General features: G+C 45.8%; 1 protein-coding gene across 1 annotated transcript; it reads right to left on the bottom strand.

Moving 5' to 3' along the window:
• Positions 1–10,656: 10,656 nt before the first annotated feature.
• LOC138245805 (interleukin-8-like) lies at positions 10,657–151,545 on the bottom strand. Its single transcript, XM_069199772.1, has 3 exons — positions 151,227–151,545; positions 35,102–35,228; positions 10,657–10,795 (listed from the first exon to the last, which is right to left on the bottom strand). Exons 1-3 carry the CDS (start codon positions 151,288–151,290, stop codon positions 10,657–10,659), a joined length of 330 nt encoding a protein of 109 aa, XP_069055873.1. The 5' UTR covers positions 151,291–151,545.
• Between the last annotated feature and the right edge of the window lie 136,813 nt (positions 151,546–288,358).

The raw sequence follows: 288,358 nt of genomic DNA on the forward strand, positions 1-288,358 counted from the left end.
ATACCAATGCTAAATCTACAAGTTGCTAATTGCCAACATTACAAATGACCGAATTGCTTTTGTAACTAATGCACCTGTTATTCACTCCAAGTCATGGGCAATTATTGGCCATTGTATAAGCAGGACATTCATTCTTTGTTACTATGCCACGATTTGCTGAGCAGAGGCTGTGGAATGTATAGAGATGTTGTACTTTGGTGTAAAAGGATATGTCATAATGAACATGATCAATTTAACTCTCTGAGAGCATTATGTGGAGAGTCCAACTGTAGAAAAGATAGATCTTATTTTGTAAGAGTGTAATCGTCATTGCTGATCATTAAACTCTTCTAATGACTCAACACAACTTACATTCATGGTGCGTAATGTTCGCGAGTGAACTAACAGATCACACGAGCCAAAGCCTAGATTAATATATGGGCAGGCAATTTGGCTTTTTTGGATCGTATTTTATACATAACTTCTGGCCCAGGTCATGGAACAGTATATACCTGACAAACTAAGAAAACTAGAAATGTTTTCGATATAATACAAAAATGACCGGTTCCTGCTACCTGCTACCTGCACATCTGTTAGGCTATGTTAGAATGCATGAAGAAGAAATAGTTCACTTGGATCTTAAATCAAACTCCTTTTAAGCGAACTGCATCATTTTGTCAACCACAACTTATCTTTCTGGCTTCTATATCCCTCAAAATAGTGTCCAAATGACAGGACTGCATCTATGAAACCTCAACCCCAGCCCAATGCATCAGAAACTGGATACTTTCCACTCAAATGAAGGTGAGAGAAAGGGGATTGTATAAATAATCACTGTCACGACAGCTCAGTCCGCTACACCCCTTCTTGGACCAGTTTGATCCACAATGTAAGCAGACCTAACATTTCCTCACTTTAAGTGGAACAATTATTGATAGAAGATTGTTGTTCACTCCTTTGAAACTAACCAAGATTGCTAAAAAAAATGTTTCTAGTTGTACATACGTACATATGAAAACTCTATTGCACTAGTGTATACATGATATCCACTAAATTTGATAATCTTAACCATTACAGTATTTATTATGTTTAATATCCACAATGCCAGATCGCTCTCTCTTCTTCAATAAGATGGTCTATAGATACACATGCACTACACTTGACACACTATCATTAAGTATGTGCATTTGGATTAAAACATTCACAGTAATGCACAATCATATAAAAAGGTACAATACCCAGCTACATTCTGCACTGGCTGTCAATGATTACAAATTATACATTTCATCACAATATTTTGTTACCAGCATGGTGTGTATGTCCTTACATCTGACTTTCTCTCGCGGTAAATCATTTTTGGGTTTCTAGTCGGATGTATGCTGGCTCAATTTACTAATCTTTATTATGTGTCTTGTGCTAGTGCTGGGTTTAATAATGCAGACCTTATTCATTACCACACCCATTGCCTGTGTATATTCTCTATTGGTAGCTTTATGGTTCTTGACCTAATTTAAAGGAAACATTTTTGGAGGTCAGGAGTCTAGTGACCTCACATAAGGGTTTTGCAGTGCAGTCATTCATCGCTTTAAGTGTCTGTGTCACAGTTAGCCGCCTTAAATCCAAGTAGTGAAAACCCTAAAGGGATAGGCTTGACCCTGCATTCATCGGAAAAAGGGTGGGTGTATTATGTTTTAATTATGATTAGTTAAGTGTCTGGCAGCCAATAAAGATACACAACACCATCTTCTTTTTGAATGAGGAATGCATTAGGTAAGTAAGTACGATGAATTAATTTATTAACAAGTTATTTCCCCAAATAGGTAGTTAGGCATGGTGTTTCTTGTTTTCCTTAAAGCACATATGTGCCCGGAAACATGTTCCAAAAGAATTCAGAACCCTTGGGTGGACCTTGATGGGCATAAGTGCTCAGTTTCTGTCGTAATTTTTGTAAGCCTTTTATACAGATTTGTGGGAAATGGGTCTCCATTTGTTCTACAGTTTCACTCAAAAACATCTGGGCAAAGCAAAGCAAAGAGGTCAACCAGGAAATGGAAAATATATCTGCACAGATGCCCTTTAGAACATGAAACTGGGGTAAAAGCTAGGACATGTCTGTTACAGCAATAAATAATCATAAATTCACTGGTTATTCACAGTTTACTTTTCCTAGGGGTGCCACCCCCAATTACTTCCTATGATGGCCCTGAATCAATCCACAAAGGAAAGTCTGAAGAATTTATGGACTGAGCCACACAAGATTCAGTTCAACCTGTTATATTTAAAAGTATCTTATAACTAGCATGCGAATCGAAAGAGGTTACCAGCTGCAAACTATCATCCAAGCGGCAATGTCTGATTGTTTTTTAGGCAACAACAATTCAATCAACTCAGGTGATAGCCCATGTCTCTCTCCTTAAACTCATGCTACTAGGGGCCAGGCTGCACTTGAACCAATCCCAAGGTCATATACGATTAAGGCGTAAAAGCATTTTTGGATTTCAGATGCCTCAAGGGACCTGACAGCATTGGGTTAGCTGGAAGGGGTAACGGTTGGAAGCAAGAACCTAAGAGCCAGGAAGAACATATGTAGCCTAGAACGATTCACAGAGTACACCAAGAACACCCAGATAAACCAGCCGTAGGACAAAGCTTATATGGCAGGTCCTATCAGGAATACCCCCTTGAGAGTCATAACATATAGGGTAGGAGTCTCATTCCTTTACTCATCTCCCTGCAGTGCACAAACCAGGGCATAACCAAGCTAAGGTAGGGTAAGGGCAGTCCCACATCCAGCATGTACAGGCCACATTCGTACGACCCCAGGCCCAACGTGCACAGGTCACAGTTCCTTTCATGTGTTCTGGCTGTACTCCTTGAAACGTTGCTGTGCGAATCCAGCAAGGTGTGGTGCAACTCCAGCAGGAATTTGTACATCTTAACCTGGTTCCAGATTCGTACAGTCTCGTTGGCACAAAGTTGCAGAAAATTGCCGCATGGAGTCCGGAAGCGGTTGGAGCTTCTGCAACATTATGGGCTACTGACAACCTTTCTTTGAGATTGTCAGAGTTCACATGAGAAGAGGTAAGATAGTGCCAGTCGTCTGTATATTACAGGGAGAAAAATACCAACTGCGATGGCACATGCTCTCCAATACGTATGTTTCAGAAGATATCAGGAAATCTTTCAGCAAGCTTCAAAATTCATATACTGCATTAAAAGAGCATAAAGGAGCAACTGCACAACAAGAGAATAAAATTGTGAAGCAACTGGACAGCTGAGCTATAAACTGTTATATCAAGTGAGAAATGAAGAATGGCTGAAAGCCTGTGAAGCAGAGGTATGCAGGATAAAATGCTCATGTTGTTAGTGTATCTAGGAAATAAAGAAAGGTTTCATGGCCGAAGTTAGGAATAGACCAAGATGTTTCTTAAAAACTGGGGTGCAAAAACTCTAGGAGCTGCATTGATCACATTGTGACACTAATAGTAGTGTGAACTGCGACACAAAAGCGAGGTTGAAGACAGTAAAGCTTGCATTTCACGTGGTTTATCGAGATTTGAATGCTCCAATACTGAGTAACTTATTTACACTGTGATTTTGGTGTAATGAGCAACCCGCTGATCCTGTCATCTCTAGAACTACAGACAAACCTGCCAGAGGCTGCCTTCGTTATTCAGGAGACAGGTTATGAGACAGAGAGCTCAACAGGCAAAGGTGAGAGGGAGAAAGACTTTGGGCCTGCATTTGAGTTTGGTGGACAGGGTACTCCATCACACACGTAGCAGAGGACCCCGTCTGTCAAACTGACGGTCTGCCCGTCTGATTGTGAGTCCAACGGTGGGGCTACCGCCGGCTCTGCCAGTAAAACATTTTACCGATAGCCTGATGGATTTGGGGCCATCCATGTGACATCATCAGATCACCCACCCTATTCAGAATGTACGGTCGGATTATTTTTCCTGTTGGGGACTGACAGGGTAACCCCGAAAACGTTCAGGGCGTTGGTGTCATTAGTATTTTGTTTTAGTACAACAACAAAAAACTCCCTCTTTGAGTGTTTGTTTTTTGAAAAGTAAAAAGGTTTGGTGATTGGCTGCAGAAAATAGGGCGCTCGCCAAACTTTCAGTGCATTCTGAGGAGCTGCGTTGTCAACAGTGGAATCAACAGTGGAATCAACAGTGGTAACACTAGGCATTTATAACCCTGGGAACCTGCCCCTTACAATCAAGAGCTCCCTGGTTTTTCAAGGATGAGCAGATATTGATACAGAAAGTACCTGAATGTCGACTCACTGATGAAGCATGCCTCCAGAGTTCTTTTGAAAACGATATAGTCTTCCTGGGTCAGTTCTCGGAAGAATCATGGACATATAGGAGGTTGTTACTCCTTCTTTGCTATATCATGTGATTGGAAGTTGAGACATTTCTTCTGAAACACTTCTACCCCTTTTTTCATTGTAGTATGCAACCAAATAAGCACACAAAAACATTGGAGAAACTATGACACATTTGATACACTTAACATGATCATTCCCTATGGCTCATAAATGTGCAACAGCACACTTTCCTCTTTTATTAGATACATCATTTGTGTTGTGGATTTGAGTTGTGCTGGAGTGCTAGTAACTGTAAAGTTGGGCATTTGAGATATAGGACTTATCAAAGTATATGACTGTTATGTTGTTTTGTTCTATTATGTTGGTGTGTATAGCGCACTAATTACTTGAGAGGGTGTCCAGCTACTTGGGCAAAGTGTGTAGGTGTATGGTACCAAGGTGGGTGTGTGATCCCGAGGTGCTTATCTGAAAAGCCAGGACTTCAATACTTGCAGAACACAAGAAGTGAGGAGGAGGCTCTGATGTGTTGAGGGTAGGCAGTCCATGTCTTGGGTGTGAAATAGGAAAATCAACTGCTTCCAGTTTTGCTTTTGCAGATGCAGGGAGTGTGTGCCAGTGAGGGCGAGGCAGAGCATAGGTGTCAGGTGGGTTGGTGAAAGTGCATGCAGCTGTTCAGGTATTCTGGTCATGTGTTGTATAGGGCTTTGTATGTGTGTGTGTGACCCAATGAAGCTTCCTGAGTTGTGGTGTGATATGGTTGAGGCGTGGGAGGCATGTATGACTCTTGCAGCTGTGTTCTGGATGGTCTGGAGTCAGTGTAGGAGTTGTTTGGACATTCTAGCATAGAGAGTATTCCCATTGTCCTGCCTGCTGGTAATGAGTGCTTGTGTTACGGACTGTCTGGTGCTCTGAGGCAACTATTTGAAGAACTTTTGTAGCATGCATAGGATGTGGAAGCAGGAGGCGCACACTTTGTTGACTTGAGCTGTCATGTTTAGCTTGATGTCTTGGATTATCCCTAGATTTGTTGCGTGGTCTGTGGGTGTTAGCCCTAGTTCCAACAGCCACCAGGTGGAATCCCATGAGAACGTCTTGTTGCTGTAGGCCAGTACTTCTGTCGTGCCGCAGTTGAGCTTCAGCCAATTGTTTGCATCTAGTCTCCTACTATGGCCATATAGTTGGTGAAGTTGGTTCTGGTGTTGCTTGTCTTTTCTGTCAGGAAGAAGATGAGTTGGGTGTCATTGACATAGGAGTTGACTGATGTTTTGTGATTGGCTGATGTTGGCAAGTGGTGTGATGTATATGTTGAAAAGGGTGGGGCTGAGGGAGGATCTCTGTGGGACACTGCATATCAATTTCCTGGACTCTGATGTGAAGAGTGCCAGCCTGACCCTAATGGGTCTTCTCGTGAGGAAGGAACAGATCTATTTGACAGTGGATCCTTGTATGCCAGTCTTGCAGAGTCTTTTTTTAAGGGTGTTGTGGGAGACAGTGTCAAAGGTTATGGCAGAGATTGAGCAGGATGAGAGCCCCTGTTTCTCCTTGGTCTAGGAATGTTTCAAATGTCGTTGGTGGCCACAATGAGTGCTGTTTCAGTGCTTTGGTTTTTTATGAACCCTGATTTTGTGTTTCCTTGAAGATGGTGAAGTTCAGGGTGGGTTGAGAGTTGCTTGTTGATGACCTTCATTAATCACTTTGACTGGATAGGGGAGCAAGGAGATGGGTCAGAAGTAGCTCAGTTGATTCAGGTCACTTGTGGCCTTCTTGAAGTGGGCATTGATTTCTCCAAGTTTCCATTCATTCAGGAAAGTGGCGGACATGATGGAGGTGTTGATGATGTGGGTCAGGGTGGTGCTGATTTGTGATGTTTCCAAGTTGTAGATGTGGTGGGGGCATGGGTCCATTAGGACTCCTGAGTGGATTATCCAGATGATTACTGCTGTGTTGTTTCTGGTGAGGTTTGTCCATTTGTTCAAGTGGCGGGTAGATGTTTTAGATTTTTCTGTAGAAGATGTTGGATAGGTTGTCATAGAGTTGTTGGGAAGCAGCAGTGTCGTTGACAATCGCTGAAGGTGAGGTGAAATGCTTGAGGATCAAGAAGATCTCATTGCAGCTGTTGGAGCTTCCTTGGATGTGGTCCACTAGAGTGTTTTTTTTATTGTCACTAATTTGCTGGTGATAGCGTCTGAGGGCAATCCTGTAGGTAGTTCTGTCGGTGGCTTTGTGCCTGGCTCTCCATTTCCTTTGTAGCTAGTTACTGTGTCATTTGGTGTCTCAGAGGGCTTCTGTGTACCATCTGGCCTGCTAGTTTGATCTACTATGCTTTTTAGGTTTGATGGTTGCGGGAATCTATGCAGTTCTCTATCAGTGGTTGAATTTGTGAGCCAGTCTGCTTCTGTGACTTTTCCCCAGCTGCAGCTTGCAATGCTGAACCTGTAGGGGTGTTATCTTGAGGTGTGTTGAATTGGAAGTGGATGATGGAATGTTGGTCCATGTAAGCTGTATTTGATGCTGTTGCTTGTGGTGAAGATGGGATACAGTGTGTGTTGGTTTTATGACCAGCTCGGTGAGTCTGATGTTGGTCAATCTTTCGAGGAGCTTTGTGGGGCAGGTATTGTGCTGGTCTTCTAGATGGAAGTTGAGGTCACGGAGGAGAATGTAGGCTCTGGAATCAATGGTGAGTGAAGCAACAAAGTTGGTGATGAGGTTGGTAAGAGTGGCTTGTGGTATAGGAGGCCAGAAGGCGAGGGTTCCATTCAGAATTCTCTGGAGATTTGCAGCTTGAATTGCAGGTGTTTCATGAATGGGGTGACACTCTTTGTGGATGTTCTGCATTTTATTTATTCCTTGTAAATGACAGGGAGTCTGTTTCCTGGCTTGGGAAGGCAGTCCTGCTGAATGGTCATCTAGCCTGCTGGGATTTCTGTAGCAATGTTGGGAGCCGATGAGGGATTGAGCCAGGTCTCTGTGATCAAAAAGATGTTGAGTGTGTTGCTGCTCAGAAGGTAACATATTTGTGTGTTTGCTGAGCGATCATGTGTTGAGAAGCATGCATGTGAGTGGGTGTTGGCGTGCAGATGTGCTGTGGTGTGTAATGTAGGGTGGGAGTGTAGGCACTGATGGTGCTTGTATGATGTGTGGGTTGGAAGGGGGTGTTGAAGGTGTTGTTAGTATTTGTGTGAGAGTTGTGGGTGGGTGGCTGCTGGAGAACCGTCAGTGGGTGCACGTGAAACTTCCTACTGTGGTGTTAGGTGGGGCGCAACAGCAGTTGGAGGAACATTGTCCATGGTCTAGCAGCCCATAGAGTGCTGTAGAGTATTGTTTGGCAGTGACTGGATCAGGGTTTACGGCGCAGGATGCAGTCCAGGCAGGCTGCAAGGGTCTGCTGAGTGTCCGTGTTGCAGGTGTCATTGAGTAGGTCCTGGGAGCAGGGAGGAGTCCAGGGTGCCATGATGTCATTTCCTGTGCTGATGGGTGATGGGAAATAAACTCCTCATGCATGGATTCTTACTTTGAAGATGTTTTGGCAGGAAAACCAAAATGTCACTCCCTGTCCAGATGGATGATGGGAAATTCAGCGATGTCACTGTGCAGATGGATGATGGACGATGAGTGATGTTACTTCCTGTGCTGATGGGTGATGGGAAATGAAGTTCTCTTGCTTGGCTTATTCTTCCAAAGATTTTGTTTTGTGGGAGAACCAGTAATGTCTCTTCCTGTCTAGATGGATGAAGGGAAAGTCAGTGATGTACTTTCCTGTGCATGTGGATGGTGGGAGATGCAGTGTTGAAGGATCCATGCATGCTGATGGGTCCATGGCCATGCAGGAATGGAGGCTCTTAATCTATTCATATAGTCTTATTTTGCACGTTCCAGATACTCAGCTAGAATTTTTTGAGATGCAGTGAGATATGGCAAATAAAGAACTATTGTGTCAGGTGTATCTTTGTCAGCTAAGGAATTTCAGATTTGTAAGAACAGTTGTTACACATTTCAGGGTAGACGTTGTTTTACCAGTCCCCTATAATTCTTAAACTTTGAAAACCATCATATGTGCCATTTTAATATTATTTACATGTGGATTCCAGCTTGACCAGTAAATGCAAGAGCCACAAAACTCACAAAACCTCTGCTTTCACCTAGTCCTTGCCAACCAATGAGACAAGATCGCCAACTATCACTCAGCGGAATAACTCTCCAACTTTCTCTTTTTTTAGGTACGAAGACAAATCTATATGTCTGGTATATCCTGATGAACATATGCCCCTTTTACCAGCTAATCTGGGTGTTGTCTTGATTAGTCTCTTTCCATCGCGGATCAGATCAGGACCACGGCTGGGAATTGTTTTCATATGTTCCGTCTGTTATGGAAAGTTCTTCTTCTACTTCCTCACCGGCTAGAAAGACTTTGGTCCAAGCCCTGGTGGCAAACCACTTAGATTGTTGTCATGCTTCATGAGCTTCCTCTAATGAGTCAGCTTTGAACAAACTTCAAGTTGTTCCGAATACAGCAGCACACCTCATCTATAACTTACCATCTAGATTAGCATCTACTCCCTTTTTGTGTACTCTCCATCAGCTACCTTTATGCAAAAGAAATGTTTTTTAAGTATTCTCTCTAACTCTTAAAGTTTTGAATGGAAAAAGGCCGCTCTATATAGCTAACAAGCTTGTTCAGTACCACCCGAACAGATCCTTACGTTGTGCCGATCAAGCTCTGCTCTCAGTCTCACGGATCTGGAAAGTAAGATCAGGAGGAAGAGCCTTTTTATATCTTGCTCCTTGGTCCTGGAATAAACTTCCATACCAAACATGGCATTGCAAGGATCACCTCAAATTTAGGAAGCTCCTGAAAACTGAGCTGTTTGTGGCGTAACTATTGCTTAATAGGTTGGCGATTAATCTGGCGCCGAGATATCCCTCTTAGAGTGAGTCGAGCACGATACAAGTTATATTAACATAACATAACATAATTCATTCTTCTCTTGGAGCAGCAGTACGTAGCATCAGTCGCTCCAGTCAATATTGAACTATTGCAACGTGCTTGCGTGCTACTCACAACATAACACATTTTCCAAGCATATGTTCCCACCTGTGCAGATGAAGGCCCCGCCTGATATACTTTATGTAACAGACACCTTTTAATGAATTTTGACTGGTACTGACTTTGCCAGGTGTGATCTCTGCATTGCTCCTCAAACTTAAACCTACCAACAATGTTATTTTTTGTTACCCAGTTTACTCGAAAAGTTCACGTTTGAAACTTTGACCTCATTCCCGAATCAGTGTAACAGTAGTGTCATTTAAAAACCCATGTCACACACATTTATGTTAAATTTAAAACTGTCCATCTGCGAATCAGTTTGGATATTTATGCGTGACCTTTGAGTTTGCTGAACATTTATGGACAATTCGCGCATGGGAATGTTGGACCGGTATTTCAGAAATGTCTGTAGGTACACCTTACATGTGCTGGTCTTAACCTGAAGTAAGCCACATGTTTCTTTAAAAGCGCACCCTAGAGCTTATGCACTGTCGGCTCTACTGACACCTTGCATATCCCAATGCTGGTTATTGAAAATACACTTTTAAACAAAGACATGTACGGAGGTCTGTCAAAAACTTGTAGTGTGGTGTACATTGGAAGCGAATTCTGATAGGTCAAGGTCATTTTCTCTGCCCCAGGAGACTCAGCACAACCCCCTTTAAATGTTATAATCTACAGCCCATTCGTTTTGTTTATCCCGAAAACTGCAGCACTCATCTCTTTAGAAGGCACCCTTTGAGTCAACAGGTCATGGATGTGAGAAACTTAAGACATCTATCTGCACAGTGTGCTGGTTTATGGCTTCTAATACAGAGCGGGGCACTTACTACAGCACACCTACTTTATAGGGTTACTCAGTTTTGAGGAGGATACTAACTAGTTTGGGAACACTAGTGAGTTGTGAGGGAAAGTCAGAAAGCCTCTTAGGTGCACAACTCGAATACCTTTATACTGCAAGGTATAATGCTAAATTTGGGTGAAGCATCGGTGGGTAGGGCAAGACCTTCCATAATAATCCATAATAGGAACAGGTGAGAAATGCAGAGTCCCAAAAATGGTAGTGTCGTTCGAGGCAAGGCATTCTCAAGAAGAGATGTGGACAGGGGGATGAGACACATGTGCCACATAGATGAACTTTGCAAGAAGGAATATGGCACCTATCAAGACATCAAGATATTAGCTGATCATGCTAATCTGGATTTTATGCAATGGCAAATGAGAAACAGGATCCTCAGCTGTAAATACTCATGTAAAGACTATGACAACAACAGAGTACAGTCTAACACATACATATTTAGATGAGAATATGTTCAACAGGTTTCACTATCACCACAACTACAAACTGGTACCTGTTCATCATTCTGTCAATTATTCGCTTCACCCATTCTGCTTCAGGGTCCAGGCAGGTCTGCATTCCCTGCTTGAGTTTAGCACTAGAAAGAAAGCATACGTTAGTAAAGGTTTCATCCTTGCATGACATAAAACTGGTAATTATATTTAGGAAGCTTGATTTAGCAAACTATCAACTTAATTGATAATATTATCCATATTTCTTTCATTCACTTTTTGCCCTCAGTCAAAGACTGTCATGGACAGCTTTGGGATTATCTCAGCGTTGGACGACATCACCTTCTGAACCTGAGCTTTCCAAAAATGGAGCTAGTCAGTATTTATATTCATACAAACCCATCCTAAACTGTTCTTCCAGTGCCTTCTTGGAAGTAAATTAGTCCATAACTGAAGCATCATTTTAAACAATCTCATATCTATATTCCTACAGAAACCAGCAACCTGCAAATGATGCTCCCCAGTATTGGTTTAATAGGTAAAATGGGCCATTTCTTATTATTTCATCACAATTCCAGGTTTGAGCACTACAGACTCTTACACATGGGTCACATTTACATATTATCCTCCAATCTGAAACATTTCAACCACTCGTCTCTGACTTTCTTAGGCAAAGTGAAGATTACTCCATTGAGAAGATACTAAAGCCTTGCATGTTCTTCCCGGGCTGGAAAATGATGTATACCATACCTCTTGCCTGTGACTACAAGGGAATCCATTTCATGAGAGCATCTAAATAATATAAAAAACAGTCTTCTTGTACATTCTTCCCCGATTCACACCTTATTGGAATTTGAGACCGATTTTGTCTCCCATTCTTTTCTAGTACAATGAGGAAGTGTCATTTGTGTTTTGAGTTTTTACTTTAGAATTCAGATACTTAAGCAGAGTAACAGCTTGTATTACGTGTTAAACTTTTAATAGTCTTGATAATTTATGAAGATGTCCTATGCAGAGAATGGTGTTTTCATCACCAGGAGCACAATTAATAAAGAAATTGATGAAGAAAAAAATGATATTGCTTCAATTTGGGAGAAAGAATTCACTCTTACCTAGTCTGAGATATTTCTTAACCTAGGCTGAATGATCACGTACCCTATAATTTGTGGCTCAAACTATGCTATATGCAAGGCGTGGCCTTTCTGGTAGTAAAATAGAGAAACATTCTTGAAGGACAGGAAAAAAAACTCTCTTCATGCCTAGGCCACAGATTTCTTTCTTTCTCAGATACAACCTCCTGATTTTGTGGTTTCTAAAAAAGAGAACAGAATGCTAAAGGAACAACAACAATAGGGTGAGACCCTTGCATTCAGGTTTGCCAAAAGTTCATCTGAGGCACAGGTAGATGCAGTTTTGTCTAAAGGATCCTTACCAAGCAGGTGGAGATCTCTAAGTACTTTAGCGAGTTCTCCCCAGCGGTGGCTCGGTGGGGCTGAGAGGGTAGAACTAAAAACCCTGATATCTAGCAGACCTCATGACAAGCTCTAAATGAGCCAACAGTAATGTAATCAAGAGGTGAGGATAAAAATGAAGGTATATGTGGACCATCAATGTGAAATCCCATGTTTGGCCCCAAGAAACTGAAGTTGGTGCTGGCAACAGCTTCAAACTCAAGAGATCAGACACAAAGCTATTAACAGAGGTCGGGTTCTACTTCCTGCTCTTTGCAGAAGCATCCGGCTTTATGGAGCTTTGGGATCACTGCCTTAGCTATCTATGAGCCTGATGTGATCTCTGCAGAACCTTCTCATGCCAACCCCTCCATCTATGTCTCTTCCTGTGTCTACATTTGTCTGTATCTATGTGCCTCAAAATGTGCTTCTACTGATAAATGCCTGATGCCTCAATTAATGTCAAACAGTGAAACTTTGGATACAGAAACAGAGAGCGGTGGAGCAGGGGAACCAGGAGCTGGAAAAAACAATACAATGCTGATTTGCTGACCAGAAAAGAGGCAGAGCTAAACTGAACTGCACCAAACTTTGCAAACTGCTGAACTGTGTTAAGATTTATGAGTGCTGTGTGAGGCTCATATACATCCGTTCTGCTGCTTGTGTGCTGTTCTACACAACGAGCCAAAGTCATCAATGCTATAGCTTAAGGCAGGAGTACTGCAAGCTATAGGGATTGGTGAAAAAAAGTTGTTTTATATTGGTGAAATTCAGTAGCAACATCAGTCCATCTTAAATCTGGCCTAGGTATGGTTAAGGCACAACTATTTCTAAATTTCTAAAATCAAGCCCACAAAGTAAATACTTGTTTTTAGAAAATCTATGAGGGTGTTTTTTGTGGGGCAATTTAAAATCAAAGTCCCAAGGGAAAAACAACCAATGTCCCCTGCATGCTAAGAGAAAACTGTGCATCTCGGTGACTGCTCGGTGATACTGCTACCTTGGTGACGGAGTTACATCACCAAAATAAGCTACATGAGTGTATCTAAGTAATTTATTTAAAATAATTTTTCAGTCTTGTATAGTTGTTGAGACTGTTTTTCTCTCTCAATCTTTTCTGGCACCACGAGGAGGTTTTCAGTGTTTTCAGTTTTTTTGGGTTTTTGATTTAGAATTCAATTTAAAAAATGATATCAGATTATTAATAACATGGAACCTGCATGCATAGGCAGAGCTTCAGTAGTGGAATTCAGAAAGCCGTTCATCAAAGCGGTATATGATAATCAGCAGCAACATTAATCTACTTCATGTAGTTGTAGACACCGACAGACATTCTGTCATTTCTTAGTTTTGTTCGATGTAACTGCTGAGTTGTGTATGGTGTGCTTGGGCAGAAACAAGAAGGGGGGGGCATGGTACCAGGAGCCACATCTCGAAAGTGTGTGTTGTCCAATATCATGTCTACTGTCAGATGCAAACACTCGCTTCACTTTGATAGCTGCTGCTTGCACGGTAACCACCGTTCCCTGACCTCTATATGAATAAGAGGTGCAAGAGGCTTGCCAAGGGTGCATCATCCAAGTTTTGCCAGATACAGCCAACCTCAAAAGGAGGTGCTTGGTCTTCATTGGTCAATAACTGTCTAGCCAGTTTTAAAGACTCAACAGCTGGGATGCAGCCTAAGGCTAAAAATGTTTTTGCTTTTTGTTTGTTTGCCCAATGTTTTCGGGAATAACATAAAACAGGCAGTTTCAGGAGTGATTTGACATTTCACTTCATCTTCCCAAAAATCTTTTCCATCAGTGAACCTTACTTTTCATATTCATCTATTTTTACCAGGGTGAAGGTTGGTGAGATTTGCTTAACTGTTAACATTAGCTTGCTAGTACTACTCTGACTCAAGCCATGACATGGATCATCATGTGGAGCTAAATGCGCAGAAGCACCCACTTAAAACAGAATCAAACCCTCACGCAATTGGCGTTAGCATCAAACTATTTCATTTCCAAAACAGCAAATTAACACAAGATTCAGAAAACCATCCGTTAATGATGCCTCCAAATGGATCAGTACAGGAACTCTCTATAGGTACTAGTAATTCGTAGTAATTACATAGGAATTACACTTGAACAAAATTTCAGATCCCTTAACCAGAATACCCACAACATCTGTGAACTCTACCTCCACTAAAGATCTACAAATGCCTCAATGGAAGCAGTATCCTACGAATAACTATTTTTACTTTAGTACTTCTCTGTGCATATCAGATTGTTTTCAAAACAAAGGAAAAGATCGGCTTGCTAAACGTAGTCACAAAATGGCATTGTGGCAAACGGGAAATAATCCATTCATTGTTAAAATTAGTTCTATTAATTTAGAAATTCTTGCATATTTAAATTACAAACGTTTGCACTACCCTCCTAAGATACTGCATATTTCTCTCAATGTATTAAAGCAATTAAAAAGCATCAATCCATAAGAAATGCGCTCTTTTTTTCGTCTTTCTTTTTAATGTGATATGAATCAAATGAGCTGTTAATTCTAAAACGGTCATTGTGTACCCAATGCACAAGCAGTCCCTGATTCACAAAGGTAAACATGCACTTTTGTACAACTTTACTATTGTTTGCTATTCTAAAAGGGGTTTACAAGTAGTATTTTTAAGTGTGTGGTGTCTCCACACATCAAAACATCTGTCTTTTTAACAAAAAGTCGTAAACTACACAAAAGTGGAAGCTTACCTTTGTGAATCAGATCCTGAGTGTTTTTTGCTGCCTACTATGTCCTATTTGAAAATGTGTTTAACTATTCACTGCCAATACTGTGTTCATCATTTTGTATATTTGATAAGAAAAGGTAAAACGTTGAACACATCACAGAGCAACAATGAGGTTTGTCGTTTATGACAAACCTCATTGAGAGAATAGTAGTCACACAGAAACCAGCTGACCTTTTAGTGAACTGGAAGGTATTGCACTTCAAGAGATATTATTTATCAGATGCTGAGCAAGCACAGCTACTTGTCAACAATTGGGAACTGTCTGGTGGTCCAGGAGTCAACTCAAGGACAGCTTGTGGTGCAGAACTCTGCAATGGTGACCACACGGCCTAAATTCTATTTGATCATTTGCGACACCACCATGAAAAGGCTTGCAGAAAGGAAAGTCGTGATCAGCAGGGTGGAGCCAAACTAGGCACTGCTGTGGCTGACCATGACTTTCACCGCGACCAACCCGTCGGAATCTGTGATTCTGGCAGTCACAGCTGTGTGCTGGTGGTGGAACCACCAACATCATAATGTGGTGGTCAGACCTCCAAGTTTGAGAAGTTCTCACTGCCACTGAGAGAACAGCGGTCCATAGACCACTAAACCCATAATGAAGCGCTTAGTCTTTAAGGAATTCAAATGTCCAGTCTACCCATTTCTTCATAATACATCTTAAAAAACAAACATTACATGACAGTATATGAAAAAACTGTTATAACAAAACCATCCCAAATATTCCCAATACTAACATATAAATAGTTTCCACAACTTGGGGGTGTGACCATGCCGGTGACTGAAGTGGCCACCAGGTAGGGACACTCTTGCGGTCCTGATCCAGTTTGTAATACAGATCGCGGCCATTCCTGCATCCATCCCCATCTACATTGGGGGACCGCATGCAGAACATTCAGGCGATGTGGATGGTGACCCGGGGCACACCATGGCCGTTTCCTGACCTACTGAGCCCCAGATGAGGTCACATGGCCCAGTGCTGCCTCAGAGGCCTCGCAGCGACAGGGGCCATGGGCGAGCCTGAGGCCAGGGCTACCGAGGTGCTGCATGCCTCCATCCCATCAACTGAGGCAAGGGTGACCAGTTGGGCCTATGCATGGCCCATTTTCTCCTTCCCCTGCCTCTCACCATCCACAAACCCTGCACCAACATGGGAGGGCCTCATGCTCATTCTAGGAGCAGAGAGACTTCACTGCCATCCCCTTGCCACTATGACTTCTGCACTCTGCTCACCCTAATGTTGCACTGCAGCCTATGGTTTTCAGCCTACCAATGCCTAAATACATCCCCCTGCTGCTGTCTCTTGAAAACTGTGTGAGGGCCTGTTTAGCCCTGGGGTATGCCATCCCAAAAAATGTACTTTTCCTTTTGGCTTGCTACATGACTCCATTCGGGTGCACTGAGGTTTTTATTGACTGCACTCCAAGTCTTGTTGATCACACACCCTGCACTACAGTAATTCATAGCCCCTTGGCTGACTTGCTTGACTGCAGCATGACTGGCTTTAATCTCCACAAATACCTAGCTTCATTACTATAGTGCATCATCCAACTCCACTGTTATCCACCAGAAACTATTGAGTTGTGTATAATTCAGCAGTGCTAAAATTATCATCCTACCTAACTACTGTGTTCTGGATCAGGTGCAACACATACCCATTTCTACACCTGTGCATTGCATTTCTCAGGAAGCAGCGCCATTACCTACCGATTATGTCCACCATCTCCCTACATGCCTCTCATGATGGGGTGTGGAGACTCTAAGAAGTACAAGATGCTTTTCGAGCAGTCAAAGACTCCCTGACACTAGAGCACCCTATCTGATACATATTAACCCCCAGTCAGAGGCCCTGACCCTATTCCTGGCCCTGTTGCTATTATGGCTGAGCTTGAAGCCAGATTCTGATCTATTGATTCATGCTTTGATGCACTCACAGGCCACCTTTATCATATGGTTGAGCTGCTGGACAGACAGTCCACCAGTCTAAAGGGTGCTGAGGAACACATCCCTGACTGGAAGATGGTGCAACTACCAGGGAACACATTCTCAAGACTGTTACTATTAAAAACAAAGACCTTGCATTCCTGTGTAAACAATATCTGTATTATGGGTAGCGTGGAACCCATGGACATGGGATGCCCAGACTTCTTTGTGGAATGACTCCTCATAGACCTCTTTGGTCTAGATGGTTTTATGTCCACATTTGTGGCGGAAAGCGCCCACCTGTCACTGGGACCCAAACCGCCTGTGAGTGCTTCCCCTGCAATCATCACCCATCTCCTCCACTTTGACTAATCCGTGAACACAACCAACCATTACCTGACAAAGTCTGGAACTATTGCTGTGCCCAGACCAAGCTAGTTTCCATTAACCACAAATATAAGCTCCTTTGCTTCAACTTCTTACATTGAGCATATACTACACCCAAGAACCTAGCATGTTTTGAACCCATGTGCTCGACTCCCTGCCCTAAATGCAATGCAGAAGAGGCTGATTTTGCCCACCTCATCTGGACATATCTGCACATTGGGCTAAAATAGTTTCCTTAATCTCTACCATGATACGAATTATGCTTGCATCTTCCCCCTGATGGCCCTTCTGGGTTATGTCAAGGACCTTCCCCAGGGTGTTCACAGATTCAGCACTATTGTATTACTACTTATAAAACATGGCCTAGCATTACAGTGGGGTAGCGGTATATGCCCTTATGACACTGCATGGCTGAAAAGCTTGATCCACTTTGATAAAATTAGCAACATTTGTGCTCAGCTGCAGTGTAAGGAAATGCCTCCTTGGCATGGTTGCCCCCTGACTTTTTGCCTTTGCTGATGCTATGTTTACAATTGAAAGTGTGCTGAGGCCTGCTAACCAGGCCCCAGCACCAGTGTTCTTTCCCTAACCTGTACTTTTGTATCCACAATTGGCAGACCCTGGCATCCAGATAAGTCCCTTGTAACTGGTACTTCTAGTACCAAGGGCCCTGATGCCAAGGAAGGTCTCTAAGGGCTGCAGCATGTCTTATGCCACCCTGGAGACCCCTCACTCAGCACAGACACACTGCTTGCCAGCTTGTGTGTGCTAGTGAGGACAAAACGAGTAAGTCGACATGGCACTCCCCTCAGGGTGCCATGCCAGCCTCTCACTGCCTATGCAGTATAGGTAAGACACCCCTCTAGCAGGCCTTACAGCCCTAAGGCAGGGTGCACTATACCATAGGTGAGGGTACCAGTGCATGAGCATGGTACCCCTACAGTGTCTAAACAAAACCTTAGACATTGTAAGTGCAGGGTAGCCATAAGAGTATATGGTCTGGGAGTCTGTCAAGCACGAACTCCACAGCACCATAATGGCTACACTGAAAACTGGGAAGTTTGGTATCAAACTTCTCAGCACAATAAATGCACACTGATGCCAGTGTACATTTTATTGTAAAATACACCACAGAGGGCACCTTAGAGGTGCCCCCTGAAACTTAACCGACTGTCTGTGTAGGCTGACTAGTTCCAGCAGCCTGCCACACCAGAGACATGTTGCTGGCCCCATGGGGAGAGTGCCTTTGTCACTCTGAGGCCAGTAACAAAGCCTGCACTGGGTGGAGATGCTAACACCTCCCCCAGGCAGGAGCTGTGACACCTGGCGGTGAGCCTCAAAGGCTCACCCCTTTGTCACAGCCCAGCAGGGCACTCCAGCTTAGTGGAGTTGCCCGCCCCCTCCGGCCACGGCCCCCACTTTTGGCGGCAAGGCTGGAGGGAACAAAGAAAGCAACAAGGAGGAGTCACTGGCCAGTCAGGACAGCCCCTAAGGTGTCCTGAGCTGAAGTGACTCTAACTTTTAGAAATCCTCCATCTTGCAGATGGAGGATTCCCCCAATAGGGTTAGGATTGTGACCCCCTCCCCTTGGGAGGAGGCACCAAGAGGGTGTACCCACCCTCAGGGCTAGTAGCCATTGGCTACTAACCCCCCAGACCTAAACACGCCCTTAAATTTAGTATTTAAGGGCTACCCTGAACCCTAGAAAATTAGATTCCTGCAACTACAAGAAGAAGGACTGCCCAGCTGAAAACCCCTGCAGCGGAAGACCAGAAGACGACAACTGCCTTGGCTCCAGAAACTCACCGGCCTGTCTCCTGCCTTCCAAAGATCCTGCTCCAGCGACGCCTTCCAAAGGGACCAGCGACCTCGACATCCTCTGAGGACTGCCCCTGCTTCGAAAAGACAAGAAACTCCCGAGGACAGCGGACCTGCTCCAAGAAAAGCTGCAACTTTGTTTCCAGCAGCTTTAAAGAACCCTGCAAGCTCCCCGCAAGAAGCGTGAGACTTGCAACACTGCACCCGGCGACCCCGACTCGGCTGGTGGCGATCCAACACCTCAGGAGGGACCCCAGGACTACTCTAAGACTGTGAGTACAAAAACCTGTCCCCCCTGAGCCCCCACAGCGCCGCCTGCAGAGGGAATCCCGAGGCTTCCCCTGACCGCGACTCTTTGAATCCTAAGTCCCGACGCCTGGGAGAGACCCTGCACCCGCAGCCCCCAGGACCTGAAGGACCGGACTTTCGCTGGAGGAGTGACCCCCAGGAGTCCCTCTCCCTTGACCAAGTGGAGGTTTCCCCGAGGAACCCCCCCCTTGCCTGCCTGCAGCGCTGAAGAGATCCCTAGATCTCCCATTGACTTCCATTACAAACCCGACGCTTGTTTCTACACTGCACCCGGCCGCCCCCGCGCTGCTGAGGGTGAAATTTCTGTGTGGGCTTGTGTCCCCCCCGGTGCCCTACAAAACCCCCCTGGTCTGCCCTCCGAAGACGCGGGTACTTACCTGCAAGCAGACCGGAACCGGGGCACCCCCTTCTCTCCATTCTAGCCTATGCGTTTTGGGCACCACTTTGAACTCTGCACCTGACCGGCCCTGAGCTGCTGGTGTGGTGACTTTGGGGTTGCTCTGAACCCCCAACGGTGGGCTACCTTGGACCAAGAACTAAGCCCTGTAAGTGTCTTACTTACCTGGTTAACCTAACAAATACTTACCTCCCCTAGGAACTGTGAAAATTGCACTGTGTCCACTTTCAAAACAGCTATTTGTGAATAACTTGAAAAGTATACATGCAATTTTGATGATTTGAAGTTCCTAAAGTACTTACCTGCAATACCTTTCGAATGAGATATTACATGTAGAATTTGAACCTGTGGTTCTTAAAATAAACTAAGAAAAGATATTTTTCTATATAAAAACCTATTGGCTGGATTTGTCTCTGAGTGTGTGTACCTCATTTATTGTCTATGTGTATGTACAACAAATGCTTAACACTACTCCTTGGATAAGCCTACTGCTCGACCACACTACCACAAAATAGAGCATTAGTATTATCTATTTTTGCCACTATCTTACCTCTAAGGGGAACCCTTGGACTCTGTGCATACTATTCCTTACTTTGAAATAGTGCATACAGAGCCAACTTCCTACATTGGTGGATCAGCGGTGGGGTACAAGACTTTGCATTTGCTGGACTACTCAGCCAATACCTGATCACACGACAAATTCCAAAATTGTCATTAGAAATTGATTTTTGCATTTTGAAATTTTTCTAAATTCTTAAAAGTCCTGCTAGGGCCTTGTGTGTTAAGTCCCTGTTTAGCATTGTCTTTTAGAGTTTAAAAGTTTGTTAAAAGTTTGAAATTAGATTCTAGAAACAGTTTTAGATTCTTTAAAAAGTCTTCCAACTTTTAGCAGAATAATGTCTGATACAGAGATGAATGTGGTGGAACTCGACACCACACCTTACCTCCATCTTAAGATGAGGGAGCTAAGGTCTCTCTGTAATATCAAAAAAATAACCATTGGCTCCAGACCTACCAAAATTCAGCTCCAGGAGCTGTTGGCAGAGTTGGAAAAAGCCAACCCCTCTGATGATGACCTCACAGAGGAAGAAATTAGTGACTTGGAGGCCAATGTCCCTCCTCCAGTCCTAAATAGGGAGAACAGGACCCCTCAAGTCCTGTCTCCAACTGTGTTAGTCAGAAATGGTGAGTCCCTCACAGGAGGGTCCCACATTTCTGAAATCACTGAGGATGCTCTCAGTGAAGATGACCTCCTGTTAGCCAGGATGGCCAAAAGATTGGCTTTGGAGAGACAGCTCCTAGCCATAGAAAGGGAAAGACAAGAGATGGGCCTAGGTCCCATCAATGGTGGCAGCAATATAAATAGGGTCAGAGATTCTCCTGACATGTTAAAAATCCCCAAAGGGATTGTGACAAAATTTGAAGATGGTGATGACATCACCAAGTGGTTCACAGCTTTTGAGAGGGCTTGTGTAACCAGAAAAGTGAACAGATCTCACTGGGGTGCTCTCCTTTGGGAAATGTTCACTGGAAAGTGTAGGGATAGACTCCTCACACTCTCTGGAAAAGATGCAGAATCTTATGACCTCATGAAGGGTACCCTGATTGAGGGCTTTGGATTCTCCACTGAGGAGTACAGGATTAGGTTCAGGGGGGCTCAAAAATCCTCGAGCCAGACCTGGGTTGACTTTGTTGACTACTCAGTGAAAACACTAGATGGTTGGATTCAAGGCAGTGGTGTAAGTAATTATGATGGGCTGTACAATTTATTTGTGAAAGAACACCTGTTAAGTAATTGTTTCAATGATAAACTGCATCAGCATCTGGTAGACCTAGGACCAATTTCTCCCCAAGAATTGGGAAAGAAGGCGGACCATTGGGTCAAGACAAGGGTGTCCAAGACTTCAACAGGGGGTGACCAAAAGAAAGGGGTCACAAAGACTCCCCAGGGGAAGGGTGATGAGACAACCAAAACTAAAAATAGTAAAGAGTCTTCTACAGGCCCCCAAAAACCTGCACAGGAGGGTGGGCCCAGAGCCTCTTCACAAAACAATGGGTACAAGGGTAAAAACTTTGATCCCAAAAAGGCCTGGTGTCATAGCTGTAAACAGCATGGACACCAAACTGGAGACAAGGCCTGTCCCAAGAAAGGTTCAACTCCAAACTCCCATCCAGGTAACACTGGTATGGCTAGTCTCCAAGTGGGATCAACAGTGTGCCCAGAGCAAATCAGGGTCCACACTGAAGCTACTCTAGTTTCTGAGGGTGGGGTGGATTTAGCCACACTAGCTGTCTGGCCCCCTAACATGCAAAAATACAGACAGCAACTCTTAATTAATGGGACTAGAATAGAGGGCCTGAGGGATACAGGTGCCAGTGTCACCATGGTGACAGAGAAACTGGTTTCCCCTGGCCAATACCTGACTGGAAAAACTTACACAGTCACCAACGCTGACAATCAGAGAAAAGTACATCCCATGGCAATGGTTACTTTAGAATGGGGAGGGGTCAAGGGCCTGAAACAGGTGGTGGTCTCCTCAAATATCCCAGTGGACTGTCTGCTTGGAAATGACCTGGAGTCCTCAGCATGGGCTGGGGTAGAACTAAAAACCCATGCAGCAATGCTGGGTATCCCTGAACTGGTGTGTGTGAAAACCAGAGCACAATGCAAGGCACAGGGTGAACAAGTAGAGCTGGAGTCTGGAAGAATGGCCCAGCCTACCAAGAGGAAAGGAAAGTCAGTTGGGAAACCAACTGCAACACAGCAAAAGAAAGGGAACCTCTCTTCTCAGGAAGAAGTTCTGCCCTCTGAGGGAACTGAGCCTTTGGAGCTTGAACCTTATCAGGTTGAGCTCTTAGGCCCAGGGGGACCCTCAAGGGAGGAGCTGTGTAAGGGACAAGAAACCTGTCCCTCTCTTGAAGGCCTTAGGCAGCAAGCTGCTGAAGAGCCCAAAGGCAAGAAAAATGGGACGCATAGGGTCTATTGGGAAGAGGGACTCCTGTACACTGAGGCCAGAGACCCCAAACCTGGTGCCACTAGGAGAGTGGTAGTGCCTCAGCTGTTCAGAGAGTTCATCCTAACATTGGCCCATGACATTCCCCTTGCTGGACATTTGGGACAAACCAAGACGTGGGAGAGGTTAGTCAACCACTTCTACTGGCCCAATATGTCCAACATGGTTAAGGAGTTTTGCCTCTCCTGCCCCACCTGTCAAGCCAGTGGTAAGACAGGTGGGCATCCAAAGGCCCCCCTCATTCCACTTCCAGTGGTGGGGGTTCCCTTTGAAAGAGTGGGTGTGGACATAGTTGGTCCACTAGAACCTCCCACAGCCTCAGGAAATCTGTATATCCTGGTAGTAGTGGATCATGCTACCAGGTATCCTGAAGCTATTCCCCTTAGGTCGACTACTGCCCCTGCAGTAGCCAAGGCCCTCATTGGTATTTTTACCAGAGTGGGTTTCCCTAAGGAGGTGGTGTCTGACAGAGGTACCAACTTCATGTCAGCATACCTAAAGCACATGTGGAATGAGTGTGGAGTGACTTATAAATTCACTACACCCTACCATCCACAAACTAATGGCTTAGTTGAGAGATTCAACAAGACATTAAAAGGCATGATCATGGGGCTCCCAGAAAAACTCAAAAGGAGATGGGATGTCCTCTTGCCATGTCTGCTTTTCGCTTACAGAGAGGTGCCACAGAAGGGAGTAGGATTCTCACCCTTTGAACTTCTGTTTGGTCATCCTGTAAGGGGACCCCTTGCTCTTGTTAAAGAAGGCTGGGAGAGACCTCTCCATGAGCCTAAACAGGACATAGTGGACTATGTACTTGGCCTTCGCTCTAGAATGGCAGAGTACATGGAAAAGGCAACCAAAAACCTTGAGGCCAGCCAACAACTCCAGAAGTTTTGGTATGACCAAAAGGCTGCACTGGTTGAGTTCCAACCAGGGCAGAAAGTCTGGGTTCTGGAGCCTGTGGCTCCCAGGGCACTCCAGGACAAATGGAGTGGCCCTTACCCAGTGCTAGAGAGGAAGAGTCAGGTCACCTACCTGGTGGACCTGGGCACCAGCAGGAGCCCCAAGAGGGTGATCCATGTGAACCGCCTTAAGCTCTTCCATGACAGGGCTGATGTGAATCTGTTAATGGTAACAGATGAGGATCAGGAGGCAGAGAGTGAACCTCTCCCTGATCTTCTGTCATCAGACCCAAAAGATGGCACAGTAGATGGAGTGATCTACTCAGACACCCTCTCTGGCCAACAGCAAGCTGATTGTAGGAGAGTCCTACAACAGTTTCCTGAACTCTTCTCCTTAACCCCTGGTCAGACACACCTGTGTACCCATGATGTGGACACAGGAGACAGCATGCCTGTCAAAAACAAAATCTTTAGACAATCTGACCATGTTAAGGAAAGCATCAAGGTGGAAGTCCACAAGATGCTGGAATTGGGAGTGATTGAGCGCTCTGACAGCCCCTGGGCTAGCCCAGTGGTCTTAGTCCCCAAACCTCACACCAAAGATGGGAAGAAAGAAATGAGGTTTTGTGTGGACTACAGAGGGCTCAACTCTGTCACCAAGACAGATGCCCATCCAATTCCAAGAGCTGATGAGCTCATTGATAAATTAGGTGCTGCCAAATTCCTAAGTACCTTTGACTTGACAGCAGGGTACTGGCAAATAAAAATGGCACCTGGAGCAAAAGAAAAGACAGCATTCTCCACACCTGATGGGCATTATCAGTTTACTGTTATGCCCTTTGGTTTAAAGAATGCCCCTGCCACCTTCCAAAGGTTGGTGAATCAAGTCCTTGCTGGCTTGGAGTCCTTTAGCACAGCTTATCTTGATGATATTGCTGTCTTCAGCTCCACCTGGCAGGATCACCTGGTCCACCTGAAGAAGGTTTTGAAGGCTCTGCAATCTGCAGGCCTCTCTATCAAGGCATCCAAATGCCAGATAGGGCAGGGAACTGTGGTTTACTTGGGCCACCTTGTAGGTGGAGGCCAAGTTCAGCCACTCCAACCCAAGATCCAGACTATTCTGGACTGGGTAGCTCCAAAAACCCAGACTCAAGTCAGGGCATTCCTTGGCTTGACTGGGTATTACAGGAGGTTTGTGAAGGGATATGGATCCATTGTGACAGCCCTCACTGAACTCACCTCCAAGAAAATGCCCAAGAAAGTGAACTGGACTGTGGAATGCCAACAGGCCTTTGACACCCTGAAACAAGCAATGTGCTCAGCACCAGTTCTAAAAGCTCCAGATTATTCTAAGCAGTTCATTGTGCAGACTGATGCCTCTGAACATGGGATAGGGGCAGTTTTGTCCCAAACAAATGATGATGGCCTTGACCAGCCTGTTGCTTTCATTAGCAGGAGGTTACTCCCCAGGGAGCAGCGTTGGAGTGCCATTGAGAGGGAGGCCTTTGCTGTGGTTTGGTCCCTGAAGAAGCTGAGACCATACCTCTTTGGGACTCACTTCCTAGTTCAAACTGACCACAGACCTCTCAAATGGCTGATGCAAATGAAAGGTGAAAATCCTAAACTGTTGAGGTGGTCCATCTCCCTACAGGGAATGGACTTTATAGTGGAACACAGACCTGGGACTGCCCATGCCAATGCAGATGGCCTTTCCAGGTTCTTCCACTTAGAAAATGAAGACTCTCTTGGGAAAGGTTAGTCTCATCCTCTTTCGTTTGGCCAACTTCCTACATGCAGCCTTTCACCTCTGGGCCTAAAGACATTTGGAAACTGCTGCAAAATGACTTGCTTATCTTGGAATCACATACATCTGACTAATGTACAGTATTCTCATCTCTGTCTCCTCATTTTCTGCCATGCGCTCATATGGACTCTTTGACTTCTTCGGCCTACTTGTACCTTCTACTTTGGTTACTGCTGTTATGCTTTTAATTTTATAGTTTTGTGCTATACCAGTCTGCATCATGGTATTTTTTTCTATCATATATCTACTGCCTTAAACCCATACAAAATGGTGAAGACAAGCATTGTGATCCAGGGTGTTCCTTTGGAGAGAGTGCAGGAGTTTGTATATTTGGGGGTCTGCATTTCTCATACGATGGAGTGGCATATACACTTTGGGAAAAGTTTGTTGAAGCTTTTGCAAGAGACAGGGGCAGTGCTAAAGATGCGGAAAAAGACACAGGCCTTCTCTCTTAAACCGGCTGTGGAGATTTACAATATAAAAGTTAAATCATCAAAACGGTATCTCTATTCCTGCTCTCTTTTTCTCCCTCAAGTTTACTTTCAGCTCATCAAAGTTGGGGAGGCGTATACACTTTTTTAAGTGTTCCACCCACTGCTATGGCTGTACTGCATATTTAATAGGGCTAGGGGTCACTAAATCATCATGCACAAAGACCAGCCAAAATGTATTTGGTCTCTCTTCTTCATAGCTTCTAACAAGGCTATTCAAATAGTGTCTATCCATGCTTGCTTCTTACTCTTTCTTACCTTTGTATAATATATAAGATATTGCCTAATATGTGCATGATTGCCTTGTCTAATAGCCTCAATTAGGTGTGCTTTGACTTTATGGCATTCACTCGAGTACCATGATAGGGGCTGGTGCACTGTTCGTTCCTTAATGGAAGACATTTTCTTCGTGCAAAGTTGGTATAATGTCAGAAACAAGTCATTATGTAACTTATCCTTTGAGGTTGGGCATATTGGTTGATCAGTGAAAGTACCAAAATATGATTAAAAGGAGCATGTATTTGTGTTAGAGTGGCGACACAGAGACTGATCTCATCCCATTTAATTGCTTTCCTATTATTAGAAAGAGAAACAGGTACCTCCGAGTAGGAAACGAAAGTCATTCCTGATATAAATGGATTTTTCCTAAAGGTCAGCATTAAGGCATTGCAATCACTATAGTTCCTATGGATTATCTCAAAATCCATGACAAGATGCCACAAATCAATATCTAAAAATATATAGTCTATACGACTCTCACTGCTTCCTCATTTGAATGTAAGGGCAAGATGAAACTCTGAGGTAAATCTACCATTACAAGCACGTAGACCATGGGTCAAGGTAAGAGATAGCAGTTGAAATGCAGACGCTTACCAACTTCTAAGTGTACTAGCTTCGACCTTTGGTATGCCCTTTATTTCATCTTCCTCTTCCATTATAGTTGCTAAACCATACAAAGGCTCAAATGTGGCATTAAACTCACCTGCCAAAATAATAGAGGACTTACTAGGACACTCAGAAAGATGCTGGGCTACCACTTTCAAGCTCAATGATTCATTATTCCTTGTTATAGGTCGAATATACATATTAAACATATATACACTATTCTTTTTCACCCCCTTGATACACTGACAAAGAATATCATTACAATCTATTTTAAGTTGTTTTATAATAATATTTGGCATATTTCTCACCTAAATTAATAGACTCCTTAACCGGCGGCCCGCCTTTGACAGTACTGCTTCCAGGTTGTAATTAGAATATCCCTGCATGAACATCTTATCTAATACCCATTGTTCTTGTAGTAGAATTATATCAACTAGCCTAATAAAGGCAACCCAATCAGGGTCTATCAATTTACCTCGCAAACCTGCTACATTCCATGAGAGGAAAGAGTATGAATTCTCTCTAATTATATTAGGTGATTGGCCATTAGCAACATTGGTGTCATGACTCTGATGCCAAAATCAACCATTGGAGCCAACTCTAGCAATGCTAGAATCTGCTAACATTAGATCAGACCTTATTACAGACAAACTATTACTGGTAGTATTGGCTAAGCTATTATCTTCACTCCTAATCCTATTTACAACCTGGTTTTTTTTAGTAAGGGCTACACATCAAGGATAATTGGGGTTGCTGAGCAATCAATCAATCAATCAATGCATTTATAGAGCGCACTACTCACCCGAGAGGGTCTCAAGGTGCTAGGGGGAGGGGAGGGTTACTGCTGCTCGAAAAGCCATGTCTTGAGGCGCTTCCTGAAGGCGAGATGGTCCTGGGTAGTTCTTAGTTGTGCGGGGAGGGAGTTCCATGCTTTGGCTGCCAGGTAGGTGAAAGATCTTCCTCCGGCGGTGGTTCTGCGGATGCGCGGGACGGTGGCGAGGGCGAGGCTGGCTGAGCGGAGCTGACGGATGGGCGTGTAGAACGAGAGGCGTTTGTTGAGGTATTCGGGGACCATGTTGAGCAAGGGTACCTGACTCTCATTACCATCAAAGACAGTGGTTGAATAAACATGCAGCCAGTCAACATTATTCAGGGGGACCTTATTATTTAGTTCAAGGCAGAAACAATTCTAGATCCATTTTCTTGTAACTCTACTCACTCCTGATGATTGGAACTTTTGGAGCTAAAAATTGCAGAGAAGACAGACAATAGCCCCTGTCTACGTGCTTAGGCAGCTGGCTTTTAAATTGAATTTTACAACCCAGGGCGGACAAGTATGGGCCTCCCTCCATAGCCAGTAAACCATCCACCATGGCAGGATCCCTCAGCTGCAACTCTATGATGTCATTACCATCACCCGGAACGTGTAATCACAGGGTGCCAACAACCTCAGAGTACACAACTTAGAGACACTACCTACGCTTTTTAATCCAGTGTGTGACTTTGTTTACCCGGGAGTCTGGAGATTCCTTATAGCCAATGTGAACCTGTGGCACATTGATCATGTAGATCAAACAACGCGTACTTAACCTCCAGCTACCTGTAAAGGCTCTATGGCCTAAAGATGAAAAACACGTTGTTTTTCCCCCGACTACCAAGGAACATTTGTATAGCAACCAACAACAGATTTCTGGCCAAAGCATCCCACGTGACCAGGTACAGGCAGTGGGCCCCAGATTCTCTGCTTCCCCTTTAACCAATCCGGCTGGAGCCGCAGCTTCATACCCTGTCAGAGCAAAGCAGTGGCAAATTAGCAGAATTTATCACATAGCTACTATTACAAGAACACACCTCCACTACCTGATAATTAGCTTGAAGCCTCCAAGTCATCTCCTTGGAGAGTAGAGAGTGTTTTTCTTTCACCCTGGTAATGCTGACAAGTGCTCTGCACAACGTCTGTAGCTTTTCAGTGTTCATCCTTTAGATCTCTGTTTGTCACATGTAAATCAGAAACCATTTGATTTATCTTGTGAAGGGAAATCTTTAAGTCACATATCTCCTTTCTTAAACTGTCAATAGTTGAAAGAATGATCTCCATGCATTTATTGGGGGTCGTGCCTCTAGAAAGGGGTGCGAAGAGTAATCACCCTCCAAGTTCGATAGTAGGGCAAAACAGTTATTGCATTGGTATAGCTGCTTCATATGTTATTTCATTAGTAGTTGACTGAACTATAACTTGGAGGTTGAGACAGGAAGCACTACTTTCTATCGTTTAGTTACTCAGGAATTGCATAATCTTTGTTTCCCCAATTCCTCCCTTCTTTGCCACAGCTTGCTCTCCCTCCTTGTTTAACGTCGCCTCCACTTCTTCAAAAAGATTGTCAATATCAACAAGTGTACAATTATCCACTACCTGTTCCTTTGCAAGTTTCTTTGCAAGCTTTAACTTGGAGTTCAGGGTACTTAGTGGCTTGGAAGCTTTTCTCTTGCCCGTCCTAGCCCCCCTCAAAATAAACTTACTTGAGGCAGGCAATACGTTGTTACTCTTCACTTTAATAGCAGTTACAAATGTAGAGGTAGAGGCTTGAGTGACACCACATCACTTGAAGCTCAATCACTTCAAAATACATTTCCTGTCCATAGATGCTTCTCTCTCCAAAAAGGATGCAACCAGAGCTGTCTGCTTAAACGTAGCAATGCTCAGATTAGTCCTGTCCTCACCTCACTCGACCAGAATAAGGTATGGGAGAGGGGAGAAGGCGCATGTTAATCTATGGTCACCTTGTTCAGGGACCGCTTTGGACAAAATGCTTCTCTCTACATAGCCCAAAAAGCATGGGATTGTTTTTCAAACTGAAAAAAGAAATGTTCCTAATGAGTGCGTCAGTGACACGTCTGTCTTTTCTTGCCTCTCATGGGTGTCGTGGTCAAGAAAATAAACCTCTGAAGTCCTTTCCATGGTGAGTGACTGACAGATCTCTGGGAGATGAAAGTTTGACAAAGTTTACAAAGTTTCCAATGTCAGAGCCAGCTGACACACCACAGTTGGAAAGCTGACAATTCTTCCACATTTAAACGAGGCAAGGAAACCTTGTTTCGTGAAGCTGGTGCCTCACCAATTTATGACGGGGTTCATTTGCTGCCAAACCCTAAGTGATGCCTGTAGTGATAAATGTGAAAACCGAAGTTGTTGAGCATTAGAAATTAGCTGTGTGTTCCACGGGGCCTGAACTGCACACAGAGTGCCATGTGCATTTCTGAATTGGGCGAAGCAGTCTGGATAGGAAACGGATAAATCCGCACATAAAAAGATAGGACTGACCTATGACAGTGGAGTCACCATATTCATAAACATAGTATTAAAATGCAGTTGTGTGAATACTGAAAAACGTAAACTTACACTAACGTGTACTTCTACCCTGGTGAATCAGGCCCAAGCTGTTGCAGACCTGGTTGCCCTGATTAAAGATGGACCTGCCTCCATGGTTCTTGCTATTGCGTCTAGCTTGTGTCAGCAGGTCTACACTGCTGGGAACCAGGTTGTTGGTGGGAGTGCAGTTAAATATTGAGATCTAGTGAGTAATTACCTGTCCATGCCCTATATATGATCATCTTCTCCCATAAGGTGCATAACTTGGCATTGCCACAAAAAATGTAGTATTGCTAAACACATTTTCAGATGAAGGTAAGAGAGAGATATCTATGCCTTGTAAGAGTTATACCTCATGGTTTAAGCTTGACTGATGGGGTGGGACAGCATTGGTTTTACAAGTGAGTGATTGGGTTTATGCATAGTGTTGCCAATGACAATGGTGTGGAAGGACAGATAGCAATTCCTTTGGGATCAGAGCCCAAGTGTCTGTCAGGGAGTGCAGTGGATACAGAAAACACTGACACCTCTGTTGGGCCACTTTTTCAAGGGAAGTAGGTACTGAAAGTCGAACTTGATGGGAATGCATGAATGACAGAATAGACATGCTGAGTGGTATCCCTGGCAGATTTTGAGGTTATTGTCTCAGATATACAGAGACCTGAGTGCCACAGCAAGCTGACAATCTTACGTTGATGACCTACAAGAGACGCTGTGGAATTTGGCAACTTTGCAGGTGTAACAGAGTGACTTTGAGAGCAAAATTAGGAGGCCCATGGGGCAGTGCCTAAAAACCGACGAACGATGGCATGGATCTTGGAAGTTAATGAAGTAGTCTAGTAGTGTTGGAGGAAACATTTAATGTTCTGTGCCAAGAAAATATTTGTGGCAGATCAGACAGGGAGAGGTGGATATGGGCAGGTCTTATCGTCTGCAGGAAAGTCCACTGGATATTTATATAGAGCACACAGGTAAGGGTCTAACTTCTGGTAACAGTGTCCTTCCCCCTCTGCTCTAGTATTGTTGAGAACCTCTAGAGCTTTCCGTGATTCCAGGATGCAGGCTTTTGTATGTGCAGCAGCCCATAAAGCCCAGGAACTATCAACTGCAAACACAAAAGCATGTATTTTTTCCTGAAATTGCTCAAAATGTCTGGAAAATTACAGAATTTATGAGTAAATTGCGCAAAAGGCACTTAGGGTGTCTTGAGAGAAAACTGAATGCGTGCGTTTGCCACCTGTTTGAAAGCCAAGCAAAATTAGAAAATATCTCTTGCATCATACTTTCTGCTTGAACATGTCTCCATCAAGACAAAGGGGGTCATTCCAACCGACCACGGAAGCACCGCCAACAGGCTGGCAGTGCTTCCCTGCCCATTCAGACCGTGGCGGTAAAGCCGCGGTCAGAAAAGGGGATCCGGCGGTTTCCCACCGGATTTCCCCTGTCTGGGCTGAATCTCCATGGCGGCGCTGCTTCCCGCCACCCTGTTTCTGGCGGTTTTTACCGCCTGGAACAGGATGGCGGGAACGGGTGTCGTGGGGCCCATGGGGGCCCCTGCACTGCCCATGCCACTGGCATGGGCAGTGCAGGGGCCCCCTAACAGGGCCCCAGCATGATTTTCACTGTCTGCTTAGCAGACAGTGAAAATCGCGACGGGTGCAACTGCACCCGTCGCACCCCTGCAACACCGCCAGCTCCATTCGGAGCCGGCTTCTATGTTGCAGGGCCTTTCCCGCTGGGCCGGCGGGCGCTCCTTTGGCGGGCGCCCGCCGGCCCAGCGGGAAAGCCAGAATGGCCTCCGCGGTCTTTTGACCGCTACAGTTTGCTCAGATTGGTTCTCTGCAACAAATAAAGTGTGATATTGTGCCCTGACTTAAATTGTGACATTTTGTGTAATATGCCTAAAATTGTTAGAATTATGTAAAGTGTGTGAGTTTAAAAGAATATTTTGCAGAGCCCTAACTGTATGTACTCTCATCCTCTCCTGCTATGTTGCCAATAATAGTGAATGTAAAAAGAATAGCTGTGGAATCAAGTGCCTGTGCAACAGTGCACAGTCATGGTTGCACACCTTATGGCAGCATCCCAGAGATGTAATAAAACAACAAAAGATGATCAGACAAATGCTTGCAAAATCTTATTCACTGACAATCATTTGAGTCATATTCCAGTCCATTGTTTGTGTGTCCACCCGCGACACTCCAGATGGTGATCAACTATTTGTCCGACAGCCATAGTCTTGTTCAATAGGAACATTCCAGGTCGAACTGCCCGACCATATTCACTCTGAAATGCAGCACAAGACATCTGGAGTCACCAAAGACGTTCTGCTTCTCCCTGCACTCAAGTAAAACATTTAGATGCCTGTGCTATCGTTTTCCGTATGTGAGGGTCAGTTGTACATTCCCCAAGGATCCTGTTCTCAGAATCCATTCTAGATTGTTGCAGGTGCTTTGGCTGCCTGGTCATTTTATGCCCTTTTAATCTTTGCTTTAAGGTGTTCTCTGACAAATGATTGTGCATGAGCAGGTCCCTGTCCTCAGTTGTGGTCTTGGCTCCAAAATACTCCCTGATGCAGGGTTATTATTACTTGTTGGAGCATCCAATGACCTCCTCAGTAATGCTTTCACCATGCACACTGTGCCTTGTTTTACCTTGTGTATTCCCTGCGGGCTAGGCTGTTATGCGGTTGACTTGGGCCATTCCCTCACATGGTATTCTCTATCACCTGTGAGAGTTAAAATGAGTCATGTGTGGTTACAGAATGGCAAAAATATGCTTCATAATGTTTGACACTGTTGGAAATGCACCTATAAGGGCATGGTTCCAGTACCATGGCTCTTGGATTGTTGCCAAGACTCAACAGACATTCATTTGGGAGGCATCATGCAAAAATTCAATAATCATTTTGAGAATGAAGTGAAATGCAGGTTGCTAGATATACCAACTACATTTGAAGGCTGGTGTTGCTTCTATATTTGGAGAAGAAATACTATTGATGAGGCTTGTTGAAGGCTATATGTGTGCGATCAGTGACAATTATGGTTTGGTGGGTGCCAGGCATGTCATACAAGTGTATTCATGTTTGCCGTATCGCTTGTAATGTACATGATAACGTGATGTTGCCTGATGGATGAGTTTTGAGTGAATTAGTTAGTCCTCAAGCTTTGACAATGAATGGTTGTGAGTTGCGAGTTGTGCCTCTGAATTTCTTTAAAAGCCCAGTGGCAAAATATTGCAATGACTGATTCGAACTGTGTGATTCGGGTGCTTTTATCTATCCCAGCACACATAGGAAACAAGTCCAACTATTATGAACTTGGTTCACCATCACAATGTTTCCAATGGTATAAAGACAGTACCTTTTGTATTCAATAAAAAATATATGATTGTTTTGTTTCCACTCTTCAGAATGTGCAATTGTTCATGGTAGACAAAAAACCCATGATCTTGTTTAACTCTACTTTAGTCATCATCATAACATTTATTAGGAGGATCGTTTGTGTATACCCTTCTACAACATGTGCCTCCATGTTATTTCTAACATTAGTACTGTCAATACTACTAGCAACCTTAGGGGCATATTTATACTTGTTTTGCGTCGAATTTGCATCATTTTCTTTAACTCAAATTCAGTGCAAATCTAAATCCGTGTTTATACTTTGGCGCTAGACCCGTCAAGCGCCAAAGTTTTTGACTTAAAGTAATTTTTTGGACGTGGAAACCCATGTTGCGTCAATGAGATGCAAGGTAGGCGTTCCCGTGCAAAAAATGACTCTATGGCCTTAGTGCCATATTTATTTCTTGTGCTAAAATTACACACGAGGGGAGAAAGGGTCAAATAATGGTGCAAAGCTTGCTTTGCACCATTATTTAACACCTGGGGCAGGGCAGGCGTTAGGAGACCTGCGGGCATGTTTCCATGGTCATAGACCATGGAAAGAGCCGACAAGTGCCCTTTCCTGGCCCCAGGGACACCCCACTCACACCAGAGGGACACCACAGGATGGGGGACCCATCCCAGGTAAATCCCGGTAAGTATTGTTTTTTTCCCTCTCGGCGGCCCTAACTTGGGGCTCCCTGAATGGCACTTGCCCCAATGGTCATGCCCAGGGGACATTTGTCCCCTGGGCATGGCCATTGGGGTGGTGGGCATGACTCCTGTCTTTACTAAGACAAGAGCCATGTCCATGGAGGTTGTGCACCAGGAAATGGCGTTACTCTGCGTAGAGGCATTTTTAGCCTCTAAACAGTGTAGCGCCATAATTTGGCACACAACCTCCGGTTCCCCCTACGTCTCCCCCACCTAGTTAGCGTAATTTACAATGACGCTAACTGGGCTACCACCATTCCATAAATATGGCGCCTGTCCGGCATCCAGGAATGGCGCTAGCCAGCGGTATACTTTTACACGCAAAACTGCGCTAACACAGTTTTGCATGTAAAAGTATAAATATGGGCCTAAATGTTTTAAAATATAATTACCTCTATGAACATCTTCCCAAAACTAACCTTTCTAATGTTTATAATTTTCTCCCAGTACCTTCTTGATGTGTTCTAAAATTCTGCGAATAGCTCGGTAAGATTCCTCTTCAAATTTTTAACCCAAATTATACAATTTTCTCCTCCAGCTCTTACCCCCGCTCTCCCCGAAAGCAATCACTCTATAAAAATTACCTGTCACTGAGGATGTTTTTGGAACGTTTGTGCTTCCACTTTGCATGAATCAGTCAATATTTTCTGTGATTTTTTTCACAAACACTACTTTTTTGCGCTAATTGTTTCCATTCAAAACATCTAATTTGCCTTCAGCTTGGACTATCAATTATACTGATATTTTATTAATAATACAAAAAGACATTCTCTTGTTGTTCTTACACAGAGAACGTAAGCCTCTCTCAGAGTACCAATCAGATACTTACATGATTTCTACTGTGGAACAATGAGCCCCTGGTGGTATGAGTTCAACTTTGCTGATCTGTGCAATAGGGATAAAGTCAGTCACTTTCCTGATGCACTGGCATCGCAATTCCAGACTTGCAGTAATTCCTGCTGATGTAAAATGAAGACGGTGATTTAATACTATCTTTAAATTGCCTCTAAGAATATTTTCAGGCATCTTACAGCTTTATGTTTCAATCACTCATGTGTGAGTTATATATAGGAAAGCAGATATTCAATATTCAACTTTTTAAATGTATACTACTTCTCAGTTGCTGAAAAGCCACATACATACACACCTCAACTTCGAACAAATAGTTCTAGCCCTTATTTTACAATATTTGTACAGTAAAACAACCTCCTATATTACAACGTGTTAGACCTGGCATCTTTTGGCATGGTTTCCCTAGACATTTTGCTTTCTGACCTCCTGTTTTGACTATGTGCTGAACTTCGTTCGTTGAACTGGCTTTAGGACACAATGGGTCTCTCCAGGGTTGGCATATTTGATGTATTGGTAAGCCACTATTAAAATGCACTCCTTCTACCCAGGACCTGTAAATCAAATGCTGCGAGTGGGCCTGCAGCACTGATTGTGCCATCTTCTACAGTAGCCTTTCAAACATGTCTCAGGCCTTCCTTTTTGTTTCATGTAAGTCACCCCTAAGGTAGGCTCTAGTTAGGCCCAAGGAAAGGGTGCAGTGTATTTAAAAAGCTGGACATGTACATTTAACTCCAGATAGTGAAAAACTCTCATTTTAGTTTTTCACTATTTCAAGTACTATCTTTCCCATAGGCTAACATTGGTGTTAACTTAAAACCTCTTTTAAGTGTAATTTCCAATAGGGAACAGATAGAAATGTGGAGTTTAGTGGCTCTGGACTCAATTGGAAACCTACAAGGTGTCCCAACTCAAAGGTTTCTGCAGGGAGTTCAAGTGTTCTTTAAAAGACTTTACTTAAAAGGAGGCGCTGCAAAAGGTGTTAAGGGCCTGACTGGAATATATATAACCAACAGGGGGTTGCCCTAAGAACCCTCCAAGCCTAGGATCATCGAACAGTACAACACCTACTGGGTGGCATGTCAGGGATGGATACATAAACTCAATCCATCTACAATGATACCTGAATTGTCATTGGATTACATTTTTTAAATTATTGTCTTATGTCATTTATGATGAATTATATTTCATTTATCTCTTACAGTTAATGGGAACAAGTTGGTACATTAACACAGTTTATAATTCATTGTGTGTTAATTACATTACATGGAACAAACACATATACACACTCATAACTGTATAATAACTCAAATAAGGACACCCTTTTGACAAATTTAAAACAACCCAAAAACTATATTAATAATAAGGTATACACTCCTCAAAGTCTTTTTGTTGTGTTTTGGGTGGACTAATCCCTCTTTTGTTATCTACATCCACCCTAAGGTCTTCTCAAAACAAATACCATATGTTAAATCAACAATCCTTAATCTGGTCGTAATATTTCAATCTGTTATATCCTCTGTTTATTCTTATTTCTTATTTTTGTATTTTTTTGGGCTCCTTGGTAATCAACTGTCTACGCGTTTCGGCCTTACATGTATGGCCTCCTCAGGACAACATACCTTCCTCTGTACTACAACAATACATTCACAATGATTACAACATGTTCTAATTCGTATGATGATTATATGTGCTCATAGGTCGGTTAACACCACTCAATATAGTGTGCAATTGGTTATCAATGTGGTCCATGCCAAAGGTGGTAAGAGGAGCCTTCAAGAAATCCCAACAAAAGGAATACCTGATGTGTTACAATTCTTGACAAGCATCCATGGTACGGCCACCTTCGTGTATTCATGCAATAAGGGGGAAGTGTCATCAAAACATCATAAAGGCCACTCAAGGACAGCGTCTCCTACCTCATGCATGGGCTTATGCAGAAAAGTAGGCCACGGCAAGATCAGAGCTTTTTGCGCCAGGCTCAGGTCTGGCTTTTTCTATAAAACAAAGTACCCAGGTAAGGCCATCTAACTTGTAATCAAAGAACATTATCTCCCTCTACATCCGTTCCACTTACTCATTTAGTGTGGCCCTCTGGGGGAGGGAAACATCTTCATCTTGTTGTGGTTCCCCTCTGCCTCGTAAATACAGTCTAGCCATAGCTGTAGTTAGATAGTATCTACAAACTCCCTCAAGAGAGCCCCACTTGAGGTTGAGTGCATCCTGATAGTATCATATTGCCAGGGTGGGACGAGGAGGCCGATGATGAAGCATGTCACATAAGGTGAGTGAGCCCACCTTGTTCAAATCTTAGGGATGTCTGGAAAACTCTTGAATAGGAAGGGCGACACCATAGACTCTTAAAAGAAGAGGTGCGAGGGTACAAAGCATTATTTGTTTATTGATATGAATTTAGGGCAGCGTGGGACTCTATTAAGCCTCAACATTCTCTCTTAGTGTTTGAGGACATGTACTGTTTATGCCACTGCCACTGTGATGGGTAATAGACCTAATGAAGATCTTTGTCATATCTAGTTGAGTAGTGGTCGTTCCTAGTGTTTAAAGATGATAGCTTGGAGCACAAGTGATTAACATGGTACTTGTGCAACCCTGAGAGTTTCCCTCACCAATTTGTGCCTCCAAGACTTCATTCATTACCACCCATTTTTCAGCATGGAGTTAGTAAAAATCTATGTGCATTGCTCATAAAATCACTAATATCATCCTCAATGACATTATATGTTAAAGAAACCAATGTATACAGCATTGATAGAGATCCATCATCACAAACCTGTTCATATTACTATATATTCAAAAAGAAGAACAAAAGTTTGTATTGCAACATATCTGACTGCATTATGTAACGATTATCATTTAGACTTTAATGAGTGCCCATAAATCATTCAATCCTGCAGTAATAGTATGACATTTTTCAATCAGGCGAACTTCTGTCCTAAGGAGTGTCATCTCTGTACCTTCCTTTTTCTTTCTGGAAGCCACATGTAGAACAGACCCCTAATGTCATTCTCTGTATATCCTACCATTTGGTAATGTTGTACCAGAGGCACACCCTGTACTTTACATTTGATCCTAGATCTGTGCTGTAATATTCAACTTTTTACCTGTTGGGTGGTTTGCCCAATATAAGTTTTTTGCACAAACGAAGGATGCAATATACATTGTTTTTCATGTTGCAATTCGAAAACACCTTTTGGTGCCAAATGTGTCCATTTTGTCCACTGTTTTGCTATTCTTTGTGGCAGCCAAGGACTCAGCTGTGCAACCAGAGAAGGGTAGTGTTGTGGATGGCAAGCAGGAGGATTTGCATCTGGAGTTGTTGAGCAGCCCAGAACTGCTTGTGGGATATGGGGCCAGCTTAAATGGAGAGAGAACCCCCTCTAAAGCATGAGGCTGTGTTTCCTCCAGAGGTCTGCCTCAAAAGGAGCTGGAGGATAGGCGGGAAGCCAGTTGGATCTGGCCAAACTCAAAATGGAAAATGAAAGGGCAAAATCTATGGAGGAAAAGAGATTAGCTACTGAGGAGAAGAAAATTCTTTTGGGCCATGAGCTGAGCATGAAGGAGCAGTACCTGAGTGCAAGCACAGATGGTGGAAGCATACTCTTCGGTAGCCTCTGACAAAATAGTATATGCATGCAACAGTCTGATAGCTGACTACAAGGTAGGGATGGGCATAGAACACTGGTTTGAGGCCTATGAGATTGCTTTGCAAATGCACAGGATCCCTGCAGAGGATTGGGGGTCAGTTTGTGGAAGCAGTTTCCAACTGAGGAGAGGGACACCTTAGTAACCCTGCAGTGGAGAGATAAGTTGAGTTATTTTGCCATGAAGGAGGCCCTTACCAGGAAATATGGGTTGACGTCAGAGATGTACAGGCAGAAATGTAGGGAGAGTGTGAAACTTTCTCCACAGACCTGGGTATATTTTGTTGATTCCTTCTGCAAGGCACTGGATAGTTGGGTGAACGGCAGTATTGTGACAGACTACAAGGGGCTGTACAATTTGATTACACAAGAGCACGTTTAGTCTTTGTTTTACAATGCTGCACCGCACTTGATTGGTAGTATGCTCTCTGACCCAGGGAGCCTGCTAGGGAGGCAGATCGCTGGGTCAGCACACAGGTCCACAAGAAACTTTCTGGGGGACAGGGTTCCCAGCAGAAGGTTCCCTTTGAGTGTGGGGCAGGTCTTAGGTTCCTTGAGGGTAGGAGGTGGAGCTCAGTTCACACATGGAGATGTTGGGGTTGCCTGAATGAGTGTACATGACCATTTGGTCCAAGGAAGCATGTGAGGGTGTTCAGAAGGACCTGGAGCCAGAAAGAGTGTCCCAGGTTTCTGGCAAAAAGAGGAAGGACAAGGGGTGTGGGAAACCCAGTCCTCAAATTCCCACGGTCCAGAAGGAGGTTGATCTTGAGGGAGACACCCTAGAGGCTCCAGGGGAAGAAATGGCTGAACTAAGGAACCTGCCTGAGCTGACCAATTGGCAGCAGAAAGGAGGTCCCTAGAGGGAGGAGTTTTGCACAGTGTAGAAAGAGTGTCCTATTCTTGTGAGCCTTCATCAGCAGGCTGAGGCCCAGGAGGCTGGTGACGCCTCTGGCACACTCCTGATTTATTGGGAAAATGGTCTCCTGTATAGTGAGCCTAAGGTTCCTGAGCCTGGGGCAGCCCATGTGCTGTGGTACCCCAGCAGTTCGGAGCCTTCCTACTGGTTCTGACTCATGATGTGCCACTGGCATGTCATTTGGGGAGAACAAGTCCATTCACAGACTTGTCACCCACTTTTATTGGCCTTGAATGAGTAGGATCTCAGATATGTTCTGCAGCTCTTGTCTTACCTATCAGGCAAGTGGCAAGACAGGGGGGAAATGCAAGGACTCTTACAACTCTTTCCTGTCATGAGCACCCCTTTTGAGCGGGTGGGCATAGACATTGTGGGGCCTCTAACTCACAAGACAGCCTTGGGCAACAGGTTCTTCCTGGTCTTAGTGGACCATGCCACCCAGTACCCGGAAGCTATCCCTCTAAGGACAGTGACTGCACCCGCTGTGGCTAGGGTGCTGATGGGGATCTTTACTGGAGTGGGTCTCCCAAGGAGGTGGTTTCCGACCACTGTACCAACTTCATGTCCTTCACCGTGACAGCCACATGGAAGGCCTGTGGGGTAACTTACAAGTTCATCACACCTTACCCCCCCCCAAAACAATTGGTTGGTTGAGAAATTCAACCATACTCTGAAAGGCATGATAATGTGTCTACCCGAACTCATGAGGCGTAAGTGGGATGACTTCTTACCATGTCTGCTATTTGCCCACAGGGTGGTACTGCAGTAGGGGGTTGGCTTCAGACCTTTTGAACTTCTGTATGCACACCCTATGAGAGGACCTCTCCGTTAGGTAAAGCGGCGGGTCGCATGCTCCCAGAAAGCCTCCCAGGATGTATTTAACTACATGCTGGTCTTACGCAAGCAGACAGTTGGCTTCTTGAAACTCACCCAGGAAAATATGGAACCTAGTTAGGATAACACAAAAAATTGGTACAACCAGAATACCACTCTGGTTGAGTTTCAGCCTATTCAAAGGGTGTGGGTATTGGTGCCCGTGAGCCCTGTCTGAGGTAAAGAAGCTCAAGAATGATGTTACCTACTTGGTGGACTTGCAAACTCGTAGGAACCCTTTGAGGGTCTTACATGTGAACCGCCTCAAGCACCACTTTGAGAGGTCTGAGTTGACCATGCTCTTGGTCACTGTTGATTGGGTGGAGGAGGAGAGTGAACCTCTCTCTGACCTCCTATCTCCACAGAGCAGGGTGGATCATTAGAGGGTGTGAGCCTCTTCCCTACTCTGACCCTAGAACAAAAGAGAGACTGTCGCCAGTTGCTGGGATAGTTTTCATCTCTGCTCTCACTCACCCCAGGGTCACCCACTGGTGCACCCATGAAATAGATACTAGGGATAGTCTGCCTGTCAAGCACAAACTTTAAAGTTGTCTGACAGAGTGACGGATAGCATCAAGGAGGAGCTTGTTAAGATGCTAGCACTTGGAGTTACTGAGCCCTCAAATAGTCCTTGGTCCAGCCCAGTGGTTATGATCCCCAAGGCTTCACCACCCGGTGTCACACCCAAACCATGGTTCTTTGTGGACTACTGTGGGCTCAATGCAGCCACGAAGACTGATGTACACCCCACCCCGCCCTCAGATTTGATGAGCTGATTGATCAACTTGGAGCTGCCAGGTTCCTCAGCACGTTTAATTTAATGTTTGGGTACTGGCAGATTGCCTTGACCGAAAGGGCACAAAAGAGGTCAGCGTTCTCAATGCCAGAAGAGTACTACCAGTTCCATGTCATGCCTTTTGGGTTAAAGCACTCCCCTGCCATCTTCTGGAATGTGGTCATCCAGGTCCTGGCTGTGATGGAGAATTTCAGTGCTGCATAAATTGACAACATTGCAGTCTTCAGCTCCAGCTGGGAGGACCATTTGTACCACCTCCAGGAAGTGTTGAGGGCCCTGCAGAGTGCAGGCCTCACTATCAAGGCCAGTAAGTGCCAGATAGGGCAGAGCTCGGTGGTCAAATTGGGACATCAAGTAGGTGGTGGCAAGGTACAGCCCTTGCAACCCAAGATTGACACCAAGGAACTCCCCAAGATCCAGACAGAAGAAGGAGCCTTTTTAGGCCTCACCGGTTATTACAGGAGATTCATCAAGGGATGTGGCATTATTATTGCCCCCTTGACAGAGCTGACTCCCAAGAAGCAGCTATGTCAGGTGATCTGGACAGAGGCATGCCAGACCACGTTTGACACACTGAAAAAGTCCATGTGCACAGCAAGCATGCCCAAGGCCCCTGACTTCTCTCAAGAATTCATGCTGCAGACTAACACCTTGGAGCTTGGCATGGGAGCCGTGCTTTTAGAGCTAAACGAAGAGGACCAACATAAAGTTACTTCCCAGGGAAGAGAGGTGGAGAGCAATAGAAATGGAAGCTTTTGCTGTGGTCTGTGCACTGATGAAGCTAAGATCCTACTTGTTTGTGACCCACTTCCAGGTTCATACAGACGACAGACCCCTCAGATGGCTGATACAGATGAGGGGTGAGAATCCTAAACTGTTGAGGTGGTCCATCTCCCTACAGGGAATAGACTGTATGGTAGAACACCGCCTTGGAACAGAACACACCAATGTTGAGGGTCTTTCAAGGTTTTTCTGCCTGAGTGAAGAGAACTCCCAAGGGGTTGGGTAGCTCTCCCCTCTTTCTGTTGAGGGTACACATAATAGACTGGGATCTTTTGGAATGGTTTTCCCTGATGTTTTGCTTTTTGACCTCCTGTTTTGACCATGTGCTGAACGTTGTTTTTGCTGGCTTTAGGACTCGGTGCACTTTTTCACTGCTGACGAGTGCTGAAGATCACGTGCTCTGAGTCTAAAGTGTGACATATTGGGTTGCTCCATGATTAGCATATTTAATTTACTGGTAAGTCCCTAGCAAAATGGGCTATGTGTGCCCAGAGCCTGTAAATCAAATGCTACTAATGGGACTGAAGCACTTATTGTGCCACCCACTACAGTATCCTTTCAAACATGTCTTAGGCTTGCCACTGCTGAGCCTGTGTATGCAGTTTGAAACTTCTATTTTAACCTGTTTCCCAAACCTTAATTTTTATTACATGTAAGTCACCTCGAAGGTAGGTCCTAGTTAGCCCCGAGAGAAGGTTGTAGTGTATTTAAAATGTTGGACTTGTACTTTTAAGTGGAACATGTCCACGCAGGGAAAACCCCTTAAATTTGTTTTTCACTATTTCAAGTACTAACTTTCCCATAGGCTAACATTAGGGTTACCTTAAAACATCTTATAAGTGCAATTTTCAATTCGCAAAAGATGGAAATGTGCAGTTTAATGGCTCTGGACTCACAATTTGAAAACACATCTTTTGGTAAAGATGTTTTTTAAATTGCAGGTCTGAAAATGCCAATTTCAAAAGGTTGGCTTTTTCTTACTTTATCCTTTCTATGCCTTAGCCTTTCTCTTAATAGACATCTGGGTTTAGGTGACAGCTACACCTGTGCGTTCTCTCTAGACAGCCACAACTCAGAAAAGACTGGATGTGACAGGGGATACATTTGAACTCATCTGTTTACTGATAGTTTTTCTGGGCAGGCAGAGGGAGAGTTCACACTTACATCTAAATGGGTTGTGTCTTGCCCTCACAAGGGTTGATTTACCCTCTATTGGTAGTCTGGAGCCAGGGCTGGCTTGAAAGGGATTTCTGTACACTTCAGAGTGTTCCTTTGAATTCTCCCCTACATCAAAGGCCTTTTTGGGTATAAGTACTGGACCTCAAACACAATATACTCAGATTACCTCTGGACTGAGGACATTCTGCCAGGAAGAAGGACTTCTGTGCTACCAGAAGGGACTGCCACTTCGCTGTTTGCTTTGCTGTGCTGGCCTGTTGACTACTGCTTCTTGCCTGGGAATGAGCAGCTTGAACTTAACTCTACCTCCTGCAATCTAAAGTTTCTCCAAAGCCTGACTGAGCTTGCCCCCTGTTTCTGAAGTCTCAAGAACATTATCTACACCTGTATACACCTGTATCTTGCTACCAGCACCTAGACTCCTCTGCTGTGAGTCCTGCTCTGCCAATTGATGCCAACTCCAGTCCTGGGGTCTTGGAAGTGGGTATGGTGCTGTAACTCAAGAAACAGATGTATCAACACTGGCCCATCATTTGGAAAACAGGTGTCAAACCCGGCGCGTCGATTGGAAACGGCTCATCCTGCTGCAGAAATAATGCCTCTGTGCTGCCTACACCGAAGCCATGGACTCTGCTCTCCGACTGTGCAACTCAACGACTCCAACTTTTAACAAAGCCCTCATTTGACTGATGCAGCACTGATGCATCAGAACTGGCATCCATCACTTTTTTAAATCAACCCATCAATAAAATCAACAACAGTGCCCGATCAGAAAACAACACATCACCTCCAATAGCAACACATTCTATCTTTACGATCAACGAATCAACCCCTAGCATGGACGCAACAAAAGTACTGTCAGCAGGTCAACAGGTCTGCGTGACTTCTGTGACTTGCCCATGCTCCATCGCGGTCAGACTGAACTTTTGAATTTGCCCAGGTCCAGCTTGACCTGATAGCCCCAGTTGGAGCTATTGACTTCTAAGCACTGCATTTTGATGAAATCTTTAAAAATTCATAACTTGACTTGTGTATGTTGTGTTTTCGTCGTGTTGGTGTTGTTTTACCCAGCTAAATATTGGCTATTTTTATAAACTGGTGTGGAGTACTTTTGTTGTGTTTTCACTGTGTTACTGTGAGTGTATGTGTGCGCAAATACTTTTCACATTGTCTCTTTAGTTTGGCTTGACTGCTCTGTGCCAAGCTACCACAGGGTGAGCACGGGTAAGCTTCTAGTGTGAATCCTACTTACCCTGACTAGGATTGTGGTCCCAGCTTGGAAAGAGTGCAAATCTTTGCCAACTAGAGACCCAATTTCTAAAAAACTGTTGCATAAAATTGTGTATTATGCACATTTTCATAAGGATATACAAACACAATTAAACAACTAAGCTAAATAGTGTCATACCCTGTTTGTGTGGGTAGGCGGTGGGGGTGGCTGGCCATAGAGGGGCTACTGCGAGCAAATCACTGTGGTTGGGGTTGTCTTCCACTTGTGTTGGGGGCCAATTCTTTTGTAGCTCTGCAAACTGGATGAAATATAACCCTTTCCTTATGTAACGGTCACAGGCTTCTCATGGAGGTAGTGTGGGGGAAGCAAGCTCAGAATTCCCTCAGCAATCAAGTCAAGAGACAATAATTTCAATGTCAGGCTTTGTGTTTGTTTTTCTAGAAATTCAATCCTGCATACAGGCCAGTGATCCTGATCACAATTGTACCCTGTGGAGCAACTGCTGATCCCCCCTTGTGCTATCTTCCCCATTGGGAACAGTGAAACACATGTCCCCCAAGCAATTATGTAAGAAGTATGAATAAGTCTCATGTGCAAATTCTGGTGCCCCACAAGTGTCATGAGCAATCAGTTTGCTGTGTATCACATGTTCTTTCCCTGGTTGTGTAGTTAGTCGGACAGCAGTCTCTGATTCTCTCACTTTTGACTGGACCACTGACATAACATCAATGGATATATATTGAAACAGAAAAATATCAGAAAATAAATATCAGTAACAAAAATACCGCCCTTCTATACGTTATATCCAAAAATATCGAGAGCACAAATATCACTGTTAAAAATATAGATTTTTACTTATATCAAAACACACAAATATAGGAAACAAAAATATCATCACCTAAAAATAAATATATAATATGTCAAAAATATTGATTCACACAATATTGACTGCAATACTATTGACACTATCATTGATAAATATAAAAAGTCACTTGTTATGTAAAAAAGTATTTGAAATAAACATAACTTATTTCATGCAATTATTTAAATTAAAACTAAAAAATTACATTACCAAAATACTAACAATTAACCCAAGTTAAATATTTAATTAAATTCATATCAATATAACCCCTCCATTAAGTATAAACATTTATATAACAACTTAAATATTAATAATGACATATATGAACGTTATATCAAAACATTATCAATAAAATCTAAATCAGCATTTACCACACAAGGATATAACTGATAACAAAAATCAAACTAAAACTAAAGTAACAAATAACATTAAACTATAAATAATCTTAACCAATAAAAAAGTACAAACAATTAAATCAACAATATAAAATACACACTTTTATCAACAAAACACTTAAAAAATGACAAACATTCCAAGACAAGGAAACTCTGCTCTGCTCTAACCAGAACCTCAAAGAAGAAATACATTCATCTCTACAACTACCTAAACGAGTAAGTAAAATCTATATTTCAAATATATTTAAATAAACTTCAAAGTTAAGATGCAAATTATAAACAAAACACTCTCCAACTTATATCTCTACATTTAGTTCCTAAAAGAAAAGACAGTGACTTTGGAAAGTGATAAGCTGACAGAATACAAACACCTATCACAAACCAGAAAAAAAGATATAACAAAGTAAGCATATATAAATCATTAAAAAATATAAAATTACCCCAACGGCAAGTAAAAATAAAGCTAACAACCGCAAGAGCTACAAATAAACATTTAAAATGAAACAGACTCTTTTTTCCTTTCAAATGCTCAAATAGAAAAAACACCTTCACCACATTAGAAAATCTCCAAAGGAAAAGCTGCAAACCAATTTGAAACATCTGAAAAGAATAGACATGTAAGTATACAAAAAAGAAATAGATGCATAATTGACAGAGAGAGCCAAATATATAACATCCTAGAAAGGAAAGCAATTACTAAGTCACATGGGTGACACCTTCAACCAAGAAAGTGTATATACAGAAAATGTGAATTGGAAATATACTACTGGATATCATTCTAATGGATACTCTGGGAAGGCCACTACAAAAGATGATGTTGTAATTAATGTAAGTGAACACAGCCAACGTCCAAATGTGACAGAAATAGAAGTATGGGAGGTACTGCAACATATAAGAGAGTCAGGCACTAGTTCCCAGGGTCCCTCAACACAAAATCCTAAACGATATACTTCCTAAAATCCCTTAACACATCACAGTCCACTACAACCTATGACCACTTTAAACCTTTAATTGCACAAACTAAAAAAGCCACCAGTGATACTCCTCCTGCCCCTAGAAGATACCAAGATAGAGAAATACCTGAAAGTTTAACAATGAAACACATGAGGACCTTTCCTTTTATATGACAAACTAAACAATGATAAAGAAATCCTAATATTCTCTACATCAAACAACTTCATTAAACTAAGGGGGTCATTCTGACCTCGGCGGTAAATGGCGCTTACCGCCGGTCAGAAGACTGCCATAACACCGCCGCGGTCGCGGTAAACCGCCACGGTCATTCTGACCCGCAACTGGCAAACCGCCAAAAACCCGACATCAACAAAAGTCCGCCACACCAACGGGCAGCGAAAAACTGGCGATGACCAAACCTCCACTGTCACGCCAACAGAAATACGCCCATGCCATTCCGACCCACAAATCCCCGCAGCGGTCTTTCAACCGCGGTATTCCATTGGCGGTACACACCGCCCCGCTCAAAATGCACATACAGCTCCAAAAAACACCGACATTGGACAATTTGAAATACACACACCTGAGACACATACACACAACACTCCCACACACCCAATTAACTATAAAACACACACCCACATCACCCACAAACCCTTACGACCGCAATTGCGACTGAAGGCCAAAGAGAGACAGCACAGAATAGAGTACACCATCACACAGAGGCAAATCCCAACATCACCCACACAATATCCACGCACAAAACACCACACACCACCACACTCACCACACTCTACAACACATACACCACCCCACACCTCATCCACACCACCCCATGGCACCCCAAAGACACCCCAGGTTTTCTGATGCAGAACTCAGGGTCATGGTGGAGGAAATAGTTCGGGTAGAGCCCCAGCTCTTCGGGACACAGGTGCAGCACACCACCATTGCCAGGAAGATGGAGCTATGGCAAAGAATAGTGGACAGGGTCAACGCTGTGGGACAGCATCCACGAAATCGGGACGATATCAGGAAGCGGTGGAACGACCTACGGGGGAAGGTGCGTTCCATGGTATCAAGGCACAACATCGCGGTGCAGAAGACTGGCGGCGGACCCCCACCTACTCCCCCAGAATTTACAGCATGGGAGGAGCAAGTCTTGCACATCCTGCATCCTGAGGGCCTCGCAGGAGTAGCTGGAGGAATGGACTCTGGTAAGTCAAATCTTCACTACTTCATTCCCCCCACCCCACCTGCATGCCAAATCATACCCCCACCCTCACCCCCACCCCCATCACACCAACTCCTTGCAAATGGCTCACCATCACAACCCACCCATCCCAACACCTAGCCCTGCATGCGTCCACAAAGCATGGACACCCATCACCAAAGCATGCCCACTGCACATACCCATCTCCCCCACAAGCCACCGTCACAACAGCCCCCACAAGGGAATGCCAGCACTGGGGTACACGGCCACCCACCCATTGCACACTATGGCACACACAGAAGCAATAACCATACTCTTATTTCCCTGCAGGACCCGAACGCCACCACACCGCCCAGGAGGGTCCAGAAATGTCCATCCCACCCCCAGAAGAGGCCCCCAGTGATGACAGCAGCTCTGTCTCCCTGGACCCTGATGACCAGCCCGGCCCATCGGGGACTTCGGGACAGTCGGTTCCCCTCACACAGCCACAGGCCACAGCAGACCTACCCCCCTGGAAACACCAGCACAGCTCCCACCCAGCGGGCCCATGCCTCTGTCTCCAGGACACGTCAATCAGCGGTGTGTCCACCACTACAGGGCACCCAGGTTGACCCACCACCCCAACAACAGCAGGGACCTGGGGGCAGTGGTAGTGGGCACACGGTCCAGGGGACAGAGGCCCAGGGAAACAGGGGAACTGGAAGGGCTGCTGTGCGACAGGGGGGGACAGGCCCAGGGAACCCACTCTCCACGAGGCCCTCTCCTCCATCATGGGAGCATACCACCACTCCCAGGAGACGATGGCTACGGTACTGGCCAGGTTCCAGGAGATCCAGGTACTGCAGGAGGAACAGTACATGGGGTTCAGGGAAGAACTCCGAGCCATTAGCTCCGCAATGGGGACCATCGTCGTGGCTCTTAACCAGATTGTCACCACATTGTGGGACCATGTGGCACCACAAAGGGCCCCTGTCACTAGCATGGACCAAGAACAGGTGACCACCTCCGCCGGCGCTAGTGGACAGGAGGCCCCCACACAACAACAGGCCACCAGAACCCCACCTCCTGCAGAAGAAGAACCACCCCGCAAGCGGGGCCTGAGATCTCGGAAAAAGACAGAGTAGGATGCCAAGACCCCCGCCAGCAAAAGATACCCCCTGATGTCATCCCACTGTCCCACATTGTCACCCTGTCCAACCTTAAACTGCCCCTGCTCCATCCTTCCACAGGCATATGGACAATGCACCTGTGAGACTGAAAATCTGGACTCTGCCATGGACATTACTCCACCATCACCCATCACCGATTTTCAATCATGTCCCTAAATTTAGCACTTAAATAAAATCACTTATTGCACTAAAATTATCTGGAGTCTGCTTGTATTTTGAACAAATGTATTAGACATAACGGTGCCAAAATGTTCAGTTACATTGTGATGACAACATACCACTGTCACACAGCTGTAGTCCATGGGCAAACAAAGCAGAGGTCACGCAGTGGGGCCCACATATCTGAAAACGGAAGGGAAAGTCACAACTCAGTTAACATAAACTGGGGGGAAACTCAGACAGTAGAGAGGCAGGAGACTGTAAGTACATGTAAAATGGTGGTGTTGATTCGTACCTGTGTGTTATTGAAAATACTGTTGTATCACTGTGTCCCTGTTGTCTGTGTCGTCCCCGTCGTCTTCCTCCTCTTCACTCTCCCCAGGCTCCACAGCTGCCACAGCTGCCACAACACCACCCTCTGGACCATCCTCCTGCAGGAAAGGCACCTGGCATCGCAAAGCCAGGTTGTGAAGCATACAGCAGGCCACGATGATCTGGCACACCTTCTTCGGTGAGTACATTAGGGATCCACCTGTCATATGCATGCACCTAAACCTGGCCTTCAGGAGGCCGAAGGTCCGCTCGATCACCCTCCTAGTCCGCCCATGGGCCTCATTGTACCATTCCTCTGCCCTGGTCCGGGGATTCCTCACTGGGGTCAGTAGCCACGACAGGGTGGGGTAACCAGAGTCACCAATTAGCCACACACGGTGTCTCTGTAGCTGTTCCATCACATAAGGGATGCTGCTATTTCGCATGATGTACGCATCATGCACTGACCCAGGGAACTTGGCATTTACATGGGAGATGTACTGGTCAGCCAAACAGACCACCTGGACATTCATCGAATGATAACTTTTGCTGTTCCTGTACACCTGTTCACTTTCACTGGTGGGAACCAAAGCCACATGGGTCCCATCAATGGCACCAATGATGTTGGGAATATGTCCAAGGGCATAGAAATCACCCTTCACTGTAGCCAAATCGCCCACCACAGGGAAAACAATGTAGCTCCGCATGTATTTCATCAGGGCAGACAACACTCTGGACAAAACCTTAGAAAACATAGGCTGAGACATCCCTGATGAAATGGCCACTGTTGTTTGGAATGATACACTTGCCAAAAAATGGAGTACTGACAGAACCTGCACCAGAGGGGGAATCCCTGTGGGTTGGCGAATGGGTGACATCAGGTCTGGCTCCAGCTGGGCACACAGTTCCTGTATAGTGGCTCGGTCAAGTCTGTATGTCAGTATGACATGTCTTTCTTCCATTGTCGACAGGTCCACCAGCGGTCTGTACACGGGAACATTCCTCCATCTCCTCGCAAGTCCCAGTGAACGGTGCCTAGGAAGGACAACATGGAGCACAGAGTCAAGCAAACCACAGGTACGTTACCATAGCTTGCACAGTACACGATTCGCTATGCATTGAATGGTTTGTATAGGTGGCAATGCAAGGCCTAGGCCTGTGTGACGCAGTAGAAATTAAGCCATGTGGGCCCTTGAAATGGCGGCTGCCTGACCTGTGAAGTGTGACAATGGGATGTGAGGTCAATGCGCTGGCGTGGCACACCGTGGCGGTAGGCGGTCGAAGACCGCGGTGCAAAGCCGCATTGGTTAACATAGAACCCTATGGGTTTCAGGAGCCAATGACGGAGTGCGCCGGCGGTCGCGGTACGCACCGCCGCGGTACGCACCGCCGCGGGCGTGACCGCCATTTTCTATCAGCTTAATCACTCGAGACCTGATCATCCACAGGAGAGGACCTACACTGCAAGTGCTGCTGTGACCTCGGTCTGGAAGAGACAATGGCTGCTGCAACTGGGGAAAGGGCCCCTGCCTTCACTTCTGAAGAATTGGAGAAACTCGTGGATGGGGTCCTCCCCCAGTATGCGCTACTCTACGGTCCTCCAGACCAACAGGTTAGTACACTGGGACCATGCTTTGTGGGCAATGCCTGGGTTGAGTGGGGTGAATGAACGATGGTGCAGAGGGAAGCGTATGAGGCATGCATCAAACGACAGATGAGAGCATGTGCCACATTTCAAGGGTGGGGATGGGGGGACACTCACATCGAGCATGCAGAAAATGATGATATTTTATTTTCTCTCCCTGTACGTGTCACATAGGTCAGCGCCCATCAGAAAGTCGTCATTTGGCGTGCCATCGCCAAGGACGTCCGGACCCTGGGGGTCCACAACAGACGGGGCACCCACTGCCGCAAGAGGTGGGAGGACATCCGCCGCGGGAGCAGAAAGACCGCAGAGGCTCTGCTGGGGATGGCCTCCCAACGTAGGAGGGGTGCCACTCGTCAATTGACCCCCCTGATGTCTCGGATCCTGGCGGTGGCCTACCCAGATTTGGATAGGCCCGTGAGGACATCACAGCAGACACAAGGGGGTGAGTACAAGCACATTCTGCTATCTTAGCACGCAGTGGAGGTGTCTGGGTGGGGGAGGAGGGATGTGGGTATCCCTAGGCCAGGGCGATTTCTGTAGGCTAGTCCCCTCCGTAAGGCATGGCCCTGTGCCCCCGCCCTCCACCTCTGTAGGGTGCCAAGTACAGCTATCCAAGGCCTTGTGTCACCTATGTGTGCAGATGTCGTCCATTGGCTTGTAGGCCAAGTCTCACTGATTGAGTAGTGTACCCCAAGTGCACGGCGTAGTGCAGGGGGCTTCTGTGTCTGTCCTCTCCGCCAACTGTGTTGCCAATGCATGCACTCAACATGTCTTTTTTTTTCCCCCCTACCTTTTTTGGTCTGCTCTTCCTGTTCATGTGTGCATTAGCATCATCTGGTGGAGGAGAAGTGGCATTGGAGCACGAGGGAGCTGCATCTCACATGGCCCCGGAGGGCCATGCAACGGACTCTGATTTCACCAGTGAGACGGAGGGCGAGGGGGGCTCCACAACGGGGACACGTGGAGACATCAGCGACACCGACACATCCTCGGAAGGGAGCTCCCTTGTGGTGGCGGCAACATCCGTGCCCACCGCAACAACAGGTACAGCCGCCATCCAGCGCACCAGCTCCGCCCTCCAAGCAGCCCCTCAGCGTTCGCCCCGTGCCCGCTCGCACACCAAGACGGGCATCTCCTTCGCCCCAGCCACCTCAGGCCCAGCCCCAGTTACCCCTGCTGCCCTCAGTGAGGAGGTCATTGACCTCCTCCGGACGCTCATTGTTGGGCAGTCTACCCTTTTGAATGCCATCCAGGGGGTGGAAAGGGAGGTGCATCGGAGCAATGCATACCTGGAGGGCATTCATTCGGGTCAGGCTGCCCATCAGCGATGGTTCAACGCTCTGGCCTCAGCACTGACGGCAGCCATTGTCCCTGTCTCCTGCCTCCCTCCTCCAACTCCCTCCACCCAGTCCCACTCCCCTGTTCCTCTGCCTATCCCAGACACACCTACAGACCAGCCTGCACACACCTCAACACCCAAGGTCAGCTCATCCAAACATAAGCACCACACATCCCACAAGCATTCACACAAGCAACATCCACATGCAGACATGCCAACAGCCACTGCCTCCTCTGTGTCCCCCTCCTCCTCGTCTCCCTCCTCCCTCCCTGTGACGTCTCCACTCACACTTGCATGCACCACTTCATCAGCCACTACGTCCATCACCAGCACACCCACCAGAACACTCCGCACACGTGCAGTCACCACCCCCACTGCCATTTACACGTCCCCTGTGTCCTCTCCCAGTGTGTCTGTCACCCCCTCTTCCAAACCACACAAACGCAGGCAGCCACCCACCCAACAGCCATCCACCTCACGACAGCCTCCGTCACAAGCACCTGCACCCAAAGACAGCACACTTGACTCTCCTACAACCACATCCTCTTCCTCCACTCCCATACCCACTGCACCTACCCTTCCCATTGCTCCTAAAAAGTTTTTCCTCTCCAAAATTAACCTCTTTCCATCACCTGACCCACCCCCTCCATCTCGTAAAAGTCCAATCTGCACCTCAGCCACCACAACCCCTGGACCTACAAGGACCATAGTCCAGGGATATTGGAGTCCACCACCTTCGAGGGCAGCTACATCGGCCAGCAGCAAAGGGACAGCCAGCCCACCCCCTGGGAAAAAATCCAAAAAAGGCAAAGGCCGGCGGAAGAGGACAGAGACGGCAGCCTCCACAGGCACCACCCTGGCACCGTCAGGAAGTGGGGTGCCACCTGGCACATCTCCAAAGGGAGGCAAGGGCCACAGAGGATCAGGCAAGGATGGCAAGGGCAGCACGGCCGACAAGTCCGGCAGCAGGCGCTGCCCAGGAGGGCCCCACCTGCCCCATTCCAGGGGTGAAGGAGTACACCCACGGGCACGGGACACCAGCACAGGAGGGCCCCGCAAGCGAGAATTCGGATGGCGTGTGAACACCATATATTGGCCAGATCTGGTGCCCTGGAGACACATGTGAAGAACCGCTGAACAGGGCCCTTCAAGACAAGCACCGCTGAACAGGGCCCTTCAAGACAAGCACCGCTGAACAGGGCACCGCCGTCTCAAGAACCGCTGAACAGGGCCCTTCAAGACAAGCACCGCTGAACAGGGCACCGCCGTCTCAAGAACCGCTGAACAGGGCCCTTCAAGACAAGCACCGCTGAACAGGGCCCTTCAAGACAAGCACCGCTGAACAGGGCACCGCCGTCTCAAGAACCGCTGGACAGGGCCCTTCAAAACAAGCACCGCTGAATAGGGCCCTTCAAGACAAGCACCGCTGAACAGGGCCCTTCAAGACAAGCACCGCTGAACAGGGCACCGCCGTCTCAAGCACCGCTGAACAGGGCCCTTCAAGACAAGCACCGCTGAACAGGGCACCGCCGTCTCAAAAACCGCTGAACAGGGCCCTTCAAGACAAGCACCGCTGAACAGGGCACCGCCGTCTCAAGAACCGCTGAACAGGGCCTTTCAAGACAAGCACCGCTGAACAGGGCACCGCCGTCTCAAGCACCGCTGAACAGGGCCCTTCAAGACAAGCACTGCTGAACAGGACACCGCCGTCTCAAGAACCGCTGAACAGGGCCCTTCAAGACAAGCACCGCTGAACAGGGCCCTTCAACTCAAGCACCGCTCCGCTGGGCACCGCCGTCTCTGCACCGCTCCGCTGGGCCCTTCAACTCTAGCACCGCTCCGCTGGGCCCTTCCTCTCAAGCACCGCTCCGCTGGGCCCTTCCTCTCAAGCACCGCTCCGCTGGGCCCTTCAACTCAAGCACCGCTCCGCTGGGCACCGCCGTCTCTGCACCGCTCCGCTGGGCCCTTCAACTCTAGCACCGCTCCGCTGGGCCCTTCCTCTCAAGCACCGCTCCGCTGGGCACCGCCGTCTCTGCACCGCTCCGCTGGGCCCTTCAACTTTAGCACCGCTCCGCCGCCCCTTCCTCTCAAGCACCGCTCCGCTGGGCCCTTCCTCTCAAGCACCGCTCCGCTGGGCCCTTCAACTCAAGCACCGCTCCGCTGGGCACCGCCGTCTCTGCACCGCTCCGCTGGGCCCTTCAACTCTAGCACCGCTCCGCTGGGCCCTTCCTCTCAAGCACTGCTCCGCTGGGCACCGCCGTCTCTGCACCGCTCCGCTGGGCCCTTCAACTCTAGCACCGCTCCGCTGGTCCCTTCCTCTCAAGCACCGCTCTGCTGGGCCCTTCAACTCAAGCACCGCTGACACATTGGCAGAAGGGGCAGTCCCGGATCAGTGTCAGACAGGGCTGCACAATACACTCTGGGCACCAAGACTCCTCCAGTACCGCTGGAGTCTGTCATCCACTTGAGAGACTGTGGCTTTGCACTCCCCAGGATGGCACAGTGGGCAAGCCACCAACTGTAGAGACTTGGGAGACTGTGGCTTTGCACTCCCCAGGATGGCACAGTGGGCAAGCAACCCACTTTAGGGACTTGAGAGACTGTGGCTTTGCACTCCCCAGGATGGCACAGTGGGCAAGCCACCCACTGTAGGGACTTGTGAGACTGTGGCTTTGCACTCCCCAGGATGGCACAGTGGGCAAGCCACCCACTGTAGGGACTTGTGAGACTGTGGCTTTGCACTCCCCAGGATTGAACAGTGGGCAAGCCACCCACTGTCTGGACTTGAGAGACTGTGACTTTGCACTCCCCAGGATTGAACAGTGGCCATGGAGGCCCTTCGTGGATCTGGCGTCGTGGACTCATGTGGCTGAGGTGCCCCCCCTTCCCTTCCCTTCCCCCTGAGGTGCCTGTAGTTTTCCTATCTGATGCCCCTGCAGTGTTCTCTCCAATGGATTCGGGTCTCATGTGTGGGCTTTGCCCATGTGTTGAGGACCATTGGCCCACGTACAATGACAGAAAGCCAATTTTGACGGGACAATTTACATATGTGTATATAGTTATGGGATGTTCAACTTACTTATTTACTTAGCCTTACAATATATTTGAATTCCAATAACATATTATTTTGTCTTTGCATTCTTCCGGGGGGTTTGGGGGGTGTCACTCTGAGTTGTTGCTCTGCATTGGTGTGTAGGTAGTTGGGGGGGGTGTGTGTCGCGTATGTGTGTGCCCGTATTCTTTTCTCCTCCCCCCTCCCCTGTGTCGTAGGTGCAGTACTCACCGTTGTCTTCTGCGCCGGCGTTCGTGCTCCTGGTAGAGGAGCAGGTAGACAATTGCTGGTAGGATGTGTAGTTCTGGTTCCATGCTGTCCAGATTCCTCATGGAGTGTGTAGGGTGAGCGTTTTCCCGTTCGTAGTCTGTTTCCGCCGTGTTTTTATCGGCGGGGCTCCCGCCCCGGAAAAGGTGGCGGATTGGTGAGTTGTGATAGGGTGGGCGGTACATTGTCTGCCGCCTGTCTGTTGGCAGTGACCGCCGCGCTGTTTGTTTGTCCCGCCGTGGCGGTCGGAGTGTTAAAGTGGCGGTCTGTGTTGGCGGTTCCCGCCAGGGTCAGAATTCCATTTTTTTGGCCGCCTGCCTGTTTGCGGGTTGGCCGCTGCTTTAACACCGACCGCCAGGGTTGGAATGACCCCCTAAGTCATTATCAAACCTGTATGATAGATGGGGCCCTCAAATTGTGTCTCAAACCATTCACTCAGATATACAACATACATGCTGATTACCAGAACACAACTATCCCTTTTGTACATGTTCTATTACCAAATAGACAAAACAGCACTCACTATGACCTTTTAAGCCACATTAAACATAAAAATAACTACTACTTGCAAAAATAATCATTGACTTTAAACAAGCCATGATTCAAACAATTTAAAAAAAATACCCCCACACAGCCATACAAAGCTGCTGCTATCAATTCAATCAAAGCATATGGAGACACCTCTAACAATCTGCACTAATTTTAACATATGCTTGCCTTTGAAATAAAACAAAAATAATAACACAAGCCTATATCCCTGTCACATAGGTAGCTAACCACTATAATGTATTAACAGAAAGCTCTTTCTACCAACAAAATGAGGACAAGCTAAGAGCCTCATTATGAGGTTGGCTGGGCTGATGGTCGGCCTTCCAATCCTGTGGATAGGAGACTGCTGCAGAGTTGGCAGTCTCCACTCTCGGGCCGATTACGAGGTTTCCACTGGGCTGACCAACAGACCCTCTAAAATCAGAAGTTTCAGCCGATCAGTCAAGTGAAAACCTTGAGGAGCCAAGGCCAATGTTGTTGCAGAAAAGGTGCACCCAACACCCTCGGAATATGCACTGTCTGACGTAGCACAGAGTGTGCATTCTGAGGGTGCTGGGATCTGCACCCAGCACTGGCCATGACATGGTTGCCGGCAGTGCAGGTGCTCCCTCGTGGCCCCCAGCACTGGCTTTCTGCCATCATTTTCATGGTGGTGTCCCCGTCATGAAAAGGCTGGCAGAAACTGGTCTCATGATCAGCACGGTGGCGCAGAACTCAGCATTGCTGTGGCTGACCACAAGTCTGACGGTTGCCACCCCAGTGGGAACCATGTTCTTGGCAGTAGGCGCAGTCCCCGGCTTGTTGGGTCATAATTTGGTGGTCGAGCTGCCTGGAGTGCAGCAGTCTGACCACGAGCCTCATAATGAGGCCCTAAACCCCCTAATGGCTCATTTCAAAGACACTTGGATTGACAGACTGCATCGCTCTGGGCACAGAGGCCAGCCAAATTCCAAATACCATGGTTGAATGTCTGTGGCACAGGAAGTCAAAACAAACAACAGTTGAAGGATGGCACAATGCATTTCAATCCACACTGTGCAGAACCCAACCTACACTCTGTAAATACATAGAAGCATTACAAAAAGACAGTAGCTGCCAACAATTATGAATGGAGCAATGGAACAATCTATATCCCAAATTTCATCTAAACTTAGCAAACAAACCAAAATAATGTACGACATGTTACAATGTACAGTAAAAATTTTCATAAACACCAAATCAAAAGATTACCCTGGAAATGATGAGCAAAAGCATACTATAATTTTTTTTTATAACCTACAAAGGTTTAAAAAACTGTCACAAAATCTAAACCAACGTAAAAAATAATTTTTTATATCAATAATAAACATAGGGGGTCATTCTGACCCTGGCGGTAAAATCCTCCAGGGCCAACGACCGCGGGAGCACCGCCAACAGGCTGGCGGTGCTCCCTTGGGCATTCTGACCGCGGCGGTACAGCCGCGGTCCGAAACGGAAAACCGGCGGTGTACCGCCGGTTCTCCGCTGCCCTGGGGAATCTTGAGGATTCCGAGCCCCATACCGCCATCCTGTTTCCGGCGGTTTTGGCCGCCAGGAAGAGAATGGCCGTATGGGGTGTTGTGGGGCCCCTGGGGGCCCCTGCAGTGCCCATGCCAATGGCATGGGCACTGCAGGGGCCCCCGTAACAGGGCCCCACAAAGATTTTCAGTGTCTGCCATGCAGACACTGAAAATCGCGACGGGTGCAACTGCACCCGTCGCACCCCTTCCACTCCGCCGGCTCCATTCGGAGCCGGCATCCTCATGGAAGGGTGTTTCCCGCTGGGCTGGCGGGCGGCCTTCTGGCGGTCGCCCGCCAGCCCAGCGGGAAACCCAGAATACCCACAGCGGTCTTTTGACCGCGCAGCGGTATTCTGGCGGGCCCCGCAAGGCCGGCGGCTACCGCCGCCGGCCAGGGTCGGAATGAGGCCCATAATATTTTATGAAATCAGTCTAAAAATTAACTAAAACTCCAATCGTTAATAAGAATGCGAAAATAAAATAACATATGCATTATTTAGATGAAAAATGTAAACCTAACCAGCCAAAAAGCTCAAGGAACAAACTCAGTCCATCACATGAAATAAATACAACAAACATAAGCTACACAATTCCAAACAGCAACCAAATAATACTTACACAAATAATAATTTCCAACCCAAACAGAAATAAAATAAATATGACTTAACTGTTCTGTAGCTGTAGTTCTTCCTCTGTACCCACATAGTCAAAAATAATAATCCACCAAGAACGGGAAAAAGATTTTCCAAAAAGCCTCAAAAATGCAAAAATAAGATGAATCCAATATGCATCCCTTAAGCAATCAAACTTATCTAGGAACCATAAAAACTGTACCTACCAATGCCCATAGGACACATTCGTTGACAAAAAACTGTATAATGAGCAAGAAAACCCACCCCAAAACACATTAAAATTCCAAAAACACATATACATAGGGGGTCATTCTGACCCCGGCCGGCGGCGGTAGCCGCCGGCCTGGCTGGGACCGCCAGAAGACCGTACCACGGTCAAAAGACCGCGGCGGTCATTCTGGGTTTCCCACTGGGCTGGCGGGCGACCGCCAAAAGGCCGCCAGCCAGCCCAGTGGGAAACACCCTTCCACGATAAAGCCGGCTCCGAATGGAGCCGGCGGAGTGGAAGGTGTGCGACGGGTGCAGTAGCACCCGTCGCGAATTTCAGTGTCTGCTGAGCAGACACTGAAATTCAAAGTGGGGCCCTTTTACGGGGGCCCCTGCAGTGCCCATGCCATTGGCATGGGCACTGCAGGGGCCCCCAGGGGCCCCACCACACCCCTCACCACCATCCTGTTCCTGGCGGTCAAAACCGCCAGGAACAGGATGGCGGTGAGGGGGTCGGAATCCCCATGGAGGCGCAGCAAGCTGCGCCGCCATGGAGGATTCCCATGGGCAGCGGAAAGTCGCCAGTACACCGCCGACTTTCCTTTTCTGGCCGCAGCTGTACCGCTGCGGTCAGAATGCCCTGCGGAGCACCGCCAGCCTGTTGGCGGTGCTCCCGCCGACCCCGGCCCCATCACCCCCATAGTATTTAATCATCTTAAAATAACATAACACAGTGTAACATAACATAATGATACATTAATATAACAGTGTACAAACCCCAAACTAAACACTAGCAAGAAATACTACTATTGATACAACTAAGGGTCTGATTACGTGTTTGGCGGTTCTGGAACCACAATGGTTGTGGCAGCAGTCGGACTGCCACTGTGTGTGTGGTCTGACCGTGGTATTAGGATACATGCGGTTGCAAAGACGGAATACCACCGTGGTCCCAGAGACACCACCAACAACACTAGACCGCAGCAGTGGCGAAATAGGCCAATGGGCCTGTCGGAGGGCAGACTGCCAGTGTTCCCGCCGGCCCAATTATGATGTTGCTTTCCACTGATGACTGTGGCAGTACAACCACCATATCTGAGCCAGTGGAAACAGAGAGATATAAGGCATAAACCCACCAGCAGGCAGCATCATACATCCTGTGCTGCCATGGAGATGATCCTACACGTCCTGCTGCTGCTTGTGCTGCTTGATAGTGCAAAAAACAATGCTATTGTGGGCGCAACCAACAGTAAGCCAAACACTTACCCGTTTCCCCAACTCAACAGCAAATCGACGGGCCGCCCATGACCTGGTATGTGGGCTCTGCTCCATGGCTCAAATATACTTTGTGTGCCCCAGTTCTGAGTTGTACACAACGTGTGCCTCAATCACAGGCCCATGATGTCCCCTTTTACCAGGTCACTTACACTGCACCACCACAGTCTACAAAACCTGATATGTGTACACATCTCAGTTTCAGAGATAGTGATGTGCTCATAACATTGTGTCACACAGCGGAGATTCCTTATCAATATCACACCTAAAAATTGCAGTGACACTCTCACATTGTTCACATTCCATGGTCTGTCATGCCATAACATATATATCTGTATGGATGTGTCATGGAACCCAAACACATCTTCCCTGCAAAATCTTTGTAAATGATTCAAACATATCACCCACATTGTAAGAGAATGTAAGGTATATGGCATGCAGCACAATTTGGGCGAGAAACATCCAAATCTCACAATGTAAATAATCCCTGCAGAATATATATGGTAGCATCAGGGGGACCCCAGGAAGGCTGCTGCCCTAGGATACATTTCACTTTGCAGATGCCTCAAAACCACAATTTGAAGAGGTACTGTGGCTTGTTGAATATCAGGGACAACCAATGGTGTAACCAAGTTTCATGCGTATGTGGCAAATGTGTAAGTGCAAGTCTAGAAAGCAAATTCAACAGTAACAGCATGGGTCACACATTTAGATAAAGTAGGTGTAAGGTGCACACATTAAAATAGACACATGCCCATTCAAATGTGTAGGAAGGTAGCACAATTGAATACCCTCCATGAGTGGACATACAAACCTCAAGCTTGCACATAATACAAATGTCCAATCTACAGTGGTAAAGAAATGTGACCCAATAGATGTTGACATTGGCGAAGTCAAGATGAAAACACCACCCAATGCAATGCCACCCCAGTTGGATTACATCCCACATATCCATCCATCAAACATGTTCCCTAGTCCTGAGTGACTCCAGCACTGGTTCCAAAGTCAGACCTTACCAACCACATCAAATGGATCATCAATTAGGGTGAAACAAACACAACTGTAGTCACACATCACAAATTATTCATGAACATCAAAAAGGTAGAAACAGAATGGCATGATGACCAAAGTGTAGCAAAACAACCAATTGATGTTTATTGTGAACACTTTAACTGCTTCTGTGCCTTGGACGAGGTGACCTCGTCCAAGGCTACAGTTCCCGTGTGCCTTGGACGAGGTCACCTCGTCCAAGGCACGGGAACTTGGGGGAGCGCTAGCGCGCCCCCCCTGTGCATCCCCCTCCCCCCTCCCCAAGGCGGGGATGGAAGGGGAAGACCTTCCCCTTCCACCCGACCCCCCCCGGCAATCTCATGACGTCAGCGCGCGCACAGCGCGCCGACGTCATCAAGTGTTGCCGGGGCGCGCTGGAAGCCATTTGCTTCCAGCGCGTCGAGGGGAAAGGAACTCTAAAGGTGAGTCCTTTCCTTTTTTGTGGTTTTGGGGGGGGAAAACAGACACGGAGGAAAGGAAAGGGTTTTTCCTTTTCCCCTGTGCCTGTTTCCACTAGATTCCTGCTCACGATCGTGGAGCAGGAATCTCCACTAGCCACCAGGGATTTTTCCAGGTCTGTTTCTTTTGGGGGCGACCCCTTGGGCAATTTTTTTTAGTATTTCACCCTCCCCCCCCGAAATCCACTAGACACCAGGGATTTTGTTTTGTTTCTGGATTTTGGGGGCGACCCCTTGGGCAAGGTTTGCCCCCCTGGGGGTCAATTGTTTTTAGTGTTTCGCCCCCTCCTGGGGGCAGATCGCCAATTTGTTCGGCGGATCTGCCCCCGGGGGGGGGGGCGAAGTCCACTAGACACCAGGGATTTTGTTTTTATTGTGTTTTTTGGGGGCGACCCCTTGGGCAAGGGTCGCCCTCCCCCCCGGAGGTCCATTTAATTTAGTGTTTGCCCCCCCCCCCTGGGGGCAGATCGACAATTTTTCGGCCAATCTGCCCCAGGGGGGCGAAATCCACTAGACACCAGGGATTTCATTGTAAATAAATGTTTCTTTTGGGGGGATATTTTTTTTAGTATTTGCCCCCCCCCCTCCGACGGCAGATCACCGATTTTCTGGCCGATCTGCCCCCAAGGGGGGGGGGCGAAATCCACTAGACACCAGGGATTTTGTTTTTATTGTTTATTTTTTGGGGACAACCCCTTGGGCACGGGTCGCTCCCCTGGGGGGCTATTTTTTTTTCTGTTTCGGCCCCCCCGTCATGTATTTAGTTAGAGCTTTTGTGTTTGTAGTTTTGTGCTTATTTTATAATTAGTTAGTGGCTTCTTTGTCGTTTATAAACAAAATAAAGTGATGGCGGTGTGTGTGGGGTGGCGCTTGGCTGGCGGTGTGCGTGGGGTGGCGCTTGGCTGGCAGTGTGCGTGGGGTGGGGCTTGGAAGGCGGTGTGCGTGGGGTGGGGCTTGGAAGGCAGTGTGCTTGGGGTGGGTCTTGGCTGGTGGTGTGCGTGGGGTTTGGCTTGGAAGGCGGTGTGCGTAGGGTGGCGCTTGGCTGGCGGTGTGCGTGGGGTGGCGATTGGCTGGCGGTGTGCGTGGGGTGGGGCTTGGAAGGCGGTGTGTGTGTGGTGGGGCTTGGAAGGCAGTGTGCGTGGGGTGGCGCTTGGTAGGCGGTGTGCGTGGGGTGGGGCTTGGAAGGCGGTGTGCTTGGGGTGGGGCTTGGCTGGCGGTGTGCGTGGGGTGGCGCTTGGCTGGCGGTGTGCGTGGGGTGGGGCTTGGAAGGCGGTGTGCTTGGGGTGGGTCTTGGCTGGCGGTGTGCTTTGTGGCTCCTCTCAGATTCCAGCACTTTCTGCCACAGAAATGTGAGGAACATGTGTTTTTTTAGGCAAATTTTGAGGTTTGCAAAGGATTCTGGGTAACAGAACCACCCCACAAGTCACCCCATCTTGGATTCCCCTAGGTCTCTAGTTTTCAAAAATGCACAGGTTTGGTAGGTTTCCCTAGGTGCCGGCTGAGCTAGAGGCAAAACTCTACAGGTAGGCACTTTGCAAAAAACACCTCTGTTTTCTTTCAAAAAATGGGATGTGTCCACATTGCGCTTTGGGGCATTTCCTGTCGTGGGCGCTAGGCCTACCCACACAAGTGAGGTATCATTTTTATCGGGAGACTTGGGGGAACGCTGGGTTGAAGGAAATTTGTGCCTCCTCTCACATTCCAGAACTTTCTGTCATAATAATGTGCGAAAAATGTGTTTTTTTAGCCAAATTTTGAGGTTTGCAAAGGATTCTAGGTAACAGAACCTGGTCATAGCCCCACAAGTCACCCCATCTTGGACTCCCCTAGGTCTCTAGTTTTCAGAAATGCACAGGTTTGGTAGGTTTCCCTAGGTGCCGGCTGAGCTAGAGGCCAAAATCTACAGGTAGGCACTTTGCAAAAAACAGCTCTGTTTCTGTCAAAAAATTGGGATGTGTCCACGTTGCGCTTTGGGGCATATCCTGTTGCAGGCGCTAGGCCTACCCACACAAGTGAGGTATCATTTTTATCGGGAGACTTGGGGGAACGCTGAGTGAAAGGAAATTTGTGGCTCCTCTCAGATTCCAGAACTTTCTGTCACCATAATATGAGGAAAATTTGTTTTTTTAGCCAAATTTTGACGTTTGCAAAGGATTCTGGGTAACAGAACCTGGTCAGAGCCCCACAAGTCACCCCATCTTGGATTCCCCTAGGTCTCTAGTTTTCAAAAATGCACAGGTTTGGTAGGTTTCCCTAGGTGCTGGCTGAGCTAGAGGCCAAAATCTACAGGTAGGCACTTTGCAAAAAACAGCTCTGTATTCTGTCAAAAAATGGGATGTGTCCACATTGCGCTTTGGGGCATTTCCTGTCGCAGGCGCTAGGCCTACCCACACAAGTGAGGTATCATTATTATCGGGAGACTTGGGGGAACGCTGGGTGGAAGGAAATTTGTGCCTCCTCTCAGATTCCAGAACTTTCTGCCACAGAAATGTGAGGAACATGTGCTTTTTTAGCCAAATGTTGAGGTTTGCAAAGGATTCTGGGTAACAGAACCTGGTCAGAGCCCCACAAGTCACCCCATCGTGGATTCCCCTAGGTCTCTAGTTTTCAAAAATGCACAGGTTTGGTAGGTTTCCCTAGGTGCCGGCTGAGCTAGAGGCCAAAATCTACAGGTAGGCACTTTGCAAAAAACACCTCTGTTTTCTTTCAAAAAATGGGATGTGTCCACGTTGCGCTTTGGGGCATTTCCTGTCGCGGGCGCTAGGCCTACCCACACAAGTGAGGTATCATTTTTATCGGGAGACTTGGGGGAACGCTGGGTGGAAGGAAATTTGTGCCTCATCTCAGATTCCAGAACTTTCTGTCACAGAAATGTGAGGAAAATGTGTTTTTTTAGCCAACTTTTGAGACTTGCAAAGGATTCTGGGTCACAGAACCTGGTCAGAGCCCCACAAGTCACCCCATCTTGGATTCCCCTAGGTCTCTAGTTTTTGAAAATGCACAGGTTTGGTAGGTTTCCCTAGGTGCCGGCTGAGCTAGAGGCCAAAATCTACAGGTAGGCACTTTGCAAAAAACAGCTCTGTTTTCTGTCAAAAAATGGGATGTATCCACGTTGCGCTTTGGGGCATTTCCTGTCGCGGGCGCTAGGCCTAACCACACAAGTGAGGTATCATTTTTATTGGGAGACTTGGGGGAACGCTGGGTGGAAGGAAATTTGTGCCTCCTCTCAGATTCCAGAACTTTCTGCCACAGAAATGTGAGGAACACGTATTTTTTTAGGCACATTTTGAGGTTTGCAAAGGATTCTGGGTAACAGAACCCCCCCACAAGTCACCCTATCTTGGATTCCCGTAGGTCTCTAGTTTTCAAAAATGCACAGGTTTGGTAGGTTTCCCTAGGTGCCGGCTGAGCTAGAGGCCAAAATCTACAGGTAAGCACTTTGCAAAAAACACCTCTGTTTTCTTTCAAAAAATGGGATGTGTCCACATTGCGCTTTGGGGCATTTCCTGTTGCGGGCGCTAGGCCTACCCACACAAGTGAGGTATCATTTTTATCGGGAGACTTGGGGGAACGCTGGGTTGAAGGAAATTTGGGGCTCCTCTCAGATTCCAGAACTTTCTGTCACCATAATGTGAGGAAAATGTGTTTTTTTAGCCAAATTTTGAGGTTTGCAAAGGATTCTGGGTAACAGAACCTGGTCATAGCCCACAAGTCACCCCATCTTGGATTCCCCTAGGTCTCTAGTTTTCAGAAATGCACAGGTTTGGTAGGTTTCCTTAGGTGCCGGCTGAGCTAGAGGCCAAAATCTACGGGTAGGCACTTTGCAAAAAACAGCTCTGTTTTCTGTCAAAAAATTGGGATGTGTCCACGTTACGCTTTGGGGCATTTAATGTCGCAGGCGCTAGGCCTACCCACACAAGTGAGGTATCATTTTTATCGGGAGACTTGGGGGAACGCTGAGTGAAAGGAAATTTGTGCCTCCTCTCAGATTCCAGAACTTTCTGCCACAGAAATGTGAGGAACATGTGTTTTTTTAGCCAAATGTTGAGGTTTGCAAAGGATTCTGGGTAACAGAACCTGGTCAGAGCCCCACACGTCACCCCATCTTGGATTCCCCTAGGTCTCTAGTTTTCAAAAATGCACAGGTTTGGTAGGTTTCCCTAGGTGCTGGCTGAGCTAGAGGCCAAAATCTACAGGTAGGCAGTTTGCAAAAAACACCTCTGTTTTCTTTAAAAAAATGGGATGTGTCCACGTTGCGCTTTGGGGCATTTCCTGTCGCGGGCGCTAGGCCTACCCACACAAGTGAGGTAACATTTTTATCGGGAGACTTGGGGGAACGCTGGGTGGAAGGGAATTTGTGGCTCCTCTCAGATTCCAGAACTTTCTGTCACAGAAATGTGAGGAACATGTCTTTTTTTAGCCAAATTTTGAGGCTTGCAAAGGATTCTGGGTAACAGAACCTGGTCAGAGCCCCACAAGTCACCCCATCCTGGATTCCCCTAGGTCTCTAGTTTTCAAAAATGCACAGGTTTGGTAGGTTTCCCTAGGTGCCGGCTGAGCTAGAGGCCAAAATCTATAGGTAGGCACTTTGCAAAAAACAGCTCTGTTTTCTGTCAAAAAATGGGAGGTGTCCACGTTGCGCTTTGGGGCATTTCCTGTCGTGGGCGCTAGGCCTACCCACACAAGTGAGGTATCATTTTTATCGGGAGACTTGGGGGAACGCTGGGTGGAAGGGAATTTGTGGCTCCTCTCAGATTCCAGAACTTTCTGTCACCATAATGTGAGGAAAATGTGTTTTTTTTAGCCATAGTTAGAGGTTTGCAAAGGATTCTGGGTAACAGAACCTGGTCAGAGCCCCACAAGTCCCCCATCTTGGACTCCCCTAGGTCTCTAGTTTTCGGAAATGCACAGGTTTGGTAGGTTTCCCTAGGTGCCGGCTGAGCTAGAGGCCAAAATCTACAGGTAGGCACTTTGCAAAAAACAGCTCTGTTTTCTGTCAAAAAATGGGATGTGTCCACGTTGCGTTTTGGGGCATTTCCTGTCGCGGGCGCTAGGCCTACCCACACAAGTGAGGTATCATTTTTATCGGGAGACTTGGGGGAATGCTGGGTGGAAGGAAATTTGTGCCTCCTCTCAGATTCCAGAACTTTCTGCCACAGAAATGTGAGGAACATGTGTTTTTTTAGCCACATTTTGAAGTTTGCAAAGGATTCTAGGTAACAGAACCTGGTCAGAGCCCCACAAATCACCCTATCTTGGATTCCCGTAGGTTTCTAGTTTTAAAAAATGCACAGGTTTGGTAGGTTTCCCTAGGTGCCGGCTGAGCTAGAGGCCAAAATCTACAGGTAGGAACTTTGCAAAAAACAGCTCTGTTTTCTGTCAAAAAATGGGATGTGTCCACGTTGCGCTTTGGGGCATTTCCTGTCGCAGGCGCTAGGCCTACCCACACAAGTGAGGTATCATTTTTATCGGGAGACTTCGGGGAACGCTGGGTGGAAGGAAATTTGTGCCTCCTCTCAGATTCCAGAACTTTCTGCCACAGAAATGTGAGGAACATGTGTTTTTTTTAGCCACATTTTGAAGTTTGCAAAGGATTCTGGGTAACAGAACCTGGTCAGAGCCCCACAAGTCACCCCATCTTGGATTCCCCTAGGTCTCTAGTTTTCAAAAATGCACAGGTTTTGAAGGTTTCCCTAGGTGCCGGCTGAGCTAGAGGCCAAAATCTACAGGTAGGCATTTTGCAAGAAACAGCTCTGTATTCTGTCAAAAAATGGATGTGTCTACGTTGCGCTTTGGGGCATTTCCTGTCGCGGGCGCTAGGCCTACCCACACAAGTGAGGTATCATTTTTATCGGGAGACTTGGGGGAACGCTGGGTGGAAGGAAATTTGAGCCTCCTCTCAGATTACAGAACTTTCTGTCACAGAAATGTGAGGAACATGTGTTTTTTTAGCCAACTTTTGAGGCTTGCAAAGGATTCTGGGTCACAGAACCTGGTCAGAGCCCCACAAGTCACACGATCTTGGATTCCCCTAGGTCTCTAGTTTTCGGAAATGCACAGGTTTGGTAGGTTTCCCTAGGTGCCGGCTGAGCTAGAGGCCAAAATCTACAGGTAGGCACTTTACAAAAAACAGCTCTGTTTTCTGTCAAAAAATGGGATGTATCCACGTTGCGCTTTGGGGCATTTCCTGTTGCGGGGGCTAGGCCTAGCCACACAAGTGAGGTATCATTTTTATTGGGAGACTTGGGGGAACGCTGGGTGGAAGGAAATTTGTGCCTCCTCTCAGATTCCAGAACTTTCTGCCACAGAAATGTGAGGAACATGTATTTTTTTAGGCACATTTTGAGGTTTGCAAAGGATTCTGGGTAACAGAACCCCCCCACACATCTTGGATTCCCATAGGTCTCTAGTTTTCAAAAATGCACAGGTTTGGTAGGTTTCCCTAGGTGCCGGCTGAGTTAGAGGCCAAAATCTACAGGTAGGCACTTTGCAAAAAACACCTCTGTTTTCTGTCAAAAAATGGGATGTGTCCACGTTGCGCTTTGGGGCATTTCCTGTCGCGGGCGCTAGGCCTACCCACACAAGTGAGGTAACATTTTTATCGGGAGCCTTGGGGGAATGCTGGGTGGAAGGAAATTTGTGCCTCCTCTCAGATTCCAGAACTTTCTGCCACAGAAATGTGAGGAACATGTGTTTTTTTAGCCAACTTTTGAGGCTTGCAAAGGATTCTGGGTCACAGAACCTGGTCAGAGCCCCACAAGTCACCCGATCTTGGATTCCCCTAGGTCTCTAGTTTTTGAAAATGCACAGGTTTGGTAGGTTTCCCTAGGTGCCGGCTGAGCTAGAGGCCAAAATCTACAGGTAGGCACTTTACAAAAAACAGCTCTGTTTTCTGTCAAAAAATGGGATGTATCCACGTTGCGCTTTGGGGCATTTCCTGTTGCGGGGGCTAGGCCTAGCCACACAAGTGAGGTATCATTTTTATTGGGAGACTTGGGGGAACGCTGGGTGGAAGGAAATTTGTGCCTCCTCTCAGATTCCAGAACTTTCTGCCACAGAAATGTGAGGAACATGTATTTTTTTAGGCACATTTTGAGGTTTGCAAAGGATTCTGGGTAACAGAACCCCCCCACACATCTTGGATTCCCATAGGTCTCTAGTTTTCAAAAATGCACAGGTTTGGTAGGTTTCCCTAGGTGCCGGCTGAGTTAGAGGCCAAAATCTACAGGTAGGCACTTTGCAAAAAACACCTCTGTTTTCTGTCAAAAAATGGGATGTGTCCACGTTGCGCTTTGGGGCATTTCCTGTCGCGGGCGCTAGGCCTACCCACACAAGTGAGGTAACATTTTTATCGGGAGCCTTGGGGGAATGCTGGGTGGAAGGAAATTTGTGCCTCCTCTCAGATTCCAGAACTTTCTGCCACAGAAATGTGAGGAACATGTGTTTTTTTAGCCAAATTTTGAGGCTTGCAAAGGATTCTGGGTAACAGAACCTGGTCAGAGCCCCACAAGTCACCCCATCTTGGATTCCCCTAGGTCTCTAGTTTTCAAAAATGCACAGGTTTGGTAGGTTTCCCTAGGTGCCGGCTGAGCTAGAGGCCAAAATCTATAGGTAGGCACTTTGCAAAAAACAGCTCTGTTTTCTGTAAAAAAATGGGATGTGTCCACTTTGCGCTTTGGGGCATTTCCTGTCGCGGGCGCTAGGCCTACCCACACAAGTGAGGTATCATTTTTATCGGGAGACTTGGGGGAACGCTGGGTGGAAGGGAATTTGTGGCTCCTCTCAGATTCCAGAACTTTCTGTCACCATAATGTGAGGAAAATGTGTTTTTTTAGCCATATTTAGAGGTTTGCAAAGGATTCTGGGTAACAGAACCTGGTCAGAGCCCCACAAGTCACCCCATCCTGGATTCCCCTAGGTCTCTAGTTTTCAAAAATGCACAGGTTTGGTAGGTTTCCCTAGGTGCCGGCTGAGCTAGAGGCCAAAATCTATAGGTAGGCACTTTGCAAAAAACAGCTCTGTTTTCTGTCAAAAAATGGGATGTGTCCACGTTGCGCTTTGGGGCATTTCCTGTCGCGGGCGCTAGGCCTACCCACACAAGTGAGGTATCATTTTTATCGGGAGACTTGGGGGAACGCTGGGTGGAAGGGAATTTGTGGCTCCTCTCAGATTCCAGAACTTTCTGTCACAGAAATGTGAGGAACATGTGTTTTTTTAGCCAAATTTTGAGGCTTGCAAAGGATTCTGGGTAACAGAACCTGGTCAGAGCCCCACAAGTCACCCCATCCTGGATTCCCCTAGGTCTCTAGTTTTCAAAAATGCACAGGTTTGGTAGGTTTCCCTAGGTGCCGGCTGAGCTAGAGGCCAAAATCTATAGGTAGGCACTTTGCAAAAAACAGCTCTGTTTTCTGTCAAAAAATGGGATGTGTCCACGTTGCGCTTTGGGGCATTTCCTGTCGCGGGCGCTAGGCCTACCCACACAAGTGAGGTATCATTTTTATCGGGAGACTTGGGGGAACGCTGGGTGGAAGGGAATTTGTGGCTCCTCTCAGATTCCAGAACTTTCTGTCACCATAATGTGAGGAAAATGTGTTTTTTTAGCCATAGTTAGAGGTTTGCAAAGGATTCTGGGTAACAGAACCTGGTCAGAGCCCCACAAGTCCCCCATCTTGGATTCCCCTAGGTCTCTAGTTTTCGGAAATGCACAGGTTTGGTAGGTTTCCCTAGGTGCCGGCTGAGCTAGAGGCCAAAATCTACAGGTAGGCACTTTGCAAAAAACAGCTCTGTTTTCTGTCAAAAAATGGGATGTGTCCACGTTGCGCTTTGGGGCATTTCCTGTCGCGGGCGCTAGGCCTACCCACACAAGTGAGGTATCATTTTTATCGGGAGACTTGGGGGAATGCTGGGTGGAAGGAAATTTGTGCCTCCTCTCAGATTCCAGAACTTTCTGCCACAGAAATGTGAGGAACATGTGTTTTTTTAGCCACATTTTGAAGTTTGCAAAGGATTCTAGGTAACAGAACCTGGTCAGAGCCCCACAAATCACCCTCTCTTGGATTCCCGTAGGTTTCTAGTTTTAAAAAATGCACAGGTTTGGTAGGTGTCCCTAGGTGCCGGCTGAGCTAGAGGCCAAAATCTACAGGTAGCAACTTTGCAAAAAACAGCTCTGTTTTCTGTCAAAAAATGGGATGTGTCCACGTTGCGCTTTGGGGCATTTCCTGTCGCAGGCGCTAGGCCTACCCACACAAGTGAGGTATCATTTTTATCGGGAGACTTGGGGGAACGCTGGGTGGAAGGAAATTTGTGCCTCCTCTCAGATTCCAGAACTTTCTGCCACAGAAATGTGAGGAACAAGTGTTTTTTTTAGCCACATTTTGAAGTTTGCAAAGGATTCTGGGTAACAGAACCTGGTCAGAGCCCCACAAGTCACCCCATCTTGGATTCCCCTAGGTCTCTAGTTTTCAAAAATGCACAGGTTTTGAAGGTTTCCCTAGGTGCCGGCTGAGCTAGAGGCCAAAATCTACAGGTAGGCATTTTGCAAGAAACAGCTCTGTATTCTGTCAAAAAATGGGATGTGTCTACGTTGCGCTTTGGGGCATTTCCTGTCGCGGGCGCTAGGCCTACCCACACAAGTGAGGTATCATTTTTATCGGGAGACTTGGGGGAACGCTGGGTGGAAGGAAATTTGTGCCTCCTCTCAGATTCCAGAACTTTCTGCCACAGAAATGTGAGGAACAAGTGTTTTTTTTAGCCACATTTTGAAGTTTGCAAAGGATTCTGGGTAACAGAACCTGGTCAGAGCCCCACAAGTCACCCCATCTTGGATTCCCCTAGGTCTCTAGTTTTCAAAAATGCACAGGTTTTGAAGGTTTCCCTAGGTGCCGGCTGAGCTAGAGGCCAAAATCTACAGGTAGGCATTTTGCAAGAAACAGCTCTGTATTCTGTCAAAAAATGGGATGTGTCTACGTTGCGCTTTGGGGCATTTCCTGTCGCGGGCGCTAGGCCTACCCACACAAGTGAGGTATCATTTTTATCGGGAGACTTGGGGGAACGCTGGGTGGAAGGAAATTTGAGCGTCCTCTCAGATTACAGAACTTTCTGTCACAGAAATGTGAGGAACATGTGTTTTTTTAGCCAACTTTTGAGGCTTGCAAAGGATTCTGGGTCACAGAACCTGGTCAGAGCCCCACAAGTCACCCGATCTTGGATTCCCCTAGGTCTCTAGTTTTTGAAAATGCACAGGTTTGGTAGGTTTCCCTAGGTGCCGGCTGAGCTAGAGGCCAAAATCTACAGGTAGGCACTTTACAAAAAACAGCTCTGTTTTCTGTCAAAAAATGGGATGTATCCACGTTGCGCTTTGGGGCATTTCCTGTTGCGGGGGCTAGGCCTAGCCACACAAGTGAGGTATCATTTTTATTGGGAGACTTGGGGGAACGCTGGGTGGAAGGAAATTTGTGCCTCCTCTCAGATTCCAGAACTTTCTGCCACAGAAATGTGAGGAACATGTATTTTTTTAGGCACATTTTGAGGTTTGCGAAGGATTCTGGGTAACAGAACCCCCCCACACATCTTGGATTCCCATAGGTCTCTAGTTTTCAAAAATGCACAGGTTTGGTAGGTTTCCCTAGGTGCCGGTTGAGTTAGAGGCCAAAATCTACAGGTAGGCACTTTGCAAAAAACACCTCTGTTTTCTGTCAAAAAATGGGGTGTGTCCACGTTGCGCTTTGGGGCATTTCCTGTCGCGGGCGCTAGGCCTACCCACACAAGTGAGGTATCATTTTTATCGGGAGACTTGGGGGAACGCTGGGTGGAAGGAAATTTGAGCGTCCTCTCAGATTCCAGAACTTTCTGCCACAGAAATGTGAGGAACATGTGTTTTTTTAGCCAAATTTTGAGGCTTGCAAAGGATTCTGGGTAACAGAACCTGGTCAGAGCCCCACAAGTCACCCCATCTTGGATTCCCCTAGGTCTCTAGTTTTCAAAAATGCACAGGTTTGGTAGGTTTCCCTAGGTGCCGGCTGAGCTAGAGGCCAAAATCTATAGGTAGGCACTTTGCAAAAAACAGCTCTGTTTTCTGTAAAAAAAATGGGATGTGTCCACTTTGCGCTTTGGGGCATTTCCTGTCGCGGGCGCTAGGCCTACCCACACAAGTGAGGTATCATTTTTATCGGGAGACTTGGGGGAACGCTGGGTGGAAGGGAATTTGTGGCTCCTCTCAGATTCCAGAACTTTCTGTCACCATAATGTGAGGAAAATGTGTTTTTTTAGCCATATTTAGAGGTTTGCAAAGGATTCTGGGTAACAGAACCTGGTCAGAGCCCCACAAGTCACCCCATCTTGGATTCCCCTAGGTCTCTAGTTTTCGGAAATGCACAGGTTTGGTAGGTTTCCCTAGGTGCCGGCTGAGCTAGAGGCCAAAATCTACAGGTAGGCACTTTGCAAAAAACAGCTCTGTTTTCTGTCAAAAAATGGGATGTGTCCACGTTGCGCTTTGGGGCATTTCCTGTCGCGGGCGCTAGGCCTACCCACACAAGTGAGGTATCATTTTTATCGGGAGACTTGGGGGAACGCTGGGTTGAAGGAAATTTGGGGATCCTCTCAGATTCCAGAACTTTCTGTCACCATAATGTGAGGAAAATGTGTTTTTTTAGCCAAATTTTGAGGTTTGCAAAGGATTCTGGGTAACAGAACCTGGTCATAGCCCACAAGTCACCCCATCTTGGATTCCCCTAGGTCTCTAGTTTTCAGAAATGCACAGGTTTGGTAGGTTTCCTTAGGTGCCGGCTGAGCTAGAGGCCAAAATCTACAGGTAGGCACTTTGCAAAAAACAGCTCTGTTTTCTGTCAAAAAATTGGGATGTGTCCACGTTACGCTTTGGGGCATTTCCTGTCGCAGGCGCTAGGCCTACCCACACAAGTGAGGTATCATTTTTATCGGGAGACTTGGGGGAACGCTGAGTGAAAGGAAATTTGTGCCTCCTCTCAGATTCCAGAACTTTCTGCCACAGAAATGTGAGGAACATGTGTTTTTTTAGCCAAATGTTGAGGTTTGCAAAGGATTCTGGGTAACAGAACCTGGTCAGAGCCCCACAAGTCACCCCATCTTGGATTCCCCTAGGTCTCTAGTTTTCAAAAATGCACAGGTTTGGTAGGTTTCCCTAGGTGCTGGCTGAGCTAGAGGCCAAAATCTACAGGTAGGCAGTTTGCAAAAAACACCTCTGTTTTCTTTAAAAAAATGGGATGTGTCCACGTTGCGCTTTGGGGCATTTCCTGTCGCGGGCGCTAGGCCTACCCACACAAGTGAGGTAACATTTTTATCGGGAGACTTGGGGGAACGCTGGGTGGAAGGAAATTTGTGCCTCCTCTCAGATTCCAGAACTTTCTGTCACAGAAATGTGAGGAACATGTGTTTTTTTCGGCAAATTTTGAGGCTTGCAAAGGATTCTGGGTAACAGAACCTGGTCAGAGCCCCACACGTCACCCCATCTTGGATTCCCCTAGGTCTCTAGTTTTCAAAAATGCACAGGTTTGGTAGGTTTCCCTAGGTGCCGGCTGAGCTAGAGGCCAAAATCTATAGGTAGGCACTTTGCAAAAAACAGCTCTGTTTTCTGTCAAAAAATGGGATGTGTCCACGTTGCGCTTTGGGGCATTTCCTGTCGCGGGCGCTAGGCCTACCCACACAAGTGAGGTATCATTTTTATCGGGAGACTTGGGGGAACGCTGGGTGGAAGGGAATTTGTGCCTCCTCTCAGATTCCAGAACTTTCTATCACCATAATGTGAGGAAAATGTGTTTTTTTAGCCATATTTAGAGGTTTGCAAAGGATTCTGGGTAACAGAACCTGGTCAGAGCCCCACAAGTCCCCCATCTGGATTCCCCTAGGTCTCTAGTTTTCGGAAATGCACAGGTTTGGTAGGTTTCCCTAGGTGCCGGCTGAGCTAGAGGCCAAAATCTACAGGTAGGCACCTTGCAAAAAACAGCTCTGTATTCTGTCAAAAAATGGGATGTGTCCACGTTGCGCTTTGGGGCATTTCCTGTCGCGGGCGCTAGGCCTACCCACACAAGTGAGGTATCATTTTTATCGGGAGACTTGGGGGAATGCTGGGTGGAAGGATATTTGTGCCTCCTCTCAGATTCCAGAACTTTCTGCCACAGAAATGTGAGGAACATGTTTTTTTTTAGCCACATTTTGAAGTTTGCAAAGGATTCTAGGTAACAGAACCTGGTCAGAGCCCCACAAGTCACCCCATTGTGGATTCCCCTAGGTCTCTAGTTTTAAAAAATGCACAGGTTTGGTAGGTTTCCCTAGGTGCCGGCTGAGCTAGAGGCCAAAATCTACAGGTAGGTACTTTGCAAAAAACAGCTCTGTTTTCTGTCAAAAAATGGGATGTGTCCACTTTGCGCTTTGGGGCATTTCCTGTCGCAGGCGCTAGGCCTACCCACACAAGTGAGGTATCATTTTTATCGGGAGACTTGGGGGAACGCTGGGTGGAAGGAAATTTGTGCCTCCTCTCAGATTCCAGAACTTTCTGCCACAGAAATGTGAGGAACATGTGTTTTTTTTAGCCACATTTTGAAGTTTGCAAAGGATTCTGGGTAACAGAACCTGGTCAGAGCCCCACAAGTCACCCCATCTTGGATTCCCCTAGGTCTCTAGTTTTCAAAAATGCACAGGTTTTGTAGGTTTCCCTAGGTGCCAGCTGAGCTAGAGGCCAAAATCTACAGGTAGGCATTTTGCAAGAAACAGCTCTGTATTCTGTCAAAAAATGGGATGTGTCTACGTTGCGCTTTGGGGCATTTCCTGTCGCGGCGCTAGGCCTACCCACACAAGTGAGGTATCATTTTTATCGGGAGACTTGGGGGAACGCTGGGTGGAAGGAAATTTGTGCCTCCTCTCAGATTCCAGAACTTTCTGCCACAGAAATGTGAGGAACATGTGTTTTTTTTGCCAAATTTTGAGGTTTGCAAAGGATTCTGGGTAACAGAACCTGGTCAGAGCCCCACAAGTCACCCCATCTTGGATTCCCCTAGGTCTCTAGTTTTCAAAAATGCACAGATTTGGTAGGTTTCCCTAGGTGCCGGCTGAGGTAGAGGCCAAAATCTACAGGTAGGCACTTTCCAAAAAACACCTCTGTTTTCTTTCAAAAAATGGGATGTGTCCACGTTGCGCTTTGGAGCATTTCCTGTCGCGGGCGCTAGGCCAACCCACACAAGTGAGGTATCATTTTTATCGGGAGACTTGGGGGAACGCTGGGTGGAAGGAAAGTTGTGCCTCCTCTCAGATTCCAGAACTTTCTGCCACAGAAATGTGAGGAACATGTGTTTTTTTAGCCACATTTTGAAATTTGCAAAGGATTCTGGGTAACAGAACCTGGTCAGAGCCCCACAAGTCACCCCATTGTGGATTCCCCTAGGTCTCTAGTTTTCAAAAATGCACAGGTTTGGTAGGTTTCCCTAGGTGCCGGCTGAGCTAGAGGCCAAAATCTACAGGTAGGCACTTTGCAAAAAACACCTCTGTTTTCTTTCAAAAAATGGGATGTGTCCATGTTGCGCTTTGGGGCATTTCCTGTCGCGGGCGCTAGGCCTACCCACACAAGTGAGGTATCATTTTTATCGGGAGACTTGGGGGAACGCTGGGTGGAAGGAAATTTGTGCCTCCTCTCAGATTCCAGAACTTTCTGCCACAGAAATGTGAGGAACATGTGTTTTTTTAGCCAAATTTTGAGGTTTGCAAAGGATTCTGGGTAACAGACCCTGGTCAGAGCCCCACAAGTCACCCCATCTTGGATTCCCCTAGGTCTCTAGTTTTCAAAAATGCACAGGTTTGGTAGGTTTCCCTAGGTGCCGGCTGAGGTAGAGGCCAAAATCTACAGGTAGGCACTTTCCAAAAAACACCTCTGTTTTCTTTCAAAAAATGGGATGTGTCCACGTTGCGCTTTGGAGCATTTCCTGTCGCGGGCGCTAGGCCTACCCACACAAGTGAGGTATCATTTTTATCGGGAGACTTGGGGGAACGCTGGGTGGAAGGAAATTTGTGCCTCCTCTCAGATTCCAGAACTTTCTGCCACAGAAATGTGAGGAACATGTGTTTTTTTAGCCACATTTTGAAATTTGCAAAGGATTCTGGGTAACAGAACCTGGTCAGAGCCCCACAAGTCACCCCATCGTGGATTCCCCTAGGTCTCTAGTTTTCAAAAATGCACAGGTTTGGTAGGTTTCCCTAGGTGCCGGCTGAGCTAGAGGCCAAAATCTACAGGTAGGCAGTTTGCAAAAAACACCTCTGTTTTCTTTAAAAAAATGGGATGTGTCCACGTTGCGCTTTGGGGCATTTCCTGTCGCGGGCGCTAGGCCTACCCACACAAGTGAGGTAACATTTTTATCGGGAGACTTGGGGGAACGCTGGGTGGAAGGAAATTTGTGCCTCCTCTCAGATTCCAGAACTTTCTGTCACAGAAATGTGAGGAACATGTGTTTTTTTAGGCAAATTTTGAGTCTTGCAAAGGATTCTGGGTAACAGAACCTGGTCAGAGCCCCACAAGTCACCCCATCTTGGATTCCCCTAGGTCTCTAGTTTTCAAAAATGCACAGGTTTGGTAGGTTTCCCTAGGTGCCGGCTGAGCTAGACGCCAAAATCTATAGGTAGGCACTTTGCAAAAAACAGCTCTGTTTTCTGTCAAAAAATGGGATGTGTCCACGTTGCGCTTTGGGGCATTTCCTGTCGCGGACGCTAGGCCTACCCACACAAGTGAGGTATCATTTTTATCGGGAGACTTGGGGGAACGCTGGGTGGAAGGGAATTTGTGGCTCCTCTCAGATTCCAGAACTTTCTATCACCATACTGTGAGGAAAATGTGTTTTTTTAGCCATATTTAGAGGTTTGCAAAGGATTCTGGGTAACAGAACCTGGTCAGAGCCCCACAAGTCCCCCATCTGGATTCCCCTAGGTCTCTAGTTTTCGGAAATGCACAGGTTTGGTAGGTTTCCCTAGGTGCCGGCTGAGCTAGAGGCCAAAATCTACAGGTAGGCACTTTGCAAAAAACAGCTCTGTTTTCTGTCAAAAAATGGGATGTGTCCACGTTGCGCTTTGGGGCATTTCCTGTCGCGGGCGCTAGGCCTACCCACACAAGTGAGGTATCATTTTTATCGGGAGACTTGGGGGAATGCTGCATGGAAGGAAATTTGTGCCTCCTCTCAGATTCCAGAACTTTCTGCCACAGAAATGTGAGGAACATGTTTTTTTTTAGCCACATTTTGAAGTTTGCAAAGGATTCTAGGTAACAGAACCTGGTCAGAGCCCCACAAGTCACCCCATTGTGGATTCCCCTAGGTCTCTAGTTTTAAAAAATGCACAGGTTTGGTAGGTTTCCCTAGGTGCCGGCTGAGCTAGAGGCCAAAATCTACAGGTAGGTACTTTGCAAAAAACAGCTCTGTTTTCTGTCAAAAAATGGGATGTGTCCACTTTGCGCTTTGGGGCATTTCCTGTTGCAGGCGCTAGGCCTACCCACACAAGTGAGGTATCATTTTTATCGGGAGACTTGGGGGAACGCTGGGTGGATGTAAATTTGTGCCTCCTCTCAGATTCCAGAACTTTCTGCCACAGAAATGTGAGGAACATGTGTTTTTTTTAGCCACATTTTGAAGTTTGCAAAGGATTCTGGGTAACAGAACCTGGTCAGAGCCCCACAAGTCACCCCATCTTGGATTCCCCTAGGTCTCTAGTTTTCAAAAATGCACAGGTTTTGTAGGTTTCCCTAGGTGCCATCTGAGCTAGAGGCCAAAATCTACAGGTAGGCATTTTGCAAGAAACAGCTCTGTATTCTGTCAAAAAATGGGATGTGTCTACGTTGCGCTTTGGGGCATTTCCTGTCGCGGGCGCTAGGCCTACCCACACAAGTGAGGTATCATTTTTATCGGGAGACTTGGGGGAACGCTGGGTGGAAGGAAATTTGTGCCTCCTCTCAGATTCCAGAACTTTCTGCCACAGAAATGTGAGGAACATGTGTTTTTTTAGCCAAATTTTGAGGTTTGCAAAGGATTCTGGGTAACAGAACCTGGTCAGAGCCCCACAAGTCACCCCATCTTGGATTCCCCTAGGTCTCTAGTTTTCAAAAATGCACAGGTTTGGTAGGTTTCCCTAGGTGCCGGCTGAGGTAGAGGCCAAAATCTACAGGTAGGCACTTTCCAAAAAACACCTCTGTTTTCTTTCAAAAAATGTGATGTGTCCACGTTGCGCTTTGGAGCATTTCCTGTCGCGGGCGCTAGGCCTACCCACACAAGTGAGGTATCATTTTTATCGGGAGACTTGGGGGAACGCTGGGTGGAAGGAAATTTGTGCCTCCTCTCAGATTCCAGAACTTTCTGCCACAGAAATGTGAGGAACATGTGTTTTTTTAGCCAAATTTTGAGGCTTGCAAAGGATTCTGGGTAACAGAACCTGGTCAGAGCCCCACAAGTGACCACATCTTGGATTCCCCTAGGTCTCTAGTTTTCAAAAATGCACAGGTTTGGTAGGTTTCCCTAGGTGCCGGCTGAGCTAGAGGCCAAAATCTATAGGTAGGCACTTTGCAAAAAACAGCTCTGTTTTCTGTCAAAAAATGGGATGTGTCCACGTTGCGCTTTGGGGCATTTCCTGTCGCGGGCGCTAGGCCTACCCACACAAGTGAGGTATAATTTTTATCGGGAGACTTGGGGGAACGCTGGGTGGAAGGGAATTTGTGGCTCCTCTCAGATTCCAGAACTTTCTGTCATCATAATGTGAGGAAAATGTGTTTTTTTAGCCATATTTAGAGGTTTGCAAAGGATTCTGGGTAACAGAACCTGGTCAGAGCCCTACAAGTCACCCCATCTTGGATTCCCCTAGGTCTCTAGTTTTCAAAAATGCACAGGTTTTGTAGGTTTCCCTAGGTGCCGGCTGAGCTAGAGGCCAAAATGCACAGGTAGGCATTTTGCAAGAAACAGCTCTGTATTCTGTCAAAAAATGGGATGTGTCTACGTTGCGCTTTGGGGCATTTCCTGTCGCGGGCGCTAGGCCTACCCACACAAGTGAGGTATCATTTTTATCGGGAGACTTGGGGGAACGCTGGGTGGAAAGAAATTTGTGCCTCCTCTCAGATTCCAGAACTTTCTGCCACAGAAATGTGAGGAACATGTGTTTTTTTTAGCCAAATTTTGAGGTTTGCAAAGGATTCTGGGTAACAGAACCTGGTCAGAGCCCCACAAGTCACCCCATCTTGGATTCCCCTCGGTCTCTAGTTTTGAAAAATGCACAGGTTTGGTAGGTTTCCCTAGGTGCCGGCTGAGCTAGAGGCCAAAATCTATAGGTAGGCACTTTGCAAAAAACAGCTCTGTTTTCTGTCAAAAAATGGGATGTGTCCACGTTGCCCTTTGGGGCATTTCCTGTCGCGGGCGCTAGGCCTACCCACACAAGTGAGGTATCATTTTTATCGGGAGACTTTGGGGAACGCTGGGTGGAAGGGAATTTGTGGCTCCTCTCAGATTCCAGAACTTTCTGTCACCATAATGTGAGGAAAATGTGTTTTTTTAGCCATATTTAGAGGTTTGCAAAGGATTCTGGGTAACAGAACCTGGTCAGAGCCCCACAAGTCACCCCATCTTGGATTCCCCTAGGTCTCTAGTTTTCGGAAATGCACAGGTTTGGTAGGTTTCCCTAGGTGCCGGCTGAGCTAGAGGCCAAAATCTACAGGTAGGCACTTTGCAAAAAACAGCTCTGTTTTCTGTCAAAAAATGGGATGTGTCCACGTTGCGCTTTGGGGCATTTCCTGTCGCGGGCGCTAGGCCTACCCACACAAGTGAGGTATCATTTTTATCGGGAGACTTGGGGGAACGCTGGGTTGAAGGAAATTTGGGGATCCTCTCAGATTCCAGAACTTTCTGTCACCATAATGTGAGGAAAATGTGTTTTTTTAGCCAAATTTTGAGGTTTGCAAAGGATTCTGGGTAACAGAACCTGGTCATAGCCCACAAGTCACCCCATCTTGGATTCCCCTAGGTCTCTAGTTTTCAGAAATGCACAGGTTTGGTAGGTTTCCTTAGGTGCCGGCTGAGCTAGAGGCCAAAATCTACAGGTAGGCACTTTGCAAAAAACAGCTCTGTTTTCTGTCAAAAAATTGGGATGTGTCCACGTTACGCTTTGGGGCATTTCCTGTCGCAGGCGCTAGGCCTACCCACACAAGTGAGGTATCATTTTTATCGGGAGACTTGGGGGAACGCTGAGTGAAAGGAAATTTGTGCCTCCTCTCAGATTCCAGAACTTTCTGCCACAGAAATGTGAGGAACATGTGTTTTTTTAGCCAAATGTTGAGGTTTGCAAAGGATTCTGGGTAACAGAACCTGGTCAGAGCCCCACAAGTCACCCCATCTTGGATTCCCCTAGGTCTCTAGTTTTCAAAAATGCACAGGTTTGGTAGGTTTCCCTAGGTGCTGGCTGAGCTAGAGGCCAAAATCTACAGGTAGGCAGTTTGCAAAAAACACCTCTGTTTTCTTTAAAAAAATGGGATGTGTCCACGTTGCGCTTTGGGGCATTTCCTGTCGCGGGCGCTAGGCCTACCCACACAAGTGAGGTAACATTTTTATCGGGAGACTTGGGGGAACGCTGGGTGGAAGGAAATTTGTGCCTCCTCTCAGATTCCAGAACTTTCTGTCACAGAAATGTGAGGAACATGTGTTTTTTTAGGCAAATTTTGAGGCTTGCAAAGGATTCTGGGTAACAGAACCTGGTCAGAGCCCCACACGTCACCCCATCTTGGATTCCCCTAGGTCTCTAGTTTTCAAAAATGCACAGGTTTGGTAGGTTTCCCTAGGTGCCGGCTGAGCTAGAGGCCAAAATCTATAGGTAGGCACTTTGCAAAAAACAGCTCTGTTTTCTGTCAAAAAATGGGATGTGTCCACGTTGCGCTTTGGGGCATTTCCTGTCGCGGGCGCTAGGCCTACCCACACAAGTGAGGTATCATTTTTATCGGGAGACTTGGGGGAACGCTGGGTGGAAGGGAATTTGTGCCTCCTCTCAGATTCCAGAACTTTCTATCACCATAATGTGAGGAAAATGTGTTTTTTTAGCCATATTTAGAGGTTTGCAAAGGATTCTGGGTAACAGAACCTGGTCAGAGCCCCACAAGTCCCCCATCTGGATTCCCCTAGGTCTCTAGTTTTCGGAAATGCACAGGTTTGGTAGGTTTCCCTAGGTGCCGGCTGAGCTAGAGGCCAAAATCTACAGGTAGGCACCTTGCAAAAAACAGCTCTGTATTCTGTCAAAAAATGGGATGTGTCCACGTTGCGCTTTGGGGCATTTCCTGTCGCAGGCGCTAGGCCTACCCACACAAGTGAGGTATCATTTTTATCGGGAGACTTGGGGGAATGCTGGGTGGAAGGATATTTGCGCCTCCTCTCAGATTCCAGAACTTTCTGCCACAGAAATGTGAGGAACATGTTTTTTTTTAGCCACATTTTGAAGTTTGCAAAGGATTCTAGGTAACAGAACCTGGTCAGAGCCCCACAAGTCACCCCATTGTGGATTCCCCTAGGTCTCTAGTTTTAAAAAATGCACAGGTTTGGTAGGTTTCCCTAGGTGCCGGCTGAGCTAGAGGCCAAAATCTACAGGTAGGTACTTTGCAAAAAACAGCTCTGTTTTCTGTCAAAAAATGGGATGTGTCCACTTTGCGCTTTGGGGCATTTCCTGTCGCAGGCGCTAGGCCTACCCACACAAGTGAGGTATCATTTTTATCGGGAGACTTGGGGGAACGCTGGGTGGAAGGAAATTTGTGCCTCCTCTCAGATTCCAGAACTTTCTGCCACAGAAATGTGAGGAAGATGTGTTTTTTTTAGCCACATTTTGAAGTTTGCAAAGGATTCTGGGTAACAGAACCTGGTCAGAGCCCCACAAGTCACCCCATCTTGGATTCCCCTAGGTCTCTAGTTTTCAAAAATGCACAGGTTTTGTAGGTTTCCCTAGGTGCCAGCTGAGCTAGAGGCCAAAATCTACAGGTAGGCATTTTGCAAGAAACAGCTCTGTATTCTGTCAAAAAATGGGATGTGTCTACGTTGCGCTTTGGGGCATTTCCTGTCGCGGCGCTAGGCCTACCCACACAAGTGAGGTATCATTTTTATCGGGAGACTTGGGGGAACGCTGGGTGGAAGGAAATTTGTGCCTCCTCTCAGATTCCAGAACTTTCTGCCACAGAAATGTGAGGAACATGTGTTTTTTTAGCCAAATTTTGAGGTTTGCAAAGGATTCTGGGTAACAGAACCTGGTCAGAGCCCCACAAGTCACCCCATCTTGGATTCCCCTAGGTCTCTAGTTTTCAAAAATGCACAGATTTGGTAGGTTTCCCTAGGTGCCGGCTGAGGTAGAGGCCAAAATCTACAGGTAGGCACTTTCCAAAAAACACCTCTGTTTTCTTTCAAAAAATGGGATGTGTCCACGTTGCGCTTTGGAGCATTTCCTGTCGCGGGCGCTAGGCCAACCCACACAAGTGAGGTATCATTTTTATCGGGAGACTTGGGGGAACGCTGGGTGGAAGGAAAGTTGTGCCTCCTCTCAGATTCCAGAACTTTCTGCCACAGAAATGTGAGGAACATGTGTTTTTTTAGCCACATTTTGAAATTTGCAAAGGTTTCTGGGTAACAGAACCTGGTCAGAGCCCCACAAGTCACCCCATTGTGGATTCCCCTAGGTCTCTAGTTTTCAAAAATGCACAGGTTTGGTAGGTTTCCCTAGGTGCCGGCTGAGCTAGAGGCCAAAATCTACAGGTAGGCACTTTGCAAAAAACACCTCTGTTTTCTTTCAAAAAATGGGATGTGTCCATGTTGCGCTTTGGGGCATTTCCTGTCGCGGGCGCTAGGCCTACCCACACAAGTGAGGTATCATTTTTATCGGGAGACTTGGGGGAACGCTGGGTGGAAGGAAATTTGTGCCTCCTCTCAGATTCCAGAACTTTCTGCCACAGAAATGTGAGGAACATGTGTTTTTTTAGCCAAATTTTGAGGTTTGCAAAGGATTCTGGGTAACAGACCCTGGTCAGAGCCCCACAAGTCACCCCATCTTGGATTCCCCTAGGTCTCTAGTTTTCAAAAATGCACAGGTTTGGTAGGTTTCCCTAGGTGCCGGCTGAGGTAGAGGCCAAAATCTACAGGTAGGCACTTTCCAAAAAACACCTCTGTTTTCTTTCAAAAAATGGGATGTGTCCACGTTGCGCTTTGGAGCATTTCCTGTCGCGGGCGCTAGGCCTACCCACACAAGTGAGGTATCATTTTTATCGGGAGACTTGGGGGAACGCTGGGTGGAAGGAAATTTGTGCCTCCTCTCAGATTCCAGAACTTTCTGCCACAGAAATGTGAGGAACATGTGTTTTTTTAGCCACATTTTGAAATTTGCAAAGGATTCTGGGTAACAGAACCTGGTCAGAGCCCCACAAGTCACCCCATCGTGGATTCCCCTAGGTCTCTAGTTTTCAAAAATGCACAGGTTTGGTAGGTTTCCCTAGGTGCCGGCTGAGCTAGAGGCCAAAATCTACAGGTAGGCAGTTTGCAAAAAACACCTCTGTTTTCTTTAAAAAAATGGGATGTGTCCACGTTGCGCTTTGGGGCATTTCCTGTCGCGGGCGCTAGGCCTACCCACACAAGTGAGGTAACATTTTTATCGGGAGACTTGGGGGAACGCTGGGTGGAAGGAAATTTGTGCCTCCTCTCAGATTCCAGAACTTTCTGTCACAGAAATGTGAGGAACATGTGTTTTTTTAGGCAAATTTTGAGTCTTGCAAAGGATTCTGGGTAACAGAACCTGGTCAGAGCCCCACAAGTCACCCCATCTTGGATTCCCCTAGGTCTCTAGTTTTCAAAAATGCACAGGTTTGGTAGGTTTCCCTAGGTGCCGGCTGAGCTAGACGCCAAAATCTATAGGTAGGCACTTTGCAAAAAACAGCTCTGTTTTCTGTCAAAAAATGGGATGTGTCCACGTTGCGCTTTGGGGCATTTCCTGTCGCGGACGCTAGGCCTACCCACACAAGTGAGGTATCATTTTTATCGGGAGACTTGGGGGAACGCTGGGTGGCAGGGAATTTGTGGCTCCTCTCAGATTCCAGAACTTTCTATCACCATACTGTGAGGAAAATGTGTTTTTTTAGCCATATTTAGAGGTTTGCAAAGGATTCTGGGTAACAGAACCTGGTCAGAGCCCCACAAGTCCCCCATCTGGATTCCCCTAGGTCTCTAGTTTTCGGAAATGCACAGGTTTGGTAGGTTTCCCTAGGTGCCGGCTGAGCTAGAGGCCAAAATCTACAGGTAGGCACTTTGCAAAAAACAGCTCTGTTTTCTGTCAAAAAATGGGATGTGTCCACGTTGCGCTTTGGGGCATTTCCTATCGCGGGCGCTAGGCCTACCCACACAAGTGAGGTATCATTTTTATCGGGAGACTTGGGGGAATGCTGCATGGAAGGAAATTTGTGCCTCCTCTCAGATTCCAGAACTTTCTGCCACAGAAATGTGAGGAACATGTTTTTTTTTAGCCACATTTTGAAGTTTGCAAAGGATTCTAGGTAACAGAACCTGGTCAGAGCCCCACAAGTCACCCCATTGTGGATTCCCCTAGGTCTCTAGTTTTAAAAAATGCACAGGTTTGGTAGGTTTCCCTAGGTGCCGGCTGAGCTAGAGGCCAAAATCTACAGGTAGGTACTTTGCAAAAAACAGCTCTGTTTTCTGTCAAAAAATGGGATGTGTCCACTTTGCGCTTTGGGGCATTTCCTGTTGCAGGCGCTAGGCCTACCCACACAAGTGAGGTATCATTTTTATCGGGAGACTTGGGGGAACGCTGGGTGGATGTAAATTTGTGCCTCCTCTCAGATTCCAGAACTTTCTGCCACAGAAATGTGAGGAACATGTGTTTTTTTTAGCCACATTTTGAAGTTTGCAAAGGATTCTGGGTAACAGAACCTGGTCAGAGCCCCACAAGTCACCCCATCTTGGATTCCCCTAGGTCTCTAGTTTTCAAAAATGCACAGGTTTTGTAGGTTTCCCTAGGTGCCATCTGAGCTAGAGGCCAAAATCTACAGGTAGGCATTTTGCAAGAAACAGCTCTGTATTCTGTCAAAAAATGGGATGTGTCTACGTTGCGCTTTGGGGCATTTCCTGTCGCGGGCGCTAGGCCTACCCACACAAGTGAGGTATCATTTTTATCGGGAGACTTGGGGGAACGCTGGGTGGAAGGAAATTTGTGCCTCCTCTCAGATTCCAGAACTTTCTGCCACAGAAATGTGAGGAACATGTGTTTTTTTAGCCAAATTTTGAGGTTTGCAAAGGATTCTGGGTAACAGAACCTGGTCAGAGCCCCACAAGTCACCCCATCTTGGATTCCCCTAGGTCTCTAGTTTTCAAAAATGCACAGGTTTGGTAGGTTTCCCTAGGTGCCGGCTGAGGTAGAGGCCAAAATCTACAGGTAGGCACTTTCCAAAAAACACCTCTGTTTTCTTTCAAAAAATGTGATGTGTCCACGTTGCGCTTTGGAGCATTTCCTGTCGCGGGCGCTAGGCCTACCCACACAAGTGAGGTATCATTTTTATCGGGAGACTTGGGGGAACGCTGGGTGGAAGGAAATTTGTGCCTCCTCTCAGATTCCAGAACTTTCTGCCACAGAAATGTGAGGAACATGTGTTTTTTTAGCCAAATTTTGAGGCTTGCAAAGGATTCTGGGTAACAGAACCTGGTCAGAGCCCCACAAGTGACCACATCTTGGATTCCCCTAGGTCTCTAGTTTTCAAAAATGCACAGGTTTGGTAGGTTTCCCTAGGTGCCGGCTGAGCTAGAGGCCAAAATCTATAGGTAGGCACTTTGCAAAAAACAGCTCTGTTTTCTGTCAAAAAATGGGATGTGTCCACGTTGCGCTTTGGGGCATTTCCTGTCGCGGGCGCTAGGCCTACCCACACAAGTGAGGTATAATTTTTATCGGGAGACTTGGGGGAACGCTGGGTGGAAGGGAATTTGTGGCTCCTCTCAGATTCCAGAACTTTCTGTCATCATAATGTGAGGAAAATGTGTTTTTTTAGCCATATTTAGAGATTTGCAAAGGATTCTGGGTAACAGAACCTGGTCAGAGCCCTACAAGTCACCCCATCTTGGATTCCCCTAGGTCTCTAGTTTTCAAAAATGCACAGGTTTTGTAGGTTTCCCTAGGTGCCGGCTGAGCTAGAGGCCAAAATGCACAGGTAGGCATTTTGCAAGAAACAGCTCTGTATTCTGTCAAAAAATGGGATGTGTCTACGTTGCGCTTTGGGGTATTTCCTGTCGCGGGCGCTAGGCCTACCCACACAAGTGAGGTATCATTTTTATCGGGAGACTTGGGGGAACGCTGGGTGGAAAGAAATTTGTGCCTCCTCTCAGATTCCAGAACTTTCTGCCACAGAAATGTGAGGAACATGTGTTTTTTTTAGCCAAATTTTGAGGTTTGCAAAGGATTCTGGGTAACAGAACCTGGTCAGAGCCCCACAAGTCACCCCATCTTGGATTCCCCTCGGTCTCTAGTTTTGAAAAATGCACAGGTTTGGTAGGTTTCCCTAGGTGCCGGCTGAGCTAGAGGCCAAAATCTATAGGTAGGCACTTTGCAAAAAACAGCTCTGTTTTCTGTCAAAAAATGGGATGTGTCCACGTTGCCCTTTGGGGCATTTCCTGTCGCGGGCGCTAGGCCTACCCACACAAGTGAGGTATCATTTTTATCGGGAGACTTGGGGGAACGCTGGGTGGAAGGGAATTTGTGGCTCCTCTCAGATTCCAGAACTTTCTGTCACCATAATGTGAGGAAAATGTGTTTTTTTAGCCATATTTAGAGGTTTGCAAAGGATTCTGGGTAACAGAACCTGGTCAGAGCCCCACAAGTCACCCCATCTTGGATTCCCCCAGGTCTCTAGTTTTCAAAAATGCACAGGTTTGGTAGGTTTCCCTAGGTGCCGGCTGAGCTAGAGGCCAAAATCTACAGGTAGGCACTTTGCAAAAAACACCTCTGTTTTCTTTAAAAAAATGGGATGTGTCCACGTTGCGCTTTGGAGCATTTCCTGTCGCGGGCGCTAGGCCTACCCACACAAGTGAGGTATCATTTTTATCGGGAGACTTGGGGGAACGCTGGGTGGAAGGAAATTTGTGCCTCCTCTCAGATTCCAGAACTTTCTGCCACAGAAATGTGAGGAACATGTGTTTTTTTAGCCAAATTTTGAGGTTTGCAAAGGATTCTGGGTAACAGAACCTGGTCAGAGCCCCACAAGTCACCCCATCTTGGATTCCCCTAGGTCTCTAGTTTTCAAAAATGCACAGGTTTGGTAGGTTTCCCTAGGTGCCGGCTGAGGTAGAGGCCAAAATCTACAGGTAGGCACTTTCCAAAAAACACCTCTGTTTTCTTTCAAAAAATGGGATGTGTCCACGTTGCGCTTTGGAGCATTTCCTGTCGCGGGCGCTAGGCCTACCCACACAAGTGAGGTATCATTTTTATCGGGAGACTTGGGGGAACGCTGGGTGGAAGGAAATTTGTGCCTCCTCTCAGATTCCAGAACTTTCTGCCACAGAAATGTGAGGAACATGTGTTTTTTTAGCCACATTTTGAAATTTGCAAAGGATTCTGGGTAACAGAACCTGGTCAGAGCCCCACAAGTCACCCCATCGTGGATTCCCCTAGGTCTCTAGTTTTCAAAAATGAACAGGTTTGGTAGGTTTCCCTAGGTGCCGGCTGAGCTAGAGGCCAAAATCTACAGGTAGGCACTTTGCAAAAAACACCTCTGTTTTCTTTCAAAAAATGGGATGTGTCCATGTTGCGCTTTGGGGCATTTCCTGTCGCGGGCGCTAGGCCTACCCACACAAGTGAGGTATCATTTTTATCGGGAGACTTGGGGGAACGCTGGGTGGAAGGAAATTTGTGCCTCCTCTCAGATTACAGAACTTTCTGTCACAGAAATGTGAGGAACATGTGTTTTTTTAGCCAACTTTTGAGGCTTGCAAAGGATTCTGGGTCACAGAACCTGGTCAGAGCCCCACAAGTCACCCCATCTTGGATTCCCCTAGGTCTCTAGTTTTTGAAAATGCACAGGTTTGGTAGGTTTCCCTAGGTGCCGGCTGAGCTAGAGGCCAAAATCTACAGGTAGGCACTTTGCAAAAAACAGCTCTGTTTTCTGTCAAAAAATAGGATGTATCCACGTTGCGCTTTGGGGCATTTCCTGTTGCGGGCGCTAGGCCTAGCCACACAAGTGAGGTATCATTTTTATTGGGAGACTTGGGGGAATGCTGGGTGGAAGGAAATTTGTGCCTCCTCTCAGATTCCAGAACTTTCTGCCACAGAAATGTGAGGAACATGTTTTTTTTTAGCCACATTTTGAAGTTTGCAAAGGATTCTAGGTAACAGAACCTGGTCAGAGCCCCACAAGTCACCCCATTGTGGATTCCCCTAGGTCTCTAGTTTTAAAAAATGCACAGGTTTGGTAGGTTTCCCTAGGTGCCGGCTGAGCTAGAGGCCAAAATCTACAGGTGGGTACTTTGCAAAAAACAGCTCTGTTTTCTGTCAAAAAATGGGATGTGTCCACTTTGCGCTTTGGGGCATTTCCTGTCGCAGGCGCTAGGCCTACCCACACAAGTGAGGTATCATTTTTATCGGGAGACTTGGGGGAACGCTGGGTGGAAGGAAATTTGTGCCTCCTCTCAGATTCCAGAACTTTCTGCCACAGAAATGTGAGGAACATGTGTTTTTTTTAGCCACATTTTGAAGTTTGCAAAGGATTCTGGGTAACAGAACCTCAGAGCCCCACAAGTCACCCCATCTTGGATTCCCCTAGGTCTCTAGTTTTCAAAAATGCACTGGTTTGGTAGGTTTCCCTAGGTGCCGGCTGAGTTAGAGGCCAAAATCTACAGGTAGGCACTTTGCAAAAAACACCTCTGTTTTCTGTCAAAAAATGGGATGTGTCCACGTTGCGCTTTGGGGCATTTCCTGTCGCGGGCGCTAGGCCTACCCACACAAGTGAGGTAACATTTTTATCTGGAGACTTGGGGGAATGCTGGGTGGAAGGAAATTTGTGCCTCCTCTCAGATTCCAGAACTTTCTGCCACAGAAATGTGAGGAACATGTGTTTTTTTACCCAAATTTAGAGGCTTGCAAAGGATTCTGGGTAACAGAACCTGGTCAGAGCCCCACAAGTCACCCCATCTTGGATTCCCCTAGGTCTCTAGTTTTCAAAAATGCACAGGTTTGGTAGGTTTCCCTAGGTGCCGGCTGAGCTAGAGGCCAAAATCTATAGGTAGGCACTTTGCAAAAAACAGCTCTGTTTTCTGTCAAAAAATGGGATGTGTCCACGTTGCGCTTTGGGGCATTTCCTGTCGCGGGCGCTAGGCCTACCCACACAAGTGAGGTATCATTTTTATCGGGAGACTTGGGGGAACGCTGGGTGGAAGGGAATTTGTGGCTCCTCTCAGATTCCAGAACTTTCTGTCACCATAATGTGAGGAAAATGTGTTTTTTTAGCCATATTTAGAGGTTTGCAAAGGATTCTGGGTAACAGAACCTGGTCAGAGCCCCACAAGTCACCCCATCTTGGATTCCCCTAGGTCTCTAGTTTTTGGAAATGCACAGGTTTGGTAGGTTTCCCTAGGTGCCGGCTGAGCTAGAGGCCAAAATCTATAGGTAGGCACTTTGCAAAAAACAGCTCTGTTTTCTGTCAAAAAATGGGATGTGTCCACGTTGCGCTTTGGGGCATTTCCTGTCGCGGGCGCTAGGCCTACCCACACAAATGAGGTATCATTTTTATCGGGAGACTTGGGGGAACGCTGGGTGGAAGGGAATTTGTGGCTCCTCTCAGATTCCAGAACTTTCTGTCACCATAATGTGAGGAAAATGTGTTTTTTTAGCCATATTTAGAGGTTTGCAAAGGATTCTGGGTAACAGAACCTGGTCAGAGCCCCACAAGTCACCCCATCTTGGATTCCCCCAGGTCTCTATTTTTCAAAAATGCACAGGTTTGGTAGGTTTCCCTAGGTGCCGGCTGAGCTAGAGGCCAAAATCTACAGGTAGGCACTTTCCAAAAAACACCTCTGTTTTCTTTCAAAAAATGGGATGTGTCCACGTTGCGCTTTGGAGCATTTCCTGTCGCGGGCGCTAGGCCTACCCACACAAGTGAGGTATCATTTTTATCGGGAGACTTGGGGGAACGCTGGGTGGAAGGAAATTTGTGCCTCCTCTCAGATTCCAGAACTTTCTGCCACAGAAATGTGAGGAACATGTGTTTTTTTAGCCACATTTTGAAATTTGCAAAGGATTCTGGGTAACAGAACCTGGTCAGAGCCCCACAAGTCACCCCATCGTGGATTCCCCTAGGTCTCTAGTTTTCAAAAATGAACAGGTTTGGTAGGTTTCCCTAGGTGCCGGCTGAGCTAGAGGCCAAAATCTACAGGTAGGCACTTTGCAAAAAACACCTCTGTTTTCTTTCAAAAAATGGGATGTGTCCATGTTGCGCTTTGGGGCATTTCCTGTCGCGGGCGCTAGGCCTACCCACACAAGTGAGGTATCATTTTTATCGGGAGACTTGGGGGAACGCTGGGTGGAAGGAAATTTGTGCCTCCTCTCAGATTACAGAACTTTCTGTCACAGAAATGTGAGGAACATGTGTTTTTTTAGCCAACTTTTGAGGCTTGCAAAGGATTCTGGGTCACAGAACCTGGTCAGAGCCCCACAAGTCACCCCATCTTGGATTCCCCTAGGTCTCTAGTTTTTGAAAATGCACAGGTTTGGTAGGTTTCCCTAGGTGCCGGCTGAGCTAGAGGCCAAAATCTACAGGTAGGCACTTTGCAAAAAACAGCTCTGTTTTCTGTCAAAAAATGGGATGTATCCACGTTGCGCTTTGGGGCATTTCCTGTTGCGGGCGCTAGGCCTAGCCACACAAGTGAGGTATCATTTTTATTGGGAGACTTGGGGGAATGCTGGGTGGAAGGAAATTTGTGCCTCCTCTCAGATTCCAGAACTTTCTGCCACAGAAATGTGAGGAACATGTTTTTTTTTATCCACATTTTGAAGTTTGCAAAGGATTCTAGGTAACAGAACCTGGTCAGAGCCCCACAAGTCACCCCATTGTGGATTCCCCTAGGTCTCTAGTTTTAAAAAATGCACAGGTTTGGTAGGTTTCCCTAGGTGCCGGCTGAGCTAGAGGCCAAAATCTACAGGTAGGTACTTTGCAAAAAACAGCTCTGTTTTCTGTCAAAAAATGGGATGTGTCCACTTTGCGCTTTGGGGCATTTCCTGTCGCGGGCGCTAGGCCTACCCACACAAGTGAGGTATCATTTTTATCGGGAGACTTGGGGGAACGCTGGGTGGAAGGAAATTTGTGCCTCCTCTCAGATTCCAGAACTTTCTGCCACAGAAATGTGAGGAACATGTGTTTTTTTAGCCAAATTTTGAGGTTTGCAAAGGATTCTGGGTAACAGAACCTGGTCAGAGCCCCACAAGTCACCCCATCTTGGATTCCCCTAGGTCTCTAGTTTTCAAAAATGCACAGGTTTGGTAGGTTTCCTTAGGTGCCGGCTGAGGTAGAGGCCAAAATCTACAGGTAGGCACTTTCCAAAAAACACCTCTGTTTTCTTTCAAAAAATGGGATGTGTCCACGTTGCGCTTTGGAGCATTTCCTGTCGCGGGCGCTAGGCCTACCCACACAAGTGAGGTATCATTTTTATCGGGAGACTTGGGGCAACGCTGGGTGGAAGGAAATTTGTGCCTCCTCTCAGATTCCAGAACTTTCTGCCACAGAAATGTGAGGAACATGTGTTTTTTTAGCCACATTTTGAAATTTGCAAAGGATTCTGGGTAACAGAACCTGGTCAGAGCCCCACAAGTCACCCCATCGTGGATTCCCCTAGGTCTCTAGTTTTCAAAAATGCACAGGTTTGGTAGGTTTCCCTAGGGGCCGGCTGAGCTAGAGGCCAAAATCTACAGGTAGGCACTTTGCAAAAAACACCTCTGTTTTCTTTCAAAAAATGGGATGTTTCCATGTTGCGCTTTGGGGCATTTCCTGTCGCGGGCGCTAGGCCTACCCACACAAGTGAGGTATCATTTTTATCGGGAGACTTGGGGGAACGCTGGGTGGAAGGAAATTTGTGCCTCCTCTCAGATTACAGAACTTTCTGTCACAGAAATGTGAGGAACATGTGTTTTTTTAGCCAACTTTTGAGGCTTGCAAAGGATTCTGGGTCACAGAACCTGGTCAGAGCCCCACAAGTCACCCCATCTTGGATTCCCCTAGGTCTCTAGTTTTTGAAAATGCACAGGTTTGGTAGGTTTCCCTAGGTGCCGGCTGAGCTAGAGGCCAAAATCTACAGGTAGGCACTTTGCAAAAAACAGCTCTGTTTTCTGTCAAAAAATGGGATGTATCCACGTTGCGCTTTGGGGCATTTCCTGTTGCGGGCGCTAGGCCTAGCCACACAAGTGAGGTATCATTTTTATTGGGAGACTTGGGGGAACGCTGGGTGTAAGGAAATTTGTGCCTCCTCTCAGATTCCAGAACTTTCTGCCACAGAAATGTGAGGAACATGTATTTTTTTAGGCACATTTTGAGGTTTGCAAACGATTCTGGGTAACAGAATCCCCCCACACATCTTGGATTCCCATATGTCTCTAGTTTTCAAAAATGCACAGGTTTGGTAGGTTTCCCTAGGTGCCGGCTCAGTTAGAGGCCAAAATCTACAGGTAGGCACTTTGCAAAAAACACCTCTGTTTTCTGTCAAAAAATGGGATGTGTCCACGTTGCGCTTTGGGGCATTTCCTGTCGCGGGCGCTAGGCCTACCCACACAAGTGAGGTAACATTTTTATCGGGAGACTTGGGGGAACGCTGGGTGGAAGGAAATTTGTGCCTCCTCTCAGATTCCAGAACTTTCTGCCACAGAAATGTGAGGAAGATGTGTTTTTTTAGCCACATTTTGAAATTTGCAAAGGATTCTGGGTAACAGAACCTGGTCAGAGCCCCACAAGTCACCCCATCGTGGATTCCCCTAGGTCTCTAGTTTTCAAAAATGCACAGGTTTGGTAGGTTTCCCTAGGTGCCGGCTGAGCTAGAGGCCAAAATCTACAGGTAGGCACTTTGCAAAAAACACCTCTGTTTTCTTTCAAAAAATGGGATGTGTCCACGTTGCGCTTTGGAGCATTTCCTGTCGCGGGCGATAGGCCTACCCACACAAGTGAGGTATCATTTTTATCGGGAGACTTGGGGGAACGCTGGGTGGAAGGAAATTTGTGCCTCCTCTCAGATTCCAGAACTTTCTGTCACCATAATTTGAGGAAAATGTGTTTTTTTAGCCAAATTTTGAGGTTTGCAAAGGATTCTGGGTAACAGAACCTGGTCAGAGCCCCACAAGTGACCCTATCTTGGATTCCCCTAGGTCTCTAGTTTTCAAAAATGCACAGGTTTGGTAGGTTTCCCTAGGTGCCGGCTGAGCTAGAGGCCAAAATCTACAGGTAGGCACTTTGCAAAAAACACCTCTGTTTTCTGTCAAAAAATGGAATGTGTCCACGTTGCACTTTGGGGCATTTCCTGTCGCGGGCGCTAGGCCTACCCACACAAGTGAGGTATCATTTTTATCGGGAGACTTGGGGGAATGCTGGGTGGCAGGAAATTTGTGCCTCCTCTCAGATTCCAGAACTTTCTGCCACAGAAATGTGAGGAACATGTGTTTTTTTAGCCACATTTTTAAGTTTGCAAAGGATTCTGGGTAACAGAACCTGGTCAGAGCCCCACAAGTCACCCCATCTTTGATTCCCCTAGGTCTCTAGTTTTTAAAAATGCACAGGTTTGGTAGGTTTCCCTAGGTGCCGGCTGAGCTAGAGGCCAAAATCTACAGGTAGGCACTTTGCAAAAAACACCTCTGTTTTCTTTCAAAAAATGGGATGTGTCCACGTTGCGCTTTGGGGCATTTCCTGTTGCAGGCGCTAGGCCTACCCACACAAGTGAGGTATCATTTTTATCGGTAGACTTGGGGGAACGCTGGGTGGAAGGAAATTTGTGCCTCCTCTCAGATTCCAGAACTTTCTGCCACAGAAATGTGAGGAACATGTATTTTTTTAGCCACATTTTGAGGTTTGCAAAGGATTCTGGGTAACAGAATCCCCCCACACATCTTGGATTCCCGTAGGTCTCTAGTTTTAAAAAATGCACAGGTTTGGTAGGTTTCCCTAGGTGCCGGCTCAGTTAGAGGCCAAAATCTACAGGTAGGCACTTTGCAAAAAACACCTCTGTTTTCTGTCAAAAAATGGGATGTGTCCACGTTGCGCTTTGGGGCATTTCCTGTCGCGGGCGCTAGGCCTACCCACACAAGTGAGGTAACATTTTTATCGGGAGACTTTGGGGAACGCTGGGTGGAAGGAAATTTGTGCCTCCTCTCAGATTCCAGAACTTTCTGCCACAGAAATGTGAGGAAGATGTGTTTTTTTAGCCACATTTTGAAATTTGCAAAGGATTCTGGGTAACAGAACCTGGTCAGAGCCCCACAAGTCACCCCATCGTGGATTCCCCTAGGTCTCTAGTTTTCAAAAATGCACAGGTTTGGTAGGTTTCCCTAGGTGCCGGCTGAGCTAGAGGCCAAAATCTACAGGTAGGCACTTTGCAAAAAACACCTCTGTTTTCTTTAAAAAAATGGGATGTGTCCATGTTGCGCTTTGGGGCATTACCTGTCGCGGGCGCTAGGCCTACCCACACAAGTGAGGTATCATTTTTATCGGGAGACTTGGGGGAACGCTGGGTGGAAGGAAATTTGTGCCTCCTCTCAGATTCCAGAACTTTCTGTCACAGAAATGTGAGGAACATGTGTTTTTTTAGCCAACTTTTGAGGCTTGCAAAGGATTCTGGGTCACAGAACCTGGTCAGAGCACCACAAGTCACCCCATCTTGGATTCCCCTAGGTCTCTAGTTTTTGAAAATGCACAGGTTTGGTAGGTTTCCCTAGGTGCCGGCTGAGCTAGAGGCCAAAATCTACAGGTAGGCACTTTGCAAAAAACAGCACGGTTTTCTGTCAAAAAATGGGATGTATCCACGTTGCGCTTTGGGGCATTTCCTGTTGCGGGCGCTAGGCCTAGCCACACAAATGAGGTATCATTTTTATTGGGAGACTTGGGGGAACGCTGGGTGGAAGGACATTTGTGCCTCCTCTCAGATTCCAGAACTTTCTGCCACAGAAATGTGAGGAACATGTATTTTTTTAGGCACATTTTGAGGTTTGCAAAGGATTCTGGGTAACAGAACCCCCCCACACATCTTGGATTCCCGTAGGTCTCTAGTTTTCAAAAATGCACAGGTTTGGTAGGTTTCCCTAGGTGCCGGCTGAGCTAGAGGCCAAAATCTACAGGTAGGCACTTTGCAAAAAACAGCTCTGTTTTCTGTCAAAAAATGGGATGTGTCCACGTTGCGCTTTGGGGCATTTCCTGTCGCGGGCGCTAGGCCTACCCACACAAGTGAGGTATCATTTTTATCGGGAGACTTGGGGGAATGCTGGGTGGAAGGAAATTTGTGCCTCCTCTCAGATTCCAGAACTTTCTGCCACAGAAATGTGAGGAACATGTGTTTTTTTAGCCACATTTTGAAGTTTGCAAAGGATTCTAGGTAACAGAACCTGGTCAGAGCCCCACAAGTCACCCTATTGTGGATTCCCCTAGGTCTCTAGTTTTCAAAAATGCACAGGTTTAGTCGGTTTCCCTAGGTGCCGGCTGAGCTAGAGGCCAAAATCTACAGGTAGGCACTTTGCAAAAAACACCTCTGTTTTCTGTCAAAAAATGGGATGTGTCCACGTTGCGCTTTGGAGCATTTCCTGTCGCGGGCAATAGGCCTACCCACACAAGTGAGGTATCATTTTTATCGGGAGACTTGGGGGAACGCTGGGTGGAAGGAAATTTGTGCCTCCTCTCAGATTCCAGAACTTTCTGCCACAGAAATGTGAGGAACATGTGTTTTTTTAGCCAAATTTAGAGGCTTGCAAAGGATTCTGGGTAACAGAACCTGGTCAGAGCCCCACAAGTCACCCCATCTTGGATTCCCCTAGGTCTCTAGTTTTCAAAAATGCACAGGTTTGGTAGGTTTCCCTAGGTGCCGGCTGAGCTATAGGCCAAAATCTACAGGTAGGCACTTTGCAAAAAACACCTCTGTTTTCTGTCAAAAAATGGGATGTGTCCACGTTGCGCTTTGGGGCATTTCCTGTCGCGGGCGCTAGGCCTACCCACACAAGTGAGGTATCATTTTCATCGGGAGACTTGGGGGAACGCTGGGTGGAGGGGAATTTGTGGCTCCTCTCAGATTCCAGAACTTTCTGTCACCATAATGTGAGGAAAATGTGTTTTTTTAGCCATATTTAGAGGTTTGCAAAGGATTCTGGGTAACAGAACCTGGTCAGAGCCCCACAAGTCACCCCATCTTGGATTCCCCTAGGTCTCTAGTTTTCGGAAATGCACAGGTTTGGTAGGTTTCCCTAGGTGCCGGCTGAGCTAGAGGCCAAAATCTACAGGTAGGCACTTTGCAAAAAACAGCTCTGTTTTCTGTCAAAAAATGGGATGTGTCCACGTTGCGCTTTGGGGCATTTCCTGTCGCGGGCGCTAGGCCTACCCACACAAGTGAGGTATCATTTTTATCGGGAGACTTGGGGGAATGCTGGGTGGAAGGAAATTTGTGCCTCCTCTCAGATTCCAGAACTTTCTGCCACAGAAATGTGAGGAACATGTGTTTTTTTAGCCACATTTTGAAGTTTGCAAAGGATTCTAGGTAACAGAACCTGGTCAGAGCCCCACAAGTCACCCCTTTGTGGATTCCCCTAGGTCTCTAGTTTTCAAAAATGCACAGGTTTAGTCGGTTTCCCTAGGTGCCGGCTGAGCTAGAGGCCAAAATCTACAGGTCGGCACTTTGCAAAAAACACCTCTGTTTTCTTTCAAAAAATGGGATGTGTCCACGTTGCGCTTTGGAGCATTTCCTGTCGCGGGCGATAGGCCTACCCACACAAGTGAGGTATCATTTTTATCGGGAGACTTGGGGGAACGCTGGGTGGAAGGAAATTTGTGCCTCCTCTCAGATTCCAGAACTTTCTGCCACAGAAATGTGAGGAACATCTGTTTTTTTAGCTAAATTTTGAGGTTTGCAAAGGATTCTGGGTAACAGAACCTGGTCAGAGCCCCACAAGTCACCCCATCTTGGATTCCCCTAGGTCTCTAGTTTTCAAAAATGCACAGGTTTGGTAGGTTTCCCTAGGTGCCGGCTGAGCTAGAGGCCAAAATCTACAGGTAGGCACTTTGCAAAAAACACCTCTGTTTTCTTTCAAAAAATGGGATGTGTCCACGTTGCGCTTTGGAGCATTTCCTGTCGCGGGCGATAGGCCTACCCACACAAGTGAGGTATCATTTTTATCGGGAGACTTGGGGGAACGCTGGGTGGAAGGAAATTTGTGCCTCCTCTCAGATTCCAGAACTTTCTGTCACCATAATTTGAGGAAAATGTGTTTTTTTTAGCCAAATTTTGAGGTTTGCAAAGGATTCTGGGTAACAGAACCTGGTCAGAGCCCCACAAGTGACCCTATCTTGGATTCCCCTAGGTCTCTAGTTTTCAAAAATGCACAGGTTTGGTAGGTTTCCCTAGGTGCCGGCTGAGCTAGAGGCCAAAATCTACAGGTAGGCACTTTGAAAAAAACACCTCTGTTTTCTGTCAAAAAATGGAATGTGTCCACGTTGCACTTTGGGGCATTTCCTGTCGCGGGCGCTAGGCCTACCCACACAAGTGAGGTATCATTTTTATCGGGAGACTTGGGGGAATGCTGGGTGGCAGGAAATTTGTGCCTCCTCTCAGATTCCAGAACTTTCTGCCACAGAAATGTGAGGAACATGTGTTTTTTTAGCCACATTTTTAAGTTTGCAAAGGATTCTGGGTAACAGAACCTGGTCAGAGCCCCACAAGTCACCCCATCTTTGATTCCCCTAGGTCTCTAGTTTTCAAAAATGCACAGGTTTGGTAGGTTTCCCTAGGTGCCGACTGAGCTAGAGGCCAAAATCTACAGGTAGGCACTTTGCAAAAAACACGTCTGTTTTCTTTCAAAAAATGGGATGTGTCCACGTTGCGCTTTGGGGCATTTCCTGTTGCAGGCGCTAGGCCTACCCACACAAGTGAGGTATCATTTTTATCGGTAGACTTGGGGGAACACTGGGTGGAAGGAAATTTGTGCCTCCTCTCAGATTCCAGAACTTTCTGCCACAGAAATGTGAGGAACATGTATTTTTTTAGCCACATTTTGAGGTTTGCAAAGGATTCTGGGTAACAGAATCCCCCCACACATCTTGGATTCCCGTAGGTCTCTAGTTTTCAAAAATGCACAGGTTTGGTAGGTTTCCCTAGGTGCCGGCTCAGTTAGAGGCCAAAATCTACAGGTAGGCACTTTGCAAAAAACACCTCTGTTTTCTGTCAAAAAATGGGATGTGTCCACGTTGCGCTTTGGGGCATTTCCTGTCGTGGGCGCTAGGCCTACCCACACAAGTGAGGTAACATTTTTATCGGGAGACTTGGGGGAACGCTGGGTGGAAGGAAATTTGTGCCTCCTCTCAGATTCCAGAACTTTCTGCCACAGAAATGTGAGGAAGATGTGTTTTTTTAGCCACATTTTGAAATTTGCAAAGGATTCTGGGTAACAGAACCTGGTCAGAGCCCCACAAGTCACCCCATCGTGGATTCCCCTAGGTCTCTAGTTTTCAAAAATGCACAGGTTTGGTAGGTTTCCCTAGGTGCCGGCTGAGCTAGAGGCCAAAATCTACAGGTAGGCACTTTGCAAAAAACACCTCTGTTTTCTTTAAAAAAATGGGATGTGTCCATGTTGCGCTTTGGGGCATTACCTGTCGCGGGCGCTAGGCCTACCCACACAAGTGAGGTATCATTTTTATCGGGAGACTTGGGGGAACGCTGGGTGGAAGGAAATTTGTGCCTCCTCTCAGATTCCAGAACTTTCTGTCACAGAAATGTGAGGAACATGTGTTTTTTTAGCCAACTTTTGAGGCTTGCAAAGGATTCTGGGTCACAGAACCTGGTCAGAGCACCACAAGTCACCCCATCTTGGATTCCCCTGGGTCTCTAGTTTTCAAAAATGCACAGGTTTGGTAGGTTTCCCTAGGTGCCGGCTGAGCTAGAGGCCAAAATCTATAGGTAGGCACTTTGCAAAAAACAGCTCTGTTTTCTGTCAAAAAATGGGATGTGTCCACGTTGCGCTTTGGGGCATTTCCTGTCGCGGGCGCTAGGCCTACCCACACAAGTGAGGTATCATTTTTATCGGGAGACTTGGGGGAACGCTGGGTGGAAGGGAATTTGTGGCTCCTCTCAGATTCCAGAACTTTCTGTCACCATAATGTGAGGAAAATGTGTTTTTTTAGCCATATTTAGAGGTTTGCAAAGGATTCTGGGTAACAGAACCTGGTCAGAGCCCCACAAGTCACCCCATCTTGGATTCCCCTAGGTCTCTAGTTTTCGGAAATGCACAGGTTTGGTAGGTTTCCCTAGGTGCCGGCTGAGCTAGAGGCCAAAATCTACAGGTAGGCACTTTGCAAAAAACAGCTCTGTTTTCTGTCAAAAAATGGGATGTGTCCACGTTGCGCTTTGGGGCATTTCCTGTCGCGGGCGCTAGGCCTACCCACACAAGTGAGGTATCATTTTTATCGGGAGACTTGGGGGAATGCTGGGTGGAAGGAAATTTGTGCCTCCTCTCAGATTCCAGAACTTTCTGCCACAGAAATGTGAGGAACATGTGTTTTTTTAGCCACATTTTGAAGTTTGCAAAGGATTCTAGGTAACAGAACCTGGTCAGAGCCCCACAAGTCACCCCATTGTGGATTCCCCTAGGTCTCTAGTTTTCAAAAATGCACAGGTTTAGTCGGTTTCCCTAGGTGCCGGCTGAGCTAGAGGCCAAAATCTACAGGTCGGCACTTTGCAAAAAACACCTCTGTTTTCTTTCAAAAAATGGGATGTGTCCACGTTGCGCTTTGGAGCATTTCCTGTCGCGGGCGATAGGCCTACCCACACAAGTGAGGTATCATTTTTATCGGGAGACTTGGGGGAACGCTGGGTGGAAGGAAATTTGTGCCTCCTCTCAGATTCCAGAACTTTCTGCCACAGAAATGTGAGGAACATCTGTTTTTTTAGCTAAATTTTGAGGTTTGCAAAGGATTCTGGGTAACAGAACCTGGTCAGAGCCCCACAAGTCACCCCATCTTGGATTCCCCTAGGTCTCTAGTTTTCAAAAATGCACAGGTTTGGTAGGTTTCCCTAGGTGCCGGCTGAGCTAGAGGCCAAAATCTACAGGTAGGCACTTTGCAAAAAACACCTCTGTTTTCTTTCAAAAAATGGGATGTGTCCACGTTGCGCTTTGGAGCATTTCCTGTCGCGGGCGATAGGCCTACCCACACAAGTGAGGTATCATTTTTATCGGGAGACTTGGGGGAACGCTGGGTGGAAGGAAATTTGTGCCTCCTCTCAGATTCCAGAACTTTCTGTCACCATAATTTGAGGAAAATGTGTTTTTTTTAGCCAAATTTTGAGGTTTGCAAAGGATTCTGGGTAACAGAACCTGGTCAGAGCCCCACAAGTGACCCTATCTTGGATTCCCCTAGGTCTCTAGTTTTCAAAAATGCACAGGTTTGGTAGGTTTCCCTAGGTGCCGGCTGAGCTAGAGGCCAAAATCTACAGGTAGGCACTTTGAAAAAAACACCTCTGTTTTCTGTCAAAAAATGGAATGTGTTCACGTTGCACTTTGGGGCATTTCCTGTCGCGGGCGCTAGGCCTACCCACACAAGTGAGGTATTATTTTTATCGGGAGACTTGGGGGAATGCTGGGTGGCAGGAAATTTGTGCCTCCTCTCAGATTCCAGAACTTTCTGCCACAGAAATGTGAGGAACATGTGTTTTTTTAGCCACATTTTTAAGTTTGCAAAGGATTCTGGGTAACAGAACCTGGTCAGAGCCCCACAAGTCACCCCATCTTTGATTCCCCTAGGTCTCTAGTTTTCAAAAATGCACAGGTTTGGTAGGTTTCCCTAGGTGCCGGCTGAGCTAGAGGCCAAAATCTACAGGTAGGCACTTTGCAAAAAACACCTCTGTTTTCTTTCAAAAAATGGGATGTGTCCACGTTGCGCTTTGGGGCATTTCCTGTTGCAGGCGCTAGGCCTACCCACACAAGTGAGGTATCATTTTTATCGGTAGACTTGGGGGAACGCTGGGTGGAAGGAAATTTGTGCCTCCTCTCAGATTCCAGAACTTTCTGCCACAGAAATGTGAGGAACATGTATTTTTTTAGCCACATTTTGAGGTTTGCAAAGGATTCTGGGTAACAGAATCCCCCCACACATCTTGGATTCCCGTAGGTCTCTAGTTTTCAAAAATGCACAGGTTTGGTAGGTTTCCCTAGGTGCCGGCTCAGTTAGAGGCCAAAATCTACAGGTAGGCACTTTGCAAAAAACACCTCTGTTTTCTGTCAAAAAATGGGATGTGTCCACGTTGCGCTTTGGGGCATTTCCTGTCGTGGGCGCTAGGCCTACCCACACAAGTGAGGTAACATTTTTATCGGGAGACTTGGGGGAACGCTGGGTGGAAGGAAATTTGTGCCTCCTCTCAGATTCCAGAACTTTCTGCCACAGAAATGTGAGGAAGATGTGTTTTTTTAGCCACATTTTGAAATTTGCAAAGGATTCTGGGTAACAGAACCTGGTCAGAGCCCCACAAGTCACCCCATCGTGGATTCCCCTAGGTCTCTAGTTTTCAAAAATGCACAGGTTTGGTAGGTTTCCCTAGGTGCCGGCTGAGCTAGAGGCCAAAATCTACAGGTAGGCACTTTGCAAAAAACACCTCTGTTTTCTTTAAAAAAATGGGATGTGTCCATGTTGCGCTTTGGGGCATTACCTGTCGCGGGCGCTAGGCCTACCCACACAAGTGAGGTATCATTTTTATCGGGAGACTTGGGGAACGCTGGGTGGAAGGAAATTTGTGCCTCCTCTCAGATTCCAGAACTTTCTGTCACAGAAATGTGAGGAACATGTGTTTTTTTAGACAACTTTTGAGGTTTGCAAAGGATTCTGGGTCACAGAACCTGGTCAGAGCACCACAAGTCACCCCATCTTGGATTACCCTAGGTCTCTAGTTTTTGAAAATGCACAGGTTTGGTAGGTTTCCCTAGGTGCCGGCTGAGCTAGAGGCCAAAATCTACAGGTAGGCACTTTGCAAAAAACAGCACGGTTTTCTGTCAAAAAATGGGATGTATCCACGTTGCGCTTTGGGGCATTTCCTGTTGCGGGCGCTAGGCCTAGCCACACAAATGAGGTATCATTTTTATTGGGAGACTTGGGGGAACGCTGGGTGGAAGGACATTTGTGCCTCCTCTCAGATTCCAGAACTTTCTGCCACAGAAATGTGAGGAACATGTATTTTTTTAGGCACATTTTGAGGTTTGCAAAGGATTCTGGGTAACAGAACCCCCCCACACATCTTGGATTCCCGTAGGTCTCTAGTTTTAAAAAATGCACAGGTTTGGTAGGTTTCCCTAGGTGCCGGCTGAGTTAGAGGCCAAAATCTACAGGTAGGCACTTTGCAAAAAACACCTCTGTTTTCTGTCAAAAAATGGGATGTGTCCACGTTGCGCTTTGGGGCATTTCCTGTCGCGGGCGCTAGGCCTACCCACACAAGTGAGGTAACATTTTTATCTGGAGACTTGGGGGAATGCTGGGTGGAAGGAAATTTGTGCCTCCTCTCAGATCCCAGAACTTTCTGCCACAGAAATGTGAGGAACATGTGTTTTTTTAGCCAAATTTAGAGGCTTGCAAAGGATTCTGGGTAACAGAACCTGGTCAGAGCCCCACAAGTCACCCCATCTTGGATTCCCCTAGGTCTCTAGTTTTCAAAAATGCACAGGTTTGGTAGGTTTCCCTAGGTGCCGGCTGAGCTAGAGGCCAAAATCTACAGGTAGGCACTTTGCAAAAAACAGCTCTGTTTTCTGTCAAAAAATGGGATGTGTCCACGTTGCGCTTTGGGGCATTTCCTGTCGCGGGCGCTAGGCCTACCCACACAAGTGAGGTATCATTTTTATCGGGAGACTTGGGGGAACGCTGGGTGGAAGGGAATTTGTGGCTCCTCTCAGATTCCAGAACTTTCTGTCACCATAATGTGAGGAAAATGTGTTTTTTTAGCCATATTTAGAGGTTTGCAAAGGATTCTGGGTAACAGAACCTGGTCAGAGCCCCACAAGTCACCCCATCTTGGATTCCCCTAGGTCTCTAGTTTTCGGAAATGCACAGGTTTGGTAGGTTTCCCTAGGTGCCGGCTGAGCTAGAGGCCAAAATCTACAGGTAGGCACTTTGCAAAAAACAGCTCTGTTTTCTGTCAAAAAATGGGATGTGTCCACGTTGCGCTTTGGGGCATTTCCTGTCGCGGGCGCTAGGCCAACCCACACAAGTGAGGTATCATTTTTATCGGGAGACTTGGGGGAATGCTGGGTGGAAGGAAATTTGTGCCTCCTCTCAGATTCCAGAACTTTCTGCCACAGAAATGTGAGGAACATGTGTTTTTTTAGCCACATTTTGAAGTTTGCAAAGGATTCTAGGTAACAGAACCTGGTCAGAGCCCCACAAGTCACCCCATTGTGGATTCCCCTAGGTCTCTAGTTTTCAAAAATGCACAGGTTTAGTCGGTTTCCCTAGGTGCCGGCTGAGCTAGAGGCCAAAATCTACAGGTAGGCACTTTGCAAAAAACACCTCTGTTTTCTTTCAAAGAATGGGATGTGTCCACGTTGCGCTTTGGAGCATTTCCTGTCGCGGGCGATAGGCCTACCCACACAAGTGAGGTATCATTTTTATCGGGAGACTTGGGGGAACGCTGGGTGGAAGGAAATTTGTGCCTCCTCTCAGATTCCAGAACTTTCTGCCACAGAAATGTGAGGAACATCTGTTTTTTTAGCTAAATTTTGAGGTTTGCAAAGGATTCTGGGTAACAGAACCTGGTCAGAGCCCCACAAGTCACCCCATCTTGGATTCCCCTAGGTCTCTAGTTTTCAAAAATGCACAGGTTTGGTAGGTTTCCCTAGGTGTCGGCTGAGCTAGAGGCCAAAATCTACAGGTAGGCACTTTGCAAAAAACACCTCTGTTTTCTTTCAAAAAATGGGATGTGTCCACGTTGCGCTTTGGAGCATTTCCTGTTGCGGGCGATAGGCCTACCCACACAAGTGAGGTATCATTTTTATCGGGAGACTTGGGGGAACGCTGGGTGGAAGGAAATTTGTGCCTCCTCTCAGATTCCAGAACTTTCTGTCACCATAATTTGAGGAAAATGTGTTTTTTTAGCCAAATTTTGAGGTTTGCAAAGGATTCTGGGTAACAGAACCTGGTCAGAGCCCCACAAGTGACCCAATCTTGGATTCCCCTAGGTCTCTAGTTTTCAAAAATGCACAGGTTTGGTAGGTTTCCATAGGTGCCGGCTGAGCTAGAGGCCAAAATCTACAGGTAGGCACTTTGAAAAAAACACCTCTGTTTTCTGTCAAAAAATGGAATGTGTCCACGTTGCACTTTGGGGCATTTCCTGTCGCGGGCGCTAGGCCTACCCACACAAGTGAGGTATCATTTTTATCGGGAGACTTGGGGGAATGCTGGGTGGCAGGAAATTTGTGCCTCCTCTCAGATTCCAGAACTTTCTGTCACAGAAATGTGAGGAACATGTGTTTTTTTAGCCAACTTTTGAGGCTTGCAAAGGATTCTGGGTCACAGAACCTGGTCAGAGCACCACAAGTCACCCCATCTTGGATTCCCCTAGGTCTCTAGTTTTTGAAAATGCACAGGTTTGGTAGGTTTCCCTAGGTGCCGGCTGAGCTAGAGGCCAAAATCTACAGGTAGGCACTTTGCAAAAAACAGCACGGTTTTCAGTCAAAAAATGGGATGTATCCACGTTGCGCTTTGGGGCATTTCCTGTTGCGGGCGCTAGGCCTAGCCACACAAATGAGGTATCATTTTTATTGGGAGACTTGGGGGAACGCTGGGTGGAAGGACATTTGTGCCTCCTCTCAGATTCCAGAACTTTCTGCCACAGAAATGTGAGGAACATGTATTTTTTTAGGCACATTTTGAGGTTTGCAAAGGATTCTGGGTAACAGAACCCCCCCACACATCTTGGATTCCCGTAGGTCTCTAGTTTTCAAAAATGCACAGGTTTGGTAGGTTTCCCTAGGTGCCGGCTGAGTTAGAGGCCAAAATCTACAGGTAGGCACTTTGCAAAAAACACCTCTGTTTTCTGTCAAAAAATGGGATGTGTCCACGTTGCGCTTTGGGGCATTTCCTGTCGCGGGCGCTAGGCCTACCCACACAAGTGAGGTAACATTTTTATCTGGAGACTTGGGGGAATGCTGGGTGGAAGGAAATTTGTGCCTCCTCTCAGATTCCAGAACTTTCTGCCACAGAAATGTGAGGAACATGTGTTTTTTTAGCCAAATTTAGAGGCTTGCAAAGGATTCTGGGTAACAGAACCTGGTCAGAGCCCCACAAGTCACCCCATCTTGGATTCCCCTAGGTCTCTAGTTTTCAAAAATGCACAGGTTTGGTAGGTTTCCCTAGGTGCCGGCTGAGCTAGAGGCCAAAATCTATAGGTAGGCACTTTGCAAAAAACAGCTCTGTTTTCTGTCAAAAAATGGGATGTGTCCACGTTGCGCTTTGGGGCATTTCCTGTCGCGGGCGCTAGGCCTACCCACACAAGTGAGGTATCATTTTTATCGGGAGACTTGGGGGAACGCTGGGTGGAAGGGAATTTGTGGCTCCTCTCAGATTCCAGAACTTTCTGTCACCATAATGTGAGGAAAATGTGTTTTTTTAGCCATATTTAGAGGTTTGCAAAGGATTCTGGGTAACAGAACCTGGTCAGAGCCCCACAAGTCACCCCATCTTGGATTCCCCTAGGTCTCTAGTTTTCGGAAATGCACAGGTTTGGTAGGTTTCCCTAGGCGCCGGCTGAGCTAGAGGCCAAAATCTACAGGTAGGCACTTTGCAAAAAACAGCTCTGTTTTCTGTCAAAAAATGGGATGTGTCCACGTTGCGCTTTGGGGCATTTCCTGTCGCGGGCGCTAGGCCAACCCACACAAGTGAGGTATCATTTTTATCGGGAGACTTGGGGGAATGCTGGGTGGAAGGAAATTTGTGCCTCCTCTCAGATTCCAGAACTTTCTGCCACAGAAATGTGAGGAACATGTGTTTTTTTAGCCACATTTTGAAGTTTGCAAAGGATTCTAGGTAACAGAACCTGGTCAGAGCCCCACAAGTCACCCCATTGTGGATTCCCCTAGGTCTCTAGTTTTCAAAAATGCACAGGTTTAGTCGGTTTCCCTAGGTGCCGGCTGAGCTAGAGGCCAAAATCTACAGGTAGGCACTTTGCAAAAAACACCTCTGTTTTCTTTCAAAGAATGGGATGTGTCCACATTGCGCTTTGGAGCATTTCCTGTCGCGGGCGATAGGCCTACCCACACAAGTGAGGTATCATTTTTATCGGGAGACTTGGGGGAACGCTGGGTGGAAAGAAATTTGTGCCTCCTCTCAGATTCCAGAACTTTCTGCCACAGAAATGTGAGGAACATCTGTTTTTTTAGCTAAATTTTGAGGTTTGCAAAGGATTCTGGGTAACAGAACCTGGTCAGAGCCCCACAAGTCACCCCATCTTGGATTCCCCTAGGTCTCTAGTTTTCAAAAATGCACAGGTTTGGTAGGTTTCCCTAGGTGCCGGCTGAGCTAGAGGCCAAAATCTACAGGTAGGCACTTTGCAAAAAACACCTCTGTTTTCTTTCAAAAAATGGGATGTGTCCACGTTGCGCTTTGGAGCATTTCCTGTTGCGGGCGATAGGCCTACCCACACAAGTGAGGTATCATTTTTATCGGGAGACTTGGGGGAACGCTGGGTGGAAGGAAATTTGTGCCTCCTCTCAGATTCCAGAACTTTCAGTCACCATAATTTGAGGAAAATGTGTTTTTTTAGCCAAATTTTGAGGTTTGCAAAGGATTCTGGGTAACAGAACCTGGTCAGAGCCCCACAAGTGACCCAATCTTGGATTCCCCTAGGTCTCTAGTTTTCAAAAATGCACAGGTTTGGTAGGTTTCCCTAGGTGCCGGCTGAGCTAGAGGCCAAAATCTACAGGTAGGCACTTTGAAAAAAACACCTCTGTTTTCTGTCAAAAAATGGAATGTGTCCACGTTGCACTTTGGGGCATTTCCTGTCGCGGGCGCTAGGCCTACCCACACAAGTGAGGTATCATTTTTATCGGGAGACTTGGGGGAATGCTGGGTGGCAGGAAATTTGTGCCTCCTCTCAGATTCCAGAACTTTCTGCCACAGAAATGTGAGGAACATGTGTTTTTTTAGCCACATTTTTAAGTTTGCAAAGGATTCTGGGTAACAGAACCTGGTCAGAGCCCCACAAGTCACCCCATCTTTGATTCCCCTAGGTCTCTAGTTTTCAAAAATGCACAGGTTTGGTAGGTTTCCCTAGGTGCCGGCTGAGCTAGAGGCCAAAATCTACAGGTAGGCACTTTGCAAAAAACACCTCTGTTTTCTTTCAAAAAATGGGATGTGTCCACGTTGCGCTTTGGGGCATTTCCTGTCGCGGGCGCTAGGCCTACCCACACAAGTGAGGTATCATTTTTATAGGGAGACTTGGGGGAACGCTGGGTGCAAGGAAATTTGTGCCTCCTATCAGATTCCAGAACTTTCTGCCACAGAAATGTGAGGAACATGTGTTTTTTTAGCCAAATTTTGAGGTTTGCAAAGGATTCTGGGTAACAGAACCTGGTCAGAGCCCCACAAGTCACCGCATCTTGGATTCCCCTAGGTCTCTAGTTTTCAAAAATGCACAGGTTTGGTAGGTTTCCCTAGGTGCCGGCTGAGCTAGAGGCCAAAATCTACAGGTAGGCACTTTGCAAAAAACACCTCTGTTTTCTTTAAAAAAATGGGATGTGTCCACGTTGCGCTTTCGAGCATTTCCTGTCGCAGGCGATAGGCCTACCCACACAAGTGACGTATCATTTTTATCGGGAGACTTGGGGGAACGCTGGGTGGAAGGAAATTTGTGCCTCCTCTCAGATTCCAGAACTTTCTGTCACCATAATTTGAGGAAAATTTGTTTTTTTAGCCAAATTTTGAGGTTTGCAAAGGATTCTGGGTAACAGAACCTGGTCAGAGCCCCACAAGTGACCCCATCTTGGATTCCCCTAGGTCTCTAGTTTTCAAAAATGCACAGGTTTGGTAGGTTTCCCTAGGTGCCGGCTGAGCTATAGGCCAAAATCTACAGGTAGGCACTTTGCAAAAAACACCTCTGTTTTCTGTCAAAAAATGGGATGTGTCCACGTTGCGCTTTGGGGCATTTCCTGTCGCGGGCGCTAGGCCTACCCACACAAGTGAGGTATCATTTTCATCGGGAGACTTGGGGGAACGCTGGGTGGAGGGGAATTTGTGGCTCCTCTCAGATTCCAGAACTTTCTGTCACCATAATGTGAGGAAAATGTGTTTTTTTAGCCATATTTAGAGGTTTGCAAAAGATTCTGGGTAACAGAACCTGGTCAGAGCCCCACAAGTCACCCCATCTTGGATTCCCCTAGGTCTCTAGTTTTCAAAAATGCACAGGTTTGGTAGGTTTCCCTAGGTGCCGGCTGAGCTAGAGGCCAAAATCTACAGGTAGGCACTTTGCAAAAAACACCTCTGTTTTCTTTCAAAAAATGGGATGTGTCCACGTTGCGCTTTGGAGCATTTCCTGTCGCGGGCGATAGGCCTACCCACACAAGTGAGGTATCATTTTTATCGGGAGACTTGGGGGAACGCTGGGTGAAAGGAAATTTGTGCCTCCTCTCAGATTCCAGAACTTTCTGCCACAGAAATGTGAGGAACATGTGTTTTTTTAGCCAAATTTTGAGGTTTGCAAAGGATTCTGGGTAAGAGAACCTGGTCAGAGCCCCACAAGTCACCCCATCTTGGATTCCCCTAGGTCTCTAGTTTTCAAAAATGCACAGGTTTGGTAGGTTTCCCTAGGTGCCGGCTGAGCTAGAGGCCAAAATCTACAGGTAGGCACTTTGCAAAAAACACCTCTGTTTTCTTTCAAAAAATGGGATGTGTCCACGTTGCGCTTTGGAGCATTTCCTGTCGCGGGCGATAGGCCTACCCAAACAAGTGAGGTATCATTTTTATCGGGAGACTTGGGGGAACGCTGGGTGGAAGGAAATTTGTGCCTCCTCTCAGATTCCAGAACTTTCTGTCACCATAATTTGAGGAAAATGTGTTTTTTTAGCCAAATTTTGAGGTTTGCAAAGGATTCTGGGTAACAGAACCTGGTCAGAGCCCCACAAGTGACCCCATCTTGGATTCCCCTAGGTCTCTAGTTTTCAAAAATGCACAGGTTTGGTAGGTTTCCCTAGGTGCCGGCTGAGCTAGAGGCCAAAATCTACAGGTAGGCACTTTGCAAAAAACACCTCTGTTTTCTGTCAAAAAATGGGATGTGTCCACGTTGCGCTTTGGGGCATTTCCTGTCGCGGGCGCTAGGCCTACCCACACAAGTGAGGTATCATTTTTATCGGGAGACTTGGGGGAATGCTGGGTGGAAGGAAATTTGTGCCTCCTCTCAGATTCCAGAACTTTCTGCCACAGAAATGTGAGGAACATGTGTTTTTTTAGCCACATTTTTAAGTTTGCAAAGGATTCTGGGTAACAGAACCTGGTCAGAGCCCCACAAGTCACCCCATCTTTGATTCCCCTAGGTCTCTAGTGTTAAAAAATGCACAGGTTTGGTAGGTTTCCCTAGGTGCCGGCTGAGCTAGAGGCCAAAACCTACAGGTAGGCACTTTGCAAAAAACACCTCTGTTTTCTTTCAAAAAATGGGATGTGTCCACGTTGCGCTTTGGGGCATTTCCTGTCGCAGGCGCTAGGCCTACCCACACAAGTGAGGTATCATTTTTATCGGGAGACTTGGGGGAACGCTGGGTGGAAGGAAATTTGTGCCTCCTCTCAGATTCCAGAACTTTCTGCCACAGAAATGTGAGGAACATGTGTTTTTTTAGCCACATTTTGAAGTTTGCAAAGGATTCTGGGTAACAGAACCTGGTCAGAGCCCCACAAGTCACCCCATCTTGGATTCCCCTAGGTCTCTAGTTTTAAAAAATGCACAGGTTTTGTAGGTTTCCCTAGGTGCCGGCTGAGCTAGAGGCCAAAATCTACAGGTAGGCATTTTGCAAGAAACAGCTCTGTATTCTGTCAAAAAATGGGATGTGTCTACGTTGCGCTTTGGGGCATTTCCTGTCGCGGGCGCTAGGCCTACCCACACAAGTGAGGTATCATTTTTATCGGGAGACTTGGGGGAACGCTGGGTGGAAAGACATTTGTGCCTCCTCTCAGATTCCAGAACTTTCTGCCACAGAAATGTGAGGAACATGTGTTTTTTTAGCCAAATTTTGAGGTTTGCAAAGGATTCTGGGTAACAGAACCTGGTCAGAGCCCCACAAGTCACCCCATCTTGGATTCCCCTAGGTCTCTAGTTTTCAAAAATGCACAGGTTTGGTAGGTTTCCCTAGGTGCCGGCTGAGCTAGAGGCCAAAATCTACAGGTAGGCACTTTGCAAAAAACACCTCTGTTTTCTTTCAAAAAATGGGATGTGTCCACGTTGCGCTTTGGAGCATTTCCTGTCGCGGGCGCTAGGCCTACCCACACAAGTGAGGTATCATTTTTATCGGGAGACTTGGGGGAATGCTGGGTGGAAGGAAATTTGTGCCTCCTCTCAGATTCCAGAACTTTCTGCCACAGAAATGTGAGGAACATGTTTTTTTTTAGCCACATTTTTAAGTTTGCAAAGGATTCTGGGTAACAGAACCTGGTCAGAGCCCCACAAGTCACCCCATCTTGGATTCCCCTAGGTCTCTAGTTTTCAAAAATGCGCAGGTTTGGTAGGTTTCCCTAGGTGCCGGCTGAGCTAGAGGCCAAAATCTACAGGTAGGCACTTTGCAAAAAACACCTCTGTTTTCTTTCAAAAAATGGGATGTGTCCATGTTGCGCTTTGGGGCATTTCCTGTCGTGGGCGCTAGGCCTACCCACACAAGTGAGGTATCATTTTTATCGGGAGACTTGGGGGAACGCTGGGTGGAAGGAAATTTGTGCCTCCTCTCATATTCCAGAACTTTCTGCCACAGAAATGTGAGGAACATGTGTTTTTTTAGCCAAATTTTGAGGTTTTCAAAGGATTCTGGGTAACAGATCCTGGTCAGAGCCCCACAAGTCACCCCATCTTGGATTCCCCTAGGTCTCTAGTTTTCAAAAATGCACAGGTTTGGTAGGTTTCCCTAGGTGCCGGCTGAGCTAGAGGCCAAAATCTACAGGTAGGCACTTTGCAAAAAACACCTCTGTTTTCTTTCAAAAAATGGGATGTGTCCATGTTGCGCTTTGGAGCATTTCCTGTCGCGGGCGATAGGCCTACCCACACAAGTGAGGTATCATTTTTATCGGGAGACTTGGGGGAACGCTGGGTGGAAGGAAATTTGTGCCTCCTCTCAGATTCCAGAACTTTCTGCCACAGAAATGTGAGGAACATGTGTTTTTTTAGCCACATTTTGAAGTTTGCAAAGGATTCTGGGTAACAGAACCTGGTCAGAGCCACACAAGTCACCCCATCTTGGATTCCCCTAGGTCTCTAGTTTTCAAAAATGCACAGGTTTGGTAGGTTTCCCTAGGTGCCGGCTGAGCTAGAGGCCAAAATCTACAGGTAGGCACTTTGCAAAAAACACCTCTGTTTTCTTTCAATCAAAAAATGGGATGTGTCCACGTTGCGCTTTGGAGCATTTCCTGTCGCGGGCGATAGGCCTACCCACACAAGTGAGGTATCATTTTTATCGGGAGACTTGGGGGAACGCTGGGTGGAAGGAAAGTTGTGCCTCCTCTCAGATTCCAGAACTTTCTGTCACCATAATTTGAGGAAAATGTGTTTTTTTAGCCAAATTTTGAGGTTTGCAAAGGATTCTGGGTAACGGAACCTGGTCAGAGCCCCACAAGTGACCCCATCTTGGATTCCCCTAGGTCTCTAGTTTTCAAAAATGCACAGGTTTGGTAGGTTTCCCTAGGTGCCGGCTGAGATAGAGGCCAAAATCTACAGGTAGGCACTTCGCAAAAAACACCTCTGTTTTCTGTCAAAAAATGGGATGTGTCCACGTTGCGCTTTGGGGCACTTCCTGTCGCGGGCGATAGGCCTACCCACACAAGTGAGGTATCATTTTTATCGGGAGACTTGGGGGAATGCTGGGTGGAAGGAAATTTGTGCCTCCTCTCAGATTCCAGAACTTTCTGCCACAGAAATGTGAGGAACATGTGTTTTTTAGCCACATTTTTAAGTTTGCAAAGGATTCTGGGTAACAGAACCTGGTCAGAGCCCCACAAGTCACCCCATCTTGGATTCCCCTAGGTCTCTAGTTTCCAAAAATGCACAGGTTTGGTAGGTTTCCCTAGGTGTCGGCTGAGCTAGAGGCCAAAATCTACAGGTAGGCACTTTGCAAAAAACACCTCTGTTTTCTTTCAAAAAATGGGATGTGTCCACGTTGCGCTTTGGAGCATTTCCTGTCATGGGCGCTAGGCCTACCCACACAAGTGAGGTATCATTTTTATCGGGAGACTTGGGGGAACGCTGGGTGGAAGGAAATTTGTGCCTCCTCTCAGATTCCAGAACTTTCTGTCACCATAATTTGAGGAAAATGTGTTTTTTTAGCCAAATTTTGAGGTTTGCAAAGGATCCTGGGTAACAAAACCTGGTCAGAGCCCCACAAGTCACCCCATCTTGGATTCCCCTAGGTCTCTAGTTTTCAAAAATGCACAGGTTTGGTAGGTTTCCCTAGGTGCCGGCTGAGCTAGAGGCCAAAATCTACAGGTAGGCACTTTGCAAAAAACACCTCTGTTTTCTTTCAAAAAATGGGATGTGTCCACGTTGCGCTTTGGAGCATTTCCTGTCGCGGGCGATAGGCCTACCCACACAAGTGAGGTATCATTTTTATCGGGAGACTTGGGGGAACGCTGGGTGGAAGGAAATTTGTGCCTCCTCTCAGATTCCAGAACTTTCTGCCACAGAAATGTGAGGAACATGTGTTTTTTTAGCCAAATTTTGAGGTTTGCAAAGGATTCTGGGTAACAGAACCTGGTCAGAGCCCCACAAGTCACCCCATCGTGGATTCCCCTAGGTCTCTAGTTTTCAAAAATGCACAGGTTTGGTAGGTTTCCCTAGGTGCCAGCTGAGCTAGAGGCCAAAATCTACAGGTAGGCACTTTGCAAAAAACACCTCTGTTTTCTTTCAATCAAAAAATGGGATGTGTCCACGTTGCGCTTTGGAGCATTTCCTGTCGCGGGCGATAGGCCTACCCACACAAGTGAGGTATCATTTTTATCGGGAGACTTGGGGGAACGCTGGGTGGAAGGAAATTTGTGCCTCCTCTCAGATTCCAGAACTTTCTGTCACCATAATTTGAGGAAAATTTGTTTTTTTAGCCAAATTTTGAGGTTTGCTAAGGATTCTGGGTAACAGAACCTGTTCAGAGCCCCACAAGTGACCCCATCTTGGATTCCCCTAGGTCTCTAGTTTTAAAAAACGCACAGGTTTGGTAGGTTTCCCTAGGTGCCGGCTGAGATAGAGGCCAAAATCTACAGGTAGGCACCTCGCAGAAAACACCTCTGTTTTCTGTCAAAAAATGGGATGTGTCCACTTTGCGCTTTGGGGCATTTCCTGTCGCGGGCGCTAGGCCTACCCACACAAGTGAGGTATCATTTTTATCGGGAGACTTGGGGGAATGCTGGGTGGAAGGAAATTTGTGCCTCCTCTCAGATTCCAGAACTTTCTGCCACAGAAATGTGAGGAACATGTGTTTTTTTAGCCACATTTTTAAGTTTGCAAAGGATTCTGGGTAACAGAACCTGGTCAGAGCCCCACAAGTCACCCCATCTTGGATACCCCTAGGTCTCTAGTTTCCAAAAATGCACAGCTTTGGTAGGTTTCCCTAGGTGCCAGCTGAGCTAGAGGCCAAAATCTACAGGTAGGCACTTTGCAAAAAACACCTCTGTTTTCTTTCAAAAAATGGGATGTGTCCACGTTGCGCTTTGGAGCATTTCCTGTCACGGGCGCTAGGCCTACCCACACAAGTGAGGTATCATTTTTATCGGGAGACTTGGGGGAACGCTGGGTGGAAGGAAATTTGTGCCTCCTCTCAGATTCCAGAACTTTCTGTCACCATAATTTGAGGAAAATGTGTTTTTTTAGCCAAATTTTGAGGTTTGCAAAGGATTCTGGGTAACAAAACCTGGTCAGAGCCCCACAAGTCACCCCATCTTGGATTCCCCTAGGTCTCTAGTTTTCAAAAATGCACAGGTTTGGTATGTTTCCCTAGGTGCCGGCTGAGCTAGAGGCCAAAATCTACAGGTAGGCACTTTGCAAAAAACACCTCTGTTTTCTTTAAAAAAATGGGATGTGTCCACGTTGCGCTTTGGAGCATTTCCTGTCACGGGCGATAGGCCTACCCACACAAGTGAGGTATCATTTTTATCGGGAGACTTGGGGGAACGCTGGGTGGAAGGAAATTTGGGCCTCCTCTCAGATTCCAGAACTTTCTGCCACAGAAATGTGAGGAACATGTGTTTTTTTAGCCAAATTTTGAGGTTTGCAAAGGATTCTGGGTAACAGAACCTGGTCAGAGCCCCACAAGTGACCCCATCTTGGATTCCCCTAGGTCTCTAGTTTTCAAAAATGCACTGGTTTGGTAGGTTTCCCTAGGTGCCGGCTGAGCTAGAGGCCAAAATCTACAGGTAGGCACTTTGCAAAAAACACCTCTGTTTTCTTTCAAAAAATGGGATGTGTCCACGTTGCGCTTTGGAGCATTTCCTGTCGCGGGCGATAGGCCTACCCACACAAGTGAGGTATCATTTTTATCGGGAGACTTGGGGGAACGCTGGGTGGAAGGACATTTGTGCCTCCTCTCAGATTCCAGAACTTTCTGTCACCATAATTTGAGGAAAATGTGTTTTTTTAGCCAAATTTTGAGGTTTGCAAAGGATTCTGGGTAACAGAACCTGGTCAGAGCCCCACAAGTGACCCCATCTTGGATTCCCCTAGGTCTCTAGTTTTAAAAAATGCACAGGTTTGGTAGGTTTCCCTAGGTGCCGGCTGAGCTAGAGGCCAAAATCTACAGGTAGGCACTTTGCAAAAAACACCTCTGTTTTCTGTGAAAAAATGGGATGTGTCCACGTTGCGCTTTGGGGCATTTCCTGTCGCGGGCGCTAGGCCTACCCACACAAGTGAGGTATCATTTTTATCGGGAGACTTGGGGGAATGCTGGGTGGAAGGGAATTTGTGCCTCCTCTCAGATTCCAGAACTTTCTGTCACCATAATTTGAGGAAAAAGTGTTTTTTTAGCCAAATTTTGAGGTTTGCAAAGGATTCTGGGTAACAAAACCTGGTCAGAGCCCCACAAGTGACCCCATCTTGGATTCCCCTAGGTCTCTAGTTTTCAAAAATGCACAGGTTTGGTAGGTTTCCCTAGGTGCCGGCTGAGCTAGAGGCCAAAATCTACAGGTAGGCACTTTGCAAAAAACACCTCTGTTTTCTTTCAAAAAATGGGATGTGTCCACATTGAGCTTTGGGGCATTTCCTGTTGCGGGCGCTAGGCCTACCCACACAAGTGAGGTATCATTTTTATCGGGAGACTTGGGGGAACGCTGGGTTGAAGGAAATTTGTGGCTCCTCTCAGATTCCAGAACTTTCTGTCACCATAATGTGAGGAAAATGTGTTTTTTTAGCCACATTTTGAGGATTGCAAAGGATTCTGGGTAACAGAACCTGGTCATAGCCCACAAGTCACCCCATCTTGGATTCCCCTAGGTCTCTAGTTTTCAGAAATGCACAGGTTTGGTAGGTTTCCCTAGGTGCCGGCTGAGCTAGAGGCCAAAATCTACAGGTAGGCACTTTGCAAAAAACAGCTCTGTTTTCTGTCAAAAAATTGGGATGTGTCCACGTTACGCTTTGGGGCATTTCCTGTCGCAGGCGCTAGGAATACCCACACAAGTGAGGTATCATTTTTATCGGGAGACTTGTGGGAACGCTGAGTGAAAGGAAATTTGTGCCTCCTCTCAGATTCCAGAACTTTCTGCCACAGAAATGTGAGGAACATGTGTTTTTTTAGCCAAATTTTGAGGTTTGCAAAGGATTCTGGGTAACAGAACCTGGTCAGAGCCCCACAAGTCACCCCATCTTGGATTCCCCTACGTCTCTAGTTTTCAAAAATGCACAGGTTTGGTAGGTTTCCCTAGGTGCCGGCTGAGCTAGAGGCTAAAATCTACAGGTAGGCACTTTGCAAAAAACACCTCTGTTTTCTTTCAAAAAATGGGATGTGTCCACGTTGCGCTTTGGAGCATTTCCTGTCGCGGGCGATAGGCCTACCCACACAAGTGAGGTATCATTTTTATCGGGAGACTTGGGGGAACGCTGGGTGGAAGGAAATTTGTGGCTCCTCTCAGATTCCAGAACTTTCTGTCACCATAATGTGAGGAAAATGTGTTTTTTTAGCCAAATTTTGACGTTTGCAAAGGATTCTGGGTAACAGAACCTGGTCAGAGCCCCACAAGTCACCCCATCTTGGATTTCCCTAGGTCTCTAGTTTTCGAAAATGCACAGGTTTGGTAGGTTTCCCTAGGTGCCAGCTGAGCTAGAGGCCAAAATCTACAGGTAGGCACTTTGCAAAAAACAGCTCTGTTTTCTGTCAAAAAATGGGATGTGTCCACGTTGCGCTTTGGGGCATTTCCGTTCGCGGGCGCTAGGCCTACCCACACAAGTGAGGTATCATTTTTATCGGGAGACTTGGGGGAACGCTGGGTGGAAGGAAATTTGTGCCTCCTCTCAGATTCCAGAACTTTCTGCCACAGAAATGTGAGGACCATGTGTTTTTTTAGCCACATTTTAACGTTTGCAAAGGTTTCTGGGTAACAGAACCTGGTCAGAGCCCCACAAGTGACCCCATCTTGGATTCCCCTAGGTCTCTAGTTTTCAAAAATGCACAGGTTTGGTAGGTTTCCCTAGGTGCCGGCTGAGCTAGAGGCCAAAATCTACAGGTAGGCACTTTGCAAAAAACACCTCGGTTTTCTTTCAAAAAATGGGATGTGTCCACGTTGCGCTTTGGGGCATTTCCTGTCGCGGGCGCTAGGCCTACCCACACAAGTGAGGTATCATTTTTATCGGGAGACTTGGGGGAACGCTGGGTGGAAGGAAATTTGTGCCTCCTCTCAGATTCCAGAACTTTCTGTCACCATAATTTGAGGAAAATGTGTTTTTTTAGCCAAATTTTGAGGTTTGCAAAGGATTCTGGGTAAAAAAACCTGGTCAGAGCCCCACAAGTAACCCCATCTTGGATTCCCCTAGGTCTCTAGTTTTAAAAAATGCACAGGTTTGGTAGGTTTCCCTAGGTGCCGGCTGAGCTAGAGGCCATAATCTACAGGTAGGCACTTTGCAAAAAACACCTCTGTTTTCTTTCAAAAAATGGGATGTGTCCACATTGAGCTTTGGGGCATTTCCTGTCACGGGCGCTAGGCCTACCCACACAAGTGAGGTATCATTTTTATCGGGAGACTTGGGGGAACGCTGGGTGGAAGGAAATTTGTGCCTCCTCTCAGATTCCAGAACTTTCTGTCACCATAATTTGAGGAAAATGTGTTTTTTTAGCCAAATTTTGAGGTTTGCAAAGGATTCTGGGTAACAAAACCTGGTCAGAGCCCCACAAGTGACCCCATCTTGGATTCCCCTAGGTCTCTAGTTTTCAAAAATGCACAGGTTTGGTAGGTTTCAATAGGTGCCGGCTGAGCTAGAGGCCAAAATCTACAGGTAGGCACTTTGCAAAAAACACCTCTGTTTTCTTTCAAAAAATGGGATGTGTCCACGTTGCGCTTTGGAGCATTTCCTGTCGCGGGCGATAGGCCTACCCACACAAGTGAGGTATCATTTTTATCGGGAGACTTGGGGGAACGCTGGGTGGAAGGAAATTTGTGGCTCCTCTCAGATTCCAGAACTTTCTGTCACCATAATGTGAGGAAAATGTGTTTTTTTAGCCAAATTTTGACGTTTGCAAAGGATTCTGGGTAACAGAACCTGGTCAGAGCCCCACAAGTCACCCCATCTTGGATTTCCCTAGGTCTCTAGTTTTCGAAAATGCACAGGTTTGGTAGGTTTCCCTAGGTGCCAGCTGAGCTAGAGGCCAAAATCTACAGGTAGGCACTTTGCAAAAAACAGCTCTGTTTTCTGTCAAAAAATGGGATGTGTCCACGTTGCGCTTTGGGGCATTTCCGTTCGCGGGCGCTAGGCCTACCCACACAAGTGAGGTATCATTTTTATCGGGAGACTTGGGGGAACGCTGGGTGGAAGGAAATTTGTGCCTCCTCTCAGATTCCAGAACTTTCTGCCACAGAAATGTGAGGACCATGTGTTTTTTTAGCCACATTTTAACGTTTGCAAAGGTTTCTGGGTAACAGAACCTGGTCAGAGCCCCACAAGTGACCCCATCTTGGATTCCCCTAGGTCTCTAGTTTTCAAAAATGCACAGGTTTGGTAGGTTTCCCTAGGTGCCGGCTGAGCTAGAGGCCAAAATCTACAGGTAGGCACTTTGCAAAAAACACCTCGGTTTTCTTTCAAAAAATGGGATGTGTCCACGTTGCGCTTTGGGGCATTTCCTGTCGCGGGCGCTAGGCCTACCCACACAAGTGAGGTATCATTTTTATCGGGAGACTTGGGGGAACGCTGGGTGGAAGGAAATTTGTGCCTCCTCTCAGATTCCAGAACTTTCTGTCACCATAATTTGAGGAAAATGTGTTTTTTTAGCCAAATTTTGAGGTTTGCAAAGGATTCTGGGTAAAAAAACCTGGTCAGAGCCCCACAAGTAACCCCATCTTGGATTCCCCTAGGTCTCTAGTTTTAAAAAATGCACAGGTTTGGTAGGTTTCCCTAGGTGCCGGCTGAGCTAGAGGCCATAATCTACAGGTAGGCACTTTGCAAAAAACACCTCTGTTTTCTTTCAAAAAATGGGATGTGTCCACATTGAGCTTTGGGGCATTTCCTGTCACGGGCGCTAGGCCTACCCACACAAGTGAGGTATCATTTTTATCGGGAGACTTGGGGGAACGCTGGGTGGAAGGAAATTTGTGCCTCCTCTCAGATTCCAGAACTTTCTGTCACCATAATTTGAGGAAAATGTGTTTTTTTAGCCAAATTTTGAGGTTTGCAAAGGATTCTGGGTAACAAAACCTGGTCAGAGCCCCACAAGTGACCCCATCTTGGATTCCCCTAGGTCTCTAGTTTTCAAAAATGCACAGGTTTGGTAGGTTTCAATAGGTGCCGGCTGAGCTAGAGGCCAAAATCTACAGGTAGGCACTTTGCAAAAAACACCTCTGTTTTCTTTTAAAAAATGGGATGTGTCCACGTTGCGCTTTGGAGCATTTCCTGTCACGGGCGCTAGGCCTACCCACACAAGTGAGGTATCATTTTTATCGGGAGACTTGGGGGAACGCTGGGTGGAAAGAAATTTGTGCCTCCTCTCAGATTCCAGAACTTTCTGTCACCATAATGTGAGGAAAATGTGTTTTTTTAGCCACATTTTGAGGATTGCAAAGGATTCTGGGTAACAGAACCTGGTCATAGCCCACAAGTCACCCCATCTTGGATTCCCCTAGGTCTCTAGTTTCCAAAAATGCACAGGTTTGGTAGGTTTCCCTAGGTGCGGGCTGAGCTAGAGGCCAAAATCTACAGGTAGGCACTTTGCAAAAAACACCTCTGTTTTCTTTAAAAAAATGGGATGTGTCCACGTTGCGCTTTGGAGCATTTCCTGTCACGGGCGCTAGGCCTACCCACACAAGTGAGGTATCATTTTTATCGGGAGACTTGGGGGAACGCTGGGTGGAAGGAAATTTGTGCCTCCTCTCAGATTCCAGAACTTTCTGTCACCATAATTTGAGGAAAATGTGTTTTTTTAGCCAAATTGTGAGGTTTGCAAAGGATTCTGGGTAACAAAACCTGGTCAGAGCCCCACAAGTGACCCCATCTTGGATTCCCCTAGGTCTCTAGTTTTCAAAAATGCACAGGTTTGGTAGGTTTCCCTAGGTGCCGGCTGAGCTAGAGGCCAAAATCTACAGGTAGGAACTTTGCAAAAAACACCTCTGTTTTCTTTCAAAAAATGGGATGTGTCCACATTGAGCTTTGGGGCATTTCCTGTTGCGGGCGCTAGGCCTACCCACACAAGTGAGGTATCATTTTTATCGGGAGACTTGGGGGAACAGAGATTAGCAAAACAAGTGTTATTGCCCCTTGTCTTTCTCTACATTTTTTCCTTCCAAATATAGGAGAGTGTGTAAAAAAGACATCTATTTGAGAAATGCCCTGTAATTCACATGCTAGTATGGTCACCCCGGAATTCAGAGATGTGCAAATAACCACTGCTCCTCAACACCTTATCTTGTGCCCTTTTTGGAAATACAAAGGTTTTCTTGATAGCTATTTTTTACTCTTTATATTTCAGCAAATGAATTGCTGTATACCCGGTATAGAATGAAAACGCACTGCAGGGTGCAGCTCATTTATTGGCTCTGGGTACCTAGGGTTCTTGATGAACCTACAAGCCCTATATATCCCTGCAACCAGAGGAGACCAGCGGACGTAACAGTATATTGCTTTCGAAAATCTGACATTGCAGGAAAAAGTTACAGAGTAAAACGTAGAGAAAAATTGATGTTTTTTTCACCTCAATTTCAATATTTTTCTTTTTCAGTTGTTATTTTCTGTAGGAAACCCTTGTAGGATCTACACAAATGACCCCTTGCTGAATTCAGAATTTTGTCTACTTTTCAGAAATGTTTAGGTTTCTGGGATCCAGCATTGGTTTCATGCCCATTTCTGTCACTGACTGGAAGGAGGCTGAAAGCACAAAAAATTGTAAAAATGGGGTATGTCCCAGTAAAATGCCAAAATTGTGTTGAAAAATTGGGTTTTCTGATTCAAGTCTGCCTGTTCCTGAAAGCTGTGAAGCTGGTGAGTTTAGCACTGCAAACCTTTTGTTGATGCCATTTTCAGGGGAAAAACCACAGGCCTTCTTCTGCAGCCACTTTTTCCCATTTGTTTTAAAAAAACGAAATTTTCACAGTATTTTGGCTAATTTCTTGGCCTTCTTCAGGGTAACCCACAAAGTCTGGGTACCTCTAGAATCCCTAGGATGTTGGAAAAAAAGGACGCAAATTTGGCTTGGTTAGCTTATGTGGACAAAAAGTTATGAGATCCTAAGCACGAACTGCCCCAAATAGGCAAAAAAAGGCCTGGCAGCGAAGGGGTTAATAATGGAAGTGTGCCCCACAACTTGCCTAACAGATCACTGCTACAAGAACCTCCACAGGAAGGGGCATATAGTGGGCATTCCAGGCATCTCAAAGATCACCTTGGGTGGGGTCAGGTCGGGCTTCAGATGGATGGGTTTGGTCTTGGGAAGGGTGGGCTTCAGTTTGTGAGGGGTGTACTTCTTTTTGGGTTTGGTTGGGTATGGCTGGTTTCAGGGGGCAAGTGTCACAGGGGTGGACTTGGAGGTGGAAGGGATGGGTTGATGTATGGGTGGGGTCCTTTTGCTTTGGGAGGAGGTTTCACAGTGATACAGGCAAGGGCAAACATTAAACTTTCTTTGAGAAAATGGGTACGGTATTTAGGCGGGAGTAGGGGAGGGGTTGGGAGGTTGAGGAAGTGCTTGTGTCAGGTGTAGGTGTGTCTGTTGTTGGTGCCAGTGTGTGTGTCTCAAGTATGTTTGTGTTATTGCTGGTGTCTATTACATGTGTGAGTATGGGTGTCTGAGTCTCTTGGTGGGCTGTGATGTGGATATGATGGGTAAGGTGGAAGTGGTGGATGTGTCTGTGTGGGTGGGAGTGGTGTCAGGTATGGTGTAAGTGGTAGCTGTGCTTGTGGCTATTGGGCTGTTGTCTGGGGTATGTGGTGAGTGGTGGCTATGTCTGTGGGTATTAGGGTGTGGTGTCTGGGGGTTTGGGATGAGTGAATGCTGTCTGTGGCTGTTGGGGGGTATCTTGGGTTATGGTATGAATGATAGCTGTGTCTATGGCTGTTGGGGTGGTGTCTGGGCATATGGGGTGAGTGGTGGCTGTGTATGTAGGTGTTGGGGTGGTGTCTGGAGGTATGGTGTGGGTGGTGTGTGGGCCTGTGGTTATGGGTGTGGTGTCTGGGGGTATGGTGTATGTGGCGTTGGATGTGAGTGGGGTGAGTGCTCGTGTGCTTTTGTGTGTTGTGGTGTTTGTGTTTATGTGTGCTGCTTGTGTGTGTTGAGGTGGGTGTGTGTGGAAGTGCCTGTTTGCTTTGGACAAGTAGGGAATGAGAGAATTTGGGTTGAGAAGAGATAGGTGGTGGGGGAGGCTTGTGGGGATAGATGGCTGTCGTCAGTGAGGAGGACAGAGCCTGAAAGATCTCTGCTGGCCAGGCATTGCACTATGGATGGCTTCGAGGTATGCAACCATCTGCTGTAGCTGGATGCCCTGCACCTGGATGACATTCAGAATAGCAGTCTGACCCACAGAGATGCTCCTCAGGATGTCAATAGCTTCCTCACTCAGGGCAGCACGGGTAACAGGGGCAGGGAGGAGGTGCCTGGCACGAAGGAGACCGCTACCCACTTGGCAGAGCAGGCCTAGCCAAGTGGGTGGGGAGCAACAGGGAATGTGGTGATGGAACAGAGGGGGGTGGCAGACAAGGATAGTACATGTGTAGGTCCTGAGTATTTCATCATCACTATAGCATGTCCACTAGCGGTTGACTCAAAAGAAGACAATGTTCAGCCGTTGTCCTCCGTGGCACTTCGTTCATCCTCTGGGCCACTGGTTCCCTCTGTGTCTGATTTTTCATGCCCGAAAGTATTGTGGCCAGCTACTTCCCCACTGATGTCCCCCACTTACCTGTCATGATGCTGAAAAGACAAACACAAATAGGATCATTCTGTGTGCCTGAACACACCTGAACAACAGCTGTGATTAAAAAACATTACCATAATGTACCATAGCCCCCAGCCACAAGTTCCTCCAATGCGGCTTCAACATTTGCAACACCACATGCATGCATGCTGCATGAACATTTGCCCAAGGGAAAATCAGAATCACAGACAACTTCAATTACATGAGTGAAGTAGTCCAATCGCAATACCCATGGATCAAGTAGGAGACCTTGTCACCTTGAATGGTTTGGCTCTTGTAAACCCCTCAGTAACATGTTGACATCAAATCTTATGGCAATATCAAGTCCAGTCCCACAGACTCCACACAAGGTCCCGCAATCAGCAAAGCTTCATATACACAACACCACATCATGGTGAAATGATGGACAAATAATCCAGCCATGGTGCACTAAGAAGTACAATAGCTGGAAGAAGATATCACCGAAACGCCCATGTCACACTGTAAAAACTCACCAATAGTAACTTCACAATATGTCCATTGTCTAAGTAGTCTCATGGAAGTTGTATTAATGTTGCGTTGCTAGATAACACATCTTGCACAGAAAAGTACACTGGAGACAATCTAGTCAAAGGGGCTCATTCTGAGCCCGGCGGGCGGCGCCCGCCTGGAGGGAGCCGCCAAATGACCGCACCGCGGTCAAAAGACCGCGGCGGCCATTCAGACATTTCCTCTGGGCCGGCGGGCGCTCTCCAAAAGAGCGCCCGCCAGCCCAGAGGAAATGCCCCTGCAACGAGGACGCCGGCTCAGAATTGAGCCGGCGTAGTTGCAGGGGTGCGACGGGTGCAGTTTGCACCCGTCGCGTGTTTCAGTGTCTGCATTGCAGACACTGAAATACACAGTGGGGCCCTCTTACAGGGGCCCCTGCAGTGCCCATGCCATTGGCATGGGCACTGCAGGGGTCCCCAGTGGCCCCGCGGCACCCCTACCGCCATCCTGTTCCTGGCGGGAGACCCGCCAGGAACAGGATGGCAGTAGGGGGTGTCAGAATCCCCATGGCGGCGGAGCGCGCTCCGCCGCCATGGAGGATTCCCCCGAGCAGCGGGAAGTCGGCGGGAGACCGCCGACTTTCCGCTTCTGACCGCGGCTGAACCGCCGCGGTCAGAATGCTCGTGGGAGCACCGCCAGCCTGTTGGCGAAATGTCTAAGAGCTTTGTCTACAAATATCCACAGCACAATGAATCAGCTAGGTCTAAGGAAACCACCTGTCTCAATTGGTACTGCTGAGAAACCCCTTCTAACATTGCATAACTAAAAGACAGTAGTCCATTGACTGTTGTTGTGGCTAGAGAATCTCCATTATGTGAAAAGGGCCTTTAACAAGTTTCTCAATGAGAGGGCACATCACTGTACCTTTTTGTTATGCGAACACAGATTCCATTGGATTACTGTGTGTTCCCACTCACATATGATTCCAACATTTCTGCATGTCACTCTGATGCATGTCAACAGTCACCTTAGCATATGCAAAACACGTAGCCAAATGATTCAACATTAATGGCATGGAAATGCACATTGTGAGAAATTACTGAAAGGCTAAATGCCATATCCTTCATTGCTTCTGCAATTGTTCATGATAAATGACATGGAGTAACGGGTTGGGGTATGTGTGACCCAGCAAACAATGCTGACACCCTCCTGTTTGTGGTGCCACATGAACTGTATACCCATGATATAAAACATTTTTCCAAGAGATTTTAGTATGCACACATATGTGATAGAATCAGACATCATACCATGAAGACAGGTAGATCAAGTATGAAACACTAGTGGAAAAGATACTACAAAAGTGCAAGGTACACATGCTAGTACATATTCACAAATAGTGATGAGAACAGTGATGTTACCCAAGTCATGTAACTGTACATTCCCTTCTTACAAATGGAAAGTATTGCTCGGTGACTGCAATCAAAGGACAATGTAGGAGTGATGCACCAGCACTCTTGACACACTGAAGACAAGTGGCCTATTGGGTGCAGATGCCAATATACTCTCTTGGGCAGACACATGGCTGAGGACAATGATCTATTACCTCATGTGGTTTGATGTTAGGGCCACACTGAAGACAAGTGGGCTGTTGAGTACAAATGACACCCACAACATGAAATGATTGACCACTGTACTCAGCCATGTGTCTACCTAATGGATTCTCAAACCACTTCTGAGTAGGTTTGTATGGTATCTACTGGTACCACAGGAGGCACCTTTCATCATATGTTGCACTCCTATAGAGATGACATTCAACATACCATATGTTGCACTCCTACAGAGATGACATTCAACATGCCAAGGTATGTTTAATCTAATTGGTTGCTTGTAACAAAGCCAGTGATTAACGTCATGATCTCCCCTGAATTAACCAACTATCTGCACTGTGTGCTTCTCATTTGTGCAATAGGCTTGTACTGTACAAACATGACTTATGGAAAGGTGACACCTGACCTGTTGGTCAGTAAGGGGCTTGTCATAAGAAATGACACACATTGACAATGTGGGTCAATGGAAGTAAGTACCAGGGCAGGTGGTTACCTCAGTCCCCATCTCTAATATAGTAAATGTAAAATCATTCAGTCCAAATCCTGCTTCTGAAGACTCATTTTAGTCACCTCCAAGGATCTGCAGATCTACAGGGAGTGGGCCCAGGACCTCAGTTGCATAGCCACAGTTACTGTGCCCCAGCCTGTGCTATGTCCCATTCTGTGAAAAGGCTTTGACAAGCCTTGCTTTCTGCAGGCTGAGCATACAGAACCTACATGAACATCACATGTCCATCACTTCCATGCATGACAGAACATTGTGTGGCCCTCCTACATGGTTCAGGGTTGTGTGGGACTCTGAAGGGCTTCATGAGTTTTACATTGTTCTTATGTGAGAGTTTGCCAAGGCCTGATTAGGCTGAATGATCTGTGGAACTGCACAAATTGCAAACAACATCTTCAACTGACTCAAACAGTATACATAACACAGATCATGCTGCAATGCAAAAACATTTACTATGTCGTTTACCATCATCATATCATCAGATATATCATTGTTTGGCTGTAAAGTTTACTTCCATAGATATATGAATGCAACAGAAGGAGGATCTAGGGCTTGTCACATATCACACAACACAATGGTTATTTGAAATACACAGAGTACAGGGCTCCACAATCCACAACCTGTACATCCTATGTGTCGACCACATATTGTGACAACAGGCACCCAAATAACTCACTGGGACTCAGAGGAAGGAAAGAATGATGTTGAACAGATTCAAATATGCCAATGAGGTAGTTACCTGCTTGTCTGGTGAGCCACAGAGCTGGCCATACAGGGGAAGGACCTCTTCCACAAGCATCTCCAGCTCTCTGGTGAGAAGGCAGGGGTCGTTTCACCTGCTTTGCCTGGCAGGATTGCTCCACGGATGGCACACAGCAGCTGAAGTGATGGAGGTTGTGATGGCAGCAGTGTCAGTAGGCAAGTGAGTTATTTCCCAAACCACGGCATACATGTAAGCGACGTATGCAGTCGTCACCATCGACGGGCACAGCCATTTTGCTGTGACTGTCACAGTCAACAATGTTAGCCTATTGCTGTGTCCACTGCAGTTAAAACCACCAACAATGATTTTGACTTCTGAATGCGGCGGGAGGTTCCTAAAGTCCAATGAACGAGGACAGGCATCCGCCATTTTGGCAGTTGAAACTACAGTTTTGGTGACTGTTAAATGTGTCACAACATCTATAAATGTGTAGTAACATCTCCACATTTGTAAAGTTCCCTTGACATGTAAATTCCCCCTCACAATCAAAAGTTTAGTGCTTTGCTGGTCACAGATGTCATATAATCGCGGTGCACTGTACCCCACCGGTGATGGTATTTTTGGCAGTCAGAACATACTTTACAAAATCAAGGGGCACAAAAGGAGCAGATATACATGTTATGTTCACATATATTTTGTAGGAACATGTCTAGACACCATGGGAATCATAGATGGACCTTGAGTAGTAGACAGTTTTGATGGGTAATGGGTGTAATGTATTTCCAGTCACCAATGTTTTGTCACATGAATTTGGTCTTACTTATCAGACATGCTGGTCTGGACACAGTGACTAATGTTCCAACTTATTTGATTTCACAAATAGGTACCCTGGGAGAAGGACAAGGTGACAACCTTAAATCGACCACCATTTCCAGACCTTCCGACTATGGAAGAACGTGACATAGTAAAGCAGTTCCCTCTGAATAGGCAAACAATCCAAGATTTATGTCATCAGTTGGAGCCAGATCTCATGCCTGGAAACACTAATATGACATGTATACCACCCATTGTGAGACTCATGACAGTACTACACTTCCTGGCAACAGTGTCCTTTCAATATACAATGGCTATATCTGGTGGTATGTCACTACCTAAGTTCAGTGGTGTTTTAAAAACGTGCCATCAGCAATGATGAAACACATTGACAGCTATAGCAGGTTCCCCAGACGTGAGGATGTAGCCAATGTGAAGGTTGACTTCTATGGATTTGGTTCCCTTCCACATGTGGTGGAAGCCATTGATAGTACTCATATTGCATTGGTGCCACCCCATGCCAGTGAACAAGTCTATCAAAAGAGGAAGCACTTCCATTCTATCATCATGCAAGTTGTCTGCTTGTCAGATTTGTACATTTCAAATGTAACCAGAGAGGGCCAGGCTCATTGATAAGTCATGTATATCCTGACCTTGTGTATGCAGTGTCAGGTGCTACAATCGGGAAGTGTGTGACTCATTGTAGCACTTATGTCTCGTTACAAAACAGGAGACACGGCCTATCCAAACTGTCCTTGGTTGTTAACACCGCAGAGGAATTCAACTAATCCAAGGGAAGTCAGCTTCAGTGAGACCCATGGAAGAATACTGTGGCCAGTGGGGTGGGATTTTGGGGAAGATTTTGCTATCTGGACAAGGCTAGGGGAGCCCTCCTCTACTCACCGGGGAAGTGTGTCAAATCATCGTGGCCTGCTGCATGCTCCATAACATTACCCCACTAAGGAACATCCCTTACATCGCAGAGGAGGGAGAGCCTGAGGTGCCACTGGGGGAGAGTCTTGAAATGCCAAATGAAGATCATAGTGGTGAAGAGGAAGGACCTGACTTGCAACAAGATCTCATCAACAGCTTCTTCTCATGAATGTAAGTATGTCATGAGGTGCCATGACTTTGACTGTACAATTAACTCTTGTTGTGATGATGTGAGGAGTATATTTGTTGGAAATGTTAGGAAGTTGAAGATCTGGTAAATGCTGGCATAGTGTGTATGATGAGGAAGCTTTTGACACAATCACATTTTGGAGATGTTGCTTTGTTTGTGTGAGATTTATAATATGCACTGTGTTCTCCAGATGTTTGCTATGCGAATTTTGTAATATGTATGGTTTCATAACTATACTCCTTGTTTTTGCATTTGTTCAGATACCTTCATCATGACAACTTCATTGGGACATTTCCGAGTTGTGACATTGGCAGGTATATGATGCTGTTGAGACATACAAAGTGGCCATGGATTGTTCCTGAGAATGTGTGTGAGAGGGTTTGGGTGTGCAAGACCTGTGCCAAGACAGCTTGCACAGTGATAGGAAGTTTAGAAGACTCCATTGGACCTGTTCATTGTCATGTGGTGGCCCTGATGCATCATATGTGTCTTCATGTGGGAAGAAAGTATGTAATTGTAGGTGGAATTCATGTTAGTTTCCCTTTATATTGGCTAAACACTCTTTTCATATGAACTGTATGTATCTGTTGACGTGTTTCTTCACTGTAGGCCGTAGTTGCATCACTGACATTTGTTTGTACCACCAGATGCAGAAGCTCTGGAGTGTAATAACCCTGTGATCAGGAACTGTTGTACTACTATCAATATGGATCTTGCATTATATGATGTGGGATTCCTTTTTGGGGTAGGAGATATGGCTCTAGTTGATGACATCGACCATAATCATTTTGCCTATTTTACAGGACAGTGTCTGATGTGTCCATTCCTTCAATGTTCAGGGGGTCTGTACCCCTCAATTTGATTACGTACGCAGTATGATTCAATAATGTATGATTTGCTATGTTTCAGACATATTGACAGCCTATGAGTTGAATAATGTAAAATAAAGCTTCTTCTTTGTCAAGACATGTATGTTTGTGTTTGTTTGGAATGATTGTAATCCTGAGCTGGACACTCTGTACATGCAACATATCCCTGCTTCCACATGTAGCTGTATGGTTCACATGTTCTTACAAATCTACATTGTTAAATGTGAAATTTAAGACAGCAGGCGACGAGATTGTGACTGACAAGTTTATTACAGTGCGACTGGTGTATAAAAGCTGTGGCAAAAAGTAACATAAATGAAAAGTGAAGGAGTCAGTTATGGTGAACAAAATCATAGGAAAAGTTGCCACACCTTCAAAGTCCAGAGTACTCCTCCCCTCAGAACTGGCATGGGGTTCAGGATCAGTCCACAGAGTGAATGTGTGACACACAAAGGAGAACATTAAGTATGAGGTGTCTTGCTGTCAGTGGTGGTTGTCTTCCCATCTGCACCTTCTGTTTTTTGTTACATGGATGTCCCTACTTGCAAGGGTGGGGGGTCAGCTGTTGCAGAGATAGGGGTATCTGAGGGTAGTTGGTCCTCTGGCAGGGCCTCCCTTCCTGTGGCTGCCACCAATGTACTTTGATGTGGTTGGCCCACAGGAAGGGGTAGATGGTGGTGGAAAAGCCCTGCTCAGGGTTGTATGGGTGTCTCTCAGCACCCCTGTTTGGGTGCCCATGTGAGAATTATGGTCCTCCATTTGTTGGTTCATGTCCCTCTGCATCTGCCTGATTTCTTAGTTCAGTTAACATCTGGTCCATCATGTCTTGAGACACCTGAAAGACCCCCAAGACTTGGCTGATGGTATCCTCATCATGAATGGCCCCAGTGGCACCACTCTGCTGGCCCACAGCATCTTTCCCACAGATCCTACCCCTTCAAGCATTTGCCCTTGGCATAGGATGCCCTCTCCAACTGGGTCCTAGACCGTTAGTGTCAGGATTGTTGATTTGCACCTCAGGAACCAGGACTGGGGGACAAAAGATGATAGCAACTGTGCTAGGTACACAGGTTGGGGGGCTGTGATGTAGAAGCAACGTGGGTGGGAGGTGTTGTTGTGGGCACAGTGAGACTCACTGTTGCCATCTGATTAGGTTGCCCAGATGGGCCAGGACTATCATCCACATCTGCATGTCCAGGAGTGTCATCATCCTGAGGCGGGTTGAGAGTCATCCAGAGGTGGGTTGCGAGTCTTGTCGGTGGACAATATTTGGCCAGGTGCTGTGCCAGCTCACCTTGTTGAGGAATAGAGTAAATTGTTATTGATTGAAGTATGGAATCTACATCCAAAGGTTTTGTGTCACTTTAAGTAGAGACCTTGAACAAACTTAAGTGGTAGGTTTGGTGATTGTGCTATGTTACCATGGTATTGAAGCTGTTGACATTATATGTGAGAAGTATGTAGAAACTATTAGACTCAAGCAACCCATTAGATGTGCTGATCAGTTGCATTTCACATGAGGGAACAAACATGGGCTCTTACAAACAGTTAAGCCAACACAGTGGAAAGGAAACATGTGTATTTGACCATTCCAAGGCCTAGTTGTGCGAGATACAGGCAAACACACAACCTTGTTGTATATGTAGCTGTAGCCATCATATGAGCAGTGCTGAGTCAATGTGTTAGCTTCCACTACCAATCTGAAGAAGCAGCTTAATGCCTTAGGGGTACTTGATGTTCACACTGTCATTCCTGTCCTCAATAGTTTCATTTTGGGATACCAGGACAAGGGCAAGATAGGTAGACAGACACGTCTCTGAGTTGAGCATGATACTTTGATTGTTCGCCCCATGTGAATGAACATCATTGGAGAAGTTGCACACAGGTGTATTTGGGCAATTGCAGAATGGACTGTTGGCTTGAGTTCCAGAAACAGGGCCTCCTGACATTTGTAGTCATGTCACTTGCTGACTCCCCACACTACACAAATGCTAAATTCCCAGGGGATGTATATTATTTGAGAGATGACACACAGGTGTATTTGGGCAAGTGCAGAATGGCCTGTTGCTTTGAGTTACAGGAACAGTGCTTCTTGCAGTTGTATGCATGCCACTTGCTGTCTTCCAACACTACACAAATGCCAAACACCTAGGTGCATGAGCATCAGCTGTGAGATGGCAAACAAGTGTATTTGGTCTAGAGCACAAAGGTATGTTGATTTGAGTTACAGAAACTGGGCCTCCTGTTAGTTGTAGTCATGTCCCTCTCTCTACTTCCCAACCCTTGACAAATGTTTAGTCTTACATATCTGTTGCCACACTGCTGTTAGGTTGGACTATATAGTTACATGGCGACACATACCATGGGTCCTGGGAGGATCTTTTGATATTGAAACACTTACAGACCCCATTCCGACATATGACATGTAATGTGGATTGATACATGTGATGTCATATATAGCAGTACACATTGACAAACTTACATCTCTGCTACTCTGGGTATTGGATGTTGGAAAAGTATATGAACAACATAGTGGTAAAAAGTGCAATGTGAGCACGCAGGACATTAAATATTTGTGACATTTTTTGTGTTGTAACTTTTCAGACTCCATTCCACCAGGTACTCCTGTCAAACCCTCTGAATTTAGGATGTCCAACACTTCCTCCCAGGGAAAGAGTTGTAATGGATCACTGGGAGCACCACCACCATTGGCCTCCATGTGTTGCCTTCCCCTTCAGGTTGTTCCATCTTGTTCCTAATGTGCAGGGTGGTGCCTACAGCATTTACTCTGTCAGCTATCCTTTGCCATTTTTCCATTTTCCTACTGAGAAGAGTGTGCTGTACTTGGGCTCCAAACAATTGTGGCTGTACTTTAATGATTTCATCCACCATGACTTTCAATTCTTTTTGAGAAAAATTGGGATTTTTAGGATGTGACATGGATGTAAATTAAAGGGGGTGACTGGAACTTATTCAACAAGAAAAGTGATATAGAGAGTAAATGGACAAACATGTGTGAAAGGTTTTAAATGCAATGGTGAAAAAAGGGGTGCCTGATCAAACAATAAAAAGAAACAGTTGTCTCTGGTCTCTTTTTTGCAGTGCTGTAGTGGAGAGACAAAGGATCATGGTCTGGGAAGGGGTGTGTTTTATAGCATGATTTACAGGTGTGTCCATTGAGCCAATGCATGTCTGCTGTTTTGTTTTTTAATCCATCCAATAGCCACTTATCTGTTGCTTTGCTGAATGCGCACCGCAGCAGCCACCCACCACGAGCTAACCACCAAAAAGAGACTGCAATATCAACTGCACTTTTGTGATGCAGTTGGGGGTTCCCAGTGGTCATGATGGCAACGGAGTACCCACCCCCAAGATTTTAGGCTGCCGCACAGCTGGTGGGCTACCATTTGACTTGGCCAGCAGTGGTTCAGCCTGTATGTCTGAACACCAAACTCATATTCGGGCCCTAAATGTTTAACCAGCCTACAAACAACACTATGACTAACCTCTGGACCTCCCCGATACCCTTTATCCTCAAATCCCTTAAAAACCTTAAAAAGGGACTTACATGTTCCAAAGGACAGCAGCACATTACTGCGACCTGAATCCCATAAAATAGACTAAAACTGACACAAATAGAATACAAAATAGAAAGTGGCAGTGAAAAAATGGCAGATAAATAAAACTAAAAACAACTATCTCCCCATAGAAATGAATGGAGAAAATTAAAAAATGCAGAATAAATGTATTACAAATGTTAAACAATATTAAGCATGGAAAACATGCCAACATATATTGAAAAAAAGTAAAAAAGTTTAAGTTAAATGGTAGTGTAAATAATATAGAATTATATACAACTACTTAATATATACTGAAATGTTAAAAATGAAAATAATGGGAACAGTGGAAAATGTACAACAGCCAATACTCTTTAAATATGATTTACAGTTTTCATGTATTAATAAAAATGTATTACAAATGTTTCATTTATTTATCTATACATAAACGTTTATTATTAGTTGAAATATATATGTAAACTAATGTAAAAATATACAATAAATACATTTGAAAACATAAATAAAAATAGATTTTTTATGTCTTTATTCTATAAAAATATGTAATTAATAATATTTATTAAAAATATATAACTTTTTTATATTTCTAGATACCAACAATACTAATTATATATCTTACATTATTTCTATTACGTTCAAATACAATTTAAAGAAAGGATTTAGTTATAAAATTACATAGTTGTACTCCAACGTAAACAATTTTTAAAAAAAAGTGTAGGACATTAAAGTGAGGGCTTTTACTAAGAATCACTTCCTTCTCTGGTAGTGGAGGGTTTGGAAGTGGAACAAAGTGGGACAACTTGCTCTCAATTTCATGCAGATTTCACAGACACGAGATGTGGATTCTCTGTCTCAACCTTCAGAACCAGAGTGTCCTTCTCAGACCGCTCTCCAAACTCAACCTTTGTGTAAAACATTGATTCTAACAGCAGTGGGACGAGAACAGCCACTAAGCTCGGGTACCCAAACATGGGCATAATGAAGTGTCACATTTCTGACCTGTCATCAGCCTCTCTGTTGAAACAATCAGGAATGGACAAAAGGCACACATCACCTAGAAACGTCCCTACCTTGAACAACAGAAACTGCAGAGCATTGATACCAAAAGTCTTCACAGAATTCCTAAAGGTAGCCATATGTCTATCCTCTTCACTTCAATGTTGTTCAGTGTCTGGATCTTCACCCTTCAGTCACAGAATGCAGACTATACATAGGAATGCAGACTACACACTACCTCCGTCTGGACAAATTGTCCTCACCCTCTATCTTGTTCCATGGCAAACCATTTTTGAGTTGGTGCACTTAAATAACTTCAATTTGCTTACAAATTTAAATAGGTCAATTCTAGTATTTATATAGTCAAACTTCCAGAGAGGACAGAAAGTAAGCCCCAGCTGAAGTATTCTTTTTCAGAATCCGTGAGGTCCCTGTCTGAAAGATTGATAATTGTTTTATTAATCAATTCTAGATCTATTAATTCTTTGTTAAGGAACCTATGTTGATTTCTCCCATTTTCCCCAATACATTTGTTCCACTGTTTCCATTTTCTCTGTTTGTTCCTCTATTTCCTTTGTTTGCACCCCTTGTCCTTTTCCTCTGCCTCTGTTTCACGCGGTGGAACCCCTGCCCCTCCTTCTCGTGGTCATACATTCTCGTGCTACCTGTCAGTTCCTTCTTAGCAGTCTGTATTGGTCTAAAAAAGTGGTTACTTTTTGACTACTATCACTACCCAAAGTTATATCCGCAGTCCCTATTGGATGCGAGGTGGTAATTATTTCATTCTGGTATAAATGATGTATTGATATACTTTGCCCTATATAGTTCTGTTCCATTCAATAACATAATGAAGTGTATGTGACAAGAAAAGCAGTGCGATAAGATATCGATATGTGTTTGCTCTACCTTATAGATAAGAAATGTTGGGACTGATATTTGGTATATTGAAACTAAATTATGTGTACATAAGTATCCTGTATAATTCAGGGCATATGTGTTATTATAAGACTGTGAGATTTCAATATACCCAGCTCTGATATTTATTAATCTTTATGGCGTTTGAATAGTTTTACACTCCAAGATGGCAACGATGCATCCTGTTGGGAATTTGTCTGTCGTTTATGTTCACAGTTGTTATTTGACATTGGGAAGATGGTGAGCTAATAATGTGATCAAGGCCGCGAAGTCGGGCGAAAAGTGTTGTGTTTGGAGTAAATACCCTTTTGACCTTCCCTCTGAGTGAGCGTTTTTTCTGTGGGATGTAAGAATATTTTTGCCAGAGTGCTCCGCTGGTGCACTCTCCACCCCCTCGGGTTGCGGGACCGTTTGGAGAGCTGGACTTAGCAATACATAAATATAAATATATATATATGATGTCACATCAATGGACCTGCCACTCACATACCAGTGGAAAATTATGCACATTCTCAGTGATACTGATAAAAAGGTCTAGTCACACGATTATTCTCAAAACACGGATTCTGCCTCACTGCTTTATCTGCTGTAACCTGGACAGGGAAAGTAGTCCTCTATCTATATGAGAGCAACCTGGGTGGGCCCCTCCAGGTCACAGGGCCATGAATCACATAGTAAGGGACTGGCCTAGGCTTCAGTGGTCATGCTTAGATTAGTGCAATGCTAGGGCCAGGATACACACGCTGTCAGGAACCCTGGGCAGAGAAACACATCTGTATACCATGCAGGGCACATTCCTGTCCCAACACATAGTAAAAAAAAACACACAAAAGGACATACATTAAATTGTCTCCAAAGCAAGCTACAATATACATCCTATAGGGCCATCAAACCTCTTATTTGATCCCGGACCTTTACAAAATACAGATCAACGATCAAGTTTTGGTATTAGGCCTATTAGTCTAACCATAGAGATAGTGTAAATTTCAAAGCGCTATGTACTTCTATCATTCAAGCAACAGCAATAGGCAGGGACTGTTGGCTTCAATGGGAAAGTCATCTCAAATGACTTTCCCTCCAACGGAAATTAACATATTTCATGTGATAAGGAAACAATGAATTTGAAAATGCATTCTGTTAGATGCTATTGTATGATAAATCATTTGTACTATAGTGCGAAAAAAAGCTACATCAAAAATCAAACAAATAATTTTTTTTCCCAAAATAAGTCCTATCAAGTATTCTATTGTGTTTACATTCTTCTGTAGATGATATCTCTGAATTTTTATGAGGTTTGTATGGTTAATTGGGGTAGGCAGCTTTTTGAAGATAAGATAGACAGAGTAGCTTAAAGTGAAATGACAACTTGATTCATGAGAGAACAAAGTAGCAGCCATCTTCGAATGGCAGCAGATGTGTTCATCTCTACATATATATTTTTTCACCCAAAATGAAGATTTCTGTGAAATACATTGGGCTAGTGTATTTGCCAATAATTTAGAGAATTATGGTGGTCATTATGACCCTGGCGGTATTATAACCGCAGGGCCAAAACGACGGGAGCACCGCCAACAGACTGGCGGTGCCTCCTGGCGTATTTTGACCGCGGAGGTAGCGCCACGGTCGCACCGCCGAGGCCGGCGGTTTACCGCTACAATGGCCCCGGCGGATGTAATCCGCCAGGGCAGCGCTGCTTGCAGCGCTGCCCAGGGGATTACGAGTCCCCGACCGCCAGCCTTTTTCTGGCGGTCTGAACTGCCAGGAAAAGGCTGGCGGTACGGGGAGTTGTGGGGCCCCTGGGGGTCCCTGCACTGCCCATGCCACTGGCATGGGCAGTGCAGGGGCCCCCTAACAGGGCCCCGGCCAGCTTTTCACTGTCTGCATAGCAGACAGTGAAAAGCGCGACGGGTGCAACTGCACCCGTCGCGCGGCCGCAACACCGCCGGCTCCATTAGGAGCCGGCTCCTATGTTGCGGCCTCATTCCCGCCGGCCCAGCGGGAATGTCGTAATGGGGGCCGCAGGAGTGCGGCCGCATTGGCGGCCGCACGGTGGTTACCGCCAATGTCGTAATGACCCCCTATGTGATGTATCCAATAAAATTTTCCCTATTAATGTATTTTGTTAATGTCAGGTTATCATTGCACCATTGTTAGGCAACCCTAGTCCATATTTTGTGTTTCGTGGTAGTCATCTTCTACTTGTCATCACTAACAGATGCAAACAGGGACAGAAGGACCATCACAAAAGACGTGGGAGACTTAGGAGGTGGGCAGCATGTATGTAAAAGTATATTACATAAGATGTATGCTTGGCTATGAATTTGTAAAGGCTCAGGTGCAATTCAGACTCTTCTATTGCAGCTGTACAATATTATTACAGCCAAACCATAAAATAGCCAACCAAGGTCTTGCAATATCACAGCTCTAGTTGTTAGTCTTTCAAAACATCTGTCACATTTGTGCCTGATGCTCTGATGGTCATGTTTAGTGCATTATGAGATTTTGCTGCCTCCTCCTTTCATCCAAAGCTGTTGTTCCCCCACATTTTACTGGGGACATTTGCTGTCCTGCTGCTACTGGTACGGAAAAACACATGATGTAAGCAACATGCTCAGGTCTGTGTTTTTATTAGAGTAGTGCGATAGGAAGAAAATATTCACACTTGCACTTGCAAGAGACTTAGGGCCTGATTCTAACTTTGGAGGACGGTGTTAAACCGTCCCAAAAGTGGCGGATATACCACCTACCGTATTACGAGTCCATTATATCCTATGGAACTCGTAATACGGTAGGTGGTATATCCGCCACTTTTGGGACGGTTTAACACCGTCCTCCAAAGTTAGAATCAGGCCCTAAGGCCCTTATTATGACACTGGCAGTAAATCCTGCTTACCGCCACGTTGACGGCCGCCAACTTACTGCCGCTGTGGTGGATATCTGTTCACCATATTATGGTACACACCAATCCACCAGAATACAGCCACATACACAAATCCGCCAGACCAAAGGTCAGTGATAAAGTGGCGGTCCCAAAACCCATACCGTTACGCCAACAAAACAACGCCCATCACATTCTGACCCACGAATCACCACTGTAGACATTCAATGACGGTAAACCATTGGTGGTGCATACCGCCGCGCTCAGAATGGACACCCACATACAAAACAACACTACATTGACCAATACCAAAAACACACACCTGACAACCATACACACAACACACCCCACAACCACACCACTATAAAACACCCACCCACAATCCTTTACAAACAACAATTACTGCCAGGAGACTGAGAAGAAGAGCACAGAGACAACTAGATACACACACCACATACACCCATACACCCCTCACGTACTCCACATCACACACCCCACCACATTACCCAACACACTCTCACCAACACACGTCACACCCATGGCACCACAAACGCACACCCGTTTCACTGAGGAGGAGTTAAGGGTCATGGTGGAGGAAATTGTCAGGGTAGAACCACAGCTCTTTGGAGCACAGATATAGCAGATTTCCGTTGCAAGGAAGATGGAGCTATGGCGGAGAATTGTGGACAGGGTCAGCGCCGTGGGACAGCACCCAAGCACCCAAGAACAAGGGATGACATAAGTAAGAGGTGGAATGACCTACAGGGGAAGGTACGTTCCATAGCAGCAAGACACCAGCTCGTCATACAGAGGACTGGTGGTGGACCCCCACCTCCTCCCCCACAGCTCACAGCATGGGAGGAGCAGGTACTGGCCATGCTGTATCCTGAGGGACTCGCTGGAGTAGCCGGAGGACTGGACACTGGTAAGTCAACATTTACTACTTATCACCCCCCCATACCTGCATGCCACCTCACACCCTCACCCTCACTCCCATCACTCCACACCATCCCACACACTGCACCTACACATCTGACTAACCCCAATTCAAAGCCCTGCATGCTATACCAATGCATGGACAGCCCTTCCAACCCTGCATGTACACCCATCACTAAAGCATGCACAGCACAAGGAAACTAACAATCCCACAATACATCACCATACACAAGCAAAAGCTGGCAGGGCAACACCAAACATAGAAGGGAAGTCAATGATGTACAAATGTCATACACTTGAAGCATAATACATCATTTAAATCCCCACAGGTACCCCAGCCAATGTCAGTAAAGAGGAGGTGCCACCAATATCCAGTCCCCCGACAGAAGAGACCCCCAGTGATGACAGTAACTCTGGACTTCTGGATCTGAAGGACATATCTGGCCCATCAGGGACCACTGGACAGCCAGTCACCCAAGCCCACTAACAGACCACCACAGAGCCTCCTCCATCAGGAACCAACATCACAGCACCCACCTAGCGTACCCACACCTCTGTCCCCAGGACACGTCAATCAGCAGTGTGCCCACCTGTATAGGGACCCCAGTCCACACCTCGCCCACAAGACAATCAGGGACCTGGGGTCAGTGGCAGTGGGCACACCGTTCAGGGGAGAGGGGTACAGCCGAGAGAGAAACTTGGAGGACTGCTCTGCACCAGGGGAAGGACAGGAGCAGGAAACCGACTCTCCAGGAGGCACTCTCCGAGATCCAGGGAGCCTACCAACATTCCCAGGACACGATGGGCCAGGTCCTTGACAACGTGCAGGACAACAGCCAGATGCAGGAGCGACAGTATCAGGGGATCGGGGAGGATATGCAGGACATTAACAACACCCTGATCTCCATTGCAGGGGTGCTGGTAGACATGGCCAACATCATGTCACACCAACGGGCCCCTAACACTAGCCAGTCAACTGAACAGCCCTCCACTTCCGCTGCCGCTAGTGGCCAGGCGGCCCCACCACAGGACCCACAGGCCACCAGCATCCCTCCCCCTGCAGAAGGTGAACCACCCTGCAAACATTCCCTTCAACCCAGACAGAAGCCAGAAGCCAGAGACACTTGCCAAGACCACCGCCAGGAAATGAGACTCTCCTGATTGTCCCACTTGTGTCCCACTCTGTCACCTTGTCCACCTTGAACTGCCATTGCTCCCCTTCCTTTGTCCCCTAGGACACTGAACCTGTGCTACAAACAGACTGCAATAATACCCTGGACTTTCCTCCATCATCAGCCCATTCCATTGGACTTTACCCTCAATTATTTCTTAGCACTACAATAAACACCCTTGGATAAAACTTGATTACTAGTATTTCATGTATTGCAAATTTGTATTGCTTGAAACAGCTACATCCATTGCAAATGAACTGTACATAGTGAGAGCACAGAATGAATGACCTGTTGCTGGCTGTAGTGACCACATCACGACATTGTTGTCATATCACCAACATCTGGAAAATGATAATCCATAGGTGACAGTAAGTAGAGGAAACAAGTGGGTAATGCCAGCATGCCAATGCCACACGGAATACACCAATAGTCATAGAAATGTGAAATTGCACTGTCTCACCTGTTTGTCATTGGAAGTACTGACGGATCACTAATGTTCTGTTGTCCACATCCTCATCTTCTGCCTCCACATCCTCACTGTCCTCAGGGTTCACTGCTGCCACAGGGGCATCTCCAGTCTCTTTCTTCTGCAGCAACAGTACATGCTGTCTGAGGGCCAGGTTGTGCAACATGCAGCATGACACTACTATCTGGCAGACCTTCTCGGGTGAGTAGCACAGGCATTCACCTGTCAGATGGAGGCACCTGAACCTCGCCTTCACTAGGCCCAAGGTCCTCTCAATTATCCTTCTGGTTCACCCATGTGCCTCAGTATAGCGTTCTTCAGCCCTCAAAGGGGTCAGCAACCATGATAGGTTTGGGTAACCAGAGTCACCTGCAAGTATTGAGGGACAACATTTAGCCACACACTATCCTATTTGGCTAACAGCAGAGGCATGCACCAACATACACTGGGTGGGGACCAAGGCTCACCTATAAGCCACACTCTGTGCCTCTGTAGTTGGGCCATCACATTTGGGATGCTGCTATTCCTCAGGACAAAGGCATCATGCACCGACCATGGATATTTAGCATTCACATAGGAGATGTACTGGTCCGCCAGGCACACCATCTGCACATTCATGGAGTGGAAACTCTGACAATTCCTGAACACCTGTTCATTCTGCCGGGGGTTAAGTGACAAACGTAATATGTGTACCATCAATCACCCCAATAATATTGGGGATATGTCCCATTGCATAACATCTGGCCTTCAGAGTGGCCAAATCTTCCACCTGGGGGAAAGCAATGTAGCTGCACATGTGTTTTATCAGGGCAGACAACACTCTTGCCAGCACGATTGAGAACATTGGCTGTGACTTTCCTGCTGCCAAGCCCACTGTCACTTGGAAAGAACCTGTTGCCAGGAAATGGAGCACTGATAGAACCTGTATAAGAGGGGGGATCCCAGTGGGATGACAGATAGCTGTTATCAGGTGAGGCTCCAACTGGGCACACAGCTCTGTGATTGTGGCCCTGTCCATTCTATAGGTGAGTGTAATGTGCCTGTCCTCCAGTGTAGCTAAGTCCACCAGGGGTCTGTACACGGGTGTATGTCTCCATCTCCTATTCATCCGCAGTGGTTGGTATCTAAGGGACACAAGAGTGAGTAGGCAGTCACAATTTGAACGACTATACCACAACAGCAGTCCACAACATGCAATCATGTTTTGGGACAGTGTAATTTAAAAGTATGTGCCTATTTATTCTGTGACGCAACAATTATCGATAGGCCTGTTCACCCCCCTTCCTGAAATGGCGACCGCCTGTCCTATGTAGAGGGACAGGTGGAAGTGAGGTAATTCCGCCGACATTGTGCGCTATGGCGGTAGGCGGTCGTGAACCGCCGTGCAATTCCTCATTGGATAATAATGGGCCCTATAGGGTACAGTGGCCAAAGGGGATCTACGCCGGCAGTTTAGGTGTACACCGTCACGGACGTGACTGCCATTTTGTCTATCATTCCTCACTTGTTTCCTGACCTTCCACAGTAGAAGACCTACACTGCATGTGCTGCTGTGACCTGTGTCTGGAACCTACCATGGCCCATGTGACTGGGGAAAGGGCCCCAGCCTTCACTTCAGAGGAGTTGGAGAGACTGGTGGATGGGGTCCTACCTCCGTACTGACTGCTGTATGGGCCTCCAGACCAACCGGTGAGTACACTGTTGGCACGATGCATGTGGCATGAATGCATAGAGATGTGTGTGAAGGCATCGTGTAAGGGTGGGGGGATTGTCTGTTGGCCGTGTACATGTTGTGAGCTGGCCTATGTGTTTGCCAATGGTGATCGAATCGGGTATGGTGGACCATGTGTGTGACAGGCTGGACTGTTTGTTAAATGGAGTTCTCCGGCATGTATTACCTCTGCAGGTCAGTGCCCATCAAAAGAGGGATTATGGCGTGCCATCGTCAAGGACGTGCGGACCTTTGGGGTCTATGGAAGGTGGAGCACCCACTGTCTGAAACAGTGGGAGGACCTGAGACTTGGTACGGAGAACCGCAGAGGCCCAGCTGGGGATGGCCTCCCAATGAGGAAGGGGTGCCCGTCGGACCCTGACACCCTGATGGCCCGCATACTGGCGGTGGCGTACCCTGAGCTGGATGCGTGCTTGAGGGAATCACAGCAGCCACAAGGGGGTGAGTACAGTGGGTATCATTACAACTTATGGCTGGTGGGGTGGTATCCGGGTGGTGGTTGTGTGTTAGTAGGTGCCCCTTAGGTCTGGCCAGACATTGCAGCGTAGGTCCTCTGAAGGGTAATGGTTGCATGGCAAATACAAGTAACCTAGCTTGTTAGTATTCACTTCTAGGCAGGGCTGTGTGGGTCCCGGGAGTGCTGCAGTTGGCGGTGTGTGCTCCTCCTCATGCCTTGGTGACTAGCCATTTCACTGGTATTGCAATACATAGTGCGTAGACCTGTTCCCTGTGTGTGAGGGTGCTGTATATGCCAACGGTGGTGTTGGTGCAGTCATTGACCCAGTGCATCCTTTATCTCTCTCCCCCCCTTTCTTGTTTTATCATCCTGTCCTTGTGTGCATTAGCATCATCTGGCGGAGGAGCAGGGGCACCGGCAACAGAGGGAGCTGCATCCTACCGGACCCTGGAGGCAGAGTCCACCGATGCCGAGAGAACAAGGGGGACGGAGGGCAAGGGGAGCACCACAGCGGATACTAGAGGGGACAACACAGACTCTGATACCTCCTCGGTGGGAGCTCCATGGTGGTGGCGGACAACTCTGTGACCACCGCAGTTGCAGGTACAACTGCCACCCCTGTACCATCACCACCCTCCCAGTAGCCCCTCAGCGAGTTGCCCGTGCCCGCACACCCAGGAGGATGGGCATCTCCTTCGCCTCAGGCACCTCAGGCCCTGCCCCAGTGAGCCCTGTTGCCCTGAGTGAGGAGGCTATTGACCTCCTGAGATCCATCTCTGTAGGGCAGTCAACCAATGTGAATGCCGTCCAGGAGCTGGCAGCCCAGATGCAGCAATGCAATGCATTCCTAGAGGGCATTCATGGTGGTTTGGCAGCACAACACAGATCGATTCAGGCTCTGGCCTCCTCTCTGATGGCACCCATTGTCCCTGTTTCTACCGTACCCCCTCCAGCTTCCACTTCCTAGTCCCATTCTCCTCAACCCCAACCCTTCCCAAGCATACAGACAGATGAGCATGCACCCAAGACAACACCCAACAGTGGCACAGGCAAACACAACCACCACACTTCATCCCACAGGCACTCACTCTAACACCATACCGTTGCAGACACGACAACATCCACAGCCTCCACTGTCTCCCCTCCTCCTCCACCTCCCTCCCAGTTATGTCCACACTCACACCTGCATGCACTACATCTACATCCACTATCAGTATCACCACACCAAGCAGAACATACACCGCAATGGCAGACATCTCCACAACATCCATGCATGTGTCCCCTGTTTCCTCTCCCACCGTGTCTGTCCCCCCCTCCTAAAGGACACAAACACAAGCACTCAGACACCCAACAACCATCCACCTCACATTAGCATACAGCCCATGCACCTGTACCCAAGTCCAGCAGACATACACCTCCAAAAACCACTCCCTCATCCTCCACTCCCATTAGTCCTTCCTCCTTCCGCCCAAACATCCCTAAAAAGCTTTTCCTGTCCCAACTTGACCTCTTCCCTACCCCTCCCCCTGTCCTGCACGTATGGGCAGGGTACCAAGGACACAGCCCAGCACCTCAGCCAAACAGTCCACGAGGACAGTGGTAGCACCACCTACTTGTGGTGGTAAGGATGCCAGACCTACAGCACTGAAGGGGAAGGAGCCAGCACCACCAGGGATGAAAGGGAAGAGTCTTGCACTAGCTGTGAGGAAGGGGAAGGGGCCTGCACCAGCTGTGAGGAAGGGGAAGGAGCATGCACCAGCTGTGAAGAAGGGGAAGACGCCTGCACCAGCTGTGAAGAAGGGGAAGGAGTTTGCACCAGCTGTGAAGAAGGGGAAGGAGCCTGCACCACCAGGCAAAGAGGGGAAGAGCCCATCCACCCCTGCCAGGAAGGGTAAGGGATCCCCGACCCATGAACAGGAGGAGACAAGGCACTCTACGCCAGTGGAAGCTATCAGGCTAACACCGCCCCCACCACCATCTGTCACGGGGCCCCCATCGCAAGCTGTGGATGTGCAGCCATCAGTGAGTGAAGGGGCTGCACCGGAGCCTCCTCCAACAAAAACCACAATGCAGCCATCAGTGAGTGCAGGCGCTGCCCAGGAGCCTCCTCCAACAAACACCACAATGCAGCCATCAGTGAGTGCAGGGGCTGTCCAGGAGCCCCCTCCAACCACCACCACAGTACAGCCAATGGTGAGTCCTTTCACTTCTGGGCTCTGTTTTGGCCAGGCTCTTGTTGGGATTGCTACCGCTCCAGAAAAGGTGGCGGATTGCAGGGTCAAAATATGTTGGGCGGTACTTTGTCTTCTGCCTGGCTGTTGGTGGCTACCGCTGTGGTGGCTGTTGTTTCCACCGTGGCAGTTGGTATGGTACATTGGCTGTCTTTGGGTGTTATCACCGCCATGGTCATAATTTGGCGGAACTTACCACCAGCCTGTTGGCGGTATTACCGCCACTTTATCACCCACTGCCAGGGTTGTAATGAGGGCCTAAGACCCTTATTATGAGTTTGTCAGCCATAGAGACTCCAAACTCGTGGGGAGGAGTCAGCCGTCATACCGGCTGATTTCCTCCAGTCGCATCACGATGTTCTCACTGGTCAGACCAGCGGGAACAGTGCTACAATAGTTGTCTCAGCTCCTTAAGGGAGCCAAAGCCAATACCATAGCACTACAGCACCCTCAGAATGTGCACTGTTTGCAAAGCAGACAGTGCGCATTCTGAGGGTGCTGGACAAGGGGGCCCCTTCACTGCCCATGCCATGGGCATGGGCAGTGCAGAGTCCCCCCTGTGGCCACCTGCACTTTGTTTCTGCCAGTCTTTCCATGGCAGGGTTGCTGCAATGGAAAGACTGGCTGTAACAGGAGTCATGATCAGCACAGTGACACTGAGTTCACAAAGGATATCTAAAGACCTAGAAGGGTTACAGAATGGCTTCATGACAGGGTTCACCATTATAGGGATCGTTGTTACCTATCCGGGTAGGTGCAATGAACTGGCCTTCATCTCTGAATATGAGCCTCACCCCCTTAGATTTAGATGTTCTGCACGCAGTTTCGTAGTTCACAAGTGCCCAGGTGTGATATCTCTCTTCTACCCTTTAAACCTAACCAGAGACCATGCACATTGTTACGTGGTTTTCTTATAATATGTATTTCAATGTTTCACATTGCTTTACATTGCAGGACCCTGCTCTCTCTTCCCTTAGATCCCTTAGATACTTCCACTGTCTAATCTTCTGCCCATGCATCCTCTGCCACCAGTATACCCTTTTCCACATCCTTTCTTTCCCTGTACTTGTTAGGTTATACTGTCCTTTCATTAGCCACTGTCAGTGTGCACCCCTGTCAGCAACTGCCACCTGACCCACTGCCCTCTTGTAGTCAGAGCCCTCTTCAGGTTCTCAACTATCCTTATCTTCAGTACTCATTTAATTTAACCTCCTGTGCCAAGGCCAACTCCTGCAAATACGCAGTACATGTTTTTTTAAATAAAACATCACAGGCTCCCGCACTTCTTTTCTATAAACCCCTTGGGTGGGCCAGGTCCCAGGGGTGAATTTTATAAATATACTTGAAGGAAAGGGGAGTGACCTTCCTCACCAGGTCCATTTCAACCCCAAGGACCCCATATCCTTAGGCCCAGCTGAATACAAGAAGGGAGAGGTGCTGGATGGCTCTGCTCCCCTTTCTTGTAATTGCTGCATTTGCCCCAGGGACCCCATCCCCTGAGGCTCAGGCTGAAAAATTAAGTGGGAGAGGGCCATGTGGCCCCCATTCTGGGCTGACTTCGGGTGCAGTGGTCACCATCCCCCCGGGCCCAGCCTTAAAGAACTGAGGGGGACAGTGTGGCCACATACCCCCCTAAAATATGTGGAGATGGGGTCCCCATGATCAAAATCAGCCCATGGAGCTCACGAGTTGGCTGCCTTTGGAGGGTCGTCTGCTTGCAGTGGTAGGTTTCAGGGCCTGGCCACAGGACAGGCCATGTGGCCAACCCCCTTTAGCACACAGATGGAGGCTGTGCATAGAAGAGGGGTTTGCTCCATGCAGGGAGTCACTGCATGCAGGGGCTAGAATCTGTGGCCAACCCCCTGCTGCATTAATAATCCTTTTCTGGGGCATTGGTTTATCATCCCCCAGGATATGCAGGAGATTTTATAGTATCCCTTGACCAAGCATTAGCCCTGAAATGTATTTCCTATGCTAATTTCACCATGTTTGGTGATGTCTTGGCCCTAAGGACCCATTGCCCGAGGTCCGGATTGAACATTTTTTTATTTGAGAGGAAGGGGCCACATGGCCCCTCTTCCCACCTTCCCCGAGTCGATTACAGCCCCAGGGATCCCATCCCCCAAGGCCTGCCCTAAACATTTTACTTTTTTTTTAAGGGGAGGGGGCCTGTACGCCACCCCTCCCCCAGCCGATCTCAGCCCCGGGGACCTCATGCCCTAGTCTTAACATATTTCTTTGGAGGATAGGAGGACCTGATGACCCACCCTCCCTGGGCTGATTTTGCCCCTGGGCACCCCATCCCCCAGGGCCTGGACTAAACATTTTGGTTTTTTTTAAGGGGAGGGGACCTGCGTGTCACCCCTCCCCCAGCCGATCTCAGCGGCAGGGACCTCATGCCCAGTCTTAACATATTTTTTTGGAGCACAGGAGGGCCAGACGACCCACCCTCCCTGGGCTGATTTTGCCCCTGGGGACCCCATCCTCACAAATTGAAAAGAAAAATGTATTTGTCATTTAAGAAGAGTAAGATCACCTTTCAGTATGGGCCTTAAACATCGGAATAAAAAAAAAACATAAAGGTGGGAAATGACCAGGGATAAACCTTGACTCAAACCCTTAACGATCGGTGTGAAGGTCTGTGAAGGTCCCTGCAATTTTTTGTATTATTTTTATTATATGCCCTTTACAGGCTATTTGGGACTGCTGGGGAAGCCTCAAGGCCTCCCCTGTCATCCCTTTACTCCAGCAATCAAGGAGCTGCTTTAAGTAGCAGCTTTGCGGTTGCTGGAGCCAAGCTATCATCTCTGTTCCCTGTATCCATATCAGTGTGCAGGGAACAGAGATGAAAACTCTGCTTTCTGACAGTGGGATCTGTTTGACAGGTCCCGCTGTCAGAAAGCAGTGTGTTTGCTTTCACTAGGCTGTGTCTGTCAAAGCTGCAGCTAAGCAACAGCAAACTGCAATGTCACAGGGGTGGGCACCATGGGACATAGCAGGAGATGGCCCTGGGAGGTCCCCAGGGCCATCAGTGGCTCCTTGAGGGGGGCTGCACAGTCCCCCTCCAATGTGATAGCCCCAGGAAGGTGTTGGTCCCCGAGGCCTGGGAGTCTGAAACAGAGCCGGTTTATATTATTTACTATTTGCCCTAGGGGTGGTTTTACAGATAAACTCTGCCCCTGAGACTTAGCCCACCTGGAGACTTGATAAAGATGATGCCTGCGCTTATTTATTTTTTTGCCAGATCTGCTGCAAATCAAAACACGTTTAAAAAAAAAATGCCTTTTAGCCCTGAGAGGGGGGTCCCTTTGGAAGCCCAGCACCAGAGCTAAGGGGTCTGGGTGTTCCCTGGCCCCTTTAGTATTTTTTATTATTTTTTTCTAGGACTTGGCTGAAGCAGAGTCCCACTATGGTTGGCAGCACTTCCTTGTTGAAGTGTTGTCAGCCAATAAGATCTCAGCATGAGATTGGGAGGGGTCACTAATCCTTCATATCCCTAAATACACAAATTTGGATTTCCTTGTATTTCTCAAAAACTACTGAACGGATTTATACCAAATAACAAACAGGCCCTTTCTGGACCAAGGGCTACCTTTCTGCCAAATTTGGTGTAATTCCATCCAGCGGTTTCGGCGCTAAAGCTGTTCAAAATCCCTATGGAAAAATGAATAGGAAAAACTTGTTTCAGAACCCCCCTTTTTCTCGGCCCCTGCTTGACGGATCACCACAAAACTGTCCAGACAACAGCAAAGGTGTGCGCTGTATTTTCTTGGAAAATGTTGTGAGGATTTGTCAAGCAGTGCCAAAGTTATTAGCAAAAAAAAACCGCTCTATATATATATATATATATATATGTATACATACACATTTATGTGAATACACACACATAAAACGTTTTTACTTACCTTAAATATACTTACCATGTGTGGTAAATGCATATGTGGCAAAGGCATATGTTTGGTAAAAATGTGCGTGGTAAAGGCACTGCGTGCCAATTCCAGTGTTGTAAAGGCTGTTGTTTCCAGTAGCACAGCACTCCCCTGCCTTTTTTGAGGACTCCCAGTCCTTATGCCAGTTGTTCAATCGTACGGCGGCTACATGACATGCAATGTCTTCTGTGTCACCTGCTCATCTCGCAAGAGCCCCAGACAAGGAGGGCAGTAAACACCCCTTCCCTAGTGCACTTTTGAGTCCTGGCTTTCTTACAATCAGCTTTTTGCACAATGGTTAGGAATGCCGAAACATATTAAAAACGCAGCTTATCTACCTATGTGGGCTTTCAGATATGGTGCCTGTCTGCCGTTTCCGGCAGAAAACTAGAGACTTAAAAGTCAGCTGCTACTGCTGCTTCGCTGCGTGATGTAGAGAAGCACTTCACACACTACCTAAGCGTTCAATTCTTTCTCACACAGAAATGTGTTCACTCTGTTAGTTAGGGTAATTTAACTTTGTAATTCCAATTCTCCTTATTGGTTTCACCCCTTAAGAACCAATCCTGTCACTGTTAAATCACACTCTTTCAGTGCACTGTTTTCACTATTGCAGTACTTTTTACATTTACATATGGTGAAGTAACTAAGATACAAAGGGGGTCATTCCTACCCTGGCGGTCTATGACCGCCAGGGTAGGTGACGGAGAAAGCACCGCCAACAGGCTGGCGGTGCTTCCGGGGGCATTCTGACCGCGGCGGTAAAGCCGCGGTCAGAAACGGGAAACCGGCGGTGTCCCGCCGGTTTCCCGCTGCCCCAGGGAATCCTCCACGGCGGCACTGCTTGCAGCGCCGCCATGGGGATTCCGACCCCCTTACCGCCATCCTGTTCTAGGCGGTTTTCACCGCCAGGAACAGGATGGCGGGAACAGGTGTCGTGGGGCCCCCTAACAGGGCCCCATTAAGATTTTCAGTGTCTGCTATGCAGACACTGAAAATCGCGACGGGTGCCACTGCACCCGTCGCACCCCTTCCACTCCGCCGGCTCCATTCGGAGCCGGCATCCTCGTGAAAGGGGGTTTCCCGCTGTAAGCGGGCGGCCTTCTGGCGGTCGCCCGCCAGCCCAGCGGGAAACTCAGAATGACCGCCGCGGTCTTTTGACCGCGGTACGGTCTTCAGGCGGTTCCCGGTCGCCGCCCGCCAATCTAGGAATGACCCCCAAAGTGTAAATAAATAAATATAATAGTGAGACAATAATATTATTTTACCATTAGACTCATTATAGTCCCGGCGTCTGCTCCACCTCCTGTGATTCTGGACAGATCACTTAAGCACTCTGGGGCAGATTTAAGGAAAGTGGCTCTGCACCCAGTGCAGCGCCATTTTCCTTCTGCCCTTAAGCGTCCCCGTACCGCCACCATGTGTGTGCTGTATCTAAGATACGGCGCACCATGGCGCAGGGTAGGGGGCAATCGTTTTTTAAAATTTTACGCTATTGATGTACTGTTTAGAGTTATCCCCAAAGTGTTGGTGCTGACCATAAATAGTACATAGGGGCCCATTGAAAACAATGGAGTGTCACCTTTTAATGCCTGCTCTGAGCAGGCGTTAAAAGTCTAAAAACAAATGACGCAAAGAAATCTCTTCGATTTCTTTGCACCATTTTTTTGGTCTCCCTAATGGGGGAACGCCCCTTTGCATACATTATGCCTGACACAGGCATAATTTAGTGTACAGGGTTACAAAGTGGCGCAATGCAGTGCACCACTTTGTAAATATGTTGTGGGGTAAGGGCCACCTCAGTTTAAAAAAATGACGCTAAGGCGGTGCTAAAGTGGTTCTGGGCCCTCTTAAATCTGGGCCTCTGTGCCTTAAAAACAAATCTGACTTTGTGCAGTGTAATCTGGTGCTCATGCAAAACGCTCTCATGCCTTTGAGCCAACTTTGCACTATATACAACTGTAAAAAAAGGCCCATGACAACAAACCGTCACAAGTATTATAGATAAGGTATTATAGACAGAGCACCTGAAGTGTGGTGCGTAATATCGAGCCCCGAGCTCCTGAATTTATCGGTACATGCCCAGAGAGAGTTTTTAACACTGGAAGGAATTTAGTTACAAAAAAGAAGGTAACGCCATCGTGGCAGAATACAGACAGCCAAACAAGGAAACAGAAGGAAAAGTAGAAAAGTGCTGTCTTCTTACCCACGGACAGGACTGCACAGATCACCAGTAACTGGAGAAGGGTGAAGCTGGTGCTGTAGTTCATGCTGGGACAGCTTGCAGTGTATTCGTTTCGAGCATGCAAATCGTTGTGTTCTTGGCGGCGTCTTTTTTTGGTCGCTCTCTCTCTTTCACGGCTCCTCTGAATCTGTAGCTACAGGGCCCCTTTGCTCAATCTTTCATTTAACAGCTCCGTCTCAGGTGCAATAAATCAGATAATGTCTGCTTCTTTAGCGGGCGCAGACAGCACAGTCAGAGGGAAGCTCCACTGTGAGCAGTTTGTCATTTCTGGGTTGTACAACAAGGCATTTATCCGAACCCAGGGTTGATAAGGTGAAGTGATCCAACTGGTTCGTCATCTAAAACGTGATGGAAACGTGACTGATGAAAAATGCTCTATAAATCTGTTGTTTAATCTCCACCCAAGGTAAACAGCAGTATTGGTTTTCCCCAGGAGTATGCGGTTAGCCTATTGTATACAATGTGGTGCTATTACAACAGGGGAATGCTACTCTTATGTTATCTAAACAACTCTAGTGCCGCCAGGGTCATAGAACACGTGACAAGAGGAAGGGTGAGTGGCTGGATGTGGGTGAGATCGCAGGAAGATACATAGGGGCTGATTTAAGAGCCCCTAGCGCCATCCTGACGACACATTAGCGTCATTTTTTTGACACTGATGTGCTGTTAGATGGCCAAAAATGCCACGCCATATTTACAAAGCAGCGCAATACATTGCACCACTTTGCAACCCTTTGCGCTACATTATGCCTGTGCCAGGCATATTGTATGCAAAGGGGGCATTCCCCCGTTAGTGGACCAGAAAAAAAGAGGTTTCCTTGCACCAATTTTCTCGGCACTTTGAACAGGCGCTAAAAGGGGGGTATGTCATTGAATACAATTGGCCCCTATGTACTTTGCAGGAGTAGCGCCAAACTGTTGGTGCTAGTCCTGCAGGATACATCAATAACATAAAAAAATGACTCTATTGTCTCAACCCTGCGCCATGGTGCACTGTATTTTAAATATGGCGCACACGTGCTGCACTTGGTGCAGTGCCACATTTCATAAATCAGCGTGCTAGAATGGTATACATGTGTCCACTAAGAGAGGAAGAAAACCTGCATGATAGTAGAGATCAATTAAAATCTTTGGTTTGTCACCAAACATGAGGGAACCAAGAAACAAGGGCACTGTATTTAGGTCTTGGATTGGTTGCCACTCTTTTGCTTTTGTAAATGTTTATATTGTTTTGTCATAGTTTTTGAAAAACTTTATTGTTCGGGGAACTGCCAGACCCTTGTCTATATATAAAAATATAGCTGACAACAAAAACAGTTTTTTGGTCTCAAAAACTGAAATTCTTTTTTATGAGGATATGATGTTTGTGAAAGAGCAGAATACTACTACTACTGCTCACAGTGAAGCTATTCAATGACTGAAGCGGGTTGCCCACTAACTCAGACTGGCTTATTAACTGGATGGAAGAAATATATGAATAATAAAACAACATACCACGGAATGAAGAGTGCTGGTTGAAAACTGCACAAAGTACCTAGTTTTCATCAAAATTACATGCACGAAGACCGCAGAGGAGGAGATGCCTGGAAAATGAAGAGTATGCGTTGGATTTCCAGGTGTGCATAGACGATGCGTCAATTCCTTTCCACGCGGCATGGGCTTTGCATTGAATTCCGGTGCACAGGCTTGAATCCTCTTTGCGATGTGGGGTCTTTTGATGCCCAGGGACAATGCGTGGAAATCCTGAGCGTGCAGGATGAAGTCACAGGTGCTGCGTCACTCTGGTGGGCGATGTGGGGAAATTTCTGTTGCACGCCTGGCTCTGCGTCGATTCCTTTCACAGGAAGTCGGGCTGCATCATTCCGGCTCATGATGTGTCGATCCGGTGGGCTCTGCGTCAAAGTTCCGGTAGCAATGCTGGTGCTGCGTCAATCTCCACTCAGGGAGCCGGGCTGCGTCGTTCCAGTTTGGTGATGCAGTGATTTTCTCACCACTGGGCAGGCTGTGCGTCGATTCCAATAGGGTGTGCATTGAGTTTCTTTGCAGAGGTGAAGTCTTTTTGGCCCTGAGACTTCAGGAAACAGGAGGCAAGCTCAATCCAAGCCCTTGGAGAGCACTTCTCAGCAGAGCCAGAGGCCAGCAAAACAGCAGGGTAACAGCGAGGCAGAAGTCCTTTACAGCAAAACAGTCCAGGTGAGTCATTTGGGCAGCCAGCCAGCTTCTCTTGGCAGGTTGCAGGTTCTGGTGCTGAATGTCTTCACAAGAACTGTCTGAATTGGTAGGGGCAGGGACCCAGTTTATACACCCAAAAGTGCCTTTTAAGTGGGGGAGACTTCAAAGAGTTGCTTAGAAGTGCACAAGGTCCCCTTTCAGTACAATCTTGTCTGCCAGGGTCCCAGCAGAGGGTTTGGCAGTGTATTTTGAGAGGGCAGGCCACTGTCCTTTGGAATGTAAGTGTCAGGCCCTCCACCCTTCCAGCCCAGGAAGACCCATTCAATATGCAGATGTGTGCAGGTGTGACTGAGCATCCTGTGTTTGTGGTTGTCTGGGTGAAATGCACAAAGGACCTGTCAAGCAGCCCAGCCCAGATGTGGATTGAGGTAGGCTGTAAGGCACAGAAGGATTTCGGTGCAGAGAAATGCTCACTTTCTAAAAGTAGCATTTCTAAAACAGTAATATAAAATCCAACCTCACCAGTCAGCAAGATTTTGTATTACTATTCTGGCCATACTAAATATGACCTGTTTACCCCTTTCTAATCAGAATCTTCCACTCAAACAGTTTATAAGGGTAGCCCTAATAGTAGCCTATGAAAGGAGCAGGTCTCACAGCAGTGGAAAACGAATATATATATATAATAACAACATATAAAACGCACAGATACATGTCCTGCCTTTTACCTACACAGCACCCTGCCCTTACCTGGGGCCTACCTTAGGGGTGACCTATATAAAGAAAAAGGGGAGTTTAAGGCTTGGCAAGTACTTTTAAATGCCAAGTTGAAGTGTCAGTAAAACTGCACACACAGGCCTTGCAATGGCAGGCCTGATACATGGTTAAGGGGCTACTTATGTTTGTGCCACAATCAGTGCTGCAGGACCACTAGTAGCATTTAATTTACAGGCCCTGGGCCCATGCAGTGCACTTTGCTATTTACAAATGAATTAAATATGCCCATTGGGTATGAGCCAATGTCAACGTGTTGTAAGGGAGAGAGCATCTCTGGTTAGCAGTCGTTAAGTGTGCAGAGTCCTAAAACCAAAACAAATAGGCGGTCATTCTGACCGCGGCGGTCGCCGCCCGCCAAGCGGTTCCCGCCGAAAGACCGCACCGCGGTCAAAAGACCACAGCGGTCATTCCCGCTTTCCCGCTGGCCCGGCGGGCGACCGCCAGAAGACCGCCGGCCGGGCCAGCGGGACAGCCCCTTCAACAATGAAGCCGGCTTGGAATAGAGCCGGCGGAGTTGAAGGGGTGCGACGGGTGCAGTGGCACCCGTCGCGATTTTCACTGTCTGCTAAGCAGACAGTGAAAATCTTTGTGGGGCCCTGTTAGGGGGCCCCTGCACTGCCCATGCCAGTGGCAGTGGCATGGGCAGTGCAGGGGCCCCCAGGGGCCCCACGGCACCCGTTCCCGCCATCCTGGTTCCGGCGGTGGACACCGCCAGAAACAGGCTGCCGGTAAGGGGGTCGGAATCCCCATGGCGGTGCTGCAAGCAGCGCCGCCATGGCGGGTTCCCTGGGCCAGCGGGAAACCGGCGGGAAACCGCCGGCTCCCCATTTCCGACCGCGGCTTTACCGCCGTGGTCAGAATCGCCCAGGAAGCACCGCCAGCCTGTTGGCGGTGCTTCCGCCGCACTCCGCCATGGCGGTCATGGGCCGCCAAGGTCAGAATGACCCCCATAGTGTCAGAAAGTGGAGGGAGGCAGCCAAAAAGTTGGGGGTGACCACCCAAAGGCTTTCAGGTCTAACAGTTCGATTATGAACAATGGCGATCATTTCTATCACTAAAGTTTCAATGAAAGCCTTACAAATAAAACTATCACTATGGCATTTCTAAAGTTTGTGTAGTTTAAATGTGTTTTTGTTGTAATATAACAACTTCTAACTATCACTAAGTTGTAACCTTTGTTTTTTTGTAAAGATGTTGGCATTTTACAATTGAAAAGTTTGTAAAGTTATGTCTCTATGTAATACTTTGGCCCATATTTACTCTTTTCGCACCACATTTACACCGCTTTTTGATGCAAAAATGGCACAAACTCACAAAATACAATTGTATTTTGCAAGTTTGCGCCACTTTTGCATAAAAAAATGACGCAAATGTGGCACTAAAAAAGTATAAATATGGGCCATTGAGTTTAATCTTGTTGAAAATGAAATGTAATTGAGATTTTTTTGTTTGGGGTAGAATTGGGCTATAGTTTGTAGCCCAAAATACTTTCATCTTTTTTTAAAACAAATGTTGCATAACTATACTAATGTTAGAGTTTTCAGCTGATGGCAAGTTTCCTGAGCTCAGTGTAGCTAGTAAGCTGAGTATAGGTTGTTTACTGAAATTGGGGAGCAGTATCTGTTTCTTTTTTTTCAGGTTTCGCTGGTACCGCAGTAGTCTTTGGAGTACTGTGGTACTCCGCAACAGTAACAAAAGCTCTAATATGCTAAAAACAATTCTTTCTAGCCAATAAAATAGCTGGTTTGCATTTTGGATCATTTCTGTTGCAGTTTTGAGCCGTTGAGAACTCAAACTGACCTGATGCTGCTTCTGCTTTGTTAGTGGAGATTTTGCTGACTTGGCTGAAGGAGATCAACCTACTGCTACTACTGCTTAACATGCATTAGAGGAGGAAGAGAAGGACAGTGGTATGGAAAAGCAGGAGTTGGAATGATGGAAAAAACGTAGGGGCATATTTATACTCTGTGTGCGTCGAATGTGCGTCAAAAATATTGGTGCACATTCGGTGTAAACCGTGCACCATATTTAAACTTTGACGCCCGACCCCGCGAAAATTCCTCTGTGTACGTCATTCTTTGGATGCAGGAAACTGCCTTGCGTTAATGACATGCAAGGTAGGCGTTCCTCCCCAAAAAATGACTTTAAGGCCTGTGCGCCTTATTTATACTCCCGCGTCATTTTGACGCAGAGCAGGGGCGGGCCTTAAAAAACGGCGCACAGCCTGATGTGTGCCGTTTTTTAACACCTGGGTGAGGGCAGGCGTTAAGGGACCTGTGGGCTCACTTCCTTGGCCATGGAAGCAGTTCAGAGGTGCCCTTCCCTGCCCCCAGGGACACCCCCTGCCACCCTCGCCCACCCCTGGAGGACACCCATGGATGGGGGACCCATCCCAGGTAAGTACAGGTAAGTTGAGGTAAGTATAATTTTTTCATTTTTTAAAGTGGCATAGGGGTCCCCCTACATTCCACTGCGCTCAATGGCCATGCCCAGGGGACAGAAGTCCCCTGGGCATGGCCATTGGGCAAGGGGACATGACTCCTGTCTTTGCTGAGACAGGAGTCATTTCAATGGGGGTTGTGCATCAAAAAATGGTGCAAGTCTGGTTTAAGGCATGATTTTTGCCTCAAACCTGACTTGCACCTTTTTTTGACGCACAACTCCCATTTTCCCCTACGCCGCCGCTGCCTGGTTTGAGTCACTTTTTTTTACTCTGACCAGTCCGCAGCGCCGGCTAAAGCCATTCATTAAATAAGGTGCCCGCATGGTGAGTAGGAAGGGCGTTAGCCGGCGGTAAACTTTTTGAGGCAAACCAGCGCCGGCGCTGGTTTGCATCAAAAAGTATAAATATGGGCCTAAATGAGTCTGTTGTTTGGCAATTCTTTACTACTCCACCCGGAGGGAAGAAAGTCAATGCATGACAGGTGACTTGTTGTTAGTGCAATAAAGACATCTTGCGTGGAACAGGATAGCGTTGAAAGAGGCATCAGTTGGATTTGGCCCAACTGGAGGAGGGAACCTCTGCTGCATCTGGAAACGTTACACCTGCTGTTGTACTGCAAATTCCGGCATGCCCACTCAACCACATCCACAAGGGTGTGCATCGGCTCCACCCACCATTCCAACAGCTGGCTCACAAGTTGCTGTCAACAAGCTCCAGCAGCAGCACAACATTGTAGAGCTCTATGTGGGGACTGAGACTTACTGTCTATACTGTCAAATAGTTATTGTCCCAGAAAAGAGTGACTTAAATATTCATTGCGAGGTTGTCATTGCTCACTACTGTCCGCCCTAAAACTCATATGCTTCTATTTTGTTTTTGTTTTTTTTATTTTGGAGCATGTTTCTTGGGGCCCTGTTGGGTGCATAATTTTTGTTTTATAGTTGGTCCTATTGACTTACAGTTTATGGAGAAGAAAAAACCCAAACCAAAAAGAAGCAAAAAAATATTATTGTTAGAACTATTTCAAAATTCTTTATACTAAGAAGCTGGGTGTTATTGTTAACTTTTAACTTACAGGTACTGGTAGTAAAACATACAGTAGAACAGTAAGGGAGAAGACAAGTGAATGGTAAGTCTAATGAAGTAACTACACTGTTATATAAATACTATGGTTACTTTAATAACCAAAAGTGTTGTTTTTATTTCAATTAAAACTGTGAGTGGGAGGAATTCATTACATGAAAACTCTACAGAACTCTGCAGAGTTCTGCAAACGGGAGGAAATCAGTACATAGCGCTGATTTTTAGATCCAGAAGGTCGTTCCGTGCTGAACAATCAGCATGAACAGCACCACGCGGCACACCAGAGGGTGCTGCTTCTTGAGTTGATTTTCCTTCCTCTCTAATGGACTTTGTACTTGAGTGATAGCTTTCAAACGGCTACCGGTCATGACTGCCCTTGATCGTTCATGGTGAAAAACTCTCGCAGGGTGTCCTCATTGCACCCGAAAATTTAGCTTGGGGATGCCATTTCACACTCACGCTTACTGGCTCACTATTGGCAAGCCACACACAAGAAAAAACTCCACCACAGAGCTGATGGTGGATTTTGGATGGATCTCTGCATAATGCAGAGTAGCTAAAATTCTACCAAATTCATAGATGGAGTGGAATTTATCACCCTCTCCTAATTAAAACCTTACATTACAAAATATTTAATATACATTAATTAATATATATAGATATTAAAATAAACTTGTTTTATTTAGTGTTATTCAGATGGTAGTAACAGGAAAGTTCCCACTGTGTGCTATCATTTATCACCCACCAAGGTGCATACTAGCACTACATTTTGTTAATCATTAAACACTGAGGAAAACACAAATCAAACTGGTTGTGAAAAAAACCCAATATAATACTGTGCTTGTTCAACTGTGAGTTGCTTTGTAATTGGTAAAGCTGTTCCTAATAGCTAACTACATTTCTTACCTAAAGCAGGAGATTTCTTCACAAGTCATCAATCATGCTGGTGCTGACATATCTACGGTATGTAGGATGTAGTATATGTACTCCATATTTCACAAATGTTCAGTTTTGAAGCTAAAATTGAAATGTAGGAGTTAGCATGAGTACGTAACATGAGTATGTAACAGTTCATTATATATTTTGGCAAATTGTATTTAAAGGTTATGTCATCACATTCAGTCCATCCTGTATTTTTTCTTAACCCATTCTCCGCCATGGACGTAATGGTTACATCCTGGGACCGGCCCTCGGGGGAAGCGATAGCACTGCCCCCAAGGGCATCCCCCCACCCCTCCAGGTCAGGGTTGGAAGGGGAATCACTTCCCCTTCCACCCCGGCCACCCCCAATGACGTCAGTGCGCGACTGTGCTCTGACATCATCAGAGGGTGCCAGACGCGCTGGAAGCCATTTGCTTCCATTGCATCTAAAAGGAAGCAGGTGAGTTTTTCCTCTGGCGGGAGGGGGGGGAGTTGCACAGAAAGAGGCATTGGGGGAAAGGAAAGGCTTTTCTGGGTAACAGAACCTGGTGAGAGCCCCACAAGTTACCCCATCTTGGATTCCCATAGGTGTCTAATTTTCAACAATGCACAGGTTTGGTAGGTTTCCCTAGGTGCCGGCTGGGCTAGAGGCCAAAATCCACAGGTAGGCACTTTCCAAAAAACAGGTCAGATTTCAATGTAAAAATGTGAGGTGTCCATGCTGCTTTTCCTGTTGCGGGCATTAGGCCTATGCATACAAGTGAGGAATTCAGAGATGTGGAAATAACTACTGCTTCTCAACAGGTTATATTGTGCCCATTTTTGGAAATAACATTTTTCCTTCATACCTATTTTTCACTCTTTATATTTCAGAAAATAAATTGCTTTATATCCAGTATAGAATGAAAACCCATTGCAACGTGCAGCTAACTTATTGGCTATGGGTACCTAGGGTTTTTGATGAACCCACAAGCACTATAAATGCCCGCAACAAGAAGAGTCCAGCAGATGTAAGGGTATATTGCTTTCAAAAATATAACATGGCAGGAAAAGGTTACAGAGTAAAACGTCAAGAAAAATGGCTGTTTTTTTCACATCAATTTCAATATTTTTTTATTTTAGCTGTTATTTTCTGTAGGAAAACCTTGTAGGATCTACACAAAAAAACCTTTTGCTGAATTGAGAATTTTGTCTACTTTTCAGAAATGTTTAGCTTTCCGGGATCCAGCATTGGTTTCACACCCATTTCTGTCACTAACTGGAAGGAGGCCAAAAGGACAAAAAATAGGAAAAATGTGGCATGTCCCATTAGAATGCGAAAATTGTGTTGAAAAATGTGGTTTTCTGATTCAAGTCTGCCTGTTCCTGAAAGCTGGGAAGATGGTGATTTTAGCACCACAAACCCTTTGTTGATGCCATTTTCAGGGAAAAATACACAAGCCTTCATCTGTAGCCCTTTTATCCCATTTTGTGGAATGGCAGGCCTGATACATGGTTAAGGGGCTACTTATGTTTGTGCCACAATCAGTGCTGCAGGACCACTAGTAGCATTTAATTTACAGGCCCTGGGCCCATGCAGTGCACTTTGCTATTTACAAATGAATTAAATATGCCCATTGGGTATGAGCCAATGTCAACGTGTTGTAAGGGAGAGAGCATCTCTGGTTAGCAGTCGTTAAGTGTGCAGAGTCCTAAAACCAAAACAAATAGGCGGTCATTCTGACCGCGGCAGTCGGCGGTCGGCAGTCGCCGCCCGCCAAGCGGTTCCCGCCGAAAGACCGCACCGCTGTCAAAAGACCGCAGCGGTCATTCCGGCTTTCCCGCTGGCCCGGCGGGCGACCGCCAGAAGACCGCCGGCTGGGCCAGCGGGACAGCCCCTTCAATAATGAAGCCGGCTTGGAATGGAGCCGGCGGAGTTGAAGGGGTGCGACGGGTGCAGTGGCACCCGTCGCGATTTTCACTGTCTGCTAAGCAGACAGTGAAAATCTTTGTGGGGCCCTGTTAGGGGGCCCCTGCACTGCCCATGCCAGTGGCAGTGGCATGGGCAGTGCAGGGGCCCCCAGGGGCCCCACGGCACCCGTTTCCGTCATCCTGGTTCCGGCGGTGGACACCGCCAGAAACAGGCTGGCGGTAAGGGGGTCGGAATCCCCATGGCGGTGCTGCAAGCAGCGCCGCCATGGCGGGTTCCCTGGGCCAGCGGGAAACCGGAGGGAAACCGGAGGGAAACCGGCGGCTCCCCTTTTCCGACCGCTGCTTTACCGCCGCGGTCAGAATCGCCCAGGAAGCACCGCCAGCCTGTTGGCGGTGCTTCCGCCGCACTCCGCCATGGCGGTCATGGGCCGCCAAGGTCAGAATGACCCCCATAGTGTCAGAAAGTGGAGGGAGGCAGCCAAAAAGTTGGGGGTGACCACCCAAAGGCTTTCAGGTCTAACAGTTCGATTATGAACAATGGCGATCATTTCTATCACTAAAGTTTCAATGAAAGCCTTACAAATAAAACTATCACTATGGCATTTCTAAAGTTTGTGTAGTTTAAATGTGTTTTTGTTGTAATATAACAACTTCTAACTATCACTAAGTTGTAACCTTTGTTTTTTTGTAAAGATGTTGGCATTTTACAATTGAAAAGTTTGTAAAGTTATGTCTCTATGTAACACTTTGGCCCATATTTACTCTTTTCGCACCACATTTACACCGCTTTTTGATGCAAAAATGGCACAAACTCACAAAATACAATTGTATTTTGCAAGTTTGCGCCACTTTTGCATAAAAAAATGACGCAAATGTGGCACTAAAAAAGTATAAATATGGGCCATTGAGTTTAATCTTGTTGAAAATGAAATGTAATTGAGATTTTTTTGTTTGGGGTAGAATTGGGCTATAGTTTGTAGCCCAAAATACTTTCATCTTTTTTTAAAACAAATGTTGCATAACTATACTAATGTTAGAGTTTTCAGCTGATGGCAAGTTTCCTGAGCTCAGTGTAGCTAGTAAGCTGAGTATAGGTTGTTTACTGAAATTGGGGAGCAGTATCTGTTTCTTTTTTTTCAGGTTTCGCTGGTACCGCAGTAGTCTTTGGAGTACTGTGGTACTCCGCAACAGTAACAAAAGCTCTGATATGCTAAAAACACTTCTTTCTAGCCAATAAAATAGCTGGTTTGCATTTTGGATCATTTCTGTTGCAGTTTTGAGCCGTTGAGAACTCAAACTGACCTGCTGCTGCTTCTGCTTTGTTAGTGGAGATTTTGCTGACTTGGCTGAAGGAGATCAACCTACTGCTACTACTGCTCAACATGCATTAGAGGAGGAAGAGAAGGACAGTGGTATGGAAAAGCAGGAGTTGGAATGATGGAAAAAACGTAGGGGCATATTTATACTCTGTGTGCGCCGAATGTGCGTCAAAAATATTGGTGCACATTCGGTGCAAACCGTGCACCATATTTAAACTTTGACGCCCGACCCCGCGAAAATTCCTCTGTGTACGTCATTCTTTGGATGCAGGAAACTGCCTTGCGTTAATGACATGCAAGGTAGGCGTTCCTGCCCAAAAAATGACTTTAAGGCCTGTGCGCCTTATTTATACTCCCGCGTCATTTTGACGCAGAGCAGGGGCGGGCCTTAAAAAACGGCGCACAGCCTGATGTGTGCCGTTTTTTAACACCTGGGTGAGGGCAGGCGTTAAGGGACCTGTGGGCTCACTTCCTTGGCCATGGAAGCAGTTCAGAGGTGCCCTTCCCTGCCCCCAGGGACACCCCCTGCCACCCTCGCCCACCCCTGGAGGACACCCATGGATGGGAGACCCATCCCAGGTAAGTACAGGTAAGTTGAGGTAAGTATAATTTTTTCATTTTTTTAAAGTGGCATAGGGGTCCCCCTACATTCCACTGCGCTCAATGGCCATGCCCAGGGGACAGAAGTCCCCTGGGCATGGCCATTGGGCAAGGGGACATGACTCCTGTCTTTGCCGAGACAGGAGTCATTTCAATGGGGGTTGTGCATCAAAAAATGGTGCAAGTCTGGTTTAAGGCATGATTTTTGCCTCAAACCTGACTTGCACCTTTTTTTGACGCACAACTCCCATTTTCCCCTACGCCGCCGCTGCCTGGTTTGAGTCACTTTTTTTTACTCTGACCAGTCCGCAGCGCCGGCTAAAGCCATTCATTAAATAAGGTGCCCGCATCGTGAGTAGGAAGGGCGTTAGCCGGCGGTAAACTTTTTGAGGCAAACCAGCGCCGGCGCTGGTTTGCGTCAAAAAGTATAAATATGGGCCTAAATGAGTCTGTTGTTTGGCAATTCTTTACTACTCCACCCGGAGGGAAGAAAGTCAATGCATGACAGGTGACTTGTTGTTAGTGCAATAAAGACATCTTGCGTGGAACAGGATAGCGTTGAAAGAGGCATCAGTTGGATTTGGCCCAACTGGAGGAGGGAACCTCTGCTGCATCTGGAAACGTTACACCTGCTGTTGTACTGCAAATTCCGGCATGCCCACTCAACCACATCCACAAGGGTGTGCATCGGCTCCACCCACCATTCCAACAGCTGGCTCACAAGTTGCTGTCAACAAGCTCCAGCAGCAGCACAACATTGTAGAGCTCTATGTGGGGACTGAGACTTACTGTCTATACTGTCAAATAGTTATTGTCCCAGAAAAGAGTGACTTAAATATTCATTGCGAGGTTGTCATTGCTCACTACTGTCCGCCCTAAAACTCATATGCTTCTATTTTGTTTTTGTTTTTTTTATTTTGGAGCATGTTTCTTGGGGCCCTGTTGGGTGCATAATTTTTGTTTTATAGTTGGTCCTATTGACTTACAGTTTATGGAGAAGAAAAAACCCAAACCAAAAAGAAGCAAAAAAATATTATTGTTAGAACTATTTCAAAATTCTTTATACTAAGAAGCTGGGTGTTATTGTTAACTTTTAACTTACAGGTACTGGTAGTAAAACATACAGTAGAACAGTAAGGGAGAAGACAAGTGAATGGTAAGTCTAATGAAGTAACTACACTGTTATATAAATACTATGGTTACTTTAATAACCAAAAGTGTTGTTTTTATTTCAATTAAAACTGTGAGTGGGAGGAATTCATTACATGAAAACTCTACAGAACTCTGCAGAGTTCTGCAAACGGGAGGAAATCAGTACATAGCGCTGATTTTTAGATCCAGAAGGTCGTTCCGTGCTGAACAATCAGCATGAACAGCACCACCCGGCACACCAGAGGGTGCTGCTTCTTGAGTTGATTTTCCTTCCTCTCAAATGGACTTTGTACTTGAGTGATAGCTTTCAAACGGCTACCGGTCATGACTGCCCTTGATCGTTCATGGTGAAAAACTCTCGCAGGGTGTCCTCCTTGCACCCGAAAATTTAGCTTGGGGATGCCATTTCACACTCACGCTTACTGGCTCACTATTGGCAAGCCACACACAAGAAAAAACTCCACCACAGAGCTGATGGTGGATTTTGGATGGACCTCTGCATAATGCAGAGTAGCTAAAATTCTACCAAATTCATAGATGGAGTGGAATTTATCACCCTCTCCTAATTAAAACCTTACATTACAAAATATTTAATATACATTAATTAATATATATAGATATTAAAATAAACTTGTTTTATTTAGTGTTATTCAGATGGTAGTAACAGGAAAGTTCCCACTGTGTGCTATCATTTATCACCCACCAAGGTGCATACTAGCACTACATTTTGTTAATCATTAAACACTGAGGAAAACACAAATCAAACTGGTTGTGAAAAAAACCCAATATAATACTGTGCTTGTTCAACTGTGAGTTGCTTTGTAATTGGTAAAGATGTTCCTAATAGCTAACTACATTTCTTACCTAAAGCAGGAGATTTCTTCACAAGTCATCAATCATGCTGGTGCTGACATATCTACGGTATGTAGGATGTAGTATATGTACTCCATATTTCACAAATGTTCAGTTTTGAAGCTAAAATTGAAATGTAGGAGTTAGCATGAGTACGTAACATGAGTACGTAACAGTTCTTTATATTTTTTGGAAAATTGTATTTAAAGGTTATGTCATCACATTCAGTCCATCCTGTATTTTTTCTTAACCCATTCTCCGCCATGGACGTAATGGTTACATCCTGGGACCGGCCCTCGGGGGAAGCGATAGCACTGCCCCCAAGGGCATCCCCCCACCCCTCCAGGTCAGGGTTGGAAGGGGAATCACTTCCCCTTCCACCCCGGCCACCCCAAATGACGTCAGTGCGCGACTGTGCTCTGACATCATCAGAGGGTGCCAGACACGCTGGAAGCCATTTGCTTCCATTGCATCTAAAAGGAAGCAGGTGAGTTTTTTCTCTGGCGGGAGGGGGGGGTAGTTGCACAGAAAGAGGCATTGGGGGAAAGGAAAGGCTTTTCTGGGTAACAGAACCTGGTGAGAGCCCCACAAGTTACCCCATCTTGGATTCCCATAGGTGTCTAATTTTCAACAATGCACAGGTTTGGTAGGTTTCCCTAGGTGCCGGCTGGGCTAGAGGCCAAAATCCACAGGTAGGCACTTTCCAAAAAACAGGTCAGATTTCAATGTAAAAATGTGAGGTGTCCATGCTGCTTTTCCTGTTGCGGGCATTAGGCCTATGCATACAAGTGAGGAATTCAGAGATGTGGAAATAACTACTGCTTCTCAACAGCTTATATTGTGCCCATTTTTGGAAATACAAATTTTCCTTCATACCTATTTTTCACTCTTCATATTTCAGAAAATAAATTGCTGTATATCCAGTATAGAATGAAAACCCATTGCAACGTGCAGCTAATTTATTGGCTATGGGTAGCTAGGGTTTTTGATGAACCCACAAGCTCTATAAATGCCCGCAACAAGAAGAGTCCAGCAGATGTAAGGGTATATTGCTTTCAAAAATATAACATGGCAGGAAAAGGTTACAGAGTAAAACGTCAAGAAAAATGGCTGTTTTTTTCACATCAATTTCAATATTTTTTTATTTTAGCTGTTATTTTCTGTAGGAAAACCTTGTAGGATCTACACAAAAAAACCTTTTGCTGAATTGAGAATTTTGTCTACTTTTCAGAAATGTTTAGCTTTCCGGGATCCAGCATTGGTTTCACACCCATTTCTGTCACTAACTGGAAGGAGGCCAAAAGGACAAAAAATAGGAAAAATGGGGCATGTCCCATTAGAATGCGAAAATTGTGTTGAAAAATGTGGTTTTCTGATTCAAGTCTGCCTGTTCCTGAAAGCTGGGAAGATGGTGATTTTAGCACCACAAACCCTTTGTTGATGCCATTTTCAGGGAAAAATACACAAGCCTTCATCTGTAGCCCTTTTATCCCATTTTGTGGAAAAAAATGAGATTTTCGCTATATTTTGGCTAATTTCTTGGTCTCCTCCAGGGGAATCCACAAACTCTGGGTACCTCTAGAATCGCTAGGATGTTGGAAAAAAAGGACGCTAATTTGGCATGTGGTAGCTTATGTGGACAAAAAGTTATGAGGGCCTAAGCGTAAACTGCCCCAAATAGCCAAAAAAAGGCATAGCACCTAAGGGAGAAAAGGCCTGGCAGTGAAAGGGGTTAAATAGATGATGTAATAACCAGAAATAGTTTTTTCTTCATGGTGGAAAATATTTGCAGGAGAAGTAAAAGTTCATCCAGATATGGATATTCGAGTAGCAGTGAAATCTGTATTTAAAGTATTAATTTCTTTGTATCATTTAACGTAAATACTTATTCGCTATAGTTAAGAAGTGTTGAGACAACATTACATCCACAGTTTGAACAAAAGTTACACAGTACACAGCTTGATATATCCTTTTTTTAAATGATATTGATTTACAACCAGCAATAACCTCCTGGTCCGCGTCTGCTTCCCTCCCCGACTCCTCTGGCTGCTGCTGCTACTGCCTCTGCCTCTTGCCTGGGACGAACTGAGAGTCTCCTGACTCTCAGTTTGAGGCCCTCCTCCACCAGCAGGCTCGTCCCTGTACCTCATCCCTGGTGGTCTAGTGGCCATCACAAGTAAGTATTTTCCTTTTCTTTTCTTCTCTCCGTCGCTTTTTCACTCTTGCATTTTCTGCCTTTTTCTTCTATCATTTGCTTTTCCTTTTCTTCTCTCTGTTGCTCTTTCACTCTTGCATTTTCTGCCTTTTTGTTCTGCCCTCCTTTGTTTTTCCCTAGTATTTTTTCTTTCTCCTCTCTTCCTCTGCCCCTCCTCCCCCCGCGAACCACCTTTCCTGCCCTTCCGCCTCCCAGCTGACTACTCCCCCACCCCTCCCCTTCTTAATGGTAGCCACAGTGCCATTAGGGCAACTGCACTGAACTCCTTGTCAGCGTCTGCTGCCCTCCCCATCTCCTCTGGCTGCTACTGCCTCTGCCTCTTGCCTGGTACCAACTGAGAGTCTCCTGACTCTCAGTTTGAGGCCCTCCTTCACCTAGAGGCTCGTCCCTGAGCCTCATCCCTAGTGGTCTAGTGGCCATCACAAGTAAGTATTTTCCTTTTCTTTTCTTCTCTCTCTCACTCTTTCACTCTTGCATTTTCTGCCATTTTCTTCTATCATTTGCCTTTCCTTTTCTTCTCTCGGTTGCTCTTTCACTCTTGCATTTTCTGCCTTTTTCTTCTATCACCCCTTGTTTTTCCCTAGTGCTTTTTTCCTTTCTCACCTCTTCCCCTCCCCTCCCCACGAAGCACCTTTCCTACTCCTCTGCCTCACAGCTGACCGCTCCCCCTCCCCTTCTTAATGGCGGCCGCGCCAATGGCACGCCAAAGGCGCACCAAATGCAAGCCCGTCTGCGCCTGTCTGCACCTGGACTGTGCCCAGCGCCAGGAACCCTGGATCTCTGTTAAACCACCCCCTGGACTGCCTCCGTTATGACTCCGAGACCCTCCTCCGCCTCAACACCAGACATCTCAACAACCGCTGCACCATCTTCCCCAAAGTCACCCAGGGACGTTTCACCTGCAGGAACTGCAACTTCATCATCAACCTCAACATACCAAAGGTACTTTCCACACACTAAGATACAAACAACCTCCACAACTCTATCAACTGCCTGCTCCTGAACATCTGTTTCCTCCACAAACAAGCCACCGATGTCTGGGACCTGATCAACACCAACGGACCAGACTTCGCCTTCCTCACCAAGACCTGGACCAACCCCACCTTGGGTCCAAGCATCTCCATCGCTATTCCCGACGGTTACAGCATCCTAAGGAGGGACCGATCCTCCCGCCCAGGTGGAGGCCTCGCCATCGTACACAAGTCCTCATGACGTGTCAAGGCCGTCCAAGAAGATCACTGCACCACCATGGAACACTTTCACTTCCTGGTCCACTCCAACCACAACTCCTCCATCAGCGGTACCCTGGTGTACAGGCCACCCAGCCTCTGCCCAGCTTTCATAGACAACGTTGTGGAAATCATTAGCCCCCAGGCCCTGGCGTCAATCAACTGCCTCTTCCTCGGCGACCTGAACTTCCACCTCGAGGACTGCAGCGATCCAACACCACCGTTCTACACGACAACCTCGCCACCCTCTGCCTCATACAGCTGATCTCCACCCACACACACATAGCTGGACACACACACGGACCCCATCTTCACCTCAAGCGACCGGATCACCATCGAGACCATCTCCACCCCAGACTGCACCGACCACCGCAGCATACACTTCACAGTCACTGCACCCAGCAGCCGCACTCGCATATCCAGGTCCACCTACAGGAAATGGAATGAAATCACCAAAGAGCAACTCACCTCATTGCTCACCAAATCCCTCCCTCCCCCCTCTGACAATGCCAACACAGCAGCGCGCAACCTCAACGTATGAATCACCGAATGCGTGGACACTCTAGCCCCTCTCTGGCTGACATTGGCAAATGCGTACCTAAGATGGCCAGCTGGTTCACCACCGAACTCCAAGAATCAAAGTGTACCACAGACGTTTAGAGAAAAAATGAAGAAACAGCCAATCCAGCGAAGACCTCACCTCATTCAGAGCCGCAACTGCCACCCACCAATGAAAAATCAAGAACGTACGGAAGGATGCACTCCGGGAGTGCATCAACTCCTCCGCACACAACTCGAAGAAACTCTTCTCATTCCTCAACGAGTTCACAGATCCCCCCTCGGCAGCCACCAGCATACCCTTGTCACAGGTCCTCTGCGACAAACTCACCTCCTTTATCCACCTCAAGATCCAGGACATCTATCACAGCTTTCTGTCACCTGGCACCAGAACCTGTGACCAACCCACCCCCTCAGAACCCAGCCAGACTATCCATAACTTGTCCACACTCACCACAGAGGAAACAGTCAACATCATGAACAGCACCCACTCCAGAGCCCCCTCAGACCCCTGCCCGCACCACATATTCATCAGAGCCAGCACATCCATCACCCCAGAGCTTCGTAACACAATCAACTGCTCCATCAGCACGGGCACCTTCGCCTAAGGACTGGAAACATGCCAAAATACACCCTCCCTTGAAGAAACCTTCAGCCGACCCATTAGAACTAAAGAATTTCTGGTCCATGTCGCTACTACCCTATCCCACCAAAGTACCAGACAAAGCAATCAATGCACAACTACAGAATTTCATTAATGCCAACAACTCCCTGGACAGCTCCCAGTCTGGCTTGTCCAGCAATCACAGCACGGAGACAGCACTCCTGGCAGCCACCAACGACATCCGATTAACGTTCATGGCCCCACCTGCTGCCATTGTCAGAAGCCATGGAATGAACATCGTGTCATATACCAATGACACATAACTCATCATTTCCCTCACAGAAGACTTGAACACGGCCAAAAGGAACTTTCACGCAGGAATGGAAGCCGTCGCCACCTGGATGAGAGAATGCTGCCTGAAGCTCAACTCCGACAAGACAGAGCTCATCATTGTCGGAAACGCCACCTCACCTTGGGACAACTCATGGTGGCCCACATCCCTCAGCGCCCCCCCCCCCCCCTTCGCCGACCGAGCATGCCCGCAACTTAGGAATCATCCTCGACTCAACTTAGGAATCATCCATGACCTGCCAGGTAAACTCTGTCACCTCCTCCTGCTGGCACACACTTCACAAACTTGGGAAGATCTTCAGATGGATCCCAGCAGTCTGTCACAGGACAGTCACAGTCACCCAAGCCTTAGCCACAAGCAAGCTCAACTACGGCAACGCCCTTTACGCCGACACCTCAACTAGGAACATCAAAAAACTTCAACTCATCCAGAATGCCACCGCCAGACTCATTCTGGACCTCTCTCGCCAAGAACACATCTCTTAACACCAGAGGATCCTCCACTGGCTACCGGTCGAAAAGCGGATCACCTTCAAGCTTCTCACCCACACCTACAAGACCATACACAACCCAGGAACAGTCTACCTGAACCATTGCGTCTCCTTCCACACCCCCACCAGATCCCTCCACTCCGCCCTGGCCACCATCCCTCACATCTGCAAACCCACTGCCGGAGGACGATCTTTTACCTACACTGCAGTGAAGAGCTGGAACAACCTCTCCTGCACTTCAGACAAAGCCCGCACCTCACCATCTTCAGCAAGAACCTCAAGATGTGAGGGAAGCCCGTCTGGTTCAGTGTGTAAGTTCCTGCCTTCCACCCAGACAAGCAGGGTTCAATTCCCAGGTCTGACAGATGACACACTCAATGTCTCAGCAAGCATCTGTGCATTAATCACTTTAAAAAAAAAAAGAACCTCAAGATGTGGCTGTTCGGATGAGGCACCTCTGCGCCCTCCTCAGCGCCTTGAGACCCTCACAGGTGAGTAGCCACACTTTACAAATACATAAATATACAAATCTTTCAAAGTCCATGACTGTTGAGAAAGCATTGGAAACATTCAAGTTCCCAATAGTAGCTTATAGGAAAAAGATCTGGATATGGGAAACTCTAATTTGCTACTATTTCATGAATAGCCATACAACATTCCTGGGCTTTCTGTTACTCATTTATTGAAAAGTGAACATTTTCTGTACAAACACTGAGTATATCTCTGACACACCTTGTAGACATACACAATTGTTTGTTGTACTGGAGTCGGTTATGCAAATTACTTGTAGTCTTACAAAAAGGCTTATTTGTGTTTTGCAAAAGTAAGCCTTTGACTAAAGGTAAATATAAAAGCAAATTATCAATCACATTACTATAGCAGTTAATATCAATTGTGTTGCGAAGCTGAAAGCCTAAGAGTGTTCTTCTTTTTTTTTAACAAGGCTCAAACTTTTCCAAAGCCTCATTAGTTCAGAAGCTTCCTTTTATTTTCATATATATTTTAGGTTTACACACCACTGGATATTCACCAAAATAAGGAACATATATCTTTCTTAAATGATTATATTCGCACACACAAGAAGGGTCTACATTAACATTGGTATCATTGGCATCCATAAGTAGTCCTTGTAACATTTCCACATGTGATAAAGCAATATATGCCACACTCTCTTTAAACATTGTTGAGCCAATGTTAATTAATGCTTAGTCCAAGTTTAAACCTTGAGATTTATGCATTGTGACAGCATAAGATCAAAATAAAAGACAATGGTTGTCATTGAATATGTAGGTCTTTAATTAATAACACTGTTTCTCTTGCAATGTGTTTGAGGTACTTAATATTATCAAATTTACACTTCAATCTCATCATTACTTTTGTATTTTATATACTTTACTATATGTCCCATTGCTCCATTGACAAGTCCTTGTTCTTCACCCAACATGCGTTATAAAAGAACACAAGTATCTCTGCACAGAAATAAGTCTTTTTCTGATCTGGCTGTTTGTGACACAGATTTCTCCATGTTTAATAATTGTATAGATACATTTTTGCTATAGGAAGATTTGCTCCATGACTTTCAGATGAATCTTTGCAAAGTAAATGTATTTTTTTTAATTTTCAATTGATAACATTTACATATTTAAATCATTACATTCTTTTAGGGTTGGCATCAAACAAACCCAAGATAGTGCTTTAAAAAGAAGGGAGTGCATAACATCTCCTGGAGTTTTCGAATTTGGGAATAAAGTGGATATGCTTCTTGTCAGATGAATTTGTTTTGCACTTTATGTAACAATTCCCAGCCTGATAGCTTCACAAATATTGCCATATTCTTCGTTATCTGCTTGTGTCATATTTTGTGAGATTATCATGTACTGTCTTCAGTATTTCTGTCATACACATATGAACAAGAACCATCATAAAATTAGAAACCATACTAATCTCCTCTATAATTAAAATGTGTAGGTTTTGAGAACTTGACTACATTTCTGTGAGGTATCACTATTTCATTTTAAGTATTCCAGTTTATTATCATGCTCCTCTGAGAGTACTATTAGTTGGTGTAATGTTATTCCTTGAATTTTATGTGTGGATAATCCAGTTGGAGCTGTAACAAGACAAAATAAGTTTGAATTGGTAGATTTTTGAAGGTAAGCAGCTACAGCTTATATAAGGACACTTTTCCTGTTATCAGCTTGTCCTGATATATATTTTACTATAGGCTGATATTCAGATCGTAAAAAATGTTCATGTTAAAGTCCATGATCAACACTCATTTTAATTTTCTCAGATATTGCATGTTGATCACAAACTAACTGTGATAAGATGTACTCAAAGATTGTCACCATCCTTACGCACATAACAAGTTCCACCTCACCCATAACAATTGTTTCTTCACTTTCAGTATTTGGTACATTGAGTAGGTCTGCAGGACTTAGATTAGAAAGCTTATTTGTACTTGCAATGTCACATAATATTTCCGATTGGATAATTTCTTTCATAGAAAAATTCTTGGTCTAACATTTAAACATAAATCTTGAACTCTGGTATTGTGATATTGGGTCTGTAGTTATTAAAAGCTTCCTCCTAATATAGAAATGTTCTAATCAACTTTTTCTCTTATCACAATGGATTAAAAAGCAGTGGCAAGAAATAAAATTCTTTGTTTGCACAATTATCATATGTAAATATTTGAATAATTAGTGTAGGTATGGAATGATGCATTTAGCTGTACCAAAAAGTGATAAGTTTTCTAATAAAGGGCTTCGGTTAGGATATAATGAGTCTATTAAATTTGTTTTCATAATGTCTGTTTTCAGGATCAAAGTGAGCAAGATATTAAATTTACGGCAAACCTTTTAAAACCAGTCTTCACAAGAACGTCAATCAAAACTAAGTCATGTAATGGCACAAGATTTAGCATATAATCTAGAAGAGCTTAAATGGTCACACACCCCATAACTGCTAAACTCTGTGAGATAGCATTTGAATTTTTAAATTTCCGTAAACAGTATTTTCCACATTTGAGAGTTTCAAACGTAATAACTTCTTCAAACAATTGCTTGTTACTGTCTTTAGTTGAAATGTCACAAGTAACATTTGTTCAATAAACAGAAGAAAAGATTTGTCAGAGTCATATCAAAATTTTGGTGCATTTTTTTATTCATAACAACATGTGAATATGAGGTGCAGCTCTCACTTGGGGCTCTTTTCTCCAAAAGAAATCAACAACCTCTCATAGGATTTTTTTTGCTAGGAACTTTATCATAGCTTGGAATTTGGGATTAAAAAATCTGCAACATAATTCTCCTGCTGCTTTCACAGCCACATCTGTCAAATTATAGTTAGCTTCAAGTAGGAAAGTAAATAAATCAGCCCATAGGTATTTGGCACAGCTTAAAGTGAGAAACATTTTAGTTCCCATGTCTCGTGAACCAATATTTATTTGTACCTCATTGACATGACATGATATTTATTAAGTTATATTCCATGTTTTGTCACTGTTTTCCACTTTATTTAGGAAATCTGTAGCAGTATGTTATTAAAGCCTGTTCCAGTTCACATCACATGCGCAACAGCATAAGAGGTAACCGATAATTCAGTTTCATCTAGTTAGTAGCACTTCAAACAGGTCTCAGGTCTGCCATTGCAGCCTGTGTATGTGCAGTTTTGAAACTGTCATTTCGACCTGGCAAACTAAACCTTTAGCCAGGCCCCAACCTTTCTTTTTAATACATATGTCACCTCTAAGGTAGGCCCTGAGTGGGGGTGTAGCTTCGGGCATCAAGATGGCGGTCGCACTCTAAGAGTGCTTTGGACCTCTCTGTCATCCACCCTAAAAAAGCCCCAGTATCCTGACCAGGATGTCCCTTCTGAAACAATTGTGGCCCACCCATGACATGAACGGAGGATCATGACAACGCAGAGATCAAAGGGCTCAGAGATCAGGAAAAGCCACGGCTGCATGGTCGGGCCAACGGGGGAGCCTGGGCGAGGCCAGAGAGTGGATCGGGTCGACTCGCACCTGCCGGCCCAGTTGTGAGCGGCGATGGGAAATCCTGTCAGATCGTGGTGAGTCCCCACACAGTAGATGGTAAGTGAGGCAGGGACCTGGTCTGTGGGCTCCTTCCAGCCTGCAAAGTTGGGGGCGCAGCTGGGGCCCGGGTGAAGTGGCGGGGCAGGCTGCTCATTAGCACACTTTCGGATCCAGACATTTTGCACAAAGTAGTGTCGCAGGGGGTCTGGAGCCCTGCTATAGTTGAATCCTGGGTGCCGGTGCAAAGGGCACGGCCAAAAGTCGCGCCCAACGGAGAAACAGATGAGAAGGACAGAGCCCCATCCAGCAGGGAGACCGCCAAGACCTGGTTACCCATCCTGTGTGCCTGCAGCGGAATCTGAAAGAACATGTTGCTCACTCCCAGAAGCGGCATCATGGAGGTGGCGGAGGGGACTGGACCCATGAGAAATACCCTTTAGACCTGACGAGCCACATGGCCAGGCTGCACTGCAGACACGAGGAGTGGTGGAGGTCAGGGACAAACTGGCCTGGAGGCCTAAGAAGAACTGGACGAATGGAATGACCAGGCCACGCCACTAAGGAAGTGAGGGAGGGGTGCCATTGCAAGTCATGCCCTCCACCCCAAGGCCGTGGGCAGGAAGCACCCACAAAGCCCAACCACATTCTTGGCACAACCCTGCCACCAGGCCGCTGGCGGACCGAGTAAGCAGCGAGGACACCAGGACCCAGGGATCCCTTCACGAGGCGACGCACTAGGATAAGAGAAGTGAGCACCCAAGAGGCCTCGTCTAGAGGGTCACTGGCCTTTCCTCCCCCCTCATGTCCATCAAGTGTTGCAAAGAGGCCCCTTGGGCTGGGCTGCCCGAGTGCCGGAGAGGCCGCAAAGACAGCGCTGGCACATGGCTTGTGTCCTCTGGACAATAGTTGCTCTGTCCCACACCGTGGAGGCGGGATCGAGGGGACATTGGTGACACGGGACCCCCTCAGGTCTCGCCATGGGGAAGGACAAACTCAATAAGCAGCCTCCGGCCTCACAGCAGCACATCGAACAATATGTGACTCAATTGAACCACTAAGGAAATAGTGCCCAGATGCCAGGGACCCCAGCGGTGGAGGGGCTGGACACCATCCTCCAAGCGATTTAGTCATCACAGCAAGCGGTTGAGACTGAAATCGGAGAAGTGCGCCAGGATGTGAGCCTGCTCTGACAGGACCTAAGGACAGCAGTGGGCTGCATAAAAGAAGCAGAGGATCACATCTCAACCATCGAGGACGAGATCGGCAAACTTAAGTCCAAGGTGTCCCAACTGTTGACGTGCACTGGCAAACTCCATCACAGAGGCGAAGACGCAGAAAATCAGTCTTGGCGCAATAATTTGCGCTTTGTAGGATTCCCTGAGGATGCGAAAAAGACGTTCAAATTCCTGGAGCAGTGGCTTCCGAGATGGAGCCAAATTCCTAGAGCAGTGGCTTTGGACATGGATACCGGAGAAAGCGCTGTCCTCATGGTTTGAGATAGAACAGGCCCACTGATCGCTGGCGCCTAAGTCCCCGCCAGGAGGGCAGAGGAGGCCAATAATCGCCAAATTTCTGCACTTCAAAGACTGTGATGCCATCCTTAAAGCAGCGAGAACCCAGGGTGATCTCTGATTAGGAAATCACAAAATCCTAATATTTCCTGACTACACGCAAGAAGTGCAGACCAAGCGCCATTCAAATGAAGCGGTCAAACAAAAACTCAGAGCAATACGGCTGTCGTATATGTTGTTGTTCTCTACATGCCTCAAAGTCCTCTTAAGTGGAAAATCCTTTTTCTTTTACATGCCAGAAGTCACCTTTCAGTGGCTCACTGAAGAACATCAAGTTGTCAGACGGGGACCCTCTATTTGTCTACAGGGCTCCCTGACATCCAGACGTGATGAATCACTGGGTCTGAGGTGCAAATGGGGATGCACCCGATACCACCGCAGGAAACAGAGTGAAGGAACCCAGATGTCTGAGCCTGACCCAGTGGGACCCTTGGCTCTACCTGCGCCAGCTGTGACCACCCATTCAGAGGAGGGGCGGAACATAAAGATCCAAGCAACTGACCACCTTAGTCAATCTCCCTCCCTTATATGAAGTATAAAGGTGAAACTGCATCCCAGTGAGCCCTCAGGGAAAGAAAGAGAGACCCACGATAAAAAGTGGTCCCGGGTGGGGGGCTTTATTGCAGAACTCTGACTATTTGGACGGGTCCACCACTCCACATCAACTACAGACACTCCGGTTTTGGGGTTTCAGTTGTGTTTTTGGGCGACAGATGCTTCGGAGATAGGTGGGGGATGTTGGCGGTTTGGATGAAGTTTCAGTGGAAGTACTTCAGTTATGTTTCAGACACGTTAACAATGTTTTTAATTTCAGGTGGTCACATCATTCCCTTAAGTTTACTCTGCGCGTGGCTCCCCCTAATGAGGCTATATTTTTGCTCGTGAGCCCCCCCTCTGAGGACTGAAATCCATACATAGACCTAAATGCCTTTCAACGCTACTGTCACTTAGGGCAGTGATATCCTGGAACGTAAACAGACTCCTAGATAAAATCAAACAGTCGGCAGTGTTCGGCACTATCCACTGTTTTGCCCCCTCTATATTACTGCTCCAAGAAACACATCTGCTGGGCTCACAATGCCCTATGCCACTGCGGGTGGATACAATAGGGTATACAATGCAGTCTTTACCGGAGGCTCTAGAGGAGTGGCAATACTGCTACATCGCTCAACACCCATAGTGAATTCCATGATTAAACTAGACCCGCAAGGTTGATATGTTGCAGTGGCATGGATGCTAAATGGCCAACCTATTAATCCTAAGTGTGTACGCCCCCCCTGAACATTGGAACAGTTTCTAGAGACCCTCCAGGAGATTTTAGCACAACTTCTCCCCAGACTGACGATCTTAGCGGGTGACTTTAATGCTGTTATATGCCTGGATACAGAAACCACTGGTGCGCCATCGGTGCACTGGAACACCCGACCCACGCAGCAGTGTCGCTGGCGGGTGGTCTGGACCTCTGTGATATGTGGCGGATCTGGCACCCCAGAGTGAGGCAATAGAAGAACATATCAGCGGCACATCATATGCACGCAAGAATAGACCTCCTTTTCATGCCAGCATCAGACGTTGGCTGAGTTGCAAGCGTGCAGATACTCCCACATGGGATTTCTGATCACCCACCATTTCTGATGAAGAATGCTCTGCCTACCGTCCCATTTCCCTTTCAAACACTGAAATTAAAATTCTCTCTACTATACTTGCTACCAGGCTGAAAAGAGCACTACCCTCCCTGGTCCACCCAGATCAATGTGGGTTCATGCCAACCAGAAGCACTCGCCACTGCCTTCAGTGGCTTCACACGGCGTTGGCTTGCCGTCACTTTCTACCCAGTAGTTGGCGCTACTACTCATAGATTTCGAAAAAGCTTTTGACACAGTTGATTGGTCTTATCTCTTTCAAGTGCTTGCAAAAGCAGGGATCGGCCCTAGATATAAAAGGATGGTGCAGCTCCTCTACTTCAATCCAACTGCCCGAGTACAGGTGAATGGAGTGATCTCAGATCCTTTCCCTATTCGCTGAGGACCCCGCTAAGGGTGCCCATTATCCCCACTCCTCTTCGCACTAGCGATTGAACCGCTGGCAAAAATCATTCGAGAAGACCCTTTACTTAGCGGATGGGCTTGGCCCACCAGGCGAGAGGACCGCATTGCCTTGTACGCTGATGACGTACTTGTCTATCTATCATACCCCACCAAGAGCGGGCCACAGTGCCTGCAATTACTGACATTGTTCTCTGAAGCCTTGGGCTTAATTCTGAACCTGATAAATCTGTACTAGTCCTGTTGCATCCGGCGAGAGATTGCTACAATTGGCAGGACAACATACCTATCCGATGAAACAGCTTTAGGTGTCTGGGTGTTACTGTTGCCTCTTGGCATAGTTTCCTGACATCTTGCTGCTCACCCAGAAGGTGAAGGAAGACCTCTGGAGGTGGCAAACCCTACCCCTAAATGTTCAGGGCAGAATTGCCCTATACAAAATTATGATACTGCACTGCTTCCTTTACCTTCTGCAGAACTTTCCCTATTAGTTCCCCAACCTCAGAATATGGAGGCCGTGGCACGGCAATTTCTGTGGTATACCTCTCGCCCACAACTTGCCCTGCACAAATGCCGGCAGGGACTTCACGAGGGAGGGCTCGGAATGTCTAACCTCTACCTTTACTATTTAGCCACACAGCTGTTGGTAATTAATGATTGGTTGGGGGTGGGTGGTCAGACCCAACATATCAGCTCGAACTACTGACAATAGGCTTCCAGATACTCATTGGGTTATTATGTGGAGCCCCCTGTCTAAAGAGATTCCCGAGGTGACGAAGATGGTACTTGTGGGGTGGAGGGCATTAAAACGAGAAACAGGGTGGTCGACACTCTTTACCCAGCAAACTCCATTGTGGCAGGGGCCATGTCTTCGAGAGGTTCCGCAACTGGGATACTATAGGTATCTCGCTCTTGGGAGATGTCTGGGCGGTTGCTAACATGCTCTCCTTTCAGGACACGCAACAACGTTACTCACTCTCTAAGACCCAGTTCCATAAATATCTACAGGTCCGGCATGCACTGCACACCCATATCCAGGCTGGCACGGTCATCTCTGAATTTAGTCCTGCAGAGGCAAAGGTCTTCATGGGCAGCCTGCGTAGAGGCGTAGGCTCCCAAATATATCAAACTCTGGTCACGAACACGATGCAGCCGCTCACGAGCCTTCCAGAGCGATGGGAGGGCTGGCTGGGACAGATGGAGGAGGAGGACTGGCGGGATGCCTTGATGGCCCAGAGGAACTCGGCCATTGCCTTCCGCCTTCACTTGGTACAGACATACTACCTGATTGCTGCATATCTTACCCCCAATAAAATGCAAAAGGCAGATCTTGAGCCCCACTCTGCCTGCCCCCGTTGCTCACAGACTAATGCTGACTTATCACATGGTGTGGACCTGCCCACGTATAGAAACCTACTGGCGGGCATTGGACGCCAAAATATCGGGAGAGTTCGGGATTGGGTTAGAGACAGCCTCGCTGTCAATCCTACTAGGTGTCCTGGTGGGAATGGGGAGCAGCAGAACAGATCATATTTTTCTGGGGATAGCATATCTGGTAGCCAAGCGAGATATAGATGCCAATCGGAGATGGAGACCACAATCACCCAGTGGAGACGAGGAATAGATTGGTGTGCCCAGCAGGAAAAGCTAGTCTATGAAATGAGGGGATGCCCAGCTAAATACCATAAAGTGTGGGTAAATGGAGGGGGGTCCTGTGATAGTCATCGACAATGAATAACCTCAAGTATGGCATTGATTGCTCAGTGTGAAGGTCCATGGGAGATGCAATGTGTGAAGAGAATGTCATATCCATACGCTGTCTGAAGACAGTGAGTACATGCCAAGATGTAAACGTGACGTGTTATTAAGTTTCATAAAAATCAATAAAGATGTTTATTAAAAAAAAAAAGATAGGCCCTGAGCAGCCAGAAGGTAGGGTGCAGTGCATTTAAAAAGATGGACATGTACTTTTAGGTTTTTCATGTCCTGGTACAGAAAAACTTCTAAATTCATTTTCACTACTGCAAGGCGTATCTCTCCCATAGGACAACATTGGAGTTGCCTTATTACCTTTTTATAAGTGTACTTTCCAAAGGGGAAAAGATAATTCCTTCCAGTGTGCTGTTTCTGGAATCACAATTTAAAATCTTAACTTATGACGAAGTCGGACTTTAACTGACTTTAAATTGCAGCTCTCAAAATGACACTTTTAGGAAGTTAGCATATGCATGCTTTAGCCATTTGGTGTCTGCAGCCTGTCTGTGGTCACATGACTGGTGTAGTTGGAAGCTGGGCTTTGTGTATTCTTCCTAGACAGCCACACACCATGAGAGCTTAGGTGTGACTTGATGGTCCATCTGGAGCAGGAAGGGAGGGGGGACATGGCACAGCATCTTTTACACCTGAATAGGCACAAAAGGGGTAATTTTGAGTTTGGCGGATGGAAAACTCCATCTGCCAAACTTCCAACAGGATGGCGGTCGCCTATGCAGCGACCTCCCCACTGTAGTTATTAAGGGTCTCCGACTTGGTCGGCAGGCGGAAACCTAAGTTTTTGTACGTTGGCCTAGCTGGAAACAGGCTACAGCATTGTCTCCAGCTCGTAATCGAGCTGGCAGCAATGCAGTAATGAGCAGGGTGCACCAGCACCCTCTAAATGTTCACTGTCTGCAAAGCAGACAGTGAACAATGTGATGTCGTGGGCCAGGGGACCTGCACTGCCGATGCCAAGTGCATTGGTAGTGCAGGTTCCCTCCTGTGGCCTCCTGCGCCTGCTCTCCACCAGCCTTTTCATGGCGGTGTTACCTCCATGAAGAGGCTGGAGGAGAACAAGGTTGTAATCCCCAGGGCAGAGCTGCTTGCATCTAAGATCCTAGCAGAGCTGGCGGTCGGCAGCCAAGGTTGTTATTTGGTGGTCAGACCACCACATCTGCCACACTCATAATCATGCCCAAAGTGCCTAATAACCCTGCATTGTCTCTCCAGCATCTCTGGAGCCAGGGCAGGGGAGACAGAGATTTCCTTTCACTTCAAAGTCACTGTCAAGACGTTTCCCCCACCTTTTACAACCAGGCACGAAGATATAAATACTGGACCTCAGACACCACCACTTTATTCCACTTCAGGACCTGTGGATACTCTAAGTGCAGCGACAAGGACTGCCACTCTGCTAGACTTCTACTCTGAAAGACTGCTGCTTTTAAGGACTACTGCCTTGCTGTGCTTACCTATTGCTTGCTGTCCTGTTGCCTGGGTGAGAAAGACTAGACCTGCATCTTTTAAACCCAGAACCCAAGTCACACAAAGGGGTTGGCTGGCCTCCTGATCAGAAGCCTCAGGGACATAACAGTCTTCCAACAACCTGGACCCCAGCACCTGGACTCTGTGAGTCCTGCCCTTTGAAGTGGTGCCAACCCAGTCCTGGACCCTTAGAAGTGGACCTGAAGGTGCATCTTTCAAGCTCAGTTGTGGCCCACCATCGGAACCGACGCAGACCCACAAAGCTTCACTTCACAGCTGCCAGCCTCACTGGAATCGATGCTGAGCAGTACACAGCCCTGCAAAGCCTCGCCACACAGCTCACTGGGATTGATGCAAAGCGTCACCAAGGTCCACCAACTCTCACCACACAGCTTCTCAGACTGACCCAAAGCGATGCCAAGCATCACAAAACCTCACTGTACAGCTTCTCGGAACCGATGCCAGATGACGGGAAGCCTCACACAGCAATTCTGTGCAGACCACACACCAGGATTTAAGGTAATGTGTTCAGCAGTCTCAAGTGGGACCCTGTAGCTGACCCGCGCTCTATCGTGGTTGCCCTGAAGTTGCAACTTTGCCTCAGTCCAGTGTGACCAGATAACACAGTTGCCGCTTTGCACTTTTAGGTGTTATTTTCACCCAAAACTTTTAAATTCAATATCTCCAGGTCATGTTGGTCTTCTTTTATTTATTAGAATCTACTCTATGTTTCTAAGTATGTTGTGAGCTCCTTTTGTGGTATTTTTTCACTGTGCTACTATTTGAAATGTTGCATAAATACTTTGCACATTGTCTCTAAGTTAAGCCAGACCACTCTGTGCCAAGCTACGAGGGGGTTGAGCTCAGGTTAATTTGAGGTTTGCTTGTGCCTTATCTTGACAAGGATTGTGGTCGCTGCGTGACCAGGGCACACCCCCAGTCCACCAACAACCCAATTTCTTACAATTCATTAACAGCAAATTAATATATCTTATTAGAAATCATACTATAGTATGTGGAGAAAGTAGTGAAACACAGCCCTAACCTAAATACATAGGGCCAGATTCACAAATTTAAATTTACATGTTGATGTAAGTTTACATTTGATTGCTTTTCACAAAGGTATTTTACTAGTAGTATTTTTATGACTGCAGAGTCTCTGCAAATAAAAAGATTATGCGCAGAATCCGCAGTGATAAAGATACTACTAATAAACTACATTTGTGAACAGCAAATAATCGTAAACTTACACGAAAGTGTGTTTACCTCTGTGAACCAGGCCCATACAGCTTAACAAATACAGAACAGTGCACAGAACTGCAGAAAGCCAAACCCAACACTACACCTCATTCCCAAATTTTAGCAGGTGGTCGCTGATGGGGTTACAGGTGCTCATTTTCTGAGGACCAGTACTTATTATTACCTTATTAAACTCCCCCCTTACAATAGAGAGAAAAAAAACAAAAGAGGGGAATGAAAGTGGAAGAAAAAGACTGAAAAACAGGGACAAAGGGCAAAAGCAGAAATGAGAAAGAACTAGCAACAGTAAGATAAAGGGGGAGGGAGTGTCTGGTGGTGAATAAAAGAGGCATGAGGTGGAATCAGGACTAGTCAGCCTTGATGTCTGGCACACCCGATATTTGCTGGTCGCAGTCTTTTGATGAAAACCTTGGCTTCAGGACTTTTTGTTTTACGAATGAGTCATGACAAATGCCTACAGTCACTCACCATTCACACAGTAATATCCAGCCCCCACTGACAGCTTCCCCTGTGTGGGTGCGGTCAATAACCTTTCAATGCTTTGCAATTGTGGGAGCAGGTACACAGCACCAGTGGCGGCCAGTAATTTTAGGAGGGGGGGGAAGGACACACAGGCACACATGCACAGTCATTCATTCACACACACACACACACATCCATTCACAACACTCATTGTCAAATATTCAAACATACATGCACACATCAAACATTCATCAAACACACTTAACTTCAGTTCTGCCATGGAGGTCCCAGGAGGGTTGGCACTGCTACCTTTCCTCACTGGCTAACGTAAGGTGAGCCAATTGGGGAAGGCAGCAGTCCCAACTCATCACAGAGTGGGATGGGGTCAGGGAGACTGCTGACCCCACCCCACCCTGTGACAAGGTGTCACTGATTGACATTCGGCCCTGGGCGCTTCAGGGCTTAAAACTGAAGCACCCAGGTCCGAACCAATCAGTGACATTTCCACCTCATCATGAGGGGGAGGGCCTCGAGGCACCTTTGCTAGGCTGAAGAGGTCATGCCCACAGGGCTGTGACTTCTTCAGCCCAGCAAAGTTCAGCTCAGGCAGCTGGAAGCCTGCGCATATAGTTAATTTCTAACTTCTGGCTGAAGAGTGTCTGCCATGCTGACCTTCGCTCAGCCTGACAGACACTCTTCTTCAGGGGCAAAAGGTGGGGGGGCATGACCCCTCAACCCCAAAGGATGGGTCGCAGCTGCATAGTACTGAAGTATATCCCTCACAATCACAAGGTAGAAGGGGGCACCCGTTCGCTGCCTTTACTTTGTGATTCTCAACTAATTAAATTAATGACATTATGAGTCTAGCTTTTAAGGTCATTTTGCTACCTTGTGTTTTGGGTTTTTTACTCTCACAGTGCCTGCGATTTTCTGTAGACTTTGCAGCCCCTGCAAAGTCAGGGCAATATTGCAAGAGGTTCATAAGTAGCATTTCATCATGCTGTGGTTGCAGATCACTGTAATGAAGCACTATATCAACATATCTTTCTGTTTACATTTTGAGCATGCTTCTACTGCAGAGCACGCTTTTATTGTGCTTTATGTATTGCCATTGAGCTAAGAAGTGCCTGAACTGAGTAGTGTGGAGAGGTGCACTGACAACAAGGGACTGGCACAGTGCCTGCAACCACTGTTATAGTCAGAGGCAACAGGATGTAATGCTATACTAGAACACTGGAATGTTGAGAGCTCCACTGAAGTGATGGAATTGGTTCAGAACTACTAGGCCTTCTGCCACAAGGCTGCAATGCTTGTCTTTCTGTTTCCTCCTTTTTAATTTAAAACAATCTACCTTTAGTGGGCAGAATGTTCTAATAGCATTAGTGCCCTTCTGCTCAGTTTAGACAAGTTGTTAAAGGCCCTCTCCCTTCTCATAGGCCACCTCCTGCTGCTCGGACCTTTAACCTGGGTTCAGGGCAGTGCTTAATTTGTAAATAAAAACGTGCCGGTGCCCAAAGCCCTCCTCTTAAACGCACGGCTGCTGCATGTAATGTGAGAACCTGGAATACTGAGGCAGCCTAATCTTGAAGCCATACCTGGCCTCTTCAGTCCATTTTCAGCCACCCCCTGTCCCTTCAGCTCACTCTTGCAGCTTTCTTCTTTCTACCTTTTCGTTTTTCTCTTCCTCCGTCTTTCCCATGTGTGTCTTTTGCTAGCAGCAAATACTTGAGGCAGAAGAATAAGCGCCAGCTCTCAAAAATAAGTGCCGGTGCTCAGCACGGACACAACAAGCACAATTTAAGCATTGGTTCAGTGCCTTTTACACCTGGTATTGCCCTTTGTAACATACTATAATGCCATAATAACGTTTACGGATATGCTATCCTCTGCAAAAAGGAAAGGCCAGTAAACTTTTAAAAGTTCCAGAGAGGTGTGTTCATTATTAACTTCCACATGCCAACAATTTCCTTTCGACTACTAACGTCTGTGATTAAAGAATGAAGGTTAACAATCCAGTAATACACGTATGCTGCATACACGTGACGCTCGTACTGTAAAATTAATTTATTCTGGGGTCACTGGAGACCTTGAATACGTTCAAAAACCGAATTCACCATGTGCTTTCAATCACCCGTTTAAGTACCTCACATAAACGTCTGATGCCTAACATTTGTGGTTAAGAATAAAAGCACACATGGGAACCGTTAACACTGCAAATTCTCCGACCAATGACGTTCAACGATACACCATATCCTGGTTTCACTAGCTCGAGAAAATGGAGTGTAACATTCACTTCATGGGGAAGGCGACGATTTGTGGGCTGAAGAGCAACTGCCTCGTTTTCACAGGACATAGCTGGAGAAATAAGACCAAACAGAAGACATCCTCATGCAATATGTTTCTTGACATAAATCCAGCATATTTACATAAGCAATCTGCTGATTAATGAATATACATATCTGTTATTTTCAATTTATGCCGTACATGCCACTGTCAGACGGGGTGGGCTCCCTACCTTTTTAAGCCCAAAATGCATTTATTTTAGCTGTCTCTCTCCTTAAATTGCTATAAAACACACGAGTTATGACGGATGCATGACATGTATCAAAAAGAGGCCAATATCCAGTCCACCCTGTGGAAAGGTCCATAGAAACCGTGCACATGCTAAATAGGGCGGTTGTCACACATCTGAGTTATTTATTCACAACTATATTTGAGTGATTAGGTGCAACATATCCTTGAAGTAATAATGGCTTATTTCTGAATTGCAGGAGTAAGTCAGTAGGCAATGCATAGATTACTCCTGGTTAATCATTTCTCTCTTCTCTGATATTCTTTCTTGTCACAAAGACACAGAAAGCTGAATTAAGGTGTCTTTAGTAATAACAAATTTGGATCTTGCACACCAGAATTCGGATTTGAGTGTGCCCCTGCCTCAGATATTAAGGGGCATACTTATGAAACTAGTGCAGCGCAACTTTTCTTACGCCCCTTAGCGCCACCCTAACGCCACCATGGTAGCGCCATATTTACAATACGGCACACCGTGGCAGTAGTTAGGGTGACTAGCGTAATAATTTTTTATGCTAGTCTGGTGCTTTGCAGGATTAGCGTAAACAATTATGAGGCTAATCCTGCAAAGCACCCAGAGGCCCATTGTACTCAATGGGAGACTCTTTTTAACGCCTGCACTTAGCAGGCGTTAAAAAATGCAGATAAAAATAGCATTAACGAATCACATAGATTCCTTTGCGCCATTTCACGACCCCCCTTAGCGCCAGAACGCCCCCCTTGCATACGATGCAAGCATTGTGCCACTTTGTAAATATGGCGAAGAGTTTTTCCCCTTCTAAAGCCACACTAGCCTAAAAAAATGATGCTAATGTGGCGTTGGAATGGTGCAAGGTCTCCATAAATCTGTCCCTAAGGGTTTGTAAACGTTATTGAGGAGGCGCAAATTGTAGCCCTTAAGGTATTTTCATGTACATTTTTACCACTCTCATCACATCTGATGAAGCAGAAAATGAAGGTTTTACATTTATTAACACGTAAACGTAGTGTGAAATAATCATGTGTGACTTTAACCGAACTAATAAAGATTGTACGGGGACAAAATGTGCCCTCAGAGTAGTTTGCCAACATTTATAAGCGTGCTTTATATAACGTGATGTATTAGAATTGCACTAATCCGACATAATCGTAAACGTGTGCTATGATTTGCTTGTTTGAAATGTTTTAGCTTACCATAACTTTAGCGGAGGCTTTGGCCTAGTTGCCTGGTCTCACGGTTTAGATGCTCGTATTTTCCAATGTGCTATTAAACGTGTATTTCTGCTTGAAGCTGTACTTTTCCACTGAGACCGTTCACATGCTTATCTTAAGGTTTCGTGCCAGCCTGGCATATTTTCTCTTTACTCCAAGGTCGACTTGCAGGTGCGGACAATGGAGGCTCTGAAAGTGAGTTAATTGGTATAAAATGTTGCAACTTGCGTACCCATCTCCAAGGATAATGTATGCTTAAGTAAAAGCTTGAGAACTGTCGTTTTTGATTGGACAATTTGAAGCTAACCTATGAACCCTCCAATGGAAGACCCTACTGGATTTTAACTGTTGTCTATAAAACCCAGGTGCACGAGAGGAAAGTAGCTATTATCAGCCATTTGCCAGCGATTATGAACATTTGGACATTGCAGCTATTATGGCCCACTTTGCTGCGACGCCATTTTGAGAGACTTTGATGCTTTCTCTAATCGAGAGAAAGAGACTTTAATGATTCTTGCCCTAGAGACTTTAACTTTGATCCCTTGCATGAAGTAGTAGTTTTACCTTGCCGCCGTGAGGCAATTGCCCCGTCCACCCCTGCCCCTTTGCCCCGTCCCATGCTGATCGAAATGGTACCCAAGCTGACCGAAGAACGGTACCTGTGAGACGAAGACTTCCTTGATTGCTGATCGTAATTGGTAAATATGAAAGGAAATTGTAAAATTGCATTGTGTTTCTTTTAGGTAACCAACTGCTGATTTTGATAAGAGCCCTAGTTAGGAGTTTTCTAAATTAATGTTGCTAAATTGTTTTTGCATGAAGTCCCACATGCCGATGCTAATTTGAGGTTAGACGAGGATTCCTTATGTCGCACGATGCAATTTGAGATCTTGTTATGCTGACTAAATGTATGCAATTAGTTCGTTACAGATTATCGTATTAGTGATTTGCATTGCTATTATCGAATGCCTTGTTATTCAAATGCTACATAGATTGCACTTGTTTCGCCGTTATGGACAGCTATTAATGTTCATATATGTTTATCATTTGGTGTTGAGACACATCTATATTGTGCTAGCTTTGTTAATATAGGGAAATAAAATTCACTAACTTTGAATAAACTGGTGTGGTTATTCCTGGCTGAAAGGTCAGGGTTCGCCGAAATGTATTCTGGATTAATTGTTAAGTGTTATGTTGATCAAGGTATTGCTTATGTTCGTTATTGATTATTGATTTGATGCAATTGATCGATTAAGAGTACGGAGAGTCCCACTTAGTCAAAAGATTCATCGGCCTAAAGAGCGTCCGAACACAGGTAAATTACTACTACGGACCGCTCTATCAGTAGATGGTAGCAGAGGACGGTTTCGTCTTTTGGGACCCTGTACTCTTAGAGTACATGGTGTTGAATTAACGAGCAGGCATTTTGAGACCCCACTCGAGAAGTTGAATTAGATTTTTCTTGGATAAAATAGATTGACAGAATGATGATGGGCTAGGTCCACCGCGACTTTCCCGGGATCTCGGAGCTTGCGAATGGAGAGAATGGAGGTGTGGAATCGGCGTTGGCGGTACTAGTGATGGTATGAGTGAAGTTAGGGTTTTGCGCTTGCACAGCTTATTGCCGCAGATTGTGTGAGAAGGTTGCGAGGAATTTTTTTCTTTTAGAGGATAGCGGAGGTGCGACTCCGAGTGTAGAAGTAGAGAAGTCGTCGAACTTCATAGAAATAGCGGAGGTGCGACTCCGAGTGTGAGAGTAGGGAAGTCGTCGAACTTAATGTGCGTGTGGCGCTTTGTGCATAAAAAGGTCCACGTGGTTGTTGTTGTTGAGACAGGCCCTGCGAGGTCAAGAAACTCCGGAGTATGTTGTTCTATGTTGTGGTCTGGGCGGTTTAGTAGGTTGATCGGGCGTGGTCAACGAGTCGGTACGTGTGTTAGGGAGTGAAAGAAACTTCGACTTCGGGCTTTGACAAGATTCTAAGTGCACTAGAATAGATCATTGACAAGTTGAGAGTGGGTCTGCGGGTCAGATTTGCTTGCGAACGTGGGGACCGAGAAAGATGGAATAACTGCCGAGGCTAGTGAAAAATCCCTAAGGTCCTGAAGCGATTGTGTTACCCTTCCTGTAGTAAACCGACAGATCTGTTTTAGTTTTTGGTAGCTCGCGATACATGCAAGAAGTTGTTACGAGAGGAGCTGAGTGAAGGAAGACTAGCCGCGAGGCTTTGTCAGCCGCAGTGTGTGTGAGTGTGACGTCACTAGGAGCCGCGCTGGGATAGGTTGGTTGCAGAGAAGGGTCGCGCACGGATTGGACGCAGTCCGTGGGACTCGATTGGAAGGGGAAAGGCAAGCGAAGAGTATTCCGGGAATTAAAGTCACCTATTGATTACAAACTTTGTGAAATAAAATGAAATTCTTTAAAGCATTTAGGAGTGCGATGAAGGGGGAGTCTTACATTAAAGCGAGCGTAGGAGAGGAGACGCCGCCCGAGGGCACACCAGCTTACATTGTAATGGAAGAGAAGGGGGTAGCTCCGTGTCTTTGGCTAAAGCAATGGCACAAACTGACAGAGAAACATGGGAGCGTAGCGTTCCCGATACATGGGACATTCAATATAAGGATCCTAGAGAATTTGAGATTCACGATGTACGACATGAAGGTGCCTCCAAGGCCAGCCCAGTTTGAGGCTCTAGCGATTTGGGAACTAATGGCCAGACAGCAACAGCAGAAGAAGTTTGAGACCAGGATGAGAAAGGTAGAAAAGACACTAGCGGATGCTAGGTGGGATAATGCACAAAAGGTGTGGAGGTCAGATGTATTGCAGGGGATAAAATTGTTTCCCGCAATTACTAAGGAAGAAGGGGAGGCAGGTAAGAAAGCTACCTGTAAGACAGACAGGAAGTGTTCCAAGGATAGAGAGGACGAGGAAAAGTTGAGAAGAGAAGAGGAGTTAGAGGATGAGGAGTTAATAATGCAATTGCTGAACGACCGTCCACCACCTTATGCGGAAAATAGACAAGGTCCAAGTACCAGTTCTGCCCCTCCGGCACCGGTACAGAACAGTGAAACTCAGAATTCAGGAGCATCATCGGGGTCTAAGGACCCGAGTTTACTGTTCACCCCGCAGGTACTGCAGGTTAGGAGAATATATCCAGATGTGCCCATGTTGAAACCAGCAGAAAATTATCAGCCGCAGATGCCAGGGTACTACAGCAGTGACAACAGTGGAGGAATGATTCTAGAACAAACCGTAAGGGGAGTACAGAATGGTCACAACCAGACATTGGCACAAGCTGAATCAACTCAGTTTTTGATGCCCCAAAAGCAGATGCAGGGGGGAAACGCACATGCTCAAATGACGGGGAGTCAGATGGGCATGCCGGCAATGATGACCCATGGTGTGGGAATGAACATGCCTCAGAACATGGGAAATGGACAAAACCCAGATGCGATATCACTACCCATTACTGTAGGTCCACCGGTACCTTTGTATAGTCAGCCTAACTTAGGTCTGAGCGGTCAGGGATCAATGCTGCAGAATGGGACCGAAAGGAGGTGCATAGAAAACACTCCAGGGATAACTCCGATAGCGGCTCAGCCAAATGGATCTGGGTCCTTGATGGAGTTTAGTCCCATGTGTGCTCAGTCAACACTGGTGAGGTCGAGCCCCCCCCTGATAATACCTCTAACATCGAACACTGAAAAGTTGCCGCAACCATCAAAGGCAGTCGATGTGAATGCTACACTGATGGGGGTGAATGCGCAACAGCTGACACAGTGGTTCAACAGTTTGAATTCCACCCAGGGCTCAGCCAGTGGGAAAGGAGAAGATTATCTGAATAGGATGAGGTTAAACATGGAAGCACAAGAATTGGTGGAAGGGACTATGGGTGTGAATAGGTTAGAGTCCTACTCGGAAGAGGAGCTGAGGTATCTATGTCCAAAGATTACGAAGGAAGTGAACAAGGTACATAAAAGCTTGCAGGAAATAGCTGACAAAAACGGGGTTGACATAGACAAGACAAAACACTTGAGCAGGAGCTATAGATTGGATTTTGGGACCACAGATTTTGAACACATGAGGTCAGCAGGCATGAAGGCACACCTTAGAGAATTGTTGCAGAGTGCACAAGTGTGGAGGTGTTTAGACAAGTGGGAAAGCAGGTGGGTAAAGAGAAAGGAAAAGAGGAGGGACAGCGCTACAGAGCACAATGAGAAAAGACCACAGAGCAGTGATACAGTAACTATGTTACCAATGAGGGAGACAGCAGGGGGAAAATTAATACATGTACCATGGCACAGAAGTGACATTCAGTCTTTTACGGATGATTTTCCCAAACTGAGAGAGAAACCGATTGAATGGTATCAGCAGACTGACAGGTTTGTGAAGCTTGCAAAATGTCTCTGGGAAGACCTGAATACTCTCTTTGAGATTGTGGTTCCGGCAGATTTGTGGGAGGATTGCAAAAGAGCTGTAGGTTGGCCGACAAGTGAACCAGAGAGAGACAGGGAGACGGGTGCACCATCACCTATGGTGATGAGCTTGTACTATAAGGTGATTGAGCATTTGAAGACGAAGGTTGCCGCGAAAAATGTGGATTGGCAGAAGATTGATCGAACTGCCCAAGAGGCTAAAGAATCGATTCATAGTTACTATGAGAGGTTGTTGAAGGCGTTTAAGAACTACAGTGGCACGGAAACAATAGAGGCGAAGGACATGCTCCATTTTGTGTTTAGATTTGTGGAAGGGCTGAGGCCAGAGATAAGTCAGATGATAAAGTCGCATTTGATTTGCTGGCAGTCTAAACCGATTGACGAAGTCTTGAACTATGCGAAATACTGTAGCGACGAAATTGAAGTGAAACAGAAAAAGTTGAAAGAGAAGGTGATGATGATGCAGCTTAAGGCAGCTCAGACAGGTTTGCAAGGTCTGCAAGGGTTGCAAGGGTTCCAACAGCAGATACCGCAGCCGCAGTTGCAGGGAAACATGGCGTTTCAGCCACTGGCCAGAGGCAGAGGCAGAGGAGGTTTTGTGAATAATGGTCCGGATTTGAACACTGTTGTGACGGGTGTGCAGGCAATGAAGAAGGTGATGCCGTGTCACGCGTGCGGAATCGTAGGTCATTGGAAACGCGAGTGCCCGATGGTGGTGCAGGAAGGTGCAGGTGTAGGTGCAGGTGTTGGTCAGCAAAACAATGATGTCAATGCATTTCAGACAATGAGGGGACCGAAAATGAGAGGTCCAAACCCAAATTTTCAGACCATAAATCAATTGCAGGGATTGCAACCTATGCAGCCGCAGCAGATGCAGATGCCCCGTATGCAGATGACGCAAATGCAGCCAATGCAACAGCAGTTACCCATGGTACCTAATCAGCAAATGCAAATACCTTTGGCACCAATGAGTCAGCAGCAAGTGATGGTTCCTCCACAGGTCTCGGGTCAGGTAATGAGTACAAATGGCACCGTACAACAGTTTCCACTACACAGTGAGAGTGGAATAAACAATGTATGGGAGAGTGAAAGTTCAGAAGAAGAAGGAGATTGTGTGCTTGCAGCATCCTTGGAAGTTGATCAAAAGGGTCCGTACGTGGAGGGAAGAGTAATGGGTCATCGTGTCTCATTCTTGGTTGACACGGGAGCCACACGTTCAACTGTTAAGAGCAGTGAAGTACCAAATTTGCCACTCTCAGGGAGTACAGTTCAAGTGGTGGGAGTAGCAAACAGGCACCTGACAAACCCGATTACAGATCCGGTACCAGTCAGCATTGGTAACTATCAAGGGTTACACAAATTTGTGGTATGTGACTCAAGCCCGATAGCACTGTTAGGGAGAGACCTATTGTGTAAATTGGGTTGTTCGATTATGTGTTCGAACGAGGGAATCAAAATTCAGACGAGCAGTGATGGGGAAGAAGAGGACAGTGTAGAGGGGGATGAGATGGAAACTGTCGATGAAGATTACCCTCTGATTTGTCTGTTTCCAATGATAACTGAAGAAGATATCCCAGCTGAATTACGGGAAACAGTCGGAAGGGAAGTGTGGGATATGACAGGGAAAGAGGTGGGATTGATGAAAGGAGTGGAACCAGTGAAAGTGACTGTAAAGCCCAATGCAATCTTTCCCCAGACCCCACAATACCACATGGCACAAGACACCCTCATGAAAGTTGCCCAACTCATTGACGAATTTGTAAAACAGGGAGTACTGAAAGAAGTGTTAAGCAGCCCATGTAATTCACCAATAATGGGACTAATAAAGCCAAGTGGAAAGGTCCGACTTGTGCAGGACTTGAGGAAAATAAATGACATCATAGTCAAGTGTTGCCCAGTAGTACCGAATCCAGCTGTGATAATGTTCCAGATCCCTTGCGATGCCGAGTGGTTCTCAGTCATCGACTTGTCACAAGCATTCTTCTCGGTGCCTCTTCATGAGGACAGCCAATTTCTCTTTTGTTTCAAATTCCTAGACAGAGTGTACAGTTGGTGTCGAATTCCTCAAGGGTTTTCTGAGTCACCGTCAATCTTCAATCAGATTCTAAAGAAAGTTTTGGAAGCATTAGAATTGCCATTCGAGTCAACCCTAGTACAGTACATTGATGACTTACTGGTTGCATCAAAGACAGAAAGTGGCTGCACAGCCGATACCATTGCTCTGTTGAATCATTTGGGAAGGAATGGACATAAAGTGTCTCCTTCCAAATTGCAGTTCTGTCAGAAGAAAGTGAAATACTTGGGTCACCAGATAGAGAAAGGGTCACGGAGAATAATGAAGGAAAGAATAACAAGCGTACTTCAAATGAGTCCACCAAAGACAAGGAGGGAGGTGAGGAAGTTTTTGGGAATGGTGGGTTATTGTCGCCAGTGGATTCCCAACTTCTCGACTCTAGCAAAGCCTTTACTGAAATTGACCCAGAAGGATGCTTGGATCAAATTGAGCTGAAGGGAGATGAGATGGATGCTTTTGTTGAACTGAAAGAATGCATGTGCAGGGCTCCAGCTTTAGGTATGCCTGACTACACAAAGCCTTTCACATTGTTTTGTCATGAACGTGATGCATGTTCTTTGTCTGTCTTGACTCAAGCCCATGGTGGCATAAACAGACCAGTAGCGTATTTTTCAGCTACCTTGGATCCGGTCGCAGCAGCACTTCCAGGGTGTTTGCGCGCCGTAGCAGCAGTTGGTATCAGCCTCACTCAGAGTGAAGGAATAGTGATGGGACACCCAGTAACAGTCATGGTCCCTCACTCAGTTGAAATACTTTTGACCCGCTCCCGAACGCAGCACATGACTGGAGCTAGACTCACAAGGTATGAAACGATAATTCTGGGCTCACCGAATGTGCAGCTGAAAAGGTGCACTACGTTGAATCCACCAACATTGCTTCCTGAAGAAAATGCCGAGATTGAGAACGCTGAAGACGTCGAGCATGACTGCCTTCAGGTGACTGAATTTTGCACAAAACCTCGACCGGACATTAAGGATACTAAGCTTGATGAAAATGACCAAATTCTTTTTGTTGATGGTTCATGTCTAAGAGACGGGATGGGGATTTTGAAAGCAGGATATGCTGTATGCACTGTAACAGGTGTCTTGGAAGCGGGATGGCTTCAAGGAGTCTATTCTGCACAAGTAGCAGAACTTGTAGCCCATACCAGAGCATGTCAACTGTCTGCATTGATGAAAGTCACCATTTACACTGATAGTCAGTACGGGTTTGGGATTGTGCATGACTTTGGACAACTATGGTCACAGAGAGGTTTCCTGACTTCTTCAGGATCCCCAGTGAAGAACGGGGAGAGGATAAGGGAATTGTTACATGCCATTCAAGTGCCAGCCGAAGTTGCAGTGGTAAAGTGCAGTGCTCACACGAAAGGACAGGACTATGTTTCTCTGGGAAATGCATATGCGGATCAAGTCGCGAGATTTTGTGCCTTGAACTGTATATTACTTAGGGACGAATGGAATTCAATAAGTGAGCCAGAACTAGAACCAGCTGAAGCATTTGCCTTGAAGGTCGTAGATACAATAGATGAATTAAAAGCATTACAGAATAACGTCAGGGATGACGAAAGAGATTCCTGGATTAAATCACAATGTATAAAGAGACCAGACGAGTTATGGGTTTCAAATGAGGGAAAATTTGTTTTGCCAAACAGTCTCTTATCACAGCTTGCGCGGTTCTATCATGGGCAGGCTCACCTAGGGAGAGATGCCATGATAAGATTGTTCAAAACTGATTGGTTTAACCCAAGATTTCGTCAAGCTGCAGAAGCAGTTTGCCATCGATGTGTCACTTGCCAGCAGATGAACCCAGGAAAGGGAACAGTTGTGAACGCGAGCCACATTGGTAGGGCAAGCGGGCCTTTTAGTCGTATGCAGATGGACTTCATTGAGATGCCTGTGCATGGAGGTCTGAAGTATGTGTTGGTGATTGTGTGCATTTTTAGTCATTGGATTGAGGCATACCCCACACGTAGAAATGACAGCCTTACAGTTACAAAGCTATTGTTGAGAGAGTTAATACCACGTTTCGGATTCCCGATCTCTTTAGAATCAGATAGGGGAAGTCACTTCAATAACGAGGTGATAAAGTTACTTTGCGAAGCGCTGAACATTGAGCAAAAACTACATTGTAGCTATCGCCCTGAAGCCTCAGGACTGGTGGAGCAGATGAATGGTACACTGAAATCAAGAATGGCGAAAATATGTGCATCGACAAATTTGAAATGGCCTGACGCATTGCCCTTAGTGCTAATGTCAATGAGAAACACCCCTGATAGAAAGACTGGATTGTCTCTGCACGAAATTCTCATGGGCAGGGCTATGAGACTTCCTGCAGTTCCCGCAAACGCGCTTTTGAATATTACAGATGATATGGTGTTAGACTACTGCAAGGGTCTGGCTGACGTGGTTCGCTCTTTCTCTCACCAGGTGGAAGCGACCACCTTGCCACCGATCCAAGGTCCAGGACACGCACTGAAAGCAGGTGACTGGGTCGTGGTAAAGAAGCATGTGAGAAAGTCGTGTCTGGAACCCCGTTGGAAAGGCCCTTTCCAAGTGATCCTGACGACAACTACCGCTGTGAAGTGTGCGGGGGTTCCCAACTGGATTCACGCCAGTCACACAAAGAAGGTGTTGTGTCCCACAGATGAGGAAGTTGAAGCGCTAAAACTGCCAGTGCCTGACAAAACAGTGCTGAGTCCTGAGACAGAGCAAAACCGAACTGAAAGCGAACAGGCAGAAACGGGAGAGAGAGAGATATTCTCTGAGGACGAAGAGACCAATTCGCTTGGGGGAGACCAAGGAGAAAGTTCAGACAGCGACGAAGCAGCTGAAGGTGACAAAGAACCTGAAGCAGCTGAGGGTAGCAAAGAGCCTGAAGCAGCTGAAGGTGACAAAGAACCTGAAGCAGCTGAAAGTGATAAAGAGCCTGACGGAAGTAACGGTGACGAAGGGCTCGAAAAAGGTGAAAAAGTAGGAGAGCCTGATCAGAGGAGGGTTTTCCCAGAAGCAGACGGTATAGAAAAAGAAAAAGAGAACGTGATTGATTCCCCAGAAGGAGGGGACAAGGCAGAACAGAACGAAAAAGTTCAAGCCTCCACAGAAAAGATCGCAGGTCCATCAAATGGACACGGTGCAAAGAGGAGACTAAGTATTTCACCAATAAAAGAAAGGACTAATGAAAGTTTGAACGACGGAGAAAGGCCAAAAGTGAAAGAGAAAAGAAAGGAAGTGACTGTTGTGGAACAATCCTCAAGTGAAGAAAAAGACTTGACAAAAGAGGAAAGTACCAGCGAAGCAGAATCGAAAAGAGAAGCAAAATTGAAAAGGAAAAGGATACCAAACAGGAGATATTCCGGTCCTGAATGGGCATATGTAGTCAATGACGATTGGACTGACGAGTTTGTATCTCTAAGCATCGAGAACGAAGAAGAAGAAGAGATACCAATAGAAAAGAAAAGTTTTATGGACAGTGTTGATTGAAAGGGTGATAAATGACATTGCCTGCTACAATCTAAAGTGATAAAACCAGCTGAGACATTGCTAAACCGGATGAGACATTTGCTAAACCGATAAAGACTGAGTTATTGCCGAATTGAGACAAATGCTGCTAACCGATAAGTGACTGGCCTCTTGAAGAAGACTGTGTGAACATTGCGCTCGTTCAGCTTTGTAACTGAATTGCTAAATAGTTTCTTTATAGGTGCTTCTAGCTCTCTGATTCTATACAGATCATGACGCAAAACAATAGAAAGAAATATTGTAAATATGTGTGTATAGGCTTGATAATTGCATGTGTACTAATAATAATGGCAATTGTGCTTGGAATACATGGTAAGACTGAGAATGAGAGAATTGATGCTTCTACTCTTGCTCCTGTTACTGTCACCGAACTAACCGCATTGAAAAGACTAGCATTGGATGAGAGGCTCTTGCACGATAAGAAAGAGCTTTCGTATAACGTTTTCTATCGCTTGCTAACAGAATATGTTGAGACTATGGATGCAAAAGATTGTTATGTGTGTACACAGATACCGACATCAGTAAAGGAAGGGGTGACTTATCACCACATGCCTCTTACATACGGGATTACATGTAGTATAGTAATGTCTAGATTTTATGGTCAAACTAACATACAGTATTTTTACTCAAATTATGATGTTACCTTTGCATATGTTCCTATAATAGCGCAGCTAAGCCAGATTGCTAAAGATTGGGATGCTAAAATAATGAGGGAATTTTTCGAGCCAATGCAACCTTTTGAAACGGCTCACGCTCATAGGGAAAACCTTACCTGCTCACTCTCTGCAGTAGAAATAAGCTTTTTAGATCGCACAGATGATAGAAGGGCACAAATGAATGCGAAATTAGAAAAGGAGCTACATAAGAGGACTTCAGTAGATAATTATGATTTTGCTGCAATAAAGACACAAGGGAAAATAGCTTTAGATGCTTGGCATGTAGGGAAATTTTGTATATATCGTGGTGAATCTTATTATGATAACATTTTTGTAGGAGCGAGTGAGTGTAAACATACGTTTATCTTTAAGGCCAAATGGACATTCATGATGGACGGACTTGACCCTGTCATTCCAGGTGTATATTACATTTGTGGGTATAATGCCTATTATCGTCTTCCAAAGGGATGGTGGGGGAGATGTTATTTGGGTATAGTGTTCCCAAAGGTTTATCAACTGGATGACCTATCGAGGATTCAAAAGACATCTGGATCCCATCGTATCCAGAAAAGAGAGACCGCAGCTGCTGTGGTAGGAGATATATTTGGAGCCATGATTCCTTTGTTGGGAGTCGTGTTGAATTCCATCAAAATAAGAAAGTTGTCTACTATAGTGGATAACATGTTGACGAAGTTTTCAGGTGCTATAATCCTGATAGATGCTGAACTTGCAGCGGAAAGAGCTATGACTCTTCAAAATAGGCTTGCTTTAGACATTCTTTTAGCAAAGGATGGTGGCGTTTGCAAAATGCTTGGTGCGCGCCACTGTTGTACTTATATTCCAGACAATAGTGTGAAAATTAAAACTATGCTTGCTAATCTAACAAAAGAGAGTGCAGATTTGAAGGAATTGAAAGAACCAGGAGTGTGGGAGAAGGTTGGAAAAGGTCTTGCTTCAGTGGGACATTGGATTGGGGGAATTTGGAATGGAATATTGTTAAAAATAATAGAGGGAATTTTAATAGTGATAATTTGCATATTTGGAATTTGGGGAATAAAAAGGGGAATAATAATGATTATGGAAAGAATTAAGAGAAGAAAAGAAGAGAAAATTATGAAAAGAATGGCAGAAGAATACAAAGCGCAAACTAGGGGAACTAAAAGGAAAAGAGAACTGACAGAATTTTAATGGAATAAAATTTGTGGGCATGGTTTGGTGTGATGACAAGTAGTCATCAGAGGAGGGATTGATGAAGCAGAAAATGAAGGTTTTACATTTATTAACACGTAAACGTAGTGTGAAATAATCATGTGTGACTTTAACCGAACTAATAAAGATTGTACGGGGACAAAATGTGCCCTCAGAGTAGTTTGCCAACATTTATAAGCGTGCTTTATATAACGTGATGTATTAGAATTGCACTAATCCGACATAATCGTAAACGTGTGCTATGATTTGCTTGTTTGAAATGTTTTAGCTTAGCATAACTTTAGCGGAGGCTTTGGCCTAGTTGCCTGGTCTCACGGTTTAGATGCTCGTATTTTCCAATGTGCTATTAAACGTGTATTTCTGCTTGAAGCTGTACTTTTCCACTGAGACCGTTCACATGCTTATCTTAAGGTTTCGTGCCAGCCTGGCATATTTTCTCTTTACTCCAAGGTCGACTTGCAGGTGCGGACAATGGAGGCTCTGAAAGTGAGTTAATTGGTATAAAATGTTGCAACTTGCGTACCCATCTCCAAGGATAATGTATGCTTAAGTAAAAGCTTGAGAACTGTCGTTTTTGATTGGACAATTTGAAGCTAACCTATGAACCCTCCAATGGAAGACCCTACTGGATTTGAACTGTTGTCTATAAAACCCAGGTGCACGAGAGGAAAGTAGCTATTATCAGCCATTTGCCAGCGATTACGAACATTTGGACATTGCAGCTATTATGGCCCACTTTGCTGCGACGCCATTTTGAGAGACTTTGATGCTTTCTCTAATCGAGAGAAAGAGACTTTAATGATTCTTGCCCTAGAGACTTTAACTTTGATCCCTTGCATGAAGTAGTAGTTTTACCTTGCTGCCATGAGGCAATTGCCCCGTCGACCCCTGCCCCTTTGCCCCGTCCCATGCTGATCGAAATGGTACCCAAGCTGACCGAAGAACGGTACCTGTGAGACGAAGACTTCCTTGATTGCTGATCGTAATTGGTAAATATGAAAGGAAATTGTAAAATTGCATTGTGTTTCTTTTAGGTAACCAACTGCTGATTTTGATAAGAGCCCTAGTTAGGAGTTTTCTAAATTAATGTTGCTAAATTGTTTTTGCATGAAGTCCCACATGCCGATGCTAATTTGAGGTTAGACGAGGATTCCTTATGTCGCACGATGCAATTTGAGATCTTGTTATGCTGACTAAATGTATGCAATTAGTTCGTTACAGATTATCGTATTAGTGATTTGCATTGCTATTATCGAATGCCTTGTTATTCAAATGCTACATAGATTGCACTTGTTTCGCCGTTATGGACAGCTATTAATGTTCATATATGTTTATCATTTGGTGTTGAGACACATCTATATTGTGCTAGCTTTGTTAATATAGGGAAATAAAATTCACTAACTTTGAATAAACTGGTGTGGTTATTCCTGGCTGAAAGGTCAGGGTTCGCCGAAATGTATTCTGGATTAATTGTTAAGTGTTATGTTGATCAAGGTATTGCTTATGTTCGTTATTGATTATTGATTTGATGCAATTGATCGATTAAGAGTACGGAGAGTCCCACTTAGTCAAAAGATTCATCGGCCTAAAGAGCGTCCGAACACAGGTAAATTACTACTACGGACCGCTCTATCAGTAGATGGTAGAAAACTCTTCTTGCCTAGATCTCTATGGAAAGATGAAAATAGGTTCAGTACAAATGCAGGTTCATTTCTAAGCTGAGGCTTAATAAGAAAGAACTTTAGAAATAGGCTGCTGAATATAAAAGAGCAATCAAGGCATCTCTCGTCTTCGAACAGCCCCCAAAAGGAGGAGCATGAAGGATTGACAGCATTTAGGGTAATTCTCAAGGAAGAAACCTTCATCTGAGTGTTTGTGTGGAGACACACCAAAGTGAACTCTGGCAATACCCAAAGAATGAACAGATTCCTGAGTTCATCCAGGTAAAAAGCCCTTACTTCATGGTTCCTTGATTGTTTTTTAATCTTCTGGTTGTACTGCCAATGTGGAAACTGCCGGCCACCTTTGAAGAAGTTGGAAAATCATAACAGACACTCCACGCCTGAACACCAACTCCAAAAGAAAGATCAATTTCCCATGAGAACGAAGTGTCATATGATATAAAGGATTTAGAACATCAATGGTAAACAACAATAGATCCTTACTCCGCAGGCTTAATAATTTAAGCCATTTTGTACAAAACCAGTGGAGGTGGTGGGTTATCTGGAAAGGGGAATTCCTCGCTACTGTCTCAGCAAAGGGATCCATGACATCTGAAGCCAAAAAAAAGGTCCTCATAAAAATCTGTGAGATTTTTTACTCTTGACTTTCATTAGACATTAGACATTAGGGGAGAGAGGGTAAAAAGAAGCCAGCTACCCAAGAAAAGAACAAGGCATCTCTATTTCTTGCAAAAAGAATGTAATCCACCTAGTGAAGGAGCATAGCATTCTATCAGGACATGAACAGTTCTAGTCAGGAACTACCCTACCTCCTACAAATTATGCAATACTTTAGGAATGATGGGAATACTTCTCTGAGTCTCTATTACTCTATGTTGATAAGCCATGGAAGGAGGACACCAGATAAGGAGATCAGGGGCCTCATTATACATAGGGCACACGGTACCTGTTTACAGTGCTGAACACCTTTAACCCCTTCGCTTCGAGGCCTTCTCCCCTCAGGTGCCAGGCCTTTTTTGGCTATTTGGGGAAGTTTGCACTTAGGCCATCATAACTTTATGTCCATATAAGCTACCGACGCCAAATTGACATCCTTTTTCCAACATCTTAGGGATTCTAGAGGCACCCAGACTTTGTGGGTTCCCCTGAAGGAGACCAAGAAATTAGCCAAAATACAGCGAAAATTTCATTTTCTTCTAAAAAATTGGAAAAAGGGCTGCAGAAGAAGGCGTGTGGTTTTGTTCCCCTGAAAACGCCATTAACGAAAGGTTTGCGGTACTAAAATCACTATCTTACCAGCTTTCAGGAACAAGCAGATTTGAATTAGAAAACCCAATTTTTCAACACAATTTTGGCATTTTACTGGGACATACCCCATTTTTACTATTTTTTGTGCTTTCAGCCTCCTTATAGTTAGGGAAAGCAATGGGTGTGAAACCAATGCTGGATCCCAGAAAGCTAAACATTTCTGAAAAGTAGACACAATTCTGAATTCAGCAAGGGGTAATTTGTGTAGATCCCACAAGGGTTTCCTACAGAAAATAACAGCTGAAATAAAAAAATATTGAAATTGAGGTGAAAAAAACAGCCATTTTTCTCAATGTTCTACTATGTAACTTTTTCCTGCGAAGTAAGATTTTTGAAAGCATTATAACATTACGTCTGCTGGACTCTTCTGGTTGCGGGGATATATAGGGCTTGTAGGTTCATCAAGAACCCTAGGTACCCAAAGCCAATAAATGAGCTGCACCTTGCAATGGGTTTTCATTCTATACCGGGTATGCAGCAATTCACTTGCTGAAATATAAAGAGTGAAAAATAGGTATCAAGAAAACCTTTGTATTTCCAAAATGGGCACAAGATAAGGTGTTGAGAAGCAGTGGTTATTTGCACATCTCTGAATTCCGGGGCATTTCTCAATTAGATGTCTTTTTTGCACACTGTCTTACATTTGGAAGGAAAAAATGAAGAGAAAGACAAAGGGCAATAACACTTGTTTTACTATTCTGTGTTCCCCTAAGTCTCCCGATAAAAATGTTACCTCACTTGCATGGGTAGGCCTAATGCTCGGGACAGGAAACTCAACATGGACACATCACATTTTTACATTGAAATCTGACTTGTTTTTTGCAAAGTTCCTAGCTGTGGATTTTGGCCTATAGCTCAGCCGCCACCTAGGGAAACCTACCAAACCTGAGCATTTTGACAAATAGACACCTAGGGGAAGCCAAGATGGGGTGACTTGTGGGGCTCTCACCAGGTTCTGTTAACCCGAATTCTTTTCAAACCTCATAATTTGGCCAAAAAACACTTTTTCCTCTGAAATGAGTCACAAATATCCTTCGAGCCAGCATTCTCCCAAGTCTCCCAATAACAATGGTACCTCACTTGTGTGGGTAGGCCTAGTGCCTGCGACAGGAAATGCCCCAAAACACAACGTGGACAAATCACATTTTCCCAAAGAAAACAGAGCTGTTTTTTGGAAAGCGCCCAGCTGTGGATTTTGGCCTCTAGCTCAGCCAGCACCTAGGAACACTTATCAAACCTGCAAATTTTTTAAAAGTAGACACCTAGTGAAATCCAAGATGGGGTGACTTGTGGGTTCTCACCAGGTTCTGTTACCCAGAATCCTTTGCAAACCTCAAAATGTGGCTAAAAAAACACTTTTTCCTCACATTTTGTGACAGAAAGTTCTGGAATCTTAGAGGAGCCACAAATTTCCTTCCCCCTAGCATTCCCCCAAGTCTCCTGATAAAAATTATACCTCACTTGTGTGAGTGGCCCAGGTGCCTGCAACAGAAAAAGGCCAAATTACTGAAGAGATTGAGGGGATTGCACAGCCAGTTGATAAGCACATATTTTCTTTCATACATCATTAGGCTGACTCTGCTTTGGGGACCCACACAAGTGAGATATCAATTTACTTGGGAGACTGAGGAGAACGCTGGGTGGTAGGAAATTTGTGCCGGAGCGGTGATCCTACAAAGAAAAGTGAGGAAAATATGCTTTTTTAAGCAGATTTTGAGGATTGCAGAGGAGTCTGGGTAAGAAAATGATGGGGGATCCAGGCAAGCCACACCTTTCTGGACTCCTTGGGGTGTCCACCTTTAAAACATTTCTGGGTTTGGTAGGTTTCCCGAGATGAAGGCCGTACCCGGGACCAAAAACATAGGTGCCCCCCCTCCCAAACACAGGTAGTTTTGCAATAGATCATTTTGATGTGTCCATTTACTTCTGTGATGCTCCAAAACCTAAAACTGTGAAAAGAAATGCAGTTAGGTTATGTTAAAAAGACCCCTCACCCACCAACCAAGTTGGTGGCATGCTTCATCATCGGGGTCCCCCCCAAGACACCTAGCGTGTCACCGGTGTGCTGCGACGCCTGATTACAGCGGAGCAGGTTTTGTCATTTTTAGCACATACTGGTTACATTTGGCACGAGGTTGAGCGATGGTTCAGTAGATCAAACTTTATTAACAAGTGATTTCACAAAATTGAAATGCACTGTTAATAACTGATAGGCCAAAAAACGGAATCAATGACTCACAACTTGTGAGCTGTAAAGCTGCGTCAGGGCACACATCGCTTTACAGTCCATTCACACACCTTTCATACATGACATGCACAAGACCATTCACGCCGCCAGCCGCGGGCACAACACATTACAACACTTGCATCAACAGACAGTGCCATTCAAGGGCCCATCACTTTCATACGCCCACATGCCTGACACAGCAATTACACCAGCTACGCACACCGTCAGCCAAGCGCCACTCCATGCACACTGCCAGCCAAGCACCACCCCACGCACACCGCCAGCCAAGCGTCACTCCTCGCACACTGCCAGCCAAGCGCCACCCCATGCACACCGCCAGCCAAGCGCCACTCCATGCACACCGCAGCCAAGCGCCACCCCATGCACACCGCCATCACTTTTTTTGTTAAAAACCCACTAACTTATTATAAGTACAAAACTACAAACACAAAAGCTCTAACTGAATATATGACAGTAGTGCCAACAGTGAAACTGAACATATGAAATATAAAATAGTCAGTTTATGCTCACAGTATTTCCCAATTTTGTTTTTTGGGTGTGGTAACTCCTGAAACAGCCTGCCACACACAGCCCAGGCTTTGAAGGACGTTCCAGGCAGTACATCTGGCTTTCCCTTCGGATACCTCTTCGGGCACAAACTCTACGGGCCAGATGTATGAAATATTTTTGCACTTGCAAACGGTGCGAATCACAAAAATTGGCCGTTTGCGAGTGCAAAAACGTGGTCTGCGATGCATGAAAGGCATTCGCAGACCAAAAATAAGAAATCGCAAAAACTGTGATTTTTTGCGTTGCGACCTGGTTTTGCGAGTCGCATTTTGCGATTCGGTATTTCCAGTAGGAAATTGCGAGGCGCAAATTGCGATTTGCAAAATCCAAGTCGCAAAGAGATGCATCAAAAAAATCGCAAATTGCGATTTTTCGCAGAATGGCATTTTGCACTTGCAAAATACCATGAACTGAATCCAGGTGGTAACCAGGTGCAACCTATATAAAGAGGCCCAGAATGCCTCAAACTCTTTTCAACAATAGCTGCACTCTACGTCATGGCGAGGAGGATGAGGATCTTGGCAGGTTTGAGGAGAGGGAGGAGACAGGAGCGCATTTTCAGAGTGCGCATTACACTTTTTGACCTGACAGAGGAGGAAATATATGAGAGGTATAGGTTGAACTCAGCCTTGATACTTGATCTGATAGCTGAGCTACAACCCATACTGCAGCGCAGAACACCAAGGAGTCACAGCATACCCACCCACGTGCAGGTATTATGCCTCCTCCATCTACTCGCCTCAGGGAGCTATCAAGGGGTCATAGCAGCAGCTGGAGGGGTCATAGCAGCAGCTGGAGGGGTCACACAGAGTACCCTCTCCAGATTTTTCAATGCATTCATCAACGCCATGCTGAGCAAACTACACCAGTACATCAGATTCCCTCACACCCCACAGGAATTACAGCAGACAAAAAATAGAGTTTTACCAGATAGCACAGTTCTCCCACGTCCTAGGTGTCATAGATGGCACACATGTGGCAATCTGTCCACCATCAGCCACAGAGTATGTGTACCGCAACCGGAAATACCAATATTCCATGAATATACAGGTGATATGCAATGCCTCCTACATCATTACTGATCTCATGGCCAGGTACCCAGGGAGCACACATGATTCTTACATCTTTCGCCACAGCGTGATTCACCCAAGACTGCTAGCTGGGGAGTTTGGTGAAGGATGTCTACTAGGTAATGTCCCTCTGTACACTGGTGCAATGATGGCGCACCGATGTCAGATGGCTCAGTTATTCATCACACCCTCTGTCCCTTCCAGGAGACAGTCCTTACGTAGTGCACACCTTCATGATGATGCCCTACCTCAATCCTACAACACCAGCTGAACGGCGATACAATGCAGCACACAGGGCAACCCGCAACGTGATGGAGCGCACATTTGGACTGCTGAAGAGTCGCTTCCGGTGCCGGGCAAAAGTGGAGGGGCACTACAGTACAGTCCAGAGACAACATGTAGAATAGTGGCTACTTGTGCAATCCTGCACAATATAGCTACCACCAGGGGCATACCTGTAGAAATCAGTGATACTGAATCAGATGAGGATGACGATCCCATACCACCTCTACAGCCAGCAGACAGGACCAGTGCAGCAGAGGGAAGGTAAAGGCGTGCCGACATCACACACAACCATTTCAGACGTGAGTATTAATGACACAAATCCCCTGACAACTGTACCTGTAGTGAAATAAATGTATTACCTTAAGTCAGGTAATGTACGTGTGAGTAATAAAAAAAACAGGTAATGTGACAAACGCAAACCAATGAAGAACCAGAGTTATGCACTATTACTTCATAGTGTCCAACAGCAGTCCAATGGCAGCAAGAGTCATTTGTTTCGCCCACGCACACCACTCGGGTGCCCAGTTATGTCACTGGCACCTCTATTGTCACCCTCAGTGGCAGTGCTGTGACAGGCACTGCGCCATCTGGTGTCCGCTGCAGGTACGACAACACTGCTGAGGCTGGAACTGTCCTCAGTGTTCCCCAGTGCTAGCTCACTCGGAGTGGCTGATCTTGGTCCCATAATGTGTTCAATCACATTTGTGATCTGCACAAGTCCATTGACAACGTCCCTGCTGCTGTGTGCTGCCTCCACTTGCGCAGCCACTGCACGACAGGCAATCAGTGCTGTAGAATTTGCCATCCTGTTAAAGGAATGACAGAAGCTGGCAAACATGGTACGGAATCTGCGCTCCTGTCTGTGCTGGCTCACCCTTTCATGGCGCAGCTCCTGGCAGAGTTCACGGACAGCACTTGTAAGGTCCCTGGTGTCCTGTGATGCCTGCACCTGTCCCTCACGCAGCTGTACAATGTTACTATTGAGGGAGTCAAGTTGGCGATGCAGGCCCATCATGTTGCGGTTATGTTTGCGCAGGTTTTTGTCTAATGCAAGGATCCGCTTATTTTGCAGATGCTGCTGCTGCAGCATAGCAGCTTCCAGGCCACCAAATAAGGAGGGACCCTCACCTGACTCATGCTGCTGTGCCCGGGAATCTGTCGCAATCCTGCGTGGTGCTGTGGCTTGGATGACTCCTGCCCTCCTGACTCTGGCTGCGCCTGTCTGGTGCTGATGGGGTACTTGGCCCTCCCTGCTGCTCATCGGAGTCTTTGCTGAGCTCTGGCAGTGGCAGGGCCCTGGGCATGCGTCGGACATTCGCAATGTTGAGGGGCCCACTGGTGTTCGAATCTGAGGCCAGATGGGTGTCTGTCTCGCCAACCCGTGCAGATGCTGTCGCTGCTGGGCCTGGCCCACCTGCAACAACAATATGCAGCATGTCAGTTCTGTATGTTACATTTTCGGTCAGACAATGGCAATAAAGGTACAGGTACTGCTCTACACGGTGTTGTGTGTGTTGTGTTCCTCTGGGTGTCACTCTACTTAAATGTATTGTTGTGCTACTTTCAGTTCTGGGTTGTGGACTGCCACTACCATAATGCATTGTAGTGCTGCTTCTAAGATGTGGACTGGACTACTTCTCACACTGTTTCACATTACTTGCTAATTCCTAAGGGGCTTTTGTGCATACACATATAGGGTTACAAAACAATATTGCACTTACCTTGGCTGGTACTTGGTGTGCCGGATATGTCGATCTCTGTGACCCCAGTCACAGCTTCAGGGAAGAGTGTGGACTCCACTAGGTCCTCCAATGGTGTTGATAGTGCCTCTGTGGGTGGACCGCCTCCTGTGCCCCCGCCTCCGCAAGTCTCCTTGCCACCCTCTCCTTTGCACGGGACCGCAGGTCATACCACCTTTTTTTTATCTCTTCAATGGAGCGATGTGCCACTCCAATTGCGCAGATTTTGGACTGTACGTCCAACCATAGTCTCCTCTTTTCACTCTCAGGCACCTGGAGTGAGCTTTTTCCAAACAGGCGGTCAAGGCTCCTCACCACCTCCTCAGTTAGTACCTCAAGCTCCTGCTCTCTGAATTTCAGATTGTGCTTCCTTTCACCCTTCTCCTGTGCTTAGCCTGGGGTATCCATCCTTGCTCAGGTGTTCTTGCTCCTTCTGAGTGCTGCTCTGTGTGGCTGGGCTGCTCTCTCTCAGGATGCTAGTTTGGGTGTGGCATCGGAAACTGCCTGGGATGACTCATTTCCTGCTGGTGATGTCATCAGGCTCCTCCAGGTGTGCTTTCTCGAACTTTCTCGCAATTTGCGATTTTTTACCGAATCGCTAAAAATTTGCAATTTGCGATAATGCAAATTGCGATTCGGTAAATGGGCCTCGCAAATCACAAATAGCGATTTTTAAGAAATCGCTATTTCCGAATCGCAATATTGTTACATGGCCAATTGCGATTCGGAAATAGCAATTTCTTAAAAATCGTTATTTGCGATTCGCAAGCTCCAGTTTTCATACATATGGCCCTACATTTCTTGGCGTGAAAGTCTTTTTTGGGAGTAGGAGGAATCTGATCAGGAAAGTAGTGATCTTTCAATCTAGCCACATCCTTCACAACTGCTACTCAGGAACTCTTGCATGATCCACCATAACAAGACTCTCTATCACTGACTCCTGAAATTGAACAAATGTCATCCTTTGGATAGCCTTTCCGGTTAGAGCGGATTGTGTCACAAGCAACAGTGTCCATTCTGAACAACTCCTTTAAAAACTGAACTCCAGTGTAGAAGTTATCTACATACAAATGGTGACCTTTGTTAAACAGTTGTCTACCAAGTTCCCATACAATTGCCTCGCTAACTCCAAAAGTGGGCGGACAACCAGGGGGGGTCAATACTGGAATCCCTACCAGTGAAGACCTGGAAATTATAAATATATCCTGTACTACTTTCTGACAGCATATACAATTTAATTCCATACCGTGCCCTCTTGCTGGGAATGTACTGCCTAAAAAACAAATGACCCTTGAACAGGACCAAAGACTCGTCCACACTTATTTCTTTGCCTGGCACACAGATCTACAAAATAATCAAGGACAGGCCTAATCTTAAAAAGATGGTCACAATCGGGGTGATCTTGTGGCAAGGCTAAAGCATTGTCAACAAAATGCAGCATCTGAAGAAGAAGCAAATACTGATTACGAGTCATTTTTGCTGGAAATATAGCTGTTGCCATCAAGGGGCTAGTAGACCAATAAGAAGCCAGTGACGGCTTCCTTATCAACCTCATCAAAAAAGTCAAACCCAAGAGCTTTTTCATCTCTTCCAAATTTGTGGGAATCCAATGGGTAGCTCTAGACTGAGGCCTAAGTCTGGCAGCGTTGTCCCTTAAATAATGCTGCGCATAAAAATTAGTCTGCTCAACAATCTCTTCCAAAAATACATCGTCCATAAACAAATCAAAGAAATTGATAGGCAAAAGGTTTTCTGTATTTACTCTACACCCTGGGACACTAGTAAAGGCAGGCAACTGTGGCTGTTCCATGTTTGGGGCAACCCAGATGTCAGATCTTCCAATTGGAAGCCTTTCAGCCGCTGGCTGCTGCACAATTGGCACATCGATTTCCTCCTCGAAAAGAGGCCCTTCATCTGCACTGAGAGTGGCTTCCTCATCAGAAAATTCCTCTCGGATAGACAACTCTCTCTTCCTCCTCTGCCTCAGATGCAGAGTCCGTCTCATAATCATGGTCACAAGATGACTCAAAAAGCATGCCAACAACCTTCTGAGCAGTCACTCTGCAGCTAGCCATGATCCTTTCTAAGAAGTGTAAAGTGACAAATGCGCCAACAACAACCAGCACTGTCTAAAATGAGGAATAAACAAAATGTGGCTTTATTACAAAGAGTTATGTATTCAAAAACCATACCACTCACTTGCCTGAAAAAGCTAGACTCACTAGCAACTAATCTGCACAGACTCAGCAATCACTAATGATTTCCCACTAAAAATAAAAAAGAAAAGCATATTAGACATAAGACAACACAAATATTGTGCACAAATCTAAGGACAATTTCACACACAATCCTGCATTTAGTACACCACCTACAAACATGTCATTCATGCATGACTACAATACTCCTTTTGAGAAAAATTAGTTACCTAAAACATGCAACTATGCAAACTGCAGGTCAACCACTACCAAAACGAGCCACAACAAAAGAAGCAAAAGCTTTGAACTAGAACAAAAAAGAGAAATAAACTGTTATAATCACAAGTGCAAACACTTTGCCAATTGAGAAACACCCCACCACCAAATAGTTTAAAAGTTTCCTTGGTGTCTGGTGGTCACCGGGGAAGATGTGCCTAAACAAATACTAGGCCGATCTGCCCCAAAAAGGGACAGAAACGGTGTAAAATATTATGTCCCCCTGCGCAAAAAACACACACAAAAAAAGAAAATCCCTGGTGCATAGTGGATTCTGCCCCCCTTTGGGGCAGAGGGCCAAAAAAAAGAGGGCCGATCTGCCCCCAAGGTGGGCAGAACTGCCTGAAAGTGTTTGTCCTCCTTTGGGGGGGCGACCCTTGCCCAAGGGCCACCCCCACACAAACAAACTAATAAAAACACATCCCTGGTGCCATTGGGGCAGATTGGCTGAAAAATAATTAGCCAATCTGCCCCCAGGGGTGGCAGAAATGGCATATAAGATTATGTCCCCTTTCGGAAGCAGCCCTTGCCCAAAGGGCCGCCCCCACACAAAAAACTCAAACACACACACATAATTCCTGGTGCCTAGTGGATCTGCCCCCCTTGGGGGCAGATGGGCCAATAAAACTAGGCCAAACTACCTAAAATGTTTGTCCCCCTTTGGGGGGGGGCGACCCTTGCCCAAGGGGCCGCCCGCACACAAAAAACCCACACATCTCTGGTGCCATCGTGGCTTCTACCCCCACTGTCAGATCGGCTGAAAAATAAGTAGCTAATCTGCCCCCAGGGGGGGCAGAAACGGCGTATAACATTATGCCCCCTTGGGGGAGTGGCCCTTGCTCAAGGGGCTGCCCCCCTGCACAAAAAAACTCACACACACACACACAATCCCAGGTGCATAGTGGATTCTGCCCCCCTTGGGGGCAGATGAGCCAAAAAACAATGCTGATCTGCCCCCAAGGGCGGCAGAACTACCTAAAAGTGTTTGTCCCACTTTGGGGGGTGACCCTTTCCCAAGGGGCCGCCCCAACACACAAAAAAAACAACAAAAAAAACACATCCCTGGTGCCATCGGGGCTTCTACCTCCCATGGGGGCAGATCGGCTGAAAAATAATTAGCCGATCTGCTCCACGCTCAAAACACGCACACAGAACAAATTGCCTGGTGCCTAGTGAGCATTCTGATGTGATCGGGCAGCAGGAATGCTAAAAGAGGCATCGAGGGAAAGGAAAACCCTTTCCTTTCCCCGATGCTTCTTTTGTATCAATCCGCCCCTGGCCGGAGTAGAAAATCACCTCCTTCTCGGCGGACACGCAGGAAGCAAATTGCTTCCTGCGCATCCGGCGGCCTCTATGATGTCAGCACGCGATCGCATGCTGATGTCATTAGATGGGGGGGCGGAAGTGGAAGGGGAAGCGATTCCCCTTCCAGCCCTGCCAGGGGCGTGTGGGAGGGAGGCCCTCGGGGAGAGAGCCAGCGCTTTCCCCCAGGGCCGGGTGCAGGACGTAACAGTTACATCCTCGGCACACGAGCGGTGCTTCCCAGGAGATAACCATTACATCCCAGGCACCCTGGGGGTTAAATGGGTGCACCAGGTTCAAACTGGGACAGTGCACTCCATTACAGTAAATGCAATGCCCCCAGCACAACCATGAATTTCCCTACTCTCGAGGCAGCATATTAGTGAAAAGGAAGCCATCTGTCTCATTCCATCTGTCCACCTTTAGCTATGCAGGCAGAAACACAGTCTGAATTTGAAAGGTGTGTAGAGTTACTGCCTTTCACATCTTTCAAGGAGTGTCCTCGGGGCATATTAACTGTGGGAAACCTCTATGTGGTGCAGTGTCAGTGAGCCTTGTGACTGCTTCTTTGCCCCTATACCTATATCTGTGTCACAGCACAGAGGCACAGGGTTTCCTTTTTTACATCGGGCCACAAGTCCTACACAGATAAGGGAATGTGAAATTGTGCTGGTGCTACATATGCACTGTCACGATCTAGATCACAAAAGGGGCATAGAAAGCCTGTGCAGCTCTTTTTGTAATATAAAGTGCCCAGGGGTGCAGAGAGAGGGTGCACATTCCCATTCTGTTCTACAGCTAACATCCAATTAGACGTGCTGTATATGACAAAGAGTGGGGTCGACTTTCATCTGCTTGTAGCAGTGGGTGTTGGTAGTGTTATTTACACAAAATCTGAGCCGCATAAACGTGCACCAAAAGGATGGATATAATGCTTTTTAAATCACAGCTACTTCTTTCCACTTGAATGATGGAACGGTGTCCTTTCTTGACATCTTGCCATGAATGAATAAATATTTTGTCATTCCCCTTTGATGATCACTGAGGTGACATGGTGAGTAAAAAAACAATGGATTAAACTTTGATCTGTGCCTGGGCTGAATGTTTGCATTGTTCAGCATTCTGTCCATCATCTGTTCTTTTTGCTTTTGTCATCCTAAGTGGGAAGGGAATGCCCAGACATGGGTCCCATGCTCACTGTGCCACTGGATTCAAGCTAGCTTGGATCATGAGGGGTGATACCCCAAAACCGGTCCAAGGATGCTTGTTTCCGGTCCATGGAGAACCTTGCCTGGCAGTTTGGGCTGGACTCTTTCCATGGGATGGAGGCCAAGACTGATTTGCAGATGGTTGTGTTCAAACTGGGGTGGTGTGGTGAGAAAAAAATGGTGGATTAAACCCAGATCTGTGACTTGGGGTGAATGTTTGCATTGATAAGTGTTCTGTTCCTCATCTGTTCCTTTTTGCTTTTGTCACCCTAAGTGGGAAGGGTATGCCCAGCCGTGAGTCTAGTGCTCACTGTGCCACTGGATTCAAGCTAGTCTGGCTGATGAGGAAAGATACCCCGAATCTGGTCCCAGGATGATTGTTTCTGGTCCACGGAGGACCTCGCCTGGCAGTTCAGGCTGGACTGTTCCCAGGAGGATCTGATCCCAATCTGGGGTGGCGTGGTGAGCAAAACAACAATGTATTAACCCCAGATCTGTGACTGGAGATGAATGTTTGCATTGTTCAGCATTCCGTCCAACATCTGCTCTTTTTGCTTTTGTTGCCCTAAGTGGGAAGGATATGCCCAGACTTGGGTCCCGTGCTCACTGTCCCACTGGATTCAAGCTAGCCTAGCTGATGAGAGTGATATCACAAAGCTGGCTCTAGGATGCTTGGTTCCAGTCCAGGGAGGACCTGGCCTGGCTGTTTGGGCTGGACTGTGCCCATGGTGAGCAGGGTCAAGACTGATTTGCATATGGTTGGTTCCAAACTGGGGTGACGTGGTGAGCAAAAAAGCAATGGATTAAACCCAGATCTGTGACTGGGGATGAATGTTTGCATTGTCTCTGTTCAACTAAACCATTGAGGGAGGATGGAGCTAGGTGTATGTGTCACATGAAGAACCTGGGACAGCTTTTTAGGATTGAGCGCAAAGCACTCTATCCCTGGGGTAATCCCTCTGTGGGCTTGTAACCACTCTCATGTCAGAACATCAGTTTGGTTAGCTCTTGGGATTACCTTTTAAAATATGCTCGATTTAATTAGTGAAAGGCATGTACACGTCATGCCTTTTCCGGTGTTTAGCCCACCTTGAGCGCACTGGCCAACTACTGAAAACATATGAGACTCCATGTTTTCGTTATGGTTTCTGTACTAATTTTTCTGTTTATTTCATAGGCAGTGCAATCTCGCTGGGCAGTAGTAGAGTTCTTTGCATGACATCAATCACTTTTGCCGGTTACATGGATAGTTGCACTTTTTCCTATATGTTTCACTGCGAGCAAACTTCTGTTTCCTTTTGTCTGTTTGCTTTGTGCTTATGGCAGCTGTCGGCTCGCTTATGTGAATCTGTTTTACTTTTCAGTTTATGTGGCAAGAAAAGTCCAGTTAGGAGTTTACAAAGCTAATAGCTATAACTCGAGTAAACGTGAGACCCATTGCATTGCAAATGCTTGTTATTTTTTTGTAGTCTATCTGGAACTCAGGTACACATGTGGGTGACCCAGCAAGGAGTCAGATTCCGTAGCCTAAGAAAAAGTGGTACTGTTGTATGGCTTGTTTCTGGGGCGCAGAAATACATGCATGTGTCCCAGCATGATTCCACACACTGAATGTATTCTTAGCCTAAGAAAAAATACAAACAACTTCTGGCTCCTTGCTGGGGCTCAGCTTATGTCCCAGAAAGGAACCTTATGTCAGCGGGATTGTTTTCCTTAAGGCTAAGACAAAATCCAAACCACAGACAGGTGTGTCTATTTCTAAGGAAAGACGTAGATGCTCTCATCAGAATCTGGATACATGTTAGGGCACAGATACATAAGTATGTGCCCCAGGACGGAGCTAGATGCAGTTTAGATTTTTTTCTTATCCTAGAAAAAATCCAGTTACCAGTTGGCTTTAACCCAAGACAGAGGCTTAGGCTGATAGAAGGAATATACACAAGTTATATGTACACAAACCCAAAACAGGTAAGTAACAGTAAGAAAAATTGTGCAAACAATGTAGAATCACAATAGGATGCAATAGGTAGACATAGGTCTAGGGGCAACACAAACCATATGCTCCAAAAGTGGAATGCGAATCACAAATGGACCCCAGACCTATGGGAGGTTGTAGAGGGTTGCTGGAACTGTGAGAAACCAGTAAGGGTGTCCAAAATACCCCACTCCAAGACCCTGAAAAGTAGGAGTGAAGCTACCCTACTACCCCAGAAAGACAGAATAGTCGTGATAGGGGATTCTACAAGAACGACAAGTACCATCAAAACACTGAAGACGGATTCCTGGACCTGAGGACCTGTAAAGGAAGGGGACCAAGTCCAAGAGACACAATAGTGTCCAGGGGAGGCAGGAGCCCAGAAAACCCTGGATGAAGGTGCAAAAGGGCTGCCTCTGGGTGGAAGACGCTGAAGATTCTGCAACAACGAAAAGGGCTAGGAACTTCTTCTTTGGATAGAAGATGTCCCACGGCGTACTGGAGGTTGCAGAAGTGTTTCCAGGCAGAAATACTGCAAAGAAGCCTCGCTAGCTGCAAGAGTCGTGGTCGAGGGTTTTTGGGTGCTGCTGGGGATCAGGAAGGACCAGGATGTCGCCCCTTGGAGGAGGAGGAGGAGACTGGGGGGCACTCAGCAACTCAGAGAGCCCCTGCAGAAGCAGGCAGCACCCTCAGAAGTACCGGAGCAGGCACTTAAAAGATCTGTGAACTCAGAGTCACAAAAGGAGGGTCCCACAATGTCAGAGTCCAACTGAGCGGGTTGAGCACTGCAGGACGGAGTGCTGGGGACCCAGGCTAGGCTGTGCACAAAGGAATCCTTGGAGAAGTGCACAGAAGCCGGAACAGCTGCAAATAACGCAGTGCACAGGTTTGCTGTCTGGCGTGGGGAGGCAAGGACTTACCTCCACCAAATTTGGACAGAAGGGCCACTGGACTGTGGGAGACACTTGGACCCAGCTCCTGTGTTCCAGGGACCACGCTCGTCAGGATTAGAGGGGACCCAGAGGACCGGTGATGCAGAAGTTTGCAGAAGTTTGGTGCCTGCGTTGGCAGGGGAAGATTCCGCCGACCCACGGGAGATTTCTTCTTGGCTTCCAGTGCAGGGTGAAGGCAGACAGCCCTCAGAGCCTGCACCACCAGGAAACAGTCAAGAAAGCCAGCAGGATGAGGCGCTACAATGTTGCTGTAAATCGTCTTGCTACTTTGTTGCGGTTTTGCAGGCATCCTGGAGCAGTCAGTGGTCGATCCTTGGCAGAAGTCGAAGAGGGAAGTGCAGAGGAACTCTGGTGAGCTCTTGCATTCGTTATCTGAGGAATAGCCCAGAGGAGAAACCCTAAACAGCCAGAGAAGGAGGTTTGGCTGCCAAGAAAGGAGGGTTGGCTACCAAGAGAGGTAAGCACCTATCAGGAGGGGTGTCTGACGTCACCTGCTGGCACTGGCCACTCAGAGCAGTCCATTGTGCCACAACACCTCCGAATCCAAGATGGCAGAGGTCTGAGACACACTGGAGGAGCTCTGGGCACCTCCCCTGGGAGGTGCAGGTCAGAGGAGTGGTCACTCCCCTTTTCTTTGTCCAGTTTCGCACCAGAGCACGGCTGGGGGATCCCTGAACCAGTGTAGACTGGCTTATGCAGAGATGGGCACCATCTGTGCCCATCAAAGCATTTCCAGAATCTGGGGGAGGCTACTCCTCCCCAGCCCTTCACACCTATTTCCAAAGGGAGAGGGTGTAACACCCTCTCTCAGAGGAAATCCTTTGTTCTGCCTTCTTGGGACTGGGCTGCCCAGACCCCAAGAGGACAGAAACCTGTCTGAGGGGTTGGCATCAGCAGCAGCTGCAGTGGAGACCCCGGAAAGACAGTTTGGCAGTACCCGGGTTCTGTGCTAGAGACCCGGGGGATCATGGAATTGTCCCCCCAATACTAGAATGATCTTAGACATGTTACATGGCCATGTTCGGAGTTACCATTGTGACGCTACACATAGGTAGTGACCTATGTGTAGTGCACGTGTGTAATGGTGTCCCCGCACTCACAAAGTTCGGGGAATTTGCCCTGAACAATGTGGGGGCACATTGGCTAGTGCCAGGGTGCCCACACACTAAGGGCCATATGTACAAACACTTTTTCCCATAGACACAGAATGGGGAAAAATCTTTGTTACATCTGGCCCTAAGTAGCTTGCCACCTAACCTTCACCAAGTGAGGCTTAGACATATAGGTGACTTATGAGTTACTTATGTGCAGTGAAAAATGGCTGTGAAATAACGTGGACGTTATTTCACTCAGGCTGCAGTGGCAGTCCTGTGTAAGAATTGTCTGAGCTCCCTATGGGTGGCAAAAGAAATGCTGCAGCCCATAGGGATCTCCTGGAACCCCAATACCCTGGGTACCTAGGTACCATATACAAGGGAATTATATGGGTGTACCAGTGTACCAATGAGAATTGGTATAATTAGTCTCTAGCCTGCAGTGATAATTTTAGAAAGCAGAGAGAGCATAAACACTGAGGTTCTGGTTAGCAGAGCCTCAGTGATACAGTTAGGTACCACACAGGGAACACATACAGGGCATACACTATGAGCACTGGGGTCCTGTCTAGCAGGATCCCAGTGACAGAAGGGCAAAAACAAACATACATACAGTGAAAATGGGGGTAACATGCCAGGCAAGATGGTACTTTCCTACAGAAAATAATCAACTTTTTCACCCTTCCTTTAACTTTTCCCTCTGGCCACAAGTGCACAAATTCTAGCATGCAGGATCTCAGATAACTAAACCTTTAGGTTGCCAAATGTTGTGCTTATCTATCTGCTAGACCAAATGTTTTAGGCAAATCGAAAAATGCTTGCTCATCACCGCAAACAAAGGTCTTGCATGCCAAATTGTGAGTCATTTTGTACATTTATCTTGCATAGCAATATTTGCTCACACAACCAAAACCACTGAATGGTTTTACACCAGACGTGGCTTGAATGTAGAACTTTATCCAGAAAATATGCTATTGTTTGTTTGGTGTTCATCTATTCAGTGGTTTTGAGATATTTGTATTTGAAAAAGGTGGTTTGTGGGCTTCAATGGAATAACATTTGTGTGTATCTTGTTAGTTGAAAAGTAATTTCTTGATTTGCCTATCCTATAAATGTCGCATTTTTTATGGTTATGCATGATATTTGATAGATATATGCTGAGATTACTCTTGGTATTTTCTGATTTGTGCAGATCCATTTGCAAATTAGTTTGGCACAGTGTGATGAATCTGCACACACCTTTGCAGAAACATGATTGATATTGCAAGTTTTGTTCCAATCAATTAAAGGGAATGAGTCAATAATATTTTAATTTGCTTATAACTTTGATGTTGAATAGTACATCTGTATGAATGTAGTAGGCAGTTAGTACGTTACACCGAGTGCAGGTATGTTTCAAGTTCTATGCCGATCTATTAGAATTGCGGGGAGGGAGGTAGTGAAAAGAGGGGGCCAAAAATATTTTTGATTTATTAATAATGTTGGCACCTTTTGATGGATCTATTTGTAATTTGAAAGAGACCTAGCCTGTTCAGCCTTATCTTGATATTTTTAATTTCATGTGGATCCATCAAAGGGGGGAAGTTAAAAAGCGTGGAGTCAAAAGGTGGGTACCTTGTGCTGCTTACACTCTGTGCCACGTCCAGTTATCCCTTATTAGTAGAATAGAGGTGTTTCTAGCAGCTTAGGCTGATAGAAGGAAGCTATGGCAAAGCAGCTTAGGCTGAACTAGGATACATGCAAAGCTCCTACTATACCACTTATATCATATAGCACAATATCATAAGGAAACACAATACTCAGTTACTAAAAATAAAGGTACTTTATTTTAGTGACAATATGCCAAAAGTATCTCAGAGAATACCCTCACTTAGGAGGTAAGTAATATACACAAGTTATATGTACACAAACCCAAAACAGGTAAGTAATAGTAAGAAAAATAGTGCAAACAATGTAGAATCACAATAGGATGCAATAGGTAGACATAGGTCTAGGGGCAACACAAACCATATGCTCCAAAAGTGGAATGCGAATCACGAATGGACCCCAGACCTATGGGAGGTTGTAGAGGGTCGCTGGAACTGTGAGAAACCAGTAAGGGTGTCCAAAATACCCCACCCCAAGACCCTGAAAAGTAGGAGTAAAGCTACCCTACTACCCCAGAAAGACAGAATAGTCGTGATAGGGGATTCTACAAGAACCACAAGTAACAGCAAAACACTGAAGATTCCTGGACCTGAGGACCTGTAAAGGAAGGGGACCAAGTCCAAGAGTCACGATAGTGTCCAGGGGAGTCCTGCGTGGAGTCCTGCGTGGAGTCAAAAAGTGGTCAATTGTTAATAAGATTGGCAGTGTGTGTGATGATTCTGCACAAAATTTGGCACAAGCTTGGAAGGATTGGTTTTCTATTGCTGTGTTAAGGTTCTCCATTTACTAATAACTTTAGTGTTGTTTCAATAATCTGCAAATGGGACAGCCAGTTGACAAGTTGCAGTCAGTATAGATTTAACAGGTTTAGTGCCAATCTAAAGGAGGTGTAAAAAGGGTGGGGGCTCAAAACATGTTTCATTTACTAATAACTTTGACAGAGTTTAATGAATGTACATGAAATCTGACAGAGTCTTAACATGTTTAGCCCTCTTTTGGTTTTCTCAGTTTCATCGAGCTGTTTTTTGAATCTGAATGAAACTAGATAGCTACAAAATTAGGTATAGTGCAAGGCCGACAGGCACTATTATTAATCTCCCCTGCTCACAACAATTGGTTACAGGGTCTGACTTGAGGCCGTCTATTGCTCAGAATAGGTACATGACAGGTGAATGCAGTGCATCATTAAAAAAACATAACATTCACTGAAAAACACAGTTAAGGTTCAGTGAAAATCAGCAAAAAAAAAAGGCCTGAAATTTGCCAGTTACAGTGTACAATTCATAACTCACACCCATGCCCTGCCATATTTTGTTCTTTGTAGACTGCATTGTTTTAACATGCTATTGGCTATGGCATGTACTGAGCAGTACTGAGCAGTACTGAGCAAGGTAAAAGTATGATAAAATGGTGTGTTTGGTGCATTAATGACATCAGTGATGCCATAATTTATATAATTCGCTATTTCATAAGTGATGTCATCAATTGTGTCATTTAACAGGTCATGACTGATGTAATATGTGAGGGTATAGACAGTGCATAATGAGGTGCAAGTTACTTTACAAAATAATCACTGATGTATTTCAGATTTTTGGGGATTTTGTTTTGTAACCATACCTCCAATTTAACTATGTTTTTCCAGTGAATTTCAGAGGTTTTTTTAAACATATGCTATGATATAGTAACAAAACCAAACTATAACTTCATGTTAACATTTGATTTTTCAATCATATTCCACGTAGAACACATTTTTGGACCCCACCTCTTTTATGGTTAACCTCCAGTCAGGCCCTGGACCCATCCTCTGCAAGTGTCTGACCCCACTGTGGGCAGCCTTTAGTCCTGCATGCCACCATCCATTGCCAACAGAACTCTTCTATGCATGAGTCGCCCCTCGCTACACGCACGCTTCAAGTGTGTGTAGAAGGGCTGAGCCTCTGGACTGGCTCTGAGACCCACCCTCTACAGGTGCCTGCCTATTGCTGTGCAAGACCTTCAGCTGTGTGCACCTGAGGTTTGGAAAACTGGTGCAGTGAATCTTGTAACTTTTAAAATAGTTAACTTTGTTAAGAAAAGAAACTACTTGTTGTTGGTTAAGGGAGGCTATTTGCAAAGTGCATCTTAAAAATCACTTCCCTAGTCGTCCATTAAAAAAAAATCCATATTTTAAGCCTTTTCACAACTGCAATTCCTAGATCAGGTGCCACAGCTCGAGGGCAATCCCATGGTGCCACAGATGATTCATGAATCCTTGAAGATAATTGGAAAGATTGTATTAGTTCATATAACTGTATTGTAGCTATACTTTTTACTGTGCTTTCTTTCCTGAGGGATACAGAACGTTTACGAACTTCAGTAATGGCTCCTGGACAGCATCAGGAGCAGAGGGGAAGTACAGAGGAAGCTGTTCATAAGAGGAATGATGATCATGAAGATGCATATTATTTTCTTTTTTTCAAGTTCCTATTCCTTTGTTGAAGTTGTATTTGTGTATACCCAAAATGTAAAAGCACAAAAACACTAAAAAAACATTTTTTTATGAAAACTGAAAAAATGGTTCTTTTTAGAATCAACTCTTATGACTTAAAGAAAGACAAAAATTGTTGTTGTTTGCCTTGTAAGTAGTCCAAATCAGGTTCAATGCAAATGGTGTACCTGAAAAAAAAGGAAGAGTAAAGCTGTGCATTAGAGTTAGAGACAGATGGCATAAAACAAGCCCCTAACGCCACAGGAGCATTACTTTTAGTGACGCTCTGGTGGTTTTGTGTACAGTGCCATATTTACAAAGGAGCCCTAAGCCACTTTTTGTGGCTTAACAGCGCCTTGTAAATATGGGCCCCTGTGATGCAATTTTCTGCAGCAAAGAGGCATGCAATGGGTGTCGCTGTGGGCGTTCCAGTGCAACACCCATTGCATTTGATGGAATAAAAAATCAGACGCAGCACCAAAAACACACCAGGGGTGGCGTTAGCATGGCACAACGAGGAGAAATACTTTTATTTCTCTTCATTTTTGCTTTTTCTATGTGTATTGCAGAATGCAACTTATAAAGGATTTTGTTTTTGTATAAATAGTTTTTTTGTTTTTTTTTAAAACTATAAATGATTTGCGAATACTCCACGCTTCCAAGGCAAAGCCCCATTTTACAGCTGGTTTCTCTATTGTTCTCCTTGTGGCTTTTGTGGACGATCAGTGGGTCCTATAAATAGTAAACTGAATTATAAGGTTTGTTCTCAGACAGACCCTCTGCCCCATCCTCCACAGGTATCCAACCCCAACTGTGTACTTGGCACAGCAGGAGTTGGTCACAGGCAATCGGCCCAAGCCACACATAATCTCCCACCCTCTGTGGGTGATCAACCCACCCCCCAGCCATGCACAGTCTTCAGCTTAGAAGGCAGGATCTCTGCTACAGTCATCCGTCCCTGACTGCCAGGTCCCAGGGCTGTATACTGATGCCCCCTACCCACAGCCACGGGTCGCCAACAAGGCCTTGCCTGCAGTCAGGCCCTGTGCTCCACTATCCGCAAGCATCTGGGTGTGGCTGAAGACCAAGTGGTTTATAAATGTCATCTGAACACCTGCAATATAGGATGATATTTCACTTAATATTTAGCTTTCTGTATTACCTGATTTACTAACTGATTTCGTACACTTTAGAAAGATTTAGAACGTTTGAACATCAGAGACTGCCGATATTCCTCTCAACATTTTGAGATCTGTGGTATTGTTGGGGATAATATTTGAAATGTGGTTTATGCACCAATGTGTGTGATTGTAAATCAAATGTTAAAAACACATTTATTTAGTTGAAAACCTATCGCTTTTTTTTTTAGAAGAAACTCCACTTCACAGGTGCCAAACATCCCAGCAGTGAAAGGGTTATTACTTTATTGCCAGAGGTACACTGTTCATATAAAGATTCTCAGTTTGCCCATTTCCATTCAAAACGTTATTGTTACATATTCATTTTTAGTTTCTCTGTCTTTCAAAAGACTGCCAGTTTGGTAACTATACTCAATGACCTTTGCAGTGCATTTCACATGTGCACACCTTGAAAGTTCAAATACAATTCTAACGTATTTTGATTTTGCGCTGGATTTAATGGGCAAACATTGACCTTTGACTATTGACTTCTTAGAGTTGATAACTGACAGCTTTAACTGCAGTAGGTTTTTAAGTTGTGAGAACACAAGTACAGGGTCCCTTCTTAAGAGCCCACAGCCGATGCTGCCAAGTGCTGAGGTCCTCAAATGCCCAGACTGTCTACTTTTGATTCTATCTCGTGTCTCCTTCTGCCAACACCCTGCCTCCTTGTCTCTCTATCTTACTCTTGCATGCTTTTTAATCCTGCTTTCCTGCGTTGTTGCGTTTTTCCTATCTTCATCGTTCTTACTGTCCTTTCTGTCTTTCTCTCTCTTCCGCTGGATCAAAGTCTCAAAGTAAGTCCACGTCCCCAGAAATGAACATCTTTGCCCACTATCTTCAATCACATGTGCAAACTAAGCACTGAATCAAAATTTGACGATCTGAGTTTTGCAGAGGAGGTTGAAAACACTTGGATACTCTTGCAGGGAGTAGGGATCATTTCGAGTTTCCAGAAATGAGGTATGCCACCACAAAGGCATCTAATTCGGAAATCTAAAGCCTATTTTGCAAAGTGAGGATTACAGCACAGGGAGCAGTGTTACTATTATCTTGGAAGTTGCTCTTTGAACATCAGTGATCTGGGACCTGTTGCTGCCGGTTGACCAGATACCCTTTGAGACAACATTGCCACATCAAAATCTCCTTGAGGATCTCGCCTTTGTCACTCTGGCAGCCGAGATTCTTCAATAGATGCTGCTACTCATGCATGCTGCAGTTTGAGTTCAAAAGGTTTCTTGATGGTTTGCTGTGCTTTAAAGGTGGATCACAACATGTAGAGATGACCATAAAGTATCGCACAAGATCACGAGATGAAGCATCAAGCTAATGCAAAACTGTGGAAAATGAAATGGTCCAAAGAGGAAGCACATGGAAACCCTGACTCCAAGGAGCTATTGAACGCTTATGAGGAACTACCTGTTCACTGAAGACATGTAGTCAGAAGAAAACCGCCCAGCAGATAAGGACACAACATGTATAACAAATAATGTAATGCAATGAACTGCATTGTGTGTCACAAGTAAAACCAGTACAGATACAGTAAGGCCTAGTGATGCTAAAGGTGTCCAACAAAGCATCACATCCACGACATTCTGGACATGTGGAAATTCAGCCCACTAGTGACTGCGAAAAAGACCTGATGTGAGCTTCACTGACTTCATCACAACATCAAGGGATACACAATCAGTGACAGGGCTATGATGTCATCAAGACACAAATGTAATATGTGGTCTATCTGCCACCAGGCTACACACAAAAAGATGTCTGTATGTATGTATGTGACCCACGTTATTGTATTCTTCCTGAGTGTGTAACAAAGCTTAATAGCACATTGTGCCCAGACCCTGATGAACAGAGAGCAATGGTATTACCTACAGGAACACACTTAGAGGATGATGACCCTGGCATGTTGCTGCAGGATATCATGAGCTCATTCCAATCAATAGCATTGTTAAATATAACACAAGCATTGCAGGCAAACAATCATTGAGAAACATGTCAGATGACATAAATCACATGAAATACTATAAAGGGACCCACAGAGCGGATCAAAGTTATCAGCATACTGAACACAAAACTGTGTTTCTATCTTCACGTGTCATCATTCAACACACTACTACTCACTGTATCCCATAAAACGATTACCGTCCCTTGGTGGTCTTCACGCATAACATTGAAACACTTCCCACTGAGGATCAAAACAAAGACAACACATTTCCAGCCATAAACCCTAGACATTGTAGCATCCTACTCGTGTAAGGAAGTGCTTCAGACCCCCACATAGGGGTAGTAAGTGTTATACAAATGTTGCAATACAATACAATACATTATAATAGACGTGCTCAGTGGGAGCCCTGCACACATTTTAAGTACACTTTTCAGTATTGTGCAGTTTATTTTCAGTAAAGAACACACTGGTGATGCTTAATAACTGGATCAGTAATGTGGTACAGATGCATCATTGCATGAAAATTATGATGATAACACCATCAAAAGGCTGTTGGGAACAGGTGTGAATACATTTATTTATACACTAATATTTTATCTATAGGGCTGCTGTACCCAAGAGTATTAAAATGCTTTGCAAAGAACATTAGAGCTTTTCAGAATTCAGTGGATGCCAACTGAGGGTAAAATGTATAGAACTCTTGTGTCAGAGACATATTGATATAGAGAACATTTTGGTGTGGACATTACCATCATACAATTACCTGAGTTTGGGGGTGACGGGTAATCTACTGAGGGCTTTAGTGGAAAAAAGACTGTGTCTCTATGCAATGATTTGGGGAAAAATTTACACCATTTGAGTTGGTATTTCATACCAAGCTACAACATCATCCTAAATACACATTGAAAAGATGGCTCATTATCCCTTTTAGGAATAGAAATATATTTATTTTTTGAACTGCGAATCACATGCTGCGTAGCAGTGAAAAGACAACATGCAGTTTCTTTAAGATTCTCAGACACCAGTCATGTGACTGAAAGAACTCCATGGAACCATACCCTTCTTTCGTTCTTTAGGCAGCATTGATTTTCTAGTTTCCCAGAAAAGGGATTATATAATAATTATGCGGAAGTATCAACAAATTAGGAAGATATATGTAGTGTCGTCTTGCATTGTGTCACTCTAAGCGTGCTTGGGTGGCACTTCTGGTATGAATAATGCTGAGAATGTGCAGAAGAAGCCAAATGAAGGCAATCAGAGGTCGCAGAAGGAAGCGGTGTCTCTACTAGTGCTCCATGCATTGCGGACAGTGGCGTAACTCCAAATGATGGGGTCCCCTCCAGAATGTGGTGAGGGATCCCTGAGTCTCCATATCGAACAGTTATTCATAGACCGGAGGCTGAATAGAACACCCGCAATCAGTGCCCCCACTCACTTGTAGTGCAAGGGTTGGAGAGGCCTCTGTTATGCCTCTGATTGCAGACATTGGAATACTATTCAATAAATGCTATTTGAGATTTATAGTTCCTGTTATACTCCAGGCTCCACCTCAGGACTTTAATGTGTTGTCACAAATAAAGTTAATGATGTTGCAACTAGCATTTGTCGCCTCTAGGGCACTTCCCTAGCTACGAGGTGATCCATCTCCAAGGGTATACAGACAACCTCCTCTTCCGTAGCGCTTTAATGTCTACATGTGGTTGCGAATTTGGAGGATGGTGTCAATTGACAACAAACAAGTCACAGAAGTATGCCATAGTGGCATGCAGTTTATATAGTGATGCCCAGATTTAGTTTAATTGTGTATTGGGTTCACCCACTTTTGTGGCACATCTCCGACACAAATTGCCTTTAGCATTTACTTTGCCACACAACGCCACTTTGCATGGCTTTGAGTGGTTTAATAAATACAAAGGGGCAGATTAACTAACTTTAACTAAGATTAACCCCCGGCAGTGCATAGTGTTCGGCCCATGCTCGGTAGTTCTACTTAGGTATGGTACTGAAATATTATTGTATTTAAAAAAAAAAAACATTAGAAATTCACAGAAAAAATTCACTATCGCTCACGCACTCACCATGAACTACTTATTTCCCCACTTATTACATCCCTCTTGACCGGTTCTGTCACATCATTGATAACATCACTGATGGTATCTGAAAACACATCATTAAAGAAAACATTGTGCATGGTGAGGGCGTGAGTTATGGTACCTTGAGTTACCTGTAACTGGTAAATTTCTGTGAATTTTAGTGTTTAAAATGTAACATTTTGATTGACATTTTCACATAATTATAACGTCACCTTAATCTTTGTTTTTATTTCAGTGAATATATAAATATATATTTATGACTATGTATAATGTGTATGTGTGTGTTTATGCCTTATGTATATTACCTACTGGTGGTTGTCAGTAGTTAGTTATAGTTAGGACCTAGTTTGCATAGCCAGAGCATTTTTTTGTTGTGCTAATAACTTTGGCGTCATTTGATGACTCTTCACCAAATGTTCAAAACAAGAATGGCAATCAATTCAGCTGCTGTCTAGAAAGCTTCAGGGTGATTCGTCAAATGGGGGCTGAGAAAAAGGTGGGGTCCCAAAACGAGTTTTCCCCATACAGTTTCCCATAGGAATTTTGAACACAACTACAGTCCAAGCCACTGAACAGAATTACACCAAATTTGGCAGAAAAGTAGATCTTGGTCCAGACAGATCCCTTTTTAGGTTTTCCCTGCACACTGCTTGCACTGAGCTTGCAAAGTCTTTTGAGTTAAAAAAAATCTTTAAAGGGGTTTAGAAACTGCTCCCTTACTTACCTGAACTTACCATTGGCTGATTCCAAGCTCACCCTGATTTACTTACTTCTCATTGGCCAGCACGTCATCAGCAGGTCATCTGCTTTCACTTCCTGCTGCTTTTGCCATCCATGCCATCAAAGGAGCTGGGACGACGTACACCTTCCGGTCACTCCTCACTTGCTTCGGACCAGTATCCTTCCATTAGCTACTTTCACGCTACAGGTACTTTTTTCAAATATACCTAATGAGAAGGCCATCTGCAATCCCTCCCTCTGCTGTGTTTCTACTTAGAGACATGCACCCTGTATCCTCTTTTCCCCCTCTTTCACCCATACTTCTTTGTATTTGTTTACAACCCCCTCTTGCTGTTCGTTCTTTTTTTAGGGTCAAGCCTGCGTTGCATGCGCTCGCGCATGCGTATCGCAGCGAGACGCTTTACTGTTTAGAAAAGGGCTCGGAGCCCTGTCGATGTCACGTCCGTGTTTCTCATTGGTTCGTGGGCTTGCCTATTAAAATCTGCTTGCTTTCATTAGTCTAAGGCATGCATAAGTCATGCCTTTTCCGGTGGCTAGCCCTCCTCGAGCGCATCGACCAAGTACAGAAAACATGCGAGGCTCGCTGTTTTCTGTCCGGCTCGTGGACTACTTTTTCTCTAATTTACTAGCGCGATTTCGCTGGGCAGAAGTCGATCGCTTTACATAGTTAATTGCACTTTTTCGGGTTACGTGCATAAATTCACTTTTGACGATAGGTGAAAAGTCGGGTTATGAGTTTACAACGCTATCAGATCTAACATGAGCAAACGCGAGACCCGTTGCATTGCAAATGCTTGTTTCTTTTATTTGCACATTTATACAGTGCAAACTCTACCCGAGGTATCGATGTGCTTCACATTAACACCATTTGTATTACAGAAGCACCAGAACCAGCGGGGAAAGCTGGGGTACCCAGAGTGAGAGGTCAATAACAGCCCTCTGTTTATCCCCATGAGACTTTATGCTCAACTCACATTTTGTGAGATATATTCCTCACAGCACAGAAGAAGGACAATCCTCATCCCAAGCACTCCTGCAAGGGGAATCCGGCTGTGTGTGTCCTTACTAGGGGCAGAGACAGTGAGTACTCTGTGGTATTTCCACACACGGGCCATGTACCTTTCTGTCAGGAGCCACAGATACCATCCCTGCCTTCTGGCCCTTCTTGGCCCAGTACTTCTGACTGGAGGCAGCATCTGTGTGTCATCATGTTTACGGCAATTATCCTAATTTAATGTAAATTAACCCTATGCCAAATGCACTACTTGTGTGACTATATTGGCTTGTGGATGTTTTGTATATGTCCAGATACGTTTATTTATCCATGTAGTGATGGGTGCATAAAGCTGTACAAGGTTCACTGTTAGAAAGGGGGTCTCTGGTTGGCAGTCAGATTGCACTCTGTCCAAGCAGGGACTCTCACTCTAGTAAGGGCAATGGAAATACACACTTAATATAACCCCTGCTCACCCACTTGGTAGCTTGGCACAAGCAGTCAGGCTTATCTCAAAAGGTAATGTGTAGAATTTTTGTACCAGACCACACAGTAATACAGTGAAAACACTACAAAATGGACACCGGATATATAGCCAATATTTCTCTAAATCAAGCAAGACCAAAACAATAAAAACCCAACATACACAACTAAAGTTATGAATTTTTTAAATAACAGAATCGTACTCCATAGAAAACAATGGGAACAGTGTTGTTACACAAAGTACTTGGTTTGCCTCAAAAATAAAGCTGCACAGGCCAACGAACATCGGAAAAAGTCAGCAATGCTTCGATTCCTTGCTCGCAAGTGAGGACATGCATTGTTTCTTCTCCGGTCTGGTAGGCGATGCATCGTTTTTCTCTCCCACAAGAGACTGGTGCATTGATTTCTGGACGGGGTACCTCGGATCGGCACGGGTCCACATTGATTTTGATGCTCATTCATGATGCGTGCGAAATCCGGGCGCACAGTGATGGAAAACTGCACTGCATGGGGTTTGCATCATATTTAGCAGCTGCAAGCAGGTGTTGCATTGTTTCTTCCGCTGAGAGGCAGGTGTTGCGCTGATTTCCCAGCCGTGGTGCAGGTGGTGCTTCGATTTCTCAGCCACGAGGCAGGTGGTGTGTCGTTTTTACAGCTGTGTTGCAGGTGGTGCATCAAAAGTTCCCACGCAAGGCTCCTGTGCATGGATTTCAGTCTTTGTTCCACCAGCTTCACCTTTCAAGGGCCCACTGACTGGAGTGGGCACCACTTGGCAGGGTAGGAGCCTCAGAAGAGAGTCCAAGTGCTGGCAGAAGGCTTCAAAAGAGGAGGCAAGCTCTGTTCAAGCCCTTGGAGACACTTCTTGTTAGGGAAACTACTTTTCCAACCCTCCTCATAGTGACGCAAAGAAAACACAAACACCAGGCAAGGCTCCGAAGCAGATGAAATGTTTCTTGAGGTACCAAGGTTTATTGGCAGGCAAAGGCAGGAGGCAGACGCACATCCCAGTGTTACATCTTACAAGCTGGCATCTTCTGCCCTGAAGCATATACGTCAGGCAGTTATATATGTTAATAAGTGCTGTGACAGCTAAACCCCAAAAGGGGACAAAGTCCAAACATGGGCACACATATACAAAACAAATGCTGCATATACAAAACTTACAGTCCATAGATTAAAAATATACATAATACAGTGTGAGCATGAACAAGTGAACAGACAACAGGTGGTCCCTAAAGAAAAGAGGGGCTGGGTTGCTGACTGGCTGGACTTAAAGTGTGAGACCGAGCTAAACTTAACAACGTGGTTTGGAGAGGTTTGTTTGCACAGCTGGCATAGGTGTCAGGGAGGTCAGTAGGGAAGTCTTGGAGCAGTTCTAGAATAGTAATGTGGATGAGCTGGTTCAGCCCGTGAATGAGATGAGCAAGTGTCTTGGAAAGAGGAAAGAATAAATAGCTTACTGGGATTCAGATAATGGAGGAGAGAATTGGAACTAAAGTATCATATCTATAGATACATACATGGGAATATATTTTTCTAAACATTCTCAGCAGGAATATACCACAAAGTCCAGTCTTTGCCCTCTTTCAGGAAGAAGCAGCAACTACAGGCCAACCCAGAAAACCACAGTGACAGGCAAAACGGCAGTACTCCTCCCCTAGCTCTTCAGCTCTTCGTTTTGGCAGAGGCTCCTCTTGAATCCAGAAGTAATCTAAAAAGCTGGGGTTCTGGGTCTACTACTTATACCCCTTTCTGTCTTTAAAGTAGGCAAACTTCAAAGGAAAGTCTCTGGTGTTCAGCCTTGCCCAGGCCTGGTTTCAGACTCATACCCGGGATTTGGATACTGCATTGTGTGAGGGCAGGCACAGCCCTTTCAGGTGTAAGTGACCACTCCTCCCTCCACTCTAGCCCAGTTGGCCCATCAGAATATGCAGGCTGCACCCCAGCTTCCTTTTTGTCACTGTCTAGTGGAGATTCACAAACAGCCCAACTGTCAGTCTGACCCAGACAGGGAATACACAAGCAGGCAGAGTCCTAGAATGGTTTAAGCAAGAAAATGCCCACTTTCAAACGTAGCATTTTAAAACTGACAATTTAATAACCAACATTACCAAAAGTTGTATTTTTAATTTGTGAGTTCAGAGACATCAAACTCCAAGGTGGTCATTACAACCCTGGCGGACGGTTTTAAAGCGGTAAGATCGCCAACAGGCCGGCGGTAAAAATTTTGGAATTACGACCGTGGCGGAAACCACCAACAAAGACAGCCACTTTAACACTCCGACCGCCACGGCGGTACAAACAAATAGCTCGGCGGTCACCGCCAACAGACAGGTGGAGGACAATGTACCGCCCACACTATTATGACAGGCCAATCCGCCACCTTTTCCGGGGCGGATTCACCGCAGATAAAAACACGGCGGAAACAGGAATTTCGAAGGGAAAACGCTCACCTCTACACACGCCACAAGGAAGGAGGACACCATGGACCCGGAACTCCAACGCCGGCGCCGAAGAACACAGTGAGTACTGCACTTATGGCACAGGGGAGGGGAGAGTCAAAAAACAGGAACACACACACGCAGCACGCAACACCCCCACCCCCACCCTCACCCACTACAACACACACGCTAATGCATATCTATACTTTATAGTTACACCCCCCAACCCCTCCAGAAGAATGCAAAGACAAAAGGAGATGAGTGAAACCATTGTAATATATCAAAATTCAGTAAGCAAAAATATACATAAATACACTATTAACAAAATATACACCAAGATTAGTAGTCCAGGTATTGCACCATTCATAGTCCGTGGACCACTGGGCCCAAAATGCATGGGCGAGGCCCACACACGATACCAGATCAAAACAGAGAGAACACTGCAGGGGCATCAGATAGAAATACAACAGGCACCTCAGGGGGAAGGGAAGGGGGGGCACCTCAGCCGGATGAGTGCACGACGCCAGATCCACGAGGGGCCTCCATGCCCATTGATGTATCCTACGGAGTGCACAGCCACAGTCTCTAAAGTCTCTACCGTGGGTGGTTTGCCCACTGCTGCATCCTGGGGAGTGCAAAGCCACAGTCTCTCAAGTCTCTACAGTGGGTGGTTTGCCTACTGCTGCATCCTGGGAAGTGCAAAGCCAAAGTCTCTCAAGTCTCACAAGTGGGTGGTTTGCCCACTGCTGAATCCTGGGGAGTGCAAAGCTACAGTCTCTCAAGTCTCACAAGTGGGTGGTTTGCCCACTGCTGCATCCTGGGGAGTGCAAAGCCACAGTCTCTCAAGTCTCTACAGTGGGTGGTTTGCCCACTGCTGCATCCTGGGGAGTGCAAAGCCACAGTCTCTCAAGTCTCTACAGTGGGTGGTTTGCCCACTGCTACATCCTGGGGAGTGCAAAGCCACAGTCTCTCAAGTGGATAACATTCTCCACTGGTTTCTGGAGCGGGCTTGGTGCCCAGAGTGCTTCATCCTGCCAAGGACTGAGGTAGTGGATGTGTTTCTCCACTGGTTCTGGAGGGGGACTGGTGCCCAGAGTGCTTCATCCTGCCAAGGACAGCCGTAGTGGATGTGTCTCTCCACTGGTTCTGGAGGGGGACTGGTGCCCAGAGTGTTTCATCCTGCCAAGGACTGAGGTAGTGGATGTGTTTCTCCACTGGTTCTGGAGGGGGACTGGTGCCCAGAGTGCTTTGTCCTGCCAAGCACTGAGGTAGTGGATGTGTTTCTCCACTTGTTCTGGAGGGGGACTGGTGCCCAGAGTGCTTCATCCTGTCAAGGACTGAAGTAGTGGATGTGTTTCTCCACTGGTTCTGGAGGGGGACTGGTGCCCACAGTGCATCACTCACCCCATGACGGTCCCTGTTGCGTCAGTGCCCCTGCCGCTCATGGGCTAACGATGCTTGAGTTGGCAGTTCTTGCCCTGTTCTGCGGTGCTTGAGTTGGCGGTTCTTGCCCTGTTAAGCAGTGCTTGAGTTGGCGGTTCTTGCCCTGTTCAGCGGTCCTTGCCCTGTTCAGCAGTGCTTGCCCTGTTCAGCTGTGCTTGAGTTGGCGGTCCTTGCCCTGTTCAGCGGTGCTTGAGTTGGCGGTTCTTGCACTGTTCAGCGGTGCTTGCCCTGTTCAGCTGTGCTTGAGTTGGCGGTTCTTGCCCTGTTCAGCGGTGCTTGAGTTGGCGGTTCTTGCCCTGTTCAGCGGTGCTTACCCTGTTCAGCAGTGCTTGAGTTGGCGGTTCTTGCCCTGTTCAGCGGTCCTTGCCCTGTTCAGCGGTGCTTGCCCTGTTCAGCGGTGCTAGAGTTAGCAGTCCTTGCCCTGTTCAGCGGTGCTTGAGTTGGCGGTTCTTGCCCTGTTCAGCGGTGCTTGCCCTGTTCAGCGGTGCTTGAGTTGGCGGTTCTTGCCCTGTTCAGCGGTGCTTGAGTTTCCGGTCCTTCATTGCCCAGCTGGGCTGGGCCTGGCGGGTCTTCATTGGTCAGCTGGGCTGTGGCTGGCGGGGCCCTCCTGGGCAGCTGGGCTGTGGCTGGCCGGGCCCTCCTGGGCAGGTGGGCTGTGGATGATGGGGCTGGCGGGGGCCTCCGGGGGCCTCCTGGGCAGCTACGATGGGGCTGGCGGTGGCCTCCTGGGCAGCGACGATGGGGCTGGCGGGCCCTCCTGGCCAGCGGGGATGATGGCTGTCTTCTCCGCTGTGCTGCTCCTCCCAGACTTGCCGGGTTTCTTCTGGCCCTTCCCCACCTTGGGAGGAGTCACAGCTGAGTCCACACTCCCGCTGGGACCCCTGGGAGCGGCTTGGGTGGCTGGAGTCTTCCCCCTCTCCCGCCGGGCACTGGCCAACTTCTGGTGCTTCACCGGGGGGGGGACTGGCTGTGCTGTGGCTCCGTGCCACACTGGGTGTCCTGGTGGCCGGTGCACTCCACATACCTGTGACAACAGGCACCACTGGTCCCGGAGTTGTTGTGGCTGAGGTGCTAGTTCGGGACCTATGAGTTTGACGGGCGGGGGTTGGTGGGAAATAGGTTAAGGGTGGACAGGAAAAGTTGTTTGGAGACACTGGGACGGGTAGCTGGAGGTGGTTTGGGAGTGGAGGAAGAGGTGGTGGTTGTAGGAGGTGTACGTTTTGTGGCTTTGGGTGCAGGTGCATGCACTGGAGGCTGTTATGAGTTGGATGTATGTTGGGTGGGTGTGTGCCTGCGTTTGTGTATCTTCGGAGGGGGCGTCACAGACACACTGGGAGAGGACACAGGGGACGTGTGAATGGTAATGGGGTGGTGACTGCACGTGAGTGGGGTGTGGTGGTGGGTGTGCTGGTGCGAGACGTAGTGGCTGTAGAGGTAGTGCATGCAGGTGTGAGTGTAGACGAGACTGGGAGGGAGGAGGGAGACGATGAGGAGGGGGGCACAGTGGAGGCAGTGGATGTTGGTGTGTCTGTATGTGTGTGATGCTTGCGTGAGTGCCTGTGTGATATGTGGTGCTTATGTTTGCCTGAGCCTCCCTTGTGTGGTGAGGTGTGTGCAGGCTGGTCTGATTATGTGCTTGGGATAGGCAGAGGTGCAGGGGATTGGGTCTGGGTTGAGGCAGTTGGAGGGAGGGTAGACACGGGGACAATGGCTGCCATCAGTGCTGAGGCCAGAGTTTGAAAGGATCGGTGAAGGGCCGCCTGACCAGAATGAATGCCACAGGACCATGCCTTACGGAGGGGCCTAGCCTACGGAACTCGCCGTGGCCTAGGGAAACCCACAGCCCTCCTCCCCCACTCAGACCCCTCCACTGCGCACAAAGTCAGCTAAATGAGAGTGTACTCACCCGCTTGTGTCTGATGTGATGCCCTCAAGCGCCCATCCAACTCCGGGTAGGCCACCGCCAGGATCCGGAACATCAGGGGGGTCATGGATTGACGGGCACCCCTCCCACGTTGGGAGGCCATCCCCAGCTGAGCCTCCGCCGTCTTCTTGCTCCAGCAGCGAATATCCTCCCATCTTTTCCGGCAGTGCGTGCTCCGTCTGTGGTGGACCCCCAGGGTCCGGAAGTCCTTGGCGATGGCACGCCAAATATCCTTCTTCTGGTGGGCGCTGACCTACATGAAATGTACAGGGGAAGTAGAGAAGTAATTACCAACTGCGCCGTCAAAGTGAGTGGCCCCCATCCCTACCCTTGCCTTGTGGCACATGCACCCACCGTCTTTCATGCACACAGAACTCTACCCCCTTCCTTCTTACAACCAGCACTCTCCACACAGGCATAGCCCATACAACATGCTCCCTGTGTACTTACCTGTTGGTCTGGAGGACCGTAGAGTAACATGTACTGGGGGAGAACCCCATCGACGAGCTTCTCCAACTCCTCCGATGTGAAGGCAGGGGCCCTTTCCCCAGACGCACGAGCCATTGTCTCTTCCAGACCGAGGTCACAGCAGCACTTGCAGTGTAGGTCCTCTCCTGACGAAGATCAGGTATCGAGTGATTCAACAGATAGAAAATGGCGGTCACGTCCACGGCGGTGCGTACCATCACCGCCGGCATACATCGTCATTGGCTCCTGGGACCCATAGTGTCCAATGTTAACCAATGCAGCATTGCGCCGCGGTCTTCGACCACCTACCGCGACGGTGTACAACGCCAGCGCAGTTACCTCACATCCCATTTTAACCACTTTACAGGTCAGGCAGCCGCCATTTCAGGGGCCCACATGGGCTAATTACCAACTGCGTCACACATACCTAGGCCTAGTCTCAACACACATACAGGCCAGATTTTGTGTATGAATGGTGTTCTGTGTAGACTGTGGGTACATACCTCTGAGTTGTTTGACTTTGTGCTCGCTGTTGTCCTTCCTAGGCACCGTCCGCTGGGACATGTGAGGAGATGGCGGAATCCTCTGGGGTGTACCGACCGCTGGTGGACCTGTCGACAGTGGAGGAAAGAAATTTGATTATCACCTACAGGTTTGACCGTGCCACAATCCAGGAACTGTGTACACAGTTGGAGCCTGACCTGATGCCAGCAATCCGCCATCCCACAGGAATCCCCCCTCAAGTGCAGGTGCTATCAGTGCTCCATTTCCTTGCTAGTGGGTCTTTTCAAACAACTGTGGCCATGGCATCAGGGATGTCCCAGCCTATGTTTTCCAACGTATTGTCCAGAGTGTTGTCTGCCTTGCTGAAACACATGCGGAGCTACATCATTTTCCCTCAGGTGGACGATTTGCCTACAGTGAAAGGTGACTTCTATGCCCTTGGACATATCCCCAACATCATAGGTGCCATTGATGGGACCCATGTGGCTTTGGTTCCCCCCCCACAGGAGTGAACAGGTGTACAGGAGCCGGAAGAGTTATCATTTGATTAATGTACAGATGGTATGTTTGGCAGACCAATACATCTCCCATGTGAATGCCATGTTCCCTGGCTCAGTGCATGACGCCTACATCATGCGGAATAGCAGCATCCCTTATGTGATGGGTCAACTCCAAAGGCACCGTGTGTGGCTATTAGGTGACTCTGGTTACCCCAACCTGTCATGGCTACTGACCCAGTGAGGAATCCCAGACTAAGGGCAGAGGAACGCTACAATGAGGCCCATGGTCGAACTAGGAGGGTGATCGAGCGGACCTTCGGCCTCCTGAAGGCCAGGTTCCGGTGCCTCCATATGACAGGTGGATCCCTATTCCACTCACCAAAGAAGGTGTGCCAGATCATCGTGGCCTGCTGTATGCTTCACAACTTGGCTTTCCGACAACAGGTGCCTTTTCTGCAGGAGGATGGTCCAGATGGCGGTGTTGTGGCAGCTGTGGAGCCTGGGGACAGTGATGAGGAGGAAGCAGAGGAAGATACATGCAGAACAGGGACTCAGTGATCCAGCAATATTTCCAGTGAAACACAGGTGAGAATACATTCCTGCCTACTACATGTACTGTTACACTTCTACCTCTATCCTGTCGGTCGATTTCACCCAGTGTATGGTCACTGAGTTGTCACTTTCCCTTACGGTTTCACAGGTGTGGGTCCCAACGTATGTCATCTGCTTGGATTCCTCATGGACTAGAGCTGTGTGACATAGGTATGTTGACATTGCTATTTCATGAACATTTTGTCACTGTAATTGCAAATACACAATTTTGAAATCACAGACAGACTCCAGATCTTTTGGTGCTTTAGGTGTGTTTATTTAACTATAAAATATTGGAGGGGGAAGTTAAATGGTGAGGGGTGATGGTGGAGGAGTGTCCATGGCAGAGTCCAGTCTATTAGTCTCACAGGTGCATTGCCCATATAGGCATAGGAAGTGGAGCTGGGGCAGTTTCAATATGGACAGGGTGACAAAGTGGGGCAGTGGGATGACAATCAGGGTGGTCTCATTTCTTGGCGGGGGTCTTGGCATCGTGCTCTGTCTTGTTCCTGGATCTCAGGGACCGTTTGCGGGGTGGTTCTCCGTCTGCAGGGTACTGGTGTGGTGGTCCTGTGGCGGTGCCTCCTGTCCACTAGCGCCGGCGGAGGTGGTGGGCAGTTCAACGTCCATGCTAGTGTCAGGGGCCCCTTGTAGTGCCACAGTGTCCCTCCTGGTGTTCAATACTTACTTCAGCACCCCTATGATAGTGCCCAGGGCGGAGCTGATGGTTCTGTGTTCCTCCCTGAACCCCAAATACTGTTCCTCCTGCATCCGCTGGGTCTCCTGAAACTTGGCCAGTACCGTTGCCATCGTCTCCTGGGTCTGGTGGTATGCTCCCATGATGGAGGAGAGGGCCTCGTGGAGAGTGGGTTCCCTTGGCCTGTCCACCCCCTGTCGCACAGCAGCCCTTCCAGTTCCCCTGTGTTCCTGGGCCTCCGTCCCCTGGACCGTGTGCCTACTGCCACTGCCCCCAGTTCCCTGTTGTTGTTGGGGTGGTGGGTTATCCTGGGTTCCCTGTAGTGGTGGACACACAGCTGATTGACGTGTCCTGGGGACGGAGGTATGGGCCCGCTGAGTGGGTGCTGTGCTGGTGTTTCCAGAGTGGGGAAGGTCTGTGGTGGCCTGTGCCTGTGTGAGGGGAACCGACTGTCCCGAGGCCCCCGATGGTCCGGGCTGGTCATCTAGATCCAGGTGGACAGAGGTGCTGTCATCACTGTGGGCCTCTTCTGTGGGTGGAGTGGTGATGTCTTGACCCTCCTGTCTGGTGACGTTGGGTAGTGGTCCTGCAGGGGTGTAAAGGCATGATTATTGCATCTGTGTGTGTCATGGTGTGCAATGGGTGGGTGACCGTGTACCCCAGTGCTGGCATTCCTATGTGTGAGCTTGTGCGATGATGGTTTAGGGGGGTGTATGGATATGTGCAGTGGGCATGCTTTAGTGATGGGTGTCCATGCATTGTTGTTGCATGCAGGGCTTGGTGTTGGAATGTGTGGTTTGTGATATTGGTACATTTGTGAGGAGTTGGAGTGATAGGGGTGGGGCGAGGGTGGGGGTATGTGATAGCATGCAGGTAGGGTGGGGGATGTAATAGTTAAGATTTGTCTTACCAGAGTCCATTCCTCCACCGACTCCTGCGAGGCCCTCAGGATGCAGAATCACCAAGACCTGCTCCTCCCATGTTGTTAGTTGTGGGGGAGGAGGTGGGGGTCCGCCGCCGGTCCGCTGCACCGCCTGGTGGTGTCTTGAGACCACGGAACGCACCTTCCCCCGTAGGTCGTTCCACCTCTTCCTGATGTCCTCCCGATTTCTTGGGTGTTGTCCCACTGCGTTGACCCTGTTGACTATTCTTCGCCATAACTCCATCTTCCTTGCAATTGAGGTGTGCTGCACCTGTGATCCAAATAGCTGTGGCTCTACCCGGACGATTTCCTCCACCATGACCCTGAGCTCCTCCTCCGAGAACCTGGGGTGTCTTTGCCGTGCCATGGGATGGTGTAGGTGATTTGTGGGGTGGTGTGTGTGGTGATATGTAGTGGTGTGTGGTGTTTTGTGCGTGGAAGTAGTGTGGGTGATGGTGTTGTGTGCCTGTGGATGCTAGTTTGTTGATGGTGGTGTCTCTCTCTGGCCTTCTCTCTGTAATTGTGGTCGTAGGGGTTTGTGGGTGATGTGGGTGTGTGTTTTATATTGTATTGGGTGTGTGGGAGTGGTGTGTGTATGTGTATCAGGTGTGTGTATTTGGAATTGTCCAATGTGGTGGTGTTTTGTAAATGTGTGTGTATTTTGAGCGCGGCGGTGTGTACAGCCAATGGAATACCGCGGTTGAAAGACCGCCACGTTGATTCGTGTGTTGTGATAGTGTGGGCGTATTTCTGTTGGTGTGACGGTGGAGGTTTTGTTTTTCGCCAGTTTATCACTTACCTTTGGTGTGGCGGACTTGTGTGGGTGTCTGAATATTGTCGGATTCCGAGATATGTGTCTCATAATAGCTGTTGCGGAATTCCGCGGCTGCGGCGGTGTGTTGGCGGTCTTCTGCACGGCAGTAAACGGCTTTTACCGCCAATGTTGTAATGACCCCCCAAATCTCTATCTGCTCCCAAAGGGAAACTGCACTTAAAAGTTGTTTAAAGCCAGCCCCCATGTAAACCTATGACCGAGATAGGCCTTTTACCAGTGAAAAACAAATTTAGCAGTAATTCACTATTAGGACATGTAAAACAGATGAGCACATGTCCCATCTTCAACATATAGTGCACCCTGCCCGTGGGGCTACCTAGGGCCTACCTTAGGGATGCCTTACATGTACAAAAAGGGAAGGTTTAGGCCTAGCAAGTGGGTACATATGCCAGATCGAACTGGCAGTTTAAAACTGCACACACAGACACTGCAGTGGCAGGTCTGGGCCAAGTTTACTGGGCTACTCATGTGGGTGGCACAATCAGTGTGAGGGCCCACTAGTAGCATTTGATTTACAAGCCCGGGGCAACTCTAGTGCACTTTACTAGTTAATCAAATATGCCAATCATGGAATAGCCAATTACACATACAATTTACACAGGGAGCTCTTGCACTTTAGCACTGGTCAGCAGTGGTAAAGTGCCCAGAGTACCAATACAAGCAAAAACAAAGTCCAGAACGCAGTCAAAACATGGGAGGAGGAGACAAAAAAGACAGGGGAGACCATGCCAAGGATGCCAGGTCTAATATTCACGTAGACAGCCTCCATGGATACACACCACTGTTAATGCTGCCTTTCAGAGTGAGAATAATCAAGTGGCCAATTGCGGACTTTGGACATGGATCTAGCAATCCAGGTTTGCTGGCACTGTGCTCCTGAGCAAATTAAAGAATGCCCCTATAAATGCATGTAATGTAGGCTTATATCGGTTCAACGTATTCTTATTACCTGCCCTTCTAGCAGATTTATGTTGCCATTCCGTAATATGTGACCTAAGGAGCAGACTTTTATTAACAATAGCTGACACAAAATGAATAGTACATAACTAAACGGAATATATATTCTAACACATTAGCTTGCCCTTCAGACCTGCTAGTGTGACATTAACAAGGTTAATGAAGCGAAAGAACAGTGCCTTGGAACTGGACACAGGTCACGTCAGACACACACAATTGACATATACCATTGAAAAATCTGTATGCAGACATATAACAATATTTTTACTAACATGTTTAGAACCCAGTAGTGGTGTCGAACCATTTTTTTGCACCACTTCCAATTTAAACAGAAACATATTACATTTTCCATAATTGCACATTTGCTTGTTTTCTATGGTATTTTTCTGTGTTTTTTTACAACTTATTTTAACCATGACCAGGATGCAAGGGGTTAGCTCTGTGCAGTAAGGTAGAATCGGACTAAAAGGCCTCACGACTACCAGGATACCTGTCTCTGTGTAAAGCCTCTGTAACATTAAATCTGCTGGAAATAAACTGGATAGGAATGACATACAAGCGCCTTGGCAGCACTAACACAAAGTTTCATGACAATGACACCCATCTGAATTCTTTGTCTGCGCCACTTGACACATGGGGTGAAAATCACAAGTTACAGAATGATTAAACTCAGTAGTTTAAGATCAGTCATTGCCCTCGCTCATTAGGGGCTCCGGTTATTTTGTGCCGCATGTGTTCAATACAGCAAGCGATGACCTTTAAAAACCATGGTCCATATTTATACTTTTTTAGCGCCGCATTTGTGCCGCTTTTTGATGCAAAAGCGGCGCAAACTTACAAAATACAGTAGTATTTTGTAAGTTTGAGCCGCTTTTGCGTCAAAAAATGACGCAAATGCGGCGTTAAAAATGTACAAATATAGGCCCAATGTTCTGCTTTTACGCATATTTACTGAACCCAAATAAAACGCACCATTTCCTTACTCTCACAAAGATCCTGTTCTGTGATGTCAAATCCCATCACATGTCGAAATTCTAGAAAGTGTTTTGAAATAAAAGAGTGCCCTTTTCTCTTTTGTGAGACACAAACCATCACTTTGGGTTTACCGTTGCAGGGCTTGTTCAGGTCAGGTTGGCCGGCCCAGTGTTTAAGCGTGAGAAATGGCCCTTGTGGGAAATAACGTGGTGCTCTTGGTTAGAATGGGGGGGGGAGGGGGGCTGGTGTTGTTGGCCATTAGGGGCGGGAACGGACTGCCAATGTATTGTGAAGGGACAAATTGATTGCCTTGGTGATTGTGTTATCATCAATTTTCAAAATCCCAATTTGGTTTGAAGCCTTCTATCCCTTGATGGGCCTAGGCAGGAGTGGGCAACTCATTCTATTGGGCTACCGCTAGGATATTTTTATGACCCTATTAGGCACACAAGAGGGGAAAGACAGTTTTGTTGTCCTCAGCGCCCCTCCTTTGTGGTGACACTTTGGAATGGTCAATCTAAGCAAACCATGGTGTATAATATCCCGCTGCATAGCCGGTTTGATATTTTGGAGGGTGTTGACTGACTGAGCGGTAAATTGGTTGCCATGAGTGCTTGTTTGAAGAAGGGGAGGTCTGAGGGAGTTTACCCTAATGGGTGCACAGGCTCAGTTGGTGAGACCCTGGTCCCTTTTTCCCCACATGGGAAAGGCTCAACTTTAATCCAGCCTCAAGATGGGTGCACAGGCTTAGTTGGTGGGACTCTGAACCCTTTATCCCCATGCCAAGGGAAAGGTTCCACTCCAATTTAGCATCAATATGGCTCCAAACTTGACATTCTGGTCGGTCTGCAGGGAGTACCCATAGCAGACTCCATACATCACTCAGTTGGGCACCATGACAGTTTGTTGTATGGTGGGAGGGATAGTATGATTACACCACCTCCCATTTCTGTTGGAGCAATACCAGTTTGAGACAATACCATTGGTAGTAGAGAGGCTCCAGAAGATTGTGTATTCCAGGTAGAAGGTAAGTGTTCAGGGATTGATTCACAATTGAAAAGTGGGCAATGGAATATTGGAAGCATCACAACTCAATCAGGAAGTTAGGGTGACCTCATGGAATGTGGTGAGCTTCGGGCCCAAACTTGACTGTGTAGACTGGGGTGGCTTCATTGAACAAGCGGTTATACGCCTTTTCCAAGACTCCTGGTTAACTGAGAAAGTGCGGAGAGCAGAGTTTGGTGTTTACAGCAAAAAGGCAAAAACTAGTGGGCGGGGCAAGCCCTGTGGGGGGGGGCGTTTCTACATGGGTTGGTCTACATTTTGGGTACTTTGTGAAGACAGTGGATGTAGAATCAGATGATATTCTTTGTGATAAACTTGTATTTCCTCCCAAATTTGATGTGTTGGTCGTACAATGTATGTTGGAGACCCACTGGAAATGGGCAAGAATCTCCAACTGTGGATGAACTTGCAGCACATATGGCTACTCTACCAGGACTGGCTTAAAAAATCGATGGTGGAGATTTTAATTGCCAGTTTGAGCCCCTAAATGGGAGTCTAAACCATTTGTCCCAGGTGGAGGATAAAGTTTGGAACATACCAGATTTGGCTATAGATCCCATTAGGCATTATAAATTAATCCCCTAACGTTAAACCAATTGGTCCACGCTTGTAATGGTAGAACTCCATCTGATAAGGAAAGGAGGCCCAGTTTCAAGCAAAATGAGAGTATTAGCCTAATTGACTACATATTAGTAGATGTCAGGATTTGGCCTTTCATAAGGGATATGGAAGTTGTAATTAGGCATTGGTCTTTTATTTAATCTCTCAAGTTGGAAATATGTAGCCACACTTCTGGACCAATTGGATGGTAGGCTCCATTTGGCAACTAATTGGAGTTGGATTAAATGGAACACCTTCACATGTGCACAATAGTCATTACAATCCCTCTATCAATTTGTAGGGAATAGTTTAGAAGCTCTTTGTCATTTAAATTCCCCATTTGTCACCCCTGTCTCTTTGTCTAAGATTGATGAGGCCAATACTCAATTATTTGGTGGCCTCAAAGAATTATTTTACAAATGAAAATGGGGGTGAGAAGTTAACCACCTTCATGGTATAATAAGGGGTATAGGAAAGCAAAACGTGCACTAATAATCTACAGTCAGTTGCAAAATAGAGAACAGATCTGAGAAAATAAATCTGCCTGCAAGTATCGCTACAAGGGAGTGGGATCAAAATTGATGGGAATCTTTACACAGGGCCTCTAGGATTAACGATCATGCCACTTTCTGTAACATTGTGACCACAGGGAATTCAGAGGGCAATGTTGCTATTGGCAACAATATTTCTCCAGATAGTTAGATCTCTTTTTTGCAAGTTTGTATTATGAGCTGGATGACTCATTAGGACCCAATTACAAGGATAGCAGGCAGGTCAAAGTGTGTTTACAGATGGCGGGCCATACTGATGGCCACCCAATTACTACCAACCAGGAAATCTGCATGGTCATTGAAAAGATCACGCCCTATAAATCACCGGGCCTTGATAAAATCCCTGGGATCTCTATCTGGCTAAAATTGAGATCTGGGGCCCTTTTTTTACACTCCTCTTTAATGCAATACTGGAAGGGATGCCCATCCCACAATCATGGAAAGGGGCTGAGTTGTCCCCGATATATAAGAAAGTCTCCCCTATGTTGCAGCAAATTACAGGCCAATGAGCCTGATAGACACAGCCCAAAATCTTTTTTGCAGAGTCATTCTGGGAAGACTGCAGAACTGGCTTGTAGCAAATAAGATCTTAAGCCCATTGCATGCTGGCTTCGACCAAGGCACATCCACAGTGGACCAGGTAATCAGGTTGCAACTTCTTTATTGAAAGACTGTGGTCCTGGAGGGGGGTAGACTATACCATACCAGGAGTTTGTGGACCTGAGGTCCTCTTTTGACCGCGTTCTTGGGACTACTCTATGGCAAGTATTAACTGACATGGGGCTGCCACACTATCTCATGGTAATTTTAGAAATAATTTTGCCCAGGTTTGTTGTGGCAAGTTGGTTGAAGTTATTGAGGCTTTCCTGGTTAACAAAGGGGTAAGACTAGGTTGTGTGGTTGCACCAACTTTATTTACCCTATTTGTTAATAACCTAGTTGCCAACCTGAATCTAGATGATAACAATGCTCCCAGATTAAATAATGACTAAGTACCCAGACCATATGCTACTTATCATGTAGCCACCTATTGCATCCAGATGATCTTAGAGGGCTTTAGTGAGTTCTGTTCTCAGAAGGGCATGGAGATAAATGCAGACAAAACTAAATACATGGTTTTTAATCCCTATTGGTCTTCACGCAAAAATCTTGCTGGTAATCCACTTGGGGCTTACATTAAGCAAGCGGATGGATTGTGCTGCCCATATTGCCAACTGTAGATTAAAATTGGAACAACAGATAGCAGGGCTATGGATAGTCGCGGCTTGGCGGAGGGAAAAGGGGTCGAGTGGCGTGGTGCTTGACGGGGGAGATGAGAACATTAAAAAAAAAAAAATGTACCTTCCTCACCATTCTGCTCCTCTGGCTCCAGTACCTGAAGGCACAGGCTCCCAGCCTGCCCTGTGGCCAATCCTAACACTGTTTTCGTGCTGCTGGCAACATGAAAGCAGTCGTAGGATTGGATGGAGCACCCTGGCTGGGAGCTCCAAGGCAGAGTGGGAGCCTCTGCCTAATCGCTCCAACCCAGCAACACAGTGCTAGGTTGGAGAGAGCCCTGTCCTCATGTGTGTTTGGCCAGCCCGAGCCAGCCGGCCAAACATACATGACAGCTGAGGGAGAGTGCTGTGCCCAGTGGTCCTGTGGCAAAATTGCCTCTGGGAGGGTTGGTGCATGTGCACTTACTTCTTTTAAATATGGCTGGGCCGACGTGATGGGGTCCTGGGGCCAGAAATGGGCCCCGGGAAGAGGACTGCCCCTCCCCTTTTACAATAAGACCCTGGGAAATGCGGTCCCTGGGGCTGAAATATGACCTAAGAAAATATGGTGGGCCCTGCGGCCAACACCCTGCTGCACACAATCAAAGGCAAACAAGCATAAATGATGGATGGAATGTGGAACCAATCAAACATTCACCCCCAGTCACAGATCTGGGTTTAATCCATCAATTATTTTGCTCACCATGCAACCCAATTTGGACCCAGCAATATGCAAATCAGTCATGACCAGGTTCCCCATGGGAGCAGTCCAGCCCGAACTGCCAGGCTAGATCCTCCCTGGACAGGAAACAAGCATCCTGGGACCGATTTCAGGGTATCACTCTTCATTGACCAGGCTAGTTTGAAACCAGTGGCATAGTGAACCCGGGACCCACGCCTGGGCATACCCGGCGCACTTAGGGCAACAAAAGCAAAGAGACACAAATGATGGACAGAATGAACTGCTGAATTTCTATGGTTTCTATGGTTTTGTGTGTGCGAATTCTGAACCTAACTACAACATCACTGTATCCTTTGGATTTTTCAGTAAATATGTATATGTGTACACATATATGTATATATTATTATGTATATATTTGATATGTATACATATCTGTGCGTGTGTGTATATCAGAGCACATGAAGATTTGTATTTTTTAAAATTAGGAAAAACAAGCAAAAACCTTCTGGCCCCGCTTTTCTTTCTAATCTCTGACTTATCTCAACCCTCTCAAACTACAATGGACTCCCAAACATGCTTTCCAAACTCTTTCTCTTTTTATCAAAAACATCCAGCTAACAGGCCCACATGTATACTACTCCCAATCACATCTCATATATTCCCTTTACTAAGCCACTTCAGTTAGTTGATCCCTATTCAAAACAGAGAAAATGCATTAACTTTTAAGAGTTCAAGTTTAACACAAATAAAACAACTAATCCCACAAGGAAACGAAATCACATTCTACTAATATACCATCTCTGTAACTATAACCGTGAGTTCTGGAGTAGCGTGCTACTCTCTGCAAAGCACTTCAACACCTCTTCAATTTACAACTACAGTTACAATAATAATTGCTTTACTGTATGGTTTCCCATGCAATACGAGAAAAAGTAACGTTAATCGCATAACTCATGAATAGAACAGTTAACATCTGTAGATAGACTTTGTGGTCCTCTTTCTTGTGTTAGAGTGTTACGATTACATTATGCACAACCAGGCAATCCCGGAACACTAATTCAAAGCTTGGCTCAGGATTCAGGAGCAGAGCATGATACATTGTAACCCTTCAGGAGTTTTAAGCACTATTTATCTGCAAAGAGAGCGTTTCCTGGCCCTCATTTCTCAACAAGCTTTCACTGTGGGGAAAGCACTCTGTCTTCCAGAGTTGGGAGTCAATTCAAATCAATAAGAGCATGCAGCTCCGGCAGTTATTATCCATGTATTGAGCTAGTTTGCTCGAAGTGGCTTTCCTTACTGTACTAATCAGATTTCATCTGACACCCTTAAGTGGAAATTCCTAGATTTGTAACATATTGCAAGCCATTTGATGGCCAGCAAAAAAGTAACTGTGAAGGGGGGTCCTGCCAATGTCCGTTTTTATCTTTACCAAACGCCCATAGCCTGGCTATGTTGGGAGGTGCACGATCCTGGTCTGCGTGTGGTGCATAGTATTTGGGTGCAGGCGATCGAAAGGTTGGAACCTTCGATTTTTATGTGTATATTTTTTATATATTTTAAATTCCTGTCATACGAATGATTACTGTTGATGTCATCTTTTGCTGCTTACCATGATTTTTAGATTTTTAGGTGCATTTCTAAGAAAAGTGGTGTTTCACCCAGAATTTGTAGTGCAAGGGTCAACGGTCCAAAACTAGAAACCTGGGCTGTTCTTAAAATGCCCCCGTGTGGTGTTCCAACCTAAGTTTACACTTCAGAATCTGCGAGGACCAGCCAAAAGACTTATTGAGAGTAAACCCCAGATATTCAAGTGTACAAACCCTCTCTTAACCAACACCATTTAACATAGGGTGTGTCTGAGTGGTATGACTGGGTTTTAAAACCATATACTTGGTTTTACTTAGGCTGTTCTTCAGTCCCCTCTGTCCGCAGAAGACAGCGAACTGATCGAGCAAGTTTTGAATGCCCAAAGGAGACTTAGATATCAGTATGTTGATGTCCGAAAACAGGAGAGCCAGGAACCTCCTACCAGCCAAACACAGGACATCATGCTTACATTGTTCCAGAGAGGTCACCAAGTTGTTAACAAATGACAAAAATAAGGTTGGGGCTAACACTAGGCCTGGGTGGAGTGAACGGAGTGCGGGCTTCACGGAATTCCACAGAGTTGAAAAAAAACTCAGGTGAATTCCGTGAAGCCGGAGTTCCATGCCCGTGGAGTCCTCCTGAATGTGCCCATCTTGGAAGCTCTAAGAAGGTTCGGGCCTGGTCAGCCAGGCCCGACCCTCCTTAGTGCTTCCGAGATGTGCCCATTCAGGAGGGCCATAGGCAGTGAAAGCTGCACAAGAGGCCTGAAATGGTAGCTTTCTTTCACTGCCTACAGCCCTGACCTGAATTCAGGCCAGGTCCGTAGGCAGTAAAAGCTACCAGGCCTCTTGTGCACCGGCCTGCCCCATGTGCAGTGCATAAGGGACAGGCTGGTGCACAAGTGGCCAGAAAGTTCAGCCCATTCTGTCCCTGACTCTGGGCTAGCACTGAGGGGCCCTTCTAGGTAGCCATGTGCTTTAAAAAAACCTCTTGAATATAATAGAATAAAATAATTTGCTTGTATGTAATTATGTGAAATTCTAAAACATTATGTAAGATTAAGCAAAATTACATGAAATGTAACACTATAGTCCAGCGCAACATTCTTCCTCACATCCAATTCGGGCACATCCTCTTGGGTTCTGATTGATCAATTATTCTCGTGCTACCATCCAAAAACTATGCCACAAATGTGGCATAGTTTCATAAATTTTGCATAACAAGCATCATGAGGCACCCACAAAATTATGCAGGATGACATCAGCGTGATGGAAGTTTCACCCAGGATTAACACAGCAAATGAGGATCCTCTCCTTCCTTTAGTTGATGCAGACACCTAATGATTTGTAAACAGATGAATGGTGTCTTATTTATGAGCTGGAGACGTTTCTCCACGCATCAGATCTCTTGTGTTGTTGGGTCTGACACTGTGGAGCTAGACCACATAGCCTTTGTAAATCTTAGGCAGGATGCCATGCATTAAAAGATTGAAACAGTTCTGAAGTTTTCCAGAAGCCTCATCTTTCACTACATTTGCTGAGGACTTACTGGATGTGTGCTATATCTTGGAAAATATTTTCAGGGCAATATTTTACTGTTGTGCAAAGTGTTTACAAGTCCCACTTATAAGGGTCACTTCAATTAGGCAAAGACTGAATGGCACAAATGGTGGTAAATGTAAGCAATGCAAACCTCAAAGTCACACGCTGTGAAACATGCTACTGTACTGTGTTTGTCTTTCAATAGTGTGTTGACTGACTTTTCTCTCTTTGTCTTTTCATCTGACCACGATATGGTCTGCAGGCCTGGGTAATGACCCTGCATGCACATCCCCAAATCAAGGCCCAGTGCAACTTCAACAAAGCACTGTCCAACTCCAGAGCCATTGTTGAACGGACTTTCGGCATAGTGAAGTCATGTTTTCGCTGCTGGGATATGTCAGGTGGCAGGCTTCTATACTCCCCGCTAAAGTATGCAAAATCACAGTTGTGTACTAAAATGAACAGTTAAGGGCACATGAGACTGTTCACAGCGGCATGATCATTGCTAAAACAGATCATGTTGTGCCGACTAGGCCCATAGGTGCTGTGTGACCCATCCGCCATTATGTAGGGAGCAATGTCACCCAGCATGCTAGGTAATTACTGACTCAAGACTGTGTGGGCCAGCTGGCATGAATGTTGCAGGGAGCACACTCACATGTCATCTGGCACCAGGTAGACAAGGTGTTTGCTTTACCACCCATAGTATCACACATACGTGTCTATTGGGAGAAATTGATCATGATTCCTTCATAAGCCTGTACAGGCCTTGAATGTTCATTGCTCATTTACAATGCATTGGTTACATGTAAGGAGCTAAGTGAAAAAGGGAAGTAAGCATAGTGACTGTCAAGTGTGTGTATCTTTGTGAATAACAGGTATTTATGTGAGCAGTCCCCAGGATTTTCATGCTATGCACAGTGTTGTCAGTCAAATTGGACTGTTCACGTAGCCATCAAATCAAGACACCTTTCAACCCTGTAGAAACTTGTACATTGTCTGTGCTCTGTGCAACTGATATGTGATGTGCCTTGGATCATCTGACTAAACAGCAACATGGCAGACATGCCCATTATTAGGACACTCCAACTTTGCCTCATGCTACATGTCCAATGTATACCCCGTACCAGTGTACATGTTCAGCTTTAAAAGAGAAGTGTACCATGTTCTTGTCTTGTAGGTGGACCCGACCCATACACCTGTGGCGAGGTGGACAGCCTCAGTGATCCAAATGGTATCAGTGAGTACCACTGGATGGTTTCTGTCCCTTTTAAGGATTGTGTGTGTCCACATATAGAGTTTGCAGTGAGATGTGTAAGTGGAATCATCAGCCAATGTTAAATATACCTGACATGTAGATACACAACAGCAGTAGGTAGCTGTAGGCAGTAGAAGTAGGACAGTGGTATGAAGGATGTTGTACTGGAAGTGGATGTGAACATCGAAATGGAGGGATGAACTTATTTCTACATGTCTGATGCACGTTTCTAATGTAGGTATCCAGATGGCAATGCATGGTCAATCTTGTGGGGCATGCCACACAGGCTGTGTTGATTCCTAACTCACTGCGGACAGATTCGTTATGAGTTGATGTGGGACATGTCACCATTCCACACATGACACTGCTGTTACATGTCTGACTAATGCCCTCATATACCCATTTCCCCATGACAGAAACATGTTCATACCTTTGTAGTATTTTGTGAGGAATGAGGGCAATGTGTTAAGTACCACAGACATGCATGCACAGTGTTTTCTGCATACAGTCCATTTCAACTTCAACCTACAGCTGTATTTGCCCATAGTGTCTCCCCCATACATTGTACCATTCAACCTGTCCAGGCACTTGCCTACAATGTAGAGAGCAATGTCCTCATAGACATGAGATCCAGAGTATTCATACACACACACATCACATGGAATAAGTATGAGTTGATGAGCATCTGGGTTATATTCCGTAGACCAATGTATGGACAGACACTTGGCTATGTAAAGGATCACATGCAATATCTTGAATGTCATATGTGATTTAAGATAAAGTGTTAATGATCCATCAATGAGTCAGTATTGAAGAGGTGTCCATCAGGTCTGTCTATTTGGAGCTAGCTAACCATTTGCTGTCTATGTTACAACTACCTGGCCCTGAGTCATTCTATGATGCAATGTGTGTTGCCTTGTGTTCTTGCCACACAAGTGAGCATTACTGAGACACAATATGTGTACTTACTACACATTACTCATTTCACAGGGGTGATTGGCTATATCTGTTACCCTAATTGCATGTAGCCTGACAATCCCCAGGGAGTACCTCGATAGACCATGTGTACCATTCCATGTGTACACAACATTAGGGCCGGCTTTAAGGCGGTGCGAGTGGTGCTGTCACACTGGGTGCTGACCTGGATTGGGAGGGCGCTGGCCTCAGGGGGGGGGGCGCTGTGTTTAGCAATAACTTACGAAACTTGCGATTAAAAAGCACCTGCTGAAAAGTTCCTTGTGAGTCTATCCTTCAGGAAGCAGGTAGCAGTGAAAGGCAGCCGGTACATGGCAGTCACAACCTCAGCCAGAAACTGCAGAACACCCCAAGCAGAGTTGAGGTTGAGGCTGGCTGACCTCGAACAGGAGGTGGCCACACTGATGGACACGCTCAGAACTTAGCAGCAAACTATGAACCAGACTGATGCCCAAAATTAGGACCGATTTGCTGGTCCATCCCAGTTCCTGTATGTTTTAATTTATGTATACCATTTTAGCATAGTTTAGAATAGGTTTTTAAATATGGATAGGTTAGGCTAGTTTCAGTGCTTTTATAGCTTTTAATGTTTGATAGTCGTTAGCTGGGGATATGGGTGGGTAGGTCAATTAGTGGGTGGGGAGTCCATGTTTAGTTTATGCATAAAAAAGAATAAAAAAAATACAAAAAAATAAATATTTGTGAAGTTTTCAATGTTTAGTTTGTTTATTTATAGGTGTAGTTTATATTTGACTTGTGTTCTAATGTGTATTAAGGGGTTGGGGGATTGATGTTTAATATAGCCTTACAGCCCATGTAGCGGGCTACACCAGTCATTAAAGGCCTGCTCCAGCATTAAAGGCCCAAGCCAAAGGCTAGGGCCTTTAATGGCTGATATAGCCAAGCTATGAAGGGCTATAAGGCTATTAGAACATTCTGCCACTAGAGGGCAGAATGTTCTAATAAATTTAAAAAAGGCCACTCAGACCCTCGGGCTCTGAAGCCTTTGTTCACACCTGAGATACAAACATTGGAATGTTGGAGCTATGGGCTTTTGGCAGCCATTATAAGCAACAATATCTCCATTGTCTTCAATGGAGCTCCCAACATTCCAATGTTATCATATGTCTGATGTGGTATATGTGTAGAGTCGGATAAGTTAAGGCCAGGTAGGTTAGGTTAGTTGTGAGTTGAAGTAGTGTAGGTTAGTTAGCAAGATTAGTTTAGGCAGAGTTTACTTGTAATTATTTAGTTAGTGTAGGTTAGTTTTAGGTTAGGTTTTAGATATTTAATAGTGTTTCTAATAAAAATTGTTTATGCAGTTTCACAACTGCTTCCATGTTAACTATGTGGCAGTTGTCATATATGCTTTTGAAGGATTAAGCATGTGATGTATGTTTCCCTGTCAGTGCTTTTATACATGTGTAACTGGGTGAAGGACCTAATGCGTATATATTGTCAGGTTTGCAATGGAGTCACTTAAGGGATCTTCCAATGTGATTGTGCCCTGAAAGTGGCAATCTTGCTGTGAATGGACACAGAGCCCAAAACAGGTATAACAAATTGTCGGTCCTCTATTTTGGAGATGAAGGGGGTTATTCTAACTTTGGAGGAGGTGTTAATCCGTCCCAAAAGTGACGGAAAATTGACGGATTTACCACCAGCCGTATTACGAGTCCATTATATCCTATGGAACTCGTAATACGGCTGGTGGTATATCCGTCACTTTACCGTCACTTTTGGGACGGATTAACACTCCTCCAAAGTTAGAATAACCCCCGAAGTGTCCAGTATCCTTTACTTATGAAGGTAGTTGTGATGCCAAAGGTTTAAAAAACGTCTCTACATATTTTACAGGCAGGAAGGAGGCTTTATAGCTTTCAGCTTAGTACGCTGTGTGTATCTCTCATCGTTACAATCAGCAGGAGTGGAGGGATTTACCATATTCCATCATCTTACGAGTAAGCCTTTAGACAGTTTTTTGTTCGGTTCACTACACGGAAGCGAGTTTTGCTCGCATTACAAATGACCCTCTTTAGTGCCCTGCGTGCTTTCATGAAATGATGCCTAGTACTTTCGATTTAGGTAGAGATTGGGCAGAATGCATTATACAACTACATGAGCTTTTATTTGTTTTTGTTATTATCTTAGATTGCAAACATTGTACGAACGGGATCCCTTTGGAGAGCCTTTCCAAGTACTCGGTTATTTCAGGCACGGGGAGGTACATCCTAATGCCTTGTTGTTGTTTTCTCTCCTGGGTTGTTTTTCTAAGTTTTTATTTTTTAAGGTTTATGTGGTCTCCTGACTTGTATTGCACTTTGGGATCTTTAGTGCTATGCTTGGGAAGCATGAAGGCATTCTTGGTTTTTCATAACTTTTTTGATTCTAGAGTCTTTTCACTTTTTCGATTTGGTTGATAAATATTCACATCCACTTACATAGTATCAATATTATTGACAGCATATTCCATGATTCCTTACTTATCTTATATGTCATTCCTAATTGTATTCCTCTCTGGGTTGTTGTTTAGTTTTTCAATAAGAGGGCTGAGCACCAGTTTTGATATTCTGTCCTGATGAAGGTGGTGCAAGGAATCAAGGTGGTATACTAGTGTTGCAGGTCCACCGAAACGCGCGTCGGCAAGACTTTCAGTGTGACAAGAACAAGAGCTAAGATAAGGCACTAATTTTGGATGGTAACAGTGAAAGTAAGGCAACTGTCTAGCTTGGATGTAAATAGACTAAGTGGATTTATCCTGAACTTCGAATTTTTTATCATTATTAAGTGGCTCACGTAATAATTTACAACGCCTACTATGGATATTGACTTTGGACATTCACTGATCTGTATTCGATTGATCCTTCAGTAATACTATGAATTCTTAATTTATAAGGCTGACAACGGTATATGCAATGTATATTTATGATTATGTGTGATTTTCTATGAGCTAATACTTGTGAGAATTTGTGATATTTCATGAGTTCCGTTTTCATATATTTATGTAGTATTTGTTTTGTGATATTTGTGTATGATTTTGTTGTTTATATTATTTTGTTTTTGTTTTTGTATGACAGCATAGTGGTTGTCTATTGTGTTGCGTGATTGTATTTTTGAAAGTTTTGTATATATTTTGTTTGGTTGGTATTGTTATGTAGGGAATTGATGCTGTGATCTTTTTGTATTTAAAAATTGTATAATTAAAGATGTTGATGTTTGGATTAAAACAATGATTGTTTTTTTTTCAATACTTGCAGCAGTGATCAATGACTGATATTTCTAATTGAATAGGAGAGATATAAGTATTTTTCTTTGTTTAGAGTTCTGTTCCCTGGGATTCTCTCCTCATTGTGCCAGGACCCCTTCCTTGCTTGATTGAAGTAGACTGACATGGTCATCAGCAGTGAGCAAAGGAGAAACTGGCAATTTGGCATAGAGAAATGCTACCAGCCAGTTTTAAGTTGGAATGAGGTGTAGTAAACATCTTCATCCTCTGATGTGTGTGTTGCTTCCCGTAAGGGGGGTGTTGTTGGTGTGGAAGGTGCCCGAGGCACACACACATCAGGGGCTGAAGATGAGGATCCATGTGAGAAATTGTGTTGTTGGTTGTCTGGGATGTGAGCCCTGGTCAAGCAACAGCCACAATCCCTTGCAAACTGAACCACAAAAAGTGAATAATTTAATCTGTGCCTAATGTAGCTTGGCACAAAAAGCAATCAGGCTAAATTTAGGGGCAATGTGTTAAGTATTTACACAGTAGTCAAACAGCAATACAGTGAAAACACAACATGATACAAATCCCAAACCAATTTAAAAATAGAGAATGTTTTAATAGATATTTCACACCAAAAACATCAAAATCAAATTAATAGAATCAGAGTTATGAGTTTTTTAAAGTTTAAGATTCAAAATAGGAAGTCCTCAGTTTTTTAAAATGGCCACCTGGGCACCTTTAGCACCACAACCAAGGATCCAGGAGGGGATGGGGACCTCTTGAGGGTACCCGACTCACTTAGGCTGGGTCCAGGTTTAAGATGGTGTGAGCCTGTTATGTCCCTGTGGCTCAGAACTGGAGACCAGCTAAGCTAGCCCTTGTAGTAACCTCTGAAGTCCTGGGTGCAGGTGGTGATGCAGGGTTCTACAGCAGGGTTGTCCTCTGAAAATTCCAAGCAGGCTCCAGGTGGCAAAGCAGTCCTTCCAGGTACAGCAGCAGTCTGGCATAGTGCACAGCAGGTCACAGTAGCAGACAGTCCTCTGAAAGTCCTTCCACAGGTTCAGTAGTGAACTGAAGAGTGAGCCTGGTAGCCCTATTTTTATACCCTTGTGCCCGACTCCTAGAAGCCGGGAGAAGTTTCCAGAAGGGTTCTCTGAAGTTCCAGGAATTTCCTGCCTCCCCTGCCCTGGCTCTTAGCTGGCTGAACCGATAATACAGGGTCATTAAGCTTATTGTGAGGAGATTGGGCACAACCTATTCAGCTGCGACTGGGCTTGTGCTTAGCTTCACACCCCCCGCAAATCAGTCAATGGCCCATTCAAGCTCTGCTAACCCCCCTATTGCGTGACTATCTGGGCTGCATTCACTAAGTCCCAACTGTCAGTTATACCCAGTAATGCGTCCTAAGGCAGGTTACAGGCACAGAGGGCTAAGGGTATGAAAATGCCAACTTTTTGAAAGAGGCATTTTCAAACTGGTGATGATAAATCCAACTTTGCCATTAAAGAGGGATTATCACTATACGCTCACAGGTACCAAACATGACATACCTACCACCTCTGGTTTAGGAATTACAACGTATTAATTTTAATAAGGAATGCCCAATGTCATATTATGGGAGGGGTAGGCCTCTCAGTAGTGAGAAAATGAATGTGGCAGTTTTATTCTACTAGGACATGTAAAACAAGTACATGTCCTACTTTTCAAGTACACAGCACCCTGCCCTATGGGCTACTGAGAAAAAATGACAGTTGATGGACGGAATGCAGAACAAATCAAACATTCCCCCCAGTCATAGATCTGGGTTTAATCCATCAGTTTTTTTGCTCACCATGCCATTCCAGTTTGGACCCAGCCATATGCAAATCAGTCTTGGCCCTGTCCCCCATGGGAACAGTCCAGCCCGAACTGCCAGACCAGGTCCTCCCTTGACCAGAAACAAGCACCCTGGGACCGGTTTCGGGGTATCACCCCTCTTCAGCCAGGCTAGCTTGAATCTGGTGGCATAGTGAGCACGGGACCCACGTCTGGGCATACCCTCCCCACTTGGGCTGACAAATGCAAAAATAACCGTTGATGTACGGAATGCAGAACAAATCAAACATTCACCCCCAGTCATAGAACTGGGTTTAATCCATCAGTTGTTTTGCTCACCATGCCATTCCAGTTTGGACCCAGCCATATGCAAATCAGTCTTGACCCTGTTCCCTATGGGCTACTGAGGGCCTACCTTAATGGTGACTTATATGTAATGAAAGGGGATTTTACGACTTGGGAAGGGGTTTCGAACACCAAGGCAACATGGCAGTGGGCCACTGCCTTCAGGCTGTAATGGCAGGCCTGGGATATGTTTTAAGGGTGGCACAATAAGTGCTGTAGATTCACTGGTAGCATTTAATTTACAGGCCCTGGGTATTTGGTATACCATTCTACAAGGGACTTAAATGTGATTTGAATATGCCAATCAGCTACATGCCAATCAAACCATGTTAAGGGTAGTAAGCACATTCACTTTAGTGCCGGTTAGCGGTGGTAAAGTCCACAGAGTCCTAAGGCATGCAAAAATCCAACAAAAAGTAGGAGGAGGAAGGAAAAAGGTTTGGGGTTGGCCCTGTAGAGAGGGCCATTTCCAACAATCCCCTATCTGCAGCAGCATTGCCCTGTGCCAACAAGTGAGGCAGCACTGCACTGAGAAGGGTCTGTTGGTTCGCAACCACAGCCCCAATGCCACAGTGGTAGACACACATTGTGGCATTGCATGTGTCCTGCTTCTGCTCTATGGACTCAAGGATATTGCGGATTGCCCCCTGTGGCAAGGTGGCAACCTTGCTGGTGTCACTTTGGTAGGGCAGTTGTTTGTTCTTCTGCCTCATGACACAAGCGTTGTCAGCCAGGGACTGTTTGAGGCAACAGCGCAGTGGGTAGGTGCCTCTTATAGCCACTAAATTTTCCTTATTGGGACTGAAGCACCTATGGACTGCCTCTAGTGTACCTACCACAGTCTCCATCCCCACCCACATCACATCAAGCATCTCCTGCTGTACTCCTACCCCACGACGGTGGAATTCAAATTAGGGGGCCTCAGAGTCCAGGGCTGGGGCAGGACTGGCAAGTGGTGTTTGTTGGATGCTGGTGGATCCTCTGGAGACCCTGCAATGCTGTTGGCCCTTCCCACAACCATAGATTGCGTATCGAAGGAGGACAGGATTTGCAAGAAGGTGTCTTTGATAAAGGTTGGCAGGCTGTAATCCTCAGCAAGATCATAAACCAGGACTGGCAGCTGGTCAGGGGGTGTAGATATATCCTCTGTAATGAGAAGGAGAAAAGGTATATGTTAATATGAGTCGTCTGATTGACAATCTAACTTGCTATTATGTGACTTTAATTTCAACATTGATGCATAGGATGTGTGTTACACAGAGGTATTGAGTCCAAGTTGCACTGTAGTTGGCTTTCAGATGGCAATATATTTGCTTTGTTCCTACAACCACTGTGTGACAAGAGACATGTTGCAATGCTGTTATACAGAGTGCTGGGCCAACCTTTCCTGCACATATGATAAGAGATCAGGTCAGCATCTGCCATGGTGATTTGCATTCTCATTCATGATGCCTATCCTGATTATTTTGTGACATTTTAGCAATAGTACCATTCACATTTCACCTAATCCCCACAGTGCCTGCATTCCCTGTGACCAGTATTCAGCCCACAACTCCTGTGCAGGTGATGTGGGTCTGGTTTTGACTAAGGGCCTGATTTAGTTCTTGGCAGAGGTGAGTACTCTGTCACACCTTCCATTCCATCGCTTTAATATCAGGTATTTGTGCATGGTGTCAAGTAAGACACAGTGGCCTCATGCTACAAGGTAGCCTGCATTACCACCATCAAGTTGTGAAGGGTTCATGTGCCCATGCATGATGCATTATTCCATTGTGATACTTGTAGTTTTGGTAACTCATGTTGTAGATTCCACTACATGTGCCAGTATACAAAGGTGGATCTGGACTGGTGCAGCACCTCACACACGGAATGATGAAATGTGACAGAGCGTGACTGAGCTGTACTACATGTAACTGGGCAGCGGGTCTGACATTTCTGTGCCATTTAACGGGACATGATCCAGATCCCAGCCCTTTTTTTCCCTGCACATGGTACAGAGGAACACTGGAACATAGCTAACTGCACTGCACTGCACAATATGAACATTTTGCCCTCATTGTCCCTTGTTGATAATCACCAAGTGTCTCTAAGTATTCCTCATTTGCTGCACTGTTGGGTCCTCATACTCCAGCCACCAACTCAAGTCGGATGACAGCTGCCACCTGCTCCTCCAAGGAATCCAGCTCCTCCTGGGGCACTGGGCTCCATCATCCTATCTGCATTGCTGCCTTCAGGATATTGGTCAGTTTCTTTTTTGTCTGGCGCTTATAATCATGCCAGCGTTTCTTGCAGTCAGTGACAGACCTCTTTGCTTGCCCCTCACTATTAACCTTCTCCGCTATGGACTGCCAAATGGCCTCTTTTTTCCCTAGTGGCAATTTAGATGTGACATAAAGCTGCTGTTGATGGCCTGTCACCTCAGTGATCAAGATGTCATTGTCCTCCTCACTGAAATTGCACATTTTCTTTTTCCTCTTACCCTGAGAGTCTGTCTGGACATCCTGGCTGGTGCTCGGTTGTTGTCCTTGCTTCTGCTATCTTCTCCCTGCTCCATGGCTGCCTTCTGTGAAGTGTGCCATTTTTTCCCCCCAATCTGTCATTTTTTTTTCATGCATTCCGCACTCAAAAATGTCACCTGGTCGATTAGTGTCACTTTACGTGCCGCAAGTCAGCCCAGCAACACTTTTGCGGCAGGAGCATCAGATTTCCTTCCAATATGGCACACATGAATGCATCATTTTTAGGGGCGAGCTCAAAGCGCTCCAGCCCTCTTCTAATCTCTCTTTAGGGGGATTTTAACCACGCCCATGTTACGTCAGTCACTTTCATTGGCTTGTGGGATTGCCTTTTAAAATTCGCTTGTTTGCATTTGTGAAAGGCATGCACATGTCATGCCTTTTCCGGTGTTTAGCCCTCTTCGAGAGCACCGGTAAACTACTGGAAACATACCAGGCTCCATGTTTTCCATATGGTTTCTGGACTACTTTTTCTCTTTATTTTGCAGCTCAATCACGCCATGTTTTACACAGTGCGATCACGCTCGTTTTTTTTTTTCATTTAATGTGGCAAGAAAAATCCGGTTAGGAGTTTACAACGATAATAGAAGTAATGCGAAACCCGTTGCATTGCAAATGCTTGTTTTTTTTACACTGACAGGATCCTTACGACATGATGCACAGTGTTGTAAATATGACTCATCCACGGCATAGGATTCTGTTGTACCAACGTGCAATTTATTTTGACACATAGCTGCCATAATGCAGCAATATGTCAGGTCCTGTAAATTAGGCCCCTAGAGGTTCTGTTTTGTTTTTTGAAACCCTCATTTTCACCTCCACGCACGACAGAGACCTGTATTTGTGAGTCTGCCATGTTTGCTTCTGTGCACTGGTTCTACGCCTGACCTCCTTACAACCATGGAGACAATTGGGGTGTGGCCCAGCACATCTACACTGATGGTCTGCTTTTGGGATTCCTGCAAAGTGCACACTCTTCGACTCTAACTATACATTTGTGACATAGTGTACTGGCTGTTTTGCAACTTCAAATTTGTTAACGCCTGCCTCTTGCCCCACAGTACTAGTCATACTGTGGAGTGCATGCTATGAATTATGTTTCACTTGCTTATGGAAACTAGTGAGACGGGCACTCCAACGTTAATATAATTGTTTTTCAGTATAGTTCATTGGTTGTTAATAAAGTGTTTAAGCAAACAATGCTTTATGTGGAAACTTAAATTTTATAATATAATACAAGTTTATATATACTTTCAGGTTACCATTTGACCCTGGGTTTCTTTTATCATGTGTACTTTATTATTTTGTGATAATTAGCAAACAAGTTTCCACTTTCCATGAACTTAGCTTTCGACCTTCCATTCTTTAGTCTTTGCCCTGTGTTAATTAAGAAGTTTTTTTATTCATTTAGCCCAGGGTGCCTTGAGCTCAGCCGCTATACCCAAGGGTGAGAGGTTAAGATACGTTTTAAAAGATAATTGGTTTGCGTCTGTGATGTCTGCAGGGCTATTATGTTGTAGAAGCTTAGCACTAGCTTATCTGTGTCCACTTCTAGCCAGCGCCATGGATTTATTGCACTGCCTCATAATTTCATTGGTTCTTAATACATAACTGCTCATATAGAAATGAGAAACGTAGAACATAAAGAGAAACAGAGCTGAGGAAGGACTAGGATGGTTCGGGCGCTGTTTTAAGCTCACAGCACAGACGAGTGAATAGATGGATGACGTACCGACATTCCAAGTGCATTAAATTACCTTGACTAATTCGCTGTGAGACAGGACACGAAGCAACCTTACACCTACCATTAGCCTCGAAAAACAACCAAGTATGCGAGCTGTTAAGGTGCAAAGCACATGTTGACAATTAGGGAATGAACTAAGCATAAGGCAAATAGTTAATCTTAAAGAATTGCAACAACATGCAACCAAACAAGGGCCAAGAATTAAACAAGAAAATAAAAATACAAATACTGAAGGAAATTATTGTCATGGTATATTTAGCAATTGTGAATAGGCGCAAGGGGCAGAAACTGTTTTTCAAGTGTAGACCCACATATGTGCGTATAGATTAAATATATCCGAAATACAACAATTTCGGCATTGGTGTCGAGCAACAGTCCTTTCAATGTAAATACATAGAAACAGTGCCTGCTGCATGAGGTCGGAAAACTCATATTTTCTGCAGTGTAACAACAAGCCGAGAAACGGTGAGACCAGCTGGATCTCTGTTAATCGCTCCATACTTCATATTACTTTACCTTCTTGATGATACAGTTCTACAGTCACCCTACTCACTCAAAAAGTAACCAGCCCACAACAATGGCTCTTATTACAACTCCTCTGTAAATCTCTATTGGGGTCCAATGTTGGATTTGCAACTGTACCAGAAATCGGAAATTCGCAGTAGTTATCATACGTTAGAGTTTTTACCTGCACATTTTTGGACAGAAAAAACATGCTTGGATTTTTAATGTAAACATCACAACATTGGGAATGTGGGCACACCAAAGCAGGGAAGAGCAAGGTATTATCACATTATGGGCCTAATTACGACCTTGGCGGAGGGGATTACTCTGCACACAAACGTGATGGATATCCCGTCCGCTGTTTTCAAAGTTCCATAGGATATAATGGAACTTGTAATACAGCGGATGGGATAATCGTCACGTTTGTGATGGAGTAATCTCCTCCGCCAAGGTCGTAATCAGGAAGTATATCTCATTTTGAGGTGTAGAAGATTGGACATGTGCTAACATCACTCGCAGTAAATGCAGCACCAAATGGTATTTGTATTCACTAGGTGCGGTATTTCCTCCCAGATTTTTGAAACTAAAATGTCTCCTGCATGGTGCACAGTTGTGATCCCTGTCCTGAGAAAACAAACTGAATGTATCTAGTTCCCTGTTTTTAAAATTTTTTGGCCCTACCATGACACCAATCTAGTGTACGCACAGACATAAAACTGTCCTTTGACCTCAGTGAGAACCTGTACCTGTCTTGTGACTTGAAAGGGTGCAACAATTGTGCTCTAATGAACAGCCAGAGGACTATTGTACTTTTCATGGGATTAGTTTGTAGAATTATGGTGGCAGCCTACTGAGTCTTCTGAATCTATAGTTGCAACCAGATCCTTTTACCAGTATCGCTGGAGTGGAGGCCTACTGGCCCACTCATGCACATGTTTGCTTTTGTGAGCTGACACAGACCCTAGCACTAACAGTGTGGTATATGGATGATCTGCTTGTATAATGGTGTCCTGTTAGTTCCATTTTGGAAGCCCTGCAGCAATGCCAGTCGGTAAATGGCATTGAAGGGTGGGACTACAGTCTCTGTTGCTTCAAGTGAATAGGACTTGTTTAGAAGAAGGCAGCTTTTTGACTTTTCCAAGCTCATTGCTTAGATTGGCTGTTGATATCGAGTTGCAGAAAGCTCTCACCTCTTTGTGCCTCTTTTGTTGGTGTCCAAGTGGATGCTTGAGGCTATCCTATTCTGATGAAATCCACTCTATATTAAAGCTGTGAAGCAGTCTAGAATGGACACTTTTAGAGGAGAACGACCCAAAACGACTTCTGAAAATGCAGGGAGTGATGCAGCATTTAATTTAAGAAAATGCACAGTATAATATATAAAGGCTATTATAAATGCACACGTCATGTAGCTGCTATATTTATGTTTGAGGATCCTGAAGGGTCACTGACATCCCTTTTCTGAAGACCCAAATGCAGTGGTTTGCCAATAGAGAACCAAAGTTGCATCAAAATGAAGTGGTAATTATTGCAGAGGTTCCTGTAGATGGTGAAAGATGCTAGATATATTTTGATTGTAACCCACATGACATGATGATGCGCAGGCTGGTGCCCTCAAACAGACCAATTAGATAGGCTTCACTGGCTTCCTGTAGGACTCCAATAGCTGTGCTCTTGAACAGTAGGTCAGTCTGAAAGTCCTGGGCAATCTCCCTCACCAGTCTCTGGAAGTGGAGCTCCTGTACAAGTAGCTTTGAGGACTTCTGGTAATAACAAATTTCCCGGAATGTGCTAGGGCCAGACCTGTATTGATGGGGATTTTGCGCACCTCCAAGCACGCTTCCTACCTGCTTTCAGGGGAGCCTTCCTACCAGCGGCTTTATTAGAAACCTCCTTTGTTCTGGCCATGGCTCCTCTTTAGTGGACCAGTCGCTGCTTGAGCCATGTTTACTTGACTGAGCAACAATATTCTTCTAAACACTAGATCCTTCTTCTGTTAAAATAGTGTTCAGATTGCCACAACTTTAACAACGTAACAACTGGCACCACATTCCATGTGCTCTGCTCAGACAGTGGATCCACATCATTCGGTTTTGACTATATAAAAGTGGGAGCCACTGTCCAACTTGCTGGTCCAGTTCTAAGTTTTCCGCAGAGTACTCAAAAGACTACTGTACTACCAGAGCTGGTATTTGCCTGATAGCCAGCTTCCAAGAGATGAGGGGATGTCATCACACGTCTTGCCTGGATGGAAGAAGTTGTTCTTCTGGCCTGACGCACCTAGAAGCAAATCTACCTGCTGAGAAAGGGGAGGAGCCTGCAAACCGCGAAGAAGGTGTGACTGATGCTTGCTGAAGATCTCTGCTGGCCACGTGAGGAAGACTGAAACAATTCCACTGTGATGTGAACTGTAACCTGTGGACTGTTTATAATAAGTGAGCGCACACACTACTCAAAAGGGTACTCTGCACTTGAGCCTAGATCCCAGTCATTGAGAGCTTGAACTCAGAAAAAGGGGACCTGGCTAATTACACAAAAGAGAGATACCTAGGAGAGAGGGTTAGGGGACCAATACCCAGGGTACAGTAGCCCAATGGCCAGTAAAGTAATTGTACCTGAAGCCTGTTCTGTGATGTATTATGCTTTGCATGTGTATCAAAGTACTTTCCCAAAGTAGAGCACTCGGGGGGTAGGAGGCCCACCTCAGGAGTTACAGAAATGAGGCCTGAAGAAAATGGCTGAGGGTCAACTGGATTTATTTCATGCAATGTAGCTGGAGCTTTCACCTGAGATATCTCTCACCATCTCCATATGTGAATCATTTTAAAAGCATGCCCTGCTAGAGGAAGCAGCTCCACACTTGAGCACTGTCAGCTTAAGAAAACTGTCATACTTGTTTTTGATAAAATCTTACATTCTAATCTAAATGTAAAATCATCAATGTGAATTTTGGTAGTGTGGCCTGTCTGCAGGATGCAGTAATTAAGCAATCCTAGAGCATGTGTTTGAGCAAGTTTGCACTTTTGAGTACGTATCATACTGTCCAGTGTTCACAAACTGCACTTTTGTAGTAATTTAACACATTTGTAGCAAATGTACACTTTTGTAGTAAGTCCAGCACTACACATGGCTAACCACTGATACTGCAACATCCCCCTATATAAAATAATGGTAGTTGAGATCTACTACCAAAGAATGTTAGTACAAAAGTGTAAGTTACTACAAAATTGCAGTTTGCCATTAACATTTTGTAGTACATTTTGTAATGCTACTGTAGTGCTTCAAAATATACTACAAAGTGAGTTTTTGAATCAGGCCCAGTGCAATGAAGACATGCTACATTTGAGCCAATGCAAATAAAGTGGAGGGAGATGTGATCAAACAGCCAAAGCTCCCACACTTCCAAATGGGGGAGCAAGCTCAAGTGTGCTCTTGGCTCAATATCCTGTGATTTTTTAAGAAATCACTTAAGCTTGCTGTGACTAAACATGAGAAATATAATCTGGTTATCAGGTAAAGCCCTCTAATGCCCTTGGGCCAAGTTAGACAAACCTGCAAAAAAATCAAAGACAGATGCTTGCTGCAGGTCTCTGCTGGCCACGTGAGGAAGACTGAAACAACTCCACTGTGCTGTGAACTGTAACCGATGGACTGTTTATGATAAGTGACCGCACACACTATTCAAAGGGGTACTCTGCAAATGAGCTATTCAAAGGGGTACTCTGCAACTGAGCCTTCATACCAATCATGGAGAGCTTGAACTCAGAAAAGGGGGACCTGGCTAATTACACAAAAGAGAGATACCTGGGAGCGGGAGAGAGGGTGAGGGGGGCAAAGACCTAGGGAACAGTAGCCCAATGGTAACTAAAGTAGTTGTATCTGTAGCCAGTTCTGTGAGGTATTATGCTTTGCATGTGTGTTAAAGTACTTTCGCAAAGTAAGGCACTGGGGAGGACAATCATGTTTTGTGCTGGTGGGTGATTGTTGAGCTTATGCATGGCTACAGTCCCTTCTTGAGAAGCTTGTGGCTGCTTGCAATTGCTATCAATGAGAGTCTACTGCTGAAGGGTTTGTAGATGGGTCAATTTTACAAAGTCATAGTAGAACTTACCTACATCAGATTCAAACAATCTCAGTCCCCAAGTCTGAGGCCCAGTAGACCCTGCTTGCCCCTCACATGGCGCCTGACCCAAAATAGTTGTAATAAGCCCCAATACACACTGTGTTTATTTGGTTGTATGTGAAAATGTCAACCTTCACTTACAATGACTGCACATTATGGACCTCCAACTTATCAATAAGGTGAGCATACTTTGGGGAGTATAGGGGCTATATCACATAACACGAGTAAAAATGCTAATTTAAGATGTTGTATGTGCCTTAGTTTTTGACTGATTGGTGTCTTGAATTGTTGAAGAGCCGGAGCTTCATTGTTTTACCAACTTAGCCAGTGATAAATAGTTGTTAATCACGGAATATTAAAGGAATTGGCTGTTTTTAGCTAGCAATGTGGCAGACTTTGTTGCCTTCTCCAAAATAATTACAGAGCGCAATATATCACACCACAAAATCAGAAAACAAAGAAAAATAACAGCACAACAAAAATGCAAGAGGGCTCAACAATAAGAATACAAAACATCCACAGTACAACACAACAATAACACAGTACACTAATGTTTCACAACAGCACAAAACAACAAATCACCAGCTGTGCAACACATAGATATGGAAAATATTCTTGTCATACATTACTATCGCCAGAAATCTTCTTTCATAATAGCATGGTAAAAGATGTTGCCAAAAAACACTACGGGCATATTTATACTCTGTTTGCGCCGAATGTGCGTCAAAAATTTTGAAGCACAATCGGCGCAAACCCTGCCCCATATTTATACTTTGACGTCCGACCCCGCGGGTGTCAAAATTCCACCATGTGCATAATTTTTTGGAAGGGGGAACCAGCCGTGCGTTAATTATATGCAAGGTAGGCGTTCCCTTCCAAAAAATGACTTTAAGGCCTGTGCCCCATATTTATACTCTGATATCATTTTGACGCACAGGAGGGGGTGGGCCTTAAAAAACGACGCACAGCCTGATGGGCGCCGTTTTTTAACACCTGGGTCAGGGTAGGCGTTAAGGGACCTGTGGGCTCGGAAGGAGCCCAGAGGTGCCCTCCCTTGCACCCAGGGACACCCCCTGCCACCCTTGCCCACCCCAGGAGGACACCCAAGGATGGAGGGACCCATCCCAGGGAAGTAAAGGTAAGTTCGGGTAAGTATTTATTTCCGAATTTTTTTTGTGGCATAGGGGGGCCTGATTTGGGCCCCCCTACATGCCACTATGCCCAATGACCATGCCCAGGGGACATAAGTCCCCTGGGCAAGGAGGCATGACTCATGTCTTTGCTAAGACAGGAGTCATATCAATGGAGGTTGGGCATCAAAAAAAATGGCGCAAATCCGGTTTGAGGCCTGAATTTTGCCTCAGACCTGACTTGCCCCATTTTTTGACGCACAACCCCCATTTTCCCATACGCCGGCGCTGCCTGGTGTGAGTCATTTATTTTGACGCACACCAGTCCGCAGCGCCGGCTAACGTCATTCCATAAATAAGGCGCCCGCATGGCACGTTGGAATGGCGTTAGCCGGCGGTAAATTTTTTGACGCACAACTGCGTTGGCCCAGTTGTGCGTCAGAAAGTATAAATATGGGCCTACCTTTCTTCGGACCTAGGATGTAATTTTGCAAGTCAAAAATGTTTTGACCCTAGACTTACTATTCTAACTTCACATCTCTGCATCTACTTACCTTGACATGTACCTAGTCTAAAATATGCAATTGGTATAAGAGCAGATCGACATTTCAACCGTGATATTCTGATACACCCTTTAGTCAAAGCATTTTGTATAATGCTATCAGGGGCATATCTTAGTCAATACTATTGAGGGGGTGTGAGCTTCAGTTTTTCCAACTATCACGCTGGCATATAATGTCAAAATGCATTATATGCGAGCAGGGTACATGTGAGGGGCTAAAGGGGCAGTAGAAAGGGAGACAAATGTGGATTGGAAGAGATACTAAGTGGGAGAAAACACAGTTGGCCAGATTTACAAGAAAGTGGTGCATCAGCTGTGATGCACCACTTTTCTTGCACCCCCTCTAATGACACCTATTGACTCCATGTGTGCACCATATTTACAATACTTTAGGACAATAGCGTTAAAATTTATGATGCTATTGTTGTTCTTCGCAGGATTAGCACCATAAATTGTGGCACTAATCCTGCAAAGTAAAGGGAAACCCATTGAAAGTAATGGGCACGTCATTTTAATGGCTACTCTGAGCAGCCGTTAAAAATTACTCAAAAAATTGGGCAGTGAAATGTAAATTTCACTGCGTCATTTTTTACAAGCCTCCTTTGAGGGGAACTCCCCCTTGCAAATACAGTGTCTGGTGCAGGCATGATATGGCACAAGGGGGCACAAAGTGGCACAAAGCAAGCATTGCGCCACTTTGACGCTAATTTGGTGCTAAGATGCACTAGGGCCTTGTAAATCTGGCCCAATATTTTGCAAAATCACCTACATTTTTGAAGACTTTTAAAGCAGAGAGGGAGTGTGTGTGTGTATGTTTTTGTTTGTGTGTATGTAAAAATTCCTTGTGAAATCTGACAGACACCTCAAAATCTGGCAGAAAGCGCCTGTACCATGAAAATACATTTAATAGGGGGGGTGTAACACCCTAATCACACCCGCTCCCCTCACTGCCCCTCCCCTCCTTCTCCCGGAAGCTACGCCCCTGAATGCTATGTTTTAAATAAGAATTGCTCGGTTATTCTGCGCAAAACCGAGCAAAATTCTCACTCGCGAAGGCGAGGTTTACACTAAAGATGGAAGGCTGAAAATTCACAAAAGCTTGAATTGTTATCGCAGGAGCTATCCAAGCCTCATTAGAATGTATTTCCTAATCCAAGCACCAATTAAGTTTTAAACCATGGGGGTAACATACCATACAGCCTACAATGTGCTTTCCGGGCTACTCTTTTCATTAAATAAACATTCTGAGATTGTTTCAGAGCAATTCACTGCAACTGAACTATCCCCTTGAGTAATGGATGAAAGACATTTTATTCAGGTATGTGCTTTCGCAAGCTAATCTTTTGAAGACATGGGGACTTAAAGATGACAATCAATCGGAAAAGAAACGCTAAACTGATAGATAGTATGCTGACTATCGAGCTGGAGAAATTCCCTTCTTGCGTTAGTGAAAACAAACATTGAACTGTGCACGGCGGCGGTTCATGAAATCCAGATGTGCAAGTGTCTGAGAATTCTCAGCTGTCGCTTAAGAGTGCAGTCCTAAACCTCCTGTCGCTGGGAGGAGGGATCCGGCGGCGCCCCCCGGGGAGTTACAGAAATGAGGCCTGAGGAAAATGACTGAGGGGCAAGGGAATTTATTCTGCGCAACGTAGCTTGCGCTTCGGCTTGAGATATCCCTCACCTCCTCCATATGTGATACATTTTTAAAAGCATGCCCTGCTAGAAGAAGCAGCTCCACATTTGAGCACTGTCAACTTAAGAAAACTGTGCCTGTCATAATTGTTTTTGATAAAATCTTACATTCTAATCTAAATGTAAAATCGTCAATGTGAATTTCGGGGCTGTGACCTGTCTGCAGGACACACTGATAGTGCAGTTTGGGAACACTGGAAAGAAGGGCCCAATGCAATGAAGAGATGCTACATTTGAACCCAATGCAAAAAAGTGGAGAGAGACGTGACCACACAGCCAGAGCTCCCATCCTTCCAATTGGGGAACCAAGCTTGAGTGTACTCTTAACTCAATAGCCTGTGATTTTCAAATGTTAGAGCGTCAGACCTTAATAAGTAAATTTACAAGGGGACGTGTATTGGTCGATGAACCTTTTGACTCGGTCAGGATGTTCTTACCATAGCTCCAGAACAGAAACAATAATCAGTACACAATAATTAATAATCATTAGTCAAATCAATAATCAATGGAGTCAGTAATTGTCACCCACCCTGACCTTTCAGCCATAAATAACCACACCTTTAGTAAAAGTTTATTTCCCTTATATTAACAATGCTGAAGTCATGTATATTACTCTCAAAATCAAATGGAACACATAAAAACATCACTGGTTGACTAAAGCGACGAAAAAAACGCAATCTAATCAAGGCTTGAATCACAATACATTCTAAAGCAATGATACAGATCAATAGCAAAGTCAGCTGTGATGAAGTAATCACATACATCGAATTCGGCAAAATAGCTCGTCAAACATTTGTCCCTGCAAATTGTTAGTTGTCATCTGAATACCCTCAACTAACCCAGATTAGCATCAGCATGTGGGGCTTCATGCAAAACAATTTAGAACACAAATTTGGAATACGACATATTACTACATCAATCTAATACATTTTCAATATTTCATAAGTATTAATAATTATTTAGTACATTTCGTGAACACTGGTGGCCATTCTTTGAGGTCACAATTTCAAACGTGCACATTATTTTTCTACGTTATTAATTTTTCTACATGTCTATTAAAAATACGTAAAACTCATTAATAATTTCTAATTAAGACATCTGCTTCAGCAATCCCTCCTCTGATGACTAAATGTGTCATCACATCAATTTTACCACCCACAAATTTTACAATTCTATCTCTTTGACATTTTGTCTTCTCCTCGAATTTTCCCTATGCATTCTTTCCCTTTTCTTTTCTTCCCTCCTCTGATTCTTTTTAAACCTTTTCTATTTAATTATTTTGCATAATTTGCAATGTCCCCATATTCCTAATAGACAACCCACAACAATTAATATTCCATGTATAATTTTCAACAGCACTCCGTTCCAAATACTACTAAGCCAATTTCTCACTGAAGCAAACCCCTTACCAACCTTTTCCCAAACATCTGGTTCTTTAAACTCCTTCAAATCACTACTTGCGTTAGTCAGATTAGTAATTAAGGGCTACATGTACGAAGCAGTTTACACGTCGCAAACAGCAAATCGGACTGTTTGCGATGTGCAAAATGCACTTTGACATGTTCCAACCCATTTTTGCGATTCAGTAACCTATTTACCGAATCGCAAAAAGGGATTGCGAGTCGCAATTAGGAAGGGGTGTTCACTTCCAAATTGCGACTCGCAGTCCCATGTATGATTGTTTCGTGACCGCGAATGCGGTCGCAAAACAATCGCAGTTAGCACCAGTGTCACACTGGGGTTAACGCATTCGCAAATGGGAAGGGGTCCCCAGGGGACCCCTTCCCCTTTGTGAATGTCAGTAAAAACAGTTTTTCAGAGCAGGTTTACAGACCACTGCCTGCTCTGAAAAAATGAAACGAAAACCTTTCAGTTTTTGTTTTTGAAATGCATCTTGTTTTCCTTTAAGGAAAAAGGGCTGCATTTAAAAAAATAAAAACTGCTTTATTTAAAAGCAGTCACAGACATGGTGGTCTGCTGTCTCCAGCAGGCCACCATCCCTGAGAGGGCCGCCATTCCAAAGGGGGTCGCAAATTGCAACTTACCTCATGAATATTCATGAGCTGGGCATTTGCGACCCCCTTGCGAATCGCAAATAGTGTAATTGACACTATGCAACATAAGGTTTTGCGATTCGCAAGTTGAGAGTCGCTCTGACTCGCAATTTGCGAGTCGCAAAACCAAACTTTGGTACATGTAGCCCTAAGTCTCTTATCTCTTTACTATTGTTAGGTATGTAAGAACAGCAATGCCTAAAGTTAATCATTTTACAGACTCCGCCATCCTTCGCTAAAAGAATGTCTAAAGCAAAACGATTTTGAAGAGTCATAGCTCTATCCATAACCAATTCAGTATCTATCAGGAGTATAGCCCCTGAAAAATTTGTCAGCATGTTATCCAAAATAGTAGACAACTTTTGAATCTTGATCGAATTCAGGATGACTCCCACTGAAGGAATCACCGCACCAAATATATCTCCCACTATCGCAGAAGAAGACTCCCTCCTCAGTCTCTTATGATGTAATTCTGTCATTTTCAGAAACTTTTTCAAATCCTCCATCTGGTAAATCTTTGGAAAAAGTATCCCCAAATAACATGTCCCATACCATTCTCTAGGAAGACGGTAATAAGCATTGAGTCCACAAATATAATATATACCTGTAATTGCAGGGTTCTGCACATTCAACATAAATGTCCAGTTACCCTGAAACAGAAACACATGCCTACATTCATTCGTACCCACAAATAAAGTGTCAGTGCACGATTTTGGCCTATATATACAAAGCTTCCCTACATATAATGCATTTAAAGCTAATTTCCCTTGCGTTTTTAGTGCAGTGTAAGCATAATCATTCTTGTAAGTCCTTTTCTCTAATCCTTTTTCTAATTTCTCCTTCAGCGCCTTCCTCCTGTCATCAGTATGATCTAAGAAGCTTTTCTCTAAAGGTGTAAGAAAGCATGTGAGGTTATTTCTGTGCGCATATGCTGTGCCAAACATTAGTGTAGGTTCAAAGAATCCTCTAACTAATGCTATGTCATTATCCTTAGCTACTCTACTCAAATATCTAATAATAGGAACAAACGAAAACACGAGGTCATGATTGGAGTAGAAATACTGAATGTACTCCTGGTTATAGAACCTTGTTAGTAACAGACTACAACTTATTCCATATGTTAATGGAAGACTATGATAGGTGACTCCTTCCTCGACTGATGAAGGAATCTGTGTGCACACAAGACAATCCTTTGCATCCATCGTCTTCACATACTCACTCAATAAGCGATAGAAACCATTAGAAGAAAGTTCTCCTTGTGCAATACTATAGTCATGCAAATATTTCTCATCTAACTTAAACCTTTCTAAAGCCGTTAGTGTAGTAGTCTCAAAAGCAGAAGTATGGTTGGCTCCTTTCGCATCAAGAACAGACTTACCCACAATCAATGCTATAAACAAAATCCCACACATAATTGCCAAACCAATGCTCATATATTTACAGTGCCTAGCATCTCTAATGTGCTCACCTACATCAGCCATGATCTCTAAAGAATCAGAAAGCAGAAGTATCTTAGAAAAACTTGCAGCAAAAATCAAAAACAGACAATTCTTCTTTCAGCAGTTCAGTTTCACTTCAAGGAAATCTTCTCCTTGTCAAAATTGGTTAGCAGATTTGTGAAATCAGGTTTCAAACAGTCAAATCAGGTTATCAATGTCTTTTCCGGTTACTTTCAACAGTCTCTTTCTCAAAAATATTTCTCAGATTGTTCCAACAGTTCAGTTCATTGATCTTCTTCAGGTCGCCTCAAAATATTGACTCGAAACTTCCCTACCAAAACAAAAAGACATAAACTCTTGCTGCCATTTATTTGTAGTTGCATACACCCATTCAGGACCTGCATATCTTTGACTTGCTATTCTCTTTCTTTTCAACTTTCGATCACCATTCAACTCTCCTTCGCTTAATTATTCCTTTCTCGTAATATCTACTTCTTCCTCGATTGTTGGTGCAACTATTACCTCTTTCCTTTTCCGCGGCCACCTATCTCCTTTTCGTGTACCTTCTGTCAATATTCTCTTCAGGACTGAACTTGAATCCTTATCTTTTTCTGTGGTGTTTTCCCTTGACGGACCTGCAACTGATTCAGGAGGAGACAGATCACTTTGACTTTGATCCACCTCAACCCCTTCCCCTTCTGAATCTGGCAATTGCTCCGTTTGTCTCTCGGAATCGTCTGCTTCTGGGAGAACCCCCTCAGTACTAGGTTCTCCTGCTGGTTCAGTTGTGATAGGTTCTCCAGAACCCTCCTGGAGATCTCCACCCTCGTCTCTCACAGGAGTGATGGAACCGTCCTCAACAACCTCAGGTTCAGCTTCTGTTCTCCTTTGCTCCTGTTCTGGTAATGTAATTTGTGGCATAGTTGTTGGTACTCTCAACAATGCTTCTTCATGATCCAGTGGACATGCCACTTTCTTTTTGTGACTCGCGTGAATCCAATTCGGGTTCCCAGCACACTTCACAGCTGTCGTAGTCGTTAGGATCACTTGGTACGGTCCCTTCCAACGAGGCTCCAAACACGTCTTGCGCACATGCTTCCGGACAACAACCCAGTCACCAGCTCTCAGGTTGTGCCCTGGATCATGGATCGGTGGCAGTGTGGTGGCCTCCAACTGCTGAGAGAAAGAGCGGACTACATCAGCCAGACCCTTGCAGTAATCCAACAACTTATCATCTGTAATGTTCACAAGTGCATTTGCCTTAACAGCTGGCAACCTCATTGCTCTGCCCATGAGGACCTCATGGGGCGACAATCCTGTCTTCCTGTCGGGTGTGTTTCCCATTGACATCAACACCAAAGGTAATGCATCGGGCCATTTCAAATTTGTACCTGCACACATTTTTGCAGTTCTTGACTTCAAGGTACCATTCATCTGCTCCACTAGTCCTGATGCTTCAGGGTAGTAGCTACAATGCAACTTCTGCTCGATGTTCAATGCTGCACACAATAGTTTAATCACCTCATTATTGAAGTGCGTTCCCCTATCTGATTCAAAAGAGATCAGAAATCCGAAGCACGGTATCAGTTCCCTAAGCAACAGCTTCGCTACTGTGAGGCTATTATTTCTCTGTGTAGGATACGCTTCAATCCAGTGATTAAAGATGCATACAATCACCAACACGTAACACAAACCTCCAAACACAGGTATTTCAATGAAATCCAATTGCATTATGCTGAATGGACCTCCTGCACTTCCAATGTGGCTCAAATTCACCACTGTCCCTTTTCCTGCATTTAAGTACTGACAAATGACACATTGATGGCAAACTGCTTCAGCTGCTTGTCTAAACTTGGGGTTAAACCAATCAATTTTGAACAGACGAACCATGGCATCCCTCCCAATGTGTGACTGACCATGACAGTACCTCGCCATCTGAGACAACAGGCTATTTGGTAAAACCAACTGACCCTCTTCTGAAACCCACAACTCATCCTGTCTTTGAACACATTTCATTTTGCTTCATGAACGTTCTCCTCTTTGTCAACATTACTCTGCAACAATTTTAATTCTTCTAAGGTGTCAACTACTTTTAATGCAAAACTCGTACATGTTGTGTCTCCTTCAGGTAACAATTCCCACTTGTCTTTGAACAATATACAGTTCAATGCGCAAAACCTTGCGACTTGATCCGCATATCCATTTCCCAAGGACACGTAGTCCTGAGACTTTAGATGTGCACTGCATTTCACTACGGCAATCTCTCACCATTTCTCACTGGCGATCCAGTAGAGGTCAGAAAACCTCTCTGCGACCACAATTGACCAAAATAATGAACTATTCCGAATCCATATTGACTATCTGTATAGATGGTGACTCTCAATCAAGCAGAAACATGGCACGCTCTAGTAAGAGTGACCAATTCCGCTACCTGTGCAGAATACACTCCTCAAAGCCAGGGAGCTTCTAAGGTACCTGTAATTGTGCACACAGTATATCCTGCTCTCAGTGTCCCTGTAATATCTCTTAGACAAGAACCATCAACAAAAACAATTTGGTCATTTTCTTCCAATTGGGTATCTCTAATGTCAGGTCTCGGTTTTGTGCACAACTCAGTTACTTCGAGACAATCATGTTCAACATCTTCCTGTTTCTCAATTTCAGTAGTATCACTTGGAAGTAAAGTTTCAGGGTTCAGCACTGTACATCTTTTCACTGCCACGTTTGGAGCACCCAAAATACTCGTCTCATACCTAGTCAAAGTAGCTCCAGTCAAGTATTGAGTTTTCGTCCTTGTCAGTAAAATCTCAATTGACTGAGGGAGCATTACAGTCAGGGGATATCCCATCACCACTCCTTCACACTGTGGAAGACTCTGACCAACTGCGGCAACTGCACGCAAACAACCTGGTAAGGCTTCTGCAACTGGGTCAAAAGTAGCTGAAAAATAGGCTACTGGGTGATGAACACCTCCATGGACCTGAGTCAAGACAGACAATGAAAATGCATCACGCTCATGACAAAACAGTGTGAAAGGCTTCATGCAGTGAGGCATACCCAACGCTGGAGCTATGCACAAACTCTCTCTCAACTCACTGAACGCTTTCGTTTCATCCTGGTCTAGCACTATGGGATCGGTGACATCCTTATGAGTCAACTTCGGTAGTGGTTTTGAAATTTCTGAAAAATTCGGAATCCATTGACAACAGTAGCCCACCATTCACAGAAACATCCTGACATCTCTCTGCGAGGTTGGGGGACTTATCTGCAGTACCATTGTGATCCTTTCTCTGGATATTTTCCTCGACCCTTTCTCAATTTGGTGATCCAAATACTTCACTACCTTCTGATAGTACTGCAATTTCAGTGGTGACACTTTATGACCATACTTTCCCAAATGATTCGACAGGGCAATCGAGTCATATTTACACCCGTCCCTTGTCTTGGATACAATCAATAAGTCATCAATGTATTGTACCAGAGTCAATTGAAAAGGTAACTCTAATGACTCCAAATTCTTTTTGAAGATCTGATTAAACAAAGAAGGTGACTCTGTGTACCCTTGAGGAAGTCTACATCAGAGGTAGACTCGATCTAAGAATTTGAAACTGAAGAAAAATTGACTATCCTCATGTAAGGGCACACAAAAGAACACCTGTGACAAATCAACCACTGTGAACCACTCTGCATCACATGGAATCTGGAACATTATTACAGCTGGATTGGCCACTAAGGGGCAACACTTGACCACATTGTCATTTATTTTTCTCAAATCCTGAACAATTCGAACCTTCCCACATGGCTTCTAGAAACCCATTATTAGTGAATTGCATGGGCTGCTCAACACCTCCTTCAAAACTCCCTGCTTCACAAAATCTGCAATTATCTGAGCCACTTTCATCAGGACATCTTGTGGCATGTTATACTGTGGAAGCTACGAAAATACTGAATTCGGCTTCAAGGTAACCTTAATCGTCTCCACTCCCTTGATCAAACCCACTTCTTTCCCTGTCAAATCCCACATGTTTTCTTGCACTGTATCCTGCAAATCAAAATGAAGCTCTCTTACTGTGAACATCGGGCAAAACTCAATCAAGGAGTACTCCTCATTTGCAGTTTCACACTCAGTTTCTGGAGCTGGGTCTTCCTCATCATCACTATTTGTCTGGATCTCAATTCCATCATATGAGCAAGTAATCAGACACCTTGTCTTACACAGCAAGTCCTTTCCCAGTAGGGATACTGGACTTGAATCGCAGACCACAAACTTATGCAGTCCCTGGAAATTGCCAATTTCAACTTGCACTGGGTCTGTAATCGGGTTTGTCAAAAACTGATTCGCTACCCTCACAACCTGAACTGTTCGACCTGAAAGGGCAAATTCTGAACTTCTGCACTTCTCACTGTAGAGCGTGTAGCTCCTGTGTCCACCAAAAATGAGACTCTGTGACCCATAACTTTTCCCCTCACATAGGGCCCTCTCTGCTCTACCTTTTAGAACAAAGGTAGTGCACCACAACCAGTAATATAGAATGTCCAATTCTTTATAGTTGTGCAAATCTTCTTATAATCTTTTTTTTGCTTTCCTCTTTCTTTATCCAATAGTACATGAATTCACAACAGCAACAACAACAGCGTACCATTCATGTACTATTGGATAAAGAAAAAGGAAAGCGAAAAAAAAGAATAAAAGAAGATTTGCACAACTATAAACTAAAGAATTGGACATTCTATATTACTGGTTGTGGTGCACTACCTTTGTTCTAAATTGTATTTTTTACCTTTAGTTTTAAAGGAGTACACCTTGGCAGCAGGTGTTGGTTTGAGTGCACATAAGAAGGACTGACTAATAACTTTCATATTTTAGGATTTTTGGTCAGCTGCATTGTTTTGTAGCCTGCTGCTTTTCTTTTGATGAACATTGCTCTCTGATCTACCGCTAGAGAAGTTGCAAGCACACATGGCTCCTCATCGGAACTATTACTCATCCATTCCCCGTTTATTTAATTCTCACTGTGTAACGGGAATTGGTGCACTGCATCAATACTTCTGTCTTGTCTCTGACCTGTGACCTGTTGAGAAAGCATCATCTGTCGCTGCCCCATCGGGGCTTGAGGTGTCTGCATTTGCTGTCTAGGTACCATGGAAACCTGCTGCTGCATCAACTGCAACTGTGATACTTGTGCACGAGGCCTTTGCATCTGCTGCATGGGCTGGAAATGTTGCACTTGATTCACATTATTCTGAAAATTTGGATTTGGACCTCTCATTCTTGGTCCTCTCACATTTTGAAATGTATTGACATAGATACCTTGCTGAACAACACCCTCTTGCACCATCATCGGACACTCCCACTTCCAGTGTCCCATGGCTCCGCAAATGTGACATGGCAATAGCTTTTTTAACCCCTGCACATCATTTTGAACCACTACATTATTCAAATCTGGACCACGATTCATATTGCCTCCACGGCCCCTACCTCTCATCTGAGGCTGAAACATGACATTTCCCTGCTGCTGAGGTATCTGCTGCACAAAATTTCCTTGCACTCCTGTTTGAGATGCCTTAATCTGCATCACCATTGCCTTCTGTTTCAACTTTTTCTGCTTCAACTCAATCTCGTCATTACAGTATTTCACATACTGCAACACTTCATCAATTGGTTTCACTTGCCAACAAATCAAATGACTTATAATCATCTGACCTATCTCAGGTCTCAGTCCTTCCACAAACCTGAACACAAAATGCAGCATGTCTTTCGGCTGAATCGCTTCTTTGCCACTGTACTTCTTGAATGCCTTTGACAATCTCTCATAATACGCATTTATCGACTCTTTGACCTCCTGCACTGTCCTATCAATGCTCTGCCAATCATTATTTTTGGGCGAAATCTTTGTCTTGATAAACTCGATCACCTTATAGTAATATTTCATTACCTCAGGAGATGGTGCACCTGTACTTTTGTCTCTCTCTGGTTCACTTGTTGGCCCATCTATAGCTCTTTTGCACTCAACCCACAAGTCAGCTGGAACCACTATCTCCTGTAATGTGTTCAAATCTTCCCAAAAACATTTCTCAAGTTTCACGAACTTATCTGTCTGCTGATACCACTCTACTGGCTTCTCTCTCAATTTTGGATGATCATTCGTAAATGACAAAATATCACTCCTACTCCAAGGGACATGAACAACATTTCCCCCAGAAATTTCTCTCATTGGTAAAATCTTTACTGGATCCTTCTCCTGTTGTACAATTTCGTTCACTTCTAGAGAATCTCTTTTCCTTTTGTCTCTTTTCTTCACCCATCTACCTTTCCACTTCTTTAATGCTCCCCAAACCTGAGCACTCTGCAGTAATTCTTTAAGGTGCGCCTTCATTCCGGCAGACCTCATGTGTTCAAAATCCTTTGCCAAAATATCTAATCTGTAACTTCTCTTCAAATGCTTTGTTTTCTCAATTTCTATGCCATGCTTCTCTGCCAAATCTGCTAATCTCTGATGTACCTTGCCCACCTCTCTTGTGATTCTCGGGCATAAGTATCTCAACTCTGCTTCTGTGCAGGATTCTAATCTATTTATCCCCATTGTTCCCTCGACTAATTCACATGCTTCTATGCTCAATCTGACACAATTTATCTGCTCTTCTCCCTTGAAAGTATTCTGTGGGGTATTCAACATGTCTAACCATTCAGTCAGCTGCTGAGCTGTTAGTCCCTGTTGCGAAATGTTACTCGCTTGAATCGGTGGCACCTGCTGTACCACTGACCTGACCTGCACTAGGTCCATTCACAGCATCTGGAAGTGCAACAAGTGGACTAAGACCTAACAATGATCTCGACCCATCAAAGTCCGACCCATAGAAGAGACTACCTGCACTTGTTCATCTGGTTCCCTTGCATTAGACTCTGAGACATTGTTCCTGGTTCATTCATAATTGGTTTCTTCTGCACAAATAATGGTACCCCTGGAACAACAGTTCTCAGCAGCGATATTGCATCTGGGGCTGCTCTGGCACCTGAACACTGTGGGGGAGAGACTCCCATACCCTGATTCATTACCGGAGTCAAGTCTGACTGTGTCCCTGTCATTGGCGTGAATCTTGACTTCCCTTGTGGCTGTACCTGAGGGAAAAAATTGGAGTCGGCTCACTCTGAACCAACAGTGGTCTTGGGACCACTTGCTCCGTAGGCACCATTAAGTTTGAAGTGGTTTCTAAAATAGGCACATCAGGATAAATTCTCTGTATGGGTGGCAGATGCATCTGTGCCTGAACTACTGGAGTAGTCAACACATTAGGACTACCTTTAACCACACCCTGTGTCTGGCTAGTATTAACCTGTACCAGATTCACTGTCCCCACTGCCTGTGCCGGGGCTGTTGCATCAACACTAGTACTTGGACCACTTTCATGTACAGCATACGGTGGTGATCGATCTCTCACTATCTGTGTAACAACGTCTTCAGCATCTGATTCCTCCTCTATTATGGAAGATTTTCTTGCTTCCTTACTCTCAGACAGACACTTATTAGTATTTCTAGTCGCTTTCTTTTCTTCCATCCATTCTTCTTGGGTGATTACTGGAAACAACTTAACATCCTGCAATGACACTGATCTCCATTTCTTCTGTTCCCAATCCCGTCTTGTTTCCGCTAAAGACTTTTCTACATTTCTTACTCTCCTCTCGAATTTCATTTTCTGTTGCTGCCTAGCTACCAACTCCCAAACTGCTAATGCCTCAAGCTGTGCTGGTCTCGGAAGGGGCTTCGATTCATATAGTGCCATCCGCAATTGCTCCAAAATTCTCAAATTGAACGTTCCATTCTCAGGAAACGCTAAGCTTCCATTTTTCTCTGTCAACTTGCACCACTGCTTTAACCAAAGACATGGCGCAACACCTCTCTCCTCCTTTACAATGTAAGCAGGTGTATTCTCTGGAGGGGTAGGCTCTCCTACATTCGCTCTAATGTACGTATCTCCATCTTAGGGCACTCTTCAATGCCTTGAAAAACTTCATCTTTTCTACTTTTATGTATTCAAAATCAAATCAGGAAATTACTTTTACTCCCAAGATTCCTTTCACCCACGTTCTCCATGAATTGCCTCTCATGGATGGCTGCCAATCCCTGTGCGACTGCAGTGAAAAACAAACATGTTTTCATGTTTATCAGGACTTTCTAAGTTTTGGGATGCATGCTTGGATAAAACTAAAGTGTTTTCATATTTAGCCATATTTAGAAAAGGTGCTTTTTGAAGGGAATTATGTCCCTTTTGTTCTTGACAGAAGGGCTTGGATACTTTTGTCTGCTTACAGAAAAATACATGAGAGATGTAAACAGTTAGAACATGAAAATAAGAATTTACGTGAGCAAATTAGCCAGAACAAATTATTGCAAGATAAAACTGAAATTTACAAAGCTGTTGCAGGAGAATCTGACAGGATCTTTACAGGATGAGGAGAGGGTGCAGGGAGTACCACAGGTAAAAGAGTCACCAGTGACATGAATTGCACCATTTGAGTTCTTGTCCCTTGAGGATAGAAAGCGTGTTTGTTTTACTAATGATTCATTGAAATACGTGGGTACTAAAAGACAATGGAAAGCAGTGTTATACAATTCAGTTACTGAAAAGTTGTTGTCTACAACAGGAGCAGGAAAAAGTAACCAATATGCAGAGTCGTACAATGTGTGTCAGACTTTAAAGCAAGAGCTGCTTGAGACATGTCATATTTACACTGATTCTTGGTTCATTGCCAATGGATTAGCCGTTTGGCTTTCCACATGGCTTGCACATAACTGGTTCATTCATTCAAAGGAGGTGAGGAGCAAAGAGTTGTGGCAGGAAATTTGGGAAATGTTAAAACACAGTAAAGTCATAGATGCTCATTGTCCCATTAATTTATTAGAACACTGGTTCAATTCCCTGGCAGATGTTAAAGACAAAAGTGCAAAGGCAGAAGTGTCAACCCAGAATTCCTACTTGGTGGGGATGGCTAAGTGGGTGCACCAGAAATGTGGACCCCTGGGAGAAAAAGCCACTTACAGGTGGGCACAGATTAGAGAGGCACATTCCCCTAGATTTGATAAAAACTGTGATTTTGCAGTCTCCTATTTGTCAGCACACACAACAGAGATCTGTCCCACAAACAGTCAAATATCAGTTGGGGAGAGGAGAGTTACCAGGACAGATTCCCCCAGAGCATTTTGGATTGATTGCTTCCAGATCTGTGTTGGCCCTTAAAGGTACTCAGGTTTTAGGGGGAGTGATTGATTAAGATTACTAAGGAGAAATCAAAGTTATTTTGATAAATAGTGGAGAATCTGATTTATTCATACAGATTGGAGACAGAATTGCCCAACTTGTCATAAGTGCAGTGAATGGAGGTTTGGTAAGGAAGGAGCCTGCCCCAGCCCTTCTGACAGTGCAAGAAAAGGGAAGCTGGGGTGTAGCAGATAAAAACCTCAGTGCTAAGGTGTGGGTTGAATCCCCAAATGGCCCCCCAGAACCTGCAGAAATTATCGCAAAGGGCCCCAATAACGCCCTGCTGATTATAAAACAAGGAAAGGAAAAAGGAGAGCACATTTCAGATGACAAATGTTATTTGCAAGAAAAGTCATATTTGTTTCATTTGCAGATCCTACTATGACTTGCCACTGACCATGAGTGTGCTGTGTGGCCTCCCTTTGGGCGTTTGCGTGTGGGGTCGGGGGAGGGACCGCATCCCCAACCTGAACCTGATTGATTACAAAAATCCATGGATCCATTTTGCGCAACTCGCGCATCAGGTTCAAGTTCTACATGGGATCAATACAGAGTACCATGGATGTTCTGTCAACTTGTTTGATTACATTCTTCCACTGGAACTAACTCATGACTTTTTATCTGATGACTGCTGCCAGTCTCATTAAGCAACATTGTCAGTTATAAAGTACAAGAGGCACTCATTATAACATGAAAAATAATAGTACTCAATAGGCAATGTTTTGTCATATATTTCTGAAAATTAATAGGATTATTTCCAACATAATCCCCAATTACAGTATCACTGTCCAAATCCAAATAGTAGAATTAATTGATCTGTTGTTCCAAGATTGCTATGATCCAAAGTCCAAGTCCAGATTTTTCTAATCAAAGTTCAATCATATTCTTCAAAAGATGATATAGCTTATTATTTAAACTTTAGCAGCCGCATCCAAATTGATAGCCATTTCAGATTTTCTCAAATCAAGGTTCAATCATATTCTTCAAAGGATGATATAGCTTATTATTTAAATTTTAGCAGCCGCATCCAAATTGATAGCCAACACGTGTTTCGTCCGGGAGTTTCCCAGTGACTTCATCAGGGCTAAACATATACGTAGATGTGTCCTATATCATAAGTATTCCTTACAAGCGAATCCCAGAATAATTCCGTTAAGCAACTTAACTGTATATGTTTGACCACTGACTTTGTGTTTCACCACAGTGCATGTTAGTTGTTCAATGTTCACCAGTTTCAGATTACATTTTGTATTTAGTTTAGCTGCCTATTGGCTTTAACATGGCGTTCGACATTACATTCTGTATTCAGTTCAGCTGCCTATTGGCTTTATCGTGGCGTTAGGCATTGCAGTTGAGATATTGCAGATGAGCTGTGTATTTCCACATGGTAAACTAAGCCTGTGTTTTTAGTATTTTCTCTTACCGAACACGATAGCATGATAAGGAAGTGCATATTTTGTGTTTTTCTTTAGTGCAGGGAAGAACTCGGCCTTGGGAGAGAGAGCCTTGAAAACTTGGCCAACTATCGACATTGTTTCTTCCAACTCTGACCTACAGCATCCAGCATGTTTTGAATATTCACATTTGAGAGGGAAGGGCCTTTCAGAATGCTTTTTTATTATTTAATCTTTAAAAGGTGTTCCTGGGCAGCGGAGGAGGGGAATTTTCTGATACTTCAGTCAGGAGTGGACGTCAATTGCCTGACCTCCCGTGAGGATAGAAAAACTCTTTCTCTCAGTTGAACAGGTGTCATCAACTTGCTGGCATGAGAAAGATGAAGAGCAGTGATAGGCCCTATGGTGATAAATGTTGACTTTATTCTTTGCTTGGCAGTTATGCTATAATATAATCACATAAATTTGCTGTGTACATTGCAGTTGAGAATCACTTTGATATATTTTCCTTTCATTGCTGTGACTATTTTTAAACATATGCCTCCAACCTACTAATCTCCTCTCTCAGGAACCTCGTGGTGAAGTGATAATAAATGCTTTCTTTAAACTTAGAAGTGTATTCCAGAGATTTTTGTCAGCTCGGTCATTAGTGAAAGCAAAACAGCGACCCTTCTCACTAACTGACCTATCCCAGCTTGGCTCCAATGACGTCACACTCACATGTACTGCGGCTGACAAAGTCTTGGGGCTCGTCCTCCTTTACTCCAATTCACGCAAAACTAATGCAAAATATTGTGAGCACTAATCAAAAAACAAAAACCCCAAAACAAACCTGCTGGTTTACTACAGGAAGGTAACACAATCGCTTCAGAAACCTTACGGATTTTCACTGATGGCCTTTTCGCTCATGCAGCTATTCCTCTTTGTCGGTCTCCCAGATTCACAGGCAAAATTCGACCTGCAAATTTTACTCTCAACTGATCACTGGGTCTGTCTTGGTGCACATAGGACCCGTCAAATCTCAGTCGAAATTTCCTCTCACCCACTTTACTCACACACTGACCCATTGACCATGCCCGATCAACCTACTAAACCAGACAGATTACAAAACATAACCAAGTGTCTCCTACACTTTTCAATATACTCCTGAGTCTTAGACCACGCGGGGTCCATACATCAACAACCACGTGGTAAATTTTTGAGCACAAAGCGCCACACACATGTGAAGTTGAACGACTTCCGTACTCTCATACTGTGGAGTACGCACACTCCTACTAAAACTTAATTTGGAGTATGCAAAGTCCCTAAATTCTTCCATACGTCACAATTCAAAAGCGATTTGCATAAGCTGTGCAAGCGCAACCTATCTCTCTCTCACTGTATCACTAGAACGCCGAGAACATACCCAACACTACTAGCAAGATCCAGGATCTGGGAAAGTCATTTCTGGACTTAAGGGAACATACTTTTCTCTACAAATGCCATTCCAAAAACAAAATCCAAATCTCAATAATACTGAACTCTCAATCGGAACAACTTCAAACTACTACCATAACTAGGGACACCTGTCCAGTCTCTTATCACAACTATTGACATCTGCCACTCTGTTCTGGACACCTATGGCAAGCTTCTGAAGAGACTAACCTTCAGTCTGCTACCATAACTGTTAGCGCATCGGACCTTAATAAGTAAATTTACAAGGGGACGCATATAGGTTGATGAACCTTTTGACTCCTTCAGGATGTTCTTATCATAGCTCCAGAACAGAAACAATAATCAATACACAATAATCATTAGTCAAATCAATAATCAATAATCAATAGAGTTCGTAATTGTCACACACCATGGCCTTTCAGCCATGAATAACCACACTGTTAGTAAAAGTTTAGTAAGTTTATTTCCCTTATATTAACAATGCTAAAATCATATAAATTACTCTCAAAATCAAATGGAACACATATAAAAACAGCACTGGTTGACTAAAGCAATGAAAGAAACACAATCTAATTAAGACTTGAATCACAATACATTCTAAAGCAACGGTATAGATCAATAGCAAAGTCAGCTGCAATGAAGTAATCACATACATCGAATTCGGCAAAATAGCTCATCAAACATTTGTCCCTGCAAATTGTCAGACATCATGTGAATGGCCTCAACTAACCCAGATTAGCATCAGCATGTGGGGCTTCATGCAAACCAACTTAGAACACAAATTTGGAAAACGTCTAACTAAAAAACTATTAAGACAGCGCAGTTGGTAGCTAGAAAGGAAAGGCATAAAAATGCAATTCAGTCACATTGTCATACCTACCTATCCACGGTATGGGTCAGCAAGCAGGATAAGTCTTCGTCATCAGTCAATCAGCAAAACATCAGGCTCTCAGTCAGAGAGTATGAGCCCAATGACAGAATCTCAAGTCTCTTCTTTGCAATACCGCAGTAACTCCCTAAAATCTGAATCTTTCTCCTGTCACGTTGTTATATCAAGGTCACCCAAACTATCCCCTAATTCCCAATTGGTCAATTAATCGTATGTTATTACTCCAGTGAGAGTTCTATACCAAATCTATGAATTCTAATATTTCACATTTCACGCGTCGTTGATTGGTCTGCCTTGCGATGTTCTCATCATCCGGCTCATTAGATATCAAATTTGTTGCATCTTCTTCTCCAGTCAGTGTCTTCATTGTTTGCGTCCTGAGAAAGAACCTCTAGCAAACATTACACACGTCTCGATACATTTTAAGGACACTGTCTCCTGTTAGTCGGCTCTCATGGAAAGCTTCTGCTAAGCATTTTAACACGACAATGAGCATTTCACAGTTAGTTCACTCATTTCTTTTATTAAACTCTAAGAAATACAGCTTCTGCACGAGGCCTGGCAAACTAGGCCAAGACACTTGCTAAGTTAAGGCCTACAATTAAGCTAAAACATACTTCCTAACCCTTAATATGACATATTACTACATTAATCTAATACATTTTCAATATTTCATAAGTATTAATAATTATTTAGTACATTTCGTGAACACTGGTGGCCATTCTTCGAGGTCACAATTTCAAACGTGCACATTATTTTTCTACGTTATTCATTTTTCTACATAAGTCATTATTAAAAATACGTAAACACTCATTAATCATTTCTAATTAAGACATCTGCTTCAGCAAAAGCAATCACTTAGTCTTGCTGTGACTAAACATGAGTAATATAATCCGGTTCTCATAATAATAACAACTTTTATTCGGTATGAAAAAATTCATCCATTACAGTAAATAATCTTCAATACCTTTGTTAAAATTAGCAATAAAACCATAAATATTAAGAACACCCATCAGGAATAAAAACATATATAACCATATACATAGAAACAGTAAAATAGAAGGATTCATTCTAAAAACTCTACATTGTTATGCCAAGTAATAGCTCCCTTCAGGAATGATCCCAGCCCCTTCCACACCAATACATCTGAGGCCAGTTCTCATGTAAAGCACTCTAATGAATATATATATATCTATTTATGTACAGGATATATATATATATATATATATATACACTGCATAATAATTGATGGTGCTATCAGTGGATCAAGTAGATGATGTGTTATATTGTACTCAGTTTCGCAGTTTGTTTGTTGGCTATTGCTGCATACAAATAAGCAGGCTAGTGAACATTGATCTGACTTGTGATTGCATTTAGCAATGTTAGCAGCACTGTTCATTAGAAAGCTCAAATTAGTCTGCATGCAATGGACAGACTCTTCCTCTCATGTTTAGTGCATCATTTATAAGAACACTGTGCAAGGTATTAGGCCAAGTTAAAGTCATTGCAGTGTGGCTAGTGAGTTGTCAAAATAGTGTACAGAGGTAAACGAGTTATACTAAGTTTTGGGCAAGGTGCAAATTGAAACCTACAGTTATAACTATAACTATAACTTTAGAATTTCTAAGGTTTGTGTAGTTTAAGTTGGTTTTGTATACAAAAATTTAATAAGGGTTTCCTAACCATAACTTAGCCTTAACATTTGGTTTCTCAATGAATTTCAATGCTTTTTTAAATAAAATGTGTTTCAAATCATAGAGTGGAGTATTGTTGAGTTGAGTGTCGTAGAGTGGAGTATAGCGTTTTAGAGTGGAGTGGCAAAGAGTGGAGTAGAGTGTCATAGTGTGATGTGTCATAGAGTTAAGGGTCATAGTGTGTCATAGGGTGTAGTATTGTACAGTAGAGTGGCATAGAATGGAGGGGCATACAGAGGAGTAGAATGTCCTATAGTTGAGCGACATAGAGTAGAGTGGAGTGCCGTACAGCGAAGTGTCATAAACTGGAGTGTGAAGGAGTAGAGTGTCGTTGAGTAGAGTGTCATCAAGAGGCATAACGTGAAGTACAGTGGTGTAGAGTAGAGTGGCATCGAGTAGAGTACATTGGAGTATAGCATCATAGAGTTGAGTGTTGTCAAATGGAGTGTCGCACAGTAGAGTGGACGAGAGTGTGGTACATTGTAGTGTCATAGATTGGAGTGTTGTGGAGTGGTGTGTCATACAGTAGAGTGTGGTAGAGTGGTACAGAGTAGAGTAGAGTGGAGTAGAATGGCATAGAGTTGAGGGGCAAAGAATGGAGTAGAGCGCTGTAGATTGGACTGCTGACCAGTGCTAAAGTGCAAGTGCTCCCTGTGTAAAATGCATGCGTGGTTGGATTATCCATGATTGTCATATTTGATTTACTAGTATGTCCCTAGTAAAGTGCACTAGAGGTGCACAGGGCATGTAAATCAAATGCTTCTAGTGGGCCTACAACACTGATTGTGCCACCCACTTGCCAGGCCCAAACCTTTCCTTTTTATACATGTAAGGTACCCCGACAGTAGACCCTGGGTAGCCCCATGGCCAGGGTGCAGTGTATGTTAAAGGTGGGACATGTACTGGTGTGTTTTACATGTTCTAACAGTGAACAACTGTGAAATTCAATTTTCACTGTTGCAAGGCCTATCTTTCTTATAGGTTAACATGGGGGCTGCTTTTAAATAACTTTTAAGTGCAGTTTCCCTCTGGGAGCAGATAGAAATTTGGAGGTTGGTGTCTCTGAACTCGCAGTTTAAAAATCACATCTTTTGGTAAAGTTGGTTTTTAAATTACAGATTTGAAAATTACACTTTTAGAAAGTGGGCATTTTCCTGCCTAAACCATTCTGTAACTCTCCCTGTTTGTGGATTTCCTGTCTGCGTCATGCTCACAGTTAGGCTGTTTGTGAATCCTCTCTAGACAGTGAGACAAAGCTGGGGATTAGCCTTCATAGCCTGATGGGCCATCTGAGCTAGAGTGGAGGGAGGAGTGGTCGCTTACACCTGTATGGGCTGTGCCTACCCTCTCACAATGCAGTCTCCAACCCCCTGCTGTATGTCTGTGGCCTGGCCTCTGGGCAAGGCAGGATCCTGTGAACAACAGAGACTTTCCTTTGAAGTTTGCCTACTTCAGAAAGTGGTATAAGTAGTGGACACAAAACCCCAGACATTTAGATTTTCTTCAAGGATTCAAGAGGAACCTCTGCCAAGGAGAAGAGCTGAAGAGCTGAGGAGATGTTCTTCCCCTGCCTGTGACTGTGCTTTGTTGGACTATCCTGCAGTTGCTGCTTCTGCCTGTGAAAGGGGACAAAGACTGTACGTTGTTGTGCATTCCTGCTTGAGAAGAATCTCCAAGGGCTTGAGTTGAGCTTGCCTCCTGTTTTAAAGTCTCAGGGCCATCAATGACTTCCTCTGGCAGTGCCTGGACTCTCTGGTGAGAATCCTGCCCTGCCAAGTAGTGCCCATCCAGTCTCAGGGCCCTTGAAAGGTGAAGCTGGTGGAAAAGGACAGCAATCCATACACAGACCGTCATGCAGGGAAATTTGTGATGCACCATCCGTAACGCAGCTGCTAAACGACGCACCACTGGCCTCGCAGCTGAAATCGACACTCTACCTGCATCGCGGCTGGAAGATCGATGCATTGCGGCTGAGAAACGATGTGCAACACCCCCTTGTGGCTGATGATAACAACGCAAATCCCACGTTGTGCGGTTTTCTGGCACAGTGCGACCGAATTTGGAACACAACATCACTGGGCATGAAAAATTGACGCAAAGACTGCCCGTATCCGAGGTGCTCCATCTGGAAATTGTTGCATTACTCTCGTGTGAGGGAGAAAAACAATGCATCGCCAACCCGATCGGAGAAGAAACGACACACAGCTTCCCTTGCAAGGACGGAATTGACGCATCGCTGCCTTTTCTGACGCACGTTCGCCTGTGCAGCTATATTTTTGACATTAACCAGGTACTTTGTGCAAAATCATCGTTTCCATTGTTTTTCATGGAGCAAGACTCTTATTCTTTTGAAAATTCACACCTTGACTCGTGTATGCTGGATTTGTGTTGGTTTGGTCTTGTTCGATTTAGATAAATATTGCCTATTTTTTCTAAACTGATGTGGTGTCCATTTTGTAGTGTTTTCACTGTATTACTGTGTGTGTTGGTACAAATACTTTACACATTTCTTCTGAGTTAAGCCTGCCTGCTCGTTCCAAGCTACGAAGGGGGTGAGTGGGGATTAACCAGGTGTGTTTCTCCTTTACCCTGACTAGAGTGAGGGTCCTTGCTTTGACAGGGGTTGTTACACCAGACAGCCTTAGGGTGGTCATCCCCCAGCTTTTTGTCTGCCTCCCTCCACTTTTCTTACACTGCTTTTGCTGATTTTAGCACTCTGTGCACTTTACCACTGCTAAACAGTGCTAAAGTGCATATGCTCTCTCCTGTAAACATAGTAGCATTGGTTCACTTCCAATTGGCATATTTTATTTACTTATTAGTTGCTAGTAAAGTGCACTACATGTACCCAGGGCCTGTATATTGAATGCTACTAGTGGGTCTGCAGCACTGGTTGTGCCACCCACATAAGTAGCCCCTCAACCATGTCTCAGGCCTTCCATTGCAAGGCCTGTGTGTGCAGTGTCACTGCCACTTTGGCCTGACATTTAAAAATACTTGCCACGCCTTAAACTCCCCCTTTTCTACATATAAGTCCCCCCTAAGGTAGACCCTAGGTAACCCATAGAGCAGGGTGCTATGTCGGTAAAAGTCAGGACATGTACATGTGTGTTTTATATGTCATG

The sequence above is a fragment of the Pleurodeles waltl genome, chromosome 1_1 (assembly GCF_031143425.1).
Source record: "Pleurodeles waltl isolate 20211129_DDA chromosome 1_1, aPleWal1.hap1.20221129, whole genome shotgun sequence".
NCBI lineage: Eukaryota > Metazoa > Chordata > Amphibia > Caudata > Salamandridae > Pleurodeles > Pleurodeles waltl.

Bases quoted from the DNA above. Each gene is read 5' to 3' on its own strand.
- LOC138245805 (XM_069199772.1), bottom strand. From the start codon at position 151,290: ATGAACTACAGCACCAGCTTCACCCTTCTCCAGTTACTGGTGATCTGT. The intron at 35,229-151,226 runs GTAAGAAGACAG...TTACATCAGCAG, and splicing joins CTGTGCAGTCCTGTCCGTGG to GAATTACTGCAAGTCTGGAA. The intron at 10,796-35,101 runs GTAAGTATCTGA...CTTTCTTTCTAG, and splicing joins TGTTCCACAGTAGAAATCAT to TGCTAAACTCAAGCAGGGAA.